The sequence below is a fragment of the Vulpes vulpes genome, chromosome 1 (genome assembly GCF_048418805.1).
Source record: "Vulpes vulpes isolate BD-2025 chromosome 1, VulVul3, whole genome shotgun sequence".
Lineage (NCBI taxonomy): Eukaryota > Metazoa > Chordata > Mammalia > Carnivora > Canidae > Vulpes > Vulpes vulpes.
The window spans coordinates 114,867,622-115,080,614 of NC_132780.1; the positions used below are offsets into that span (position 1 = coordinate 114,867,622).

At 43.8% G+C, this 212,993-nt stretch overlaps 1 protein-coding gene and 1 pseudogene across 15 annotated transcripts; one reads left to right on the plus strand and one right to left on the minus strand.

The window, feature by feature from the left end:
* Positions 1-81,151: 81,151 nt before the first annotated feature.
* Positions 81,152-209,782, plus strand: BOC (BOC cell adhesion associated, oncogene regulated). 15 transcript variants are annotated; one of them, XM_072723218.1, is made up of 22 exons: positions 81,152-81,589; positions 97,622-97,813; positions 130,489-130,573; positions 136,561-136,654; positions 167,675-167,850; positions 168,508-168,786; positions 184,122-184,268; positions 186,467-186,610; positions 188,047-188,340; positions 188,694-188,966; positions 190,261-190,568; positions 200,618-200,780; positions 201,221-201,331; positions 201,843-202,049; positions 202,412-202,593; positions 203,056-203,161; positions 203,718-203,840; positions 205,939-206,160; positions 206,854-207,089; positions 207,304-207,377; positions 207,844-208,037; positions 209,059-209,782. In XM_072723218.1, exons 5-22 carry the CDS (start codon positions 167,754-167,756, stop codon positions 209,244-209,246), a joined length of 3,348 nt encoding a protein of 1,115 aa, XP_072579319.1. In that variant the 5' UTR covers positions 81,152-81,589; positions 97,622-97,813; positions 130,489-130,573; positions 136,561-136,654; positions 167,675-167,753; the 3' UTR covers positions 209,247-209,782. The 15 variants fall into 15 exon arrangements, with proteins under 15 accessions (XP_072579319.1, XP_072579350.1, XP_072579332.1 ...); XM_072723231.1 differs by lacking the exons at positions 81,152-81,589; positions 97,622-97,813; positions 130,489-130,573 and adding exons at positions 131,054-131,196; positions 144,528-144,608; XM_072723249.1 differs by lacking the exons at positions 81,152-81,589; positions 97,622-97,813; positions 130,489-130,573 and adding an exon at positions 130,997-131,196 and having other exon boundaries at positions 200,621-200,780.
* On the minus strand, positions 123,012-123,426 carry LOC140596202 (small ribosomal subunit protein eS24 pseudogene; annotated as a pseudogene).
* Positions 209,783-212,993: the final 3,211 nt, after the last annotated feature.

Sequence of the window (212,993 nt, forward strand, 5' to 3'; positions counted from 1 at the left end):
CCGTGTTGGAATGACCCTATGCTTCTCTTCATGCTCTGCTGTTGCTGTTGTGAAGTTCTTAATACTTTTTTTTTTTTTTTTAAACAAGGGGCCCTGCATTTTTATTTTTGTTCTGGGCCCTGCAAGTTATGTAGACAGTCCTACATAGAATCATAGCATGTTAGAGCCGGAAGGCCTTTGAAAGGTCACCAGTTCCACCCCCATGCATATTAGAGATGAGGAAACAGGCCCAGAGAGGTGGAGTGGCCTGCATTTGGCCACATGGTGGATTGGCAGCAGAACCCAGGTCCTCGTGTTCTTTCTCCCTCACCGCACTGTCCCCATGAGAACCTTTAACATTAAAGAAGGGAGGTTTCCCCTTCCCTACAGGAGCTTATCTTTAGCCAGAATGTCATTTGTGGCTGAGCTGGGTCAACTCATTTCTCTCCTGGGCAAATGGCCCTCAGTATTTCATAAAACCAAATGCACATAAACCTAAATGTGATTCCAACAAAACCACAATGTCTACACTGTGGTAAAAGAAACTTTGAGCAGAGACTCTCACCTAACACCCCTCTGCCCTGCCCCAGCCTCCCTGACATACATTTCTTACCAGAGGGAGGCAAGCTCAGCCAGGTCAGGCTGGGGTCACTGCCAGGGCAGCCAGGGGGAAGTCAGGCGCAAGGCCAACGCCGGAGCTCCTACCAAAGCTGACCCAGAGAAGAGAAAACATTATGGCACATCCAGTCTCCCTCTGGGGTCCAAGGCATAGATACTCTGCTTCTCCTAAATTGGTAACACGTTAAGCCCAGTCAGCAGGGCCTGTCAGGGCCGCTGTGAGGTTAAGACAGAAGGAAGCGTTTGTATTCACCTCCTTCATGCCCACATAATTTGGAATTTACAATAATGAAGACACAGGGTTCTGATTTCCAGTTCGGAAAACATGTATTTGCCTCAGATACATGAGAACGTGTGGCTCTGCTCAGTGGAGAGCTTGTGCTAAGAAGTGTTTGTTTTCAAAGTCACGTGTGTGCCCCACACCTGAAGGAGAAGAGGTGTGGTACGTGCAGATCACCAAGGAAACTTGGTTATGTTATCAAAGAGCTTCTCTCAGTTTCCTGGTGTTCTGGAAAGGTTTTGCTGGTAGGCACAGTATGAACAGTTTCCATTTTTCAGTCAGAATAAGCACACTACGGATTAACACTGCTATGATGTGCTCACAACTTGGTGAGATGGTACCCATCAGATGACCGTTGTTCTTATGTCATGGACAACACACTTGTGGTGCTTGTCTGATATAAAGCACCACAAAGGCAGGGGATCTTCCTTGTTCACCATGTGTCCCCGCACCTGAATAGGGCCTGGCACGCAACAATTGCTCATTAAATACTGAGTGAATGAATGCTACTGTGGCTTTGAAGGATTATTAAAATATCAATATAAATGAGAGGCCCCTGAGTGGCTCAGTCAATTAAATGTCCAACTCTTGGTTTTGTCTCAGGTCATGATCTCATGGGTCATGAGATGGAGCCCAGCATCAGGCGGTGGCTCAGCAGAGAGTCTGCTTGAAGATTCTCTGCCTCTGCCCCTACCCCCCCCCACACACACATGAAATTTGAATGAATTACTAGTGTAGAGTGTCATAGATTTTCATTCTGAGGTGGTGACCAAAAAAGAGGTATTTCGTGTACTCTGAGGAAGTTAAGTGGGTCCATGGTGTCTTATGTGCGTTTGATGCAAATGATGACAAGTAAAGATGGAGAAAATGTTAGAAGTTGCCATTTCATTTCCCCATTATTGTCCAAGGGCTGTATGTATTTATGCTAATTTTAGTAACACACATACAGATACATATGTAAAGTTTCTTTATAAATTTATTAATAGAGAAATACATACTTTTTATTTGCTTATATGTATATGTGTGTGTGTGTGTATATATGTATATTTGTGTATACGTTTTGTGTGTGTGTGTGTGTATGTGTGTACAGAGAGAGAGTCTTTTTCCCAACATCATGACTCACGGCTCCTAAATGCTCTATGTCTACTTTGACAAAACAAGAACACTCTTTTGTGAAACCATCAGACCACTGTCCCAATCTGAAAATCAACATCAACACAACACCAACTTCCAATCCACTGACCCCATTCAAATTTCTCCAGCTGTCTGAATGTCTCTTTTTTCTCATTCTTCTCTAGGAACACCCATAGTCTCATTGTTCTCCTTCAGTCTGGAACAGTCCCTCCTTCTTTCCCTGGCTCTGTGTACTCGATAGTCTTAAAGAGACAGACTTTTCATTCACGAGGATGACCCTCCACTTGGATCAGTCTGATGTTTCCTTAGACACAAGCCATGCGTTCTTGGCAGAAAAATTGGAGAAAAGATGCTGTGCCCCTCTCACTATGTCACATTAGGAGGCTATACTACAGCCTGTCCCACTACTGGTGATGTTAACCTCAATCATTTGGCCAGATTTATATCTGTCAAGTTCTCCACTACAAAGTCATCACTTTTCTTTGTATTTGATTAGTATTTTGTAGGGAGATAGTCCGTTTTACACCAATATGCTATACATCAAATCTGTACATTTAATAACTGGAAATGTACTGTAAGGAAGAACTTTTCCTTCATTTTTTATACATTTATTTATATCATTGGGAACTTAGAGATTCTAATTTTATTCATTGAGTTTCAAGCCAATGTTTTATTATTTATCTTGATGCTTTAGTGGTCCTGGATTTGGCCAGTGGAAGCTCTTTAAGCTGACTTATATATCCTATTGATATGTCTTCATCATTCTTTGAGCATTACTTCCTGGCACAAGATGATTCGGGTTCATCTGGTTCTTTCCTTGTCCTTGCCTTACAATCAGCCATTCCTCTGAGGAGCCTTGGCTCCTTTTAATAGAGGAAGCAAATAAAAACCAAGATCTGGGGACATGGCATGCTCAAACTATTTCTATATCAATGTATATATATTTAAAATTCATGAATTCATACCAATACTTAAAACACCTCAGGATCTTTCTAGCCTTCCCTACCATGTTTGAAAATCTTGACTGAGATGGTAAGAAATATGAAATGACTATCCTCAGTATATTTACTTATTTGCTCAATTAACTTATTTGCTAAAGGTAACCAATCTACAGACTTCTAGCTGCCTTCTCCATCTGCCACCTCTACATCTTCCCACTTTGTTCCTCAGCCATCAGACTGCCTCCCACCACCACATCATCATAGTACTGCCACCCCCTTACCATCCTGCTTCTTTGGATGAAAATAAGAATGGAAGGAAATGGGTTGGTATTTTGAAAGCCTTTCCAGATTATTCTAAGTATTGATACACATTTGCACATCATTGGAATAGAGAGTGATAGGAAGGCAATATTTACATGTAAACCTGAGTCCCAAATTATCAAACTCCCCATGTGGCATTTTCCTGGAAGCATCTCTGTTTTAGCAAGAGTCCACCATCTCACTGAATGGGTAGAGTTGGAAGGCCCTGGAAAGGGTGGGGAGTCATAAGACTTAAGCAAGACATAAGAGAAGCAAGGTAAGATGGAAGGACAGCAGAAGTTGGGGATGCCAAAAGAAATCCTATAATTTTGCTAGAGACTGGCCCTGACTATGCCTTCTCAAAAATTATCTCCTGTGCCCTTTTAGAATGTGCATATGTGTTCACTGCTCCCTAATCTAATTTGCAATTGACCTCCTAATGCTTCAACTCCTGAAGTCTGTGAAGAACATGACTGTTTTTAATTTGTTGAAGGCTTCACTCAATTTCTGGCAGTTTTCTTGTGTTTTTCCACTTTGGAGAATGGATTGTGCTCCTGGGCATGGATATAGCCAATGCAAGCACCATTTGGTCTTGAGCACATCTCTGCCAGCACACCTCAGCCTTGACCTATGATATCTGTTCGTTGCTGATTCAGCCTCGGACCCCCTATTCAGCAACTTCATCACCTTCTTTATTTACTCTTTGCCACCATAGCCTTGTAGAAATTACAAACCCAGCCCTAAACAGCACAAGGCAGAAGGGCCAGGGCAGGACAATATTGACACGCCTGAGCCAAAATGACTGCACTTCCTCCAGCTCCACAACTAATGAAGAAATTTGTCGAATATTTATTCTGGAAGGGAAATTGAAATCAAGTTAATAGGAAAGGAGGATGAAGGCTTGAATTCTGTTATTGCCTTGCCTGGCTTCCTACATTGCTGGAGAAAGCCATAAAACCTTATTTGTGCTGTTCATTTTCATATTTTCATGCTTACATTATGGCTGAAAGAAAAGTCAAGACTGGCTCCAGATGAAACATCTCTGCCTGAAAAAGGAACACTTTGTCCTAGAGCCACAACTGGCACAGCCCTACAAAGTAAGCTTGCACAACAGAGTTAGGGCAAAAGTTAAACAAGGGAAGAACTGAAAGGATAAAGAGCACAACAGAGGCGGTTCTTTATTAAAGCTTTTTGTGTAGTCAGTATCTGATTCACTAATATTAGGTTGGTCTCTAAAATATTCCTCTGACCTGATATTCAGCTCACAGCGATCACCATGGGTGACATTTCAAGAAGGAATCCTTGAGTACCTCACAGGCTGACCTGGACCACAAGAAAACTCCAGTGTGAGATGGAGTTCACATGGCTTGAAGTTGAGCTCTAGGAGTATCTTCTTTTTTCTGAAATACAAACAAGGAAGCTTAAAGGTGATTGTATTTTCATGGGTGTGTATGTGTACATTAAATATCAAAATACCAGAAGAGGAAGGGAACAAAAAGAAAAGCAAACCAGGCTAATTTGTAAACTGAAAAGAAAACCACAATAAATAAATTAGGGCCAAGAACTAAGACCAACTTGGAAATTATTACAGTTACTTTCCCTAAGAAAGATTATGAAGATACCTTAGTCTGTTGAGGGCTGCTATAATAAAATACAATAGACAAGCTGGCTTATAAACAATAGGAATTCACTTCTTACAATTCTGGAGGCTGGGAAGCCCAAGATCAAGGCACCAGCTAATTTGGTGTCTGATGAGGGTCTGGTTTACAGACAGCCCCTCACTGTGTCTTCATGTGGTGGAAAGGGGTGAGAGAGCTCTCTCTCTTTGGGCGGGTCTATTTTGAAAGGGCACTAATTCCATTCATGAGGGCTCCACCCTTATGACCTAACAACTTCCCAAAGTCCCTGTCTCCTAATACCATCACACTGGGGATTAGATTTCAACAAAGGAATTTTGGAAAGATGTGAGCTTTTAGTCTATAGCAGAAAGTAAGGAAGATTGTACTAATTAAGGCACAAAGAAGCTCTGTCAACCAGTGATTTCACTTGTGTTCCTACTATATGCACAACATTGTATTGATACCATAGACCAATGAAAGAAGTAGGAAGTCTGATTTCTATTTACAATCTAGCCAGACCAAGTGGTGTGCTGGAATTGGCTCACACCAGCTCATAAGAACAGTGTTAAATATTCAGCAAATTCTCGAGCAGGTTGCTAAACCATTGTTAGCTTGAAATCAGCCACAAAAGTAATATTTACACCATGAAAATGGACACATTCTACAAATTAGGACTTCATTTTTAGAAAGCTGGTTTACCAGAACACATGCCAATAACCATAAAGGGACAGTCCCCAAGATTGGAGATGATAGATTTAGAGTTAGAAGGAATATAAGGATTGACATGAGAAAGGACAAGGTGAAGCCATGTCTGCAGAAGAGGGCAGAGCCAACTGGTGCCTTGAAGAGGCCCCCTATTGAAATCAAGACTTGAGTGTGGGGTATAAAAGAAACATCCTTCCCCCCCCCCCCCCAACCGATCTAATCACCATCTCCTCCTCATCCCTGACAAGGACCATCTCATCAACCTACTCATTTAAGGAGAGGCAGAGAGGAACACAAACTAAGAAAAGGAAAAAGTAGAATAGCTACTGAAGCATGCAATTCATTGGCTTTTACAGATGAGACAGGCTTTGAGGATTACCCAGCCCAAACCCTCACTTAAAGTTGTGGAAATAGAACCAAAGTGGTAGACTGACTCATAGGTCATGGAACTAGTTAATGCCATAGCCAGGGCCAGGTACCTGGTCTCATTCATTACCCCTACTATGTGCCAGGGACTGTGATGGTTCCTAATCCTTGCTCTTCCTACTTCTGCCTCCACTACAACTTACTCTTAAGAAGGGGAGGCAGGCTGGAATTAAAGGAAGAATGGAAATTTGTTAATCCTTCCCTTCCAGCCAGTGCATGGAATATGTATCATTTTGAGAACTGGGTTTATTAACGCCAACCATGAAGGGCCTGCCAACTTAGAAAAGGGATGTGTGCTTGAAGAGATGATGATAATAAAAGTGCTATGAACGTACCATCTTTTGTCCCACATTCAGTTCCAAGTCACAATTTCTTAAATCACAACCTTGACTCTCTAGGAAACTACCAAAAATGAGATGATGATTTCAATTCTTTCCAGATGGAAAAAGGTTGATGTCATCCCAAGCCTTGCCTCTGCAAGAGTCATTTATACTGCCCCACATAATGGGGCAGCTGAAGCCAAGATGTCACAGTTGGAATGAGTCCCTGAGACCAGACAGGCCCCTTGAGAGCTACTTCCTACCTGTCCAGATTGCATGGCTCAGATGTGGAGAGAGAAACTCATGTAGCTACACCAGATGAAACTTCTCAATCAATAGAAGACTTGCTTCTGCACTTGCCATCCAGCCCCTGTCATCAGTATTAAACTCACATTATATTTTTAAAAGAGAGGCTCTTATTAAGCTAGTCTAAGTAAAGCCTTTGTGAAAAAAAACAGTTCCATGCTGGTCCCCAGAGGGGTGGATGGAATGTATCGCTTGATTGATTCTCTGCCTCTCTGATTACAGTGATCATTCTCACAGAAGTAACAAGAGGATAAAGTCTATCTTGGCAACCTAGATTTTCCTTGGCAAGAGGAATACAGAGGTTTTCTTTAGTCATTTTGGGGCTAGAATTAGATCAGATCAGTCTTCAAAATTCCTACTTTGTGTCTAATAATTAATTGAATTAGCAAGATGACTTAAAGGACAAACTCATCATCCATGGGCAAGTCCATCAGATACATGGTAAACCCCCACCACCACCACCATAGTTGGCAATAAAGTAGAACTGTAGAGACACAGTATAGAGTAAAACTGAAAACGTTTGCCAGGTAGTATCCTCTGACCACTCACTCACCCTCCCCTGAGGATAGCAGTTCCATCTAGATGAGATGCACTACTACATATGTGAGCTTCATAACGATTTTCTAGGTCGCAGGGTGACCAGTCATCCCAGTCTGCCCAGGACTGGGAGGGATCCTGGGATGAAGAATTATAGTTTCAAAATGAGAATAATCTCAGGTAAATCGGGGAGAGCTGATAACACCATTAAACTCCAATTCTACCATCCCCCAATTCACTGACTACAAAACTGATGCTCTAAGAAATTGAGAAACTTGCTCAAGATCACACACTATGTGATGGCAGAACCTAATTTGTATCCCAGTCTGACTTCAAAGATAGGACTTCCCTTTCACTGGGGAAATCTGTAAGGATATTTATATTTATTGACAGAAAGGAATAAAAATAGGGGCGCCTGGGTGGCTCAGTTGGTTGAGCATTTGTATTTGGCTCAGGCCATGATCTCAGAGTCTCAGGGTCGAGTCCCACATCTGGCTCCCTGCTTGATGAGGGGGGGTCTGCATCTCCCTCTGCCCCTTCACTGTTCATGCTCTCTCTTGCTGTCTCTCGCTCTTGCTCTCTCTCTCTCAAATAAATAAAATCTTTAAAAAATAAAGAAAGGGATAAAAATATTAAAATGGTAGATGTTTCCTTGTAGCCCTCCATACCAGAGGCCCATTTAACAAAACAACTGGTTTAAAATCCAGGCTTTGACTGTGAAAGATTTCTTAAATTTCTTTGGGAAGGAAACACGAAGAACTCAGATCATACAGTATCCACACATTTTATGGAAGACACAATTACTGATTGTGAAGAATAGGCCATGAGTAGGGTGACCATATATTCCAGTTTTCTGGAACAGTCTTGGTTTATTCCTATTATCCTGATGAATAATTTAGAGTGCTCTCTCTCACTCTCAAAAAAGTCCTGATTCAGATAATAAATTCTATGATTCGCCTAGCCAAGAGGCTTCCTACTCCAAAATAGAAGAATGTGATATAATGAAAAGAAAACACGGGCAGCCCGGGTGGTTCAGCGGTTTAGTGCTGCCTTCAGCCCAGGGCGTGATCCTGGAGAACGGGTATCGAGTCCCACGTGGGGCTCCCTGCATGGAGCCTGCTTCTCCCTCTGCCTGTGTCTCTGCCTCTCTCTCTCTCTCCCTCTCTGTGTGTGTGTGTGTGTGTCTCATGAATAAATAAATATAATCTTAAAAAAAAAAAGAAAAACAAAACCCACTCTTTCTGGCTGTGGATTTGTAAGAAGAGACAATAGATAAATAAGAAGGAAACAAAAACAGATAAAGGAAGGCTCCAGGCAGCTGAATATTGGAGTCAGCTTATACTGGCTAGCAAGGTTACTTTTTAAATATTCAAAAATTTTCTGAGCAGGTTGTTAAATCTTTGGTTGCTTGAAATTAGCCATTTCATCACAGAAATTAGCAAACATTACACATGAAGGCTTTTTTTTTTTCCATAACAGATCTAGATGACCAACACACTATTGGATCCATAGAATTAATTCTCTCTCTCTCTCCCTCCCCCCACCCCACCCAGCATGTACATATGTACACAGGCCATGAGTTGAAATGTCAGGGGTGCCTTAGAAACATCCAGTGAAGTCAAGTGAATTTTGAGGAAGGGAATCTTTATTTTGACTCCTCACTTGGGGCTCTGGAAGATTACATCTTGTGCTGCCCTTGATCGACATGCGATCGATCATGTGTTACTTTAATGCAAACCTAGGCGTATGGTGTGGAGCAGAGGAAAGCATATTAATTTAGCTTGTCCAAACCACCTTTAGTTACCCAGGGCATACAGAGCTCAAATTAGGGTGAGGATCTCTCTGGAGAACTTGCCACAGAGGGCCTGCTAATCTGGCATGGGGTTATACTCAGCAGAGGAGACCACCTGGACCAAGGCTAAATACAGGTCTTAGCTCAATTCCAGAGGGGTCTGCATATGAAGGGTCTGCATATCAAGACTTCCAGCCATGATTACTATCCCTGCCTGAGCCAAAAGGGACCTCAGTATGCTGCTCACATTTGCCATGAATGCCAGCAAGGTCAGTAGTGATGAGATGAACAGAGGACACGGCTCTGGGGCCCAGAAGAGTGGAGGGCACGTAATAGTAAGCACTTAATGGATATCTGCTCTTCCCAGTTTATATCTAATTTTCTTTCCTGACTTGGTGGCTTAGGGCCCCACATGAGATATGGAAGCATGGCTTTAAATAAACTGCTTAACCATTACTGTGCAAGGCCTAATCCCTATTAAAAGTCCCTTACTCTATGTCACTTATGGGTTTGCTTACTGATTCTTACTGATATAGAAACTAGCACTGGAAGTGATTTTAGAGCAGCAGAGCCTTAAGGATGGGTTCTCTGAATTAGCTTTGGGTTTTCTGGAATTGTTACTTTAATCTGATTAGATTTAATGGCATTAATTCCCTTACTGCCAGTGGTAAAGGGGAACACTGGTAGTCTATGTCATGCCAATACAGAATTTATATTATCACCTATTATGTGCAAACACGTGTAAACAACTGCCAACAGAAGTCAAAGCTTTTTGTGAAAAAGCAGGCGTTGTCATAGAACATAAAGATAAGAAATATAAAGGAGCTAATTAGATACTTCTTATTAAGCTGGAGAACTTGAAAGAAAATGGTGAGTTCAGGGCTTCAGATTTCCAGCTCACATTGTAATGAAGATATATGGCCACATCTTGACCTTAAACCCCTAAGTTCTCTGAGTCTTCATTGCTGAAAGGAGCATTCCTTCCTTCCTGTCTATGGAGGTTAGTCTCCCCTCACCCAAAGAACCTGAAATGGATAATCCTGAGGTACTGGCCTTACAGGTAACTCCTGATATTTTTTTAGACCTTCCCCCACAAACTCTCATTGATTCTAGACCCACGACTAGACTCAAGTCCCAGCAGGCCCCAATGGTAACGTACAGAATTGATGATCCATGAAAAGGTACAGTATACACAAAAAGAATTACACAATTTTGCCCATTTTCACAGAAAATGGGGGAAATGTATGAGAATCCTACATAGATCCTAAAGGTGACAGATCAGTGTGGAAGGAATATAATGTTGGAAATGGCCTAATTCATTGATACGGGCACACTAAACCAAGATTCTGGACTCAAAGTACTAGTTCAAGCAGCCAAGAGCAGTTGGGAATGGCTCTACCATGAGTTGGTTGATTGAATTCTGGATGCAAACGTGGCCTATCTTAGATAAAATGTCAGAACTTCTTTGAGCTACTGTAGAGCAGCAGTTCTTACAATGTGGTCCACCAAGTCCTGGGGGTCTGCAACACCTTTTCACAGGTGCATAAGATCAAAACTGCTTTCATAATAATTATTTCCATTTTTCACTATGTTGCGCTGATGGTGCAAAAGCAATTATGGGTAAAGTATGTTGGAAGAATCCAGCAGGATCACCAAACTATACTAGTCACCTTTCTGATCTACACTGCCACACACTCATAATAAAAAGAAAGTGTTAACTGCACTTAAGAATACCCTTGATGAAGGGATCCCTGGGTGGCGCAGCGGTTTGGCGCCTGCCTTTGGCCCAGGGTGCGATCCTGGAGACCCGGGATCAAATCCCACATCGGGCTCCGGTGCATGGAGCCTGCTTCTCCCTCTGCCTGTGTCTCTGCCTCTCTCTCTCCCTCTGTGTGACTATCATAAATTAAAAAAAAAAAAAAAAAGAATGTCCTTGATGAAGCAGGAATAATATTAATCGTATTAGGTTTTAATGCTTGAATGAACATCTTTTAAATATTCTGTGTAATTACATAAGTATTTTTTGTTGTTGTTTTTATTGAAGTTCGATTTGCCAACATATAGTATAACACCCAGTGCTCATCTCATCAGGTGCCTTCCTCAGTGCCCGTCACCCAGTTACCCCAACTCTTCACCCACCTCCCCTTCCGCAACCCATTGTTCATTTCCCAGAGTTAGGAGTTTCTCATGGTCTGTCTCCTCCTCTAATTTTTCCCACTCAGTTCTCCTCCTTTCCCTTACAATCCCTTTCACTATTTTTATATTCCAAAGGGGAAGTATTTTTTTAAAGATTTATTTGAGAGAAAGAATGCATAGGGGAGAGAGCAGCAGGGGAGGGGGCAGAGGGAGAGGGAGAGAAAGAATCCTGGAGCAGACTCTGTACTGAGTGAGGAGCCCAATGCAGGCCCATGACCCTGAGATGACCTGAGGAGGTCAGGAGTTGGCCACTTAACTGACTGAGCCACCCAGGTGCCCCCAAAGGGAAAGTATTTACAAAGCACTTCTGCTGCATGCTGAAAATATGATAGTCATCTTGAGAAAAAGCACTTGACTGTTTGAGTTGGGAGCTGAACTAGCAGGGTTTTTTTCATGGAATATCACCTTTTACTTGAAAAAAAGACTGATGAACAGTAGGCTTTTCTTGACATTTTCATGTTACTTCTGTGAAAACAAATGGCAGCATTTGTTGATGATAAAAATTCAAACTTTTTAGTGAAATTAGAGATATAGAAAACTTGTATCTGCCACTATATGCTTGGCAGATTTTTTTTTCTTTTTCTTTTTTTTTTTTTTTTGCCATCTAACTGGTTCCCCGGGATTCAGGGCTAAGTGGCAGACAGTCACAAAGGCAAGGTGGATATGATTACTAGAATGGGTAAAAGAGCCAAAATAATAAACAGAATGGTTTGAACCTCCAAGGTCACTGGCATTGGCTAGTTAATTTTGCTGTTTCTAGAGCTGAATAGATGGACAGTCTACTAAAGTTTTACTTGATTTGTAAAAGCAGGAAAACTAGATTTGCTCAACAGAACTCTGAGCTGAATCACTACAATAGAGACTTATGGCCCCTCAACCAGTTTCTTGAGATCTAGAGCCCCTTAAATGAAGAGCCAGCTAAGACCTCGGTCTTGAGGAAATCTTACACAGCTAGAAAAATGTATATTATAAATCATCTTCCTAGACTTCCCTTCCTACAAGAGGCATAGCTAGGCACTGGAATGAGCTCACTGTACCCCTAACTCTTTAAGTTCAAGTCAACAGTTCAAGAATATGTTTATTCTGTGGCTCCTTCATGTCAGGCACTGGGCCAGGGGCTGGGTACAGGGAAGAATAAGACAAGACCTAGAGAGAGCTCTCAGGCCACAGTTCCTTAAGACACAGAGGGTGAGATGGAGACCTGAGGACCTTCCCCTCCACAGTCATTTCATCCTCTACCTCGTCCAAATTGAATCGTGACCAAGTATCTCTTCCAAGTTTCTTGTTCACTGCTCTCATTTTCTTGGAGAAAAAGTTTCTGTGGCAGCAGCAGCAGCAGCTCTTTCTATGTGTTGAGTACTTATGCTAATCAGTGATCTGGCACCAGTTTTCTGATTCTTTGGTCTGATTATTTATTATTTGTAGAGTGTGGTAAGTGCAGATGGCATTTTGCAAAGCACAGAATTCTGAGCATGAAACCCCAGCCTCAAGGCATTGACTGTCTGATTTAGGCTTAAACAAAACACTGAATAAACAGGGAGACATCTAGTTGAGTTGATGTGGCTGGAAAGGAGGAAAAAACTGAGACTGAAAAAAAAAAAGTAAGTTTTATGGAGGGATTTGAAAAGGGATAAAGAGGCATCAAAAATGTGAGCTATTACCAAACCAAGGTGTTAAAAGGGAAACAAAAGGAGCATTGAGGAGAGAGTCTCAGGAAAGAAAGAAATTCAGTAAAACTCCCTGCTTGTGTCTTTTGGTTGAAGAGATGAGAGGCAGGGATGCAGGAGATGAGAAAACCTTAAAGATCATGGACCAAGTGAGAAGGTCATGGGTTAGTGTTTACCTTTTGGAGAGAAAGGGGGAAAGATGGCAGTGGAAAGTGGGAGAAGATTTTGGGAAATCTGGTTGAGAAGAGAGAGGAGAAGACATGGAGAAGTCAGATGATGACTTTTGAACTTGGGTCAGGGAGCTGGCAAATTCTGTGCACTGGACCACCTGTGCCTGATTTTAACCTTTTAGCTAAGTTCAGAAATTTCCTCTTATTTATTCATCCAGAGATGATCATACCCTCAGTATTTTACTCATACTAATAGAATTAACAAAAGCTTTTATATAAATAAGAATTTAGATGTATTTGAGCTTGAGTAGATGATACAGGATTGAAAGTAAGTGGGTAGAAAAGATAAACCATGCAAGCAGTAAGCATAAGAAGGATGGAATGCTCTATTATATCAGATAAAGCAGATTTTAAGGCAGAGTATTTCTAGAGATAAAGAGGGACATTCCATAATGATAAAGACTCTATTCATCAGGAAGGCATAAAATAATAAGTGAGTATGCACCTTATAACAGAACTGCAAAATATACAAAGCAAAAAAGAGCAGACTTAAAGGGAGAAATAGACAAATACACAGTCATGGTTGGAGATTTTAACACCCTTTTCTCAGCAACTGATAGAACTAGACCAAAAATTAGTGAAGACATAGATGACTTGAACACTATTGACCACCTCAACCTAAAAAATTAATATTTAAAAATATTTTAAAATTTCACACAACATCTACAGAAGATACTTTTCTAAAATGAGCCATAACCCTGACCCCAAAACTCTACTGGTTGGTTACATGAATGAATGATCTTTCACAATGTAGGAGAATGTTTCAATGTCAACCAGATTTCACATCTCTGCATCCAAATAGATTGCAATTTACCTTACATTTGTTGCAGTTTTCGAGTAGTGGTTCTAGGTTCCTTAGTAATACTTAAGGAATAGAATATTCTACAAGGTCAAACTACAAATTGTCTTCGAGGCTGAATTCTTTTCAAAGACCATATTGCGCTTGTTAACTTCTTCAGAATATACAGAAAATTCATTTTCCAGCCACTTTCTCCAACATTAGCATAAAATATTCTGTACCTGAGTCCCAGAAGACCTGGTTCTCATCTCCCTGCATTCCATCCCAGCCCCCACACAAATTTCCTAGCTATGAGACTTTAGATACATAACCTCTTTGAACCTGACTCAGTTTCCTTGTCTATAAAAGTCTTAGGACTATAGCAAAATCCAACTGAAGGATTAAATGAAACCTTTTTATGAGTTATAAAGCATTATACAAATATCATGGAGCAATTGTTTTTGTACTAATACCAGTAGAGGTACCTGTAGTCCTGAGAAAGGAAAATTGGGGCAGGTATCCTGCATCTGCCTCCAAATACAAGTGAGTCAGCCAAGATGAGTAGAAATTATATGGTGGGAGAATAAAGTAAAGGTTGGAGGGTTTATTCTGAAGCAAAACCTGTGAGAATCTTAAATTTCATATCTCAGGAAAGATTATAAAAAGTGTGATTGGCACCATTTAAAGTTTGCAGGGGGGCAGCCCCAGTGGTGCAGTAGTTTAGCGCCGCCTGCTGCCCGGGGTATGATCCTGGAGACCCGGGATCGAGTCCCACATCGGGCTCCCTGCATGAAGCCTGCTTCTCCCTCTGCCTGTGTCTCTCTGCCTCTCTCTCTCTCTCTGTGTCTCTATGAATAAATAAAATCTTTAAAAATAAAATAAAGTTTGCAGGAGGAGACAGGGGAAAGCTTGGGCATAAAAATAAGAATTGGCCATTGGAAATTTTGTTGGAGGGCACATTGGATGATACGATGGGTGGATTTCAGCCTAGGAATGATGAATTCTAGACCTCGTTCTACTGTGGAGTTTCTGAGTAACCTTGCACTAGAAATTTCATTTCTCTAAGCCTGTTTCTCCATCTAAAAGTAGGAGGTAATAATATATGTCACCTACAACTGTCCTCAGGTTCAATTAATGTTTGTAAGTGCTTTGAGCAATTTGGAAAAACAAGGTCTTTAAGAATACAACGGATTATTTAGAAAAGTGAAAGAACATGATCAGAGAGGCTGTGACTTGGAGCATCTCCCTCTATGTAGCCTTTTTATGAGCTTCCTCCCTTTTTGTCTTATAAGGAAAGAAAATCAAGTCAGGAGATGACTAATCCCACAGGCTAATCTCTTCCCTTAACTAAGTTCTCTCGACACAGGCTCTTCTCCTATAGGAGTATGTTTGAATTTTGTCGTTCAGATTTCCTCATCACTACAAATGCATTCTTTCCTAGAAATATGATCATGAAAAATGGAGGCTGTGGTTTTTTGAGGAGCTGGCTGGGGTCCCAGCCGTCAGATATTCTCTGTCCTACCTTGGGCCTTTGCAAATCACAGTGCTGTTCAGCTTTCTTTCCTCAGATGTACAGTTGGAATAAAAATGTCCCTTTCTGCAAGGTCAAATGAAAACTAATTAGCTGTGTTTTCTTGAAGTTTCTCTCCATTGACATTACAGCACTCTGCTGTAGTCATTAATTAGAACAACACTTTCAGACGTTACTTCTAGCCTATGACCACAAAATCCTTAATGGAAATGAATATGAAAGAATCTGGGAAGCTTACTAATCACCAAAGTTTGGGGATTCTTTTTTTTTTTTAAGTTTGGAGATTCTGGTGACATTTCCTAAGCTTTTCATGTAGAAAATGTACAAGGGAACTTTGCCAAATCTATAAGCTACTTGCAATTGTGTGTTATATTAAAAACACTAAAAAGAAATTTTTATTTCTGTCTCTCTTTTCCTTCTTTTTTTTTTTTTTTTTGTTTTTTGTTTTTTGGTTGCTATTTTTCTCTGAATCTCTCTGGGTTCCACCCCTTCTCACTTTCTCTGTTTCCCTTTCTCATTTCTCTCAAATTTAGGTAACTTGTGAAAATGGAAGTTTAGTTGAGGGTTATCACGAAGTTAGCCAACTCACAGCCTTGCTGGGAAATAAAACTCTTTTAAATACAACTGTCATCAAACTCATTAGCGTCCTCCTCCCCTTACCTCTTTCGCATTGGGTCACTAACAAGTTACAATGTTTTTCTTTTTCCTCTCCAATCCCTGTTGTTTTGGGGTTTTGTTCTCTTCTTCCTCATTTCTGCGTTGCTTGCTCCATCTTAGAAGCATGGGTCACCCCTGCTGCCACCAATGCCATCACTCCCCAGCAGACAGAAAGGCTAAAATGTCAAAAGATGCCTCGGTTGCCTCTGACAAAAGTGCAGATCAGCTCTGAAAGGGAATAAATATGATAGGGGGCACAATAATAACAGTGTGCGCTTGTTAACTACAAAAATCCAGCAGGATTGGGGGCAGGGAGGGAGGGAACTGGAGAATAGAAGCTGCCTTGGCAGGAGCCCCTGGGGGACAGAGCGGAGGGGGGTCCTCCAGCAGCAACCATCAATTCTATGGCCTGGTTTTGTTTTGTTTTGTGAGGTCTGAACTGAGGCTCAGCTGATGGGGCAGGGGGGTGGGTAGGGGGTGAAAAAGGGATTTTACCCAAACCAGTGACTCTGAATGGAGGTCTTGGGCTCCGTCGAGGGGGCCTCAACAGTGGGAGCTTGAAAAGAGGGTCTTTGGGCTATTGGGGGGGACAGTGGGGGTTGGGTGGGGGCTGGGGAAACATTTTGAGGTGGGAGGGATAGGGGGAAGGAGGAGAATAGCACAATAATGGGAAAAAGGAGGCCAGCTTCTGAGCTCTCATTTCTGACAATGAATCCCATGTGGTTCTCTTTATCTCAGCCATTCAGGAGTCAATAGAGGGAGCTTTTTTATTTTCAACTCTGAGTATACAGCCACCCCACCCCCATCTCACACACACACACACACACACACACCTAAAAGTGTGGGACACTGGGCAAGACTTTAGACACATCTGAAAAGTTGTTTCCTTGAGTCAGATTTGCTGAATTTTACACCTGCCTGCCAGAACTGGACATGTGGGACATTCAGTTCAGGGCCAGTGCCCCCCACCCAGCTACTCTCCCTGCCTTCTCCCATCACCCCCACTCAGCCTTTGCACCCTCCATCCTCCATTGTGGATGCCTCAGTCCTTGACTCCTTACAAGGACATGAGTCACATGATCACAGGTAAAGGAAACATCCACTATGGAGTGACAGTAATTTTCGACCCAAAAAAGCAAAAATGAAAGATTGGAGCAAACCTAAGATTCAACGGTAGACTGTTTCAACAAGCAAAAAAAAAAAAAAAAAAAAGGAAGTTGTTTTTGATGGTGGACTTCTCTGAAATGTTAAGTCTCCAATTAGACGGATCCCTTTCAATTTATTCCTAAGTCTGTGATTGAGGCAGCTGCTGCCTCCTAATGTACTCAGCCTGGTAGAAAATAATTCATCTATTTTCTGTACAATATCATTATGTGTTCTCATGGGGTACCTGAGTCTGAATAGGTATAGCAGTCTTAATCGGGAGTAGAGACTTTTTTTTAAATTTTTTTTAAAATTTATTTATGATAGTCACACAGAGAGAGAGAGAGAGAGGCAGAGACACAGGCAGAGGGAGAAGCAGGCTCCATGCACCAGGAGCCCGATGTGGGATTCGATCCCGGGTCTCCAGGATCGCACCCTGGGCCAAAGGCAGGCGCCTAACTGCTGCGCCACCCAGGGCTCCCCGGGAGTAGAGACTTTTAAACATATGAACTCCAGGCCTCACGTGTGTGTGTGTGTGTGTGTGTGTGTGTGTGTGTGTGTTGGATCAGAGGGGCACTAGTCCAGTACCAGGCAAATGGTCAAGTGCTTCGGCCAGATCCATCCAACCAGGGGAAGACTCTCAGCTGCAGAGACTGAATGAAAGAAACAGGAAGGAGGAAACTACTTTGTTAATACCAAGCAATGAAGGTAAGGGAAAGAGAGAGCAACTGGAAATGACAAAATCATCAAGTAATTGCCTAGTGCCATACACTTTTCCTACAAGAATTGTTACCCCGTTGGAGGAGGGAAATACAACTCAATTGTCTTAAGCAATTTGCCCAAAGTTACACAGCTGGTAAGTAGCAGACCCAGAACCACCCCCACCCCCACCCCCAGGCCTGAATTACATGAACAGCATGCTCTGAAGTGGAGGGAGACTCCAGGAGTGGGGAGCGGTCTTCGCCACAGCCCATAGGGATGCTCCTAAGGACTACTCATGCACTGGGTGGCTGTGAGCTGTGGAGCGGCTTCCGGCAGCTGCCCTTCTCATCTATGCTTGACAATACTGCCCTGCATACTTGAAAGTTGCTGAGAGAGTAGATCTAGACATTTCTCATCACAAAGAGAAGACGTCACTGTGTGAGGTAATGGATGTTAACTAATCTTATGAATGCCATTATAGGAAGATATTGGATCAAGAGTTTCATAAAGGTTGAATTCAGTATTGAATTATGAGGAAGTTTGGGGAACCTATGTTGTTTTGGATGAAAAGTGATGCTACTAGAAGGGTGGTAATAATTTTGCAATGTATACATATATCAAATCATTGTGTTGTACACTTAAGCATACATGCTGTTCTGCGTCAATTATATCTCAGTAAAACAGGAGAGAAAATAAATTTAAAGAATTGTTTAAAAATGACTCCCAAATCTCATTCCTTCTTCTTAACACAGTTTGCTCTGCTGAGCAAAGCACCCCACACCAGGCACAGAAGGAGGATGAGCATTGCTTTCAGATCTCTCTCCTCTGTGCAGGCAGATTATAGCTCTCAGGTCTCCCTCACATGATAAGAAAATCACAGTTACCCTTGCCTCGGCTCCATTTCCAGTCTTGCAGGTACGGCTGTGCAGCTTGGCTGTGACTATTGGTGAGGATGTGAAGGATGTAGGATGGCAGAACACTTCCATGCTGCCGCCCTGGCTACTTCTCAGCCGGCTCTGTTCCAACCAGCTCTTCCTCATGGTACCTACCTGAGGGCCTGTCTAGATCTACTGCACAATGTGGATGCGCTCTCAGGGTTCGGTTGTGCTCAGCGCCGCTCCCCAACTACACTGACGTTGGAGGGCAGGACGCAGCCTGGTGGTTCTGCTGTATCCCAAGCAGAGCGCTGAGCATCCAGGTTCCTTGAGTTATTGTCCTTTGCTTGATTCCCAACAAGTGCTTTTTAAATAGTTGCCGTGGTCCAGCATTCCTTACCATCTTTCGCTTGTCGATATGCCAGAGTTTCTGGATCATGCCGGTTGAGGTTATTAACCACCGGGACTCAAAGGCCAGCCCCCTTGGCGTTGTCTTCATCAACATCTTGTGTTCTGGAGCTTCATTGTCCCCAGTCTGTTGTGTTGGTCCCACATCCCTGAGTCATGCCCCCTGTGTACTGTCTCTAGGTGTGTGTTTGTGCTTATTTGGCAAATTCACGTTCATCTCAGCTGTTGTTTGATGATGCTTTTTATTCATCTTTTGCCCATTTCCTAATAGGATGGCCAGTCCAAATAGTCTCCATTCTTCTACTTTACCTTCATACCCAGAACTTGATAACCGTCTCACATGATTGAGGCAATGGGACCCACAAAAGCCTGCACCTGTTTTCTTTCAAATATATGGAGGCAGTGTTGTTTGGGGAGTTTTTTGGTTTAGATTTGTTTTGTTCTGTTTTGCCTTGCTGCCATTTATAGGGCTCACCTTTTCTCAGGAAGCCCATTTCCTTCAGGATTTTACCACCTCAAATTCCCATTCCTCTGCAATTTTTAAAATACTATTTTTTCTCTCCCCTTTTTTTCCTTTCCCTTAATCAATACACACAAAAAAATCATGTCACCATTATAATAGATGAAAAGGCCAACAACACTTGTCTTGATTTCCCCTTCAGTTTCCATACTATTTTTACTTTTGCCTAAAGAAAAGTCCATAAATTCTTTCTTTGTTATGACTTGCTCACCCCTTAGTCTCCTGTCATCTGGTTTTCACCCTTCCACTCTGAGTTGCCCACACTGGGAAAGGCACCAGTAGCCTTGAAGGACCTTCCCCTGATCTGGTCATGCTGGGTTCTTCTGTGGCATTCAGTGCTGTAGCCCCTGTCACCCCATCTTCCCCTCTTTTCTTTCATTCTCTGTGTCCCTCTTCTTCTTCTCCCATCTGGGCCATACATAGGGACATTTCCCCAGATTCAATATCTGCATATTTTTTCCTTGGAGAAACTCCTTGGAGTTCCTTGTTTTCCACTCCCAAGGTTTCAGTCACCACCCTGTCTCAACAGGGTCTTACTGTCACACTTCCAACTATCTATTGGATTTTTCCACTTATATGTCCACATAGTACTTAAAACTTAAAATATCTCAAATTAAATCCCCACACATTATTTTCTATTTTACTAACTTCAAGCCTCAAGGTCACTGCCCACTCATTGAGTATAATTAGTCACTAAAGTCTATGATTCCTTCTGGTCAACCCTTCTATCCCACATAGTTGGTGTCCTTTGCTACCATCCTAATAATTATGCCTTACACTTGGGCTATTGAAATCAACTTATTAGAATACTTTGGTTAAAATGTACTCTTCTACTCAAAATATCCAGTGGTTTATTATTATCATTATTATTATTATCATCATCATCATCATCAGAATCAGTCCAACCTTTGTAGCTTAACATTCAAGACCTTTCTTAATCTGATCCCAACTTTGTTGTTCTTACATTTCATTCTACCATATTTCCTTTAAATAAGTCACTCCAGCAGACTGTTCTACCCATAAGCCCCCATCACACTTTATGTTTTCTGGCCTCTGCACAGTTGTTTGTCCTTCCTGATGCATTCATCACTCTGTTCCTATATCTCCTGGCTTAACCTTCTTTCAAATTCCAATTCATATCTTACCTTTTAGAAAACCTTCCCTGACCATCTCAATCTCAATCTCTTCTTCCCATAAACTCCTTTTAACTCCCATGAACACCTGGAAGTTTAAGAACAATGAAAAATTATAGTTTACATTTTAAATTATTGTTTCATTTTCATTGTGTTATATTCCTTTTTTTAAAAAAGATTTTATTTATTCATTCATGAGAGACAGAGAGAGAGAGAGGCAGAAACACAGGCAGAGGGAGAAGCAGGCTCCATGCAGGGAGCTGGATGCGGGGCTCGATCCCAGGACTCTAGGATCACGCCCTGGGCGGAAGGCAGGCGCTAAACCACTAAGCCACCCAGGGATCCCCTACTGTGTTCTTTCCAAATTAGACTGTCCATTCCTTTTGGATCTGCACTTCCAAATGGCACCTAGCACCAGATACTTCAGGCAGGATTAACCATATGCAGGTGTGGATATTCTGTTGTGCGTCTTTCCAATCAGAATCATATTTATTGGCTACCAATGGAACTTTATTATGGACCTTACCTCTTCTTTGCCCCTTCTTTAGCAGGTAGGAAAGAAACAAAGAAGTTAGCTGATCATACTCTTTTCCAAGTAACCTCATGCCTTATCTGACAATGACTCATTTCTTTCTTCATGATGAAGTAACTCCACTGTTTAAAACAAAAACAAACAAAATTGAAATTTTGTAATAGAATTCTTGTTCAAGTGGGTAGAAAAAGCATTGAATATACACTGGACAGAGTTAGCATATCTAGCTCATGAGTTCATTGATTATTTCTTTTATATATATATTTTTTTATTTAGTTATTCATGAGAGACACAGAGAGAGGCAGAGACACAGGCCGAGGGAGAAGCAGGCTCCCTGCGGGGAGCCCGATGTGGGATTTAATCCCGGGACCCCAGGATCACGCCCCGGGCCAAAGGCAGGTGATAAACCAATGAGCCACCCAGGGATCCCCTCATTGATTATTTCCAAGCACCTCGTATACTCACCAAAAAGGAAAGCTATGAGAATCATAATAAATACATCTTTTTTCTTAGCTGAAGAGTCAGAATCTTTATCAATGAGACTTTGGTTTCTCTCCTTCAGGTTAGAGTCAATCTATCTTTACAAAGCCCTCTCTACCTCTTGCCCAGATGATGAAGTAAAGTCTTGCTATTCAATGTGTCAGTGGACCAGCAGTAACAGATCACCTGGGAGCTTGTTAGAAATGCAGAAACCCAGGACACTCCCCAGAATCAGCACTTTCATGGTATTGCCAGGTGATTAACATTCACATTAACATTTGAAAAGCACTGAAGTAAGACAGATTTGATAGACAGCATTGAAAGTATCTCTCAGATGGCATAAATATGAAGCTTAATGAATCTGTAGGAATCTTACAGCAATATGTGGGTGGTGATGGGTTGACCATATAAAATAGCTGCATTTTGCAGACCAGAGTCCTGCTGTGGGCAGTGTCAAGTGTCAAGGGCAAGAACCCTAAAAGAGATGCCTGCAGCCTTACTCTTGGGCTCAGGAAATCCCTCCAATGTTTACATTCCTCCCTGTTTCCATCATATTGTCTTCTGGATCTTTCCTCTGCCCTTTATAAATAGACGTCTGGATTTGATGGGCTGAAACTGTCCTTGGGTTACTCTTCAACACCCCCCACAAGGCTGGGCTCCAGGAGAGGAAGGGCCTGGAACAGTGTGTAACCCAGGCATGAATTGCCCCAGAGAGTGTTTTTCTCTAGTGTGTCATCATCTTATACCTTTACTCTGTCATCTTTTTCAAATCCATCAGAGAAGTGTAATCACTTTAAGCATTGTATTTATTTCCAGCTGGGACCTGTTATTTTCCTAGTAGGCTTTTCCTAAGTGTATCTTTGTTTCGAATGCTAAGAAAAGGCTGAGACTCCTACAAGAAAGCAAAGACAGCAGACTAGGAACAGCAGACCATTTCGATGGGATGCTGGGTGCTCCTTAACCCTGAATACCACCAATGGCATTAAATGCTTTTTTACACATGCATTGATTCTCAACACATATTACTGAACTCCTACTTGTGGCAGGTGCTAGTCTATGGAGTACAGATATGTGGGTGAACAAAACAAAATCTTTGTCCTGTTGTGATAAATACTTGGAGTGGGTAAGGAAGGGAAGAGAGAGAACAAAAATGAGTAAAACAAAACCCCTGGCCTCAAGCCTCCAGAGTAAATGGAACGATCTAGGCACAGATAGGAGGAGGAAAGGGAGAAATTGTGGGAAAGTAGAGGAGAAGGCAAGAAGTAGAGGAAGAAGTCAGAAAGGCCTGGGAGTGGCAAGAGAGGCCAAGCACAACCGCCTGCCCAGCTCTGACCACATGGTACAGTGGGCTCCCGACCCAGAGCCTGTGGCCAGGGGAGAATGCATTTCTTCTTTGGAAGGAGGAGAGCTGCAGAAGGAAAATATGCTAAAAAGCCAGAGGCCAAAGAGGCACTTGGTAACAAGAAACCTACTGAAGAGAGGAAGTTAGGAATCAGATTAAGGCAAAGATATATACTGGAATGTTAAAGCTCTGTAATTTTCAGAGGTTATAAGGACATTTCAGAGCCTCCTGCCCAGAGAGTTCTCACAGTCCTGGGCGATAGTCACACAAACGTGTCAGTGTGTGAAGATAGGAGCGCATGTGTATATGATGTGTTGGGATCATGGGGGGCGCAGCGCTAGAGCAGAAGGAAAGAATGAAGGGAAGGCCATTAAAAGCTTTGCTGAGAAAGGTATTTCTTGTGCACAAAAAAGAATCAGGCCCCTCGCTCCCTACTGGGCCCATTTCTCCTGCCTTTACCCGAGCTGTCAGGCATGAATCCCTGTAGCATTCCGTAACTAATTGACAGTAATGGGGGCCATTGGGAGTCTAAGAATACATGGCATTGCCCAGCATGCACTGGAAAGAAGGGGGGGCTGCCTCAGGGGCAGCTGTGGGGAAAATAGAGGCTGTCTTGTAAACTTTTTTTTTTTTTAATAGGAGGTAAGATGTAGAAAGTAGGGAGGAGCAGATTTAGACAAACTTCTACTTTAGCCTAAAAATTAAAAAGTTGTAAATGTCATATCTTATCCTGAGCTAATATCCCAGGATACTAAGTTTGCCACAGAGAAGAAACAGATGGAATTTCAATTAGCCCCCGGGCCCCCTGTGAAATCTATATTGTACCCTCTGGATTTACAACATATTGTAATATATGACTGCGGGCTCTGGAGATTCCATCGCAAATCAACCCTCTTTATTCCAGGGGTTCAGGAGACAACTACAAAGGCCCACTTCAGAATCAAAAGTGGCCAACTCTTTACAACTTCATCCTCAGAGTTGAAACCAAATTTCTAATTTTACAACAGATCTTATTTATTGACCAGTCTCATGTTTTATTTTGTTCTTTTAAGAGGGGACATTTATTTTTTCTCTTCTATTAATGATGACGTTTACACGCTAAAATTGTTAAGCCCAAATAGAAAATTGGAAAAGATGCACCATTATCACACCTTGAAGACTGATTTGTCTTCAGACTCATAGAAAATTATCTTCCAAGGACTTTTATATTTTCAAAATTCATACCTTTATAGGACATAGTCTCAAAAGTAAAGACACTCACAATAAAAATAAAAGCAATTACCCTGGGGATGCCTGGGTGGCTCAGTGGTTGAGCATCTGCTTTGGCTCAGGGTGTGATCCTGGGGTCCTGGGATCAAGTCCTGCATCAGGCTCCCCACAGGAAGCCTACTTCTCCCTCTGCCTATGTCTGGGCCTCTCTCTGTATCTCTTAGGAATAAATAAATAAAATCTTAAAAAAAAAAAAAAAAGCAGTTACCCTGCTATGAGTATCATGTGAAGTTATGCACATTGAAATAACTTTTAAGAATTCCAAGTTGTTTTCAAAACCAGAATTGTTTATCAGGTAATCTACAAACTGATGATTTTGACTCTTAGTTCTTTCCTTTTAATACTGGCCTCACCTTCCTGCTCTTGTTCTTCCTTTCAAAATGTAATATTTGCATAAACATTCAACTATTCACACAAGAAAACTCTTAAAATTAATTTTGGCCTTTATTTGGAATAAATTTTCTCTGCATTTTTCTTAGCAAGACTAGGTTTCCCTAAAACTGCACTTCACCTCAAATTGCTCCTGGCCTTCTGTGGAGATGAGTTATGTCCATGCAGCAGTTCTGACTCTTTCCTCCTCAGGTTGCCATTCTGTTGTCCAGCATCTTTTAATGGAAAAATTGCCTCTGGAATATTCCTGTGGAATAGCTCTAGGAAGTCAGATAAACAAAATTCCTGGACTTTAAGAAAAAAGTAATTTTGGGGAGCTGAAATGTGTCTTTTTAAAAGACGATTAGAGGTTGACATATGATGCGCAGGGTCCCCCTCACCAAAGTAGCCATGAGGAACTGAGGTCCGGGACAATTATTAGACTTACAGATGTTGACAGATGGAAGAAGTAGAAGAGATGTCTTTCAGGCAGCTAAGGTACTGTGTATCCCCACTTTTTTGTTTCTCAGAAGGAAATAATTCAATGAGGCGGTCTCCAGGATGTTCCTTTCCAACTAGCCAGGACAGATGAGTTCTCTAGCCAGCTATTCATTTCCTCCACTGAATGCACAGCTTTTGAGGAGCACTTAAGGACCCTTTTCTTCTGCCTGCATCTTCCAGCATGTGGTTCGACCAGCGGGGGCCATTATATGGCAAGGACATCCATCCAGAGCAAGCAGAGTTTTGGTGTGGCACAAGGACTCGTGGGGGCCAGCAGAGAACCTCAAGGAACTAGACAACTCACTCTTCCAACAGATTTGGAACATTGGCCCCAAAAACATAGAAGGTTCTTCTGATGGGAAAGACTCGCATTTCTAGTGATACTGGTTTATCCTCTTAAACCAGTCTTTAATCAGAAAAAAAAAAAAAAGTATGGTGTTTTTAAATAGTCTAAACATTCGCCTGTCTTGGACATCTTAATATCAGGCAATCAAAGGTCATTTTAATGTAATTATTAAAGTTTATTTCCTCATCCGAACAAAAACATGAATTTGTTATTAGACCCAGACCAACATTGATTTAAACTGTCTCATTTCCATCCTAGATATCATTTATTTTGGAAAGAGCAAACATGTGGTTACTTAAAAATAATATACCAACCAAATGTTAAGAGTGACTGGGTTTTTACATATATATTTTTTTACCCTTTGTGTTTATTTATCACATGTGAATAATAAAAGCTAATACTATAGTACTTCCTAGGTGTCAGGACCACTGTCCTCCTTTTCCAAAGAGAGACTATTACTAACATAAACAGTGTTCTGAGTCCACGGTTGTTTTCCAACCCTTAGAAGTGCTGGCCACGCCTCAGGTTTTCTGATGGCCTGTTCATTTGCAGAGTTCGAAGTGACTTATCTTTTAAAACACAGTTAATACAGCTCTTCCACTTCCTTTTCCCTCTCTCACCTTCTACATGTGTGCCCTCAACTCCACACGATATACAGCAACTTATTTGAGACTCCTTGAGTTATGGTTGGCAACTTTAATTTTGGTAAAATCAAGTCTTGATCTTTATCCTACTAATTTCCTTTTTTTTTTTTTTAAGATTTTATTTATTTATTCATAGAGACAGAGAGAGAGAGGCAGAGACACAGGCAGAGGGAGGAGCAGGCATCATACAGAGAGCCTGACGTGGACTCGATCCAGGGTCTCCAGGATCACGCCCTGGGCTGTAGCCACCAGGGCTGCCCTATCCTACTAATTTCCTATTCCAACACCACTAGAAGTGAAGGCAAGACAAAAAAAGGGGGGGGGGAGGGGTTTGAAAAGGATGATATAAGAAATGTCTTGAAATCACCTGGTTTGAGATGCCTGGGTGGCTCAGTGGTTGAGCATCTGCCTTCAGCTCAGGTCATGATCCCAGGGTCCTGGGATCGAGTCCCACATTGAGCTCCCTGCATGGAGCCTGCTTCTCCCTCTGCCTATGTCTCTGCCTCTCTGTGTGTCTCTCATGAATAAATAAATAAAATCTTTAAAGAAAATCACCTGGTTTAAAGCTTCATAATCACATAAAAGTGGGAAAAGTATACTAAATAACTCAGTTGAAAAAAAATACATGGTTGGTGACATATTTTACTTTTTCCTTGTGTTTCCTCTGCTGCCTCAAGTTGGTTTTACTAGTTTTTCCTCTCTTTTCCCTGAACACTGAAACCACAATTGTTTTTCGTCACTTTGCTGGGCCAAGGAAAATGTGTACATTAGAACAAACAAGTCTCCTTCTAGGTCTTACATATCAGTTTTTCCCAAAAGTTTTCACTGACAAGGCTTTCCCACAGGTATCCGCTCCTTTCCTTGAATCCCTTGGCAGTCACATATACAGACAGTACCTCAACGCCAAGCCCTCGTTTATTATCTTGGCTTTGAACTGTTCTCTATTCATGCAATTTACATCTACATCTACATCTTAGCTAGAGAACCAGGTTCCAAGGAAAAGAACTATTATTTTTCTTTGCAGATTCTGCAGTCTTGTTTTGTAGGTCAGACAAATTTGTTGAGATGAATTCGAGAGAATGCTATATATAAATGGCATATTTCCCTGAAGTCTAATTGCTGAGTGTAAGAGCAGTGAACAACTGGGAAACTAGGCCAAGTAGACAAAGTATCACAGCAAAGATAGGAGAAAAGTTTGTCTGGCCTGGGCCACAGTCTGGCACCTAGGAAGGTAATCCTAGCTTGGGACTGGAGCCCAGACAGACTGTCCAGAATTTTTGAAGATGCAGAAGTCACAGAAGTAAGATTGGGTTTTCTCTAAGCAAGAGAAAGGACATTTTCTGTTCCATTTATGGGCAAGAGTTCAGAAGAAATGTCTGCACTGAGAATGGCAAGCAAACCAATTGGACACCAGAGGTGAAGATACTCAAAGAAAAACATCTGTGTGGCTGCATGACTTGCCAGGAATCTCGGACTAGGCCATTACGGCAACACTGATCCCAGGATCTCATTTTTGTGGTTTCAGCACCTGTTCATCCATCCTCTGCAGATTGCCCTTCTTTCCATAAGTGGGGATTTGGACCTTTTGTTCTCTTTGTCATTGGACGGTCAGAGGAAGTCACTGCTTACAGAGGATCAGATTCTGCTGGTGAGAGCACCCTGTGGACTGTCCTGAGCATAGGACGATACCACTGCAGTGACGGCTCCTCGGCTCCTCTGCCTTACTGAGTAACACCAACAGTGTTGTTATTATTGCAGCCCGAATCTTTTTCTTTAAATTAGCAAGTTGTTTTTATGTCTTCAGAAGTCATTTCTGCCTTTCATTAAGAATGATTCAGTAAGTCGACATTTACATAGGATCTTTCCAACAAGCAGCTAAAAGTCAATACTGAAGAAAGGGCTCTCTTTCTCTCTTTTTTAAATAATAGACTTTATTTTTAGAACAGTATTAAGTTTCTGGAAAAATTGAACGGAAGTACAGAGCGTTCCCATATATCGTCTCTCCTTTCCATTCCCTTATTCCTTTTCCTCTGTCGTTTCCCTACTATTGGCATCCTGTATTGGTGTTAGTACATTTCTTACAACCTATGAGCCAATACTGGTTGACTGCTATTAGCTAAAGTCCCTAGTTTACATTAGGGTTCACTCTTTGTGTTGCACATTCTATGGGCTTTGAGAAATGCACAATGAAACATATCCACAATTATGGTATGAAAACAGGGTAGTTCCACTGCCCTGGAAACCCCTGTGCTGCACCTGTTCATCACTTCTTCTCGCCCCTCTACCCCCTGGCATACACTGATACTTTTAGTGTCTCCATATTTTTGCCTTTTCCAAAACCTCATGTAGTTGGAACCATACAGATTGCCTGATAGTTGGAATCATTCAAATTGATTTATTTTACTTAGTAATAAGCATTTAAGGTGCCTCTGTATCTTTTGGTAGCTGGGTGGCTCATTTCTTTTTATCACTGAATAATATCCTATCATATGGAAGTACCACAGTTTCTCCATTCACCTCCTGAAGGACATCTTGGCTGCTTCTAAGCATTAGCAGTTATGACTAAAGCTGCTCTAAGCATCCATGTACAGTTTTGTCTAGTTTTGAAGCTGAGTGACAAGAGCAAGCATTCCAGAAGTCTATATCCTCACACTTTTCCTACCTGGCTTATCGACTGACTGGTCCCTCGCGACTTACTGATTCCTCACAATTGCTCTTGGTCCTCCCCCAAGCTTACTATGGCAGAAGTTAAGGTCATAGTTCTACCCAAATTGCCTAAGGTCTGATCCCAGACCAGGGTGAGATGAGCTCTAAGATATCACCATCGTGGAGAAGAGGCAGTCTAGGCCGACCTGGGGAAGCCCATGACCACCAAGGCTTCTGGCCCATGAAACTTAGATTTCTGTCCTAGAAGTCACTTGGAGGTGTTATGCCAAGCCACAGACAGAAAGCTTTCATCTTCTGTAGCCAATCCCCAGCTAGCTAGATACTATCTGAGACCCTACTCTTATCACCTTTCCAGCCTCAGGGAAATAGTCAAGTTCTCTGGTTCACTTAAAAAGGGATGTTCTTGGGGCACCTGGCTGGCTCATTTGGTTCTTGATTTCTGCTTAGGTCATGATCTCAGGATCATGGGATCAAGTCCATGTGGGGCTCCACACTCAGCATGGAATGCTCCCTTCTGCTGCTCTCCACTCCCACCTCTCTAAAAAAAAAGGAATAAATCTTATAAAAAGGGGGGCGTTCTTATTAAAGAACTCTCCACTTTAGATGTCTTCTGTTGGGTTCTTCTGTGTGTTATTTTGCTGTCCCCTGACTTCCACATATATTAAAATGTATTTGGGTTTTCTGTGGATGCAGAGCTTCCATTAGCAAAGTTGCAGAGGTGGTCTGTCTCCTCAGACTGCACACTCTGCTTTTCATACTAACTGGTAAAGGGCCCAAAACAGCCAAAGTGCCTTCCTTCCCTCACTGCATTTCAAAAAAGGAAATTTGCAGGTCAGCTGGAAGTAGGGTCTTCATATGAAGTTTCAAGATGCCTGAGCCCACCTCAGGGTGCGGCTGTCTGGCTCTCCTGAGATGATAAGGGGCTCTCAGGCCACTAAAACCTCCTGTCAGGTTAGCATCTCCGAGCTGCCTGAACGTTTATCAGGAGCTCACTCATCATCTAGCTCACCTTGTGAACATTCCCCAAAGGCGATATCCAATTGTCAGTCTTCTCATGGTGACTCCTTGGGGGTTCCCACCCCACACGCACCTTCAGAGATCTGATTCCGAAAGAGCTCCTTGTTGGAGTACATGAGCATCATGCTGGTTGTCAGCAAGTGGGCTTCTAATGGTCAGGCCCATGCAACCTCTCTCTCTTTTGTTTAACTGTGTGTGAAATGTGGCCCACAGTGCTTCACAGGAGATCACCCATAAAACGGCACATTAGCACTTTAGCGGAGAGAGAACCGATACCTCCCTGTCAAAGACTGGAAGGGAGGACAGTGGGAAGTGGGTCTGTGAGACAACAGTTAAGGCAGGAAAAAAGCAATAGCAGGAACTGGGGATCCAGTGTTGGCAGTCCTGAGGTAGAAGGGGGAAACGAAAAGGTGAAGAGGCAGGGAGGTGAATTGAGGGGGAGGGTCTAATTGTGATGTATTTTGTGCACCAGGATCTCTGAGGATGCAGAAATAAAGAAGTAGTCTGCTCTCAAGACCCGATTGGCAATGAAAAACAGTTCTCCGTTTGTCATTCAAATAGCAACAGTGGGTTGGAGTTGGGAGAAAGCTGTTGATTATCCTACCACCAGAAAACTCTTGCACCAGCCCTGCCCTGCTTCATAAGCAGACTGAGCAAGGAAGTAGGCTCTAATATTGCGCAGGACCCGCCATGTTTTCGGAGCCCCACTTCAAGGGGATTTACACGCTTTACCTCAGTTTAGGCCTTTATCCCTATGTTAAATGGGAATCAATGAAAGCAAGAAAGGTTAAGTGACTTGCACAAGGATATACGACTCATAATTTTCGGTCTGCATCCAACTTCCAAAGCCTGTTCTCATGCTCTTGAGGAGGTTTGGATCCAGCTCCCCTAGTCCACTATTCTAGACCCACCTCCCACCAAGAAACAGTCACCTCCCAGGCAGAGGAGCTTGAAATTTTTCAATTAGAGATCTATTCCTTTTTCCAACACTTTATTCTTTGGTAACTGAGAGGAACGAACCCTGAAAAAGGCTATCCTTAATATATGTCTCACTGAAAACATATTTATGAGAACATTTCGAACAAGGAAATTTTGATTGTGTGCATGCGGAGTGGGGGGCAGTCAGAAAGGGGGCAAGGGGAGAGACTCATACCAAAGAGGGAGGCAGATGATAGAAGACATCCTTGCTCGCTCCTCAGTGTCTATGGGCACAGTGCTACCTGGGACCAGCAGCTCCTTGCTTCTCCCTGTCCAGGGAACAGGAGGGGAACTGACTCCTCCCCCCCCCCCCCCCCCCAGGATCAGCCAGTGGGAGGAGGCCAAGGCAGGAGAGGAGGCTGCTGTTAGCAGAGGTGGGGGGAGCTGCGGTGGGGTGGAGACAAAGCGGGAAGTAACTTTTTAAATAAAAACTGATATGTGATGAATAGAATGGCTAATCCCGAGGAGCCCTGAGAAGGCCGGACCGCCAAGCAAGGGCCTCTCTTTTTTTCACTTTCCTTTTTCTTTTCTTTTTAATTTTCTTTTATTTAATTTCGCTGCAGCACGTATAATCAATTACAGCCTGAATTGGGATAAAGGGAGGGGAAGCACTTTAATTCATAAATCAATTTTATACGGTCATCAGTCAGGTTGTGAATGCAAATACCTCTGTCGGTTTAGGTTATTCAGAATTAATTGACTCCCACCGGGCTGGGCTGCAGATGGAGAGGGGCTTTCTCACAAAGTCTCCTTGGACCCAGCATGGGGGCCGACCGCTCCCTCCCTTCCCCCTCAGGCCCTCAGCCACCCCCTCCGCTCCTTTACCCTCTGGGCCCCAAACACGGAGATGGTGGGGGTGGGCGTCCAGCAAAGAAGCTGGGTGGATAAGAGCCCAGAAAGATTTGTTTGAAGAAGGAAGGGGATACAGGGAAAGATGAAAGCCCCAAACAAACCCTCTTCAGCCCAGGCCCTGCAGAGACACCTTTATGTGATTAGAAATGCTTAGCTTTCAAGGGTCTGCTTTTAAGTTCTCTTGAGCTTCTTCAATAAGAAAGAAAAAAGAAAACAAACAGAAAAGCCAGAGCCCCTGGGCTGAAGCTGAAGGGATATCATTCAGAAAGCACCGGGTGGCAGAGGTTTGTGCGGCTGCCAGATTGGCGCTGCGGAGAGCAGCCCAGGATGGAGGCCCAGTGCCTGCCTGTGGCAAGTCCCCTCCCAGGGCCTTAGGCTGGGGGTGCCCGGGATGGCCCTGCCCCATCCATATATAGGACAGCGACAATGAATCATGGTGCCAGAAGGACCTACAGAAGCTTCCTAACTAGGCAACACCTGTTCCCTAAGTTGGGGTCTCCTATCACAGGAGTTCTTCTGATTCGGAAAAGACACCCACCCAGCCACCCATACATTCAGCACATCATCGTGTCTTCTGCTTTCATGCTTTTCACCCTCTGCTGCATATACCCCTAACTATGTTGCTCTGAATCAGACTTAGTGGTTTTCAACACGGCCCCGTAGAAGAATCACACTTTTTTTGTTTTGCCTTTTGTTTGTTAATGCCAACTGTCCAGGTCCACTTCTAAAATTCCTGCTTTCTTGGGTTTTGAGTAGAGCCTGGGGAATTGGTGTTTTTTAATAGAGCTGCAAGTAGGTCCAATGTGAAGATAGCATTGGAACCACTGAGTGTTTGAGAACCTCCCCAATCCTCATCCGCCTCCCCCGCCCCCCAAAACCTGGCAGTGTTTTTCAAAGTCTGGTGCATTAGAGTGGCATAGGCAGGAAAAAAGATGGATAAGAAAAAAAAGAACAAAATAGAATTTGAGATTATGTATGTTGCAGATTCCCTGGTCTCCTCTACACATACCGTACAAAGAATCACTGGAAAAATTTATAACTTAAATTCTCAGTAAGTGTGGGAACCTGGGCTGAAGCAAAACACAGTGATATCTGAGCGGTCTTTGTTTAAAATCAAATCCTAGCCTGCCTGGTATGCATCATATTTTGCCTTGACTTAAGAGTCACCTGTTTGTGGATTTAGCCAGAGAGATCTAAGCTACCAAAACTGGAATCTAGAAGCAAAAGGAAGCATTTGATGGGATGATCTTAAAGCTTGCATGTTCCAAAACATGGATTCTTAATTCGTATTGAGCCTCTACGAGATCAGCAGCAAAATTCTTACGTATTTTTAACCGGAACTCAAATAACCAGCCCCTGCTCTTAAATACAGTTGTTTATATGTAAATGGGCCATATTTATTTATTTATTTCGAAAGGCTAAAGAGGAATTCTTGGAAATGCTCCCTTAGTCATTCATTTGTACTACCATGTTATTGAAGGCAATAAAACTGCCTTTCTTTAAAAATTTCAGTACTTTGGCCTTCTTTTCCAAGTCAGACTTCCTCTCCAAAAAGTCTGAAGGTCTTTAATGGAGATTAAATGTGTGCTTTCCCCTGCTGTACTTAGCCAGCAGCAAAGAGAAATTTGGGGAGGGGGAGGTTCAGAATGAAAGGGAACCTTGTTTGCAAAGCCCCGTGTTTCTGAGGTAGAAGACATCCACTTGGAAAAAAATATCCTTCCACCATGAGAGCAGTATGGCAGGGTGATTAAGTACACAGGCGTCAGTCTATACAGCCCGGCTGGGAAACTCCACTTTACCACTTCTATTGGGCAAGATGTGTAACCTCTCTGTGCTTCAGTTTCTTCCTCTTTAAAATGGGAGTATTGACAGTAGTTGGTTCCCTCCTGGGTTGTTGTGAGCATTGAAACAGCTAAGCAGAGAGCACGCTCATTGTGGGAGCTGACTGTGACTGGCGGAAACCAGGTCTGAGTGGTTCCTGAGGAGCAGATCAGTGGGCCTGGGGGGCTGATGGGGTCCCCCCCCCAGTGACATCAACATCTCCTAGGCACTTGTTAGAAATGCAAAATCTCAGGCCCTGCCCAAGACCCACTGAACAACTGAGAAACTCTGAGAGTAGGATTCACCACCCTGTGTTTTCACAAGGCTTCCAGATGATTCTGAACCATGCTCAAGTTGGAGAACCACAGGGTAGGTAGGCAGGCTGGAAGCTGGAGGCTTTGCAGACAGCTTTTTAGGGTCTTTCCTTTGTGATAAAGAAAGAAGCAGGACTTACTTCCCTATAGAGGAAACAGAGACAAAGATGTCTCACACTGCTGTGAGTTTGAGATTAGGAGGAAAGGCAATTTAGAGGGACCGGAGTGTCCAACCAAACAGTGGGAATGTCACCGGTTGCCTGAAGGCCTCGTGTGCAACAGCACTGTGTGCAAAGCCCTAACACTGATGCAGTTCAGAGCTCACGACCTCAGGCTGCCTCCTCTACTCCACACCTCGGCCTCTCCCCAGACCCCAGGGCCCAGTGCTTCCAGCCCTCTCTCTCTGGGACGTCAGCAGACTGTACTGCTCCACTCTGTAGCCAGATGAGAGCAGCAGAGAAGTCTAAGGTTCTAGGCTTGTGCAAAGACGGAAGCTTTGCCAGGGAGAGGGTCACAGAAGAGCAGTCTCAGCCTCTTGGAGATGCCGATAGAGTATCTTCTCTGAATGGCTTTCCTTCTCCCGAAATAAGGTTCCCAAAGAGCCAGAAGGCTGCGAGGGGGGACAGTGGTTTGGAGTGGTGAGAACAAAGGAATTTGGAAGTCATCTGTAGAAAAGCAATATTTTTTGAGCCTTAAAAATAAAAGAGAAGAAGTCTAGAGACTTCAGAGACCAGCAACACTCTCTGACCTACCACCGGGCTGCAGAAGGAAAAGGAGGTACAAGGACAACTCGAGAAAGTGGCTGAAATGCTCCCTTAAAGTTTTTTCCTTCCCTTCCCACAAACAATAATCGAGCAAATCCTGAGTGCCAGGTGTTCTGCTACTCAGAGAAATGCATAAGGCGAAATCCTTGCCCTCCGGGAGCCTTGAAATATATAAAGAAGAAAATAGAAAAATGTCGCACATTCCTCCCAAAGCAACAGCTAAAGAAAGGAAAAGAACAAAACGACTCCCAGTTTCCTTGAACACTTGACTCAAATTTGAGATGGGGGTTCAGCGAACAGTGGTAATACAAATTATCCACTCCCAACCCCTCTCCTTTACACGCACGCACACGAGTGCATGCACACACACATACTTTGGCAGCAGTCATGTCCTTGACCAGCTGGCCAGCGAAGGACAGACCCCGTTGCTGCTGGCCCTGCCCCTGTACTCCAGTCTTGATCAGAAAAGCATTAGAAGTAAATTAAAGAAACAAATCTTAGACTTTCTGGTACATAAGCCAACTCCAGCCTACCCTCCTTTCAGTGAGGTAGGGATACAGGAATCTGACAAACACGGTTTCATTTCCTGTGGATGCACAAGGGTTTAGAAACTAAGAGGGAAGGAGGATTTGGACAAGTACATTTGGGTTTTATCACACAGGACACAGCCCTTTTGTGGTGTTTATCAAGCCCCTGGGGCCCTGGGTTTCACCCTGTGTCTGAGCTCAGCCCTCCAGGCGCCCCCTTGGGACTGCCTCTTCCTTGGGGCAGAGAAGGCAAAGGCATCCTTGTGCTGGACCACCAGGACTCAGGTCACATGGCTCCCAACACCTCTGTCCCCGTGGTCACTTTCCCAGGTCACTGCCCAACTTTCACACTTTCTCTAAATGTGAATGGGTCAGTTATTAGGCGAGGACAGCCCGGGAACCCCTAAAAGGGGCCGCTTTGTTACTCTTCCTGCATCGGCCCCCAGGTGCTCCCAATGTGCTCATTTGCCCCCTGAAGGAAGAAATGAGTTTTGAGTCCCTCTGCTGGTATTTATTTCCCAGCTCAGTTCCAAACAGCCAAATGAGTTTTTCAGAAAGACCACAGCTGGCTTGTCAGGGCCCAGGTAACAATATTAAAAATAACCAAGAGAGGAAAAATCCCACCCAGAACCCCTTGGGTGTTTTCACAAAGTTGTTTTCTGGGCATCCTTACATGCTCAGGGTTATTCTTGTTTCCTTTCTCTTATCCTTCTTGGCTTTTCCTCTGCCTCTTCTTTTTTTCTCTATATTGCTCCCCAAGGCATAGGCTATGTGTCTATGATCCTGAACAAAGTTGATTCCAAACTTTTTTTTTTTTTTTTAAAGAACATTCTTTAGACAAAACACAACCCTGGCTGCAGCTGGAAGCTTCTGGGGTTTTTCTGTGCCTTGTTTTAATGCATGGCCCCTTTCATGAAACCCGGGAGAGTTCATGGAGGTGGGGAGTGGAGGAAGAAGAGGAGGAGGGGGGAAGAGAGGCGTGAACCTTTACACTCAAAGTGGGACTTCAGAAGAATTTACAGCCGTCTTTTCTGGAGACCGTTAAGATTTTATTACCCTAGTACCAGCAGTTACAATGCTCCATGGAGCTCAGAGCTAAGCCCATGCCAAGGATCCTCCAGCTTGCTGAGGCTGGAGAGAGGCCAACTCTACTGCAAAGTTCACTTCAGAAAGAGAGAGGGAGCCAGCTCAAGTGGGAGGTGGGTAGGAGGAGAGAGAGGAGACCAGAAAGTAAGTAAGGCATTATAAATCACAGCCTAGGCTCTGCACTCAAACAGAGCTGATTTGGGGTGACCCTCCACCACTGACTAGCTAATGATATCAAATAAGTGATTCAACCACTCTAAAGCTGGGGTTTCCCGTCCGTAAACCGGGGATCATACTGGTACCTACCTTGTGGGATTGTTGTGAGGATGAAATAAAACAAAGCCTGTAAAGAGTTGAGTGCAGTGTCTAGTTCACTGTAAGAGCATAAGGGCTATTATGTTCATATAATTATAAGTGATGGCATGGCAGGAGGGGAGAGACCACTGAGCCAAGTTCTTTAAGGGTCTGTTCTTTAAGTGTCAGTGCATAGGGAGAGGATACACAACACCTCCTTTCTTAGCTCTAAACAGTCCCTTCTGTTGTGGCAACGCTCCCACCCAAGCCCACTAGGCAACTGGGGTGTGCAGGGAAAGACTAGGAAAGAAGAAAAGAAGTGAAGGAAAAAAGGTGATAAAAGCAACGGAGGTTTCTGGGGGGACATAACTGAGAAAAGGCATGCAAAAGAAAACTAAATGAAAAAAAAGAAAATGGAACTTGCTAAAGATGGAAAGAAGCTTTGCAGCTGCACATGGACTGAGCAGGAAATGTGGACGAGCGGTGTGGGAGTCTGGAAATGCACAGGGCTGGTTTGCCGACCCACCTTCCTCTGGGGGGGTGATGACTCCTAAAAACGGTGAGCCTGTGGGTCTTTAAAGGAACCTAAGCAGCAGGGCAGATGTTCCTGCAGAGCATGTCACCCCCTCTGCATACTTGCTGTCAATCACCCACGGCCCAGGAGAAGACCCGCCCCTACCTGCCACAGTCCCAGGCCTGCGCACTTTACTGTAACCCTGAAGGCTTTGCTCCCCAAGGTGAGGTTGGACGCTTGATGCTGTGGTGCCTCTGTGACTAAGTGTAGGCTTAAATGATCCCATGCCCAGGTTTGGTAAGTGCCCAACAAATGTTTGAGTGAAGATGCTGTATACCTGAGGCAGGCCTACACACAAGCAAGCCTGCAAGACGCTAATGGCTACAGGGTTTCTTTCTGGGGTGGGAGGAATGAAATGTTCTGGAATTAGATAGTGGTGATAGGTGTACAAACTTGTGCACTTTAAGATGGTGAATTTTATCATATCTCAATAAAATAAAGAGCATACGCTATAGCCTTGGAGATGCAGTCATGATTAGCGTTTTTCTTCCCGTGTACTCTTAACAGTGGGTCCTCTTCCCATCTCTTTGCTCCTTCTCAGAACATAAGGACAAAATTATAACCTTAAAAAAGTTTTTATCAGGTCTTTCTTAGATTTTCAAGTTCTCTTGAAATCTAAGTGAGACCAAGAATGGCTAGATCTCATGGGTGCCAGGGTGGCTCAGTCAGGTAAGTGTTTGCCTTTGGCTCAGATCATGATCCTGGGGTTCTGGGATCCAGCCCCACATTAGGCTCCTTGCTTGCTGGAGAGTCTGTTTCCCCTCTGCCCAGCCCCCTGCTTGTGCATGCTGGCTCTCTCACTCAAATAAGTAAATAAAATCTTAAAAAAAAAAAGGTTAAATCTCAGAAATGAGTGACTAAGTAAGAGGGACTCAGATTCCTCTTCAGCATGTCTCTAGGAGCTGTGAAAAGCTTGAATAGTCCTAAAGACAAAGATTCACTTCCTTGGTGAACCTCTTTACATGGTCCCAACCACCTGATGCTCAAAGATTGATGAAATTCTAGGAAATTGTTGGCAGTATTACCTAATTTAAATTTATGTTAGCTTTGAAGTGCTTTCACCTTCTTTTTCCTGACAGTCAAAGACATTCAAATAAGCAGGAATAATTTTCCAGATGGAACAAAGGAGAAAGACAAAATCTAGCAATAGATTCTCCTGCTCTTTTCACTTCCCCGTTCACTCAGAACTGCTTCCCCACACATACCTGGACACACATAGAAAACCTCCTTGTATTGGAAAGTGTTGTTTTATATGGACACTTCAGTCTTGTGAGATTGTGTGGTTAATTTATACAGGGCACTATTCTCAAAGGTTGCTTTGAGTAGTTTGTTTAGTATTGGTGAAGGAAACTGCTAAATCTTAAGCTACAATTCATCTAATGCGTCAGTAAACAGACCACTTAGACAAATAGTATTTCAGATTTGGGGGCTGGTGTCTGCTCTCTTCCTAAAAAATCAAGAGAGAATGAGTCCATCCATGTCTGCATCCTCCTCTAAGGATTGGGCCTAATGCAGGGTCTCCAAGAGAAATTGGGAAAGCAGGTTATATTCTGTTCCAAGTTCCTTCTCCAGCATCCTATCCTGAGCAGAATAAAAATGTGAAAAAGTAAAATGCTACTTATTCAAAACTAATCTTTAACTAAACAACCAAACCTTAAAATCTTCATTCACTCAGAGACTTGATTTGAACCAAGAGGCAGAAAGTTTACTGCCCTTTGGAGCTTGGTTTGTTGGTTTGTTTATTCATTCATGAGAGACACAGAGAGGAGAGGCAGAGACAAAGGAGAAGGAGAAGCAGGCTCCTTGTGGGAGTCCGATGTAGGACTCGATCCCAGGACCCTGGCATCAGGCCCTGAGCCAAGGGCAGATGCTCAACCTCTGAGCCAACCAGGTGGCCCTGCCTTTTGGCCTTTCTGAAAAGCCTACCCAGTCATTCTATGCTAGTTTTTCACACTGAGAATCTTGCTTACCAAACCTACAAAGTGAAATTTAATCTATACCTCGGGTTCCCAGTTTTGTCACCACTAAGTCACTCATTCCTAAATTTTTGCAATGGTGCCATCATCAGCTGGCCAGAGCCCCATCAGTGCTAACAACTGAGGTGCTTGGCACATGAACAGTTCGCGAGTTTGTTGGAAGTTAAATGTATGATTCCTTTTAGGCATTTATAGTTATTGGAGAAAAGCTTTTAGAGCCACATTTTTACCTTTGAGGATCCCCATCTCCTACAATTTGGGAGCTGCTGGCCATATGATGTGTGAGACCCTTCCTAACTTCAAAAGACTCTAAGTCTAGAAAATTTAAGGGTGAATGAATAAGTCGTGAATTGCTGGATTTGGCCCTCATTTCAGTCCATCCTGAAGATTCTCCCTGAAAAGCAGAGTTGCCATTGGTTGGACTATCCACTCAGAACTAGTTATTGCTGGCCTCATAGCTAGAGGAAATATGGCAAAAATGAAGACACGGTGATTATTTGGATTTAAATCCTGGTTGTTAATTTCCTCCCAATGTCTTTGGTCTAGAAATTTAAGGGAAATGGTTTTTCCTTTGTCCTTCCAACAAGACTTTGTGAATGTAGGAGATAGAAAGATTCTTATCCACTGTGCGCAAGATACTAAGTTGAAAAACTCTTGGATTCGGAGGGACTCTAGAGACTCCTTACACAGAGGGGAATGGCTAAAATTCAAGAGATAGGGGAAGGAAGGGGGAAAAAGACATCCGGAAACCCAGAGATTGTATAGCTTCTTTCCCGAGTCCCTGTCCCCTTGTGAGGGGAGCAGACATCTAGCCCCCACTCTCACCTCCTCTCTCTTATAACTCTGAATAGTATATTTGGGGTTTCCAGACACTGTGGGTGGCAACCCTTTATTATCCAACCTCCATTAGTGCAGAAAATCCCAAGCGGTGCTCTTTGCTGTAAGACAATGGGCCTTCTCACTGGCCAGGACGATCACAGGTGCGGTCTCCAGTCTCAGCAAGCTTGCAGTGTGGCCCCTTGTCTGGTGTTCCTAAAACATTCACTTTGCCACTGCCTGATTTTTAAAGACCAAGATACATTTTTTTTTTTACCTCACATCTAGGAGCCTTTACTCATTTTTGGGAGGAGACATTTCCTTAGCATATTCGTAAGTGATCTGATTCACTCACAGAATTTATTCTCCCCTCTGGAATCTCAGGAGGAAGGCATTTCCAAAAGCCACAATTTGTATCATTTTCAGTAAATCTCACTAGCCCTCACTTTTCCTTCCCAGAGCACCTTAAGTATCATAGCTCCTTTCCTTAATGCTCCTTCCAGAAAGTGCTTTATGTTTCAGGGTGAACGTATGAACAGGTTTCTGGGAAGTTAATCCATTTCCTGGCAGCCCCCAGCAGAGACTTTGTATATTATTTGCTTACTGGATTGATTTTGTACTGCTCCTCCAGGGAAATTGTGAAATCATCCAAAGAATTTCTGGAAATTAAGCATTGCTAAAACACTGTTTTTTTTTTTTTAATTCATTATCATTATTGCCCTTACCATCTCTATCACTGTGCATTTATATCTTTTTGTTTTTGTAAGCAGGTGATCAAATGGACATCTAGTGTTACAAAAGCAAGATTGCTTGCTATTTTCCACGTTTATTGACAGGGTGCTGGAGCGTGAATGTGAAGCAAACCCAAGTGTAAGGTCCCTGTATTTTAAGTAAATAAATGACACTCAGGACATTGAACTTTTCCCTTCAAATCCTATCCTGGGCAGCATCTTCAAATACAAAGATGAAGAGAGAGTAGAAATAACTTGTGAGCCCTACTTTATGCTGTGGCCTATGCCTGTGTTATCTCAGTGATTCTCACCACAAACCCCTGAAGCTGGCACTAACATACACCTTCACACTTGGGCCTCACAGGTGCTCAGTTAACCACTCTATCATCTTTGGTCTGTGCAAAACTCCTTGTGTTCATTTGTTTAGTCCCTCCCTCCCCATAGCCACTCCCATTTCACTGCCGCAGCCCATAGGCAACATGTTTAGTATGTTTTTGTAGGTATTGTTGCAAAAGATACTCCTCTGTGCGCCTGTGTTTTTATTTACATAGATGGGTGCTAAGACAACATGTTTTCCATGTTTTAATCTCTGACATCTGGATGCACTTTGCAATCAATGGTATGTCAGGGCTGAATTGTCAGTTTTCACCTTCTTAGGCAAGACATAAAATAATGGTGCACAGTACAATAAATGCTGGTTAGATTGGATGGAAATGTGGTATATATTGCACCCTATTTTTTACCTCCCAGCCCCCCCCCCCACCCAGTCCCTGAGTATCAGTTTAAGACCATGCATGTTGCCATGTACTCATCTCATCTGTTGCATCTAGTTGCTACGTAGCACTCCAGGGTGGGCTTCCATCATACTTTATCTATGCACCCGTGAGGACACCAGCTTGGTTCCAACTCCTTGGCACCACAGACAGTACTGGAATAAGCTTCCTTGTATATATCCTCTATGGAATATTGGAAGTGTTTCACTTGGGAGCATATCTTTAGGAGTAATATTTCTGGATCGTAAGTTTGTAAATATTGGGGCACCTGGGTGGCTCAGTGGTTGAGCATCTGCCTTTGGCTCAGATCCTGATCCTGGGGTCCTGGGATCGAGTCTCACATCAGACTCCTTGCAGGGAGCCCGCTTCTCCTTCTGCCTATATCTCTGCCTCTCTCTGTCTGTCTCTCATGAGTAAATAAATAAAATGTCTTTTTAAAAAGTTTGTAAATATTAATTTGACTAAGTAGAGCTAGATCTCTCTCCAGAATGGTTACCCTATCCATGTTTCTCCAGTGGTGTATGATGGAGGGTCTTCTGTGCCCACATCTCTGCCAACACTTGGCATTACCCAGCTTCCTCATTTTACATATGAGAAAACAGAAGCTTGCATGGATGGAATCTCTTCCCTTTTATCAATAAGGCAGAGATGTAGCTAGTGGTACCAGAGCCTGGACTACACCAAGATGCCATAAGTGAACCATGTGTTTCTTTTTTTTTTTTAAAGATTTTATTTATTTATTCATGAGAGATACACAGAAAGAGAGGCAGAGACACAGGCAGAGGGAGAAGCAGGCTCCATGCAGAGAGCCCGATGTGGGACTCGACTCCAGGACTCCAGGATCACACCCTGGGCCGAAGGCAGATGCTCAACTGCTGAGCCACCCAGGCATCCCGAACCATGTGTTTCTTAATCTACATTTCTTCCATCATTTAGGAATGTCCCGTAGCCTCCCTGGGCATCTGTGTTCTCATCCCTTAATATGACTAATCTTTGATGATGCCCAGGGCTCTTTCCAAATCTCTAATTCTCCCACCATGAATACTCTTCAGTGCCTCACTAGCAGTTGCCCCTGATGACATCTAAGTGCCAAGATATTGGAAGTGATGGGCTATTCTTTGTACCTTTTCATCTAAGTGACCAGAAAGCCTCCTGAATAATCAAGCACCCACACCTGATGTTGTCTTCTTTCATATGAACCTCCTCTCCCAATCTCCTCACACCCTCAACTGAGCTGATGCCCAGAAAGAAAACACAAGGTATTCAGTGTACTTTTGCAGGGCCTAAGAGTATGTTATATTAAGTTCTGTTCCAGTCTTAAAAGTGCTATTTTCCCTGTCCTGATGAGGGATGGATCACATCATCTCACTGAGGTGAAGTTCATACACAGAAATGACATCACCCCAACAGGGAGAAGTCAAAGGTCTCTCTTCAGTCACTTCTGGAATAAGGATAGAGAAGTGAGATATGAAGTGGGGGGTTGCTTTGAGAGCTTTTATGGCTAAATGCTCACTCCCCACTTATTTTTCTCTCCACTGGATGAGGTTCTGCAGACTCTCTGGCTTACAGCCACTGTCTGAAAGGGCCATTAGTGCATGTCCATCTATAACAGCCTCACAGGGATTCACTTCTGACAACTCCCTAAGGAAGACCAACCCTTCTTGGGCCTCACAGATGACCATTTGGCAGTAGGTTTCCGCCAGCAATCTCCACCTTCATGCCTATCTGTTCCTTCCTATGTCCTACTCTTGTCAGGTTTCCAGATCTCAGAGACCTGGAGAGGCTGTATTTTCGGCTGAGTTTCAGCTCCCTCTTATCAAGAGATGAAGGACATCACTCACTATGGAGGGAAGTTCCGGGGACCAGACATCTCAGGCCCTGGACTCAAGTCCTCAGAGCTGGTATCTCTTCTGTGTCTCCTTCCCTTTTGCCCATACAGCTCCATTTTGAACACCCCGTATACTCATCTATTCCAGTATTTTAAGGAGCAGGGTAGGAATTGTTACTGAGGGCAACTCAACCTGGCATTCATGTAGGTGCTATCTCATGTAATCTGGACATCTTGTTCTTCTAAACAAAGGACACCCAGCTGGCTGTTTTGCTCTTGCCTTTTGCATGAGCTGTTTCCATGGACCCCTTTGCCGGCAGCAGGATTCAATCTTCTCCCCTTGATAGTCAGCTTGGGAGATTTATTTTGCTTTGCTATGGCCCAAGTTTGCTCATTGGGAAGAGCTGCCTAGTCAGTTTGCCTCAGCTCTGCTGGGACTTGGATGGGAAATCTAATATCGGCCCACATGGAATATTGCTTTGGCTTAGCTGCAGGATTATGGTTCAGAGTTCCAACATGCTTGTCTTCACTTACTCTGCAGGGTCACTGCTGGGACACAAGGGGCCCCCGCACCACTCAGGCTGATAGGGGAATACTCTGGTCTGGGACTTATTACTTCTTCTTTAAACTTTAAGTAATAGCATGTTTAGCAGAACAAACAGTGCACAGGAAGTTCTATTGTTACTGATCACACCAATTGAGATGAATGAATATTCTAACCAGCCTCACAGCAGTTCATCCCAGGTTTGTTTTTTTTTTTTACCAACAACAAAAAAAGTTTTAAGGAAAGAAACATTTTATGATTTTTAGAGCTATTTTTTTAGATGTGAAAAATTGCATATGAGGGATTGTGCACCTAATTAATGGAAAAAGCATACTAAACCTTTGATACCAGAAAAATATAGATTCAAATCCCGTCAGACTGATTTTGGGGGAGTTGCCTAACTGCTGTAAGGTTCAGTTTCCTCATCAGTAAAAATAAAGATCATTATGACTACCCTTCAGCATTATTTGGAAGATTAAATGAAATATTGCAGGCGTAGCACCTGGTTGACATAGGATAAATAGAAAGGAAAGAAAGGGTAGCTGTTAATTTTAGGATATGTGGCATGGTACAGGAATGACCTAGAAAAATGAAATGTGGGGAGAAATATGAAACTTAGATTTGGGGAGAAGGTGGAGCTATAGTGGAAAGCCTTACCCTGAGAATGAGAAAGAAGAGTCTGAAGGATAGACACCTGATAGTGGACTATGATTTTTTTAAGGTTCCAGGGGAGGCTGGAACCTCTAAAGCAGTTGTCTCAAGCTATAGCAAGAATCTGGCACACTGGAGCTAAAGGAGGCCTAAGGTTCAGCCAGAAAAGTTGGGAACCAGTGTGGGGGAACTAATTGTGGGGTATTGGTATGCCTCAAGCATCAGGTGAGTTTTTCCACTAAGAACACCAGACTTTTACTCACCTATGTACATGTCTACCCCCAAGATTTCATTGCACTTCGAGCCAGGTGACTAAATTCATGCTGCACCAAAGCCCCCAAGGAGAACTGAGAAGTAAATTATAACAGCTGTAAGGTTGTGCCTGCTTATCCAGAAGGCCAGGCACAGGACTAGGGCATTTTATCTCTGTCACTTCCTTAAATTCTTACAACACCACGAGGGCAATATTATTTTCTAAAATGAGGAAACTGAGGTTCAGAGGGACTAAATGATTGCCCAAGATCACATAGCTAGTAGGTGGTAGAGCTGGAATTCATCTTTGAGTCTGAATGACTGCAAGAACCACTACAATATCTTATTTCCTGCCAGTAAACAAGAAACGGCAATCATAGATTTTATATAAGAAATCCATAACCTTTCAGATGTTTTTATGGAAGGCTACAGCAGTGGAGCTTTTGTGAGAAGGACCTGGGTCCCCTTCACCACGGTCTCCCTGCTTAGCCATGTCCCAGCTTCATGCCAACACCCAGTAGGTGTGACAGGTATGCCGCCAGAAGCGCACAATCCACTTAAGGATCCGTGAAAATGTTTTAACATATTATAAAATCAAGAGAAGAAATGAACATAATGTAGACCAATGGAGTTAAAAAGGGTGAGTAGGGTAATTTGTCATAATTTTATATGGAGGAAGGGGCGTACGTAGGCAAAAGTACCTAGGGCCCATGAAAATCACAATGTGGCCCTGCCTGCTTTCTTAAATAATCTAGACAGCGTATGGAGCAACCCTTGCATAGCATTGCCCCCTCTCTCATTCATTTGGAGAATTATATCATTCTAGAAATCCTTAAGTAGGAAACATATGCTTCTCTTGGCAGGCTGTTCTCTTTGGCCGACATAAAAGTTATAAATATGTCCAAATACTCAGATATACAAATGTGAACAGACACTTAAATCTCAAGATACACAAGTTATACCCAAGAATTGTGTACCCCAACTTGTCCATAGGCATAAATTCACAAGCACCAGGGTAGGCCCAGGAACTTCACTGTAAACATATTCAACAGTACACACACACACACATGCACACACACATGCACACACGCACACACACAGACTACAATAAGACAAATAGACAAGCAGCCAAAAAGATCAAATTACCATCCCATGAACAGTTAAAAAGAGAAAAATCCCAGATTTGGAGCCAATCTGCGGTAGGTAAATAAAGGGGCAAGAGGGGGTGGGAAAAAGGATAAAGCTGTGCAAATTGAGTCAATGCGTTGATTTTTTTTTTTCAAGGTCCAAGACCAGAGTGCTTCTTAATGATGACTCTCAGAGTTTCCCCAATTAGGCATCCCCTGCTCTTTGAGGGGTTCCAGATCTGTACAACCCAGCAATAACATCAGATTTGAGAGCTGAGTTGGGGGTGGAGAGAAGGGGAGCAGGTCAAAGCTTTGTGAGTGGCTCCATGATTAAATGCCAGTTCAGCTGCAAAGCCTTAGAAGAAGCTATCTCATTAATTGGACCCTTTCACCTCTGTCCTTTCCATTCTGCCCACAATTCTTCCTCCACAGAATGTACCCAGGCAGAACAGTTGAAAGAAAGGGATTATCTGCCCTGTTCTTCAAAGCCAAGTTATTTTTGGTTAATTGGGGGTGAAAATGTGAGGCAACCTCTGGGCAAAGATACCTTCTAGTCCTGGCTGTTTGGAATCAAATCCTAAATCCATACTGATAAGAAGAGGTGTACTCATAAGGGAGCCTCGGGCCTCAGTGTGGTTCCTGTAATATTCATTAACAACAATGTTGGAAGATTCAGGTCCACTGATTATTTCCACAAAGATATAAAGGCACCTATGGAAATAATAATAATGGAGATGAGTGATAACAATGATCTCTTTTAATTCTCACAGCTCCATGAATTAGGCACTGTTAATACAGAGAAGAAATTTTACAGACAAGGAGATTGACCCGTGGAGATGTTAAAAAATATAAACCCAAGTTCTTATAGTTACTAAATTGTTCACAGGCAGTGTAAGTCAGATCTGTTACTGTGGTATAATTTACCTTGGGTTTTTTCCTCATCGTTATTCATCACATAGGGTTTAGGCTAATTTTTTTTTCAAGTTTTTAACTATTAGAAACAATTTGACAATGTACTTTTTGTGCATAAAGTTTTTCTCTTATTTTTGACTATGTTCTTAGAATAAATTCATGAGTAAGATGTCTGCATTAAATGGTTTAAATATTTTTTGTTCTCACTATGTATTACCAAATTGCATATTTTAAACTTTTGCTAGTTTACATCGGGGCATCACCATACAAATGCCCTACTTTTCATGAATCTTTTCCAACAGAGTCAATTTGCTGATGAGATTTGGCTGCTTTCTGGCCACACTATTCCATGTTCAATGGTAAAGATTCTCTGGAATTCCGTTTCAGTGGCCTCTAGCACGACAAGGCTGTGAATGTGCTAGATTATAACAAGCCCCACAAAGGTCTATTACCTCTAACCCCTCTGCAATTTTTTGGCCCACCTGTAATTCTACCATTAGAGGAACATCTTTTTGGCTTAAGGCTTAGAGTTTTTCTAAAATGACCTCTGAAAGGTGTTGCTTTTAAATGGCTATCGGCTATTTTTATTCTGTTGCGAGGATGAGGAACCACATCATCTTGAGAAGGAGGAGGAGGAGGAGGAGAGGAAGCCAGGAGACAGTGATTGGAGTTGGGGGGTGGGGTTGGGGGTTGGGGAGGGAATGAAAGCCAAGAAGAAAGAAGGTGCATATCCTTTCCCTCCCCATCTGTTTTTCTTCTTCAGTGCTAATCCAAGGGAATGTAGTTTTCATTCATTCATTCATTCATTTATTCATGCTATGAAAACATTTTTTTTTAGTGCTTTCTTATGATGTACATAGCACTCTTGGTGCTGGACAGGGATACATCAGTGAACAAAAGATGTGTCTAGATGTGGGGTTACTGTTCCACAATGAGAGCCACAGAGCTCTGGCAGGCCTTCCTCTCAGAAGTGTCAATGGTGGGAAGAGTAGATGGCCCTGGAGGTTAAGGCTTACCCTGACCAGCTACTGCCAGTTGTGGGCCAGGCCCCTAACTGCTCCCCGCTGGGCCTCAGTTCAGCAAAATGAGGGATTTAGATGCTAGGAGGAAGATCTCCATGGTCCCTTCCACCCCCAGCCCTCTTTTTCTACTCTGGCTTCCATTTCTGCCAGTGAGCCCTCCAAGTACACAGCAGGATTAATCCATCAGCTCAGCCAGGCTGGGGGAGGAAGGGAGGCAGGCGGAGGAAGTATCAATGATATTGCACTCCAGTGAGCACTGAAGAGGCTCCATTCATGGGCCAACAAAACCTGGGAGAAGCCCCCGACTTAATCAGCCTCTGAGGCTCCAGCAGTAGGAACAAAGGGAATCAAAGCCTTACTTGGCAATCCAGATACCGCATCTGTTGTCTCCCTGACACCTGAGCCCACGGGCTCTGGGCTCCACCAGTACGCACGCAGGCGCACGCACGCGCGCGCACACACACACACACACACACACACACACAGAAGCAGATTGAGGGGTTATAGGTTTCCAGGAGGAAGGGGAAGACAAAAAAGCAAAACACCTGAGGAATTACATGAGAGATGATATGACTGAACAAGAGCCTTATTTTATTTGATTTGATTAATTAATTTATTTATTTTAAAGATTTGTATTTATTTATTTGAGAAAGAGAGAGAGAGCATGAGCAAGGGGAAGGGCAGAGGGAGAGGGAGAAGCAGGCTCTATGCTGAGCAGGGAGCCCGGTTCAGGGCTCAATCCTAGGACCCCCTGGATCATGACCAGAGCTGAAGGCAGACACTCAACGGCCTGAGCCACCCAGGCATCCCAAGCCTCATTTTAATAATACTGTTTTAGGCCATGCTGCTGGAATGCTTACAGTTTAAATTTTTAAAAATTAAGATCCTTTTTACACTTAATAACCAAAGAACATTTTGATGAGGTTTAAAATGAAACTCTTGCATGGACTTCTGCACAAAACTTTTGAGGGTCCTGGAGTTAAGTTTCTTACCATATTATAGCGGTTGCGATACTTTGTATCATGCATCTCTCTTTTTTAAAAGATATTATTTATTTATTCATGAGAGACACAGAGAAGCAGAGACACAGGCAGAGGGAGAAGCAGGCTCCATGCAGGGAGCCCCATGTGGGACTCCATCCCAGGACCCCAGGATTACGCCCTGGGGCCAAAGGCAGGTGCTAAACTGCTGAGCCACCCAGAGATCCCCTGTACTCTGCATTTCTATAGAATATCTAGCTAGGCACTTTTTTTTTTTAATATTTTGACATCCATCTAGTAAAGTAGATAGAGATTATGCATTGGCCCATTTTATAAATGGGAAAACTGAGGTTGTGTTTCTTACGGCTGCTTTATGTCTATAGTATGCTGCTGTGATCACCTGGACCAACTTCATCAACAAGCGTGATCATCCCTGACCTGAGGGTGGTGCAAATGAGCAGACAACCATCTCCCTTCCATAGGTAAATGCCAGAATGAGAACGGGCAATTAGGATGCCACACACACACAGCAACTGGTAACTTTCCATGCTAATCACGATGCCTTTGTCAGATGTTGAGAGTAACTGGAAGATTATATTATTAGGATGACTCACAAAATTCATTAATTACTTGTTTTGTTTTGTTTTGTACTCACATGGCTGTGTTATTTATTTTTTTTTATTTGACCTTCTGCTGCCCTGTACTATCACAAATTGCATCTTTCTGAGGGCAAGTCTGAGGAAGTTTGCATACATGAATATATATCAGTAGCATTTCAGTGAATGGGCATTGTCTTAAAAAACTTGTTGGAGTTGTCAGCAGTGTTTTGTGGGGTTTTCAACAACAATATTTACTAAATAGCTTCAGGGCAAATATTTCTGTTGGAAAAGTCTAACATTAAAATGAAAAGAAGAATTTTGCAAGGAAAGAATACAGTTTATTGTGTTCAGTTTTTTCTCCATAGGGAATAGGTAAGAGATGTAAGATCAAAAATGTATGTTGAGCTGCCATGACCAGTGGATGATGGACATGGTTTCTTTTTTAAAATATGATACCTGTGGCCACAACTGATGGCAGGAAAAACCACAGAAAAGGTGTTTCTTTCTCTTGGGTTCAGCTATTTTCCTGTTCTATGCTTCTTTCCCTGCTAGTGATTTGTTTTTACCTAGGAATCAGGTGACTCTTGGCATTCCTTTCAAGATGTTCTTGATGTATCTCTAGTCTTGGATATTTCCTTGAGCAGTATCCCTGACCTAGGACCAAACACACTTCTTTCATTGATACTTTCCAGCTCAAGGTCCTGATTTTCTAGTCCAGATATGACTTCTTGATAATTGGATAATTTCAGGCATTGTCCCCAGGACAGAGACCTTTGGAGGTCAAAGAGCCTTCACACAGCACTCCTCTCAATCTCCTCATGGAGGGTCCGCTTATAAGTTGAATCTGGCACCTTAAGACCTCTATTCCCTATAACACAAAGGGAGCCCAAGCTCTTGGCTAGGCTTGTGAGCAAAGCGGAGGAAACTGTTGTAAAACTATTTTGAAGTTCTTTTGCAGAGGAAGACCTTCTGGTGGCCTTAATGTTTCTTAATAGTTTACCTTCCACTCTCAGTTGTGTGCATGCAAATTATCCACAAACCTCTAGGCCCCTTCTTCACCACATGTCTGGCCTTCCTGCTCCACTCTCTTTCAAGGTGAAAACAGCCTCTTCAGACCTGCCAGCCCCTTTGAGTTGACCCCTCTGTCTCTAAAGTTACTTCCTTGGGATCCCTGGGTGGCGCAGCGGTTTGGCGCCTGCCTTTGGCCCAGGGCGCGATCCTGGAGACCCAGGATCGAATCCCACATCCGGCTCCCGGTGCATGGAGCCTGCTTCTCCCTCTGCCTATGACTCTGCCTCTCTCTCTCTCTCTCTCTCTCTCTGTGACTATCATAAATAAATAAAAAAATTTTTTAAAAAATAAAGTTACTTCCTGCTTTGGTAACATCTTTCCTTAGAAGGAGCTGGAGGTGTTTTGCATAACTAGCACGTGGTGGGGACAGTATACATGTTGGCAGAGTTGAACAGACTGCTGAGAAAGGAATGGGGTCCTTCCTGTACTAGAAGTTGGCCTGCATCTGGGACAGTGATCTTCAAAGGGTGATGGAAGGCCCACAGTGGGCTACAAGGCTGCCTTGTGAGCCTTGAAAGATTAAGACATCTTTGTGATAGAAGATAGACCAAGCGAGCCATGGTGCCTTTTGCCATAAGTCAAAGAGGTTGGAAAACATTGGAGAAAAGTAGGCTTGCCAGGAAGCAAGATAAGAGTACTGGTTATTCACTTTGGCATGACACTCTCTCCAAATGGAGGGAGGGAGTGGAGCTTCAGAAATGCCTCTCTGGTAAACAGCTTTAGTGTGCTCTCTTCAAGTCAGGGGCTGGGGGCAGGAAAACTTCCATCTGGGAGAGCAGTATACTGGTGTTTGCCTCTGCAAACCCCATTATTATTTACTTTTACAGCTGATAACTTCCACCCATCAACCCCGCTCCCTAGACAGACACATTCTGTCAGAAACATTCTTCAAATACTATGCATTCCCTTGATTGGGTTCTCAGTGCTGTCCCACCTGCTTTCCTGAGACTTCTAGTTCATCTAATTGGAACATTATGTATTCATAATGAGCTTTTGACTCACACATTTAGGGATGATTTCCTGCTTTACTTGCACAGATAGCTAACCACATCCATTGTATAAGGATTTTTGTAATTTAACTCTTAGAGCAAACTGCATTTCCAAAGTCTTAGAGTATATCTCATTGTGGCCTCAGTCCCTACAACGTCTTCTAATACTGTGATCTATTAGTAGGAACGAACTATCCCAAAATCACAGCTTCTAGGTGACAGATAGACACTGAACTGGTGTATTCTGTTTACTATCCCTCCTCTGAGTTACAGAGAAGCCTTCCACCTGTCAGTGAAGACAACTCTAGACATTCTTCCTATACTGCATTATAGAGCTGAAATGGTATTCAGCGGAGTCCCCTAACAGCAACTCTGTGTGAACAGCAGAGGAGTCAACAAGAGATGAAAGCAGCTGCCAATGAAAGTGTATATAAACTGAAACCTTATCAACTCATGCCCCAGAATAGTCTCTTCCCTCTGGAGGCTTTCAGAATGGTCTCGGCTCCTGAAGAATTACATGCTCAGAAAACATCTACTGGTAGCATCTAAAGTGCCAGGCAGAGAGTTGTGGGTGTAGGATGAGTAAAAGATGAGTAAGACCCAGTGTGTGCACTCCTGGAACTCACGGTCTAATATGGCAGAAACATTGGCTTGCTGGCAAGTGGTTCTTGGAATAAGTTATGGGATAATGACCGGCAAGAAGGAGAAGGAACATTTGGAATTACCTGGAGACACATTCAACCTTGCAGTTCTTCCAGCAAGCATAAGGCTCTTTTTCAGTGCCAAGAGCCCTGCTCCCCTTCTTCCTTCTCCTTGCCCTCCCACTCTTTCTTCTTGGCCTTTGGAGTCTGGCTGTTGGCCTGTCTGAGGGCTGTGGCCACTGCTTTTCAGGATGAGTCATTCCAACCCATCCCCACACACAGAGCAGCACCTCCTCCATGAAAGGAACAGGGGATCTTCAGATTAAGCTTAAGTGTGGGCTGATTGATTGATTGATTTTAAAGAGGTTAGGAGTGAAAACTCTTATTTGAATATGAACAGGCTTCAACACTCTTTCTCAAAGCACAAGGATACTATTAATTAAAAAAAAAAAAGAATCTACTCTCCAGGGCTGGAGAACTTGGACCAGTGAGGGAGAAAAAGCAAGTACACAAGCCTGTTTAAGAGTTAGCTAGCAGACTTGTATTCATTTTAGCTAAAGCAAATTCCAAAACCAAGTGAAATGCTCCAAGAAAAGGCATCCCTACATATTCTATTACTCATAAAATGATAATCCAACATATTATGAGTTTGACAAACATTTAGTGTCAGTCACTTTACTGACTGAGCCCTGGAAATACTGCCCAAGACACAGTCCCAACCATCATGGTTCCTTGAGGATGTTCCTTCAAAGTAAAAAGTATAGCTTCCTAAAGGTTCTCTCAGAACTAAAACACACATGCGCTCTCTTGCTCTCTCTTCTCTCTTTCCTCATTCTCTCTCTCTCTCTCTCTCTCTCTCTCTCTCTCATTCTGTGTGTGTGCATGCATGTGTGTGTGTGTGTGTGGTGTTCCTTCCTCCTTTCTTTCAAACCTTAATCCCCCTTTCTTCCTCTCCTCACACTGGTGATAGTCATAGCAGAGTATTTTAGTAACTACCACACAGACAATCACGTACCACTTTGTATGATCCATGATTTGCTACATGGTTGTATCAGTCAGGATAAACTCGGTTATGCTGTAGAACAACTCCAAAATCATAGTGGCTTAAAAGAATGAAGATTTATTTTTTGCTTGAGAAATGTATTCATCATAAGTTGGCAGGGATCTTTGCTTTTTGTATTTACATAGAGACACAAGCTGATGGAGCAGCTGCCATCTTGAATGTTGCCAGTTTTTGTACCAAAGGGGAAAGAAAGTTCTGGGAAGTCACAAAAAAAGGCTCCGGGCTCCAGCTTGGAAATGTCACATGTCACATGCATACAACATTTAAAGGCTATACCTCATTACAAAGCTCCATTCAACCATAAAGAAGCCAGGACTTTCAGTCTTACTCTGTGCCCAGAACAGAGGAAAATGGAGTATTTGCCAAATAGCGCTAGTGACTACCCACAATGGATGTAGTGGATTTGATGGATGCTTATCCAAACCCTAAGATGCTAGGCCACTAGGCAGTTTCAGCCTCACCATAGTGAATTCTCTTTAGCCTCAAAGAAAAATAGGAAAATCACAACTACTGCTAAATCTCCAGAATAGTCTGATCCCAGGGTGACCTCATGCCATTCTTCAGCCATACAGGTAGACACGCGAAACACATGGAGATAAGGGTGGTGGTGAGGGCTACAGTAATAAGATGATTGAATAAAGAGGTTTCAAAACCAGGCCCATTTGGATTTGCATCCTTGTTTCCTCATTCACTACCCATGTGACCTCAGACAAATTTCTTAACTTCTCTGGGTCACAATTTCCTCATCTGTAAAAAGAACTAATAAAGCTTAACTCATAATTCTTTGTTGGGATACGCTGACTGAGATAAATCATGTAAGTTCCTTAGTACTTGATAAGTGATCACCATTATTGTGTCAGGGTTGGAATAATAAGTAAATATCACTGCCGTATGTGAGAGAAATCATGTGCAAATCTGAAGGATATTTTAAAGTTGTTGCCTTTTCCTAGAGATGCTCTACTAGGTGTCAAGAAAAGGAGTGTGGAAGAGATCAATGCATGAGTAGCAACACTGATGCACAGGAGAGAAGCCAGTGGTATGAGACTGTGTGTAAAAGTCCTCTATATGTACTCCTAAATACCTTTTAAGATTAGAGCATCTTCTCTAATCTAATCTCAGACCTTGACTGAGTGCCTCCTATGCACAGACATCTCACACCTATTATTCCATTTGTTGCAATGAGCCCATCAGCTTGTATTGTTATGCCCATTTAATGAATGGGAACCTTTACAGCCAAGGAGGTAAGAGCAGAGACTCTGGAATCAGACTACCCGGATTAAAATGTGAAAGCTACCAGTAATCAGCTATGTGACCTCAGGCAACTTACTTTACCACTTGTTCATCTGTAAAATGGGAATAATAATTACGCATCACAGGTTGCTAGGTTAATTAAATGAGATAATGTATGTTAAATGCTCAGCTAGGTGCTTGGCATGTAATAAGGGCTCAATGGATGTTATTTAGAATCAAGACTCCAAAAACTTAAGTCCCTTGCCCGAGATCACACAGTTAGTAATTAGGAAAATTTAAACTCTGGACTTTTCAAATCCAAAGCACATGTGCCTGCGTTTTACCACATCATTCCATTATTTCCACTCATGCAATTGCCCTTAGGACTGCATTACTCTTCTGAAATTTGGGGCAGGCAGTTCTCAGGCACAGTTGAAGAAAAGCAAGAAATCATGCAGAGGGTAGACGATGACAGTGGCAGGAAGCAAGTGGAATCATTCCATTTTCAATCCTGGTCCAGATAGGCTCCTAAAGTTGCTTTAGTCTGAGAAGGGGGAGGTGCTACTCCCAGGCTTTGATGACCTACTATTAGGTACCTGCAGGCCTTCAAGCTCTGGGCTAGGTGACTTCCCTGCATTTTCTCACTTCATCTTCACACAGACTTTTGAAGGAAGGTCTTCTTTTCCCATTTTTTTTCAGGAGACTGAGACTCAAAGGGTTAATTAAGCAATGTGCACAAGGTCACGCAGGTGGAAAAAGCAAAGCCTCTGAAAGATAGATTAGGTGGAAAAAAAACCTTTACCTACTGAACATTTAATAATCTTATTTTTAAAATGTAACACATCTCCAGATCATCAGAATAACAAATGCTCATTATGAAAAGTGGGAAAAGTGATACAAAATATAAAGACGCAGGAAAAATTATCCATGACTGTGCCACCCAGAGTCAGTCACTACTAGCAAGCCCTTTAGTATATTTCCTTCAGGTCTTTTTTCTACCTTCCTTTCTCATTACATAGGTAATATCATACTCAACGGTGTTTAGTGCTGTGTTTTAGGGGACCAAGAACGAATTCAGTAGACATTTCTAGTTAATATAACAAAATCTTTGGTTATGAGACTTGGGGAGCTAATAACAGCTTCTATTATGCACAAAATGCTTTTTAATTAAAGTATCTCTTTTTATCTAGCCTATTCAAATAATTAGAATATTTATGCAACTAATATTTTAATGCACTCCATTTTTTAAGAGAAAGAAATAGAAGACAACAGAGAAGCTGATAGATCTAATTTATTTTATAAACCCAGACTAAACACCACCAGGCTGTAGCCTGGATATGTACCCTTGTATTGGAATATGAAGAATCACATAGAGATTGTAAAAGAGAGGAAAGATTGTAAAGAGAGGAAAGTCTCTTTACAATTAATGAAAATGCTCTAGGTCGAGTAAAATGTAGAAATAGCCTCCGTGTGATAAGAACACTCGACCCCCCCGAGGGTCCAAAAGGAAGATGTTAGGGGAGGCTCTGGCTGCAGAGATGTTAGAGGTCAGAAGTGGACTTTGGGACTTTATTGTTTTTATGTTTAAATACTCTGTCTGTGTTTTGATAACTGAACTTGCTAATAGCCAGCCACTTGAATTGCTGCTTCCAGTTTTTTGTTTGTTTTAAATAAGAAGATTCAGCCAGTAAGAATGGGAGGAGCTGCAAATGATTTCCCCAGTTGGGAGGGCCTGCTTATTTTTCCTTCTGCCTGGGCATGCTGGTGTGTAGGCCCCACTCACAGACTCATACATCTGAGGATATAGCCCAAGGGAGCCCTTGATCAGTATATTTATGTAGGAGGTGTGTATAAGAAGGCCCTCAAGTACCAAAATATATAGTTAACTGTGGGTAAAAAAGGACTCCTGTTGCAAAAATTTAAATATGCCATTTCTCATATATTCATTTTCTTCTTTCATTTGGCAAACCTTAATTGAGCATCTAGCATGAAAAGCACTGTGCTCCTTGCTGTGAGACAGCTGAGATTTCTTTAAAAATGGGCCTTTACTCCTTTTAAAAGCTTACTAAGTGATAGGAGTACTCTGATCATCCATTAAAGCATACCCAAGTCACCCACAGTGAACAATACTATAGGAGAAATACTTTAGGAATGAGACTGAACATAGGTATTGTAGGAATCCAGAGGAGTAAACATCCACTTCTGTCTCAGAAGACACTGAGGAAGATAGGTATAGGAGCCAAAGTTGGCTAGGAATGGACAGTAAATATCCAGAGGCCAAAAAAAAGAGGCATGGTACACCAGGAGACTGGTTTACCTGGAGAAGAATCACATAGCAAGGTGTCTTGAAATGAAATTGGAAATTAGGGGTCAGAATGCATAGAGCCTCTAATGTCAAGTCCAGTTGACTTAGACACATATAGATGGAAAGTTAGGGAGGTGCCTCCTAGAGTCTCAGAAAAGCAGGAGATAAGGGTGACATTAGAGCAGAGAACAACAGTTCCTCACTTTCAGAATGTCTGCTAGGCCAACAAGCCATAGTTGTACCTCAAGGAAATACATTAATATAGAATGTATCAAAGTTGTAGAAAGAACATAGCTTCCAAATAAAAGATAGCTCTTTAAATCAAGCCAATTAAGAAAAATTCATTTGATTCTGCTTATTTTTTCATCATGGCCCAGTGAGAAGTTAATCACAGCCACGTCCAAACTCAGTAAGGAAGCATACAACTGTCATATGAATCTATAGGAGAAGAAGGCACCAGAGGCTGCCTTGGTGCATTAGCTGCCACCCTGGCCTTGCTTAGTCTCTTTAGAGCTTTACTAGCATGAATAAGTGTCCTCCAGCGGGATCAGCTCTTAGGATACTGACCAGCCACAGCTCTAAAACCTTCAAAGCCTAAGAGACTAGACCCTAGATTTTGGTGAATTCACCAAGGAAAATGGATCTTTCTAGAATCTGATCTGGGCAGCTCACCGGCTTTCTCTCCTTGGGCCTCCTTAAAGAGTACCTTATCATTCAAAATACCCACAGTTCTAGTTGTAGAAAAGTTTAGTTTATAACTTATAGTTTAACTCCGTTCCATATGTGAATCACCAATAAGTGAATAGAATACATTTACACTGAAAGAATCTAAATGTTTTCATTTTTTGATGATTCAAGAATAGTTCACCAAAGCATACATCTAGAACTCTCAAAACATCACAGAAAACAACCCAATGCAAAACAAAAGTGGTCAAGGGGTAAAATTATTGAATAGGTACTTCACCAGAGAGGATATCTGGGTGACAAGTAAGCACATAAAAAGTTGTTCAACAACATAACAAGTTACCATTGTATACTTAATATAATGGCTAAAAGAAAAAGTACTGACAATATCAAGTGCTGACAAGGATGCAGAGAAACCGGAACTCTCATGCATCACAGGTATGAAGGCAAAATGGCAAAGCCACCGTGGACAATGGCTTGCCAGTTTCTTTTAAACATGCACAAGCCATATGACCCACAATTCCTATGCCTGCATATTTATTATAGAGAAAAGAAAATTTATATTCACATAAAAACCTGTCTGTGCATGTTTATAGCCATTCTAGTTATGATCACCAAAAACTTGAAATACCCCAGACATCCCTCACTGGGTAAATGGGCACACAGAAACTACTTCAGAATCTTATAGTACTTTGGGGGAACATTATAATCAATTAATATCATGAGGTGGTCATAGAAGAAAAATGGCCTTATATTTTTTTCTACTTATTAAATGATTCCAGATAGCATAAAGATTTTATGCAATTGCAAACATGAGAAAATGTGTAAATTGTTCACTGATGCCTGTGTTAGCCATATGGTTCATGTATGAGTATAGGTTTTGAAGGATCAGAGGGTAAAGTATGTGAGTGAGAGAAGGAAGAGAAAGTCTGCATGTAGAATAAATCAGTCTCTGTCAATGTTGGCTTCAACTCCAGAACAAAAGTGAGGCAACTGCCTGTGTGTGTTTGTGTTTGATTAAGATGTTAAAAAATTAGTTCTTAAAATCATTGAATTTTTTTTATTTTTTTATTTTAATTTTATTTTTTATTTATGTGTGCGACAGTCACACACACACACACACACACACACACACACAGACAGAGAGAGGCAGAGACAGAAGCAGGCTCCATGCACTGGGAGCCCGACGTGGGATTCGATCCCGGGTCTCCAGGATCGTGCCCTGGGCCAAAGGCAGGCGCCAAACCCCTGCGCCACCCAGGGATCCCCATTGAATTTTTTTAAATAGTCTTTTTCTGTGTGAGAGGTAGAGAGCCCTATATTTATTTTTATTTGTTTGAGGATTTACTTATTTATTTTATAGAGAGAGAAGAGAGAGTGAGCCCATGAGTAAGAGGAGGTACAGAGGGAAAGAATCTTCAGCAGACTCCCCTGCTGAGCCCAGAGCTGGAGCCATCGGAGGTGGGGGACTCTGTCTCACCATCCTGAGATCATGACCTGAGCCAAAATCCAGTCAGGCACTTAACCGACTGAGCCACTCAGGCGCCCCGAGCTCCCTATATTTAGATGAACTCAAGAGAGTAGACACAGAATTAGCAGGGTGGGTGGCACTGCCAGAGGAGACTGTCCCTCTCCACATCCTGGTGCCGTCTTTGCCATTCGCTGTCCTACGTGCTGAGGGACATGACATGGTGTGATCCATCCTCCCCACGCATCAGCTCCTGCATCTGCAAACCAGTGACCAGTCCTGAAGCAGCTGCAGTTCTTTTGCTGCAAGGCCAACTCTGCATCCCAAAATGTATTTCATCAACTGAAATAAATGAGACATAAGTTTACCAGCAGGTGGCAATAGAGGTAATTGTGTATCCCAAAAGATTAAACTTTTATTATTTTATAAACCAGAGCTGGGGACCATCAGAACTTCTTCATTGAGCTCCAGCTTCCCTTCTCACCGTGTTACACTACCATTCTATGAGATAGAATTGTTCAAGCCTTAGAAAATTTAGTGAGACACGTAACCTTTCCCAGACTCAGCTGCTGTTGTGCTCAGATTGCTAATGGGGGCTCCTCTAAGAGTCTGATAGTTTGGGTTGAAAAAAATGGAAATGGTGGCAACATCATTATGGTCCCATTAATGAGATGTATTTGTGGTGAAGGGAGGCTCAAAACAGTGAAATAAATGCTGTGTTCAATTATCACCTCCTGGCATTATTAAATGAGTCTTACCCTCTCAAAGAACAAAGATAAAGCACTTAGACTGCTTATGAATGGCAAAGGGACCCTAAGTGAATTTCTCAGACCTTTGTTAATTCCTTCCACATAGGAGAACACCCTTAGATTTCAATGGGAAAATAAACTTTTTATTTACACACAATAATTTCAAAGGCCAGCGAAAACAGAGACATTTGCTCTGAAACTCATGTCCCCAGTGGAGAGCAATGTGTTGCAAGAATGTCTCACTTGACCGTCTTTACCCTAAAACTTACAGACCGCCCATTCACCTTCCTGCTTCACCAGCTCTCCCTGATTCTCTGGCTCTCTCTCCTTCTCGATGGCTCCTAGGCTCCCGACTCTCAGTCTCATTCCCCCTGGTCTCCCTGCTGTCCTGTGGTTCATCCCTCCCTTCAGTTTCCCACAATCACTCCTAACTGAAAGGGAATTTGGCATGCATAATTTAGAAAAATTAAAATTGCTATTGCTGTATTTCCTGGTCTTCAATTTAAGGGTTCATTCAACTCCATGATATTTCTAAAAGTCAGAAGTGAATTCCTTTTTCAATTATTTAACTTACTTTTTAAAATAAACACATTCATGTGAATCAAAATTCCAAAGACACCAAAGGATAAAAATTCTCTTCTTACCCCTTCTCCTGCACAGCTCTCTTTGGAAGCAACTAATGCTACTATTTCCTGATAAATACTTCCAGAGATATTAGATGCATAAACAAGCAGCTAAACATATATATATTTTATGTGTGTGTGAGCTTAGGTATATGTATGTATGTATAAATATGTATGTATATACCTTCTTTATTTTTTCTTATTTTTACATAAGTCATAGCATACTTCATTAAAAGTACTCTGCTTTTTTTTTTAACTTAGCTATATATCTTGGCAATCATTCCATATAAATCCAGAAAGAACTTTCTCTTTCTTTTTCACAGACTCGGAGTATTATGTTTTGTGGAGGGTCCATAATTTATTTAACCAGACCACGATAGTAAGGATGTTTCCAATTGCGTGCTATTACAAACAATTCTGCTGTGAATAATCTTGTTCATATGTCTGAAGGACAAATTCCTAGAAGTAGAGTCGCTGGATTAAAAGGCATGTGCATTTGTAAGTTTAATAAATATTGTAAAACTGTCCTTAGAAGTCATACCCTCAGAAGTACGAGAGCACCCGTCTCTCTGCACACTCAGCAGTCAGCCCTTTCCATTGCTCTATTTTTCAGAATTCTTTTGACAATTCTTGTTTTTCTTTCCTTATGAACTTGAGGAAGTTTCTGTCAGCTTCTGTCCTTGTCCACCCCCCACCAAAAAACAAAACAAAACAAAACCCTGTATGAATTTTTATTGGAGTTGCATTAAATATATAGATGAACTTAGGGAGAATAGATATATATCTTTATGATGACTCCCTTTACAGATGCTTTTTATTTGATAAAGTGTTCATTTCTTTCCTCAGTAGCAATTGGATATTTTCTACATTCAGCACTCACACATCACTTCTTAAGTTTATCTCTTGGTATCTTAATTACTATTGCTGCTGTTGCCAATGGGATGTTTCCTTCTATCTCCTCTAAGTGGTTGCTGTTATATAAACATAGATATCAACGCTTTGATTTCTGTGCCCAGTTTGTATCTCACCACCTTACTGAATTCTCATATTACTTGTAATAGAGTCAGTTAGGTTTGGGGGGATATACAATAATATTGTGACTCAATAATGATAACTTTATCTCCTTTCCATTTTGTAGGACTATTTGGGACTGAATGTTTGTGTTCTATAAAAATTAATATGTCAAATCCTTAACCCCCAAGGGGCTATATTGGGAGATAGGGCCTCTAATAAAGTAATTCTGGTCAACTGAAGCCATAGGGGTCAGGAGCCCTGATTCAATAGAATTCATGTCCTTTTTATAAGAAGAAACTCCTACACTCCCTATCTGGCTCTTTTTTTCTCTTTTGCTGTCTCTTCACCATATGAGAGCACAATGAGAAGGTGGCCATGTACAAGCCAGGAAAAGAGTCCTTACCAAATCTGATTCTACTATACTTTGATCTTGGACTTCTAGCCTCTAGAACCGAGAGAAAATTAATTTCTGTTGTTTAAGTCACTTGGTCTAAGACATACTGTTATGGCAGTCCTAGCACATGAATACAACCTGTATTTTCTTTATTTTATTAAATGTATGGGCTAGCTGGAACCAGAACAATGTTAAGTAATAATGGTAGTTGTGGACATCTTTCTCTTATGTCAGAATTGAAAGGGAATGTTTCTAGTGTAACCCATAATGCTGTTTTTGGGCTGACAAACATATAGTCATATTAAGAAATGAAAGATTGAGGTTTTTTCATTAAGTATTTTAATTCCAGTATAGTTAACATATGGTGTTCTGTGAGTTTCATGTGTGCAATACAGTGATTCAACAAGTCTCTTCATTACTCAATGCTCATCATCATAAGTGTATATTTTCATTGAGTTTTTTTCATTGTTTGTGGTCTTTGTTGAAAATTAACAAATGCCCTTTTAGCGTCTATAGTGATTGATGGTCATGTGTTTTTTCTCCTTCAATCCACTGTTAAATATTAATGTCTTTCTATTCTGAAGCCATTCTATTCTCAAGCCACATAGGTATTCCCAATGGATATCACACTCGATTACAGTACATCATTCTTTTTCATTGATGTTCCATTCTATTTACTGATACTTGGTTTGAGATTAGTGTATTGATATTAATAAATAAGATTAGCCTATGCTATGTATCCATGGGTTTGTGTGGTAATGTTATCTTAGAGATTATCTTCTATTTCTATTTCCTGGAAAAAAATTTAAGAGCAGCAGAATGTCCTGTCACTTAATGGTGTAGTCGATTACTTGTAGCTTCCTGGTGCTTTGTCATTTCTGGTTGTTGGGAAGGTGATACTTCTTCAAAAAGTTTACTGTTTTTTTAAATGATAATTTGTGTGATATCTAATTGTTTTCTGGAAACATTTAAAGTAAGTTTTATTCTTAGAAAATTATTTATTTCCCAAGATTTCAAATTTATCTCCAAAACTTCAGTAAAGGTAATCTCTCTTTCTTTTATTTTCCCCTGTATTTGCGGTTATTGTTTCCTTTGTGATTTTTATCTTTTCTTATTTTAAATTAAGTGTATTATTTTGTCCTTCAAGGAATTAGCTGTTGGATTTAATGTGCTCTCATCTTGTTTCGTCTTTAGTTAAATAATTTCTGCTTTTGATTAAATCCTGATTTACTCTTTCTTTAGGTTTATTATTATCCCTATTATCCTTCAGTTCTCTTTTTTTAACTCCTTGAGAAAGATGTTACTTCTTTCATTTTTAGCTTTTTAATTTATTATTCTTTATAGGTAAGGCTATGAATTTTCCTCTGGGCACTCCTTTAATTGCATCCTGTAAGTAGTGGTACATAGCATTTCTAAATTTATTTGTGACACAGAACTGAATTAATCGTTGTCTTGATTTGTGGCACACTTTCATCATTGGTCAGTGAATAGCCCTCTTTCGTTTACTTATCTATTTAGTGTGTTTATTTTAATGTGATAAATTTTAAAATTATGGACTCATTGCCTAACATGGTCTTTACAATAACCTGTATCTACATAAATGTTCCCCCATCTCCTCCATCTGCCTCCTTCTCTCTTCACTCAATTAGAGATAAACATCATCCTGAATCTTTTGTTTTTATTCTTTTTTTTTCTTTTTATAGTTTACAACCTCTATCTGTCAATTCTTAAAATATATTTTATTTTAGATTTTTAATTTTTACTATTTTCTGAAGTCTGTGCTTTTGAGTTTTACTTCTCTTTGACATAAACTTTATTTTAAAGAGAAGTTTGTTTTCTTTTTATTTTGCATGTCACAGTTTGTTTCCTTTTAATTTTGTTTGTTTTATTATCTCATTTTTTTTTATTAAGACCAGTTTTACAGCATCATGAGCAGAGAATGTTATCTGCACTATTTCTACATTTTGGAATTTATTGATGTTTTTCTTTGGTTTAAAGTATGGTCAGTTGTGAATGCCACATAGCTCATGAAGAGACAGCATAGTGTCTAGTGTACAGTTTGATACAGATCAACCAGATCTACCTCATTAATTATGTTATTTAGGTCTTATATATTACCATTTTTGGTTTCCACCTGATTTGTCATGGACTGAGGGGCCCTAATTAAAATTTCTGCTATTGAAGATCCAGAACATCCTAAACATTAATTTATAATTTAACTGTCCAGGTTTTCACTGTCAACCAGCAGAGCTTTTGTTTTTGTTTTTGTTCTTACTTTGATTACTGATTTTTGCTGCAATTTATTAAACAGAACTCAAGGGCAAGTGCAGCAGATCGGGTGGGCTCTGTAGTACAGGAAGGCCTAAGGCTGCATCTTGGAGGTGGCCTGGATGCTGGCCTCTGAGAGATGGCACAACGATCCAAGGTGGCCTCACCTTTCCATCCATTTCTGCCTTTCATGTTTCCACTTCTTCCCTCCACAGCCCAGTCATGCGGAATATATATAAAATTTGAATATGTATAATATATTGAATATATAATATCTATTATGTGCAGATATATAATTTGAGGAATATGGATGGTGGCAGTACTTTCAAATAAAAAATATGGATACTTAATCTGACACTATTTGGGTTTTAGGTAGTTCTCATACTCTGGCGGGAATGACTACTGCCAGATTGTCTCTTTCAAAGAATAGGTCTGTTTCTTCTAGGTTATCAAATTTGTGGGCATAGAGTTTTGAATAGTATTCCTTTATTGTCCTTTTAATGTTCATAGAATCTGTGCTGATGTCCCCTCTTTTATTTCTGATCTTAGCAACTTGTGTCTTCTCTCTTTTTCTCTTAGTTAACGTGGTAGAGGCTTATTGATCTTTTCAAAGAACCACCTTTTGGTTTTGTTGATTTTCTCCTTTGATTTCTTGCTTTCAATTTTATTGATATGCTCTAATTTTTATTATTTATTTTATCCTACTTCTTTTAGATTTAATTATCTGTCCATTTCTGACAGAGGGGTTTTGAGGTCTCCAACTATAATAGTAGATTCATCTCCTTGTATTTCTGCAATGAACTAAACGCTTATATTCACTACCACCACCACCAAATTCATATGTTGAAATCCTAACCCCAAAGGTAATGGTATTAAGAAGTGGGTCTTTGGGTGATTAAATCATGAGGTCAGAGTCTTCATGAATGGGCCTTTATAAAAGACACCCCAAGAGATCTTTTGCTCCTTCTACCATGTGATGTTACAGTGAAAAACAGCCATCTCTGAACCAAGAAGCAAGATACCAAGTCTGTGCACATCTTGATCTAGGACTTCTCAGTATTCAGAACTGTGAAAGATAAATATTTGTTGGTTATAAACTACTCTGTTCATGGTATTTTTGTTATAGCAGCTCAAGTGGACTAAGACAAGTTCTATCAGGTTTTGCCTTACATATTCTGAGCCTTGTTGTTCGGCACATCAACATTAAGGTTTGTTATGTCTTTTTGGGGAATTGATCCTTTTATCATTGTGTAATGCTCTTTTTTTTTATCCCTTGATGACTTTCCTTGCTCTGAAGTTTCCTTTTCCTGAAATTTATATAGCTACTCCTGCTTTCTTTTGATTGGTGCAAATAGGCTATACCTTTCTCTATCCTTTTACTTTTGATCTTTATGTGTCTTTATATTGAAAGTGAGTTTTTCTACTCATTATAAACAACATATGTTTATAATATGGTCTTATTATTGATCCATTCTGACAATCTTAGTCTTTTTATTGGTGTATTTAGACCATTGATGTTTAAAATGATTATTGATATAGTTGGATTAATATCTACCATATTTGTTATTGTTTTCTATTTCTTGCCCTTTCTCTTTATTCCTATTTTTGTCTTCTGTTCTTTTTCTGCCTTTTGTGGTTTTAATTGAGCATTTTTACATGATTCCATTTTCCCTCTTTTCTTAGTATATCAATTATGCTTATTTTTTAACTGTTTAATGTAGTCAGTCTAAAGTTTTCAATATACATTTACAACTAAACCAAGCCCACTTTCAAATAACACTATACTGTTTCATGGGTAGCATAAGCACTTCATAATAATAAAATATTCCTAATTTCTCCCACCTCTTCTTGTCTCAGTGTTGTCATTCACTTCACTTATACATAAATACACACACGCACACATACACACACATATGGAAAGAGTGAAGCATACATCAGATATGTTGCAGCTGTTTATTATTTTGAACAACTGTTATTTGTTACAGCAATTAAGAATAAGAAAAATAGGGACACCTGGGTGGCTCAGCAGTTGAGCATCTGCCTTCAGCTCAGGGTGTGATCCCGCAGTCCCAGGATTGAGTCCCACATCAGGCTCCCTGCATGTAGCCTGCTTCTCCCTCTGCCTCTGTCCCTGCCTCTGTGTGTGTGTGTGTGTGTGTCTCATGAATAAATAAATAAAATCTTAAAAAAAAGAATAAGAAAAATAAGAGTTTTTATTTGACCTTCACTTATTCATCTTCTAATATTCTTCCTTTCTTTTTGTAAATACCAGTTCCTGACTCATGTCATTTTCCTTCTCCCTGAAAAAGTTCTTTCAACATTTCTTGTAAGGCAGGTCTACTGGACAAGTTCCCTTGGACTTTGTTTGTCTTAGAAAGTTTTTGTTTCTCCTTTACTTCTGAATGGTAATTTCATAGGGTACAGTATTCTTGGTTGGTGGGGGTTTTTTCTCTTTAAATTTTAAAAATTTCACTCTACTCTCCTGTGTGTATGGTTTCTGAAGAGAAGTCAGATACAATTTTTTATCATTTTTATCATATTTATATGTATTTATATAAATTTTATCTTCACTCCTCTAGAGGCAAGGTGTTTTCTTTTTCCACTGATTGTTTTCAAGATTTTTTCTTTATCTTTGTTTTTCTAAAGTTTTTTTTTAATGTTTTTATTTATTTATTCATGAGAGATACAGAGAGAGAGGCAGACACATAGGCAGAAGAAGAAGCAGGCTCCATGCAGGGAGCCTGATGTGGGACTCAATCTTAGGATCCTGGGATCATGACCTGAGCCAAAGGCAGATACTCAACCACTGAGCCACCCAGGTGCCCTTATATTCCACCTTTTTTAAAAGGTAAAACTGGTTTTATATAAAAAAGAGCTTTATACAAAAAGAATTTTCCAACAAGTATAGCTATTGGACAATGGAACAGTGACTGAGAAAGAACTAAATTTCCCCTCAGAGGAAATATTTCATCCAAAGCTGTCTGCTGCCACCTGAAGACATTGTAGAAGTTTATCCTGCACTGGGTGTAAGATTAGACAGTGAAGGTCCCTTCCAAAGATTTCAGGAACCTCTGAAAGATAATTGTCAAGAAGTTGCATTAATAAGACATTCGGGAGATGCTCTGTTTGGGGATCATCTGTGTTTTCCAATAGTCTCTGAGCCTCTCTCTCTTTCCCACAAGGGTGATTCTTTGGTCCATTGAAGAGAAGGGGAAAAGGAGGGCCAGGAGAAAGGAAGCCACATGCTAGCCAGAGAATCCATGATCAGGTAGTTTATTCAAAGGCTAGTTTCAGTTAGGAGAGGGTAGCTGATTGAGATGGACAAAGCCATTAGCCCCTCAATGTCTACCTTGCCAGGTTACACCAGTTTAATCCAGAATGCCTCCTGAAAAGCTAAAGCCAATTAATTACCCACATCTGGTTTTAAGAGATCAGTACCTGTTGAGAAGGAGGAAAAGCTAACTTTATCATATGGGTTCCTTATCATGATCAGGGCCATTAGAGACCAGGATGGAAGTCCCAAAGAGGGCAGTATGAGGGCTGGGGTAGCCAGGATGTTGGGGAACTGCGGGGGTGGGTGGAGGGGTAGGGAAGAGCTTTGCCTACTTTGCAGTTTAGCCTGGGGCCTTGGTGTATCTCTGAGAACTTTCTCTGGGCTGATGACATTGTTTGCCAACACTCAAGTTGGGATGTCAGGACTTGTTTATAAATGGCAAACACCTTACACAGCTCAGCCCAGTCTTCCCTGTCTAGGCCAGTCTTGCCTCCTTGGGTTTAAGTCTGGGTTTCCTCTGAGAGAAAGGAAGAAGAAGGGAAAGAAGGGTGCTATCTCTGTTAAATATCTGCCTAAGAGGAAGGGCATATCAGCTATTCATTCTCATGTTAGTCACACACAAACACACACACACACTATTCCCTTCATGTCCAATATGATTACTCCACAGTTTCTCTGTTGTGGGAGTTCTGGAACCGATCCACAAGGAATCCTAGCTGACTGGCTCTCAAACACCCAGAAACCTAGTAATAAGTATTGGACAGTACAGAAACTTAACAAGAGTACTGGATAGTACAGAAACCTAAGAAGAACAGGATAGGTAGTACATGTCATTGGAGGGAAAATTATGGTGAACCTCACAGTCAGGGAAGGTTTCACAGAGCAAGATGAAATGAACTTGAGTCCTGAAGAATGAACAGTTCTCAGTCATGCAAAGAGAAGGTGAGAGAATTTTAAGTTGACGAGACTACACAGGAGAAGCAGATGTGAGAGTGTGTTAGGAGCCAATGTATGAACAAGTCTGACTGGATGGATCTTTTGAGGTAATTCAATGTTCAGTGCAACACTTCTCACAAACCTCCAGTTTTCATGCAGCATTCCAACTCCACTCATGATTGTTTGGGAGTCTCTAGACAAAAGTGAGCATTCAGTGGTTGAGGCTGGTAGATTAGGGAATGCTTGGAAAAAGTTTATCTGCAAAGAATCTGGAAAAGCCTCCATGAAAATTTTAAATCAAATGGGGGAAAGTTGACTGGATGAAAGTATAGTTAAATAAATTTATAGCTGTTCTATTACTGGACCAAAACTATATTCATCTCTTACCCCCAAATCTGCCACTGCTTATGTTTTCCCCCATTTCTATGGCTGGTCACTTACCCAAGTAGAAGTAGTAGTGAATTCTTTTTTTTTTTTTAAAGTCACTGCATACCAAGATCAGAGTACTGCTGGGGTTTCCCACAGTATGAGTTGCCACAGTCAGAGGTACTTACTGGCCTTAAAGGCAATCAACTTTCTCTAGGACCTAAACGTAGGCTGTGAAAATCTGTGGCCACATAGTACATGGGAAAGATATTTTTTAGTTCTTGAGTAGTGACACCTATTATTCACATTGACATTTGGGCGTGCAAGACCATTTCAATAGAGTAGTATTTCCATTTAGACCAATTCATGTGGTAAGAATAAGAAGTTCAAATGCCAATGCCCCACATAATGTTCTTGCCATTGAAAAATATGAATTATGTTTTCCTACTAGCACTGACTAACACCATCATAATGATTGGTCTACATCTAGCACTCTGTGTAAAACACATGCAAATGAGAAGACAACAGTAGAAGGAGAAGAGAGGACTGGTCATAGGATGGAAGGAATAGTGGAAAATGTCTTTTCTAATTCATCATTAGAAAAAAACACAAATAGAGATGGGCTCATTGTTTTTGTTTTCATTTTAGGGCAGTGGATCCACTGAGACATAAGTAAAAACTAAAAAGAATCTATAATCTAAAACAAACAAAAAGAATATATAATCTCAAGAATAGTCTGGAGATGTGGAACATCATTAAAAAGTGCCAAAATAGCAGACATGAAATCGTGATGTGCCAAAGTATCTTTTCTCTAGCATTACTTTGAAAGGTTGACTATTGACCTCCTGATGGGCCTTGAGGAATAAGGACTCAGCAGCAGTTTGATGTAGAAGTCAAAGTAGGGAGACATAAGTACTTTTTTTAAAAAAAGATTTTATTCATTCACTTGAAATTTATATAGAGAGAGCACAGTGGGGGGGAGGGGCAGAGGGTGAAGGAGAAGCAGACTCCCCATGGAGCAAGGAGCTCAATGCTGGGCTCAGTGAGCAGCTCGACATGGGGCTCAATCCCAGGACCCTGCACCGTGACCTGCTAAAGGCTGACACTCAACCAATTGGATCACCCAACTGCCCCCAAGAGATTTAAGTACTCTTGAAATCCCTTCTGTGCCCAGTGTCTTGGCATTTCTGGTTGAGTTAGTGGGATAGAAGTTTTCAAAAATCACAGGAGTGTGTGGACTATTGATGAGCAAGGAAAGTCTTCATTTCTAAAAGAGAGATCCTTCCATGGGCAAGATGATGCTGCCACACAGCAGACTGTAACCTGCCAGTCTGAGGAGATTGTCTGTCTATGTCTGTCTGTCTATGATAGAATCCATCTGATAATTTGGTCAGAAGTTTCTTCCCAAAGGAGACAATATCCCTGCCCCTTTTTGAGGGGAGGAGGAGTCTGGGTCTCCACCCCTTAAGTTCTTAAAGCAGTAGTAATAATTATTTCTTAAAGGAAAGTTGACGTTTTGGCTAGCATGATCTTTGAACTGACTTTCTCTCTAATCCTTCTGACACAGAAGACTTGTTGCTGAGTTAATGAAGAAGGTCAATATTTGAATGAGATAGAAGAGCTTAAGAGAAAACCCCCTTGAGATAATTAGGGGATTAGAGGCTTGTCTTTGTTAGTAAGATGCTTATGGTGCATAGGACCCGCTATAATGCATAGGACGGTTCTGTAGAATAGCCAGGCAGCCACTTATTTTAAACTGAGAAATAGGAGTGAGTGCGCAGAATAAAATGAGAGGGAGGGACGCAGCTGAAGGGGGTAGTTTCTATCACACTGGTCATACTGGCACCCTCTTGTGGCTCTGCCAGAGTTTAAGGGCCTATGAGCCTTTCTCATCTTATATACCTCAATACTTACTGCACAATTGGGAGAAAGCAGTCTATTAACCAACTACAAGTCCAAATACTCGACATTTTTGTACACTCACCAATCGTAATGGACAATGAAGTCCAATGGCTGCACTATAAGTTTAAGAAAAGTCTAATTAAAATGACTTTTGAGAAAGTCCATCATTATACCATCTTTAAACAAACACAACATAGTGTGTTGGGTATTTTTCTTCAGTTGGGTAGGAGGTAACATAGTGGACTTTTACTTAATGGATCATGTCTTATAAGATAAATTCCTATTTCCTTAAACACAGATCAGCCCATATTATGAGATACATCTGAGACCAGACCAAAAGGGACCAAGGGGAAGAATTAGATTCACATCTCTCATTTCAGCTCATCTAATATTGTTCATTGAGTTGAAAGATGGGTCAATCATCTTCACTATTTAAATGACTCTGTAGCCTTTCTTTTGTTCCTTTTCCCCCTTTTCCTAACACATATCATTGAATTCATGTCAATTAAATACACTGGGGTTTGATTCATGGACATATTGTCATCTAAGGACCTAAGTGAGAGCTAGAAATAAAAGGTAGGGTCTGATGCTTAAGGCTTTAGCTTCAGAACAAATTGGCACTTGGAAAGTGCCTTGTTGGCTTCTGTCTTTCTAAATGGGTGTCCCAGAGTCTGGCCCTTGGTAATCACCCTTTTTCCATTGATGATACACTCTCCTATCTTTAAGTGTTCTTTACACAATTTTTGGATGATACTTTTGGTCCAGAAGACTTTGATTAAGAAGAAACACAGATTTATGGGAGACAGCCCTGGAAATTTTCAAACAGACACATCTTTATTACAACCCTCTGGATCTGTGGGAGAGCAGACAGGGCCCTCAAGGATCGGCTCTGATTTTGCTCCAGCTCCAGGCTTTCAATCACTCCTTTCTCTTCAAGCTCTCCATGTGAGCCAGCATTTTAATCTTTCCATCTCTCTCCCTCCTTCATCGTCCCCTGTTTATTCACCTTTTCCATTCCCTTGTCTCATTTTCTCATTCTTTCTGATTGCCCCACTCACTCACACTCATATCCCCTGATGTATCATCTTTCTGTTGGAGCCTGTACTGATGGCCTCTTTCCAAGAGCAGCAGGTTTGAATCAGCTCCAGTTTAAAATGAAGGCAGGGGGTGGGGGTGGAGTGAGGCCAGGAGAGGATATCAGCTCGCTTCTGTCCAATGCACAGAGCTCACAGCCCTCCCCCAGCCTCCAGGCTGGCGCTCGTGCTCCCAGTCTCCCGCACTCACCCGCCCTTTCTCCCTGCCTAGACACCTCTCCACACACAGGTATGTACAAGAAAAAGCTTAATAATCCCTTGCAGGCAAGGCCAGAGACCCCCACCCTCAATCAGGCAGCTGGTTTCCATTAGATGTTCCAAGCCCTATAAATATTCTCTTTTCTCACTTATCTCTTATAATTTTTCCTATCCCTTTCTCATGTTCCCCGCTTCTGGGTTCCCTCCTGGGAGGAGGCCTAAATTAAGAAAGGCAGGCATGCCAAGCTTTGCATTAACCATCTTGTCGTGCCCCAGGCCTCTGGCAGAGCAGAACCCAGAAATATTGGCTTCTCGTTTGTCTAGTTTGCTGCTCCACACACTGGAGCTCGAAGTCCTCGGCAGGAGCTCAGAGAATGCTGCCAGCGTCACCCCTTCTTGGGCTCTTAGTTGTGCTCCTGGCTGAGCCTCTTGAGCCCTCTGTCAAGGTCGGCTTGTGTTTACCACTGGATGGTAAATGGTGTCTTGTGTACAGCTCTGGAGAGCGGCACTGGGGGCTCAGATTGTGGCCTCTGTGCACAGGCTATGTGACTTCAGGCAAGTTACATAACCTCCCTCATTTGTAAAACGGTGCTGATAACACCTACCTCAAAGAACTGCTGGGGGGATGAAATGAAGTAACTAATGGGAAGACATTTAGCTCAAGTCTGCGCTCAGCAGATACTGGTTCTCTCCTCTTGCCCCTTCCAGTAGGATTTACTGTGTAAAACAAAACAAAACAACACAAAACAAAACAAAACAAAAAAACAAAAACTTGCCCTTCCCTTCTACTGCCTCCTACACCTTCCAAGAAATTAACTGAGCAATTAGAGAAGAATTAACCCTTAAATACCCAAGGTCTTAGTGGGGGAGTATAGAATGTTTGCTTCTTGGTGAATGTTCTCCAAGAAGGGAGGAAGAATGAATGTAAAATCCCTAAATTAGAACAGTGTTTATAATTGTTAGTACTTCTTATAAACCAGGCAGCAAGAAGCTATGTCATTGTTGAGTGAGTGAGCCCAGAGCAAAAGTTTCTTCTGAGCACCTTATCCCAGGCCATGGCAGCTGAGAACACAGCCTCCAGGATCACACTGTCTCTGCGTCTGGATTCAACTCTCCCTAGCTGTGGAGCATCAGCAAGGTTTTGACTTCTCTGTGCTTCGTTTCCTCTTCTGTAAACGAAGATAATAATAGTACTGACTTCACGGTGTTGCTGCAAACACTGACCTGACATGGGTCACGGCTCTTCGACTAGTGCCTGGCAGAATAATTGTGCAGCAGACGTTACCCATCCCTCCCATCCAGCAAATCTCTCTCATAGTCTTGCTCCTCTGTCATGGCCATTCCCAAACTGACCTGTATGCAGGGCAATAGTCCGCTAGGGATTTGCTTCCCCAACCTCCGCCTATTTCTCAGGAGTCCAGTCACTCTGGTGGCTCTGGATAAATCCCAGTCCTCACAAGTGAAGCAAACTCTAGAAACTCCTTAACTGGCCTTTCCATAGTGGAGTAAAGTTTGGGAAGACACACACAGTGGCCAGTAGGGATGCCCTTCCCGAGCCTCAGGCATCCTCATCCACCGACTCCATAGCTTTCCCGAGACCAAAGCTTTTGTCTGGGAGTGCAGTCCGTGGCAAGCTAACAGAAACGGAGCGGTGCACAGACATCACCCGAAGTCTTCAAACTGCTTCAGAGGGATGGTGGTGCTGGGTCGGCCTACTCCGCCTGTCTCCTGGGCTGAGGGGGAATGAAGAGTACTGCCCTCCCAGCTCAGACCCAAGCATAGCACAGAATTCCAAGGTCTTAGGCCCACAGAATTGAATCTCCTGGTCTCTGAACATAGACCAATCTAGACCATTGGGAACTTTATAATATGTTGTTGTTGCTGTGCTATTTCTCTGACCTATTCATACACTCCATACACTGTGGAGTCAGCTAGATTGCTTAATCTCTCTGAGCCTCCATTTGTTAATCTATAAAATGGTGCTAACAGCATTACAACTTTAGAGACACAGCCCATCTTTCTCGATGGACTTCAGCCATGACTACTCATCTCTGTGACCAGTTACTCTGTTATCTGGTTAATTATATTTCATTGATATAATTCCACTTCCTCTTATTCTGTCTTTCGTGAAGTCAGAAAACAGCTGGTCACCATCATTCTTACATATAACCACCTTCCAGAGACCTGAAAACAGTTAATAAATCATTCTTCAGACTTTGAACTTCAGGCTAAGCAATGCCAAATTCTTTAATCTTCTTCCCAAGAGCCTATCTGAAAATCTTGAATAATTTCATTTTTGATCTCTCCCTAAATTATTAACATCTCAGGTTTTAGTGCCCAAACATGCGTGTATTATTTTAATAAGAGCCTGACAAACTAGTTGACCACAGCGTGTATGAAGTTGAATTCATGTCATTCATGCTCAGCTTGGGTGCCCACTAATATCGTCCATAACGATGCATATAAATGTTAGACGATGCCAAGAGAAAACAGGTCAGTGTTTGTTCCTTGAAGAAGGCAGCCCCCCCAACTTATTCAGTAAACATGTCCTATTTGCCAGGGGGGTGGAGAAAAAGAACTATCAAAGGGGACCCTGAAGGAAATCGTTAAAGTGAGGAGAGAGCTCTTAAGAAAAGAGACGTTTTCTGCCCTCTGAACCTTCTTGCTTGATTCTGTTCTCCCAAGGCGACATTGCAGCTAATCTAAGTCTGTGCTCCACTAGGCCCCTGCCTTGCCGGGCTAGAGTAGGACAGGAAATCACCACTCAGAAAATAAATGACCTGTCCCAGAGTCTTTTGTTAATGAGTCCAGGGCATAATAAATCAAGGTGACCCAGTCTCCAGAAACACAAGCCTGTTTAAAAAAAAAAGAAAGAAAGAAAGAAAAACAACACAACATGAAACCTCTAAGCTCCAGAGGTGAAGAGGAGGCGAAGGGAGAGAGAAGACTGCGGGGAGTCCTTATAAATCACACCCAGACCAAACTGGTGCAGATGTTTTCCAGTTTTGGTTCCACTCAAGAGGCAGAAAACAGATGCATGTGGATGTGAATGGAAGGGCCTATCTGTCTGTGAGGGAAGATGGGACAGTGGCCTGGCGGACACACCCCCTCCTCTCACATAGTGTCCTTGGGGCTTTTAGTGGCACACTGTCTTCTGACTGTCTTGTCCTGGGTCTGTCTGTCTTTCTCTCTCTCTCTCTCTCTCTCTCTCTCTCTCTCTCTCCCATCAGCATGGCCAGAGTGTCCTCTTCTATCAGCTGTGGGTCCCAGCTTCCCACCGCAGCAGGCTTCGGTAAAAAGAGAGGGGTGGTCTGGTCAATCATGGGAGGGTCTTGGCTTACCAAGCAACTGCAGGCTCTTAACAACAGAACAGAGTGTCACATTGGGAATAAATACTTCAGGATGTGGTAGAGAAATAGGAGCCTATAAATCTGGGGTGAGCCTCTAATATAAGACGTATTTGCAGAGGGCCTTCACAGAGAGCCACAAGAACCTGTGGAAACACACATCATTGTCAACTATTTCACAAATGCAGAAACAGAGGCGTAAAGAGGCTAAAGAGTGACAACAAAAAGCATTTGTTGTTTGGTGTAGAGTTTCTGCAAACAAGTTACCTCATTTGGAGACACCCTGTATAGTAGGTGAAACAGGTATTTGTCCTTTGTTACAAATGAGGAAAGTGGGCATGAGAGACACAAGGAGGCCTTCTCCGGCCCACACAGCTAGTGTGTGGAGGAATCTGGTGGGTCCATGCTCAAGTGCTGGAATCTGTCTCTTGTCTTTTCTGCTTGGTCACAGCGGTGTGCCAGGGTCCCAAATGAGAAGTGAGCTGATGGGGAAAGGGTGCTTGAAAAGAGGGTACATTGTGGCCAAAGTCCCCCCTGTGGTTAGTGGTAGCAGGACAGTAGGTAAGTACACAAGAGGAAGTTGGCACTCAATTTTTCCCATTCTCCATGTCATAAATTATATCACACCAATTGCTTTTGTGTTTTTAATTATTGCTCAGGCTGTTTTATTTCAACCACCATCGTCACAATGGCTTGTTTGTATACACTTTATATTTCAAAATCCTTTCATATCTGTTACCTCTTCTGAACCTGTTAATTGGAATTGTCATTTAGCCTTGGAGAAACTGTGACCAGAGTAGCTTGCCCATGTTCACTCCATCTATTAGAAAGGAGATATTTCCTCCTTGCCCAGACTGCCTCCAAAATAAACTCAAGCAGCCAGATTCCCTTTGCCATCTTCGTTTTTTCCATATTGCCCCAGTTTTGCACTGAGAGATATAACCTTTCTCCAGAATTTCTCTATACACTTCCTATTATGGCTCTGCCTCTTGAAATAAAATAATGAACATTGTGTTCTAGTCCAAATTGGAGTCCAAGCATTTGCCCAACCACACAGTGCCATCAACCACAACACGAAGATGCCACAGCAGGCTGCCTAAAATAAACCCAAATAAACCCATAGTTTCTCATTGGTCCAGGACCTAGATCTGCAGAACAGTAGGCACACCCATGAAAATTAGGGCTGTTCTAAGTATTTTTGGTTGGGCAGCAGCCTTCCACCAAGGCAGAACACTGCTTTAGGTTTGCTTTGTTGGTTTTTGTTTGGTTTTTCATTTTGTTTTTCTTGTTTTTCATTTTGTTTTATTTTTTGGATCTACTCTATGAATCCAAATCTTTCATACTCAGATATTGATTCTCAGCTGGGTACTGAGAGGCAAAACACCCAGATGTGGGCTTATCAGTTTCCTGTTATAAGAGAAACTGTTATTTTATTTAACAAATATTCCTGAATTCCTACTATGTACTAGGGACTAGTTAGTTGGTGAAGGTGATTGAGACTCACGCGTTATGTCATCCTTACACTAAACATCTGGGGGACCTTGAGCAAGACCCTTCTTCTTTAGGGACATCAGTTTTTGCCTCTATAAAGTGAAAGGGTAGATAGTTGAGTTCTGGGTCCTTTTTTTTTTAATTTTTATTTATTTATGATAGTCACACAGAGAGAGAGAGAGAGAGAGGCAGAGACACAGGCAGAGGGAGAAGCAGGCTCCATGCACCGGGAGCCCGACGTGGGATTCGATCCTGGGTCTCCAGGATCGCGCCCTGGGCCAAAGGCAGGAGCCAAACCGCTGTGCCACCCAGGGATCCCAAGTTCTGGGGCCTTTCTAATCCTACTGCTCTAGAGCTCAGGAGAATCTGTGCTGAAGGACTAGGCCTGGGTGCAGCGCCTAAGAATAGAATGTCCTTTTCATTTACTGATGTGAAGAACTGGAAAAGGAAGAGGTTGGAGGAGGGGGGAATAGTATTTTTCAAGGACTTTAGACTTTTCAATGTGTGGGAGTGGGGGGTGGAGGAGTAGCTACTGATTTTAAAGAATTCATTATATATGGCATAAAAAAATTGTCAAATACAAATATGTGTACCACTTTATGCTCTTTCCTGGTACATATTTTATAGAACTGTAATAAGTTCATCCATAATATTTTTTGATCTTTGTTTTAACTGTTTTGTATAAACATTCTGTATATCACAGAGTGCAGTCTTCTAATTTTTTTAGTGGGTAAGAGCTTTCCATCCTATCATACCAAATTTATTTTTTTATCTACTTGTCTACTCCCAAATAGTGGAGTATTTGGACTATGTCCAGCCTTTTTCCTTTGATTAATAGCTCTGATATATATTTTCCCTAAATTATTTCCTTTGGACATTCATTAAAAAAAAAAGGAATTTCTGAATCAGTGATGCAATCAGATTCTAAAAGACCCAATCAATTTATAATGGCACCAGCAATTGATGAGCATTTTTGTTTTCCTTAACCCATCTACATCACATGCACTAATTTTTATTTCTTTTTGATGGCTTAAAAAGTGTACAATGTTTCTAGTAACTTCAATGGAATTGTTTGTATTTTCATTTCCTTCATTATTATTCAGGCTGGTCTGTTTATGTATTGAGTATTCTGTATTTCCTCCAATGTGAGTAGTTTATTTATGTCTTTGACCTCAAGTCTAATGGTTTTGAAAAACATATTAAGGCTTTCATGGGTCAAAATCTATAGACTATTGATATATTGTGGATACCCAAATGTGAATACATTCATCCTCAGGAAGGCAGAGATATTTGTCTGTTTTGTTCAGTCAAGTATTCTAAGCTCCTAAAATGATGCCGGCAAAAGTAGGTGCTCAATACATAATTATTGAATAAGTGAATAAGTCATCACTTAATGTTTATGAGGCGCTTGTGTTGGGACAAATGTGAGCATTCAGTTTTGACACAGAGGAGATGAAAGTAATGTCAAAACAGCTGGATGTAGAAGGGAGGGGTGTTTCTCACTTCAGAATCTTAAAAATCCATATAAGGTGAAGGGACAAGATAAGAAGTCACTGAGACATTTCTTCAGATAATGACTTGACATTGCCCAAACATGTCACAGATATCTGTATGTTCTTGTCTATCCCCCTCATTACTGTGTGCATTAATAGTGTCAGACTAACTTTAATATTATCCCATTGTGAACTCAATTCAAGCAGCAAAGGTTTCCTTAGCTTTTACGATAATCTGCAAGCACTGAACTAGCCATAGGTGGTTAGTGCACAGAATGCAGTCTCTGTGTATCTATGCATTGACATGCAAACCTTAGCAAAAGGAACAAATTATTGATATAGACTGCAGGGTGTATAAACCTCAAATGCTTCATGCTAAGTAAAAGAAGTGAGATGCAAAAGAACACATAGAATATGATTCCATTTATATGAAATGTCCAGAAAAGACAGATTTTTTTTTTTTTTTAAGATAGAAAGATCAGGTGCACTTGGATGGTTCAGTCAGTTAAGTAGCTGCATTTGGATCAGGTCATGATCCCAGGGTCCTAGGATCGAGCCCCATGTCCCCCCTCCCTGCAGAGCAGGGAGCCTGCTTCTCCCTCTCCCTCTGCTGCTCCCATCCATTTGTGCTCTCTTGCAAATAAATAAATAAAATCCTAAAAAAAAAAAAAGGTGGGCGAGGGGTTGGGGTGACTGGGTGATGGGCACTGAGGGGGCACTTGGCGGGATGAGCACTGGATGTCATGCTATATGTTGGCAAATTGAACTCCAATTAAAAAAGAAAGAAAGAAAGATCAGTGGTTGCCTGGGGTTAGGGGATGGGGTGACTACAAATGTGCACAAGGGGTCTCTTTGGAGTGATAGAATTGTTCTAATGCTAGATTGTGGTGATCTTTGCACAACTCTAAAATTACTGAAAACCCATTCAGTTGTATACTGATAATGAGTAGATTTTACGGTCTTAAAATTATACCTCAATTAAGTGTTTTAAAAAGAGCGGCTACCATGACCTGTGCACTGTCAAAACCAAGCAAAACATAGTTCCCAGAATAGGCAAACATTTAGAACACTGTCATTTAAGGGCTGCGCTAGAGGTGAGCCCAAGGGGTTATGGGAGCAGTCAGGGACCTAACCCAATATTGGCACTCAAGGGAAGTTTCCCACAGGAGACAATGTCTGGCTGGGAGAAATTGTTCTAGGAAGAGTAGGTGGGAGGATGTTGGTTGCATGGGGCACACGCTAAGTCAATGCCAATATTATTCATGTCATGGGAGATAGTGCTAAGGTCAATGCCCACCTCGTTTTGAATTTAGCAGGTTTCAGGGAAGTTAAACACTGCAGAAGTCTTCATGTATTGATTATAACTACCATCTGGTTGTGAGTCAGGAGCTTCACATTTGGGAACAACAATCTTATAAGGCAGGATTACAGATGAAGAAACTAGGCAAGAAGGGCAGATATTACTTGCTGAGGGTCACTTCTCCAGTATGAGCTGCAAAGCTGGAATCCAAACATATGCCTGAGTCTGAAAGCCATGCTTTTCCCATTCCATTATCTTTTACCTCTACATAGACACGTGACTATTACTGGTGAGGGATTAATGAGAAGGAGATAGGTTCTGCTGACCTGCTCTAAAGAATTCATAAAACCCTTCTACAAAGAATTTTGCAAATGCACTTTGACAGGGTCTCAGAGCCACAGCCTTTGTCATCCATCACTGTCCCTAGCACTCTGTATACAGCGGGCAGGCATTTGAAATGTGCCATTTCTCTATTTAGCTTAGGATGTGCAAGTGAAATAATCCTGATTCGAGATAAATTAAAAGACACTGACTTCCTGAAGAACTAGAAAATCATGAAATACCACAGAAATCCAGTCTGCAATGCACAGCCCTCATTAAATGCCTTTGAATAATTTTGCACGATCACACAAAATACTTAAGATGATAATGACCAAAACAGAAACATGATTTCTTTTTTAAAAAATGTGTTTAATTTCTTTCAGAGTTCCGAGAACTGTTCCTTCCCCTCACCTTTGGCTTAAATGTCTACCCCTTATGGGAAATTGTGAGTCGGCTTGGGTGAGGCAAAGACACACATTCTTCTCTAGAAAGAACGGACTTGCATTCCTAGGAGTAAAATAAATTAGGCCCAGTTTCTCTGTCCATTAATTATGTGGAATAAACAGCCTTCCCCTGCTTGGAGAGAAGGACAGGAGACCAGCACAGATTTCCTCCTTAGACTCAGGGGAAAGATCACCTGACTCTCCAGGAGAACGCCTGTGGCCTGAGAGGGCTCAGAGGCGTGGAGCCGGCAAGGCTGTGCTGCCAGATGTTTGTAAGAAATGCACCGATAGACACAATCCCGTGAGACCAGCGGCAGAGGACTGCGGCATTGCCGGGGGAGGCTACAGATGCAGCAGAGCACGCGGGAGAAGGGATTTGCATCCATTCCTGCCCCTGGGAAATTTCCCAGCCCTGAAGGCAGCCTGTAGAGTCTAGGGAATGTACTGCCCCCGGGGGTAATTAGTTATTTTAGTTAGAGTCTTAGAACAGGCCAAGAACATCACCCCGGGAGAGGGGGGCGGTAGGAGGGAGGCGAGGCGTGGCCCCGGGGGTCTGGTCAAATGGCACCAGCTGGGATTTCCAAGAGCATGGACCCTCACCACGGCCACTCTACAGGCAGGAGCAACACGCGAACGAGACACGGAGTCAGAAATGTTTTTTGGTTTTTTTGTTTGTTTGTTTTGTATTCATCAGAGACACACACAGAGAGAGGGGCAGAGACACAGGCAGAGGGAGAAGCAGGCTCCATGCAGGGAGCCCGACGTGGGACTCGATCCCGGGTCTCCAGGACCACGCCCTGGGCCGAAGGTGGCGCTAAACCGCTGAGCCACCCAGGCATGTGTTTTTGACCTTTACGCGCTTGTGACCAATACGGCTACTCATCATCCTTCGCTTCCTTACAAGAGAAGCTTCGTTTTATTAAGGGATGCTGCGGAGCTCTCGGTTAAAACCGCTCAGCCTCCCAGAATCCACTGCAGCCAGGGGAGGCCACGTGATCCCCTTCTGACCAATGGGATGCAGGCAGAGGTTGCGGGCTCGGGCTTGGCGCAATCACGCGGTTCCGGCCTCTTGCCCTTTGCCCTTTCCTTCCCTTCCGGCGGTGAGTGGGGACTTCCGGCCGCCATCTTTCGCCGTGAGGCGTGTGGCCGGGTGCGCGAGGTGCGGAAGCTGCCTACACCCTCGGCGATTCCCCGCGAGCGCTGCTCTGACCCGGGCCTGCCGTCCGCGTACTTTCTGCTACGGGAGTCGGATTTTTGCTCTAGCCGCTGTAGGTCGGGTCTGCGTTACGTGCAGCCGAACCTAACCCGGAACTGATGGCCCTGTGAATCCCGGTAAACTCAGCAGCGGTTTCCTGTGACGTGTTAGGCGTGGGACTCCAAAGAGGAGAAACCTGCCAACCTCAAAACAGCCACGAGCTAGTGCGGGAGCGAAGGTGACGTAAGAAAACCGGCATCGTGCAGTCGATGTGTTTGAAAGCAACGGAGGTTTTGTTTAAAGTATAAAATGGGAAACAGTCATCAACAAGCAAAACCTAGTGGGGTGAGTTGTGTGGGATTCCAAGTTATTCCCATGCCTTATTGTACACGTGCACATACAGGTGACACTGATGCGCACTGAACGTCCACCCTTCACACTAGGGATATAACCCGCCAAACCAGGAAGTCGCAGCTATTGTGCCCTCCCTTAAGGACCACTTTACACTTGTTTATTTTCTCTGGTGGGGTCAGAGGACCTCCATGTCTCCTAAGTAAATTTCTCAAGCCTTTGTCAATTCCTGACACGCAGGAGAAGCCCCAAGAAGTCCATGGAAAAAATAAACCGAGTCTAACCAGCAGTGGTAACAAAGGGCAGCCGGGTCTGAGGCACACCCTGAGGGGAAGGCCAACGGGCAGCAGCGATCGGCATTTTCACCCACTTGCAGCCGCTGCTTCAGCAACTGCTGCCTCTGCCTGGCTCTGATGCACTCTGCGGCTTCCTCTCTGCCTCGGCCCTGCCAAACTCCCCATCATACCTCCCTGCGCTCCTGGGTGGCGTCCGTCCGTGTCACCCGGCTTCTCACACACCATCTCTCCCTCTCTCTCCCTTATCCAGTCATCAGCTAAGGATGATGAATTTTTAAAAGGTTATTTGCTGCATCTCTTGAGAGTGGTTTTATCCAGGATTTTAATTTTTGAAGCCGATGATTGGATTAATTGATATTTTACAGAAACAAGGATAACTTGCTTTAAATTTTTTATTATTTATTTATTTATTTATTTACTTAATTAAAGAGAGAATACATTCACCTGGAACAAAGTTTAGGAAGCTTGAAAGGATATGCACAAAGTCTTTCCCTCACATCTGTCTACCTTGCTCCTTTGCTCAGGGCAACCGCCTAGGTAGCCCCACTGAGAATTCTAGACAAGTATTGAGCTCAAGTTGTATTGCTGTGAGAGAAAGAGGGCGGGCGATGGCAAAGGGGGGAGAGAGAGATCTACCGGCTTTCCAGCTTCACCAGCTTTGTGTGTATCCTTGTGGAGCCACTTAATATTCAAGCAGGTATCTACACCTGTTTCCCCATTTTGTTCCATAAAAAGATGGCCATACTTTTTTGTACTTCTCTTTTTTTCCCATTTAATATAGCTTAAAAATCTTTCATATCAGCACAGGAAAAAGCATGCTCATTCCCTTTGAGCTAAAAAAAGTGTTCCCTTGCGTAAAGGTATCAACATTTTAGCCCTCTGTTGATGGACATTTAAGTTGTTTCCAAGTTTTATTTTTTTAAATAATGATGTGATGAATAGCATTGTATATGAATCATTTCACAGAAAAGAGTATATTAGGATAAACATAGAAGGGAATAAAAATAAGCACTTGTGATTATGGTAAGTATTGGGAAATTTCATAAGAGATACTCTTTTACATTTCCACTTACAATGTATGGCCATGCCTATTTCTGTAAATCCCCACCAATTTAGTTTATCAGACTTTTTGGACTTTGTCAGTTTGATGGGTAAAAGATGGTCTGCCAGTATATTTTTAATTAGTTCCCCTTATGAATAATACTTTTTCATCTTTATTTTATTTTATTTATTCATGAGAGAGAGAGAAAGAGAGAGACACACACACACACACAGGGAGAAGCAGGCTCCATGTAGGGAGCCCGACGTTGGACTCCATCCCAGGTCTCCACGGTCACGCCCTGGGCTGAAGACAGGTGCTAAACTGCCGAGCCACCGGGGCTGCCCAGATTTTTTCATCTTTTACACATTTCAGAGCTACTTGTATATTCTTTTCTATTAAATATCTATTAATATCCTTTATTATTTCTTCTATTCAGTTGGTAGTTTTTTTAGTTGATATTTTCCAAGTTCTTAGAAATATTAAACATTTATCTGTGATACAAGATACACATTTTCCCCCAGTAGGTCATGTGTCTTTTGATTCTGCTTAACAAATATTTTTTACCTTGCAAAGATGTTTAGTTTAGATGTAGTCAAACATGTGAATCTTTTCATTTCTGGTTTCTAGGTTTTGTTTCATATTTAGAAAGTCCTTCTGTTGGGAAGGCAGTTTTTTTTTACCTTCTTATTCATGCATTATATTACAAGTTAATAAGTTCTTTATCATGTGGCTGTTACAAGTTAGACAATGGCCAAGAATCAAAGATTGGGGGCAGGGAGTGAGTGAGAATCTAGATTCATATTTTCTCTACTTCTGGCTGTATTAGGCAAGAGGACTTAGAGTACTCTGATGTCCACCTCATCTACTTGTCTGCAGTGGGCAAGTGAACATGCCCACAGCTCTGCAGACGGAGTGTATGTGAAAGGAAGATGCTAAAATGCTTTGGTGACATGTGCATAAACATTTGAATTTCTTCTCTCAGCATATCATAGTGTCCTGTCTTGCTGGACATCTAGGTAATGTCTATCTACATATGTTACTGTTTGTCCTCAAAGAAGTTTCTGGCATGGGAGGTATAACAAAACTCATTACAGCTAAAAAAAAAAAAAATTGTTGCATGCACATTCCTTGGTTGAGCAGGCTTGAGAGAGCCAAATTTAGATGTGTATAATGAGGCACCTATAACAAGCTAAGGCCACTCCGCCTCTTCCATCCTTCCTTTTCCCCAGCCACAGCCTCCCAGCCCTAAGGGTTCCAGCTCCTTCCTTCAGATGAGGTCATAGTCGCAGGTAGGCACCTGAAGTAGGAAAAGCTGCCCTCCTGCAGCATTGGAAAACCTCCACCAGCCAGGAAGGGCAGTTCTGAAGATGGCAGCATCTAAATTTTTAGAAACAACAGCCCCTCTCTAAGTGTCCTTACAACACCAGAAGACAAAGAAGCTGGCCACATAACAAACCCAAACTCCACATATAAACAAAAGTATCTTGAGGATCACCACTCAGGTTTTTAAGATTTATCTTTGATCTCATTATTTTTAGGGCATTTTGAAACTGTGTCCTTCCTACACACAAGGTTCTAAACTGAGAGTAATGGCCAGAAGCCATTGGGTCATAAGATCACTCTAAGGATATTAGCCTCAGCTATCAGGTGCTCCCAGGGCTCGGGCTGGAGGAAAATAAATGGAGCTACTTGGGTCCAGAAGAACAGAGTGATGGGAAGCCACAGAAATCAGAACTAGGAGTATGGGTGCCAGGAGGCCAGGGCATTTCAAGTCGGTGTCATTGACTATATCTCTGTCATAGACAGATTCTTCGGGCAGAGTTAGAAGTGAGGGAGGGCTCAGGAATGGAGTAGGTTTATTATACTCATGATAACAGCTCTGTGTGAGAACCCAGATGGTGCAGGCCTGGAGATGTTTGCTGCCCTACATTGTCACCAGCTGGATATGTGATAGAGTCCTTTACCATTTGGAGCAAGGCGCTGGGCTGGCGCATGCAACTCCTGATCTCAGGGTTGAGTTCAAGCCCCACAGTGAGTGTAGAGGTTGCTGAAAAAGAAAATCTGTAAAACAAAAAAAAAAAATTGGGAGTGCATCAGTTACCACACAGGTGAGACAAGATTAGCCTAAAATCAGTTTTAAGGGAGCCCCCCTTGTTTCTGAGTTGGGTAGAGGGAAGAGGGGATTCATTTGACTCAGGGACTCAGGATTGATGAAGAAAATGCTGCGTCCAAAGGAGAAGCAGCTATATCCAAGGGAATTCTAAAGACCAGTCCTTCTACTCTTCCCTGATTTGGGATTCAGATGGTTTGAGGACATTTTCTATTTGAAACTGTGGCAGTTAACTTGAGGCTTAAGTGCAAGTAGAGATCAAGAGTCAGGAGAGAAATGGCTGTAAGTTGTGGACTGAAAGGTAAAGGTGATCAGCATGAAAGAAAAAGTGACCATCCATTAATTTGGCCACTGTTCACTGAACCCTGAGTGCCAGATATTATTTAAGGTGCCAGGGATATAGCAGTGAACAAAACAAAGTCCCTGCTCTCATGGTACCTATCCTATATTCAAGTGGTAGTGACAAATGATAAACAATATGTATGTATTTTTAAATACATATTTCTATATGTATTTATATATATCTTCCCTCCATCCCTATCTGTTCTCTTTGCTGGCTCTGTTAGTACTTTTGCCTACTGCCAGTCGGTAAGTAATGGAGTGGGGATGTTATTTGGGATAGGTGGTCAGAATGCTTTGGTGGTTCTGATGTGACATCCAGCAGAGCTGGAATGAAGTGACAGAGGAAGCCATGTAAACACAGAGGGAAAAGTTTCCAAGGCAAAGGGCACAGTGAGCCCGGGGACAGGCAGTAATATGCTGGGTGCCACAGGGAGGTCCCTGTGGCTGGAAGCAAGGGAGTAAGTGTGGCATCATAAGGGATAAGATGACAGGTTGGAGGAGTGTCGTAGTGCAGGCCACAGGCCTTGCAGACCATGATAAAGGTGTAGGAATTTGTTTTGAGTGCAGTGAGGGGCCACTGGAAGATCATATAGTTGTCAGGTTATTGGAGGGCCTGAATGGCATTGTGCCATCATGTAAATGTGATGCTCCAGTGCCGTACTTACCTCCTGGCCTGAGAGATCGTGCCTTCCACACCCCAATCTTGGGGGAACTGGTTGTGCCCTTCAGCCACTGATTGTGTACTTCTGGGCTGCAGCGGGGCCTGAAGAGATGGAGAAAGCCATAAAGGCTGCGAATTGCAGGCAGTTGGGGAGGGATTGCCTTGACCTCCTACTTGAGCTGCATCTTGCACAAGTAAGTGGCTGTTATCCCAATGTTCACAAAGCAGTTTCTGCTTCCTAGTTCCTAAATTCTTCCTCCTGACCTCTCTGTAAACCAGACTTCTGCTTACCAGAGCTCAGCAGGACACCTGCTATGTCCATCTTCTTCTGCCTAGAACAAAATACCAGTAGGCCCTTCACGAGCTTCTTCCTTATGTAGGAAGTGAGAAATCCCCCAAATTCCCCCTACAGCTCAAGGACAAGCTTTGTCTATGGGAGTTCAGACTCTATTGGGAAAACCCTGCACTCCACCTATGATTCAAATGCATTAGCAGATACGCACTACAAAGGAACCCAGATTCCAGAAGCTGATTTCTTTCACAGGTGCCCTTCCTTGAAGCCTTAGAAAATGCAGGTTGTCTTACACCATTTGCATGTTGTGTGCATGTGTGTGTTTATAACAGTAAGGTTTATTTCTTGCCTTATGTCTATAGGATTGTGCTGTCCTCATTCTAGGACTGAGACTGAAGGCATAATCCCTGTGTGCAACATACTCCTCCTCCTCCTAAGTATTTCCTACTGATAGTTTTTGGAAAATAGGATGGAACTCTGTGCTTTCTTTTGCAGAATAAACCATATTGCCTGTCCCACATGACCATCTCACCCTTACCTCCCTGTTTTGTCTTTATCATAAAGTTCTTGAACCCACACATCATTATGATATTGTCTGAGACCTAAGAGAAATGAGCTTGAGCCCCAGAACATGAAACAGTATGTTCAGTATAGTCATGTGTGTGTTCTGAGTAGAGGTAAATATGCATAAATATTCACCAAAGAGGTGGCATTATGAGTGTTTTTTATTTTCATCTTTTTCATGTCTATTTTCAAATTAAAAGATTAATTTAAAAAATCCTTACATACCAACTACCTGGAAATAATGTAAGAAAGTTATAGTCTCAGGGCGCCTGGGTGGCTCAGATGGTTAAGCATCTGCTTTTGGCTCAGGTCATGATCCCAGGGTCCTGGGTCCAAGCCCCTTATTGGGCTCCCAGCTCAGTGGAGTCTGCTTCTCCCTCTCTCCCCCTGCTTTTGCTTCTCTGTCTCTCTCTCTCTCTCTCTCAAATAAATGAAATCTTAAAAAAAAAAAAAGTTACAGTCTCAACCTCAGTCTTATCATCTAACAACTCTCTATGAGGCAGGGCCTTCTAAGTTCTGCCAACAAGTCGTCTTTCAAATAGAGCACGTGTGTGTGGTAAGCACTCATGGACTGATCCTCTGACCAGCCTCCTTATGTTAGGCACCTGTGTGTGGCTTAGAACCCTTCACACCCAAGAGCATAGAATCGGGAGAGATTTCAGAAATGATCTTGCCTGATTGCCTGCACAGTGCTCAGCTTTCCCTGCTGTATCCCTAACTGGGGCTCATCCAGTCTCTGCTTCATCACATCTCTGGATGGGGAGCACAGGGGCAGGATACCAGCTATTGGCGGACATTGGGCTTAGTTAGGAAGGTTTGCCCTGTAGAGTGGAAAGATCTATCCCCCCCTGAACTCCCACCCTCAGGTTCTCAGCCCCAGATCTCGGGCACTTAACAGCTCACGGGAAATAAAGGGGGACATACGGTAGAGAATGAAGTTCACATTGTTTGTCTTTCTGCTGTTTTGATTTAAGAATCTCTTTTAGTTTATCTTAGTTTCTCGTCAGTGCTATCTGGCACGACTCAAAGATTTGGCACCTTCTCTGTGTCTCCTTTCTTATGTCTGTGGTTTCTTTCTCTCCTAGGTGAAAGATCATCAGCTATTTCTCCCCGCTTCATTCTGGCCACTTTTCTTCAGCAGCCAGCCCTGCACCTTTATGTCCTACACTGTACATCACTGGCTTTCTTTGACGTTCCCCCTCCTGTCTTTATCACCCTTTTTCCTTTCTTCATCGCTCTTTCCCTTTCAGGGACATAGAAAAATACATTATAGTAATGCACCTCCAATATGTGACTCAAAAATAGTACCTATAATAGTACCTGTAAAACAAGTTTATGGAAAAACAGATTGTTTTGATTTTGTTTTTATATTTTCACAGTGATGATTATTTCAGTGCTTTTTTTCATTTTTATCGAAAAACACAACATAAAATTTATCATTTTAAAGTACATAATTCAGTGACATTAAATATATCCACAGTATTGTGCAACCATCACCACTCTCTAGTTCCAGAACTTTTGCATCACCCCAAATGGAAACTCTATGCCCATTAAGAAGTCCCACCCAGTGCTCCCCTCTCCCAGCCTCCGGCAGTAACTGAACCATGTCCTGGCACTATGGGTTTGCCATTGCCGGATATTTCATACAAATAAAGTACAGTATGTGGCCTTTTGTGTCTAACTTCTTTAACTCTGCATAATGTTTTCCAGCATGTTTTATCACAGTTGTAGCATGCATCAGTGCTTTTGATGCATTCATTCAGCATGCATTCATTTCTTTATATGACGGGATAATATTCCACTATGTGAATATACCAGTTTGTTTATCCATTCATTAGTTGATGGATATTTGGGTTGTTTCCATCTTTCAGCAGTTGTGAATAGTGTTGCTGAGAACATTTGTCTACAGGTTTTTGAACTTGAACATATGAACACAAATGCTTTTTTTTCTGAAGTATTAATTTTTTTCTCCACAACACAGGCTTGTTTATTTGTTTCTTGCTGGAGGCAGGGATGGGTGTGCCGCTACTTTGCTGATGCCCTAAGCAAAGCTCAGCCTGTCCACTGGCAATCTCCCATCTGTTCTCTGTTCTTGTGCCTCTTGATAATCTGTTTCCCTTCCTCTCTTTTCCCTGCACAAATTTGCATGTGCAACAATTCAGAATTCATACCGGCAAGTGGATTTTCTTCCTCTAGAGGTGTATATGTGTGTTTAATAAGTACAGTGAATATGTATAACTCAGAAAGGCCTTAGGCCTCAGTTCTCAGCTTCCCCTAACAAGGCCCCTTTCCAACTCAATTCCAGGAAAGCAGGCCCCAAGAGCTCAAGCCAGGAGAGGCCTTTCTTCAGGCCTCAGCTCATAAAGCCAAGGTGTGTCTGGGCCCCACAACTCTGTCAGACTTGGAACTTGAGCCTTCACTTGCTGGCTGCTGTCAGAGTTCAGTGCTCCCTGCCAAACCCTTGGAAAGCTAGAGGCCACAGAGAAGAGAGAGGCATCAGATTACTGCCTACAGAAATGTGGGGGCTGCCCTATCTGACATTCCCCATATACAGTGTCCACGCAAGCAACCACAGGCATCATCAGCATTTGGGATCACATCACACAATGCAGTCTGGTTCTCAAAGATACAGATGCCATTGCTTCTTTCCCCTTTGCCTCCCCTACCTTTCTCCTGGGTTTGCCTCTCACCTCCCTCTCCCCTATCCTCTGCTTTTTTCAGATCAGTCTCTCTGCTGATTTCCCCAAATGCTCTCTAGTTCTCTCCTGTCCCTTTGATTTCCTCCCCTCCTTTCATCCTCTAAACTTTTTCTATCCACTCCGTCTCCTTGCCTTTCTCCGTGTGTCTTTCGGATCTGTTTCCTTTGACACTGGTCCCAGGCCCACTGCCAAGTTTCAGACCCATTAGTGAGGTGCCTTGCTGACTGAAACACAAATCAAGACTGATCCGGGTACAATTAGCAGCTGCTCGCACCTCATCTGGAAAGCATTAGCCAGCACTGAGAGGGAGGGAGGGAAATACTGATGCCAAACAGAATAGATCTCCTATTTTGGAACATGAAAGGATCCTGACCCAGTAGATGTGTAACTGAAAAAAAAAGATACGGATAGACAAAGAGGCCCTCCTGAAAGGCAAAGATGAGTGGCCCATTAACTGACTTTGGGTATCCTTCAGCATCTATGCAAGAGATATAGATTTCTCCACATTGGACTCAGGTCTATGACTATCGTCCAGAAAAAAGGGCTGTCTGTTCCATTTAATTGGGATACTCAAACACTTGTGTGACCCACGAGTTTTCTGCTTCTGCTGCATATTGTGTTATCTTCATACTGCTAGAGGTCTAATGTGCTCTAAGAATCACCTGGCACTGAGTTAAAAATACAGATTTGGATTCACTAGGACTGGGGAGGGGTCTGAGAGTCTACCTTTATAACAAGCTGGTGGGTGAACCACACTTTAACAAAGGCTCTAGGACAGTTCAACTCTTATGGCTTTGGTCAAATGCCTCTGCTAGGGCTTCTCCCAGTACCCTTATCCTCCGCTTTTTTAGAACTCATAATTAAAGATAAGTGATGTAATTAGCTGTTTGATGCCTATCTTCCCAACTCAAATGCAAGCTGCCCAAGAGTAAGAACCAGGCCTGTCTGGTTCACCTCTGCATCCCCAGTACCAGCCCAATGTGTTGCATATAGTAGGTGTTCAGTAAACATTTCACAAGTGAATGACCCAGCTTAATCCCCCAAAGCCCTCAAAAATCTCTCCTCTTTATGAAAGCCTTCCTAGGTTAGCAGTCCTTATTTGTATCTGCCTGGTGGCATTTGATGATTTCCCATGTGATATAGCCCTGCAGCTAGATCATTAACTGCTTGAAACTGAGACTTTATCTTCTGAGTTTCTGAACTTTTTTTTTTATGTCCCTTGGAGAAACCTCCATCCCCCTCACTCCCACCCCATCTTAGTACTGGCTTGCTCTAGTAGGCATTTAGTGTTGGTTGATTGAGAGACCCTAGGATGATGCCAAGTTCTATTTAGACCTCAATTATAATGCCCAAAGGGTGGCTGAATTTTGGCTGGGCCCAAAGCCAAGGTTTTACATGCCCCAGTGGAAAAACCTTTAATACTACCTAACACATTCATAGGGTGGGAAGGCTGAGACATTATGTGTACACAAAATCAAGAGATGTAATATTGTGAGGCTCCCAAAGCAGTTATAAATCAAGCCACTCCAGAGGGTTGACTGCACAGCTGTGGCCATTACGTCACTCCTATTTTCTCCACTGAAGATGATGGCTCACACTGCAGAGCTTTACTTGCAGGGGTGGGGGCCGTTCTTTTCCAGGATTAGGCAGACCATTTATCTTGGAAATAACAGAAATCTGGCTCACAGCATCCTGCCGTAGATAGAAGAACTTGATTTTGTTTGGGATTCATCAAATGTCCTAACTATTTTTCAAACATTGAGGTCTTCATGAAACCTAGGGTGCTTTTGTCAAGCACTTTCCCCTCGTAATTTTAAAATGTGTGTATTTTAAGGGACATTTAATGCATGTGTTTTTGATTTATTTACCCTTCAATCATCAAAATGCTGTTACGCAAGACCTGTTTGATGTCAAAGAAACTTTATGAGCATTATTTGTATGTTTAAAAACCTTGCTTTCAGGGTAAAAAACAGGAAGTTGTGTTTTTCCAAAAACACATTGCCTTTAACACAAAAAGGTTTGAGGTCCTTTCCAGAATCCTAATTTCCCAGGCTCAAGGGGTTTAGAGCCAGTACAGCCCAAGCTCACATCCCTGTCTCTTCAGGGAATGAAAGCATAGCTGGAAGTCCCAGGCTTGGCAAACACAGGCTGCCACACTTGATGGGAATTTGTGACCTTTCCAATACCCAACGGTGACAAAGCTTAATCTGTCTGGAGACTTCCAAGCATATTTTACAACCAGTACCCCAGATGTATGTTCAGTGTGTATTCTGTAAAATGCCTAGCTGTGGCCTGATTATCTTCTTAAGCAGATAAGACATAAATCTCAGGGTGTTAGAGACAGCTTTTGAAGTTTGAAAGTATTTGGCAAAGAAAATCCGCCAGAATGCAGCTCAAAGATGTAATTGTATCGGGTGTATTTTCAGCGATCTAACTGATCTCAGGATGGGACATGAGGCACAGAATGTCGGATATCCCAGGTGGTCTTTTAAGGCCCTGACCCAAATTGGCCCTAAAAACTGAGAGCTACCACTTTGGTCTCTGAGTTCTGATACATGTACAGGTAAAATGGATAGAGTGGGTGAATTTCAAAGCAATGATGATGGATAAACACACAGTTTGTGATATCTTGTAGAAACACAATGAGTGAGCAATAGAAAATATAAGAAGAGATTCTGGTGGAAGAAAAACTGCAGTGTGCCTAACACAAAGGAGAAACTCCGTGAACAGTTACTGAATGAGGAGTGACTGCATTTTGCTGAGAACAGATAACAGGAAATCTGGACTCATGGCTGTCAATTCAAATTTTCTTACCTGTTCCAATGCAGTGACATGGAAGTTTAGGGTAACAGAACAGAAAAATGCTGCTGGGCAGGGAGCAGTGGCCTATGGAAGCGGTAAGAAGCAGAGGAATAGGGAGGCTGATGTTCCCCAGGCCACATGGCCAGCCTCCCCATTATCCTCCCTCCTCTGCAGCCTTGAAGCCCAGCCTAAAAGAAGAAGCAGAGCTTTGCCTGGGGATTGAGTCTCCCAGGAATGATACTCAGCATCTGAGTTAACCACTCAGCAGATATCACTGAAGGGCCAACCATCTGTCCAGAGTGACAGCCATCCCAGAGCCACAATGGTGGCAAAGATGCAGTCCCCCAGCCCCCTCAGAGTTCACAGTGTGGCAAAGGCAAGTGGCCAGCTTCCTGCCTGTCCAAGATTCAAGAGAGTATGGATGGAAACAGCAGGACAGAGGAGAGATGAGCAAGAGATGGAATCAACAGCACTACCCCTGAACAGATGTGAGGAGCAAAGGAAAAGGCAACATTAAGAACACCATTAACATTTCAGGTCTCAGCTTCCCAGAGGATGGTGGTGAGACTAGCACAAATGGAGATTATGGAGGAGAAAAGCAGTTGAGAGGGAAGATGCCAGGGTCAGCTTGAAACCTAAGTCTGGTGGGACATCTCTCTAAAATGGCACTGGGGAGACTTTTCTGTTTATTTTGGGAGAGAAAATGGCTGCCTCAAAGGTTCCTACCCCAGCAACAAAATGGAGAGGAGAATGAGCTTGAAGGGGCTCCATTCTTGACTGATGTGCCACCCAGAGACCAGCAGAAACAGTTGGCTCTCTTGGCCTGGACATGCCTAGATCAGAATTAGCACAGCAGTCTGCCTCCCTTCTGATCACCATAAATGTTCTTAGGATGAAAGAAAAGAGCAATCTCACACTCCATTAAGTAGGTCAGATGTGTGTGCTTCAGTGGGTAGTGGTGAATCTACATATGGAAAAATGTATTCAGAAATGCCTGACTCCAGCACTGAAATTCCATGGCACACATGGAAGGAATTGAGGAGATAGCCAAACTGACAAATATTCCACCCACGCTGTGTAATATGGTGTCCTGATGCATTTGGAAACTGAAGAGTAACATAACATGGTGGGAAAAACCTCCATAGCTTAACTTGGAGACCTTGAACAAGACTACATTCTTTACAGGATTTCTGTATCACTAAGAACTTCGTCAACTCCTCAGTATTCTGCAGAGTAACCATAGACGATCACCTCTGGCTATCTAGAATGCTTTGGCACATTGTTTTGAAGAGCTAAACGTTTCAAGAGAGCAAAGGGTTTATCCTTTAAGCACCTCAACTTTATTTCTGTGATTTGGCATGAAATCTTTCCCTAAGGTATATAACTTTTCTTCTTACATGTGAACTTAATTTCGCTCGAAGAATGCCAGTTACAAACTATGCTCTAATAAGAAATGTGCTGGATTGCAAGTTCCTTGAGAAATAAGTACATGCAAAAACTGGTGAAATCCAAAGGTCTATAGTCTATTTAATGGCATCACACTGATGTTCATTTCATCACTTTGATAATGGATTTTACTTATGTAAGATGATATTGTTGGTGGAAGCTGAGAGAAGGCTACATGGGAACTATTTCTGCAGCTTTCTGTGAGTCTAAAATCATCCAAAATAAGGTTTTTAAAAAAAGTACCTTGATTCAATGATCAAGTAGATGAAAAGAAGAAGGAAAAAAGGAAGGGGGAGGGAGAGAAGAAGGAAGGAAGGAAAGAGGGTGGGACTTGGGACCTTTAGAGACCTAAAAAGATATATGGGAGAGAGTGTGGAGTATCAGAAATGTGGAGGCTTTATATGCAGGCAGGCTCTGAGGTCATACCCCCTTCCTAGCTTTGTGACAGATTTCTTAAACTCTGTGAACCTTCATGTTTACCTTTGTAATATCAAGGATATACATACAGCCTGCAGAAGACTGCTGTGAGAATTAAACAATATGCCCAGTACACCCAATAGATGATGCATCACCCAGTGGATACTCAACGAATTACCGTGTTCGAAGAGCCCCTTAATAATGTGTGGTTATAATTCTCCGTCTTGTTTCTGTAGCTCTGATTACCAGTCATCGAGATTCAGTCCTCACACTTAGTGCTCTCTGCATGCTTCCCTGTTTAATTGGCTGCTCCTCATCTGCTGTGAGCTTAATATAGTTCTATATACAGTATTAAATAGGCTCAAAAAGAGAATCTCATCTGTGAGTAAAGTATTTTTGTTTCAGCCCACAGACATTAATTTTAGCTGCTCAGAAACCTTTTCCTTTTGGCTTTCCAGTTTGGGGCTGAGTTCCAGATGAATGAGATCACAATATTAATAATAACCACCATTTATTGATCATTATAATGCTAACTGGGCTGTTTTTTACATATATTATCTCATTTAATTCTCAACACTACTGTAAGAAGTAACTATTTTAGTCACTCACTGGAGAGTGAGAATGTCATTCCTTGTCTGAGGGGCCAGAGTTAATTGTCTCCACAGCTGACATCACAAGACCTGGCTAACCCCATAGCCCAGGCTCCTGTCATAGAGGATACTGTAACAGCTTCCTATTCCTTCATCACCATCGAAAGTGCTTTTAAATGGCCCGCCCAGTCCTTAGAGTGGAAACTAAGCCCCTTTGGTGGAGAAGCTAAAGGGAAGGGGAGTAAGAAGAAGGGAGGAAAAGAAATTAGTAACCAAGAATCTAGCTCTTTAAAAAACTTGGGAAGACAGCAGTATTGGAAACAGCCCTGTTTTATACTGTGTTGAGTGTTTTAGTAAAAACAAAAAACAGGGTTTCCCCAAACTGCCTAAAGAAAGAAAACTTTCTTAGAGAAGGTTTCTTCCTTCTATATCCTGAGACCTCTCATCTCCTATGCTGAATCTACCTCCTGAGGCACAGCACAGCCAGTCAGGAAACATCTCTCACAGGACATGAAGCTGTAGGATTTGAATTACATAATTTCTCTCTCTCTAGGCAGTCTCTTAGGAATTGTCTACTATGCATTTTGAAGACTTCTTGTGTTTGGTGAGAAGACATCTGAAGAAATGCTAATGATCTCGCCAGACATCTGTATGTGTTCATTGCTCAGAGCTTAAGCCAACAATGGGAGCCATGCTGGTAGACACAAAAGAAGGAAAAGAAGGCAGAGCTTTGGGCTAAGAGGCATGGCATGGAGAAAATATGCCTATTCCATAAGAGCAGAGGCCAGAATCCAGCAAAGTTTCAGACCTAACAGCTGTAAAGTCAGAGGAGTCCTCAAACAGAAAAGGTTGCTGGGCCTTGGCACATATTTTGCAATGGGTTGTGGTGTGAGGGATGTTTGGAGCAACTGTAAACAGGAACTGCTGTGTCCTTATTAGGAATAATCACTTCTTATTAGGCAGAGAAATGGCTGTTGACACTGCTTGTGAACCCCTTCCTCTCTCCGGGCCCCAGCCTATCCTCCCCATTGCTTCTGTAAGAACCCACTGAGGCTGTACATTATGATCACTCATGGAGATTGCTGCTCGGCAGGGCCCAAGAAAAGAAAAAGCCAGAGATTCCATCTGGCTGGGTCCACCTTGATCCCAGCTGCTCACAAGAGCTGTTTATTCCTACCAACACTGAGCCTAGTGTGGCCCTCCTCCCTACAGGGTGGCCTTAAGAGCTGTCCAGCAGGCCTGGCAAATTTTGTCAAAGCCAGAACACTGGGCAAGATTTCAGGGGGGGTGGGTCCGAGTCCTCAGCAGCCTGGATTTGGAGAGGCAAGAGCTCAACAGAAGGTAGAGGCTATGAAAAGAACAGGTTGGTGCCTCAGCTTCCTTGATGGCAAGGGCATATAAACTGTCAGGTGCCAGTGCCAGAGGTCATTGCCCAGGGGTCACTTTCATCCAGTTTCATCTCTACATAGGTAGTTCAAAGTATAGGCTGTGGTGACAGACAATATGGGTCAAAATCTGGCTCTGCCTCTTTTTAGATGCATGTTACAGGGGGATAAAGTAAGACTTGGCAAGTAGCTGAATGAGAGGAAACAAAGAGCCTTTTAGAAGTCTAGGCATAGGCCAGACTACCTCAGAGGAGGTGAAGGTCATTTATAAAAATTTGAGATTAAGGAGACAGCAAATTTAAAGATGAATGTGAAGTCAGTTTTTCACATTTTGAGTTTCAAGAGCTACTGAAATAATCAAATGAAAATGCCAAGTAGGAAGGACGAAAAAATGAAATGGGAGTTTAGGAGAGAGGTTAGAACTAGATTCTTTTTGGGCAGCCCAGGTAGCTCACTGGTTTAGCGCCGCCTTCAGCCCGGGGCCTGATCCTGGAGACCTAGGATCGAGTCCCACGTCGGGCTCCCGGCATGGAGCCTGGTTCTCCCTCTGCCTGTGTCTCTGCCACACTCTCTCTCTCTGTGTCTCTCATTAATAAATAAAACTTTTTAAAAAACTAGATTTTTTTCATCATTGATCTTGCACAACCCTACTTTATTTCGTATATTTTACCTTTAGCAATATAATGAACACTATGAACTTCTAGCCCATCTAATCATTACCAGTAACCCACACCTACTCAGGTGTGCATCCATATCCCATTTTTTTCACCTCAGAGGAAACCATGATCGTGAATCCTTGTCTAGAATTCCTTTGCCTTGTTTTCTATTTTATTGCATATATATTCTTGCATAAAAAATAAATTGACTTTGCTTGTTTTTGAACTTTATAAAGAATTAATACTATAGTGTCTTTTGGAACTTGCTTTTGTCACTTAATCTTATGTCACTGAGATTCATACATGTTATGTGTAGCTGAGCATCATTAAGTTTCACCACTATATAACATTTCATTGTGCAAAAATTCACTTTGTATTACCTAGTGTCATTGGGCATATAAATGTTTCCAGTTTTTTTTGCTATTCTGAACAGTGAGCTATGAGCCTTTTCTCATGTGTCTCCTGGTGCATAGGTGTAGAATTACTCTTGGGCTTATACTGAGGAGTGGAATTGCTGGGTCATATAGCATACATATGTTCAATTCTTCAAGATAATGCCAAAGTATTTTTCAAAGTAGTTGTGTTAATGAGATGAAGATTGGAGAGGTATCATTAGGGCAACTATTAGTCATAGAAGCAGTTGACTTTGTCCAGGGAGATAGTATAAAGCAAGAAAAAAAAGAGGATTATTATAGTCTGATTCATAAAAACATGTACACTCAAGTATTCATAGGAGGAAAAGGAGCCAGATAAGGAAATAGAAACGGGTGTCAGGAGCAACGGGTGCCGGCGGTGGCGGGGAGCACTACCAGAAAAGAAGAGGCCCAAGTACTCCAAAAGAGAAGAGTTCCTTAAAGACTGGGTAACCAACATCAAAGAATGCTGCAGAGATGAGAAGGATAAAGGTAAAAAAAAGGTCAGTGATCTTTTAAGAAAGCTATTTGTGGTTTTGTTGGCTGCTGAGGGTGGATGCCAGATTTCAAGAGATTTACAGGTAAGTGTGGAGGGTAGAGAAAAATACTGTAATTATAAATATCATTTGGACAAGTTTGACAGTTGCGAAGTAGGTGTAGAAAGTTAGAGAAGAGGGAAGCCTGGGTGGCTCAGCGGTTTGGCGCCTGCCTTCAGCCCAGGATGTGATCCTGGGTCCTGGGATCGAGTCCCACGTCGGGCTCCCTGCATGGAGCCTGCTTCTCCCTCTGCCTGTGTTTCTGCCCCTCTCTCCCTGTGTGTGTCTCTCATGAATAAATAAATAAATAAAAAATATTTAAAAAAAAAAAAAAAAGTTAGAGAAGATAATAGAGCTGAGACGTGATTTTTTATTTTTTAAGGATGGGAAAGACTTGACATGTTTACAGATTCAGAAGTAGAAGCCAATGGAAAGGAAGAGATTGAAGCAGTAAGAGGTTCATTCATCCTTTTAAGGATTGGGAGAGAATAGAATCTAAAGTGCAGATTTGTTCTTACCAGCTCTATTTCTCTGAGAGAGGGAAGGTTTTTTTTTTAAAAAAAAGCTTTAAAATGCATCAGAAATTACCACCATCATGGCAACTAACATTTTTTGAGTGCAGCATTAAAAGATCCTTTCCTAAGCACTTAACACATACTGTCTATCTTGTCTAATCCTTGGAACAGTTCTATGGCATGGATACTTTTTATCATCTCTATTATAATTTCCATTTTACAGAAAAGGAAACCAAGACTTAGCAATATGACTAGACCAGGCAGCAGATTGAGGCCACGTGCTCTGAATTATTAAACACAAGCTGGGAATTAGGAAAGTGGAACAAGCTTATGTGAGATGGCCAAAGGTTTAGGGCTGAAGGAAATCAGAGATGTAAGAAGAATGGAAGAGGTTCAGACTAGGCACCATTGGTAATATGATAAGGAATTGGGGGAAGAGGAAAGAGAAGTAAACATATGGAGCTCCTGTTTCAGCCTAAGTGCTAGGCCCTTTACATACACTGACTTATTTCAATAGAAATAAATAGAGAACTAAGAAGAGCAAGGGCCCAGTGGAGATAAGGAAACATTCAAGTGTAATGGAACTACACAGTCTGGATTTTCTCCAGTATGCTCAAATGCCAGGAGCAGAAATAGGAGGACCGTGCAGTTGAGCAAGGGTTGGGGATATACATAGTGTAAGCCAAAAGGCAATAGGATGGATGAGACCAAAGAGAATCACTTCCTGGCTAATGTGGGGACCTCGTGGGGAGGAAGACAAAGTCATGGGGGCAGATGAACTGAAAGGGAGGGGAAGATAAAGGGACTGAATTTCCCAAAGGGGGAAAGAGCCAGTTTAGCACTGGCATGAATGGGAGAGAATGGGAAGTGAGAGCGTGAGGCACAGCGGCGTTCCTGGTTTGGGATCTTAAAGACAGCAGCTGAGTGCTGAGCAGTTTGCAGTGTGGTCACCGGGGTGGGGCTGACAGAGAATAGAATGTAAGTGAAGATCACTGAGACTGGGAAACCAGAAGTCTGGGCTATGCACTTTTCAGTTTATGTTATATAATCTTCATGACCACCAGTGAGGTAGGTGTGACTAGAGACATTACATTGATAACCAAACTGAGGCTCCCCTAACTGGGAGGAAGTGCTGGGATTTGAATTGAATCTTCCCTGCCTGCAGTTCCTACTCACTATCCAAGACTCAGTTCAGATGTCATCTGTTAAAACTGAGCCAGGTGCCCTTCTGAGATTTCATAAATCTTTCTATCCCCTCGTATTGCAATTGCTCATTTATCTGTCCTTCATTAGTATATAGGACGATGACTATATTTCCAGTGCCTGGTACCATTTCTGGTCCAGAATGGGCTCAGTAAAAGTTTATGGAAATAATGTATTTGAAAACAATAGACTGAGACATACAAGCCAGGAGTCTCTATTTCTAACATTTGGACTTAAAGTCCTGGTAAGTTTGGTTTGAGGAAAAAAAAAAAAAGATTATAAAAATAAGATCATTGTGGCTAATAGAAGGGCAGCCAAGAGAAGCAATGAGAAGGGGGCCTGGGAAGGAGTGGGCTTATCTGGATAGGAATGCATTAATTAATTAATCAAAAGCCCAGTTTTCTGGGAGGCCACCAGATACAACTCGGATTTATCCTACCTCCATCACTCCCCTCCTCACCATAGCCTGACCCCAAAAGAAGGTAGAAAGGTTATTCCCCCTCTTCTACTTGCCTACCACAGCCTTGCTTCATTCCACGTTCTTCATACCAACCTTTCCTTTCGCTGCCCCCCCCAGCTCCTCCCTTCACATGCGTACCCCCCCTCCCCCCCGCTCCCCACCATGCCATACACACACACTCACTCATGTCATTCCATCCCCAGATGAGCATCTCTGCTTGTTCTCTCCCTGGCTGCAGCTCCTTGCTTTCCCAGACTGAGAGAAGAGAAAGCCTGTTTTCAGTTAAGGTTTGGTCACACACAGATGCCTTTTCCATTACTCTTGTTTTTCCTCTTGAAGTGTAACATTTCTAATTAACTCTCCACAGGGGAGGAGGCCCTGTGTTAATCAGCCCCACGTGAGGAGGGCAGGGTCCTTAGAGGCCAACCCCAGGTTGCCAATAGCCAACCCCTGAGCAGCCTGCAACAGGAGCTTCCTTTGCTTTGGGGTAGGGATGGTGACCCTGTGGACACAGTTTGAAGGCATGTCACAGGCTTGCCCACCTCTGTGGCTAAGATCTGTGAAATGGACACTCTTCCAAGCTCCTTTACTGACTTCTGACAGCCCGAAGACACCAAGTTAACCTTGTCTAAGGACATGGAATTTATCTTGGTTTATCTTAGAACCTAGGGGAAGAGTTAGAAAATAAGGACCATAATTGGAGTTGTAAAAATCAAAACGATCTCCTCCTAGATCTCTACTTTCGTGTATGTCTAAAGCACAATTTCCCCCACAAATGAGGCTATTACTGAAAATGTCATGGAGAGTTCATATTACTGCCCGTGTGATATAAGAAAATACACAAAGTTGCTTTGAAATCTGGATGCTGAGCAGTTGCCTTAGTTCAATTATTAGACCCCATGGATTAGCCACACAAATTCAAACTTGGGCCTCTAGAAAATGAAATTCACATTTCATAGATTCTAAAGGTTGGCCACAATTGTAAAAACTGCAAGTACTTGTGAACGTCAAACATTGGTTGTGATAAGTCTTTGGTGTGATTTTTATGAACTACGGTAGGCCAGGAATTGTGCTGGGAGCTTGGCAGTCACTGTGAAGTTTGCCAGGTGGGTAATTGCCATGATTTTGTGTTAGACCCAGGACCACTGTGGGGAAACCCCACCTGTGCAGAGGGCCTGGATTCTGCGTCTTTGCCTAGTTGGAGCTGCACTTTGGGAATCCTTGATACTGGATGTCATGGGCTAGAGATTCACCGGATTCACTCTGGGGCTGGAAAGAGGAATTGAAGCAGTACCCCTTCAGCAGCAGAAGGACAAAAGCAATGGGAACTGGGGTGTGGGAACAGCAGGGGGATAGGAGGAATTGGTTTGACTGCAGAGTCTTGTCAGATTAGAGGCCCAGAGAACTCTGACGAGTGAAGGACACAGGCTGTTTATAATCATTAGTTAAGTAGGCTTGGTTACACCCTGAAAGCTCTGCCCCCCCCAAGGCACCTGGGTCCAATTACCTCAGGGCCCATCTACCTAGAAGAGAAGTGGCATCTGGCTCTGATTCGCAGCTTGACTTCACTCTCTCCAGACACTCATCCTCTTTCTGACATGAATTTAAGGGAATACAGGTGGTAGAGGGGGCCCTGGCTATTGACACATACCCTCTAGAAATATCTCACTGTTTTATGTTTACATCTGCCTTAAGTTTGATCACCAGCAACTTATTTCTGTGCACAGTTCACCCTGCAGCGGTGACTACACACTGAGATGCTATTTCCCCCCTCCCCAGTTTTATTGAGATATAATTGACATATAACATTGTGTAAGTTTAAAATGTACAGTATAGTAGTTTGATACATGTATATATTGTGAAAGGATTACCAAAATAAAGTTAGTTAAGAGATTCATCACCTCACATAGTGACATTTTTGGGTTGCTTGTGTGTTCTGTGAGAACTTTCAAGATTTACTGTCTTAGAAGCTTTCAAGTATACAATACAGCACTGTTAACGGTAGTCACCATGCTGTATGTTAGATCCCCAGGACTTACTCATCTTCTGACTTGCAGTTTGGACCCTTTGACCATCTTCACACATTCCTCCTTCATTACCCCCACCCCTATGCCTAGGCAACCAATCCACTCTCAGTTCCTATGAGTTCAGTTTCTTTATATTCCCATGTAAATGAAATTATACATGATTTGTCTTTCTCTCTCTGACTTATTTCAGCATAATAATGCCTTTAAGATTCATCATCCTCATTGTCTTAAATGGCAGGATTCCCTTCTTTTTATGGTTGAATAATAATATTCCAGTGTGTATATGCGTTTATCACATTTACCCCATCCGTCTCTAGACAGATACAGGGTGTTTCTGTGTCTTGGCTATTGTGAATAATGCTGCTGTGAACACAAGCGTGCAAATATCTTTTAAAGATAATGCAATGGCCACAATAGCCAAACTGTGGAAGGAGCCTCGGTGTCCATCGAAAGATGAATGGATAAAGAAGATGTGGTTTATGTATACAATGGAATATTACTCAGCGATTAGAAACGACAAATACCCACCATTTGCTTCAACGTGGATGGAACTGGAGGGTATTATGCTGAGTGAAATAAGTCAATCGGAGAAGGACAAGCAGTGTATGTTCTCATTCATTTGGGGAATATAAATAATAGTGAAAGGGAATATAAAGGAAGGGAGAAGAAATGTTGGGAAATATCAGGAAGGGAGACAGAACATAAAGACTCCTAACTCGGGGAAACGAACTAGGGGTGGTGGAAGGGGAGGAGGGCGGGTGTTGGAGGGGAATGGGTGACGGGCACTGAGGTGGACACTTGACGGGATGAGCACTGGGTGTTTTTCTGTATGTTGGTAAATTGAACACCAATAAAAATTAATTAAAAAAAAAAAAGATAATTTCATACCCTTCATTTTTAAAAAGTATTTATTTGAGAGTAAGCAAGCATGAACAGGGGGGAGGGGCAGAGGGAGAAGCAGACTCCCTGTTCATCAGGGAAGCCTGCAGTGGAGCTAGATCCCAGAACCCTGAGATCATGACCTGAGCCCAAGGCAGTCACTTGATCGACCAACTGAGCCACCCAGGCACCCTCCTTTTTTCTTTTCTTTTCTTTTCTTTTCTTTTCTTTTCTTTTCTTTTCTTTTCTTTTCTTTTCTTTCTTCTCTTTCTTTTCTTCTTTTTCCATTTCCTTCAGATATATACCCAGAAGTAGGATTATTCAGTAGTTCTATTTTTAATTTTTAAAGGAACTTCTGTACTGTTTTTCTGAGTGACTGCACCAATTTATATTTCCACCAACAGTGCTCGAGGGTTCCCTTTTCTCCATCTTTTCACCGATGCTTGTTATCTCTTGTCTTTTTGATAATAGCCATTCCGACAGGTGTGGGGTGATATCTCACTGTGGCTTTGACTTGCATGATTTGATAATTAGTGATGTTGAGGATCTTTCCATGTACCTATTAGCTATTTGTATATCTCCTTTGGAAAATTTTTCAGATTCTTTGCCAATTTTAAAAATCAGACTTTTTGTGTGGTTTTTGGTTTTTTGGGTATTTTAGCTATGGAATTGTATGGCTTCCTTATATACTTTGAATATTAATCCCTTATATACAATTTAGAAATATTTTCTCCCACTCTGTTAGGTTGCCTTTTCATTTTGTTGATAGTTTTCTGTCCTGTGTAGAAAGAAGCTCTTCAGTTTGATGTAGTCCCACTTGTTTATTTTTGTTTTGGGTACTTGTGCTTTTGGTGTCATATCCAAAAAATGATTGCCAAGACCAATGTCAAGGAGCTTTTTCTCTCTGTTCTAGGAGTTTTATGGTCTCAGGTATTACATTTACATCTTTGATCCATTTCAAGTTAATTTGTGTAAGTGGTGTAAAATAAGGGTCCGGTTTTATTCTTTTGTGTGTGGATTATTTTAAGGGCACAAATTTAAATCTTTAGGAAATAGAAGAGTGGATTGGGCAATATACAGTGCATATTCATTGTGTTCAGATCACATGAATGGGCACTTTGCAGACAAAATAGAAAAATATAGTCTGAGATGTTAGGGTGTAAACTTTCTAAATGAAAAGACAACTCACTCGTGGAAAGTATAATTAGATGCTTAAACATGGAGACTAGTTAGGGAGGGCATCTGGATCTCCTTTTGATATGCTAGTTAGAGAAAGATTCTCTGAAATGATACATTTAAGCAAAGATCTAAAATATAAAAAAGAGCTGGCTTTAGAAAGATCAGGTGGAAATACTTTCCAGGAGAGAAACCAGAATGTGCCAAGTTCCTGAGGCTGAAAAGAGTTTGTTCAAGGAAGTTAAAGACCAGTGTGATTAAAGTTTGTTTTCCAAAACATAATGAGGTAACATTATATGTAAAATTTTGTTTACTGTATTTTTACTTAATATAAAAATGCATTTTCTGTGTTTTTTCAAAAATATAGTTTTAATGATTTAATTCCATTCAATAAATAATATAATATGCATAATTATACTCTTCAAAAAACAATGTTTCCAGCTTTTTGCTTTTACAAATAATGGCAACATAGGCAGCTTTATACGTAAATACATAAATATACATATATACATAAATATTTGCCTGAACTTTTTACTTTTCCTTAGGAAAGGTTGCCAGGAGTGTAATAACTATTTGGTGGATAAACATTTCTTTTTTTTTTTTTTTGGATAAACATTTCAAAACCAAATTTCTCTCCAGAAAGTTGACCTATACTACTCTTTCATCAGCAGTATATGGAGTCCATTCCAGAGGCAGTGATAATTTGAGCAGGATTTTAAAAGGTTAACTATTAAATAGAAATCTTCTCTTATTAACTTTAAATTACTAAGGAATATTAGAATAGAAGTTGCTTCAAGGTGTGTAAACTCAAGGTGCATGAGTGGCTCAGTTGGTTAAACATCTGCCTTTGGTTCAGGTCATAATCCCAGGGTCCTGGGTTTGAGCCCCAGGTAGGGCTCCATGCTCAGTTGGGAGCCTGTTTCTCCCTCTCTCTTTGCCCTTCCTCCCCACCACTTGTGCTCTCTTGCACTCTCAAATAAATAAAATCTTTAAAAAAAGTAAACTGAAATATATGTGTAAATAAATCAGTATAAGATAAAAGTGGTATCTCAATACATGGCTTTGGGAAAATTGTTTATTTGGAAAAAAAAAATTACCTCCTTACCTCATACCATATTCTGAAATGCATTCCATGTGGATTAAAGATGCAAACATAAACAATAAAGGGAAACTAAAAAAAAAACTCTTAAGAAAATATAGTGTATATTTATATCATAGAAGAGGAAAAGCAAAAAAGTCAAGAAAGAAAGCAGAAAGGAAAAAATTAGTAGATCTAATTGCATACAAATTCAAAACATCTATTTCAAAAGTCCCATCAACATAAGTTCAGCCTCTGAGAATAAGATGGTACACTAGAAGGTTTCTTTTTTTTTTTTTTTAATTTTTGTTTATTTATGATAGAGAGAGAAAGAGGCAGAGGGAGAAGCAGGCTCCATGCACCGGGAGTCCGATGTGGGATTCGATTCCGGGTCTCCAGGATCTCGCCCTGGGCCAAAGGCAGGTGGTAAACCATTGCGCCACCCAGGGATCCCCACTAGAAGGTTTCTTAACAGAAACTGTTAACATACAGTGAGTGCTTGCCGGGTACTGGCTAAATACTTAATTTGCCTTTTATCATTTAGTCCTGCAAAGTGGTTACTATTACTACCAGCCCCTGGCTCAGAGGTGCTGGGGTCAGCAGCAGTTAGTCGTGCTAAATGAGGTGGTATCAGTCAAACACCTGTCAACTCACCCAGGACACTTACTGACTCCAGACTCTGCTCCTCGGTCCCTCACTCTCCCTTTGCAAAACTTCTTCAGACATAAGGCTGGCTTTCTTGGCAGTCACCTGCCCATTGATGGCAGTAGAATATCACATTGTGATTTCACTTATCCTGAGGCCAAAGTCTGCTGTTTTTTGGACACTGCCCCCCTCTGACTTTCTCCTCTACTGTCTAAGCCAATCCAGGAGAAGTCACCATAGAAAAAGAAAATATTATTAGAGTTTGTATCACAGACCTAGGGATCTGAGTCTCCACCGAGCTGAGACAGAAAACTAATATGTTTATCAAGAAAGATTATACTTGTCTGCAAAGAGTCTCTCTCTTTCAGACTGTAGGATAAACAGAGGGAGTCGCTGGCTGCCTTCTGGGCTGGTCCCTGCTCAGGGTGTCTGCACGGAGCAGATAGTATGTGTGTGCTCTGTCCACCTCTGAAGAAAACAGGCTGCTGACTTCATCCAGCTTCCAGTCCTGCTCTAGAGAGGCCCAGACTCTGAGCCACAGGCATCTTCCTCCCCACTGTTTTATTATAGGATAATAATCAAGGATGATTAAGGGGTTAGAATGAAATGATTTCTCAGAAAAGATTTAAAAGGCTAAATATGTATAGTATAATTAAACAATGACTAACACTGGCCCCTCTGCTCCCTGAGAACCCTGTTGGGCCAAGGCATTGTTTAGGCTGGCCTTATGAGCCAATGATCAGACTATGGCTCACCCCCACATGGCCTCCATCCATCAACCGCCTTGCCCCTATTGTAGAAAGAGCACGAACCTAGGTTCAAATCCTGATGCCACTATTGTAGAAAGAGCACGACCTGGGTTCAAATCCTGATGCCACTTATTAGCTATGTGGTCTTTAGCAAAATCCTTGATCCTCAATCTTGGTGTCATTATCTGTAAAATGGGGAAAATATTTTCTACCTGTTAGAAATGTCCCAAGGATTAGTGATAATAAGGTGTTTAATGAATAATATTAATTTATTTTCAGAAGAAAACTTATCTCCCCAGTTCTTTTTTCCTGACTTCTCTTTCTATTCTTTCAGTTTCTTAATAATAAAGAAAATGAAAGTAAAGAAGGTGTGTGGGTGAAAAAACAAATAGTACTAAAGAGACACTGATAAAAAGTACCAGTCTCTTCCCCCACCCTTCTAAAATGTAGCCTTGCTCCACGGAAAGAACTACTGAATATTTTCTTGTTAGTTATTTCCATTGCTACGACAATATGCTCGTATCAGCTTTATCTTCTTTTTTAAAGTAAAATGTACACGTGGTTAAAAAAAAAAAACCCACAAGAAGAACCATCTCTGAATTTCATGAAAACATGTTTCAGATGTCTGAGTTATTGACTAAGGGTCCCAGCTGCCATGCTGTGAAATCCATACCCATATACAGAGGCTGCAGTGTAAGCATACCAGGGATATGAAGCCAGGCCCATTCGTGGGAGAAGTGGCATTCCTCAGAAAGGCAGCTTTCATCCAAAAACTGGCCATCAGCTTTGCTGAAACTTCTTTAGATTGCCCATCATCTAAGATTTTTTTTGCCCAACCTTTTTTCCTTCCCAGACCTGTGCCATATCTGTCAGCCTCCTCTGTCTCCCTCCACATTTTCCTTCACAGATGTTCCATAATAAATCTCTTGCACTTTTTATCCTATCTTGGCATTGTTCCTCAAAGGACCTAAACTAACATAGGGATACTAGAAGTGATGCAAGAAGAGGTGTAGTAAATAGCATTCTGAGGCTTACTCCTTCAATGACCAGTGGGCAAGAGGACACCATCATAAGGGATGTGTGTGGCATGGATGATCACACAGTGGTGGTTCAGGCACTGAAGATTTCACAAAAGGTAAAAATATCTCCATGTAGAGAGATGACATGGCAGGTGGGGTGGATCAAGTATTTGAAAAACCTTGAGGTTTCAAAGTGTCTACAAAGACAGTGGGTCTCCAGTTACTGCAAAGATGTGTTGACTGCCTGCAGAGGGCTAATGAGAAATGGGGTCATTAGTAAGCAGAAAAGGACAATGTGAAAGCCATAAGGCCTCTTTGGTAGCTTACAAAGGTACAGCTAAGAGTAGGAGGAACAAAAACCAACTCTCATAGTTAAAATTGCAGAGCTCCAGCAATGTTAGAGTGCTCAGCCAAGACAGGTCTGCTACGCTAAAATCAGGAAAATATTAGGACCCTGAAACATAATATGGGATCATCAAGACTGATGTCCCTGAAGATTTGATTCTACAGCCTCTACTCCCCTAGGCCTTCAGAGTTTGCATAGGTAGATCACTTCTTAGAGATAGCATTTCCCTGTGCTGGAAGATGCTGCAGAGATCTGTTCCCTGGAATGCACACCCCGTAAGGAGCTCCCCCAACCTCCTCTCCTGGATGACAGGCTAATAACTAGGATGTGCCACTTCTGCTTATTTCCATTGTAAATAATACCTGTCAGTAGTTCTGTCACCTGCAAACTAGTTTTTGACTCCCTGCTTTGAAAATAGGATATTGGTACCCTTACCTTTCTCCATCTCCCAGCTCCTGTCCTCTGTCCTTTTACTTTTACATTGTCAAAGTTGGTAATGTTTATATTCTATCTTCAGCCAACATTGTCTTCCATCCTTTATATGAGGACTGACCCTAAAGATTTTAAATCAATAAGCTATATTAACAGTATTATGGCTATGTAATAATTATTAACTGCAGTCCTAAGTGCCTCACAATGATTAAATTGCCTTACTTTTTTAGTTGTTTGATTTTTCTCTGGAGTTTCTAAATGCCTTTGTTGGGGGATTTCCCTCTTTTTTATTTGCCTCTGTTAAAGTTGCATTTAGCAAAACCTCTTCATTTTAGCATTACTTCTGATACCACCCACTTTTTTTTTCTTGGAAGGTATTTCTTCTAGATATGTCCTCCTGCTCTAATTTAGGCTGGCTGCTTTTTAAATCTACTACATAGCTGTTGTACTGGGACTTCACTGATGTAGTTTGGATCCATTGTTTTCTGAGTACCATATATTCCTTTCTCTCTCCTCAAATAACATTGTATGAAAAAGTATACAGGAGTTAAACTTTTTGGTTTTTTGGATCAGAAAATGTCTCTATTCAACCTTCATACTTAATTGGTAGTCTGGTAAGGTGTAGAACAAGTTAAAAACAATCTTTCTCATAATCTGAAGGCATTGCTGTATATTGTATGTTGGACGATTTCTGTTAAGAGATCTGATGCTAAAAAAAAAGATCTGATGCTGATTCTAATCTGATGCTCATTTTTTTGTATCGTTGACACAATGTTACATTAGTTTCAGATGTACATGATTCAACAATTTTATATGTTATTACTCTCACCAAAAGTATAGCTATGATCTGTCACCATACAACACTATTATGACACTGCTGGCTATATTCCTTATGCTGGACCTTTCATCTCTGTGACTTAGTCACTCCATAACTGGAAGCCTGTTTCTCCCAATCCCCTTCACCAACTTTGCCCATCCCCTCACCTCCTCTGGCAGCCATCTTTTTGTTCCCTGTATTTATAGGTCTAACTCTGACTCTGCTTTTTGTTGGTTTATGATTTGTCTGTTTTGTTTTTTAGATTCCACATGTAAGTGAAATCATATGGTATTTGTCTTTGACTTATTTCACTTAGCATAATATTCCCTAGCTCTATCCATGTTGTTGGAAATGGCAAGATCTTACTCTTTTTAATGTCTGAGTAATATTCCATTGTGTAAATATACCATCTCTTTATTCATCTATGGATGGGCACTTGGGTTGCTTCTATAAGCTGTTATAAATAATGCTACAATAAACATAGGGGTGTGTATGTATATCTTTTCAAATTAGTGTTTTTGTTTTCTTTGGGTAAATACCCAGTAGTGGAATTACTGGATCAAATGGTTGTTCTATTCTGAATTTTTTTGAGGAACCTCCATACTGTTTCCCACAGTGACTGCACCCATTTGCATTCCTACCAACAGTGCATGAGGGTTCCTTTGTCTCCATCTCCCCACCAACACTTGTTATTTCTTGCCTTTCTGATTCTAGCCATTCTGACAAGTGTATGATGATACCTAATTGTGGTTTTGATTTGCACTTCCCTGATGATGTTGAGCTCAACAAAGATGTTGAGCATCTTTTCACATGTCTATTGGCCATTTATATGTCTTTGGAAAAATGTCTATTCAGGTCCTCTGGCTATTTTAATCATATTTGGGTTTTTTGGTATTGAGTTGTATAAGTTCCTTATATATTTTGGATATTAACACATTATCAGATGTATAATTTGCAGATAACTTCTCCCATTCAGTAGATGGCCTCTCTGTTTTGTTGATGGTTTCCTTCACTGTGCAAAAGCTTTTTATTTTGGACTAGTCCCAATAGTTTATTTTTGCTTTTGTTTTTCTTGCTTTAGGAAACATATCTAGAAAAAAAAGCCAATGTCAAAGAAATTGCCTCCAGTTTTTCTTCTAAGAGTGTTATGGTTTCAGGTATAACATTTAGGTCTCTGATCCATTTTGAGTTTATTTTTGTGTATGGTGTGGTCAATTTCATTCTTCTGCATGTAGCTGTCTGGTTTTCTTAGCACTATTTGTTGAAGAGACTGTTTTATCCTCATTGTGTGTTCTTGCCTCCTTTGTCATAGAATACTTGACCATGTAAGTGAGGGTTTATTTCTGGGGCCTCTCTTCTGTTCATTTGATCTATATGTCTATTTTTTGTACCAGTATCATACTGTTTTGAGTACTACAGCTTTGTTGAATATTCTGAAATCTGAAATTGTGATTCTTCCAGCTTTGTTCTTCTCTCTCAAGATTCCCTTGGCTATTCAGAGTCTTTTGTGATTCCATACAAATTGTAGTAGTATTTTTTCTAGTTCTGTGAAAAAATGCTGTTGGTATTTTGATATGAATTGCATTAAATATATAGACTGCTTTGAGGAGTAAAGACATTTTAACGATATAAATTCTTCTGTCAGCATGGGATATCTTTCCATTTATTTGTATCATCTTCAGTTTTTTTTCATTAGTGTTTTCTAGTTTTCAGAATATAGGTCTTTCATATCCCTAGTTAAGTCTCTTCCTTGGTATTTTATTCTTTCTTATGCAATTTGTAAATAATATTATGTTCTTAATTTCTCTTTCTGCTACTTTGTTTTTAGTTTATAGAGAAGCAGCCTATTTCTGGGTATTAAGTTTGAATCCTGCAACTTAACTGAATTCATTTATTACTTCTAATAGTTTTTTGATGGAGTCTTTAGGGTTTTCTAGGTATGGTATTGTGTCTTCTGCTGAGAGAGACAGTTTAACTTCATCCTTTTATTTCTTTTTCTTGGCTGGTGGCTGGGGTTAAGACTTCTAGTGCCTTATTGAATAAAAATACTGAGTGAACATCCCTATCTTGTTCCTGACCTTAGAGGAAAAGCTCTCAGTTTTTCACCATTAATTATGACATTAGCTATTGCTTTTTCATATGCAGGTTTTATTATTTTGGTATATGTTCCCTCTAAATCCACTTTGTTGAGGTTTTTTTTTTATCATGAATAGATATTGAATTTAGTCAGATGCATTTTCTGCATCTATTGAGATGATCATATGATTTTTATACTTTGTTTTGTTAATGTGGTGTATAACATTAGTTGATTTGCAAGTATTGAACCATCCTTGCATCCCTGGAATAAATTTCACTTAATCATGAATGATCTTTCAACATATTGTTGAATGTGGGTTGCTGATTTTTAGTTGAGGATTTTTGCATTTGTTTCCATCAGGAATATTGGCCTATAGTTTTATTGCCCTGTAGTTCTGTAGTGTTTTGTCTGGTTTTGGTATTAGGATAATGCTGACCTCATAGAATGTACTTGGAAGTTTTCCTTCCTTTTCTATTTTTTGGAATAGTTTGAGAATAGCTATTAACTCTTTAAACATTTGGTAGTATTCACTCATGAATCCATCTGGTGCTGGACAGTAATTTTTTTTTTACTGATTCAATTTCATTACCAGTACTTGGTCTGTTTAGCTTTTCTGTTTCTTCTGGATTCAGTTTTGGAAGATTGTGTTCCTAGGAACTTATCTATTTTCTTAGGTTGTCCAGTTTGTTAGTATATTATTTTTCATAGTATTCTCTTAAAAACCTTTGTATTTCTGATGTAGCAGTAGTAACTTTTCTTTCATTTCTGATTTTATTTGTCTGTCTCCTTTCTCTTTTTTCTTAATGAGTTGGATAAAGGTTTATCAGTTTTGTTTATCAGTTCAAAGAACCACCTCCTGGTTTGTTTTATTTATTTATTTATTTATTTATTTATTTATTTATTTATTTATTTGGTGTGTGTATCCATGTCACTTATTTCTGCTCTGATCTATGGTATTTCCTACCTTCTTCTCATCTTGGGCTTTGTTTGTTTTTATTTTTCTAGTTCCTTTAGATGTAAGGTTAAATTACTTATTCAAGATTTTTTTGTTTCATGAGGTATGCCTGTATTGCTATATATTTCTCTCTCCTCTCACTGTACCCCAAAGATTTTAGACCATTGTGTTTTCATTTTCATTTGTCTCCATGTTTGTTTATTTTAAGTTTCTTCTATGATTTCTCTGCTTACTTATTGATTGTACAGTAACATGTTGGCTAGCCTCCATGTTTGTTTTTTCCAGTCTTTTTCTTGTGATTGATTTTTAGTTTCAAATTGTTGTAGTCATAAAATATTCATGATATGATTTTAGTCTTCTTAAATTTATTGAGATTTGTTTTGTGGCCTAACATGTGGTCTGTCCTGGAGTATGTTCCATGTGCACTTGAAAAGAATGTGTATACTTTTGTTTTTGAATGGAGTGTTTTGTATATATCTGTTAAGTCCATCTGGTCCAATGTGTCATTCAAAAACACTGTTTCTGGGGTCCCTGGGTGGCTCAGTGGTTTACTGCCAACCTTTCACCAGGCAGGGTATGATCTTAGAATCCCAGGATCAAGTCCCACATCGGGCTCCCTGCATGGAGCCTGCTTCTCCCTCTGCCTGTGTCTCTGGGTCTCTGCCTCTGTCTCTCTCTCTCTCTCTGTCTCTCATGAATAAATAAAATCTTAAAAAAAAAAACAACCTTTTTCCTTAATGATTTTCTGCCTCGATGATCTCTCCATTGATGTAAGTGAGGTATTGAAGTTCCCTACTATTATTATATTACTGTCAGTTTCTTCCTTTATGTCTGCTAATGTTTCCTTTATGCATTTTGCTGCTCCAGTGTTGGGCACGTAGAGATTCATAATTGTTGTATCCTGTCTATTTTGTCTGATATAAGTATTGCCTCCCCAGCTCTTTTTTATTCACTTCCATTTACATGGGATATCTTTTTCCAGCTCTTCTTTTTCCATCTCTTTCAGTCTATATGTCTTTAGGTCTGAAGTGAGGCTTTTGTAGGCAGCATATAAATGGGTCTTGTTTTTTCATCCATTCCATCACCCTGTGTCTCCTGGTTGGCACATTTGGACTATATTTAAAATAATTATTGATAGGTGTGTACTTATTGCCACTTTGTTTTCTGGGTGTTCTTGTAGTTAATTCTCTGTTCCTCTCTTCTTCTCTTGCTCTCTCTGTAATGACTTTCTGTAGTGTTGTATTTGCCTTTCTCCTTATTTTTGTGTAACTATTATAGGTTTTGGGTTTGTGGTTACCACGAGGTTTTTATATAACATCTTAAGTATATAGTAGTCTATATTAAGTTGGTGGTCACTTAAATTTAAGCACATTCTAAAGGAATTTCCACTTTTACTTTTCATCTCATGTTTTATATATATGTGTGTGTGTATATATATGTGTGTGTGTGTATATATATATATATGGTCATATTTTACAATGTTTTATTCATCATTTTCTTATGTGTGATTATGGCCTTTTCTTTTTCATTTAAAGAAGTTGCTTTAACATTTCTTCTAAGGTCAGTTTAGTGGTGGTAAACTCCTTTAATTTTTTGTTGTTGTTATTCTGGGAAGTTCTTTATTTCTCTGTCTATTTGGAATGATAATCTTGCCAGGTAGAGTATTCCTTTTTTTTTTCTTAAGATTTTATTAAGGTAGAGTAGTCTTGATTGTAAGTTTTTACCTTTCTATACTTTGAATATAGCATGTCACTCTCTTATGGCCTGCAGTTTCTGCTGAAAAGTCAGCTGATAACCTTATGCTGTTTCTCTTATATGTAACTTTTTGCTCATCTTTTGCTGCTTTTAAAATTCTTTATCTTTAATGTTTGACATTTTAATTGTTATGTGTCAATTATGGTGTAGACCTCTTTGGGTTCACCTTGTTTGGGACTCTGCTTCCTAAACTAGACGTGTCTTTCTTTCCCTATATTAAGGAAGCGTTCAGCTGTTATTTCTTTGAATAAGTTTTCTACCCCATGTCTGATTCTAGTTTTTTATAAATATTCAACTTTTTTTTTAAGATTTTATTTATTTATTCATGAGAGACACAGAGAGAGGCAGAGACATAGGCAGAGAGAGAAGCAGACTCCTCATAGGGAGCCTGATGTAGGACTCTTATCCCTGGACCCAGGATCACACCCTGAGCTGAAGGCAGATACTCAACTGCTGAGCTACCCAGGCATCCCTAAGTATTCAATTTCTATTCCTTGGAAGCTTTTGGAACTTCTGTTTCACCTTGATGTTCTAAAAGTTCACAAATAGATGTCTAGGCAAGCATCTTTTTCACTCACTATGCTTGGTACTTAATGGGACTTTTAAAACTTCTTTTTTTTTTAAGATTTTATTTATTTGACAGAAAGCACAGGCAGGTAGAGCAGCTGGCAGGAGGAGAGGGAGAGGGTGGACTCTTTACTGAATAGAGAACCTAATGCAGGGCTCTGTCCTGGGACCCTAGGATCATGACCTGAGCTAAAGGCAGACACTTAACTGACTGAGCCCCTGAGGCACCCCTTAATGGGACTTTTAAATATGAGGACTTATGTCCTACTGTTCTGTAAAATTTTTTCTTTTATAATTTTTCTTTTTCCTGTTTCTTAATTTGATCTTTCTATTAATCAGATATTAGAACAACTGGAGTGATGTTTTGTCTTTTTTCTCATCTCTTATATATGTTTGTCTTTTAAATTTTACTTTCTATGAGATTTCCTCTATATTTTACTTTCTAACCCAGAAGAGAAATGTATTATTATTATTATTGATATTTCAGGTATCCATAGTTTTAAGTGTTTTTAAATACTATCCTACTCTTGTCTGACTTAAGCTATTACAAATTATTGTATTCTTAGAATGATTTGAGAACCATGGCATTAATAAAGCAAAACTTGCACCTTCTTGTTACAGTTCTGTTTTCATTCTCTGTATTTTTTTCCTACTTCTACTCTTTTCCTTTTAGTTTATCTCCATGTTTCTTATTCATATTTTAAGATGTTTATTTCCTCACTTACATATAAGGCAGCAGGCAGACAGGTTGTGAGCTCTGTGTATGCAGGTAGAACAGATCAAAAGAGGCTGTTCACACCGTGGTGAGGAGAGAGTAAACAGGCCATTATGTTTTGAGATTCCCTAAATGCCAGAGGTGTCAACTTCCATAATAGTTCCCTTAGCTTTTCCCAAATAGTTTGTTCTGTTTCTTTAGAGTAGATTTATCCCTTCTTCCATTTGTTGTTGCCTGACTGCCTGGCACTTTTGTACACAGTTAGTGGGGATATGTTGAAAGTTGACTGTCATGTCTCTAGACTCTTGCTTTTTCTCCCTATACTTAGGCTTTGGCCTCTTCAGCTCTTGAGTTTCTCCAGGGCTCTATAGACAGACCAACTTTTCTCTGTGTATATTCTCAGGTCTGCTTCTTCCACACTGCTTCACCAGTCACTACTCTTTTATCTGCTTTTAGTCTTCCATAAATATTTGAAATCTGTTCCCAAATGCCCCCACTTTCCATCTTGGTTAAAGGGTATTAATAACTTTATTATTTTTTCAGTATCATTTAATATATTCTTAGGAGTAAAGACATAAATGTGCATGACCAGTCAACCATCCTGAACCAAAGTTTTCTGTCTTAATATCATTACTCCCTAAAGCCTCAATTTAGTTAGAAACTAATATCATATTTTCCTATTCTTTTAATTCCGATTTCTATTATCCAGTTCTGACTCTTGCTCTATCCCACTTAGGGTGTTACAGTAACTACTTAACAAGTCATTCTAACTTGATTTTCTATAAAACATAAATTATGTCACTTTCCTGCTCAAAAGGAAAGGCTCTTTAGTGGTCTCTATTGACTGCAAAACAAAACCTAAAATTTTGCTAGCATTGAAATTTCCTATTAATCTGTTCCCTGAGCAGTCCTATCTCTATGCCACTTATCAGATTGCTTTTTCCTCCTAGAATGTTCCTACTTCCCATCTCTATAGCTGGAAGTCTTTTTCTTCTTTTTCCTTGATTTACCAAAGCTAACCTCCCTAGGTTACTACCTAAGGTAATACCACTTTCTGGAAGATTTCATCTATTTTTTATTCTCTCCCCATGCCTTTCTCCCAACTCTCCAAACTCTGGACTCTCCCAAAATACTGGCTAAGCCTCTTTTAGAGCATCTGTTACCAAAGGCATTTTGAGCTTCCTGAAGGCAAAGACCTGCCTTATTTGCCCTGTTTCTCTGTAACCAACCAGAGTGACTGGTATATAATAAGAGTTCAGAAATTATTACTTGAATGTACTTGGAGGGGAAATAGAAGTTAAATGCACAGGCATGCTTTTCTTTTTGCAAGCCAGAAGTAGGTTATATGGTCTTCTGTCCCAATGCCTTACAGTATTCTTTCAGCTACCCAAGGTTTAAATCAAAGTTTGTGGCCACTCACAGTTTTAAGCCAGGGCCTTTGAGATGAAGAAAGGAGAATTTGGGTTCTGGTTAAAAGTCTCTTGAGTGGGGTGCCAAGAGGGGAAGGAGACTTTCTTGTTTCACCACTGTTTCTTGTTTCACCACTTTTCTCCCTCGACTTTTCTAGGTATGATCCTGTTGTGAGGCCTGGTGGCCTGGAGCCAGGAGAGGGGTTAGCAAATATTTCCCTCCATGTTCCTGAGGGATTCCTGACAGAGCCCATCAGAGCTGCCTTTTATCACCGCTAAACGCTTTAGTGCATCTGTCATGGCTTTCAGACATCATGTTCCTGGCTAGATTAATCCTGCCTGCCTTCACACTCAGGATGTGGGACACAGGGAGGGAGGTGGGGAGAAGGGGGAGGGAAATAAAGTGAGAGGAGAAGAAACTTTGAAAGTACCAAGTGACAGACCTAGGAAGAAAAAAATTAATTCACAAAAATAGAGGGAAATACAGTTTTGACAAATTAAAGCTAAAGATCTGAAAAGAGAACAAAGGACTGAAAAGAAGGGGGGGGGCGGTAAACTCAAAGTTCCAGAATGTGAGGGATATTCAGTATTAGAGCAGAGACTCATGCTGCAGGCTAGTGCTGTCAGAGGTGGTTTATTATTTTTAGAAGATTATAAAGCAGATTGATCACTCACTGATTCATTCATTCACTCGGTGCACATTTAGTGAGGACCTATTTTGTGTGCACCCCATGCTAACACACACTTGGAGTTCTTGTATACTTGGTTCTGCCATAAGCTTTCTCTAAGACGTAGAGAAGGAAATGGAATACATCTGAGAATGGAATACTTCTGAGAACCCATCCCCAGATCCCTTCCAAGGCCCCCAGACCCTGCTCAGAACCCAGGCCCAGAACCTCAGTTTTACCTCTGTAAAACTTGTAGCCAAATCAAACGTATTAGAAAAGCACGTTAGCATTCCTTTTGTAATAGACATTTTAGAAAGAAAAGCACTGCTGGCTTGGCACACAATGAACTACAGTTATTATGGTGCCTGTGCATCTCAATGCCATAAAGAGCCTCCCCATCTGGACTGGCTGCCACTTCAAATCTCTTCCAGTGCTGTGGTTCTGGGACACAGAGACACGAGATCTCTGTTACTCTGAGTGAGCATCTTGAGGACAGAGACTGAATTTAGTTCATATCTATTTCCTTTTTTGCACGTTGAACCTGATGCTTAGTAGATACTCAGTTAATTCTGTTGATTGCTTGAAAGGGATCAGGAAAGGCATCAGAGAATCCATAAACATGAGCTAGGCCTTGAAGCTTTAATGTACAGGCTGTGTTTACCATACCAAAGGTACTCAATAAAGGAAGCTTTAGTAAGTTTATGGAGAGGAAAAGAAGAGCAAAGCACAGGGACTGAGAAATAAAGTGTATGCTGAATTCAAGGAACAGGCAGTTTATATATGGCAAGACCAATATCTCCAAACTCTTTGTGTTTATAAGAATTGCTGGAGGAGTTAGTTTTAATATACTGAGTCCTGAGGTCTCTAAACTCAGAAATTTCTGATTTAGTGGCCCTGAGGTCCAACAAGGATGTCTGTATTTTAAACAAATACCATCAGCTTATTTCTTACAGGTAGTCTGTAAGCCACATTTTGAGAAGCACAAGCCTAGAGATTTGGGAGGGGTGGGGAGAAGGTGGGAGTGGCAAGTGTGTGGAAAGATGAGCCCAGGGTTGGTTCAGAAGAGTTTGGACTCCATCCAGGAAGGGAGCCCTCCAGGGTTTCTAAGCAGGGGAGTGACAGGGCCAGGTCTGTGATGGAAATCAACTGTTCTTACTAAAGCTCAGGGCATTTTCTCTTTGCTTCTGCTCCATTAGATATCATTGCTTCAAGGGCCCTGAACAAATAATGTTCCATTAAAGCCTCCAGGTTTTGTAGGACCCAGAGTTCCAGTTACCAGTGGAATGTGAAGTTCACAGGCCCCGTTCAGGCTTGCAAGGAGAGGATTAATTAGGTAAAAAGGCAGTTGCACACATAAGTGGGTGCCCACACCCCAGTCTGGCCTGGTGTTTTGGTGCACTCATTCAGGCATACAATACCCTTTTCAGTTCTATGCGCCACCTCTTGAAACAAGTTAAAAAGCGAGTTCCATGTGAGATGCCCAAGTGCTCTGTTTTACACAGACTAATGATCAACAGCCTTCTGTTTTTATGGTCCTGGCAACCAGACTGGGCTCACTGCTAAAGAAGCTATAGAAAAGAATTGTTACATCTCACATCTGACTACATAGCTAAGTGCTGAAAAAAATATGTTTTAGGTTTAAAAAAAAAGCGACCACTTTACAAAAATTACTTGTTTCTAAAAATTTGTGCCTTGTGGGTTTTTTTATATTTAAAAAATGCCATATGTTTCATTGTGTTGGGACAGTGAAATTAAAATTAACATTTGTAAAGTGTTTTACCCTTTGAGAAGTATTTTCACCTGTAATATCTTTATTGACTCTCAAAATAACTTAACTATGAACTTACTTAGATTTCATCAGTTTTTCCTCTACTATATTTTCTGTTATAGAACTCAATTTGGTGTCCCATCTTACATTCAGTTGTCATGTCTCATTGGCTCTCAGTCTGTAACATTTCCTTTTTTCTTGATCTTGACACTTTTGAAGAGTATTCGTTATTTTGTAGATTGTCTCTCAATTTCAGTTTGTCTGATGCTTTCCATTTTGGGGCAAGAATAGCACAGAAGTGATATGTTTTTCTCAATGTATCATACTAGGGGGACATAGTATTAATGTATCTTATTATTAGTGATGTCAACATGAATCACTTTGTTGAGGTGGTATCTACTCTCTTTGTTCAAAGTAAAGGCAGTTAAAAGTTTTGTGATTAATATCTTGGGGTGATATTTTGAGACTATGAAAATACCTTTTGCCCACTGATTGTAGCACCCTAAAGAATATTAATGTGATATTCTAATAAAGATTTTCTGTTTTCCTAATTCTGTCTCATTTATTATTTGGGATTATTCTATAATGAGGAGTTTCTGCTTTTATTCTATTTTATTCATTTATTCATTCATTCAGTTACTTATATCAGTATGGATTCAGGTATACTTATTTTGTCCTATTGGTTATAATCCAATAAAACTGCTAGTTACTTTATTGCTGAAATTGTAGCCAACTTTAGCTGCAGGTTGGCTTCTCTGCCCTTTCTGTATACTCCAGCCCTTTTTTGAGTACTTCCTTCCTTTGTTGACAACAAAAGATATTCCTGGCTGATCTTGTATTTTTCCAAATGTCCTAGCCCTAGAATCAAATACTTTTTGAAGAATTTCTAATTCCTTTTACTGAAGAATGGTATATAGAAATCACAATTTGAGTGCTGGGTATGCACACTATTGCTGGATATCATTGCTTTTGGGCCCTCTCAGCAGATAGAGCTAGGAAATGTATGTGTGAATACAAGGAGAGTACTTGGTGCCTATACACATCTATGTTTATTTCTCTGTACTTTTCTTTGTATATATATTTTTAAAACCATGAGTTCATACTGCTACCTCTGACTCTTATTTAACTCACAGCCTTCATTCTAATATTTCCCTTTTCCTTATTTGTAACTTCTTCCTCTAACTTTGAAAAGCCTGGCTTTCATTTCTACAATGAAATTTTACATTTCTACAATGTATTTATTTCTGCATACATTCTACATTTCCACAATGTGCTTATTTGTTCACCCTTACTGTATACACAAAGTAGTTTCAGAATTGCTAATCCATATCCCTTTGAGAAATAAATTTACTGGGGCATCTGGGTGGCTCAGTCCGTTAAGCTTTTGCCTTTGGCTCGGGTCATGATCCCAAGGTCCTGGAATAGAGCCCCATTTCTGGCTCCCTGCTCAGCAGGGAGCCTGCTTCTCCTTCTCCCTGCTCCATGGCTATGCTCTCTCTTGTCCCTCTCTCTTTTAAATAAATAAAATCTTTCTTTAAAAAAAGAAAAGAAATTTACTAAAATACCTTTTTTGTGTATTTGTTTTTCTTTTAACCTTATAATATGTAGTCAAATACTGTTTTCCAGAGAAACTTGGGTTAGTTCTTCTACATTATCATTGTATTATTCGTTTGTTATATTTAGGTTCAGTTGTTACAATTTGTATTACATTGTAGAGTCTCCCTCACCATAACTGATTTGTAAAAAAATTTGTATACAGTAAAATTCTCTTTGTGGACTATAGTTTTATAAGTTTTAACAACTGCATGTTATGTATTTTTTTAAAAAAGATTTTATTTATTTGAGAGAGTGAGAGTGAGCATGAGTGGGGCGAGGGGCAGAGGGAGAGGGAGAAGCAGACTCCCCACTGAGCAGGGAGCCTGACTCAGGCTCTATCCCTGGACTCATGGATCATGACTTGAGCTGAAGACAGGTACTTAAACGACAGAGCCACCCAGGCACCCCCATGTTATGCACTTGTAAGTTGTTTTTCTGCGTCCATAAAACATTTTTTTCTTGCTTTGTATATTTAAACATTTCTGTTTATTTTTCAAAATGCTGCATGGTAACTTTATGAATTGGTCATTCTTGACGGAGATAACTATCAGCATTTCTGTGTTTAATATCAAAGGCCCCAATCTGAGGGACCAAACTGTCTGTACACAGCCACTGCTTCAAATTTGGTCAAATCATTATTTTCTGTCACCTAAACCGCCTGTGCCTGCACGATCAGATTGACTGTGCTGTCAAACCATATTAGCTCCTAAGACATCAAACAGCTAAGAAAGTGGGGAGAATTTGTGGGGCCAGAGCTGGGAGAGTAAGAAATACTATACAGTGGCATCTACAATTTTTCCTCTCTTTAGCAAACATCTACCTACTGCCTATCTTATTCCAGAAGTTGTGCAAGGTATTAGGAATACAGTAGTAACCAAGGGTTTCAAGGGGATCACATCAGTTGAGGAAAATTGAAAATACACCACAGTGTAAATGACATCTCCTATGGTTTAGAAACATGACAGCTTAAAATGGTTAATTACCAAACAATGCAGTAGGTGCTATAATAAGGGTAAACACCAAGTGATATATGAGCCCTTGGATAATAAGCACCTATTTTATTGCACTGGGCAAAGAAGACCAGAGGAGCTAACAATTGAGCTAAGTTTTGCAGGACAAATAGGAATTTGGTGCAATAGGCAGTAAAGGTGCTCCAGCAAAGGCCTAGAGACATGATCACATACACAAAAGCCTAGAGACATGATCCTGGAACATTCTGAAGAAGTTGAGTAAAGTAAGGGAGGGAACAAGGTCAGGGGAACAAGGTCAGGGGTGGGGGATGGTAGGAGACAGACCACATTGAGGAGATACTTGTTCAGGACTGGCGTGAAAGGTTTAATGCACTTTGCTTACGAGTTTGATTTCATCCTAAAAGTGGTGAGGTGCAGGTGGAGGGAAAGCTATGGCATCATCAAACTTGACTTTTCTAAAGACGTCTCCATTGGTAATATGAAAAACAGACCAGTGATGGAGGCAGATGGGAGGCAAGACAATTAATAAAGAGACTTTTGCAATCTTCCGCATAAAAAAATGATAAGGGTCTGGACTAGGGCAATTACAGAGTAACAAATGCAATTAATGAATTCTGAGTTTGGTATATTCAGGCAACTTCATGGGTATGTGTTACACAGAGACTTGCCCTCAGGTCCCACACTTGGTTTTAATCTCTGGGGCTACTATCTTGACATTTTTCTTTTTGAATTTGTGTTTTGTAAGGGAAGTTCAACTGGGCAGTAGAGCATGCACTGGAGTTCTGGACATGTGAGTGTCAGCTCACATGTCATCCTGCCTCTCACTGCCTACCCGGGATAGGGGCTCAGCTGTCTACTCCCTTGACTCCTAGTGCCCTGGCTTTCCCCAGCTTTTCCCACCAGATACTTGCTCTATGGCTTCAGTCACCCTCTGCCTCTGATAGGAGCCTAGGCGTAAGTGGGGATGGTTGGTGTAGGGCATGTAACCCATTGCATCTCAGGGAAGGATGAGGCAGTGGCTTCCTACCCCCCTCCGCCCCCCCCAAGCCTGGCAGTTTCACAGTGCTTTCAGTAGACATCTGGGCAGGGGCCTATAGCTCATCTCCTAGGGTATCTTGGTATGCACATTACAGCCCCTTAGGGGTTGGCCATCTGCTATGGGTATAAGAAAGCGAGATTGACTTCCCCATTCCTTTTTTTTTGTTTTGTTTTTTGTGTTTTTTGTTTCTGTTTTGGTTTTTAACGTTCTTAGTTTATTAATCCTCTCATGAAAAATCTGCACAATCACTGAAAATAAAGCTACTGCAGAATCTTTACTCTTTCTGTTCAATCTCCAGCTCACTTTTTGCAAGCACCAACATTGGCTTTTTCAGTCTCCTTGACTTTCTTCATTCTATTCTTGCATTCCTTGCGCTGTTTCCTTGATGTCTTTTCTTCTCATACAGGCCATGTCTTGCAAGTCTATGTTTGGGTTCATTTTTATTTGCATAATCCAAGGAATCATGCCAAAGGCAGTTGTCTTGCCACCACCAAAATGGATTCTGAATCCAAATACAAATATGACATCTGGTGTGGTCTTGTACATTTTGTCTAGTTTTCCCCCAAATTCTGTCTTAGGTACTATTGCCTTCCCAGGGTGAAGAACATCAGTGACCATCTGTTTCTGCTGAAGTAGTTGGTCATGAACTTCCTGGTCCAGATAGTTACTGTGTCATTCATGATGGCGGCCGAGCTTCAAGCAGCTGGGGAGGAAAAGAGCTGACTTCCCCATTTCTGACTGGGACCCTGCATTTTTATTTTGTACTTAGACTCTGCAAAATATGTAGCCTACTCTGTTGTGTTGGCTGATGGCAGAGAACGGTGAATGGAATTATTCCAACTCATCATGCATCCTCCAGGAAGACTGTGTCTTTTCTTGTCCTGTCAGAGGAGGAATAAGACATTCTACAGTCGAATCTCAGGAGAGGGAGGGTGTAAAGCAGAGACTGGATGAGGAATGAATCCTGTTTCTGTAAGCTTTCTGGGAGAAACTCAAGCCCTTTCTTTATGGGGCCAACTGGGCACAATCCTGACTCTTAATGGTTGTGGCCAGACATTCAGGGGCTTAGCCACACAGACACAATAACGTACAAATCATTTCAAAAACACAACTACCCACAAATCAGTGTGCAAGTAAAACTGGCAAAATCTGAATAAGGTTGATGAGTGTATCAAACTCGATTAAGATATTAAGACATCTTTGATTAAGATACACTACTATAATTAGGCTAGATACTGTGCTATATTTAGGGGAAAACTAGGTGAAGGGTATACAGGAACTCTGTATTATTTCCTACAACTCATGGGAATCTATAATTATCTCAAAATAAAAATTAAAATACAGCTGAAAGTCAGTCATATGCTATTCTTTCAGATACACCATTAGCATCCAAATGCAGAATACCATATGGTGGCCATCCGACTTTGTATCTAAGACAAATCAGTCAATAGTTGCTTTAGGCAAGGATCTGGTTTTGGTATTCAAACTATAATTCTACACCAGGTGCAGTATTGGTTATTAGTATCCTTTCAGCATTCCAGATGACATAGATTGACTAGGCTTCAACTGCTGTGACAGAGATACTTGATTCATTAACTCTTCATTCATTCATCCATCTGATATATTTATACTTTGGATACCCAATATGTGCTAAGTGTCATGCTAAGCACTGAGGGTACAAAGTTGAAACGAATTGCCTTTCCACTTGGGGGTATTCCAGCTGAGGGAAGTCAGATGGACCCACAATCACAACTATACTGCCCATTATGGATGCTGTGATAAAGGACGGGAGAGGGTTCAACTCCAGTGCATGGGCAGACAACTGGAGTTGGGGAGGGAGAGTTCAGCGAGTGCTCCTAGAGGAGGTGATGCTAGCGGGAAGTCTTAAAGAATAAATAAGAGTTTGAGTCAGAGGGACAGAAATTGGTCAGGTTGGGAAGCACGAGAAAGTATGACCTCGTGAGGGAGAGAAAAGAGATGCTAGAGCATAAGGTGCCGGTCGGTGAGCCACTGGGGAGCCGGGCTGGAGAGGTGGGCTGGTTCAGAGCAGGGAGCACTTGTCTCCTATATCAAAGGAGCTGGGAGCCACTAAAGAACTTTAAGGCAGTGAGTAATGTGATCCTGTCTATATCTGTCCTGAATAATAAAGACAAGGTTTATGAGTTTTTTTGGTTTGGTTTGGTGTTTTGTTGTTTCTTTTAAAGAAACGAGGAAGTCAGTAGGGTGGACTATGATTAATTTTTGTCCTTCTTCATTCCAGGCAGAGGTTCATAGGTAAGGCACTTGTCAAATTGGGCCCATCGAACCTCAGATGATTTCATTTCCTAGTTGATGAACCAATAGAAGGCAAAGAAGATGAAACTGGTATCTGAATCTGAGTGGGACAGGTAGTAGGGAGCCCCAGTATCTCTGCCTTCCTCTCAACTCTTTTTCCTTTCTTGGGCTGCCACTGTATGGGCTGTTCTAAAGAAATGGGACAGGTGACATAGGCTGGGACATAGTTGGTTTTCTGTCACTATGGCCCAAAGTCCCAGTGAATCCCCAGTACCTCATAAGAGGGAAAGAAAAGAATACAGTGAGAGCACAACCAGGTAGCACATTACCTCTCTAAACTTGCAACAGCAGTTTGGCTTTTGATTCTGTCCTGCTTGGGCCCTGGAACCTTGATTCCCCTCCATAGAAGCACCCCATCACCAAACCCCCTTACAGGACGTGTGAGAAACTCCTTCCCTGTTAATGGCTGACTGAGCAAATTTAACGGAGGCTGTTTGGTATCAAAGCTCTGAGGTCCAGTTTTCTTTGAGTTTTGGCTTTCGTCTGGAGTCTCTTGCCTGCTGCCCTGGGCTGCCGTCAGCTGCACAATATCTAACAGCTGGAGGATCCAAGTTTCTCAGCCTAAAACGTGAGAGGGTGGGGGTGGGGAGGAGAGCAAACAGAGGGAGTTGTAGAAGGTAGAGGTTTCACGTGGGACTAAATGGGGCCTGTGCTTGCTTCAGAGAATCTGATATCTTGGGAAAAATGGAGTCTCTTAGAACTCAGTGTCAACAAATTCTATTTGTCTGGGACTTAAGGAGTGTGCAAAATCAAGCATGCAGCACGGGTCACAAAAATGGCCTTGCATTGTCCTGTTTTCCATTTCTCTGTCCTTGATTCACCTCTGACTCAGACTCTTACTACTATAACTGCCATTTATAATGTGCCTACTAAAGGTTATGTTTTTAAAAGTGCAATGGGCATTGCATGACCTCTCAGAACAGGTGCTAGCCATAAACAACTGGTATGATTGTATCAGATAACCCACTAACAATCGTATAATGAGAGAGATACTTTAGATATATTTCCAGTTTTCACAGATGAAGGAACTGGGATTCAAAATGTCTAAGCTTGCAGGCTTGTTTAAAGACTGTATCCAAACCCAGATTTGTTTTGCTGCACAATTTCCCCTTTTATTTAATGTCATCCACCCCTTAGAGTACCCTTATCCATTAGGCAGCCTTAGGGGGCTCAGAAGACTGATCCCTTAAAGTCAGCAGAACACCCGGCGCATAGGAATGCCCAAGTTGGCAGCACTGGACTAGGGAAGTCAATCCCAGCCAGCTCAACTTGTATGGGGAGTAGATGGCATTGTACCAGGCTCACCTGTAATCCTGCCCAAACCATGCAATTTAGGGTTTAATTACATGCTGTCTTGCATTGTTTACTAATTGTTGCAGAGGTCAATCTTATACTTTCATTCATCATTCAGTCATCAAATATTTTGGAGCAACTGTGCACACTTCTCCGACAGCCCTTGTGATACTCAGCCTTGAAAGGTAGGCCAACTCAGGTAACTAGTAAATGGCCCGCTAACAAGCAAATGAGAGCTAATTTTCCTAGTAACAAATTAATGACTTTTTGTATTTATTTTGAAAATGAGCATATTCCCTTCATTACTAAAAGCTTTATAGCTAGAATTCAATAGCTAGAATTTGAAACCAGCAAGTTGGATACAATATTTTATTTCTAGCACCTCTGATCAAGATAAAAATCTTTATCCAAACATTAGCTTTGAGAATAGGAATGTATACAAAAGCCAATTTGCTTAACTACTGTTGATACTATGAATTTTAGTATCTAGTCTTTAATCTTAACTCCTACATCAGCGCTCCATTCTCTTAAGGTATACAGTCCTTAGACTTTTCTATTAATTACAGTGTATAAAATACCTTAGTTCCTTGAATTAACTTGGTTGCTTTTTAAAAAATCAGCCATTCAGAAGCCCAGAAAAGATCTTTAATGACTTGGACAAAATTTAAGTATCTTCTGAATATGCTTTTCTTACCCCATAAGTAGCCTATATACCTCCTGAAATAGTTATAGGAAATGTTACACTGGAAAAACCTCAGGTTTAGGCGTTGGTACCACCACTTAGTTGTTGGGGGATCTTAGGCAAATTACTTAATTTTTCATATCTGTATACTGGAACTGGAGTTGATCAAACCTACAACGAAGGGTTGTTGCGGGGATTCAAGACTGAGTGTACACGTAGAACCGAGCACAGAGGCTGTGAGAGTAGATGCTCAGTAAATGTTACCTTATTTCTCAAGGGGTTATTGGAAAGATTACATAAGATCATGAATATAACTGAGCTCACATAGCAAGCAATTATTGTTCAGCTTTTCCCACTTGAGCGTTGTCTCCAGTGTAGTGAATATTTGGCATTTGTTTTCTTTATCTGGTTAGTGCAGTCATCCAAACTGGATAATTCAATCAAGTCTCCACTTGGGGCCTTGTGCTTGATGATCTCATTGTTGTTGAGATCTGAGAGATGAAAATGTACATTGGAGCCACTAGAGGACAATTTTGCAATACCAGCCAAAAGCCTTTAAAATGTTATATCTGTTGATCCAAAGCTCCTACTCATAGGAATTCACCCTTAGGAAATAATCAGAATTGTAAATAAAGATTTATGACAACATGTTTAGTTAACTCTGATGCATTATCATAATAAAAATGGAAACAATCTAAATATATGACAATAGGATAATGGTTGAATAAATAACAATGTCTCTCTTTGATGGAATAGTACACAGCTGTTAAAGGCAAATTTTGGAGAAGATTTAATTATATCAGAATGTTAAATTTAAAAAGTAGGATAACAACTTCTATATACAATAAACACAATTTTGTAAAATATGAAAGTAGAGATAAATCAATGATAAAACTGGCCCCTGCTTAAATTACCAAATGCATAAGAAAAAAGTACAAAATATTGAATAAAGGTATCTGATTATGTTGTCCTTTTAAATATCTTCCAGTTCTGATCAATTAGAATCATATACTCAGTGTAGACAAAGTATGTATTTGTACTGATGAGAAAAAAAAAAAACCAACAACAATAACAAGAGGAAAATGATCAGGAAAAATACCTCAATGGGTTAGCAGTGTTATCCGGGGGTAAGTGGGTCTAAAATGATTTTCCCCTTCTTTATGCTTTTCTGTATTTTCTAAATTTTTTTCAATAAACATAGTATATACTCAGGCAGACAGATTTATTTTAAAAGAGGGAAAATTATGTAGTACCTATTTCTCTGTGTACATTTTAGTAATTTTTCTCAGTACAATCCTCTCCAGATATGCTTCACAACGAACAAGTACTCTTGTTTATGCTGTAATGGGTAGTGTGTCTGCAGCACCTGAGGGACACCCCTCTTTTCACTTCACTCACTGGGATTCCTTCCAGTTCACTCTATATAGTGACTTATGTAGACCTATATAGAGTCCCTGCTTGCTCCCTCCCAATGTAATAAATATCATGATCACTTTCATGCTAAAGGCTCCCTCCTTCATGGAGGCAAGAAAGCCCCCAGGAAAGCAAGATGCCAAAGGGAAATCACCATGAACAGAGTGGAGAGTAGCATAAAGCACCTTACCGCAAGCTTTGACTCTGTTTTGAGATGGCTGGGAGCTAGTGTTGGTGTTGGGTGGGGAGGGTTAGGATAGAGAAACTAACAGAGAGAGAAGGGAGGAACTAGACAAGGATTGCTCCAAGCAAAGGGGGAGAATTCAGAGATAACAGTGTTCTTACTGAAGTAATAATAATAAACATAATTATGTTAATACAAAGAGCCATAAAAACAATAAACACTTCTGGGGTGCCAACACTATGCTTGATGCTATTGCAGAATTAAACCCTCTAAATTAAGCTGTGATCTGCATTCTTTTTTTTTTTTTAATTTTTATTTATTTATGATAGTCACAGAGAGAGAGAGAGAGGCAGAGACACAGGCAGAGGGAGAAGCAGGCTCCATGCACCGGGAGCCCAACGTGGGATTCGATCCTGGGTCTCCAGGATCGCACCCTGGGCCAAAGGCAGGCGCCAAACCGCTGCACCACCCAGGGATCCCTGTGATCTGCATTCTGTCTAAACTCTGTGGGAAAGATGAGCAGCCACATGAGCAGACTCGGATGGAGGGAAGTATAAGGCCATGGGCCTTTATCCTGGCTAAATAGCGTTGGTAGGGGACTGTGATCTTTGTTTTCTGCTTGTGCTCTGACTTGTTGACTCGGAGCCTGGAGCAAAGATTCAAAAATAAGAATGGAGGGAATAGCGGGTCCTAAGAGAAAGTCTGAGGAAGAAGACAATGTGAAGGGGTAAGGGACATCTTTGAGATGTTGAGCAACAAATAGTATGTATAGAAATACAGAAGAATCGATCTAAGAACTTCATGCATGGTGTTTGCATTAGAACCCCACATTGCCAGTGGGAACGGTACTACTTGGAGTCATCTTTGAAAAACAGACAGTTGGATACCCCACTTGGGGCTTGTGGAGAAGGACTATTTCACTGTGGTAGAAGGCTGCTAACCTATTCCCTTGGGGGAATTAAGAGTTCTGTATCCAGGGTAGACTCCAGGCCTTGTAGTCCTGTGCCACAGGAGGAGGACAAGAAGAAGGTGGAAGCTAACAAGGTCATTGGCTGGGGAGAAAAGTAGGTCTTGGGGAATGCTGGGGGTGGGGTGGGGAGAATGTTAGTACCAGAGAAGGAAAGTGGGGAGGGAGGGAATGGGAGAAGAAAGAAGAGGAAAGAGTATAGATAGGTACACAGTTCCAAGAGGGAGTTTCAGTGTCTTTTTCACCTTCTTGTTGAAGATGGATCATCCCTTTTTTCATTTTGCCCCAAAGACAGGCCCTAAGAATCCAGGCACACATTGTTGAAAGTATCAGATAAATCAGTGAAAATCTGGCTGCCTGAATTACCAAATACATGAAAAAAGCAGCAGTACAACATATTGAATGAAATATTTATGTTGCCCCTTTATTTAAAAAAAAATTTTTTTAAGATTTTTATTTATTCATGAGAGAGAGAGGCAGAGACATGGCAAAGGGAGAAGCAGGCTCCCTGCGAAGAGCCTGATGTGGGACTCGATCCCAGGATCCGGGGATCATGCCCTGAACTGAAGGCAGATGCTCAACTGCTGAGCCAACTAGGTGTCCCCTATGTTGCCCCTTTAAACATCTTTTGATTCAGATTCGATTAAAATCATATACTCAGCGTAAAGTATGTACTTTTTTACTGATGAGAAACTTAAAAAATGGTTATGTGACTTTCTCAAAGTCACACAGTGGCTTCCTGACTCCCTGGGCAGCTGCCTTGCTGCAGAAAAGAGGCAGCACCTTCCTCCCCCACTCTTGGCCTGCTGATCAATTCTGAGGTGGCTTCCTTCCCACTTGGGCACAAACTTGAGGTTCACGTTGAACAAATATTTTAACCTTTCTGGGTCTCGTTTTCCTCAGCTGCAATATAAAGGTGTGGACTTCAATGAGGCGACCTACCCGATCTACCTCTCATCCCTGAAGAAGGAGAGGACCCAACTTGCCAGTAAGTCAGTACATGTTTAGCTTCTCAATACCGTTGAAAAGTGTTTTTACAGTGTGGCCCTAGGTCAGGATCACCACGGTCACCTGGGAACTTACTAGAAATGCAAACCCTCAGGCCCACCCTAGAATCTGCTGCATCAGAAAATTGGGGGGCGGGCCCGGCAATCCGTGTTTTAGTAAGCCTCTGGGAGGTTCTGAGGCCGCTCAAGTTCCAGAACCGCTAAATTGTTTTCCGCCCAACCCTAAGCAGAGGCGTTTAACACACGCACACGCGGAGGTAACCAACTTCTCTCTTAGGCCACTAGCCGCCTCCTCTCTCCCCCCTCGGATGCTTTTCCTGCTTCTCCATCCCGGGATGATGAATGGAGGTCAGGGCGCTGTCAGCGCAGGACGCGGCCAACCCTCCCTCCCATCCCCACCCGGTGGGTCGGGGGAGGTGGCGTCGGGGCTTCGCCGAGACCGGTTTCCTCCCAATTTCTTTGACAACCGCTGCCCCAGTTTGGGGACGTTTAATGACAAAGTCTGCTTTAGTGATGTAGCCGATAGTTTGCCGAATGAGGACGACTACTGAGACTGGGGTGTCAGAAACAGTCTCGGGGGAGCGAGTGACGGGGAGAGAGGAGGGTAGGTTGGCGAGCAAGGCTCTGGGGTGAGGCTGAAGGGGGAGAGGGGTCCGGGGGCACTGCCCTCGGAAGGGGAGCCACAAGTGGGGGAAGAGCGCGGGCTAGAGCGCAGCAGAAGGAAAATGGGCGTTAGGAGAAAACGGAGTTTGGGGGACTGGTCTGGTTTTTTTTTTTTTTTTTTTTTTCCAGCTTCCTTTCCTTTCCAAGACTTTTTCTCTGCCCCGGCTTGCTCCTCCCCCTCCTCCCCGCCTCCTCGGCTCCCCCTCCTCCTCCGCCTCGCGCGGCAATGGGAGGCTCCTAGGCAGGAGAAGCAAAAGAAGGAATTGTTTGCGAGTTCACTCATCCAAAAAAGCGTCTTCCATATGGAGGGACCGGGTGCGCCGGGCGCGGCGTCCCCTGCCTTGTGCTCCCGCCGCCGCCGCCGCGACCCCCGCTGCCTGGCGCGGAGACCCTGAGCCCCGGCCGCGGTGTCAGCCGGCGCGCGCGCACGCACTCTCGCCCTTGCACACACGCACTCGCGCCCGCCGCAGCCGCACGCGCCCGCACGCGCCCGCCCTCCCCGGCCGGCTACCGCTCGGGCCGGGGCTCCTTTGTGCTCCCGCGGCGGCCGCCCTCCGGCTCGGTGAGCCCGCGGGGGTCGCGGTGCGGGGCGTGTGGCCGTGCGCCGCGGTGCCGGGTGGCTCCCTCCGGCCGGCCGCGGGCCCCGCTCGCCCTCGCAGGAGCCGCTGCACCGGGGGTGAGTCACGTCGCTGAAGTTTGTTTTCTTTTCGCAAAAAGTTGTGTTTCTGTGTTGGTTGGGGGGGGGGGCGGTCGGAGGCCGGGCGACGCCGAGGGAGCGCCGACGGCGGGAGCGGGTCCGGGAGCTCGGCCCGCGGGCTCCGGCGGGGACCGCGGCCGAGGGGGGCGCGCCGGGCGCGGGGCCGGAGGGGTTGGGGCGAGGCGGGCCGCGGGGTGCAGGGGAGTTGGGGCGAGGGGGGCCGCGGGGTGCAGGGGCCGGAGGAGCTGGGGCGAGGGGGGCCGCGGGGTGCAGGGGCCGGAGGAGCTGGGGCGAGGGGGGCCGCGGGGTGCAGGGGAGTTGGGGCGAGGGCGGCCGCGGGGTGCAGGGGACCGGAGGAGTTGGGGTGAGAGGTGCCGCGGGGTGCAGGGGCCGGAGGAGCTGGGGCGAGAGGGGCCGCGGGGTGCAGGGGCCGGAGGAGCTGGGGCGAGAGGGGCCGCGGGGTGCAGGGGCCGGAGGAGCTGGGGCGAGGGGGGCCGCGGGGTGCAGGGGAGTTGGGGCGAGGGGGGCCGCGGGGTGCAGGGGCCGGAGGAGTTGGGGCGAGGGGGGCCGCGGGGTGCAGGGGCCGGAGGAGCTGGGGCGAGGCGGGCCGCGGGGTTCGGGGACCGGAGGAGTTGGGGTGAGGCGGGCCAAGGGGTGAGGGGGAGTTGGGGCGAGGGGGGCCGCGGGGTGCGGGGGAGTTGGGGCGAGGGGGAGTGCGGGGGCCGGAGGGGTTGGGGCGAGGCGGGCCGCGGGTGCGGGGACTGCCGCCACCGGGCCCCGGCCGCCGCGTCTGGTTCCCTGCGGCGCAGTCTGGCCGGTGGTTCCCGGAAGCTCGTCGGGTGGAAGCGGGGCCCGGACCGCCTCCGAAACGTGCCCGAAGCCTGACACGGGTGTCCCGGCTCCGCGCGCCGGGCGCGGGGAGAAGCCCGCAGTGGGTCAGCGGCACCCCCGAACCGCGCAGCACCGGTTGGCACCCCCGGGGGAGGGGGGTGATCATCCTGGCGTTAGAAAGAGAAAACACCGAAGGAGGGACCGAAGGCCGGGGAGGGAAACAGCCCCCTGCGGAGCATCTCTAGCGGGGGGGCGGGAAGGGGGAGTGTGTGCAAGGGGCGAGGCCGAGAGTGGGGTGTCCAGAGGTGTCAGTGGGGCTGGGGGAGCGGCCGGAGAGCGTGTGTGTGTGTGGGGGGGTGTTCGCACGCGCAGCATCCTGGAGTTGTGCTCTTAGATTTGTTTGTGTAACTGAGAGGTGGGGAAGTGAACCTCTGGAACAGGTGGGAAGGGCCGCTAGGGAGGGGCCAGGAGCCCAGGTGGGATCTCCTGCTGGATTGTTGAAGCCTCGCTTGACTTTCAGGGTGCCACATGTCCGCTCTTCCAGATGATGGGAGGATTTCGAGGGGCATGGGGCATCGGACCTGGAGGACTTCAGGAGGAGCGCTGGGGATTTGTTTAGTTTTGTTTGGGGGATGGTGGTGGCAGTGGCGGTGGCAGGGTTACTTGAAAGGTGGTTGTGTTCTTCCAGAGATGTGGCAGGAGAGCTAAGAATACCCAAACCACACGTCGGCAATCCTAAACAAGCACTTTATGGGTGTGGTGGGGTGTACTGCCGCTCCCCCATCCCTTCCTAGCCAGTTCAAAAGGGGTCGAGGAAGTTTTTGATTCAGAGTTCCTTTGAGTGGACTGAGTGAAAAGTGTGCTTTGGTTTCAGGCCCTTGTGCCACCCCCAAATTCCCTGTACCCGGCTCACATTTGTCACCTAGTACTTTGTTGTTCAGAACTTTGCAAACATTGGACACGGAATAAATGTAATTTTCAAAAATTTTCAGTGCACAAGTGTTTTTGATTTCTTCCACAACTGGGCCCCACACAGCTCAGCTCTGTGATGGTTTTTTTTACTCCTCTGATTACAGCCAATAAATCAATCTCCATTTCCTCCAGGTCAGCATGGACAATATTATAACACAGTCTTGTTGGACTCAGGTGGGGGCTGGGGCACCTATCCATCTGGGTGACCTATTTTCTGAACTTAAGTGAATCTGAGGCAAGAGCTTGGCCGTTTTGAGGTGTGTAACAGCTTTCCCAGGAACGTTTCTGAGGTCTTATAATTGGCACTTTTTAATGGTCTCATAATTGAAACCCAGAAGGTTCCCATGGTAATCTTGAAGCACCTTGGGGTCAGTGGGACGGAGGCAGGGTGGAAACAGCAGTGGAGTTATGATTTTCCTGCCAGGTGAGTTTTAGAGTGAGTTTATGGAAGAGGTAAAAAATGAAAGAAGAGTTGCCTCATTCTACCACTTTGCTGACTGTGCCCACCCCCCACCCCCACCCCCGTTTATTTCTCAGTTTGGCCCTTTGGGAGACTGGAGGCTGTCTATTCCTATGAAATCTGAGGATTGAGATGTCAGACACTGGCCCTTTCATCCTCTTTCAAGAGATCTAAGAGGAGTAACATTACAAGAGACATTTCCTCAGGAGAAATTGCCCAAGACACAGACATTGGCTTTACTCTGGCAAGGTTGCCAGAGGCCACCATGGTTGGTTCCTTGACCACAGATACGGGTGGGGGATGGAAGACCTTGCTTAGCTGTGGATTGGTCGGCCAACTTGTGATAAGGGGGTGTTCCTTTCCATCCTCCAAATGAATTTGGAGATATTCCTTTCTTTGAAGTGCTCTTTCAAATGTTTGGGCTTTCAGTTCTCTTCAGCAGCTTATCTGTGATTTCCATTCCCCAAGAAGGAGTAGGGGATTTTACTCATTAAATAATTCCATTGACTTCTCCAGGGCTTAAGCAAGAAGTGCAAGTGAGTCTGGTCACAGTATTCCACAAGACCCTAGAGGGTCTGGGTTCAGACTTCAGTGAAGTCACTGATGGGGTTAATGAATAAGGAGTTTTCTGTCTTTCAAAACAACTGGGAAGAAGCTGAAGATCCAAATGCATCAGTTAATTGATATCCAGTACTTTCTGACCTCTTGAGTAAGGAAGTATTAAACTGGCACCAAAAGATATTATATATTTAGAGTCTGCTTTCTGGGGAAATAAGAGAAAGGGGATGGGAGTAGAAATTGGGGAGGCAGAGGAAAAAATGTAGTGATTTGCTACATTTTAAAAAAATATCATTAAAAAAAAAATATCATTTAGAATTTCTTGTCATCTCTATACTTCAATTTATCAAATATTTCTAGTACATCAGACCCTAGAATGGGATCTTTCTTGCCCCTGAGGGAATAAGCTTAAAGTATGGTTCCCCAAACTAAACCCTTTCTCCCTCATTTTTATTTATTGCACAAGCATCTATTAATAATTTTAAAAAATTTTTTAAATGACCCATTTTCCCATACTATAACACAACTTGATTTTGTTCATCTGTGTGCATACTTTTCACATAGTTGTGATAAAAGTATACACATTTTTGTAGTCCACAGTGAAGCATCTAGAGATTTTTGTCCAAAGACTCACAGAGAACAGATGTGTCCAATCTACTTCACCTAAATCCTAAGAGTGCTCCCACATGAGGCCTTCATGTATAATATTTTTATCATTTATGAGGCCGAATCAAATATTTGGGACCTGGGCGGTGGGCGGGGGGAGAGTGGAATGGAAGTGGGTGTTTTTAATTTAGGTATCTGTGTTTACAAAAAGCCTCCCTAAATAGGGCTTTTGCCTCCTTGGAGCCCTCAGGGTTGGTATGGGTAGAGAAGGGGAGATGGAAGGCAGGAAATAAGGTTTAGACGATCCATCTCAAGTGGCACAGAGATGAGGAGTAGGGAATTTGGGTGGAAGCCCTGGCTTTTCCGAGGACTCCATTCACACAGATTCAAACCACCGAACTAACTCATTGATCGTCATAGCTGCACTGCCACTGTGTTAGCTTCCCTTTTGAAGCTTGCCCTGTCGTTCCTGCCCTTACCTTTTATTATTCTTCCATCTATACCATCTTTTCCATGCCTGCTACTACTGTGCTTCTTCATGCCCTTGACAATTGCTGCTGACACATGGCTAGACTCCCCACTGGCTACCTATCACCACACTGCCCATCCTCCATCCGTCCCATAAACAACTCAGCACCCAGCTTAAAAACAGTTTAACTTTACAACCCAAATTTTTAGCTCTCTCACATGTGGCTCTGTCCCACCTTATGATAATATTACTTTAGCAGGAGCCTTCTGCTCCAGCCCAAACCTAGCTAGTAGCTAACCCTTGATTTTATGCTGGATTCATTCCTTGCTTGCTGCCTTAGCACCCTAAACCCCTTTCCTATAAGCCCACCTTACTTTGTATGAGTCCTGCTAATAATATGTTCTTGAGAGATATATGATGAATATTGACGAAAATGGGCTGCTGGTTGCAACAGTAATGGTTTTGTAAGATTAGGCTTCAGTGTAATCATTGTCCTTAATTCATGGTTCCTCTCTTTTCTACGAGGGACCAGGTAACTAGAGATTTAAGGAAGCCTAGGATCTTAGAAAAACTGCCTTTTCTGTTTTCTTATTTATAAAATGGATTAATAAGGAATTACTATGGTTTATAGCAAGGCACCTTATAAAAAGCCAGTACTTCAGAACTGTTTATTTTGTTGTTCAAAAGATAAGACACTTCTCTTTTTCCCCAGTCTCAGCACAAACTTCTGGAACCCATGACCCATGAAGTCTTGTCAACAACAGTCACACCATCTGAGGGTAGCAGCAATGAAGTAGAAGAAGCAGGTGAGCTTTTCTGCCCACAATCTAATACCTCTCTGGCCTATTGGATCGTTTATTTTTTTAAAAATTTTTTTTCATGTTTTGTCCTCTTGAGGATACAGTGTTTCTCATCCTTTAGCATTGGAAGAGTCTGACACTGAGTGGAATCTGGATCAAACAGATTGGTTCAGACACTCTTTTAGTCAGAGCCTGTGATAACCTCTGTGACTGTGTGAACCCTCCTTTCCTTGAGGCAAATCCATTCAACATGTTGGATACAAACCATTTACTATGGGATTTGGAGTCTGAGGCTGTGTCGAAGAGTCCGGCTTGGGTTTGGGTGAGGAAAGCCCTGTGTTTATGTCTCTGTCAACGGTATTAGAGCGAAGGTCTTGTGATCTGCTCTACTGGGCAGTGTTTATTTCACAAAACCCAGAGGGATTCTGTGTCATCCCAACTTTTGAAATAGTTAGAAAATAATTTCTCTTTTTCCTAATGGTGAATTTGGCCTTATCTTCAAAGAAGGCCTTTGATGTTTGTGACAGGATTATTGGGCAGTCAGAGGAAATCATAGGAGAAAGATCAGAGCCAATAATACACAGTCAACTTCATTTGGTTGCCAGAGAAAATGTTGAGGAAAGTCTCAACTAGTTCTCCTGGTAAGAAACAGGAAAGTACATAATATGGCCAGGATAAGTAGGATTGAATTAAAAAAATAATAATAATAACTCAAAAGGAGCTGAGCAGCAAAAAGTATGGCAAAGAAATGTTTGTTCTTCTCTAAAATGAGTTTGGACAGCATTGGACAAGACGACGGTGATGATGTATGTGTAGGCTGGAGCCTTCATCCTTTCAACAAGCTTTTATTGGGTACTTGCTGTGTGCCTGGAATCAATACCAGAGCCTACGCCATCCAGAATTCCATTACTAAAGGGAACACTGCAATACAAACTGTAGTGTTAAAGTACTTGGATGGGGTCAATTAAGGAAGGCTTCTTGGGAAGCCTGGGTGGCTCAGTGGTTGAGCGTCTGCCTTTGGCTCAGGGCATTATCCTGGGGTCTGGAATCAAGTTCTACATTGGGTTCCTTGCATGGAGCCTGGTTCTACCTATGCCTATGTCTTTATGTCTCTCATGAATAAATAAGTAAGATCTTTAAAAAAAATAAGAAAGGCTTCTTGAGGGAGGAGAGTCAGTATCTCAGACTAAGTCTTAAAGACAGAGATGGGACTAGTAGGACTGAACTGTTCTTTGACTTCTGCCTATATGTGTTCTTTATTTTCTCCCTGAAAATGTACTTCAGCGGATGATAGGCTCAAGTGTACTTGAGACAGGAGATTGCAAGTTCAGAGTAGTTTTGTTAATTTTAGAAAAGTGAAAAACTGGAAGTTCTGCAGTGAGTACAGAATCTGAAATCTGAGTCTTAGGATTCTGAAACTAGTTACTGAATGGCTTTGGGGGCAGTGGGAGGAGAAACATGTGATTTTGGTTTTTCTTTCTCACCCATGTCAGATTTTAGCTGAGAATTTTAGAAACAACATCCTGAATTCAGTTTTTTACCTCTCAGTTTCATTTGCCCTTTGTTCTACTGTGTGCACCAGGTTTGCTAACTCTGAAATCATTTCCAGAGTTGCTGGTGAGGGGTCATTTCTTTTAGGGACAAATAAAAGTCGCTGGGCTCTCCAGTTGCCCAGGAACCTCCTTGGCTGCTGAGAGGTAACTGTCACACAGGATGAGAGCTACAGGTAAGAGGAAGAGGGCCCCTCTGGAGCTGGCTGACCTTGGAGGTGCTCCCCGGCACCACCTCCCACCAGGCGGGGCTGGAGTTGAACTCTGGAATAGAGCCCTCCCCAACCTTCCCCAGCCCTGCCAGTATTTTTCCAGAGTAGTCTCAGCCAGGTGCCTTTACTAGTCTGAGTTTACCTAACATTACAATCTCAGCAGGTTTATTATGTATGGGTCCCAGTTAATTGGAGAGGAAAATTGGGGGTTTCTAGCTTTATTACTTTTCTATGAAAGCAGAGGCTGCTCTTAATTATTTCACAGATCATCCCCGCCACTTGACTCTCTTTCTGCTCTCTAATGACTATCATCCCACAGTGGTGTTACCATAGCTCTTCCTTTTTATGTACCTGTGTCCACGTGAGGGGGATTTCACAGTCCAGTTAGCACAGGGAGACCACATGAAGCAGTGGAAATTCATGGCTGTTTACCTCTGTCATTATGAATGGATGTTTTGTAGTGAACAAGTTACATAAAAATCTACTGTGTTATAGCCGAGAGTTAGATTCTAATGACTCTTCCAATGTACAGGCCTTCCCAGCAATCACCTGCAACCCTTCCTTGACACCACTGGTGGTCTACCATCGTGAAGGCTGCATCAGCTCCAGGTGAAAGCCCTATGGTCAGGTGCTTTTCATTCTGTAGCCTTGTGTTGCAGAGATGGAGGCTGGGTGGTGGTGAGGCCCAGCTTTCGCTTGTCTGGACTGTGGCAGCTTGCCAGCAAGTTTCACTGGGTGGTCTTTGACAATGGGAGAGAGGAGGGGTGGGGGAGCTCAGCTCTCCTGCCCAAAGGGGAACAAGAAGGTTGGCAGCCAGTCCTCCCCCCACCCCCCCGCCCCGTCATTGAAACACCACAAAGGTCTTGAGCACTGGTGAAAAAAAATGGAACAGGTTGCTGAGGGCAGTATTGTGCAGGGTTTCATTTTTGTTCCCCTGATTTTATAGGCAGAGCCTCTTGTTTATGTAGCAAGTCTCCCTCAAGAGGGTGAGCACGCAGGAGCAGCAGGTACCCTTCACGGGAGGGGAGAATGATTCCATCACTTGGAATCAGCCCTGGTGCCAAGGAGGCAGCCCCACCTGCCTCTTCTGTCCTGGTGATGTGGAGAATGATAGCTGCCGGTTAATGAGCACCGACTGTGTGCCGGGCCCTGTGCTAAGCCTCCAGGCTTTACCCTTGCACTCTCCCTCTGCAGTTCTGTGGAGACGGGCAGTATGATCCTGTTCTGCAGAAAAGGGGCAAAGCTTAAAGAATTGTCGCGACTTGTTCTGCACTCACAGCTGGTTAGGTGGCAAAGCCAAGATTTCATCAGAAAACTGCTGACTCCTGAACTCGGGTTTTGCGGGGAAAAAATGCCCAATTTCTCCTGCTAAGAAGAAGCTTGCGGAGGGCGGTGGTAGCAGGGAGGACTGTTCCTATTGCAACTAACAAATGTAAGGGGCAAGCAGGGCCTTTATGAGACTTGCTATAGGAAACAGGAACTGAAAACTGGGACCACAGCTGGGAGGTTTTGACTGGCACAGCAGCAGCACACGGGCAGCCAGGCTTTGTGGCACAGCTCGAGTCAGACTTTGCAGATGCTTCTGAAAGCCGCCTCCAGCTGGGTCTCATCTCAGGACATGTCTCCTCTTCCGTGGCCCCCCTCCGCCCAGGACATCATCTGAATTAGCTGGCTGAGTCTCTGCGCCCGCTGTAGATGCCAGCTGAATTCACTTGCTCCTCAGGTTTCCGCAAGTCTGATCAAGCAGGTCCTGTGTGCCCTCAGTGGGAAGGCGCTTGGCCCAGCAGATACTTTTCCTGGTCAGGAGAAGTGGCAGCTTGCACAGAAAAATAGCCTGGGGAAGGAGGCAGGAGCTTTGACAGACAGGTAACTGACAGGAGATGGTACCTTGCAGGCAAATCCTCACAGGACAGCCAGCAGGAAGAGTTCTACAGGCAATTACCTGCAGGAGAGCGAAACAGACCTCTCCCTCTTGGCTGAGGACAGTTGTGGAGACTTGGCTGTGGAAAACTCATAGCTGCCCACAGTTCCTTGTTTTTCTCTAGCAAATGTGGACAGCCTGAAGCCAGGGGGTTCTTTGCAGCGAGCGAGGGACAACACAGGACACTTGGGTTTAAGAACAATTATGTGACCAGCCAGTTGGGTGACTGAGAGGAGTCACAGAAACTCTCTGAGCCTTTATTTCCCTGTCCCCACAAAGCTGCCTTTCAGAACACTATTAGGATGCAGAGAGAGAACACAAGAGAATGCTTTTGATTCAGAATGTTTCTGCTCACATCAGAAACCCAAGCCCCTTGGCATCTGTGCTCGCCCAGGATGAGTTAGGAGATAAGACCTGCTAGGGAACTGGCCAGAGGTCAGAGTGCGGCCATATGGGCTGCATCTGCTTTTGTGGCTATCTCTGTTTTCTGAGGGCAGGGGCCTGGACCGGAGGCAGTTCATCGCATTGCCAGAAACCCTTCCCAAGCTCTGGACAAGCTCTTTTCCCCTCATACAGGAAGAGGCAGTGAGGGGGTCTCAGGGTCTGGCAGGAGTTGGGAGAGGAAAAAATGTCATAGTGGGGGGATCCTGGTTAACATTCTTCCTGAGAGAGGAAGACCAGAGGAGTCTGGGAGAGTGTCTGGAATGTCCCCTCTGAGAGGACAGAGTCTGGGGTGAATCTTATTAGAAGTTTGTTCAAGAGGAAACAGTGTTTCTAGGGCCACTTCCAGGTTGGAGATTGTGTGGCATCTTGGTTAGTGCGGGCTTTGGAACCAGAAAGGCCCGGGTTTAAATCCTGGCCTCGCCAATTGCTAGGTCTATGACCCTGGGCTAGTTACCTAGACTCTGAAATCCCAATTTCTTAGGGTGGTAAAGAGAAACAAGAGATGGCTTATAATGCATTTATGAAGCACATCGTGAGCATTCAATAGAAGGGGTTGTTGGGAAGAGAGGAGCAGCGGGAAGGGACGGTTAGTGATGGATTGGGCAGCTGGAAGCCTGTGCTCATGAAACCCCCACTGCTCAAGGGACAAAGGAATGAGGGGGAGCCCACAGTGGGACAAAACCCTGCCCGCTGCCCCCTTAGGTGTCATCAGACCTGGTCAGTAGGAAGAGAATTTCCACCCAGCCTCCTCCTCGGCTTCTTTGCAGTTCAGCATCTTCCATTCTACCCATGAGGCCAAAAACATTGGTGTCCTCTTTGACTCTGTTCCCTCTCTCCACTTTAAATTGGCAAAGAGTACTGGCTTTACCGTATCCAGAGTCCTGCCCCTTCTTACCACCTTGGTCCTCCACCACCCAGACTGTCACAGTCGCTCCCTCAGGGATCTGCCTGCTTCCACCTGGACTCCCCTCCCTCCCTGCCCCACATCTGTCCACTTTGAGAAGTCAGTTTCAGCTTCCCGTGGAGAAGCCTGGGGAGGTCACTTCTCTGCTCCAAACTCTCCAGGGGGCCTGTTTAATTCAGAGAAAACTCTAAAGCCTTCAGTGTGGTCAGCTCCAGGCCTAGCAGGTCTGCCCTTACTCCCCCTCACCCCCAATCCCACCCACCCTGGCCTCCTTGCTGCTCTTGCAACCAGCTGAGCAACTGGCTTTGCCTCCTGCAACTGACCTGAACCTAGCCACCTTTTATCAATTCATCATTCTCTCTCCCCTCAGCCTAATTAATTTTCCCTCAAAGTTATCACCTGCTGACAGGTATCCATTTGTCCATTTGCTTACTGCCTCCTTCTCCTCCAGAATGAAAGCTCCCTGAATCCAGGAACTTTCTTTTCCCCTCACTGTCTTTTCTGTACCTGGAATAGAATCTGATACATAACTGGTGTTCATTTTCTCCCCCACTAGTCTGCAGGGCTTTTCTGAATTTCAAAAGAGGTGTAATATGACTTTTAAACAAAATGAAAGACTTATGAATTTATGTAAGAAAAATGGGTATATGTATATGGGAGTATGTGGGAAAGTAGCAGAGAATTCTAGTAACATTTGAGTGTTTCAGAAATGCCAGGGAGCCGTGTGCTAGGCCACAACAGATCTAGCCCAGTTCTTTTGTCCTCAAGGTGACTGACTTTAGGACTGTCCACAGGTGTGCCACTTGTTGTACCTGTAAGGTGCATGAGAATGGATGCCTCCTCTGGCCCTTCCTCACCCCTCACTTCAGAGGCATTTGTGGAACATGTCTGTATGCCCTGTGCTAAGGCTGGCTAGGAGATGCAGAGAAGCCCAGCGCATTCTATCATTCCACCGAGTTCCACATTCTAGTTGCTTACCTGGGATTTCCTGAGTGAGCCTGGACAATCCATTTTGCTGCTCCCTTCCAGTAGCATGGTGACCTGAGTGGAATTGGAGCTCTGTTGAATGGGGTTTGGAACCACAAACCAGGGACAAGAGGAACATGATGAATTCGAGAATACTTCAGTTCCTCACACGCATGGGGGCCTAATGGAGTCAGGCCCCACGCTAGGCATACAGGCCACAGAGATAGTCTCTGCTGCTAGAGAGCTGACAGCTACATACAAGGGACAGCATGGTTGGATGTCTGCCCAGAGGAGGATAGAGCTGACTTCTAATTGCACCTCAGTCATTTCTGACTTGCTTCTAGATTTAGAAGCTAAGGAAGAATAAAAATAGGGATAAAGATCCCAGGAGGTCTTGTGCAGACAACAAATGTGCCTGAGAAATTACACTACTGGGATCCCCAGACCCAACATCTACAGCATCTCAGGGAGCTGAAGGCCTTAGCTTCCTCCTTCATTTTCTTTTTTTAAGTCTTAAAAATTGATAGCTTTTTTTTTTCCCTTGCAATTTTAGGTTTATAGAAAAAATTAAGTAAAAAATAGAGTTGCCACATACTCCTCACACCAGGCCTGTTCCAACCATACTATTCAGATGTACATGCAGTGCATTTGTCACAATATGCTACATTGTTATTAACTAAATGGTTTACATTTAAGGTACATGGTTACGTTGACTATTTGTATTACGCACTCTGGGTTTTGACAGATGCATAACAACTATTCACCATTACAGTATAGTTGGAATCACACAGCATATAGTGTTTCTAAGTTGGCTCCTCTTAAACATGGCCTTCTTTCCGCCCCCACCCCCCCATGCACGTGTCCATCTGGAGTAAAAGCCTTGTGCCTGCCGGGATCCCCTTGACCAGAGCCCGTGAGTCCCCTTCCTTCCTCATCTCCCCATGAGTATGCCTGGCCCTGGTGCTACTGGAGTTTAGCCCAGGCTGGTAAACTGTCAGGAGCTGCCTGTGTTGTGGTTCCACATCTGGAAGCATCAGCTGTGCAGACCTCCCCATCCCATTCCTAAATAGAGACAGGAGGAGCACATGGGGCTGTTTGTCTTCCTCCTCAGTCGTTTGTTTTACTTGCCTCAGAGCGGGGGTCGAGGGTGGGGACATGAGCCTTCCCCAGGCAGGCAGCACTCCTTCACACTCACATCCGCTGGCGGGCCACATGTCCCTAAGCCTCTGAAGTCGCGGCTGTCCGTGCTGAGCCCTGAGTGTGAGCACTGAGGCCTGTATTGTGGTCATTTGAGAGGAAGACCAGTAGGGAGCAGAGCAGCTGAGAATGTTTTCCCTGCCCAGAAGCGCTGTTTTCCTGAGTCAGCCTTGCAAGCCAGGACTCCCTGGAAGCTGGAGGCAGGAACCTCAGTATTCATAGCATTCACCAGTCGCTAAGGCAGGGAGGCCCTAGGGGCATAAGTGATGATGTTGGATGCTAGGAGGAAAGCAGGTGGAGGGAGCTCCTCAAAACTAGGCCCCAGCTAAGGGAAGGAAAGTGCCTGTGAATGGGGTCCTGTGGAGCATCTAGTTGAACCAGGCTGAGAAGTTCCAGGGGCTAAGGGAAAGGGATGCATACTAGGTGCAGAGAGTTAACAATCCTGGGGAACAGTGACTGAGGTCTAGGCTCCAGGTCCCATTGCTTCCTGTTTGGAATAAACACAGAGCTGAGGCCAGCTAGTACCTTCTCACACCGAAGGACGCCAGCCAGGTATGTCAGAGTTCAGTGTGAAGAAGGAAGAAGACTCATTGGCCCCCTTGGAAAGTCAGTTTTTGGACTATGGAAATTCCATGCTGATGGCCCGCGTCCATACCCCCTCCTCTGGTTTTCTTTCTTCACCCAGGCGACCGTCCAGGCTGTATCCTGATCGGTGACACTAAAGAGCTCAGGCCATCCCAATCTGTGACTCGCTGAAGAGCCCCAGGTAACCATATATTGGCTCTGCCTAGCTGTCCCCAGGGCAAGTGGAGGCAAATAGTACCTGGCCCAAGTTTGCCACTGAGATGGTGAGCTGGTTGTAGTGATGTTGCATTGGAGTGCCTAAAGTTCTTCAGGCTCTTCAGAGGACACTCTCCACAGGCAAGCTGTCCTTGACTTTGTTGTAAATTATGGAATCAGAGTGTGGCCTCCTGGCCCCCTGTCTCCTGGAGTCTAATTCTAGAGCCTAGGAGGCTGTGACAGTGATCACTGACCATCAGCACAGGGGAGGCCTTGACCCTTGCCTTGGTTTACCCAGAGAGGCAGACACCCGAGAAGTGCTGAACCATGTGAGTGTGGGCCCCATGTTCCTCACCAAATGCAGCCTTTAGCCTTGTGTCTCTCCTAACATTCTGTCCCCACAGGAGGTACAGAGAGTCCTGAGAGAGAATCCCAGACCAGCTCCTGTAGATACTTCCAGGTAAAGAGTGTCTAGGAGCAGGGGCACTTTTCCTGAACCAAGAGATAAATATGTCATCTGATAGAGCATTTGGGCCCCCCCCTCCCCCAACCTCCTAATTAGTGTATGGAGGAAATCTCAGGCAGGCCGATTTTATTTTTTATTTTTTTTTAATTTTTAAAAATATTTTATTTATTCATGAGAGAGAGAGGCAGAGACACAGGTAGAGAGAGAAGCAGGCTCCATACAGGGAGCCTGACGTGGGACTTGATCCCAGGACCCCAGGATCACACCCTGAGCCAAAGGCAGGCGCTTAACCTTAAGCTCAGCCACCCAGGCCCAGGCTGATTTTATAAATAACCTTTATCTTTACCAAAGCATAAATTTATAAATCAATGCATTAAAAAAAAATCATCTTTAGCATAAAGAATGGCATTTTATACAGTGGGGATCATTCCAGAACCTCTCAAACTGTGGTTGCCTGTCAGCTTGCGATGCTCAGGATACCACAGCCTGGGCCCTACTTGATTTGGGGAGCTTCATCCAGTGTTGGTGGAAGGAAGTCTCTGGTGCAGTCTGGGTCTCCTCTAGTACTTTCCAGAACAATATGCAGAAACCAGGGCAAGGTCTGGATCTGACCCACTGCTGCTCTACTCCCCTCTTTAGAAAAAATCAGCCTCCATGATAGTGGAAGAGGGAAGCCCCTTACTAACCAATGTCTATGTGCTTTCAAAGTCAGAAAGTAAAGAGGAACGCATGCCCAATTTTGATGGACTCCTGGGCAGACAGAACTAATTTTCCCCACATTTAACAAAAATGCCAGTACTAACACCTTTGGTCTGCATGGGGAGAAGGCAGACAGACCTTGTTTCTTTGCGTCTCAGCCAACACGGGTGTGTATCCCTGTCCGGGTGTGTATCCCTGTCCGAGGATGAGGGTTCTGACCTGTCTCACTAGTGTAAAGAATGCCACCCTTTGAGATTCACGAGGGCCACAAACTGCCCCTCCTGAGTCACTTATGGTTTCCTTCCAAGTAGCCAGCAGTAACTCTTGGTTGAGAGCTTTGCTGTTCGTGCTTCATCAGGCATAGGCCCCCAAACACATTCAAAACTGTGAAATAGTGGCCTTTCAGTTGGTCAGTCAACACACTACTGAGCACTGTTCCATGCTGCCCACAAGACACTTCTAGCCTAGATTATGACTGTCTCTGAAGTCCAAACAAGAGGTTAGTTCACAGTGAATTGCGTTATCCACATTCTCTCATTAGAAAAGTGCTCTCTGAGTAGGTGCTAAATGCTCACCATTATCTTCCTTGTTAATTTGGCTTGAAATAACCTGCGAGTTAGAATTCTTTCCTATTCTTGGAGCGCTTGGCTATTTAAAAATAGTTTTGTCAATTATGGTGTGTTGGGAATTTTTTTAAATTTATTTATTCACGAGAGACACACACACACAGAGGCAGAGACACAGGCAGAGGGAGAAGCAGGCTCCATGCAGGGAGCCCGACGTGGGACTCGATCCTGGGTCTCCAGGATCATGCCCTGGGCTGAAGGTGGCGCTAAACCGCTGAGCCACCTGGGCTGCCTATGTTGGGAATTTTATAGTAGAGAAATGGAAGCCCAGAGAAAAATGATAGATTCAGAAGTCCAAGCCCGTTTGCTTGCTGGTCTTTCACCTGGACTTCAGTGCTTCTGCACTGGGTAGGTTCTGCAGTCAGAGGAAAGTCAGGTAGAGAAGCTGGGGGCATGCTATTTGTGAGATATGCTCCGGGCCCTGGGGAAGGCCCATCCTGGACACAGAAGCTCCAAAAAGGAAGCAGAGGGCATGGGGGGCTGCCAACCAGCTCTGGGTCCCAGTGCCAGAGAGCTAGGAGGGTAGCTCTGTAGGTTTCCTCTGGCTGTGGCCAGCAGTCCCCTTTGAGATGGGGCTGCCTCTTGGGCCTAATACCAGGGAGCCTTTCAAGGTCAAAGAGAACACCCCTTCCCCACCAGAAACGGGGCACTCACTGAAGTCTGCTTTTGAAAATGCTGTTTGACTTAACTGAGAGGACATTGGGTATGTGGGTGAATGGGTGGTGGTGATTGTGGTGGTAGTATTTTCTGGAAGTTAGTATGGGATTGGGAAGATTTGAGATGTCTAGTTATCCTTTGGGAAAAAGGCAAAACAACAACAACAACAAAACACCCAAGTTTTATTATTGTTTATTTAAAAACCCTAACATGCAGATGTAGAAAGAATAGTATCATGACCCCAACCTACCCATCACCCAGATTCAACAGTTATCAGGACAAAGTGTGTTTTGTTTTGCTTTTTAATATCAATTTGTTTTCATTACTGTATGCCAGATGGGACAAGGATGGATGCCACAGGTTGCTCTTTCCAAAAGATGTGTGTGATCCAACCTCCCCACCATCTGCACAGTAGCATAGACAGGAAAGACCACCAGCCTGGGGCACTTGAGTTTGATTCCCAGTTGTTGCACGGTGCTCTGAGATGTTTTTGCATTCCTCCCTACCAGATGCTGAACTCTTGGAGAAAGCGTGAACTTTGTCTCTGGATTCTGAAGACCTCGTATTAAGTGGGTGTTCAATAAGCATTGACTGACTTGTAAGGCAGGTGATTCTATGAGACAGGGCGGGTTCCATCTGGACAGGTGCAAGTCACGCGAGTGCTTAGTTCACCATTTGGGGAGTAGTTCACCCAAAATGGGCAGCTAGTGGGATTCAGAGTTGGGCAGGAGGTGATTCTCAGAACCCTGGGGGATCCTGAATGCATGAAGGGTTAGCCTTTATTATTCAAGTGTGCAGTGGCTCCTGCTGTTGCCTAGAAAGAGGAGAAGAAAATTTCGGCAGCAAGAGAGAACAAAAGAGGGTGGGACTGGGGCTGCTATCTGCCTGGCCCCCAGATTCTGGAGCCTGCAGGCTGTGGGTGTGGTGGAGCAGGCTTTGAGAATGAGGCTCCAGCCCCAGACCCATTTCTCTGGGTGGCCACAGACAACCCACAAGCCGCCTGCACCACCAGGCCTGCGTGTCATTCCAAGTGCTATTTTATTCACTGTGGTGTTGGCAAGGAACAAGGCTCCTTGGAGCATGGGGAAGGGAGTCCGCTTCCAGCCTTTGCAGTGCTGGGCAGCTCTGCTACTCTGTGCCGCTCTGGGCAGGGCTGGGGATGTTAAAGGATATGAAATGGGGTTTTGGAGGAACATGAGGGCAGATGCTGCAAACACTTCCCCTCAGATTCCACCCTGGGTGTAGCCAGCAGGGGCCTCAGGCAGGGTGGGCCAAGGCCCACAACGGACCCCAGCCAAAGTCTCCAAAGCCCTGACTTTCATCAGTGACCTGCCCTGCCCACTCCCTGCCTGGTCTTTTTCAGTTTAACTTCCAGTCCTGTCCTCCCCTCCCGTACATGCATGATGTGTGTGTTAGTGTTTTAATTTTTATTCTTGGCAGAAGTTAAGACACAAAATGGATTTGGAAGGAGATGAAACCAGTCTGGGTATATGTTGGGCAGCAGCAGCTTCATTCTTGGAGTGGGCGGGCCATGGAGGGGGAGGGGCTGGGGTAGAGACCAAGTCTCTGAGGCACGGGTGGGGAGCTGTCTCCTTCCCTGGTAGGGACGGAACTGAAAATGAACCTCTTTGGGGAATGCCTGAAGCTAGCGGTTAAGCTGTTAACCCTTTGGGGCATCAAAAAGACCGTTCCAGTGTAACCAAAGCCCTCTGGTCCAGTATGGTGTTAAGTGGATGTGGGGACCCTGGATGGTCAACACCAGTCCCACTTCCTGGTGGTCTATGAGCCTCTGGAGACTGTCCTGCCTTTGTTAAGGGACTCATTGCTGCCATTTTAGGTTTTGGACGTGCAAACACTAAAATGTGCATGTGCTTGAAAAACTTCCTGTCTTCTGCTAACCTCCCAGGCCCCAGAAGTAGTGGTGATGGCCCCAGTCTGACAAGGACCTGTGGCCCAAGGACCTGTTTGAATCTCCTTTTCTACTGCTGAGGCTAACTTGGCCCCCAAAGTAGGCACTCTTTGCAGTGGTGGCCTCCCTTTGGGTTTTTCTGTGCGAAGAGAAGAAAGCTAGGAATCTGAAAGTCCAGAAAATATCTAAGGAAGTGTGAGAGAAGCTTTAAGAAAATGTTTTTATTCTTTAAAGATAGTCCAACTTTCGGAATTTAAAAAAAAAAAGGTTTTAGCATTAAAAATTACAAGAGTTTCCTTAAAATAATTTAGTAGGGAACATTTTTATACAGAATTCTCAATCCCAGCCATGGCATCCAGTGTAGCCAAGGGATTTCTGATAGATCTTCTTTATCAAAATGGGCCTCAAATCCATGGCAGAGACGCCCAGTGGTTCCCAAGCTTGGCTGTTTCCAGGGAAGAGTTTTGAAATACTGATGCCTTGACTCCACCTCTGAACTGGGGTTTATACTTGTCTGAGGTGCTGCCCAGGTATTGGTCTGTTTTAGTGTCCCCAGATGATTCTTCTGTGCAGCCGGAGTTGGCAACCTTCAATCTAATGCTTGTGTAAGAACAGAAGGAAGATGAGAGAGAAGCCAGGTTAGGAAATGGAAGAATTTTATTGTCTCTTGCTAACATGCTGGTGCATATAACTTGGATCCAGACTCAAAACACTGCTGCCAACTTTTGAATGGGATTTGAGCTCTCAGACATCAGGACTGACTCTCAGTGGCGTTTGGGACAACACATCTTTAGGAGTTTGAATGCAGAATGCATTGTGGGACCTGCCAAACCAATCCCTCCCAAAACATGATAGCTAGTCCATGACTCTAACTCAGACTGACTCTGGTTTTTTCAGCCTTTCATAGTTCCTCCTTTGGAAAGCAGGTCATTGTATATCTGTTTGAAGTGACCAAGGACATCAGGACCAACAGTCAGGGCAAGCAGAAAAGCCCTGGCTTTGGACTCTTTACTTGAGCAAGATGCTTAATCTCTCTGAGCCTCAATTGGTGCATCTGTAAATGGGGATGACTATACCTCCTGCTTCATAGCCTTGTTTAGAGGTTAGACAACAATGCATGCACATTATCTCACACATAGTAGCTCAACAAATGGTCAGGTACTTTGATTTATACTAAGATTGATGATTTCTTCTAAGTATCTTCCTTAATCCCGTATCGCAACAAAACTTGGTGTATTTACTAAATCTCAATGACTTTTTTTTTTAATATTTATTTATGAGAGACTCAGAGAGAGAGAGAGAGAGAGAGAGAGAGAGAGGCAGAGACACAGGCAGAGGGAGAAGCAGGCTCCATGCAGGGAGCCTGACGTGGGACTCGATCCCGGGTCTCCAGGGCCTGAGCCAAAGGCAGACGCTCAACCACTCAGCCACCCAGGCGTCCCAACGACTTTTAATTACATTTGCAAATCAGTTAAATTAGGAAATAAGCAAGTTAGGGAAAAAGGCAGTCTTTAAATGTTCATATGCCCAACATGATAATTTCAGCAAACTAACTTCTAAATGGATACTTTGTACAATTTACTAAACAAAGTAATTTCAGATTTGTAAAGGTTAACAGAGTATTAAATATGTTTGCTTTTCCCATAACACTTGTCCATATTGTATGGAAGCAGCAGATCCTGGAATTAGAGGAGGTGTTCCTTACAAACTTAAGTTTCTGAATGTTAACAGACGACACAGGAATCTTTTTGGATATGATAATGGAGCAAAGAACAGCCTTTTTATTGGTCCACGGGGTTGTTGGGAAATGAGGTCCTGAGGCCTATGGGAAGATAAAAGAACAGTGATGACATGCTATTTGGAGGTCGCCTTTTAAAAAATTTGTCTTTTTAATTATAAAAGTGATAACTACATATCAAACCACTTTTAATATTTCTGAAGTTTTTAATGTAAAAAGTACAAATCCCCTAATCTTTAGAGATAAATGATGTTAACATTTAAGTGTCTTGTGGCCTCCGAATAAGTATATGCCACACATCATATGCAATTTTTTAAATTACAAAAATGGAATCACGCTGTCTTACAAGTTGCTTTTGGGATATTTTCCAGGAACCTCTTAGGCCAACATTTCCCAAAGTGTATTTGATGAAATTCTCCTCACTAATGGTACTCTGAGGAAAAAGTGTAGTGTGGTCAAATAAGTCCAGGCTTGTGGTCAAGTAAGTCCAGGCCTGTGGTTAAGTGAATTTAGACTTCAGTGCATATTCTATCCCCCTCTTGGTGATTCATGGTGCATAACAGCATATTAAAGGCTCTGAAAAGGCCTGCAGTAAAGAAACCGAACTTGTTTTTCTCAACATAACATTTCCCTCAGTTATTTTTGCTGTCTCACTTTTACAACCACTGGGTTTTTAAAGAGCCATTTTAGGCATTCCTCACTAACCTCCCCTCTACCCATTATTCTCAGCTGTCTGTGGCATAATCCTATGGGGGTAGTCAGGAAGAGAAGAGCTCATCTCTTCATTTAATCATCAGATACTTATTGTGCTGCTCCTGTGTGCAAGCATTGTGATTGATGCTGGGGATACAAAAATGAGCAAGCTAGCAGGCGCTCTGCCTCAGAGGTGTTCAGTTTCCCTCCTGCGTGGCAATGGTATTAGTCATCCCAGGATGGCTTGCACCTGGGAATGGCGGCGCTTCGGCAGGGGATCCTCTCTGCAGCTATTGGAGCCCTCGGACAGCAGGTTAGAATTATCCCCACCCCCGCTGCTCCTGACCCTTCACCACGTTTCTCCAATTCCCCACGCTTTGCTCCTGCTATAAATAGTGGTGCCTGACCCAGCTGGCATGACTCCATGTGTTTGTTTTCTCTGCGTGTGCCAGCCCTGCACCAAGGCCACTGTGCTTTACAAGTTGGGGAGGGCTGACTGGAAATGGGGTTGGGGGCTTCCAGCAGAAGGTAGGGGCTGGCATACAGATGGACCAGAGCATGGTCTCCAAATTGGTATTTATTTTAAGTTTTCAGTGGTTTGAAAGAGCTCTGTAATTGAGAGAGAGTGGGGGTGGGCTGTGGACTAAATATGTGTATTTGGCTGGGGGTGTCAGGGAGGTGGTGAAGAAAGTGGGTTTGCATGAGGTCAGATGGGAAAGAAAGTAAACTGTCATGCTTCTAAAGCATACTGAGCAGCTGGAGCTGCTTCCTGTGTGAGCACATGTGCATGCACGCGTGTGTGCATGTGGGTCTGTCTTAGAGGTGAATGCACATGCCCAGAGAGCACAGGTGGGGGTGTCTGGCGCCCGAGATAACTACCTATTCTAAGGTCTCTTGTTGAAATACTAGGAATAAACCTGCAACAATGATCAGACTAATGAAAGTATTCCTCAAAGTAACCCTGAAGGGAATTATGAAAATTTAATAAGTTGCTGTCCTGTATCGAGCCTACTACTTTGTACCAGTCATTATTCTAGATGAATTACTAACCTAATTTCTTTTTTTTTTCTTCCACTATCCCCATGTGCAATAGATTTTGTTGTCCTACATCAAAGTGGTTCCTTCTAAGTTCAGGGGAAGGGTTTCTGGCTTGCAGGAAGGTCTAGGAGAGATCTTGTTCATGTCACTGTGCCGTCAGATGCCAACTGAAGAGCCCTAGCTCCTGATTTCCCATCTTGGTCCTGACTTCAGCAGTTTGGCCCCAAGGCTTAGCTTTTCATGAGAATGCTTCAGATTGCCTGTCAGCATGCATGAGCCTGTTAGGGGATGGTGTGTGTGTTGGTGTTTTGGGGTTTGGGGCTGATTTTGCCCAGCATTTGCTTGAGTCAACCCTAGATCCAGATAGACCTAGAAGCAGCAGCCTGTTCCTCATTCATTCTGGGTCACAGAACCCGAGACCAGCTTTAAGTCACGTGAAGGGTGACTTAAAGGTATGGGCCTGGTACCATTGGTTGTTTAATCATCAGGAGGAAGGGACACAGAAAATGATTGCAGGTGACAGCTTAATTGGAGTTAGTGGTGATTATTTCACCTAACAAAGTAAATCAAAGTCTTTTCAACCACAGAGCTTCCTAAATGGCCAGCTTCTAAGGAAAAGCTCCCTCCTTGACTAGATGACTATAGTTCTTTCTTCTGTCTGCCCTGACCTTCATCTTTGTGCCTCAGGTTGTTATTGGCTCACTCAACAGGTATTTGCTGAGTACCTAGAACTGTTTTAGATGCTGACAATGCCCTTGTGAATAGCCTCACCATTCCTGATTCCTGTAGCCTTTGATCTAGTAGCCAGGCAGGCCAAAAACAGTGTGATGGTACCTCCACAGGGGAAGTGCAGAACTCCCTAGGGGAACAAGAGCTGGGTTCCTAACCACTGCCTGACACACAGCAGATGCCAGGGACATGCGTTGAACAGAAGAGTTTCCTCAGGTGCCTACCTCTCACATTTTCTTCCCTAGCCCCTCCTTGGCAAGCCTACCCCCACCCACTTCATGCTGTTGGATGCTACAAAAGGAAAGACCTGCATCCTGCCCGCAGCCTCCACTGAATAAGAACCACATCCTGGTTGGAGATAGGAACAGGGATATCAGACACTCAAGCACCACCTTCCCCAATTCAAGGAAGCTCTGCTTTGCAGTGAGAACACCTTTGGGAGTTCATCAGAGCAAATTCCAAGAACCAAATAGACTTGGAAAAAATCTTGGAAGCAGGTCTTTATAGCTTAGGAAAGATTCATTGAATACCTACTATGTGTCCAGAAGAGAGCTTTGCAAACGAGTTCTGATACAGAGTGAAAAGTGACAGCGATAAAGCTGAGACTTAAGAGATCCTCATTGGCCTCTGTTAGCTCCAAGCCTCTTTCCTGCCTTTACTGATGTACTTTGATTCTAGGACTATGTTGCAGATGAACCTAGATAGAAAGGAGAGTTCTTTTAGGACTCGTGAAAGGGGCTGCATTGGAGGAATAGCCTTCTGTGCTGAGCAGGGCCTGAGAGTGTGTGTGTGTGCGCGTGCGTGCATGCTCAAGTGTGTGACACATATATCAATCTCCTAAGGCCTCTGGTTCCTTGCCTGTACTTAGTAAAATCTGTGGTTTATCTTTGCTCCTTCCCTGAAGCCGTGATGCATTTAAATTTTGGTATAATAGAAAGATGCTGTCAAAGCAGAAAGTTGACTCGGTTCCAAGCTCTTCAAGGATGGGAGGCTGCACCCTCTGCCAGTGTGTGGTACCTGGGGGCTACTCAGTGTGGGTTTGCTGAACTGACCCGAATACTGCCCCTTGTCCACCTCAGGGCCCTGTGCTTCGATCATGTACCTGGGGTTGCCAGCTATGCTACGTGCTCCTCTCCGCAGGAACACTAAGTGGGTTAGATTGCCCCTGTTTGTCTTCCTGTACTTCTGAGGCAAAGCCTGATCCCTTTCTGGATGATTTGGGGAAGAAGCTATTTCTGTGGTTCCGTGTACGTTGAGACTGAGCAGTGCTTGCTCTCTGGTGTACTTCCAGGCATTATACTTCCCATTCTTCTCAGGGCTCCATTGCTTTCAGTGGCTACTTCCCGATAGAATTGAGTCCCAGCCTTCCCCCTGAGACTGCTTAAAATAGGTAATAAGGTTTATGTTTACATACTCATCACTTAAACGGGATCATTTTTCCTTTGTCCTAGGAGATAGGACACTAAGCTGTTAAGATCTGCTTTAAGTGCTGTTCAGGTCCTAAGGCAGGTTTGTTTATATACCCTATCCCCGCTGTCTATCCAGACTCTAATTCCTCTTACACGGGCTCTTGTCAACCACGACCACCAGAAGGTTTGGGAGTGGATGCTCCTGTTTCCTTTCCAGTCACTATGTTACCATTTTACTTCATTGTTTACTTGTGTGGATATAGCCCTGACCATAGGCTGTAATTAGAAGCAGGTAGGTGGATAGAAGCAGGTGGCTTTGTTCCTTTACTGACAGGGTCAGAGGTGAGCTCCTTTCTGGGGCTGGGCTGGGAGTAGGGGTCAGAGGGATCAGGGGAATGTTTTCTTCTCTATAAACACATCTTCTTCATAACTTCTTGTCCCAAATGGCCTATTGTCTGATGGGGATCTCTTCCCTTTTCTCTCTGAACATGTAGAGACACTACGGAGAAATTAGGATCATTATCGTCATTATCATCATCAAGAGAGTGCAGAGAGAGGGCATAAACAGGGTGAGGGAGAGGTGGTGGGAGAAGTTATTAGCTTAAGTGATGTAAATATGGATTAGTGTTGGGTAGAGAGTAAGAGGCTAGAAACCAAGTCTTGGTGGAAACTTGGGAATACTATAGCACTCTCTGTGGATCTCTTATCCCACAGAGCTATTATGAAGTTCTGTAAAACACTGTTGAGAATGTAGGTATTACTGTTTTCTTTTTTCTTCAACAAAGACTGTTTCTCAATTCTGATGCATGTGTGTTATACAGCAAATCAGGCCTTCACTTAATTTTTTACAGCATGGAAGGAACAAGCAAAGAGATGGTATCACATGTGTCAGGAGTTCTTAAAATGCAACATCTTGAAGTCTTAAAGTACATGAATCTCAGAGTCCACTCAGTGGCAGTGCCACTGTATGAAATTAGACCTCCAGTCAATGGCTTCCATGACACCTGTCCCCCCAGTTATTGCCTGATTGCCGTGTGCCAGGCTGTTCTCACATCAACTGCATTAGCTCTCTTTAGCAGGTCAGCAAATGAGGTATTATCAATTTAATTTTCACAGAGAGTAGACTGAGACTCAGAGATTAATTTACCCAAAGCTGCCTACTTTACCAGGGGTAGAAGCAGCAGAGCTCATGTCTAAACCCCAAGGCTTATGATTTTTCAGTACTTGATCCTGCAGAGTTCCAACACTGTCACTTAGCAAAAAGGCAAGTCTATAATAAAACCTTGAGATGCCTCCTAAAATCCTTATGTGATAAAGCATAGAGAGGGTTTTGATAACCTCTCAGGGACAATAACACTTCCTGGTTTGTGAAAATTAAAAGTGATGGGGCACATGAACCCCAAAGCTCCGGGCTTGGCCAAGAGTGGGAACTTAGCATATGTAGCGGCCTTTCTTGCATCTCTTCCACTTCCCAGCCATCCTTCTCCCATGCCTCTTTCCTTCCACCCTGGCCTCACACTTAGGGTCATATTGATGCCATATAATACCTACTCTCGTATCTTCCTAGATTACCTTCCTTACAGTTCAGTGGCTGCAGGAAGCCCAAGTCTCAAGCTTAGTAGGGTGTTTGTTTTGGGAAGAGAGATAAGGAAAACAAAGAATGTCCTTGAATGAAGCTCCAAGCCGCAGGAGCATCTGCAGAGGCACTGACTTCTGTCAGACAGCTTGGCCCGCCCTCCCAGGGCTGCCTACAATGATCTAAGGGCCATCTGGTTTTGAAAAATAAAGGCCATGGCTGTAGTCCTTTGCCCCTAGAAAAACCCCTTGGTTCCGCCCCCAGTAACTGTGAGTCTTTCTCCGTGCATTCCTCCTATAGGTCCAGGGCTAGATGAACATTTCTGCTCAATCTCAAATTTCTAATCTGAACAAACCCTTCAGTTTGGCAAACATTGACTGATCCCCTGTGTTGCACCAAGGCTTTTCTAGATGCTAGGGTTACCAAGATAAAGTCAACACAGCCTTGCCTTCAGGAAGTTTACAGTCTAGGGTGGGAGGGTAGAGATCAGAGACCCATCACAGACACACACAGGATCAAATACACAAATTCTTGTGGAAATGTTACAGTAGATGTGCAAAAGCCCTGGGGAAACGGATGAGGAATAGTCACCTTGAGGTAAGCTCTGAAGGGTAATTATGAGAGTTCCTCTGGTGGAATGAAGGGAGAAAGGGGAGATGGTTCTGGCAGAAGTAAGGGTGAAAAATGCAGCTTGCCCAGATTTTAGAACTTGCAGGAGGAAGACCTGAGAAAGGTCACCTACAGCCCAATTATAAGGGACCTGGAAGGTTGTGTGAAGGAGTTTGGACCGTATTTAATCATACTCAGTTGGGGAGCTGTGGAAGGTGGGTCTGTTAGCTCATTTGCTTGTTTTTAACCAACCTCAAAAGGGAAAAAAAATCACCCCTACTTCCTTCACGTTTTCAAATCAGCTGCTTTTGTTTCCTGTTCCTTTCTAGGCCTCAGCTAACTGCTTACATGCTTTTTACAAAATGAGATCTATGTTTTTTTTTTTTAACTCCTTTTACATATTTTTCATGTTACTACTTGATCTTTATAATTATCATTTTTAATGGCTGCCTAACAATCCATCAATTATTATGCTATAATTTCTTTAAAGCAGTAGAGTGAAAAGAACCAAAAAATTTTGAGTTAGAAGCTGTTCAAATCCCAACTGTGATTTACCATCTGTGTAATCTTGGACAAAATATTTAATCACTCTGAGCTTTAATTTCTTCATTTATAAAATGTGTTGATCATATTATATGAGCACTCTGGTCAATCATTTTACCACTTGATGTGTGTGATGTGGTTAAGAGCTAGAACGGCCAACCCAAGGAAAGTGGGGACAGCTTCTCTGGTCTTGAACAAATACTTGCCTTTCGTTTCACTGCTCAGAGGACACTAATGATCTGCTTATACAAATACATGCTCAAATTCACCTACTCCTCTGGTCTTTCCTAAATATGATCAGTCATAGGGACTCAAAGCAGCCAGAGAAACACAGTGCAAGTGTATATAAATGAATGAAACATATATAATGCTCCTATAGTTTTACCACTGCCGACCAAGAACTTGAAACTCTTTACCCAACTGACAACTACAGTCAGGGTTCAGATGGGTGACAGTACTTTAGCAGAGGCATAATGCTGCTGGTAAAGGTACAGCAATATCCCTACTATAGTGATGCCAGGATCTGTTACAAGGCCTTTTTGTTACCCACATCAGCCAATGCTGAAGTCAGATAAAACTTCTCAAAGCAAGGCAGATACTGGTGCTTGGTGTGGTTTACTCACAGGACCACTGAGAGGCTTATATCAAATTAGATGTATTGGGCAGCCCCGGGGGCTTAGTGGTTTAGTGCTGCCATCAGCTCGGGGTGTGATCCTGGAGACCCGGGATTGAGTCCCACATCGGGCTCCCTGCATGGAGCCTGCTTTTCCCTCTGCCCCCCACCCTCTGTGTGTGTGTGTGTGTGTGTGTGTGTGTGTGTGTGTGTGTATCTCATGAATAAATAAATAAAATCTTTAAAAAAAAACAAATTATATGTATTATGAATTATGGCCTGGAGGAGATGTTTATTCAATAGGTGGTGGCTGCCCACTTATCTTTACTGATTGGTTGAGCTTGATGTTCTAGAAGGAAGGTAGGTGACAATGTGGAGGTGGATTGTATGGGGAGAGGAGTGGGTCAGGGAGCCACCTGAGGGCTCTAGACCCACGGTGGCCAGCAGTAGTGGCCACTAGTACGTGTGACTGTTGAGTGTCTGAAATGTGGTCGGTCTGAATTGGGATGTGTAGTAAATACAAAATACACACTAGATTGAGAAGATTTAGTATGAAACAAAATATAAAACACCTTGTTAATAATTTTTATATTAATTATAATTAAATTATGTTATTTTTGATATATTGTGTTGATCGATGTTAAAATTATTTTCACTTGATTTTAAGTTGTGGCCACTAGAAAACTGTAAGTGACATGGGGCTTGCATTGTGCTTCTCTGCCTTCTCTGAGTCCTTATGACTGATCATATTTAGGCAAGACCAGAGGAGTAGGTGAATTTGAGTACGTGTTTGTATAAATACATCATTAGCGAGTGTCCTCTGAGCATTGAAATGAAAGGCAAGTATTTGTTCAAGACCAGAGAAGCTGTCCTTACTTTCCTTGAGTTGGCTATTAACCACATTAGGCACATCAGTGGTAAGATGACTGACCAAAGTGCTCATTGCGGGGAAGCCTGGGAAGAGCTTGACTTCTCTGCTGAGCTCCCAGAGTGCTTCAGGACTGGCTGGCAGTGAAGCACCGGGCGTCCCCATTCACTCTCTTGTGGAGCACTTCTCTGAAACACCTGGAGAATGCTGGGGTCAAACAACTGGGAGAAAGACCTTATAGAAAAAATGAAGTTGGAGGGACAGGCTTCTTCTAAAGGGAGGATAAGTGCTCTGAGTCCTGTACAACCCTGCTCAGTTGTGTGTCTTCATCTCTGGTTTGGAGTCCTCAGAAAAGTATTATTCCCTTTAATGGGTCTCTAATGGATGTAAATGGATTTAATGCTGAGGCTGGCTTCTGGGTAGCATTTCAGATAACCAAATGCTATTTAGGTTTTCCAACTAGGAATTGAAATCCTACCTAGCTCTTAAAATACCCACTGTACATTTCCTGTAGTGTTGCTGGGTAATAGAGCCTTAAAATCAAGATAACAGAAGTAAAGAAAACTTCTAAGAACTTTTGTATACTTCCCTATAGTTGGTCTCCCATGGGTGGAGCTCAGAAAACCACAGATTTTGGATGCATATTAGTGGGAAAGAGCAAGGCAAGTGGAAGATATCAAGTTTGGAGGGCAAAAGTAAACCACACCAAGCACCAGTATCTGCCTTGCTTTGAGAAGTTTTATCTGACTTCGGCATTGGCTGATGTGAGTAACAAAAAGGCCTTGTAACAGATCCTGGCATCACTATGGCAGAGGCATTGCTGTATCTTTACCAGCAGCATTATGCTTCTGCTAAAGTAATGTCACCCATCTGAACCCTGACTGTAGTCCGTTGGGTAAAGAGTTTCAAGTTCTTGGTCGGTAGTGGTAAAACTATAGGAGCACATACAGGTTTCATTCTTTTAGCAACCATTTACTGGTCTTTTTCCACATGCCAGACACCTTGGGATTAACGTGTTAGGTGTAGGAGAGTACATGAAAGCTTTAATTGCTTTGGTTTGCTTTTATTTTCTATCTTGATTTTAAATTTGTGACTTTTACAGTCACAGAACAAATAGCTTTGTTTTATAACTTATGAAACTGATATGACAGTCATAGGGATTTATTCTTTGAGGACTTGTATTCTGGGTACCAATTTTATTTTTTCTGAGAACTTGGGAGGAATGTACTCTTTTCCCCTCCTACATTCTCTGCCCAACTTTTAGGCCTTGGGGAAGGCCTCTGGGATCCTCTGGGATCCCCAAGGTGTCTGGAAGCCCCAAGTCTCATTTCCAGCACATATACTTATGACAAGGCCTAATCTCTAGAAAGCCCACTCCGTCCATGCAGTGGGCCCCACATGCCCTAGTTTGGCTGTGGCAAACTACAACTGTCCCCTCTTCCTCAATGCCAGCCTGCCAGAGGAGGAAATAGGCCCCAATGTGGCAGGCTGGTGGGTCTTCTGCCCCTATAGAGATTTTTGAAGTGGTTTCATACCATTGCACCACCTGTGACTTTTCAAGGTAATTGTGAAGAGCTGGGAATTGGCCAAGGGCCTGACACCTGAGGGAATTAGGTGGCACTGGCTTTAAAATGACCTTGACTTGACTGGGATTGGGGGTTGTGTTGGGATACTAGGCTTAGAGAACTGATTAAAATACGAAATTTTCTGTTGTTCCAAGGCCTTGACAGGTCATATCTACTCCACCATGCTCTCTTCCACACGTGCACAGATTCAAGCCTGTGCACACCTGCACATGTACAGTATGTCCCTTTGCAGGTACTGTACCCTTCTCCCCAGCTGGCTTCCCTTGAAGCCCTCACTTCTCACCTCTCCCCACCACCTCCAGCCCCTACCCCAGCACTGTCCTTCCTAACCCCAGAGCCCAGCCTTCCTGCCAGCTCAGGCATCTCCAGGTTAGAGCTCTCTGGGGACCCTTTCCTTTTGAAAGGAAGAAAGAAAGAAAAAGGGAGGAAAACCAGAAAGAAAGAGGAAAGCAGAAGAATGAAACTGGACCGAAGGGGCAGTGGTGCCTTGAGCCATTTCACTGCATTACAATGAATATGGACTCTATTAAGCTCCGTTCTGCCTGTTAGTGTTTCCCAGGGCAACACAGCCCCCATATGGCAAGCATGCAGCAGATTAGGGTGGGCCCCTGGGCCTCATTGAAGGCGGGGGGGGCTTGACTGGCAGTTGAACCCCCTCCTGTCTCCCCCTACCCCTCACACTTGACACTGCCTGTGTTTATCTAAAGCAGGGGAGGGGGGTGCATTTGGAAGGTTTTTGTCCGGCTCTGAGAGAAGGGAGAGGAGGCTGGAGGCAGAGGGTGGATATGGGGAAGCTGAGAGAGGAAGGTGGATGGAGGTGGGGTGGAAAGTGGATCTGTGAGGAGGGAAAGCCTCATAAATATTCAAGAGGAGTGGTGAATGGAGAGAGAGAAATAAAGCAGATGGAATTCGTGTTAAAGAACAGCACAATCACCCTGTTTTGAGCCCTCCAAAAACAAAAAAAAAAAAAGAAAAGGGAATGGCTTTCTAGGAGCTGCGTTTATCCAATTAGCAGGGTTGTCAAATTGAATTTATATGGAATAGGGTGGGGGAATTGAGAAGGGAGTGTATAAGAAAGAAAGTGATTTTCCTTTTCCCTTAAGGTTTGTCCCCCCCCCCCCCACACACACACACACTGCCCTTCATGGCTAGATTTTTAAATTTCCTTAAAGAGAAATTTAAGGAAGGGATTTATGTGACAAATGTGACTCCTCAGTAACTTTTTCCTCAAGTGGTGGAGGTGAGAGAGGATTAGATTTGTTCAATGGGCAAATCAAGGGACCACATCTTCCCTTTACTCAGAAAGCAGAGGTGGCTTCTCTCTATGGGGGATTCTTCCCCAGAGCCTACATGCTGTGTCTAGATGCCTTTCCCCATCCATGGATGGTAAAGGAGTTCACCTACCTGGGTGGAAATAGGCTCTGTCCATGTTGGTTAGCAACTTGTTATAAATTTTGGGTTCAGTGAATAAGAAGCCCAGGTTGGGCAAATGCCACTTTGATTATATATTCCCTTTTCAAAAACCATCAGTGGTTCCGCTGTCTGTGGTGGTCATTTCAGACTCTTTTCCCTAGTCTTCCACAGCATGACCCAGTCTCAGTTTCTTACCTTGCCACTTTTCATTCTTCTAGAAGTCTTCAAAATGGGGCACAAGCTCTACAGGGAAAATATAAGAAATGCCACTGGAATACTAGAAGAAAATATTAGAGATGGCTCTTAAGGTTAATTTCTGTCTTAAAAAGGGATAGGAAAAAATTCAGCTTTCCTGGTATTTAATATTAGGGTTGACAGTGGTACCTTCGGTCTGTATATGACAAAGCGATGTGTCCCAACAATGGCAAGAGATCTCTTCCGCGTGACCGCAGGGAACTCACTTGCTTATTCATTCCCCAGTTTTCCTGTTCTCTGTTAAGTGGATTTACAGATTATATAATTTACTTTTAAAAATTAATGCTCACAAAAGGACGAGTGGCTTAAAGAGATTGCTGTAAAGAAATGGGAGCTGAAGAAGAGTATGCAGTATCCAAGCACATGCTAACAGGAAGAAAACAGCAGAGCTGACTCTCTTCAAGTCACATAAGAAAATATAAAAACAACGCTCATGGAATCCCATCTGATGAGAAGTAAACAAAATAATCAACATTCCAGCAGACCGTTTGAAAGAGGTTACATCCATATCCTTACTGGTGCACCTAACCCTAACCAGTCTTTCTGTCTTAAGGTATTAGCTTTAATTATATTCTAAAACAGTCATGATTATCATGTCATCAAAACATGGTTTCACTTTTACCTACTCTTTTTAAATTTTAGTTCGGCAGCCCATGCATTTAATTTAGGAATTGCCGTGAATGTGTTGGGGATATTGGCTCAGGAAATTTTAGTCATAAGAAAGCAAGATCAAAACAGGATCATACGGGAAGAGAGGAAAAAATTAAGACAAAACCGGAGAGGGAGGAGACAAACCATAAGGACTCTTAATCATAGGAAACAAACTGAGGGTCGCTGGAGGGGAGGGGGCAGGGGATTGGGTAACTGGAGTGATGTGATGAGCACTGGGAATCATGGAAGACTGATGAATCCCTGAGCTCTACCTCTCTAGCCAATAATACATTATATGTTAATTGAATTTAAATGAATTTTTTAAAAAGGGGGGGGCGGAAATGAGAAGTTTGCAGACCACCGTTCAAGATAAACCTCTAACAGCCAAGCTGCTTGATGCGCCACCCTCCCCACCAGCCCTGCCCTCACCTACTTATGGACGCATATCCCAAGAGGCCATCCAAACCCTTTATCCAGAAAGCCCTTCCTGCAGACCCCATATTGAAAACGCGCCCCTCCCTCTGCTCTCACTTGCCACTTCCCACTTGCGACTGAATCACTGATCTGATCCGCTAAGGTCTTAAAGTCAAGAATGCTGAAGTCCTTACAGGAGAGGAATCGCCCACGTTTCAGTGGTTTTGGGCAACAACGGTTTATTTCTTCCCCTGCCCTGGATCGCCTTGACTTCCACCTCGTCCCTGCGCCTGCGGAAACACGGGACACGCGCCCCAGGACTGGGGACAGGAGAAGCGGGAGCCGCGCTCTGGTTCCCAGCTCTTAGCATAGGGAGCCTGGAGCTGACACGTGACAGGGCTGCCTGCGCTTGATTGGCCAGCGCTAGTCACATGACGCCGCCAGCTGCGGAGGATGTTGGGAAGTGAGCTCGTGGGCGTTTGCCGAGCGCTCGATGACTGAACATTCCTAGGGGTGGGATGCATTTTTTTTTTTTTAAGATTTAATTTATTTATTCATGAGAGACCCACACAGGGAGAGAGGCAGAGACCCAGGCAGAGGGAGAAGCAAGCTCCAGGGAGGCACTTGATCCGGGGTACCCCAGGATCGCGCTAAACCACTGAGCCCCCCGGGCTGCCCGAACGCATCCTATGATACGGGGCCTTGCATCGGGCCTTCGACGGTAGGTCACAGGAATATTTTTTCTACCTGGTAATAGTGAAATCACAACATACAACATCTGGTTAAGGCATAAGCCACAGCATGGCTCATAGTTAACTTCGAAGTTTTGTTACTCTCTCCTATTTGACATCAGGGTGGTCTGGGTAGATGTTCCACGTATTGGTGTAGAACTGCGTTGCCCGGTGTGGATACATTAACAATCTAGTTCCTCGGTGGCATTAGCCACACTTCAAGTATCTGGTAGCCACCGGTGGCCAGTGACTGGCGCTGATGGTACAAATGTATTTTCACCATTGCAGAAGGTTCTACTGAAGGGGATCGTGTGTAGAGCAGTAAGATTATCCTAGATTTGAACGTAAATGGTAAAAGAATGAAGAAAACCAAAGAGAAAGGTACTCTATTTTTAAATATATATATATGTATATATATATATATATATATTTGAGAGAAAGTGCACGTGCATGAGTGCGAGCAAGGATGGCACAGAGAGAGGGAGACCAGCAGACTCCCCGCCGAGCGCAGAGCTTGACACAGGGCGCAGCCTCAGGACCCTGAGATCTTGAGCAGAAACCAGGAGGCAGACAATTCGCTGCACCACCTGGCAACCTCAGAGAAAGTTACATTATTTTTGTGCCTCAGAAAATAGATTAAAAAATATTCCAAACTTAATCCTAACAGTAGTTCTAAGCACTTGGTGAATATGACTTCAGAAATGGTTTGCTGGGAGGCAGTATTGGAAAGTAGAGAAAGGCCGGGATGAGGAGTCAGAAGACCTGACTTGGAGCCCTAATCTCTCTTAATTAGCCAGGAGACCTTCTGCAGATCACTTAGTCTCTCTGCTCCTTGCTTTCCTCATTTATAACATTCGATACCCATAGGTGTTATCCTAAGCTATTATTTTATTTTCTCTGAGGTCCCTCCTAATTTAAAATCTTTCTTTTTAATTAGGTCTGTGGGTAAAAGTACAACTTCTTAAGTAAAAATGACCTTTCTTAAACTCTTCTCCTAAGTCCATTTAAACTCATATATTCAGCCCTTTGAGAACTAAATTCACTTGTGTCCCAGAGATTTCCCACGATGCCACTCTTCTGAGCAGGAGTGCTACCCTGTTTCTTGAGGCCAGGGGGCTGCCAGCACTCGCCCCTACCCCTTCCCAAAGCCACTTGGCATCACCTCCTATGAGCAAAACCTCTCTGCCTTCAAAGACCTTTGGGGAAAGCGAATCTTACTCTACAGAATTGAAAACTTGCAAAAAAATAATAATAACTTGGGGTCAGAAATATTTCTTTTATAATATTTCAAGCAATGGAACTAAAAGCTTTGTCAGATCTTTTTTTTTTTTTTTTTTTAATCACTGAAAGAATGCTAGAATGGTTTCTCAGAAATAAGTCTCTGTATGGTACCTGCTAGATCCCATGTTCTTCTATTTCATCCATCTTGGTTATTGGCCATAGGATATCCAAAGGGTGTGTTTTGTGTTTAAGACCATGAAGGCTTCCCTTTCTTTCCAAGACAGCTGCAGTGCCCTGGCTGACCAGGGAGGAGATGTGGCCTCCTGTGCTCCAGCCAGTCCTCTTGGGAGAAGGTGGAGCTGCCTGCCTCCTGCTGCTTATGGATTCTCAGTTGTTTGTAATTTTCTCACAAAATAAATACTCCGAGGCTATAATTTCTCACTGGTATCAACCCCAGAAGTGTATTCTGTTGTTGTTTTTGGAAAGTCTCAAAAATGTCTGCTTGGTAGAGATTATTTCAGTGGGAGCATGTATGTCAGCAGTTAAATTTCTCAGATGCATTTTCTTTTCTTTTTCTTATCCAAATAACCCTTAAAAATAGCAAGTACCTAGGCCTCAATGAGGAATTCATGTCAGGAATTTATTCTCCACTCTGTTTTTTATTTTTTTTCTTCATTTCTCCTCTTTTTCTGAGAAAATGCATAGAAAATAAGGATCTAGACATACTTTGCATTGCCAAGAAAAATAACAGACTTTACTGTTGCCTTCACCCAACTTTGAAATTGTACCTCATTCGTTTCACAGTGGGACAAAGTTCCACTGTTTGTAGGAATTCCAGTTAAGCCTTAGTCGTCTATTTTACCATTATAACAGAATTCTCAGAAATGTGTGTCTTTGGAATTCTCTTTCTAGACAAAGCTCACTAGGTAACTTGGCCCAGGAAGCAACTCTAACTTCCCAGCTGCTAAATAAGATGCATCGTAGCTACAGTGATGTCCCTTCCTCTCTGTATTTGTCCTAGTCCTGCATTTTGTGAATGAGACTTCATGTGACCTGCTTTGGGGTCATTAAATGGTATCTGCTTACAACTCTGTTGTGGGGGTGAAGGAGTTAACTCCTTTCTCCCCCTTTAGATACCTGCTTCTTCTCACTCCCTTTCCCTTCCCAGATACATTCTTTGCTCCTGTTTGCTTATAAAAGCGAGTTGGTGGCTGGCAGCAAAAGTGGGGTCTGTTTCCATTTTGAATCCTATAAATTACCAAGGGTGCAGAAGTAACAGTAATTGTTTGGCTGGTCCTCGTTAAGCAGGAGGGGGTCTGGGCTGAATTTCCTCAGTAAAACCTTTGTGGACTTTACAACCAAAACACCTCTGCAGCCACCCTGTGCTCAGATAAGAAACAGCCCTGTCCTCTCTGTCTGCTTGTCTTTTTGCCCTTTATTACTTTTATTACTTTATGTTCATTTCTTGCCTTCGTGCTTCCTACTTCCCTTCCCTTTCCTTTCCTTTCTTGGGGCAGGGACAAAACAGGTGTCAGCAATTTTCTTAGAGTTGGGGAAACTGAAGCTTGTTGTGGTCACATTCCCTAGAATCTTTCAAATTGGTAACTCGTGCAGTGTTCTAGATAAATACGTTACTTCTTTGGGGGAAAGTAGGGAATTAAAACAAGTATCTGGAAAATTGAGAGGACACCAAAACTTGCTTTTGGAATTAGTTTATAAATCTGTTAATGAAATTTTCCTCTAGAACTCACTGTTAAAAGGCCTCACTGTTCTTTTTTTTTTTTTTTTTTTTCTTAAGATTTTATTTACTTATTTATGAGAGATACAGAGAGAGAGGCAGAGACACAGGCAGAGAGAGAAGCAAGCTCCATGCGGGGAGCCTGACCTGGGACTCGATCCCGGGACTCCAGGATCACACTCTGAGCTGAAGGCAAACGCCCAACCTCTGAGCCACCTTTGGGATGCCTCACTATTCTACATCACCCTGATTCTAATTCTGTTAAGCTCCCACCAGGTGCAGAGCACTTATAGAAAAAAAAAATGTGAAGAGGCTTCTATTATGGTTAAAAGTACAGAGATTTGAAAAGATCTTGGAATCTCTGTGACCTTAGGATTCACTAGTAACATTGCCTAAACAAGGGGTTCAGCATGCATTACACACATGACGGTGATGTCTACAATAGCCTGGTACTAGTGACATGGCATGCCATGTGGCCATGGACATCTGGCCTCCTGCAAGCCAGTGATAAAGATGAGGTCATCCTTCCCAGCAATGTGTGAGATGCTCACTGCCTGGACCCTGGCCTGGCCTTGGCTGCAGGTCCCAGGCCCTCTAACAGGCCCTGGTTGCTGCCAGTACATGGGGCAAGGCTCTGGCTCTCATACCACAGTAAAATCCCCTGCTAGCTCAAGGGAACTACTTAAAAGAAGCCTCTTTTAGATGAGAAATGACATGAGAGTATTCTTTGGCTTTCCAGCCACTGTTCAGGTTGACATCTTGAATGTTGCCAGCATGTGCAGTAGAGGCAGGGGGTGAAGGGACAGAGCCAGGCCCTATGACAGGCAGCCTCACTCACCACCAGGGCCATTTCTCTCTTTCTCACAACAGAGTGGTGTGGGGGATTGTAGTACCTCTTGGAGTGACTCCAGTGGCTTATGGGACGTTGGCTTGGACCCTTGGTGACACCATGCTGCATGGGATGATGACGACTCAGAGAGAAAAAAGGCGTGAGGTCATCCTCGCTTGCCTCCTCTTGGCTACAGCAGGCTGCTTTGCTGACTTGAGTGAGTGCTTTCTTTCCCTTTCTCAGCCTGCCCCTCTTATAAAACACTTTGCTGCCCATGTCAAATGGAAGCATTACACATTCAGTAGTAACCCTTTAAAAAGGCCTGCCTTTTCCTGGATTTCAAAGAATAATTCATTCCCATTGGCCTTCAGGGATACATCCAATAATATAAGATAAGAAATCATCTTGGCAGCCTCATAGTGGTTGTATTTTAGTATTTCAAATATATACCAGAGGAGGAGGAATAGTAATGACTGCCTTTAATTGAGCACTTACTATATGAGATTATGGCTGGCAGTTGACATGCATTGTTTGTAAGCTTCACAGCAGCCCTCGGAGGCAAGTATCATTAGCCCCATTTTATAGGTAAGAGACAAAAAGGCTCAAGTGACATGGCTCAGAAGCAGTGGAACTGGGGTTTGGGCCCAGTCCTGTCCAACTCCAGTGCTCGAGCTCTTGCCTTTACACCTTGCTGCCACTCCAGTCTGCCTTCTGAGAACAAGTACACGCTGGGGAATGGACCCAAGGACAGTAGTGTTCTTCAGAAAAAGATCGACCCCTCTGGATTGCTCAGCTCTGGAAGGCCGTGTGGGTGCTCATGTACTGCTCTCATGGGGGTTGTTTGTTCATTGCTATGTCGCTGTTCTTCCTCCAGACCAGATCCCTCAGGTCACTGTCCAGCCTTCTTCCACCGTCCAGAAGCTCGGAGGAACTGTGATCCTGGGCTGTGTCGTGGAACCCCCATGGATGAACACCACCTGGCGCCTGAATGGGAGAGAGCTGAATGGCTCAGATGATGCCCTGGGCATCCTCATCACCCGCGGCACCCTCGTCATCACTGCCCTCAATAACCACACCGTGGGACGGTACCAGTGTGTGGCCCGGATGCCTGCAGGGGCTGTGGCCAGTGTGCCAGCCACTGTGACACTAGCCAGTGAGTGCTGCTCCTTTGCTCTTCTGCTACAGTGCACTCTCTCTTCGACTCTCCCATTCTTTCTCTTCCCCAGACCATTCCTACCCCATGTCAGTAGTCCTAACATAAAAGGGGGCCCTCAAATTTGAAATTCCAAACCAGAGAGTGGTAGCTGCCTAGCGGTCCCCAATGGTGGAGGACCATTGTGCCCCTAGAAGCTGCTCTCTAAGTAGGGACCATGTCTGGAGTGAGTATCTAGAAGGAGGGGGACGCGACATGTTTAAACTGTTTCTGTGGGCGCCAGAGCTGGGCCATGCCATGCCTTTCTACTTTTCCCTTAACTTTAGGTGTGATTGTGCCAGCTGCTTACTATCTCCCCTGCACTCCATCCTCATGGCAGTTATGGTCAGAGCATTTGCAAGGCCATGTGCAGTCCAAACAGAGCTGCCCATCCCATGCTTGGCCTCCTGTCTGTCTGAGGGGCAAGCATTATCCAAAGGCCTGGGGTATAAATAATAGAACACAATGAAAAGAAAACTGTGTGACAAAGAGTAAAGAGAACAGAAAAGAGGACAAGATTGGGGTACAATTTGGTCCAAGGAGGATGTTCAGAGAAGACTTTATAATACCCTTAATACGTAATTACCACTTGCATATATTATGTGCAAAACACACATTGCCTCGTTTTCTACCCATTGTACATCTGGGAGACAAGACCTACTGACGAAATAAACTTCTGAAGGCTGCAGGGCAGCTCCAGTATCTGTTCTTATATACGAGTCTACGGCCAGGAACTATATTAAGAATGATGTCTTCTTCCTTGGAGCCTTGTTCCCTCCTGACCTAGCAGGGCCCCTAACCCCTGACAGCCTTGCTTCAGACTTTCATGTCACCATCATCATCACTCCCCTGAGTGATGTGTGTTAGGGGTCATGCCTAACAGCAAACTTCTGAAATACTCCTTAAAGGTTGACTGGGGTCCCTGGGGTGTGTGAGGCATGAGTCCAGGAGGAAAGTGGTGGGAGATGAGGAAGTAGAAAAGAGGGGGGATCCCCCGTCTCCCCCCATGGTTCCCAGGTCCTTGGAGGAACTTCACTCTGTGAGAGAACAGAGCAGACGCTGCTGGCAGTGTTCTGGTTTTCTTGGAAAACAGTCAAGCAGCCCTGCCCTTTTCTCAGAAGGGAGAAGGCGGGGTGGGTCCTCAGCTGTCCCCCCAGGGGGCCAGGCTGAGCCTCCTCATGCAATAGGAGCCATTTTCCTTGGTGGCAGGAGCACATGCTCAGTGAGGGAGGCAGGCCTTCGGCCACAGCCTGGCCCTCCCCTCTACCTGTGCTTGCAGGATGCCAGGAGGGTACTGGCACTTAAGTGGGGAAGGTAGAGGGTAGGGAGGGATCATCTCATCGTACAAGAAGGGCTGAGGTCAGAGCTGCACTCCTGCCATCATAGTCCTCTTTTCTATTTTTAAATTGTAACGAAAAATCATAGAAAGTACAGAATTTATAGAAAATACCATTTCTCCTCAGCCCACCATTATCCCATGACCATCATTTACCATTTTGGTGTATACCCTTCCACTCTTCATCCATACCTGTACTTCCTTTTTTCTTTTTTTTTTTTCTTTTTTTTTTGACTGAAGCGTGTAGTTGACATACAGTATTAGTTTCGGGTGTACAAGATAGCGATCTGACATTTGTCTCCATTGTGAAATGGTCACCACGGTATGTCTGCTTACCCTCTGTCGCCACACACAGTCGCTATCACTGATTGAATTCCCTGTGCTGTACATTATATCCCCATGACTTACTTTATGACCGGAAGCTTGTCCCTCTTGATCTCCTTCATCCATTTTCCACCCCTCCCCCCTCCCCTCCGGCAGTCAGCACTCTATTCTCTGTATCAGTGAGTCTGGGCTTGGTTTTGTTTTGTTTTTTTATTATTTAATTTAATTTTTATTTTTTAAAGATTTTATTCATGAGAGACGGGGGGGGGGGGGGGGGGGGGGCAGAGACACAGGCAGAGGGAGAAGCAGGCTCCATGCAGGGAGCCTAATATGGGACTCTATCCCAGGCCACGCCCTGGGTCAAAGGCAGGCACCAAACCGCTGAGCCACCCAGGTGTCCCTGGTTTTGTTTTTTTGATTCTACCTATAAGTGAAATCATAGGTATCTGTCTTTCTCTGACTTATTTCACTGAACATAAGGCATGCCCATATTTCACACTTTCGTAGTGATCTACTGAATATATAGTTTCTGTCCATATTCTCTCCCTCTCAGCATTGTGTGGTAAGCATTTTCTGTTGGCCATATGACCATATTTCTTCTGTCGAGTATAATTCAGCAAAGTATATGAAGTGGACTAATAAGTCAACAACCTGATTCATCTTTCACATGTATAACCAACCCCAGGCAGTCATCACTCTAGCAAGCTCCCCCCATGCCCCTTACTAGTCATCTGTGCCCCCAGCCACAAGCAGAGCAGGATCACGGTTACCAATGGCCCTGAAATATCCCCTGGGTGGCTCTACACTATGTCCTGAACCCTTTTTCTATTGCTGGACCATTAGGTTGCTTTCAGTGGTTCATTATTACAAGTAAGATGTGCCTTTTACAGCCCCCGTGGCTCAGCGATTTAGGGCTGCCTTCAGCCTGGGGTGGGATCCTGGAGACCCGGGATTGAGTCCCATGTTGGGCTCCCTGCATGGAGCCTGCTTCTCCCTCTGCCCGTGTCTCTGCCTCTCTCTCTCTATGTCTCTCGTGAATAAATAAATAAAATCTTTTTTTTTTTTTAAAGTGCCTTCAGTAGCATTCATGCCTTTAAAGGATTTTGCTGCTCATCTAGGAGGGTTGCTCATCTGCAAATAGCACATGTCTGTGAAGACCCAGAAAACTCCATAACTGTTCATTTGGCCTTATCAGGAGGCAGGCTGAACCTTTTCTTTGCAGGAAAGGATAGAGTGTAGAAGATTTATGTTGGAGCCCACCTTCTACTTCAAGATAGCTGAGCCACCCAGGTGTCCCTGGTTTTGTTTTTTTGATTCTACCTATAAGTGAAATCATAGGTATCTGTCTTTCTCTGACTTATTTCACTGAACATAAGGCATGCCCATATTTCACACTTTCGTAGTGATCTACTGAATATATAGTTTCTGTCCATGTGTATGTGTGAGGAGAGACCTTTTTTTTTTTTTTTTTTGCCTTTATTTAAAAAGAAATTCCTGCCCACTTCTTTCTGTGGTATTTGAAGGGATCTGTAGTTGACAGTGAGGACAAAGGGGGAGGGTTTGGTTGTATCCCAGAAGGCACAGTGAGAGAAGTGGCTTGTGCAGAAGCCTAGTGCATCTTGCTGGAAAGCCAAGAACTGTTGGCTTGTCATAGAGACATGAATCAGAAGTGAAATGTTTGGAGCTGACTGGCGGGATGGAGAAGTGCTGGAAATGAGGAGAGCTGGCTCAGGGGCTGTGGCAATGGAGTGGAACTGCAGCCTCCCCAGCTCAGAGGAGGAGGCGCCAGTGGCGGCAGGAAGGCAGGAGAGGCAGCAGAACGGGGTGCTGTCTTTGGGCTAATGCCATGGGGGATTTGGCCCAGACTCAGCAGTTAGATTAAGTTTCCGAAAGCACATTCCTGAGCAGAATGGGGGCTGTGTTTTGCTGGTTGGCTGATGGAAGGAGGCTGAGTGGTGAAGGGATTACCGAGGCATGGTCTGAATTTAGAGGCAAGGCTGGGCCGTGGCGTGCCTGTGCACACGCACACACACCCGCCCACACTCAACACTTAAGGCTTCCTTTTCCTCTGGCCATTTTTGCGTGTGCTCAGATGTTCACCTTCAGACAAAGCACCCACTGTTTGGCCTACCTAGCAAGGTGCTATCTCCTGTGTCTTCGTGGACTCCTGGATCACCGGGACCTTCCAATGGTGGCGGTTAGACCTGGCTTGAGGATTCAAGGGTGTGAAGGAGGCCTCTAGAAGAACTTTTCCTGGTCCAGACCTCTTTTATTTAGATGCTGGGGGCTGGGAGTACACTTGGACTTCACCCCTCTCTGTGGACATTGGCTTCTGGTCTTCAGGTCAAATGGAGCACATGTGGATAACTGCTGTCTTCACTCTCTGTGGAGGTGTCCATCCCACTCTCCTCCACACAGAACTTTTTCTCCTATTGAACCCAAACTTTATTTGTGGTAAATCTCTTGCTGCTAATGCCTCACTTCAGACCACCTTGTCTAATTCTTGCTTTTCAAAATACTTTTGACTTTGATCTCCTTTCTTCCTTACTCCTTTTTCTAAGCTTTACACCAGGAGGCCTACCACTCTACATGGCCCACATGTTCCCACTCTCTGCACCTGAACCAACAGCAGACTTTGCCAATGGACACCATATTCCTTTTTTCTATACTCTGACTCAGCCTTACAATTGTTCTCAACACAGCCCAGCAAGGAATCACAATTTAGCAGAGCTGGCATACGATGTGAAAACTGTTTTTGATCCCTTACTTCTAATAATTCAAATGAACTTCTACATAATTGTTCATTTTTAACTTTTTTCCATTTTTTAAAATTATTCTAATTATCCTATCATCCCTAGGTCCCATTTGTCATTGGAAATAAAACAGGTGGTAATGGGGTAGTACTATAGCTGGGAACTTTAGTTCTCAAGCTAATGTGAAGTCTTAAACTGATGCTAGTTTAATTGAGACCAGATCTGTAACTCCTCCCTAAGGCCTTTAGGCTCTAAGAATCAAGCATGGTTCTCGAGTTTTCTTTCCTCAGGAGAGGAAGGAGCTCCCCTTAGCCAGTTGTCTCCATGACCCTGACTCTGAGGAAGGTCAGAAGGTGACAGAATTTAACCCATGAATAAAATGAAGAAACAAACTAATATTATGGAGGGGAAAGAAAGACTTAAAAAAACCCCTTGGGATCCCTGGGTGGCGCAGCGGTTTGGCGCCTGCCTTTGGCCCAGGGCGCGATCCTGGAGACCCGGGATCGAATCCCACGTTGGGCTCCCGGTGCATGGAGCCTGCTTCTCCCTCTGCCTGTGTCTCTGCCTGTCTCTCTCTCTCTGTGTGTGACTATCATAAATAAAAAAAATAAATAAAAAATAAAAAATAAATAAATAAAAAAAACCCTTGGGTTGAAGTTTTAACTCTGCCCTTAGGACTTGATGTGATTCTGGGTAAGTTAGTCCCTCAGATTGCCAGAACTATGAAATGAGCACAGTGATAATTTATAGCATCAGTATCATAGTTTTTTTTGTTTGGTTGGTTTTGTGGGGGTTTTTCTGAGGGTCAAATGATGGGATAGTAATATTTTGAAGCACTTTATAAATTCCAGGCTTTATACATTCCACCCATTTGGTCAGCGAACATTTGTGGAGTGTCCTCCTGCAGGAGGCTCTAGGGCCTGTGTCTAGCTCTGGGCTGCCCAGCTCCATTCTGGGAGCAGCCTTCAGAAGAACAAGTCCAGGGAATGGCAAAGCTTCCACTCCTAGCCAGAGCCAAAAGAGAGGGCTGGCTTGTTGGGAAGAGAGAACTAACCCATTTCCTGTGAATTTCTCAGCAGTTTGTATACACATGATCTCTAACCCAGACTCCTAACTCCTGGCTGCATTGGAGGATAGCCATGGTGTCACTGCATTGCTTGTTGTCCCCGTAGCCACAGAGCTGCTCATTTATGCTTCTGATGGCTCACCACTGCTCATTCCTCTAACCAGGTAGTCATTGATTTGTACTGGCAGGCTGGGCTGACCTTGGCCCTCAGCATGGTGATTCCACAGAAGGAGCCATGTTTCTTTTTGTTCAGCCCCCTCCACCTCTGATTGCTACCAGATACTTCCTTAAGGTCTTATAGGCTCAAACTGTGAACTAGAATAAGCCATAAAGGACCACTGTGGACATGCCTTTATTAAAATATTTATAGCTTTCTCTGTGTTTTAGTCAGGTTCTCCAGGGGAGCATAACCAGTTATACATACAGGTGTACCTTGGAGATGTTGTGAGTTTGGTTCCAGGTGACTCACTATCAAGTGAGTCTAGTGAATTTTTTGGTACCCTATATACCCTTGTATATAAAAGTTAAGGTTATACTATCCTGTAGCTCTTAACATGTGCAATAGCCTTACAACTAAAAAAAAGTACACACTTTAATTTAAAAATACTTTATTGCTTAAATAACCATCAACTGAGCTTGCAGTGAGTTGTAATCACTGATCAGAAATCACCATAACAAATATAATAATGATGAAAAGATTTGAAATATTACAAGAGTTAATAAAATGTAACAGAAAATAAGCAAATGCTGTTGGAAAATGGCACTGATAGACTTGCTTGATGGAGGATTGCCACAAACCTTCAATTTGTTAAAAAAAAAAGTATAACCAAATGAAGCATCCTGCATATGTATATAGAGAAATTAATAAAGGCAAAAAATAGATTTATTTTAAAGAACTGGTTCACATGATTGTGGAGGCTGGAAAGTCCAAAATTCATAGAGCAAGCCAGCAGACGAGATTAGGGAGTCCCACTGGCAAACAGCAAAGCACCCATTCTCCAGCAGTGAGTTCAGTGTTTAGATGTCTTGGAGGTTGGTGTCCTGAGAATTAAGGACATATTCAGAGTTCCCAGCAGAGCAGAGTAAGACCTAACCCTCGCCTTTGAGAAGCTCTTAATCTCATGGAAAAGATCGCAGTAACGCATTAGCCCTAAAGCAAGTCAGTCTCCAACAGAGATACAAACAGATTTTCCTGAGAGCTCAGGCTAACGGGGATTCATTTCAATTTCAGGGGATTGAGGAAGACTTGGGAGTTGAGCCTTAAAGAATGTGTGTGGGACAATCTTTATTTCTCATTTCTTGAGTTCTCTCATACCTTTCTCAGATCTTCAACAACTAAGTTTAGCTCTTAGCATTGTGTACTTAGATTTAAGCCTAATGCAGTTTCTGGGATGGGGCAGATAGTTCCGTCGTGAGTCTAATTTCCATAGTGAGGTAATTCCATGGCGAGTTCAATTAAATCCTGCATGTAGCCACCAGATAAATTGTCTCTCTCTTGCTACCCCATCGGATTCTCCCCTAAATCTCCCCCATTTTTCATTGTTTCTCTTTTCCCTTTGGGGGTGTATATTCTGTGATTAATAAAGGAAGCCTCAAAGTTTTCTCCAATGCCACTCCTTTCCGCCTGTCTCCTTCAGCCAGCCAGTGACTCCTTGACAAAACAAGAAGGAATGATACGCTCCAAGTTGGAAAAACATTTGTTGTTAGCTTAGGCATCTGAAGGAATCCCGTGCAAGCCTTTTGCTTTGCAGTGAATGGGCGGTGGCAGGAAGAAGAGTTGGAGAACCAGAGGAAACAGAGGTGGCGTCCTGAGCTGGCCCAGGAGGGGAAGGGGGGTCCGCAGCTGGAGGCCAGGCTGGCAGTACTGCCATGTGGAGTGGTAGAGAGAGACCCTTGGTGGCTCTACAGGGGGGTGTCCTCAATCGGAAAGGGAGAATCAGCCTAAGTGTGAGATTTAGCTGCTTTACACTGTAAGTTTTATTTTACTTTGCCAGTTAGACAAGAAAATTAGTAACAGCTTAAACCCAAAAGGAGCTAAGCAACTTGAATATCTAAATAGGAAATGACTAAGGAATGCCTTATAGTATTAAACCAAAGTCCTATTAACCCTTTCTGTTTTCTACTGGATACAGGCAGAAGTTCATGCCTCCCAAGAACTTCCCCTGATATTCTGGTGAAATCTTCATCAGGCCTGGTGCAAGTACCCAGACAAATGTGTGGTGTGAGCTCAGCTCAGGGCATCATGGCAGCAACTGTCTTCCCCAAAGACAGTTCCAGTTTTCTATTTAGTGATGGTCAGAATTTACCAAAAGAAGACCTCAAATCCATGGTGTATCTTCTACCAAGGACACGTTTACAACTCCTACCCTTCTCCCCTCCTCAATCTGTTCTTTGCACATACAGCCACATGCTTAAGTAAAAATCTTAGTTCCATCTTCTAAGAGTGAAGGGGAGACCTCATAGTGTGTTTAGCTGGTACCACCTGTAATTTCAACGAGCCAGAGTAGACTCGCTCAGGAAGGTGAGGGAAGCATTGATTAGCTTACTTGAAATCACTTGTTCCCTCTAAGGAACATGATGCAAGATGGTTCCTTTAAAATAAAAAATTAAGAGAGCAGATGAGTCCCTTGGGTCCCCCTTTTTTTTGTGGAAAAGCTTAGGAATTTCTACCTTGACCTTGTTCTTAGACTTTCAACCCTTCCTGGACTGGTAATAACCTTGAGGTTATTGTTATTGAGAACAATAGAACAGCAAGTCTGTCCTGCAGGTGGTTCAGTGTTCACATCAAAGATAAAGGACTGTCACTGAATAGCGAGAAAACATGTAGGCAAAGGGGGGAAAAACCTTGATTGAGGCAAAAACAGCATTTTCTTTCCTGAGGGAAAATCATGTTTAATGTTGAGTGACCATGCTCCTTAACTTAGAAACATGTGAAGACTTTGGGAATCACAGAACAGGACACGGGCTGTAGCGTGGCGCTTAAGCCCATCTCTCAGCCTCACCTCTCACTCTAGACCCCTCAAAATCTACCACTTCCTTATCTGTTGTCTTGCACTTTCCCCTTGTTTTTGGAATGGTGCCCTATCTACGTGCAATACCATCCTTTCCGTTCCCTTTCCCAGAACGTGCCCATCTCCCTTGGGATAACAAATTCCTTCTCAGTTTTCAAGCCTCAAGTGTCTCCTCTAGGAGTCTTTTCTTGAAGCCCTCAACTTCCCAAGCCCAGAGTAGAGTCTCCTCTTCCTGGCTTCCTTACCACCCTGTGTTTACTTCTGTAGCCCTCTCATTTGCCTGGAGGGCAGGGGCTGCTGCCATTCATCTCTGTGACCCCACAGCTTCCCATAGGACCTGGCACACAGTAGGCCTTCAGTGAATGTCTAGAAAGAGGAAGACTCCCGGATAAGATGTGTTTGAAGTCAGGAAGGTCAAAAGGAGCATGCAAAAGGTGAACAAAGATTTCTTCACCAAATCCTGATAGATTAAAAGGCTTAAGGAAGTAAAAAAGTTTGAAGCAAGTATATAAACAGAGACAAATAGATTCAGGGAGGGTTCAGAAAAATTGATGGATGTCAGAAGCCTAAAGGGCTGCTTAAAAGGGATTGAGATATTTGGAGGAACCCCTAGAAACTTTGAAGGGAGGTGTCAAAGAATGTGACTCCACGTCCTACCAGATACTTGTTAGGGCACCATTGGAAATGGCGGGCAGTTTGCATCAGTCAAGCCACCACTGCTTGTAGGAATATGTACTTCCCAAGTGTGTGGGCAGAAAAAGTGGAACCACTGCGGGCCCTGCTGGCCTTAGGGCCTGTGCCTCCCACCCAGGGTTCTGCATGTCAGGACCCTGCTGAAGCTCTCCTCTCCACTCTTCCTGAGTGCCTTGGCCTACATTTTCTCTCCCCTCCCTCTTCCTGTACAGGCTGCCAGCCTGCCAGAGACTCTGCCAGGATCCAGCTCTGGCTCTCATGATCCCAGACCACCAGGATTCACATTAATTTTCCCATTGCTAAGTTTATAGTTTATATTTGGTTGATCAGAGAAATATGTATGATGTGGGTTGCTGGCAAGTAAATCTTTTTTTTTCCCCTTCTCTTAAGTGTATTTTTTCAAACCATTTCATTCCTTCATCAAGTCCAAAAGAAACTCCCAAGTTCTGCTAACCAGCCCTACCTCATTGCAGTAGTGAAGTCAGATAAATGAGATGGTCTACAGACATCTTCTCTGTTCATCTGGCTGCCAGACTCAGTAGAGACATGGCTCCCATCCTTGCCTTGTCTTCAAGGATTAATCACGTTTCATGTTCTCTTATTTTTTAAAAAACATTTTCAATGATCCAAGCCAAGAAAATTCCTGAAGCATTAGGCCAGTTTTTTGCACATCGTTTAATGACATTGCAAACTAGGTGCTTTTTATTTTTCCTTCTTCCTGTCGCACTCTTCCCTTCATGCCCTTTCTCCCTCCTGCCCACCTTTGGTCTTGTCTTTGATCTTTTGCCCTCATCCTCCTGGTTCTCTCATCTCTTCAGTTTTCTCCCACAGCTCAAATCTGAGTTTAGACCCCACCTCAACTCAAGGGGAAAGAAAGAAACACAAGACTGAACAACTAATGTGTTTGGCATCTGCAAGAGTCTTTTTTTTTACCCCCATGGAAACTGTTTTTATTTAAATAAGAAAGAGCATGTCTTGTTTTCATCGGAAAGTATATTTGAAAAATTTTATGCCATGTTTCCATGGCTCTCAGGAGAGAGTTTTCAAGCCAAAATTATTTGTGCAATTGGACAGGCAGAAAAAAAAAAAACCTAACAAAAGCAAACATATTTATCCACTCTCCTGGCCTGCAGAAGGAGGCACATATTCCCTCTGCCAACCCCCTTTGCCCTTTCTAAGTTGCTCTGGAGCTCAAGGTGACCTGATCTAGGTTGGAATGCTGGTGAAGGTAGTGGAGACTAAACTTGCAGATACTACTCTTGGAAATTATTGTACCCTGCTTTTTGTGTTGTTTTTATCTGTCTTGTCTATCAGAGTAAAGGACCCTGAAGTTAGGAACTATATTTTGTCTTCATGGTGTCTTCTGTAGTTCCTAGCATACTAGATAATTCTGTAGTTCCTGGCTGAATGAATGACTCAGTGAGGCCTGGAGGCCATGAGAGTTAGGGAGTAGAATTATCAGCCCAGAAACTTGCCAATGGCCAAGAGGCTATTGAGCCATCCTGACAGCATTGCCAAGTGAGCCCCATGTGGTGCCCCCACAATTTAGTGGATCCTGTCCAAACCTCAGCAGATGGGTACTGGCTTGTATTGAGGCAAGAGAGAAGGACAGAACGGACTATACATAAGTACTTACCTGGATGAGTAGAAAAATGACTTTTTTTTTTTTTTTTGGACTGTTCAGCTGAGCTCATGGAGATGGAGATGTTGGTGACTCCAGGCAGCCTCCAGCCAAAGGCACTGTCTTCTTACGTAACTGAACTTTGACTTGCAGCCTAAGAGAGGTCTCCGGGAGAGGAGGACCAAATGGGGAAACTCCGTGAAACTCCTTTTGGATTACAGAGGGGGCGTTCTACTTTAGTGCAATGCACCCTATAACAGGAAGTGTAAATTCTAGGAAAATTGGGAGGATGAGCCTATAATTAAGATTTGATACTTTTGTGTCGTGGGAATTTGTGAACATATACCAAATACCGTAATTTAATTCATAGATCTGCTGAGCTAAAAGAAGGATCCAGGCTACAAGGGGAGAAAAAATTCAAAGGGCTTATGATAAAACTTGCCTCTTTGCATGTGACCCTGGTGACGGCAACCACGCGCTCCTCACAGTTCTTGTTTTCCTCCCATTTTCCCTTGGCTCAGAAGGCAGATGCCTGCTGTTCTCTATAAATGCGAGGAGGAAAACCAAAGCACATCACACGATTTGTGTCTGAACAAATTCCTGATGTCCGTGTTTCCACGGGTCCCATGGAAGTGATGTAGCAGAAGATACATATTCCATTAAGAAATTGAGGGCTTACAAGGAAGGCACTGGGCAAGGGTTCTGCATGGAGCCCAAACTGTTTGGGCTTTCTTGGAAAGCACAAAGTTCTATGAAAAGGAGACTGTAAATTCAGAGATGGCTCCAAAGACCAGAGCTCTGGCCTGTTGAGAGCTGAGAAACAAGAGTGGGCCTATTGGCATTTGATTAGTGCAGACAAGTTAATAAAATAGTCGAAAGAATATACAAAGAAAGGATGCACAAGAGGGCTCTGGGGGAAGGTAAGAGGATTAAAGCTGCAAAAACATTCCTTTAATGGATTTCTCAAACACTCCAGCCCACAGGCAAGGGCAGGTGTCCCTTCAAACCATTTCCCCATGAAACCCGATCCATCATTCTGTGGTGCAGCCTGTTAACCCCATTTGGAACTGAAGGGCCTGCCCCCTAGTCCCAGTGAGGCACCCCGAGCAGCCCCAGGACTGGCCAGGAACCCAGCTTTGCAGACAAAGGGGCCTGGGAACAGGCTGGTTTCCTTCACTCACAGCCAACTAGATCTCTGCATTTGCCTCATAGGGTAGCTGATTAGGCCATTACTGATCACACATCTCCAGCCCGCCCCCCTCCCCAGTCTCTTTTCTGCCTAAAAATACTTGAGAGAGGGTGCTCTGATTTTCAGATCCATCATCACTTTGTTACTCTCTCTTTGATCCTTAGTGAAACTCAACTTTTGCTCCAGCAGCCAAATTGGATGTGTTTGTCTAGTGAAGCAACAGCTAAGGCTCAAGCTCAGGAGGAACAGGGAGGGGACAGGGCCAAGGAACGAACTACTGCTTATTTGTTTGGAAGCCAGGAAGGCAGGCCTGCCAGTAGGATGCCCAGCTGGGGTGTCCTCAGTCCAGCCCACATGGGCTGTTGTGCACATGTTGGCATCAGAACAAAGGGGCAGTCTGGCCACATGGCTGACCAGTGCCCAGCTTTGTGCCTCCCCCACTGCACAGCCTTCTGTCTCCAACTTAGCAGTTGTCAGAGGGTACAGAAGGAGCCAAGAGGGACAGAGAGGGGGAGGGGGCCATGTTTTATAGTATTAGGTCGGTGAGGTGGGTGCTGGAGGAGTGTGTGCCTTGTGCCTGGATAAGCTCTCAATTACAATGGGGCAAGAGCCTGGGCCATTAACATGGAGATGGCATTCTGGTGCCAAACTCCTCTCTTTCTTGTAAAATGATCTGTTAGGTTTAAGTATATCCTTGCTTGAGGCAAATTTCCTTGGAATGAAATAAAGCAAAGGAGGAGGAGGAGAGAAAAAAAACTCAAACTCTTGGTGGAGTAGTTTTAGAATTTATTGGACCGTGGAAGAGACTGCTTCTTGGTGACAGGAATTTTCCAGATGCCCCTGAGCTGACAATCGCTCACAGCTCGCTTTGTGGGGAGCCTCCTGACTTGGCAGGTACAGCACACACTGTGCAGAGGAGGATTAAGGCCTTTGCATTGTTTAGGTGCATTGCTTTTGAAAACCAGTTCGCAATCTTTAGCCAGAACACGCTAAGGACAGGCCGTCCGCCCTTTTCCGTCATCCATATCTCCTTCCTCTCTGAGAAAAAAAACATCCGCTGTCTTGGCTGAAAAGCTCAGCCAGGACTGGACTACATAATTTTGGGGGTCTAATACAAAATTAAAATGTGGAGTCTTGTTCAAACATTAAGAATTTGAAGACGATGATAGAGCATTAAACCAAGCACTGGCTTCCCCTTCCGGGCCACATGGAACTACACAGATTGCACTCCCATGAAGCTGGCGTTGGGCTCAACCTTCCAAATTGTTCATTCATTCAGCAAGGATTTAGAGAACATTTGCTATATCCTGAATATCATGCCATGGGATTTGGGGCTAGGGCATGGAGTGTAAAATTAGTATACTGCTCCTAGGAATTTACAATTTAATTGGAGTCAGATATCACATATATAAAATTAAACAATGATAAAATAAATCTTTAAAAGCCCAGAAGACTCTATACACACTCAAAGGAAAGAATCCATAAGCGAGATATCACCTTGCCCCACAGGTATCACTCAGCCGGGAAAATAAAAGAGAGTGCTAGAAATGAATTGGGCAGCCTGTCTGTTTTTGCCATGCCACTTGCAAACAGCATGTATTTCCTACTTCACATTCATTAGACCTATTCGCACCTTTTCCATGACTCCAGAAATAGCTTCTCAAGAAGCAGTCTGTTTTCAAAATAACCATATTATGTAACTGATTTGAGGGTCCTAACTTCTAAGATAGTCCTTCATTCGGTCATTCACCATTTACTGAGCATCTAGTTAGGCCAGGCCCTGGTTAGGGTCAGAGGACACATAAACAAATAAGACTTGCCCCTAAAAAGTTCGTACTCTAGTATTGTAAGGACAATAATCCTTTCATAGAAACAAAAGGACTTTCCTATTCTGGTGTGGCTTTTCTACTGGAAAGTTCCATTAAGTGGGAAACCTGACCTCACTGCCTGCCTTGATCCCTGGGCTCTCCTATGGTGACAGTAGTTTGTTTTTGGTAATTACCTCTTATCTACTGTGAGAAACTTGATTCCTGCCTGCTCGTCGCTTTCTTGCCTTCTCTGGGTCTCCAGGGGAAACAACACAGGCAGGTGGAGTCTTGCAGTGGAATTGCAGTAAAAGCTCTGATGGCGTCCGTTCTCAGGAGCTGAGCTCAACACTGTGTGGTCAGCATTCAGACAGGGTGCCTCGAGGGCTTTCTAGGTACCTTTATGAAGGAGCATCCAGGTAAATATTCTCCTCTTTCTTATCTTATTCCCCTTTCATTTTACTTCTATTAGATTCAGCTACAGTCCTAAAAAACAAATCTGGAATCTTTTTTGCACAAGTGTCCAATTTTGTTCAGCAACATCAGTGCTTTGGCTCTAGTTTTGGAGAGAGTTTTGTTGTTTGAACTGTTAGATTATCTGGGAAACATCCTGCTCTTGTTCCAGGTGGATCTTCATCCTCTACCATTTTAGATTCTAGCCTTACCACCAAGCCAAGTCAGAAAAGATGGCCATCATGCTACTAGACTCTGCAGCCTGGTGTCAAGACCCTCAGGTCTCCCATATTCCATTGCCATCAGCCACATTATGGAGACCCATCTTTCCCTTTGAAAGCTCTCAGAGCATCCACAGATCTCCCACCCCAGCTTTGAGTAAGGATTAGCCATGATAGGAGAACATAGCTCCCAGGTAGCATCAGCCTTCCTGTTATGACAATGGTTGGTAACTGAGTGAAATCTCAGGCCTGTCATTTTACTATGCATGTCAGAGAAGAACCAAAGGGCTTCTTTGTTTTTGCCATGCCACTTGCAAACAGCATGTATTTCTTACTTCACATTCATTAGACATATTTCACATCTTTTCTGTGACTCCAGAGATCACAATTTGCTCTCATCATTCCCTTCAGTCTCCTTTAGCTGAGTTGTGCCAGGACATTTATGCCTTGATTGCTGACCCATCTCCAGCCAAGTTCCATAGGGCCAATGGGCCTGGGCAACTGGCCACCATGTCCCAGTGTAGAAGAGGCTGATCTGTGTCACAGGCATCTCCTCATGGAATTCTCTATACATGTCCCCACTCTCCAGCTTCTGTATATCAAGTTGAACTCTGATGCACTAATGGAGGCTACACATTGCATCCTGTAAACTCCTATAGACAACAGAAGGCTGGAGGAAGGATTTGGACAGCCACTGGGAAGCCCCTCGGGGTGAGGCCCCTACAGCTGTTTATCATAACACCAAGGCAGAAGTCCACTCTAAAATGTTGCTTTGTCTCTCTGCTTCATTGAGGCCCAGTTGGCACCTTCCCTTCTCTCTACAGACCTCCAGGACTTCAAGTTGGATGTGCAACACGTGATTGAAGTAGATGAGGGGAACACAGCAGTCATTGCCTGCCACCTTCCAGAGAGCCATCCAAAAGCCCAGGTCCGATACAGTGTCAAGCAAGAGTGGCTAGAGGCATCCAGAGGTGAGTGAAAAGGAGGAGCCCAGAGGCCGAGGCCAGGGAGGAGGCTGACCACCTCTGGCTTCCGCCTCTCCAACCCCCCTTCCCCCCATCAGCATGCCTGTGGCCCCCTCCTCACACTGGTCAACTGTCTTCTACCTTGCTGTTTAGCCTTGTCAGGTCCTAAAGGGATTTGCTTCCATAATGGAGGTCCCCTGCCCTTTTTTTTTTTTTTTAAGATTTTATTTATTTGTTCATGAAAGACACACAGAGGCAGAGGCAGAGGGAGTAGCAGGCTCCATGCAGGGAGCCCGATGTGTGACTTGATCCTGGGACTCCAGGATCACGCCCTGAGCCAAAGGCAGGCACTAAACCCCTGAGCCACCCAGGGATCCCCCTCCCCTGCCCTTTTGAGAGGAATTTCTTCATCCTTTGAGGCTCTGGAAGATGTTGCTCAGCTGTCACTATTTGATCGAGGCTATCAGCACAGGGTTCTGGAGCCTCCCATGTGTGTGCTCCCTGCTACACACAGCAAGACTGCCTGATGAACCCAGCCGTTCATGGAGCTGTAGTGTTCCCTGGTGGGAGGCAAAGCCCTTTCCCACATAGCACAGGAATGTTTCAAGTGGGACTTGGGTTTTTCCCTCTTCCCATCTTCCTGGTAATGCAGCTATCTCAGCTATCCTAGCTTCCTGCTTAGGCTGCGGTGTCAATGACACCTGGGCCAGGGAAGGCCAAGCTTTGGGCCACAGAGTGCCTGGGAGGAGAAGGGGTGCCTCTCAAGATGAAATCAGCTTCTTCCCATAGCTGACCCTTCACTGGAGACCAAGTAGACCCTGCTTGACTGAACCCATAGCTCAAGATCTATTCCTTTACAAATATCCTATAGATATTTAAATATTTTCATTAAGTTTTTCTGGCCATGAAAGGAATATATGTTCCTATATTCCTATGAGGAATATATATGTTCACTGTAGAAAATACAGAAAACTATTTTTTGAAAGGTAAAACTCTTAATCCCACCACTCAGAAATAACTGGAGAGGAATAGAATATTAATCTGAGAGGACTAGAGCATTAATCTCCATTGTCCCTAGCAGAAGCTTGGCAGCAGCCTCTGGAAAAAGCCCCACAGGAGTCAAGGGTTCTCCCTCCACCCCCTCGTTCTGTCGGGCATTTGCCTAAGCTGCTCATACCGGGGGCAGCCCAGGGACAGGCAGGCACCAGGCTCCGTGAACCTAGATTTCAGAGACAGCAGGACTCCCAGGGCAGGCTGCACCACCAGAAAGCACAGAGCTGATGGCCAGTGCTTTGCCTGCTGGGAAGCTGAACACCATGGGGTGGGGTGTCCAGAAGCCATGAATCTGTCTCTTGTTGAAAGAAGCCGAATGCAGCCCTGGGGCCCCACCCCCATGGCACCTCTGGTCCTGAAGCAGACAAAGCCTAGCAAACCAGTGATGCAGATAAAGGGTTTCAGTGACATTCATGGAGAAGGTGGTGGTTGGCAGAGTTAGAATAGTCCTCCCTGCTTGCAGAAGTCCAGTAGTGAGGTGGCTCAGAGCTCTGACCCTGACAGGGACTCATGGGGAATTCTAAACTCATTTCTCTCCTTCCTGGTGGCTTGCAGGAATGATCATCTCATCTCACAGGTGTACAGCACGGGCCCCTCAATCCTTACAGCAGCTCTGAGGTGGCTCATGTCTTTTTTTAGTAAGATTTTATTTATTTATTCATGAGAGACTCAGAGAGGCAGAGACACAGGCAGAGGGAGGAGCAGGCTCTCTGCAGGGAGCCTGACATGGGACTCGAACCCTGGATTTTGGGATCACGCCCTGAGCCGAAGGCAGGGCAGAATCTCAGGGGTTTAACCAGCTTTGCCGCAATCACACTGCGCACGGCAGATCCAGAGCTTAAGCCCAGGTGTAGCAGACCCCAAATCTTGCTTCCTTCCCACCCTCCTCCAGCTCCCTTAAAAGTATAAAATATTCATCCAGAGACCTGTGGACTAGCTCAGGTGGGTTAGCTAGCTGGTTTGCCAGCTAATTGGTTAGTTCTGTTCTCGGCATTTCTGTCCTGCTTGATCTGAGGTTTTACAGGGAGAAAAGCATTTCCAGTTTGGGCTGCTTGGGATTCAGGTGTTCGACTCATGGTTCCTGTCCTCCTGCCTACTGGGAGCTGCTGCCAGACTCATCCCATGTCCCCTTCACCCTCCCCTTTTCTCAGATAACTACCTGATCATGCCGTCAGGAAACCTCCAGATTGTGAACGCAAGCCAGGAGGATGAGGGAATGTACAAGTGTGCTGCCTACAACCCGGTGACCCAGGAAGTGAAAACCTCGGGCTCCAGTGACCGGCTCCGCGTGCGCCGTAAGGGGCCAGGGGGTGTCTCACTGATGGAAGGGGACACAGGAAGGGGGGCACAGGCTGTGCTCCAAGCCCGTTCTCTCAGGTGGGGGTGGGAGCTGGGGGGCTCGGGCCAGTGGGAGTATCCAGGACTCAGACAGAGCGGGGGGTCCTCTCCCCTCTAGTGGCACATATCCCTTGCCTACCTCTGGGGTAGCTGTGCTTGCTAGTCCCGTTCTCCTGCCTGTTGAGAGCTCTCCTTCCCTGGGAGACTTTCAGAGTGGGTATCTGTTGGGATGTGTCTGCTGGGGCCAGACGGCCTGTGCTCAGCAGCTGGCAGCACATGCATAGGAAAGACGATGATGTGCTTGTGCCTATGTGAGGCCACAGAGCCTGCCTGGCCCGAGGCCCGGCTGTGCTTACACTGGCTGCGGTGAGCCCAACACCTCCCTCTGGTGATGGTCCGTGGAGGCCCACACACTCCTCCATTTGTATGAAAACAACATCTGCCTTTGCCAAGCATCTCCGGGTGCCAGGCACTTTTCTAGGCTTCCTGCTTACTCAGTGGAGGGACAGCCTACGTGGAGCTTGGTTTTAGAGGCAGCACCAGAGGCAGATGTACCGTGAAGCTAATGAAGCTAAACTACAGCAGTCCCTCACTCACAGAATTTTCTATGTGTAATTTCACATTCTGTTTCTTCAAGAGGGCCTCCCAAGCTGTAGATGTCTCAGGTCTTATAACACCAGGATCTGCCCCTGCTTGGCACACAAAGCAGAATCACACAGAGCGTGGAGGGAGGTGGCTACTGGGGAGCAACTTGCCTTCCAATAAGTGCTGTGCTGTTTCTCCACCAGCACTGAGAAAAGATCTCTCCTTCCTTAGCTGAGCAGCCAACAAAGTAGTTGATTTGCTTTGGGGACCTGTACTACTACTGTGCGAGAAATGCATGTCTTTACACAGTGGGTCCCTCTCAGTGCAGCGAGGTGCTCACACTATGAAGGATGCTGAGATCTGAGACCCCTGGTTGCTGTGGGGGCTACCATGGATCCTTGTCTCCTAGCTCATCCTCAGACTTGGGGTGCACTTGCTGAGTGCAAGCAGGAAAAGTCACCTGCACCATTTGGTTCTCTGTCCACCCCCTCATTTTCTTTGCTGACGTGCGTAGTTATTCAAATGCGTGTTGTGTCAATGCTGCTGCTATTCCAGTATGTTACCACATCTCTTACAACAGCTCTCTGCAGAGAGAGGGCCTTGTTTTTATAAAGAAACCAAGGCTCAAGGGAATTAAGTAATTTGCCTCACTTTATGTAGGTTGTAAACCCCTGAAAGGCTGTTTGATTCCAAGTCCACATGGTCTGGGATTGCCTCCTGGGACCTGGCCACCTAAGGCAGGGCAGAGGGGATCTTCGGCACTGAGTCCTGGTCCCACACGCTGCCTTTCACCTCCCGGCTCCTCCAGGCTCTACTGCTGAGGCTGCTCGCATCATCTACCCCCCAGAGGCCCAGACCATCATTGTCACCAAAGGCCAGAGTCTGATTCTGGAGTGTGTGGCTAGTGGGATCCCACCCCCACGGGTCACCTGGGCCAAGGATGGGTCCAGTGTCGCCGGCTACAACAAGACACGCTTCCTGCTAAGCAACCTCCTCATCGATACCACCAGTGAGGAGGACTCAGGGACTTATCGTTGCATGGCCGATAACGGAGTTGGGGAGCCTGGGGCAGCGGTCATCCTGTATAACGTCCAGGTATTTGGTGAGTGTCTCCTGCAGACCTTCTTCTCTTTGGTCAGTGTGGTCTTCTTAGAAACTCATAACCCCAAGGCTCAGATAGGGTCAGGTGCCTTGTGAGAGGTCCCATGCCCAGGGTGTAATGGAAGAGGATAGAGTGAGTTGGGATGCTTGGGTCCCAGGGCCTTGGTGTATGGGCCTGACTTCCCTCTCTAGTCCCTTTCCTGTTGTGACTGACAGATGAGGCACAGAGTATTCCCTCTACCAATACTCACAGGAAAGGAGGGACTCACTCCTGACTATAGATCCCTCCCCAGCCTGTGTGGCCCTGGATGGGAAGATTTGGCCTTTCTCACCCCTGCTCTGGTTTCCTGGCAGAACCCCCCGAGGTCACCATGGAGCTGTCCCAGCTGGTCATCCCGTGGGGCCAGAGTGCCAAGCTCACCTGTGAGGTGCGTGGGAACCCCCCGCCCTCTGTGCTGTGGCTGAGGAACGCTGTGCCCCTCGCCTCCAGCCAGCGCCTCCGACTGTCCCGCAGGGCCCTGCGGGTGGTTAGCGTAGGGCCTGAGGATGAAGGCGTCTACCAGTGCATGGCTGAGAACGAAGTCGGAAGCGCCCATGCCGTGGTCCAGCTGAGAACCGCCAGGCCAGGTGAGTGCAGCCCGAAAGGCTGGACATCGCAGCTGCACATTCACAGAGCCCTTTCCTTGACTGAGAACCCTAATATATAAAAGAGGTAAAAGTGATTTTTAGTTGTAAGTTCAAGTTTACATTAACTTATTAGAAGGTCAAAGTGTGTACACTTTCACTTGTGAAAGCGATCCATTTAATTGTTTTATTTTTTACAAATATTTATTTGAGAGAGAGGGAGCAAGCATATGTGAGTAGGGGGAAGGGTAGAAGAGGAGGGAGAGGGAAAGCAGACTCAGTGATGAGTGTGGAGCCAACTGAGGTCTCAATCCTATGACCCTGAGATCATGACCTGAGCCAAAACCAAGAGTTGGATGTTCAATCACCTGAGCCACCTAGGCACCCCTTTACTGTTGTGTTTTCTCAAATGCTTTTTATTTTGTGGAATCTCTAGGTTCGTAGGGTGCCATGACACCTGGTTTAACAACCGTTGTGAAAAGCAAATCCATCCCTTTCAGCCTGATTTATTTCAGTTGACACCTGTACTGGCTGAGCAGTTACTTATGTCCTCAGCACCGGACTAGGTAATGTGGGGGGTGCAGAGAAAATTAACAAAGACTCAACCTCCTCGTGGAGGATGCCAAACTCACCAAGGAAATGATTTGATAAAAATACGACCCCAAATAATGCTGAATCCACATGATCAGATGCCAGCCTTCTGTGGTTCAGGATGTCAGGTGGAGGGACAAGTAACATTGGCAGATTCTGCAGATGCTTCCTGAAGGACGTGTTGCCTCTTCTGGCCTCTCAGGTTCTCAGAGGGGGGTTACAGTTGGCTTTCCATCTCGCAAGGCAGGTTGCTGCCTGGTGTAGGAACAGGCCCAGACTGCATGGTGTTAAGACCCCGCAGCAAAGGGATGTGTCCCCTCCCCCAACACAGACAGAAGGAGGAGGAGGGTGCAGGGTTCCTTAGGAGTAAACAGAACATTCACTCGAGGTGAGGCTAGGTGAGGCTAGCGTAGGGGTTCAGGAAAACAGATTGCAGAGCTGCCTGCCTGCCACCCTTGGCCACGGCAAAAAGCCTGGGCACAGGGTCCCGGGCTGCCCATCTCCTGGCGGGGCAGTGACACAGCCCTCTCTCTTCCCACAGAGCCTGGCTGCGTGTGGACTGGGCTGATGGTCATCTTAGGCTCTGGGCTGTGGGCTCTTCCTATCTCTCACTTTCCTCTGCCTTCTCCCTGGGGCAACAATGCAGCCAGTGACCAGGGGAACGACATTGTCCACCTTCCCTTCTCTTTCCTTCTTGGTCCTCCAGGCACAACCCTGAGGCCATGGCGGGATGCTAAGCTGGACACTGCCACCCCTCCCATGCTGCCCTCCAGACCCGGAAGCCCTGACCAGATGCTAAGAGGGCATCCAGGGCTCCCAAAGCCGCCGACATCGGTGCAGTCAGCTTCCCCACAGTGCCCTGAAGAGAAGGGGCAGGTGGCTCCTGCAGAAGCACCCATCATTCTCAGCTCCCCCCGGACCTCCAAGACGGACTCATATGAGCTTGTATGGCGGCCTCGGCACGAGGGTGGTAGCCGTGCGCCGATCCTCTACTATGTGGTGAAACACCGCAAGGTACGGTGCCTGGCATTGTGCGGACTTCTTCTCAGTGAGTCTGGGCAGGGGTTTCTGGCTGCTGGCCATCTCCCCCCAAGTTCCTGAAGCCTGGACCTTGACCTTTGGCCTCCTCTGCCCTACTTCCTACCACCTCCCCCGAGGATGGTTGTGAGTTGAGGCATGTGGGACCCTCAGATGCTCAGGAAAAGTGTGTGTCACTTCAGCTCCTGTGTGCACTGGTTTCCCAGAAGCTTGGCACCCCCCGCCAGCTCCTCATCCTGGGCCATAGTTAACAAATCTCCTTGTTAACCATCCCCTGCCCTCCCCTCTTCTCTCTGTCATTTGTTGTTGATGTTGTTGTTTTGTTTTTTAACCAAAGTAAGCTCTACTGGGCACATACCTGCAGGAACTCTGCATGGCAAGCTAGCTCTGGGGCCAGGAAAACAAATATTTATGAACAAGTGTTTTCTCTGAGGGCTATAAAACACCCCCTCAGTTTTCAGGATTCCTCATGGCTCGGCTTGGACAAGCAGGCATGGGGTCTGAAAGCATATCGTGTTGCTCAGACCTCAGGTATTTCTCCTTGACAGAAGGAGGCCTGTCCAGGTGGATGTTTCAGGAGCTCTCAGGGAGGGAGCCTCTGGCTCTGGCAGGGTGCAGAGCCAGCTGGACAGCCCATCCTCTTGGACACAGTGTCCTATGAGGCAGGACAGGGCCCGCAGGCAGCCCCCTTGTTCGAGGCTGTGTGCTCACCTGCTGTTACCCTCCGGGGGAGAAGGACATAAGATTTCCTTTAAAAAAATGTCCTGGAGGAGCATTTCTGTTCATCCCAGATGTGTGCTTTTTTTTTTCTAAGTCCATTAGGCAGCAGGAAATTATTGTTCTTTTTTTTTTTTTAAGATTATGTATTTATTCATGAGAAACACACACAGAGAGGCAGAGACACAGGCAGAGGGAAGAGCAGGCTCCATGCAGGGAGCCCGATATGGGACTTGATCCCAGGACCCCCAGGGATCACGCCCTGAGCCAAAGGCAGAAGCTCAACTGCTGAGCCACCCAGGTGTCCTGAAAATTATTGTTCTTAATGGATTTTTTAAAAATGTTATTTGATAATGTGCATACATGCTATATTTTATATAGTAAAAGTATTTATCAGCTCTTCTCCCCCTCTAAAGACCAAAGCAGCCCTGTGAGAAGCAGCATGTCAGCTGTGCAGTTGCGCTTTTCCCTGCTCTGGACCCTGCCAGCCTCTCTCATTCTGATCTTTCCCTTTATGACCTTGGCTCAGGACAAGTCCATAGACACACTGGGTCGTCAGAAAGACACCTGAGGCAAAATTGCCTCCTAGATGGGGGGGTGGGGGTGGGGATGCAGTCTCTCACTAACACTTGGCCTGCTGGCCTCTTCATAGGCAGCCAGCAAAGGGGGTGAATATATTTTTAACAAAAAGCTGCATTGTTCAGCCCAGGTTATGGGGCAGGGCCGGTCCTAATCCTCGTTTCTCTCTGTAACTAGACACCTCCATCTCAGAGTTGTAGACAGAGATCAGGGCAGGCCAAATGCTCATGGTCCCTGGGAGACAAGAACCAGTAATGAGAACAAGAATCATATTTTTCAGGCCAGTAGGTGGCCATGAAACCGCTTCACCAAGAGGCAGGCTGGCAAAGGCCATGCGTGGCGATCCGGAAATGCCAGGCCGGGGCCACATTCACCCTGTGCGAGTGTGACAGTGACTAATGACCGTGCTATTTCTTAGTTTTGTTTCAGAGCCCAGTGTCAGTGTGAGGCCAGCGCCAGGCGGGCCAGAGGATAAAGGGGTACAGGGAAAGTGAGGAACTGTGCCCCTGCTGGGTCTGGCTTCAGTTAGACTCTGGCCTGTGGGGCACTTAGGACTGCTCAGTGGACATGGCCGGGGAAGAAATGATACCTCGCAAGCAGTGCCTTTCTTGAGGAACTAGCAAATCTTAAGGATCGTCACACAAGAAAGGATTTCGAAGTGAAAAATCACTTTTGACTGTGTTTGCAGCCCCCTTCTTTTGCAGGAGACTGGGAATCACTCAGATCATTTTCACTTTTTCACATTTGTGAAGCCAGTTTCACTTGGTGATACATCTGCAGACCCTGGGCTACTGTGTCTGGGTTTCTAGTACTACTGAGGATTCTCAGTTTGTAAAAACTTCTCCCCTTGGAACAAATCCTGGAAGTCTGACATAAATGAGCCCAGACCATCTCTGTCCCTTGAATAGTAGGTTTTGTTTTACTTTGGAATATTTTGCTTGAGGATAAGAGGTTTTCCTACCAGCTGTTTAATTCTTGAGCAAACCACAGCTTTAGGTCCCAGCAGACTGTGTAAAATGTGCACTGTTGGCAGTTAAGCCTTTTGTCCTGGAAGGTGGGGTAGGTGAGATGAAGAAGCTTCTAGGCATCGCCTGTGGGGGACGGAACCTGGATGTATTTTTTTTTAAAGAGCCAAGAATTTGGGGCCATTAAGGATTAATCCAGAATTAGTTACCGTTCATCCACAGTTTTTAAGCAAGAAGCAAGGGGTGAGCACAGGAGCAGCAGAGGAGGATTGGAATGGCAGAGACCTGCCAAGTGGAGGATATGGGCAAGTCGGGAGAAGGGGCCAGGCATTCGCTGGGAACCTGTGTGCCATGTTCAGTGCCTCACGCTTGGTATACATCATCTCGTTTAACCTTCAGAAGAAGCTGAGAGCTTTTCTTTGACTCATCTTAGATTTGAAAACCTTGAGGATCAGAGACGTCAGGGAACTTGCTCTAGGGTTACACAGCTGGTAAGAGACACAATCAGGATTTAAACCCAAGATTTTCAGGTTCCCAGATTCCTTTTCTTTCTAGGATAAGTCACGAATGGTTAGGAATGTGTTCTCTGGAGTCAAGTCATGATTTTTGTACTTTTTTTTTTTTTTTAAATTAATTTTTATTGGTGTTCAATTTACCAACATACAGAAAAACACCCAGTGCTCATCCCGTCAAGTGTCCACCTCAGTGCCCGTCACCCATTCCCCTCCAACACCCGCCCTCCTCCCCCTCCACCACCCCTAGTTCGTTTCCCCGAGTTAGGAGTCTTTATGTTCTGTCTCCCTTCCTGATATTTCCCAACATTTCTTCTCCCTTCCTTTATATTCCCTTTCACTATTATTCATATTCCCCAAATGAATGAGAACATAAACTGTTTGTCCTTCTCCGACTGACTTATTTCACTCAGCATAATACCCTCCAGTTCCATCCACGTTGAAGCAAATGGTGGGTATTTGTCGTTTCTAATTGCTGAGTAATATTCCATTGTATACATAAACCACATCTTCTTTATCCATTCATCTTTCGATGGACACCGAGGCTCCTTCCACAGTTTGGCTATTGTGGCCATTGCTGATAGAAACATCGGGGTGCAGGTGTCCCGACGTTTCATTGCATCTGAATCTTTGGGGTAAATCCCCAACAGTGCAATTGCTGGGTCGTAGGGCAGGTCTATTTTTAACTCTTTGAGGAACCTCCACACAGTTTTCCAGAGTGGCTGCACCAGTTCACATTCCCACCAACAGTGTAAGAGGGTTCCCTTTTCTCCGCATCCTCTCCAACATTTGTTGTTTCCTGCCTTGTTAATTTTCCCCATTCTCACTGGTGTGAGGTGGTATCTCATTGTGGTTTTGATTTGTATTTCCCTGATGGCAAGTGATGCAGAGCATTTTCTCATGTGCTTGTTGGCCATGTCCATGTCTTCCTCTGTGAGATTTCTCTTCATGTCTTTTGCCCATTTCATGATTGGATTGTTTGTTTCTTTGCTGTTGAGTTTAATAAGTTCTTTATAGATTTTGGAAACTAGCCCTTTATCTGATACGTCATTTGCAAATATCTTCTCCCATTCTGTAGGTTGTCTTTTAGTTTTGTTGACTGTATCCTTTGCTGTGCAAAAGCTTCTTATCTTGATGAAGTCCCAATAGTTCATTTTTGCTTTTGTTTCTTTTGCCTTTGTGGATGTATCTTGCAAGAAATTACTGTGGCCAAGTTCAAAAAGGGTGTTGCCTGTGTTCTCCTCTAGGATTTTGATGGACTCTTGTCTCACATTTAGATCTCTCATCCATTTTGAGTTTATCTTTGTGTATGGTGAAAGAGAGTGGTCCAGTTTCATTCTTCTGCATGTGGATGTCCAATTTTCCCAGCACCATTTATTGAAGAGACTGTCTTTCTTCCAATGGATAGTCTTTCCTCCTTTATCGAATATTAGATGACCATACATTTCAGGGTCCATTTCTGGGTTCTCTATTCTGTTCCATTGATCTATGTGTCTGTTTTTGTGTCAGTACCACACTGTCTTGATGACCACAGCTTTGTAGTACAACCTGAAATCTGGCATTGTGATGCCCCCAGCTATGGTTTTCTTTTTTAAAATTCCCCTGGCTATTCGGGGTCTTTTCTGATTCCACACAAATCTTAAAATAATTTGTTCTAACTCTCTGAAGAAAGTCCATGGTATTTTGATAGGGATTGCATTAAACGTGTAAATTGCCCTGGGTAACATTGACATTTTTACAATATTAATTCTGCCAATCCATGAGCATGGAATATTTTTCCATCTCTTTGTGTCTTCCTCAATTTCTTTCAGAAGTGTTCTATAGTTTTTAGGGTATAGATCTTTTACCTCTTTGGTTAGGTTTATTCCTAGGTATCTTATGCTTTTGGGTGCAATTGTAAATGGGATTGAGTCCTTAATTTCTCTTTCTTCAGTCTCATTGTTAGTGTATAGAAATACCATTGATTTCTGGGCATTGATTTTGTATCCTGCCACGCTACCAAATTGCTGTATGAGTTCTAGCAATCTTGGGGTGGAGGCTTTTGGGTTTTCTATGTAGAGTATCATGTCATCGGCGAAGAGGGAGAGTTTGACTTCTTCTTTGCCAATTTGAATGCCTTTAATGTCTTTTTGTTGTCTGATTGCTGAGGCGAGGACTTCCAGAACTATGTTGAACAGCAGTGGTGAGAGTGGACATCCCTGTCTTGTTCCTGATCTTAGGGGAAAGGCTCCCAGTGCTTCCCCATTGAGAATGATATTTGCTGTGGGCTTTTCGTAGATGGCTTTTAAGATGTCGAGGAAAGTTCCCTCTATCCCAACACTCTGAAGGGTTTTGATCAGGAATGGATGCTGTATTTTGTCAAATGCTTTCTCTGCATCTAATGAGAGGATCATATGGTTCTTGGTTTTTCTCTTGCTGATATGATGAATCACATTGATGGTTTTACGAGTGTTGAACCAGCCTTGTGTCCCGGGGATAAATCCTACTTGGTCATGGTGAATAATTTTCTTAATGTGTTGTTGGATCCTATTGGCTAGTATCTTGTTGAGAATTTTTGCATCCATGTTCATCAGGGATATTGGTCTGTAATTCTCCTTTTTGGTGGGGTCTTTGTCTGGTTTCGGAATTAAGGTGATGCTGGCCTCGTAGAACGAATTTGGAAGTACTCCATCTCTTTCTATCTTTCCAAACAGCTTTAGTAGAATAGGTATGATTTCTTCTTTAAACGTTTGATAGAATTCCCCTGGGAAGCCATCTGGCCCTGGACTCTTGTGTCTTGGGAGGTTTTTGATGACTGCTTCAATTTCCTCCCTGGTTATTGGCCTGTTCAGGTTTTCTATTTCTTCCTGCTCCAGTTTTGGTAGTTTGTGGCTTTCCAGGAATGCGTCCATTTCTTCTAGATTGCCTAATTTATTGGTGTACAGCTGTTCATAATATGTTTTTAAAATCGTTTGTATTTCCTTGGTGTTGGTGGTGATCTCTCCTTTCTCATTCATGATTTTATTAATTTGAGTCTTCTCTCTCTTCTTTTTAATAAGGTTGGCTAATGGTTTATCTATCTTATTAATTCTTTCAAAGAACCAACTCCTGGTTCTGTTGATCTGTTCCACAGTTCTTTTGGTCTCGATATCATTTAGTTCTGCTCGAATTTTAATTAACTGTCTTCTTCTGCTGGGGGTGGGGTCTATTTGTTGCTTTTTCTCTAGTTCCTTTATGTGTAAGGTGAGCTTTTGAATTTGAGATCTTTCCAGTTTTTGAATGGATGCTTGTATTGCGATGTATTTCCCCCTCAGGACTGCTTTTGCTGCATCCCAAAGATTTTGAACGGTTGTATCTTCATTCTCATTAGTTTCCATGAATCTTTTTAATTCTTCCTTAATTTCCTGGTTGACCTTTTCATCTTTTAGCAGGATGGTCCTTAACCTCCACGTGTTTGTGGTCCTTCCATACTTCTTGTTGTGATTAAGTTCTAATTTCAAGGCATTATGGTCTGAGAATATACAGGGGACTATCCCGATCTTTTGGTATCGGTTCAGACCCGATTTGTGACCCAGTATGTGGTCTATTCTGGAGAAAGTTCCATGTGCACTTGAGAAGAATGTGTATTCAGTTGAGCTTGGATGTAAAGTTCTGTAGATATCTGTGAAATCCATCTGGTCCAGTGTATCATTTAAAGCTTTCGTTTCTTTGGAGATGTTGTGCTTAGAAGACCTATCCAGGGTAGAAAGAGCTAGATTGAAGTCACCAAGTATAAGTGTATTATTATCAAGGTATTTCTTCAGTTTGGTTATTAATTGGTTTAAATATTTGGCAGCTCCCACATTCGGGGCATATATATTGAGGATTGTTAAGTCCTCTTGTTGGATAGATCCTTTGAGTATGAGATAGTGTCCCTCTTCATCTCTCACTATAGTCTTTGGGGTAAATTTTAATTTATCTGATATAAGGATGGCAACCCCTGCTTTCTTTTGAGGACCATTTGAATGGTAAATGGTTCTCCAACCTCTTATTTTCAGGTTGTAGGTGTCCTTCTGTCTAAAATGAGTCTCTTGTAGACAGCAAATAGATGGGTCCTGCTTTTTTATCCAGTCTGAAACCCTGCGCCTTTTGATGGGGTCATTAAGCCCGTTCACGTTCAGAGTTACTACTGATAGATATGAGTTTAGTGTCATCATATCTATTCAGTCCTTGTTTTTGTGGATTGTTCCACTGAACTTCTTCTTAAAGGGGAATTTTAAGAGTCCCCCTTAAAATTTCTTGCAGAGCTGGTTTGGAGGTTACATATTCTTTCAGTTGCTGTCTGTCTTGGAAGCTCTTTATCTCTCCTTCCATTTTGAATGAAAGCCTTGCTGGATAAAGTATTCTTGGTTGCATGTTCTTTTCATTTAGGACCCTGAATATATCCTGCCAGTCCTTTCTGGCCTGCCAGGTCTCTGTGGAGAGGTCTGCTGTTACCCTAATATTCCTCCCCATAAAAGTCAGGGACTTTTTTTCTCTTGCTGCTTTAAGGATTTTCTCCTTATCTTTGGAATTTGCAAGCTTCACTATTAAATGTCGAGGTGTTGAATGGTTTTTGTTGATTTTAGGGGGGGATCTCTCTATTTCCTGGATCTGAATGCCTGTTTCCCTTCCCAGATTCGGAAAGTTTTCAGCTATGATTTGTTCAAATACATATTCTGGCCCTCTGTCCCTTTCGGCGCCCTCAGGAACCCCAATTAAACGTAGGTTTTTCTTCCTCAGGCTGTCATTTATTTCCCTTAATCTATCCTCATGGTCTTTTAATTGCTTGTCTCTTTTTTCCTCAGTTTCCCTCTTTGCCATCAACTTGTCTTCTATGTCACTCACTCGTTCTTCCACCTCGTTAACCCTCGTCGTTAGGACTTCTAGCTTGGATTGCATCTCATTTAATTGATTTTTAATTTCTGCCTGATTGGATCTAAATTCTGCAGTCATGAAGTCTCTTGAGTCCTTTATGGTTTTTTCTAGAGCCACCAGTAGCTGTAAAATAGTGCTTCTGAATTGGCTTTCTGACATTGAATTGTAATCCATATTTTGTAACTCTGTGGGAGAGTGGGCTGTTTCTGATTCTTTTTTTTGAGGTGAGGTTTTCCTTCTAGTCATTTTGCTCAGTGCAGAGTGGCCAAAAACAAGTTGTATTGGGAAAAGGAGAAAAAGAGAGAGAAGGAAAGAAAAGAGAAAAAGATAAAAGAGAAAGAGGAAAAAAAAGGGGGGAAAAGAAAAGAAAAAGAAAGAAAGGAGATAAAAGAAAAAAAGGGGGGTGGGGCGGGGTAAGCAATCAGAAATCAAGAAGAAAGAAAGAAAAAAAAAAAAGCACAAAACAAAACAAATAAAAAAAAAAAACACAAAAAATAAACCAAAAACAAAAACAAAAAAAACCAAAAGCAAAAACCACGGGGAGTATCTTCCGATTCTGTATACTTTAAGTCCCTTGACTTCCCTTGGAACTTGTCCCTCTAGCTGGTCTTCTGGGGGAGGGGCCTGCTGTGCTGATTCTCAGGTGTTAGCACTTGGGGGAGCTGCTCTGCCCCTGCCTGGTGCAGGGCTCAGTGGGGGGTGTTCACCCCGTGAGGCCCCGGGAGGAAGCCACAGTGGCGGGGGCAGCTCTGGGACCCTGAAGTCAGCCCCCGCAGTAGCTCCGGGTCTCTCCGGCTGCAGGGCCTGGGGGCTCCCGGGCGGGGCCGCTGATCTGCTCAGTTCCAGGCAGGAGCGTCCTTGCTGTCCTGGGCCCTCCCGGCCTCTGCGTGTCCCGGGGGAGGCCGGATCCTGGGCTGTGTCCCGGCGCCCTGTGCTCCGGGGCCTGCGCTGTTGGATTCGCGCTCCCGCCCCGCAGCCCCCTCCGCGGAGCCGCCGCCCGAGCCCCTCCGAGCTGTTCCCGGAGCTGCGCCGCCCCCTCCGCGGAGCTTCTTCCTCCGCCCGAGCCGCTGCCGCTGAGCTGTTCCCGGAGCCGCGCAGCCCCCTCCGCGGAGCCGCCGCCCGAGCCCCTCCGAGCCGCTCCGGGTCCCGCCGAGCGCTGCAGCCCTTAGGGAGCTCGGTGCACTCTCCGGGGCGCAGTTCCTCTGTTACTGTCCCAGGGAGCCCAAGGGCATCCCCGCCTTTCTGGGGATCCTGCTCCAATTCCCCGGGAGGCCTTTCCCCCGGGAAGGTCGGTGCAGCTCCTGCTCCTCCGGGACGGGGCTCTCCTGTCCTGGGGACACTCGCCCCGGCCTCAGCCCGGCTCCTCGGGGCCCCTCCCCCTTGGAGGCCTTTTGTGTCTTTATTTCTTTTTCCCCGTCTTCCTACCTTGATAGAAGCGCGAACTCCTCTCACTGTAGCGGTCCAGCTGGTCTCTCTTTAAATCTCAGGCCGAATTCGTAGATTTTCAGGATGATTGGATGGTTTTCTAGGTAATTTGTTGAGGACAAGTGACCTGGAGACCCTACTCCTCCGCCATCTTGCCCCTCCCCCCCATGATTTTTGTACTTATTAGCAATGTAGGTCTAGGCAAATTACTCCTTTCCCCAGGCCTTAGCATTTGTGAAGTGGGCACAAAACTTAACACCTGTCTCTTGGGCTATTGTCACAAAGGTCTTTAGAGGGCCTGTGAAGTGCTTGCTTCTGCGATCGAGACTCTGTATTGGTGCTGCTGCTTTCATCATCATAATCATCATCCCAGAATAGAAACTGTGAAGGGACTGCGTTTATTTGGTTTAAAAAGAGCAAGGAGGGAAGAAAAGTTAAATATGGAAGTTTTTAGAAATACGGAGAGGACATCTTTGGAGAAATTCTCAGCAATAAGAGGTCTTTTGACCTCCCCACCGAATTTTCTTTGACGGGATGGTTAGATGAGGGACCATAGAGCCTACTTCACTGTCCCAGCAAGGATGGAAGTCCCAGAGCCAGCAGGACCAGTGTGCTCTCTGCAGTACCACCCCTCTGCTCCCAGCCCACTGGTTCTTCCTCCTGCTCTGGTGGACTCCACTCTGCTTTTTTTTTTTTTTTTTTTAAGATTTTATTCATTTATTCATGAGAGAGAGAGAGACACTTAGAGACACAAGCAGAGGGAGAAGTAGGCTCCCTGCCAGGAGCCCGATGTGGGATTCCATCCGGGATCCCAGAATCAAGCCCTGAGCCGAAGGCAGATGCTCAACCACTGAGCCACCCAGGCGTCCCTCTACTCTGCTTTTTATGCAAACCACAGCCACCATTAGCTCCAAGCTGAGATGCCAGTTCTGATACCGGCTGTCTTTTCCAGCAGGTCACAAACTCCTCTGACAATTGGACTGTCTCCAGCATTGCAGCCAGCCAACACCGCCTGACCCTCACCAGACTTGACCCCGGGAGCTTGTATGAAGTGGAGATGGCAGCTTACAACTGTGCAGGCGAAGGCCAGACAGCCATGGTCACCTTCCGAACTGGTAAGGGTCAAACACTGCCCCCATCTTGGGGTTTTATGGACCTGAGCAAATCCTGCCAGGCCCAGGTGGGAAGCCCTGCTCACCTTGCCCTATCCATTTACCTTGAACTTTATCGTCCTGTCAGCTCTTGCCTCCCTATGATTTATGAGCCCAGGCATAGGTCCCGTGTCTCCTCAGGAGAACCGCCAGCTGGCCTCTCTGCCCTCCCCACCTTGTGCTCATGCCCCGCACACACAGACACACACACATACATGCTGGGCCCAGGCTCAGTACCATGATGGTTAAGCAGAACTGGGGATCAGACCACACTGCCAATACCCTATATTATTTGCATCACCCTGTCAGACCCCTCAGCAGAGTCTTTGGCAGAAAGAACTCTCTGGAAAGGCAGACCTAACACAGGCCCCCACACTTGCTGATCTCAACCCATTTCCACCCAGGACGGCGGCCCAAACCTGAAATCATGGCCAGCAAGGAGCAGCAGATCCAGAGAGATGATCCAGGAGCCAACCCCCAGAGCAGCAGCCAGCCAGACCATGGTCGCCTCTCTCGTAGGTCCCCAGCAGCTCAGAGGGGTGGGAGTAAGCAGGAGTCAGAACTGGAACCAAGTTCTCTGCCTCAGAAGGCTCATTGTTGCAGGTGGAATGGGGTCTTGTTCTGTGGGTCCAGGAAGCCTTGTGACATTTTTCCTGGCATCCATCCAGCTAACCCCAATAAAAAAACATAGATTGGATTTTTTTCAAGGAAAACATGGTAGTCTGACAAGGTGGGTAGGGGATTGCTAAACCGTGTGGGTCCTGACAGCACAAAAGAGGGAGCCACAGACTGTAGGTCCTCCATAGTGCGACGTTGCAGAAGCATGGCCTCTAGGGGTCCTAGCTCAAGGGCTCCTTCTGGGAGAAGGTGACTCCAGTAGCCCTGGGAGATCTGATACAGCCACCAGAGGGAGAGGGCTGGGGGGAAGAAGGGCCCCAGTCAGGAACAGGTCAAGTCCATTTGCACTTCAACCACTTTATTGTGTTCCTTCTACTTCCATCCTCCCTCATGGATGGTTTCCTACAGCCCCAGAAGCTCCAGACAGGCCCACTATCTCCATGGCCTCTGAGACATCAGTGTACGTGACATGGATTCCCCGTGGAAATGGTGGCTTCCCAATCCAGTCCTTCCGGGTAGAGTACAAGAAGCTAAAGAAAGTGGGGGACTGGATTCTGGCCACCAGTGCCATCCCTCCTTCCCGGCTCTCGGTGGAGATCACTGGCCTAGAGAAAGGTAGGGGTCTGGCCACTATCCCACCTGATTCCCCATCTGTCCCCAACCCCTTGGAAGCAGTTAAAGGTTTGAGGGCTCTTCTGTCTGCCGGTCTGCCACCCGCCACCTTGCTTACATGGATGGTTTTGGTTGTGTTCCTTCCAGCCTACAAACCCTTCCTTCCCCTCCCTCTCTTTATAAGAGGTCCAGAGCTGTCCCTTCTGTGGCTCCTTTCTGAAGAAGATGGGAGTTCTTGTGTCCTTTGGGGACTTGTATTTGGTGAAGGGCTACCCAAAAGATCCCTGTAGGTTCTGGGTGTGCTCGGTGTGGGTGGGTCAGAAGAGTTTTCCAGCTCCTGGGTTCAAGTGAGTTTTCCTTACCAGGCACCTCCTATAAATTCCGGGTCAGGGCTCTGAACATGCTGGGGGAAAGTGAGCCCAGTGCCCCCTCCCGGCCATATGTGGTGTCAAGCTATAGTGGCCGTGTGTACGAGAGGCCTGTGGCAGGCCCTTACATCACCTTCACTGATGCTGTCAACGAGACTACCATCATGCTCAAGTGGATGGTAAGTGGCCTCGCATAGAGTGCAACGGGGAGGTGGGGCTGAGCTTCGAGATCATAGAGGCTGGCTGCTGCAGCAGGCAGGAAGGAATCACTTTTCTGTTCTCCCTTCTAAGACCCTTTCCCTTAAGTGGTCACCCCCTGCTCTGCCCCCCGACCCAACCCCCATACCTGGGAATTGAGCCAAGAGACTCATCCTTATAGTACCCAGGCAGGTTCAGAGGGGACTTACATCTTTGGAGAGCTGTTTCTAGTCTCTAAGAGCTGGGGGACTTTTAGGCTAAATAACAAGTGATCTTCACAGCCTTCCCCGAGAAAGCCTTGGAGATCTTGTCAGAAATATTTGTCAGGCTCCCTCTGTGAATTTTTATACTCTAAGATGGGGTCAAATTTCTGTCCACCAGTGGTTCTGCTCACATGATTTCTCTACTCCATTGTCAACTTGCTGCTTCTCCATTCCCTATAGTATATCCCAGCAAGTAACAACAACACCCCTATCCATGGCTTTTATATCTATTATCGACCCACGGACAGTGACAATGATAGTGACTACAAGAAGGATATGGTGGAAGGTAAGAAGCACTTTGGGTGATACGGTTTTCTCTGTTAACAATGGGGGTCTAGGTGTTGGTGAAAGTATAAAACCTGGGCTGGAGACACTGGGTGGCTCAGTGGTTGAACATCTGCCTTCAGCTTAGAGCATGATCCCGGGGTCCTGGGATCAAGTTCCACCTCAGGCTCCCTGCATGGAGCCTGCTTCTCCCTCTGCCTGTGTCTCTGCCTCTGTGTGTCTCTCATGAATAAATAAAATCTTTTAAAAATATAAAAAATATAAAAAAATAAAACCTGGGCTGGCGTGACATAAAGCATCTGTGCACATATCATTGACACATGCTACAGTTGGGGTCATCGAGATCATAAGTCCACATGCTTCTTTCCCATGGAGATGGGACAACAGGAATTTGGGTGGCACTTAGAACATTTCCTCCAGTGCTTCTCCAGCCCAGGGCATCCTGTTGCATTCCTGGCACCAGCCTGGACACACACCCCTGTCCAAGGCTGACTGGGAAGGTTCCAGGCAGACCAGATGCATATTCCTATATGTGACTTCCTTGCTGTCTCTTCCAGGGGATAGATACTGGCACTCCATCAGTCACCTGCAGCCAGAGACCTCCTACGACATTAAGATGCAGTGCTTCAATGAGGGAGGGGAGAGTGAGTTCAGCAACGTGATGATCTGTGAAACCAAAGGTGATTGTCTTTAGGTTCTCTGCTTTCCTCTTGCTATTTTTAGCCAGCTAGGAAAAGTCACTGTTCCATGTAGCATGCTGATATCACTTCCCCATGAAGACTCCTTATTTTCCAAGTACCCGTTTGTCATCTTCTGCTCATTTGCCTGTGCCTCAAGTGTGAATAGGGCTGCCATCATGATGGCTTCCAGGAACTAGGGAGTTAACTCCTACATGATGAACTCATGGATTAGAACCCATTCTTAATGTCAGAACTCTCTATAAACACTATGCTCCTGTAACATTTGGTACTTACATTGAGGTTGTAGTTAAATTCAGTAAACCAACCAGAGATAGAAAAGGAACTGAGCATCAGGAAATGATGTATCTCCACGAAGGTCACTTAGCGAGTTAGGGGTGGAGCACACTTTGGGCACAGTGCATCAACTACAAGCCCGGATTCCTTCTCTGCACTAAAACATGTTAAACATCTTCACATAATAACTTAATATTTGTACATTGGTCAAGTGGATAGATATCACCATCTCCATTTTGCAAATACTGAAAATGTATAACATAAGAATGTTGCAGAGAACTTAATCAGGAGAGGATCACAAAAGAATAGTAAGGGAGATGAGAAAATAATGCATTTTCTTGACATTGGCAACATTGTCTCTCTGGCTTTGTGCAGCTTTCAGTCACCTATTCAGCAAATACTAAGTGCCTCCTGTGTGTACCCCAGCCCTCTTTTGTCATGTCCAGTGGAGAATACTGCACAGCCAGAGTCCCCTATCAAGTGATACACCGAGTGCCCAGGGCAGAGAGCAGAGACCACGAAGGTTCCACACTGGTCTGGAAGGCTTGAATCTTTAGGCTAGACCAAGGAGGGACCATCCTGGGGCACAGGGCCAGCCAGCAAATAGCTCCAGGTGGTTAGAGGATGTGGCCTCTAGAAAGGGAATGTCCAGGGAAGGGCATGGGTGGGCTGTGGGCATTGGATCATCGAGGACCCTGTGTCCGTGAGGTTGAGAAGCTCACAGGAATCTCTGCAGCCGTGGGCAGGGGGAGCGCATGGGAGCTGTGAAGTCCAGGCAAGGAGAAGGGACAGGTTGGAGACCCTTCCGAGGAAACATCGGTGGACCAGGGGCTGCTAGCACATCGGGCCGGGGGGAGAGGGAAGGGAGTCTAGCATAAAGGACAGATGGATGATGTTGCCGTTTATTGAAATGGGGGAGCCAGAAGAACAGCAGAACCCAGAAGGAAGGAAGGAACAATGCGAGGCCACTCAGAGACTTCCTGGGGCTGTGTCTCCGGAGACCCTGAGGGAGAAGCGGGTCTCCCAGCGGGGAAGAGCTGTGGACACAGGCACTTGGCAGCCATCAGGACGCAGGACAGAGTAGGGAGAGTGTGGCCCCAGAGGGACGAGGAGGCCTCCCAGTTCTGAGGAGGCAGACAAATGTAAGCAGCAGCCCTGGGAGAGGTAGCGGGAAATCACCGACTGTGCTGTCAGAGTGGAGGTAGAGGACAGCTGTGAACAGGAGTGAACAGGTCACACACAGCCTGGTAATAGCACAACCCAGAGGACAGCTTGCCATCTTGTCACAGAATTGGTGTCTCGCAATTACTGCCTCTCCCAGAGTCCCCTACCTCCGCTTCACTCCTGCCCCAAGGCCAGGCTCAGATCTAGTCCTTTGCATCCCTTAATTTTCCCAGGAGTAGCAAATCCATGGGTAAACTCTGCCATTCCCAGTTCTTTTGCTGGTTTCGTGCATTTTTTTTTTAAAGACTGTCTTCCAAAAGTTCACTAGCTTTCTTTGGGAAAAGCCCTTCTCCTTTCCCGCTCAGAAGACACAGCCTGACACCAGTGCTAGACTCACAAACATCTCAGAGTGTATTTTGAAATAGAAGGTTCCGCTCTCTTTGACCATGCCAAATCTGCCATTCGAGGCCAGCTTCGTGCTGAGCTTGGACACCACACTCATCTACTACTGAGTTCTGCCTTGTGAGTTTGACCCCATTTCCCACTCCCATGGAATCAGGTTTGTTGTTAGTGTTTTCTGTTTGTTGTGAGAGAAATGTCAAAGAATAGATACTAAGGTGAGTTTTGTCCACAATTACAGCTCGGAAGTCTTCTGGTCAGCCTGGTCGTCTCCCACCCCCAACTCTGGCCCCACCTCAGCTGCCACCCCCTGAAACCATAGAGCGGCCGGTCGGCACCGGGGCCATGGTGGCACGCTCCAGTGACCTGCCCTACCTGATTGTTGGGGTCGTCCTGGGCTCTATCGTCCTCATCATTGTCGCCTTCATCCCCTTCTGTTTGTGGAGGGCCTGGTCTAAGCAAAGTGAGTGACCCTCCCCCCCGCCTACCACCTCAGCACGAAGGGAAGGAGCCTAGTGGGGATGAGGGGCCTCCCAGCCTGCCAACGTGGCCTTCACCCAGGGCAGGATCAGAGGTGCCCTGCTTCATATTCACTAGAGCGTCAGCTCCCAGGTTCCCCACAGGGCTCAGAGAGAGAAAAATACTCTAAGTCTGGGCCCTTTCCTCCCAGTTTATGGATCTTGGCAAATGGAAAGTATGCAGTGGAGAGTGTTCTGGCCTCTGCGTCTCTGGAACTCAGTACTTATCTGGCTCCAACTCCTTTTAATGTCTGAAGCTGCTGCTCTGACCACACGTTCATGTTGAAAATAGACCCCACCTCTTCCCTGTCACTTCTCTGGGTCTGTGGACGCATTGGGCTTTCTCCCTTTCCCTGCTATCCACTCATCTCTGCTTCAAACGACAACACATCTCGTCAACTTGCCTCATTTAAATAGTTTCTTCTGTTGACTCACCACTTCTTTTCCCCAAACTTGTGCTGCTGTATCTCCTCACCCTTCTCCCCACTGCAGAAGAGTCTAGATGGTAGGAGAAATGGGTGACTGAGAACATTCTTATCCCTGGGGCAGTGTCAGAAGTTTTCTGAGATTTCTATGGTACTGGAGGCTGCCCTGGACCTCCTGGGCCTGAGCATACCTGTGTCCTTCTGTCCTTCCAGAACATACAACAGACCTGGGTTTTCCTCGAAGTGCCCTTCTGTCCTCCTCCTGCCAATACACTATGGTACCACTGGGAGGACTCCCAGGCCACCAAGCCAATGGGCAGCCCTACCTCAGTGGCACCAGTAGACGGGCCTGTGCCAATGGGATCCATGTGAATAGGGGCTGCCCTGCAGCTGCCATGGGCTACCCAGGCGTGAAACCTCAGCAACACTGCCCAGGGGTGCTTCAGCAGGTAACACAGCCCTGGGAATGTGGGCAAATAGGTGCGAGCCAGCACAGGGGAGTACTGGGGCTGCCTCCTGGGGCTTTCTTCCTTCCAGCCTCTAATCCTGGGCTACTGGGTCTGGCTTCCTTAGTCGGGAACAGCTCATTCTGTTGAACACTGAACAGGAAAGTTACTTGGACTCCGATGTGACCTTTTTGTTACTCTTTCTCTTGAGCAACAGGATGACACCAGCAGCCTGCTAAAGCAGACCATTCTTGGCACTGAATATGACCACACCAGTCACCAGGTTACCAGGTAACTGGGCCTCTCCCCTCCCTGCCTTCTGCTCCAGAGCTTACCCTAAGCCCAATCTCAGTTATTGAGAGGAACAGGGTGAGGCACAGAGGCACATCCCACAACCTGCTCCACTGGACCTCCTTAGGAGGTGTGTTGGCAATTATAATGTGCTTTCTGCATTGGGGACTGGGTTGGCCCGTTAGAAGTCCTTCCTCACTTGGCAGGCCAGAGCAGCCATTTTCAGCTGGTTCTGTCCATAGGCTCCTAGACACCTGACTGCACATCCTTTCATGCATTCAGGAAATAGACTAGAATTATCCATGGAAGTGGTGGTATGACACCGAACGTTCAAAGGGGAACAGTCCCTGCCCCATCTGAGCCCTGACTGGCTCTGATGCCCTGAGACAGGGAAGCAGCCAGGGTAGTGGGGATACAGACCTACTCTGCCTCCACTTCACTTCTCCATCTGGTCTCATGCCTGCAGGGGTCCCAAGTCCAGTCCAGATGAGGGCTCTTTCTTATATACGCTGCCTGATGACTCAACTCACCAGCTGCTCCAGCCTCACCAAGACTGCCACCACCTCCAGGAGCAGCCTGCGGCCACGGGCCAATCAGTCATGAGGAATGTACCCCCGAGTCCTGGGCTGGAAGCAACGTGGGACCCTCTCTTTCACCGAGGTTGGTGCCAGGGGCAGGGCAGGAAATTGAACAGACTGGGGCTGATGTGAGGGAGGCGTCCACAACCCAGCAGTAGCCTAGAGAGGGGGAGGTAACCTTCCTCAAAGGTGGTGTTAAGAGCTATCCACAGCTTTTCTATGGGGGAATGAGAGACCTGGTCCGGCAGGTCCATGGGGGCGATCTGGGTGGGTCCAACTCTAGCATGGCAAGCTGTGTCCTCAATAGCTGAGAAAAGGACACACCCCCATTTCAGAGAAAGCAAACCTTTTGGTCTCAGCATTTCATGACCATTCACAGATTCCTGCTGCCTCTCATCACACCAGAGGCATTCTCTAATCACCCCAAATACCTTGCTGTGTTGGGTCTTGTCTCTTAATTAGGAAGATGATATCAGTCATTAAGCAGCCTAGTTCTCACATCATTGTCATAACTCCGTGCTTCCACAGAACCTTTTCTCCAAGAGCCTCAATGCACACTGCCCATCCTACAGTGTTCCTTTGTGCCAGGCTCTTGGAAATCAATCAGTGGATGCTTGATTGGAGGCACAGGCTGGTTCGGACATTTGGCTGATGCTTCTTAGCTTCTGTGGCATGTGTCCGTTCGCATGCAGATCCTAGACCCTGTCTCTGGGAGATAAAATTCTAAGACAGGTACCTCCTAGAGTCAGACCCCAGCATCATCAAAACTGGACTCCCTCAGGTGGGATGATGATGCCCAGAGAAATCATACTGGAAGGGTAGAGTAGCAGTTTAAATCTGGAAATAACAGGGCTTTCTTCCACATTTCAAGGGCTCAGCTGACTTCATCTGCTTTAGGGTATCGGTGCTTAGTGCTTGCGAGTCTCTGTGGTGGGACATGGGTACTAGTGACCCATCCCATATTTCTGAGACGTCAGAGCAAACTGCCCTTGCCATAGTCCTGTGTTTCTGTCTTTTCTTTAGGGCAAGTCTAACCCAGTACTCCTGAGCAACGGCTCCTGGTTAGTCTGGATTTTAATTTTTCCCACTTTTCTCCTCCTCAGGGCCCCCGTGCTGCTTGGGCCTTGTACCAGTTGAAGAAGTGGACAGTCCTAACTCCTGCCAAATGGGTGGAGGAGACTGGCGTTCCCAGCACCCCACAGGGGCCTACACAGGGCAGGAACTTGGGATGCGGCTCTCCCCCAGCCCGCCGGTGCATATATCTTTTGAAACACCGCCTCCTACAATGTAGGCAGAAAACCAATATCCCAGAAAGACTATATATTGTTTTTAAAAAGAGACAGAGAAAATTGGTATTTATTTTTCTATAATAGTCATATTTATATATTTATGCACTTGTAAATAAATGTATATGTGTTTTTATAATTCTGGAGAGACACAGAGAATCCTACCCAGTTGAGGTATGAGAGGGAAATCAAAGATGCCACAATAACAGGATTCAGCCTGGCAAGAGTAAAAGACGGGTCCGAACAGACTGAGAAGGCAGCAGAAAGCCCCCAGAGAAGCTGATGAGAGGACGAGCCTTAGGTACACTGTCTACGATGACAAGGAGGGAAAAGCCACAGGATCTCAGGCTGGAGATACTCATGAAGACAGCCAGACCTGGTACTACAGGAAACGTTTTCAGAAGATGCCCGTGAGAATAGACTAAGATGTGTATAGTCCTATTAGCATTAACAAACCTTCCAGAATCAATAATCTGTGGCAACCTATCTCTGTAAAAACAAACACTGTAATTTCTAAATAAATGTTTAGTCTTCCCTGTAACGTTCAACTTAGTCATGTATGAGTCAGCATCCTCTTTATAGGTTTTAGGATTCAGTTTTTTGAGTTTTTGAAGAAAGTCTCCCCTTGTGACATTTTTCAGTTCTGTCAAGAGTTTGAGATCAGGAAGAGGTAGCAGATGTCTAATTCTTTAAGTATTATTTTGGTAACCGTTTTGGCCAAGAGAGATTCAGCATGAAGTAGGCAAGGAGAAGCAGATTCGCAGTTCTCTTACTGAATGGACTTGAGGTAAAGCTTTGGTCATAGAGAGATGTGTGGAAGATCTCCAAAATATCATTTAGTTGAATGCTATGTTGCACGTGCACATGTGGTGCCTGATAAAATTCACTTTCCTTTTTTCCAAAGATAGATCAGCACTGCCAGAGGAGTTGACTCACTAGTTGTTTAAAATCAACATTTACTTACGTCTATACAACCACAGGATCAACCTTCATACGTGCAGCTGGCACTAGCTGGGGCCTGAAGCTTTGCAACGAAAGCCCTAACATTCAGACTGTTCCCAGGAGGGAAAAATATATGTTGTGAGATTTCAGCAAAGGTGAGTTACAGATGGAATGCCCCTGGAGACTCTCAAGTCTGGTTAAGTGAGTCATGGAGGCAGATGTTACAGGCTAGTCACCAGTGGGAGAAACAAGATTCCAGGCCAAGTGCACCCTCTACTGGTCAGAAGAGATACCGAGCCTGCACCTAGCTTGTATCCCATGACTTTTCTGTCCAACAGCTAAATTGGAAAAAGAGCTCTCATCGGGGTACGACATGATCTTCAGAAAAGTTGTACTTAATATTTTAAGAAATAAAATGAAGGACTGTAAGGAACATGGAAATGATAGAAGAAATAAGATGTAACTTCAGGCACGACCTTGCACTGGGGACCCTAAAAGTCACTTCAGGAGTGGGACAGGGCCAACTACTCTCAATCTTAACTCCGCTAATCCAGGGCCTCTTGGAGCTGCGTTGTAACTCACCTCATAGTCCATTGGCTTTAAATTTCATTGTATTTTTTCTTGTCTTTTCTTCCCTGATAATCCTAGGTAGTTGTCAAAGTGAATTTTGGTGAACTTTATGGAAGTGATATGTAAAATTGCTTTCTGCACAGCCCTGGAACCGTAACAATATTGAATGGTTTTAGCTCTCAAAAAAAATTTTTTAGGAAAGAAAAATCACTTCTAAGGTACGTTAAGTGAGATGAATATGCATATTTACCTTAGCCAATTGAAGGAAAAGAGGAAAAGTATCAGGCCTCTAAATTTTAGCCTAGAAAACTAAATACATACTCGAGTTCATTGTATTTTATATTTCTTTAGACTCGGATTATTACAGTGCCTTTTAAAAGCCTGATTCAGCCATGCAAAGGCCGTATAATTTACCGAAAGAAGAGTAAGAGCTAGTATGCAGGTGCCAATGGTGGTACAGAGCCCAGCGCCAAAAGACTTTTCCACAGGACAGCCAGACTTGGCAACAATGAGTAAATGTGACAGAAGGGCCTCCACTCTACAGCTGCTTTTTCTTCCAGTATTGGGCTTTGATGATACTGTGGACAAGAGTTCAAAATAGCCAAATTATGTTAGCAGTTGACCCAGAGGTAACTCAGTGTAGACAGATTTTGGCCTCACTCTCAGAAGTAAGTCAGCTTTCTCTAAGACACAGCTAGAAGCAGAAAATAATTTGATCAGGGGAGCAGAAGTGAATGGAAAGGCTGATACTAAACTACAGACTTAGTCTTAAGTCTGGAATCAAGTAGAAATGAAACTAAAGCTATCCATAGGTCTTGTCCAATTCAAAATAAAAAACAACTTGAGTGTTAACTATATATAACTATATATTATCAGGCCTGCATATTGTGGACTTAAGTGGAAATTTAGTCTTAGCTCCATTCTGGGGGGAAAAAATATCCTGACTGTAAAACCAATCAGGAAAAAAAAAAAAAAGTTGAAAAACTCAGAGAATCTTTGCTGTGGCCCTTCCATAGACTCTACAGTCATTCTTGCTGCAATTAGAATCCTACCCAGGATTCTAATCCTACCCAGGATTCACAGAATTTCAGAATGGGAAAGAGATTTAGAGCTTATCCAAATCCTTCATTTGTTAGATAATAAAATGAAACCCAGGAAGATTACGTAACTTCCTCCGGCTCCCACTACCCCTAGGGAATGGTGTCTCCCTGGAGACCAACCACTTTATCCAGGCAGTTGCTCATTGCGGTAGCCAGCCAGTGAGGAACGGAAGCCTCCTGCCAAACAGCCGACTGAGTGAGTCTGGAAGTAGCCCTTCCAGTGCCAGCCAAGCTGCACATGGCTGTGGCCCCAACTCACAGCTTGACCATAACCTCGTGAGACTCTGAGTCCAAAGCAGGCAGTTAAGCTGCTCCCAGATTCCTGACCCTCAGAAACTGGGTGAGGTAAGTCCTTGTTGTTTTGCATAATATTTGGGGATAACTATTCATGCAGCAATAAATAAGTAACCCTCAAAAGCTAATACGACCACATTTTTTTTAAATGCTTGGGGGACACACATAGTATAGGTCAGAGAAGCTACATACCTCTACTACAACACCAGAGATTTAAGCTAACAGGCACAAACTATTCAGATCTTTTAAATAGGAACATGAAAGAATCTTCAAAAGGAAGGAAGTCCTTTCTAATCTGGCAGGGACACATCAGCAGGCTAGTCACGGAAGACTTGATGTTGCTGGGTCACTTTCTACATTGATGTAATATCGCCTTTCTCACCTTTCCTTCTCTGGGACAAGGTTCTGTTGTGGGACGGTTCAGTGAAGAAGCTCATTCATATTGACCTATGGAACTCTGAATCTAAAGTGCTAAGCTCTGTTACTAACAAACAGGGATGCAAATATCAGGGAGATCCTTCCTAAATGGGTACAGCAATAAATCTCCATGACCAGTTACCCCCAAATGAAAAGGACAATCAGTTTAAAATGTTATGCACAATCAAGAGTGATTGCTAGGGACGGTCTCTCAGAGTGACATAACCTGTCAATACTTCTGGATCTGTATCAGAAACAACGAATGACTCCCATTAGACCCTGAAAGAAAATGCATAGGACATGAGAAACTCTGGGAACATTTAGAATACTGGTAGAGCTGCAGACACCTTCAGAGAAAAGCCTCCTTGCTGACCATTTTTGCCAAACACAGTCCTCTGCTCCATTCATAGCTGGACTTTGCTGAAGCCA

Coding starts and splice junctions, on each gene's coding strand:
- BOC (XM_072723166.1), top strand. CDS start 151,650: ATGGCTTGCACCTGGGAATGGCGGCGCTTCGGCAGGGGATCCTCTCTG. Junction 168,787..184,121: donor AGCCACTGTGACACTAGCCA/GTGAGTGCTGCT, acceptor TTCTCTCTACAG/ACCTCCAGGACTTCAAGTTG. Junction 188,341..188,693: donor GTATAACGTCCAGGTATTTG/GTGAGTGTCTCC, acceptor GTTTCCTGGCAG/AACCCCCCGAGGTCACCATG.